This window comes from Pan paniscus, chromosome 1, assembly GCF_029289425.2.
Source record: "Pan paniscus chromosome 1, NHGRI_mPanPan1-v2.0_pri, whole genome shotgun sequence".
In the NCBI taxonomy this organism is placed as follows: Eukaryota; Metazoa; Chordata; class Mammalia; order Primates; family Hominidae; genus Pan; species Pan paniscus.
In genome coordinates, this window is record NC_073249.2 from 51,005,741 (window position 1) to 51,294,098 (window position 288,358).

Below are 288,358 nucleotides of genomic sequence, written 5' to 3' on the forward strand. Positions count from 1 at the left end.
AGTCCATATGCTGTTGTCTTCTCTGGTTTAAATATGTTCCATGTTCTTTTCACCCTAAACTCATTTGGCTTGAATGGTTGATCAAAGAAAGTTATGCATGAGAGACCATTCTGTTCAGGAACGAGGGTCTGTCATGCCCTGAAACATCCTTGTGATTTATAATATATGAACTCTGTGTGAAAAAAGGTAAATATACTAAAGCAATTTGAAAATAGAGAGAAAACATGCTGTGTATACAATTTATTGGTCACACAGCCATGGATATTATATTCTACTTCCATTTTGATATCTAAAAACATTTGGATGACATGGGAAGAAAACTGCTAAATATACATAACAGTACACACACACAGCAAATATAATCACTCTGGAGAAATAATTTTTCTGCTTATATACCTTTTAAAACTGAATTTGATACTTTCAAGTTCTCATTGGTGTAATTAAGTAAGCTTGTTCTTTGTTGATACTTTCCTTTTTAACCTTGATTGCTGCAAGCAATTTGCAGTTCAGCAAGAACTTGAAGCCAAAATATTCTCTGATAAAGCAGGAAATGATTTAAACCACACCAATAATAAGTAGAGAGAAAGAGAAAAAAAAAGAGAGAAGACAGCAGTTTAGTTTAGGCTACTCTTCTACATCAGATTAAAATAATAGGCCACTCCTCTTTTTTGAAGGAAAAATGATAGAGTGCTAAGCAAAGGGCAATAGAAATTACTGGGATAATTTTGCAGGTCCTCCTAAGCCAGGGTTGCATACTGACTTAAAGGTTGTTTTCTGAAAATTTTTAAATGAGAACTCAGATGTCATAGTCATAAGTAAATGTCAAATTTTATTTCAAGCCAAATAAAAATAAATTATTTTTGAACTGCTTGTAATTTGGGATAACTCTGTACACTCTCCCTTTGCATTACTATGGAAGATCGTGTCATTTCGGATAGTAAAATGAAAATTCATTATGAATGCCTGTAATAAACTTAAAGCATTGCAAGTTTTGCACATATTAAAAAATCAGGAAATTGTCTCCAAAATTTAAATGTTCAATCATTCTCATGAGTTGATTCACATTTTTTCAAAGAAGATATAATTTAAAAATGAAACAGGCTGAAAAAAATAATTTTACAAAGTTGGATAAAGAGAAAATGAAAGTAGAAAAATAAGGTGAAACCAGTATCAAGAGTAATGCATGCTGTGAATCATGGAAGGTCTTATATAGTTTTGAGAACCATACTGTGAATTTGACTCTGAGCTTCCTAGCATCCAAAGCAAAGTTGCATCAGCTGAAATTTACCCAGCTATTCAGGAGGATATATTTTCCAAATTCCAAAAAATATTCCTTCCCTGATCCTCATAAAGGGACATTATGGGACACAGTAAAATCATAATGTCACAAAAGTCCCATTATGTCAACATTTTCAACAAGAGCCAATGTTACAATGCCAAAGTGCAAGTTTATATCATCCTAGTAGCAACTTTGTTATTAATTGGATTGACTTAAAAATTAATTGTCAACTATCAAGAATTAATAGATTGTATATCTTTTAGGAAACGCTTATAATCTCACAAACAAATGTCTTAAAAACAGGAAAGAGACAGCACAAAGTTACATTCCCTGGGTGAAATCTGAAGTATAGGCATTTTCTGTGCCAATTAAAAGAAAATCTATGTGCTGTGACAATTATCCAAAGAGTAGATATAATTTCTATCATTCTCCAAAGAAAAAAAAATAAAATGAAGGCTCTTGTCCCAGATGTATGGAATAAATGACCACACAACTTCAACAAGTGGCATCTGGCCTTATTGGATCAATTCTTAAAGATTTGCATTAGGTATTCTGATATTGCAACCTAATATACCCACCATGCAAAGGAAACCAGGTCAGATAATTTGCATCTGCAGATGTGCAAAAAACAACAACAACAACAACAACAAAACCAAACATGATTTTTTTTTTAATGGCCTTTCTTACTTCCCAATGTGGCAATTTTTTCTTCCATGTTTCCTAGGCATTCAGGCCTTGCTGATCATAGCATTTATCACACAGTATTACAAATGCCTGTTCACCTCTCTGTTTGCACCCCAAGCAGGAACTATGTCTACCTTCTTCACTTTATATCCTCCGTGCTTGCCACAGTGTCTGGCCCATTGTAGGCACTCAGTAAATACCTGTCAAATGAATGAATGAATTCCTCTAGGATTAGAGCAAAATAATGTAATGATGCATAACAGGGGTTCAATAAATGCTTCAAGTTTTCAACAATAGAGATACAGATAAGTTTTAGATACAATGCTTACCAAAAGTCTGGGAGGAGGAAAGCAGAGTTATCACCAAATACTTCATGTCTTTAATGAGTGTTTTGACTGAAAGTCTGTCATTTCAGTATTGGGCAAAGCTTTGGATTCAGACCTTCGCTTCCAAATCTGGGTCAGTCACTAAGGAGCAAAGCACTTAATCTAAGTTTGCATTTTCACTTCTGTAAAATGTGAGTAATATTAGTAGCTACTTATTGGATTATTTTATGAGAAATAAGTGAGATGATGCATGTATAATGTGTGGCACACAGCACATCTTTAATGAATGTCTATTATTGTTGCCTGGGTTCCATTTCAGCAAGCTTCCACTACTTCTGTAGCTTCTCAGACTGTACTTTTCTCTCCGGCAATCTCTGGACCAAGTGTATCATGACAATCTAATCAGTAGCCATGAATGCCAAGATGGTCCGAAGAAATAAGTCTGTAGTTCTTGGAAGTGGGAGCTTTTATGTTTCAATAAGGAAAAAAAAAACTAAAGAGATAAAAGTGGCTGATGTTCAGCTCAGAAAGATGAAGTAAGAGTAAAAAACAGTTACAGAAATTTTAAAAGGATAGACCCCAGAAATTTTCTCTCCACATTAGAGTCTTCCACAGAATAATTTTGTCTCTTGTTCTTTGTTTCTCTCCTTTAAGTATACACAGAAAATGAAACTGTCTATTTTTTTAAAAACCGTGCACCCACACATAAGTGGTATTTATGTACAAAATTCACTCCACAGATGTATTCACTATCTTTATTTTTTTAAAAAAGAGTAACTTTTAACTTCCTTAAAAGTTAGAGCATAGCATTTTCAGTATTAATAAATTTCTAGCTTGAATAACTAATTTTGTCCATTCAATATTATCAGAAATGTACTTACTCCAGAAAGTAAGACACACCTGAATGATTTGATCCCTGTTCTGCTTATTATCAGTTATAAAATCTGTCTCATACTGCTGCAACCAAGTGTTTCTGAATGAAGCCAAATGTCCCAGAACATATGCTGGATCGAGAGCTTGTGATTAAATTTAAAATGCAGACTCAATATCCCCAGTATGTTGAGGAAGGGTACCATGTTAAGTGGTTCTGGGTTACTTGAGGGCAGAAGCAATGACTAATTTCACAGGATCCAGCATGATGCCTACCATGTAGTTGGTCCTCAATATATAACTGATATTTTACTAAACTGCAAATCAGAACAATGGAACTAAAAAATTAGAAATAAATTCAGGAATTACCTAGTCCAAACCCCTCATTTTATAGAGGGAGAAGCTAAAATTCTTGTATGAAGTGACTTGCCTAAACTTATGTAACTCATTAGTTTGCAGGATTAGGTGTGGTAGGCAGCTCTCTAAGGTCCTTTCCTTCTGGTATTCATGCCCTTGTGTAATCTCCTCCCAGGTATGGCCTGAACCTAGTAATTTGTTTCTAACAATAAAATACTGTAAAAGTGAGGGGATGTCCCTACTGAGATTAGGCTGCCAAAATATTGTCTTTGATCTTACTCATTCTCTCTTGCTCACCTCTCTCTCTTGTTCTGTCACCTGACTCTGATGGAAGCCAGCTGCCATGTTGTGAGTTCCCTATGGAGAGACCTATATGGAAAGCAACTGATAGAGGCCTCTGTACAACAGCCAGTGAGAAACTGAGGCCTTCAATTCAACAGCCTGCAAGAAATTGAGAGTTGCTAACAATCGCATGAGTGAGTTTGGAAGCAGATCCTCCCTCAGTCAATCTTTCAGATGAGACCATCACCCTAACCAACACTTGGACTACAATTTCATGAAAGACCATGAGAACAAGAACTCTGTTAAGCTATGTATGAATTCCTGACTGACAGAAACTGTGAGATCATAAATATTTTAAGTCACTTCACTTTACAGTAATTTGTTAAGCATCTATAGATGACTAAAGCATCAGGATTAGGACCCAAGTGTTTTTTCTGCCTCGCCACAGACAACTTTGCTGATGGTGTTTTAAAAGCTAGTTTTTGAGAACTATTTTCCTCATTACTTCCATTTTTCTGCATATTTTCTATTTATTTTAAAACCTCCTTTTTGTGACATCAATCTGTGTTTTACTACTAAGAGGGGTTTTTATTTCCTTTACTTCTGTTGGCAAAATTCAGGATAGGTTCTGTGCTCTCAATTATAGACACTGTAAGCAAGGCATGGTATGCCAAAATGTGTATCCAGGGACTCTTTTATTAGATACATATCGGATATATCTATTTTTAGAGCTCCATAAAGACTCAAATACGCTGAAAAACAAGAAATAGAAAAGACCTAACAGTTCACCCATGGGGTATATACCTCCTTCCTCATTTTCCCTAAATGCTGTATTACTCCCTTATGTTTTATCCAGACCTTGCATTTAGTCTGGTGGTTTGAGGCTTTCAGGTAGGGATTATGGGTTTCCTTTCATTGATTTGGTATCTAACCTTAGGCAAGTCAGTTAGCCTTGCTATAACTCTTTTCTTCTTCCTGTAAGTAAAAATAATATATCTTGAGCAAGCAGTTAGAAATTCTTAGAGAAAAAATATTATTTGTCATGTTCATATAGAAAATGTAAAGAATTTTATCAAACGCCACTCTTGTTGATTGTATTACTTCATACTTGCACAGAAAATGTGTGTACTCATGAAGTTTTACTATTACAGTCGCATTTTATTACAAGATCAATAGATAATCACTACTAATTTTTTTGAAAAGATAATGAGCTTCTCTTGTCTCTATAGTCTACATACAGTTTACCAGTTTACAACGTAAAATACATAAAAGTAGAATTCATCACTGATGATAATGTACCAATAAATCACATCAAATAAGAAGTCAGGACATGAGATCATGATAGATTTTGTTAAAAATCTATCTAAATAATTTTTTGTCAAAGTTATTCCAGGAAATATTTTAGCATATTATTTAATATTAATAAATAACAGTAGGTTTAAAAAAACATATTGTTCAAATGAATTCCAGTGTGTCCTCCTCCCTGCATTCATTATATTTTTTTTTTGAAAAGTAAAGATGTAGGGAATAAATGAGGTTATGTTTCTGTGAAAGGATATAAGAAAATATTTTAATTACATTTTAAATACTTGAAACTAGTAAATCTTAAAAAGAACCAATTGGGTGATATAATCAATGTATTGGATTACGATATATCTGATTACTTGGAATGTAATCACAATGCAATTTTATTTTGTCTCCCCCTACCCCTTTAAAATGTATTTAGTGGAAACAGTCTCTCCTCTGCTCTGATTCTCATGGCTTTTCTGACTCGTCTTGGGTAACAGAACATCTGATAGTCACCGTAAGTCAAAAATCAAGAAAAAGTGTCCATGCTCTAGTAATAAGCAAAACTTTATACTTGATTTAAATAAAATTTTTTTCTCTTTTCAGCTGGGGCCTGCTGTGGGCTTGTCATTTCCATGAGGAAAAAGATATGATTTCCCTCTTTCTTCTCACTTCATCCCAACTGACAGCTGTTTTTGTCCCAGCCAGGGGTGGAGGAAGGGAAAGTAGGAAAAGTAAAGATACCTCTAACCTGACTGGGACTGTTAGAGCTTGCCTTTTCATGCTCTGAGCTACAGCTGTCACAGTTGACTTTCTCTGCCAGGTGCTCCCAAGTTCTTTTAGTTTCCCTGAAGCCCAAGCCCCTGGTGCAGGCAGAGCACAGTGACTCTTTCAAGTGCTTGCTCCTGACATTCACTCTGTTTCATCCCCTATTGAGACACCCTCATCCCTTACTTCTGAAGACCAGCACCTAGAAATCTTCCCTACTGGGCAGGATCTCCTTCAAAACGGACTGACAATCTAGCTGAGTTTTGCATCTAGTCCCTGATATTCTCACATTTAACTTGCTATTAGAAGGTTGTGTTGGACACTCTCAGAAGTAGCCCTCACTCTGTGGTCACAGGCCCTAACATGAGTCAGGCTCCACTGTCCCCAGTGACTGCAGGGAATACATCCCACACTCTCCAAGTGTCCCATTGAAGTTCCCTCCCTAACTGTGGTAGGCAGGCAGAGGGAAAGATGTCCTACCCTTCCCTTTGTCAGAAGACCTCACAGCACATTTCCCTCTGCCTAAGTTTTTTATATGAAATCTTTCTCAATCAACTAAAACATTTTATTCCCCTGGGATGGATGTAGACCAAGAAATGTGAAGCCACTTTTAAGGTAGTTCTTTAGAAGACACTGCACACTAACTTTGGAAAATCATATCAATTGTAACTTGCTTCTTCATCAAAATGTCCAACTTAATCTACCAGATGGTATGAGCTGAACTATCATGGAAAAGTTGAGTGGCTAACAAATAGATCCATGATCTATAAAACTCAGATGTTTTGACATGCCCTCAGACATTGAAAGCTGCTCTACTGACAAAGTGCACACTGAAAAAGACATAAGGTTACTGCACACTTCTCTGAGCCCATTAAAAGATAAACATAAAAATGCCCCCTTCTGACACTTAAAATACCAAAGTGCAGCCTAGGTCAAAGTCTTATGGCTAAGTTATAAATCTCAGAAAAACATTATGTTTGAAGCATTGACACAACCTTAAAAGAGGGCTGCTGAGTAGAGCAGTGGGGAAAAAAGAACACATCTCCAGGCATGTAAGACCAAACTCTGAAATGTGTCTGATAATAGGATTTTTAATTATAATGACTATTTCACAGGCATTTGGTGTTAGCAAACTCATTGCTGAGGAATATGTCATTTAGGACATCATTTTAAGGCTAGCTTAAGTATTCACAAATGGGTTCTTTGATGTTCCAGTTATCTGGAATATATGCTGCTGTGTGATACACTATCTCAAAACTCAGTGGTTTAGCACCACATTTATTCTGCAATCTAGGCTGGGCTCAGCTGGGTGGTTCTTCTAGTCTCACTTGGCATCACTCATGTGGCTGCAGTCATCTGGGATTACTGACTGTGCCTGGAAATCCAAAATGGTTTCATTCACATGTCTACCACTTTACCCAGATGGCTCAAACTGCTGAGAATGTGCTGACAACCTCTCTCTATCCACATGGGCTCTCAAGCAGGGTAGTCAGAACTCTTTACATAGTAGCCTAGGATTCCAAGAGAATGCATCTGGAAGCTGTCAGGCTTCTGTAGGCCTAGACACAGAACTGGTACATCCTCTTTCACTACCTCCTACTAGTTAATGCAAGTTAAAAATTCAGCTCATATTCAAGGAGGTGGGAAATAGACCTTATCTCTAGATGAGAAGAGCTAGAAAGAATGTGTGGCCCTCTTTAATTCACCACCTGGGGTTTGAAAGAAAATGGTATACTTTATTATCTCTGGAAAATGGTAACCATCGGTGTTGATGAATATTCTCTCTGAAATGCTAACCAACTGATGATTTCAAAAATTGATTTAGCAATATTTATAAATAAAAGGGAGAGAAACTTCATGCAAAGATATGGTGACATGTGTGAGGCCAAAGAAAAAAGGTGAAAGGCACACATAGGGTATATGCCAGAGAAGATAAAACCATGCATTTCCAGCTATCTCTAACTTTGCTTGTCTTGTATATTCATCATGATCAAATATTGTAATCTCTCACCCTAGTGACAATATGCCACTGGGTCCTTAATCATTCATTAATTTACCCTTCCATCCATATATTCATTTATTCTATACATATTTTAAGTGGGTTTTATATGACAGATATTGTGCTAGACCCCAGTGATATAAAAATGAACAATACACAGTCATTTCTTTCAAAACACTCAAAAATCTGTAATTACAACAAAGGAGTGATGTAACAAAGAGAGCTGTTAGCTCAGCCTCTGCAGGGCATGGTGTTAGATTAGATTCCTAGAGAGAACATGAGTCAATCCTGAGAGATGAGTAGGAGCTTACTGGGTACACAAAACTTATACAAAGTAATGAAGGCAATAAACAATTTTAGTACTCAGAAAAATGAGAGTAGTTCAGTAGGTACACGGATAGTATGTGTACGAAATAAATTGTTGAAAAAGCTAGAGATATAAGCAGGACTTCATATGTCATTCTAAGGATACTGTATTTTAACCAGTGTAGATAAGGAGACACTTAAGTAAAAGAATTTCTAAGTAACTCTTATTTAAATCATGGTTTCTTTCTTTCTTCCATGCACTATTTGTTCTAGTGTCTCCCTATAATGAACAGCACTACAAACAGTTAATATATTACATGGTACTTAATAATATCATTTAATTATTGCTATTTAAAATCTTTTCCTAAATTTGGTTTTTACATGATGGGGATGCTATAAATATTTATGTGCAATGGCCTAGTGTGTGTGCTTTTCTGGAGGCAGTGTTAGGATTATTAATATCCCACAAAGAACCTGAATTGGTACAATGGAGGTTAATTTAAAAAGTGGAAGAAGCAGACAAAATTGAGAGAAAAAGGAAATGTAACATGTCTTAATGTCAAAAACATAAAAATCAAATTATTTGTTCTGCTCAATGAAATAAACAGACAGTAATTTGGCACCCCAGCAGAATAAACATCGTATGTGCAGTAGAGACAGTCAAGTGGTAATCAGGAGGACAATGCATAAAGACCACACTTCTATTTACGTTCATTAATATAGCCAAATATCCATCATCTACCAACTATCATTTCTAGACACTAGATACACAATGATAAATGAAATAGACCTCTTTCTGCTCTCTGGTACTTATCATTCTTCTCCCAATTTGTGTTTCATAGAAACCTCATGATTCATTGCCAATACCTGATTTTCTCACTAATAAAATCAGAGAGGTGGAATGCAACTTTCCCTGGAAAACTTAAGAATTCATCAAAAGCTCATTGTTACCTGGCTTGGTTCCATTGTGATTTGGATTTTCACATTGTAACTGGATGGAGTTTCTTAAGAATGGAAGGCAATAACTTGATTGAAATTCAGTGGAGCCAAGAAAACTCTATTGTTGAAGAGAAATGTGGAATAAGCTGGGGACTAGGGCTTCTTTTCTCTCTACAGAAGAAATTTCTAAGTGTTATTATGGACTTACATCTAAAGTGTACATGACAGGATGAATAGGATCTTTAGGGATGTACCACTCTCTAGCACACATTCTTCAATGGAAATTGAATACTACAATAGTTCTTAGTCTAAGAAATCCACTGCTTTCCACTGCAAATAGGATTTGGAGCTTAATTTCAATTTATTCTGTTTGAAACTCCCTGATTTAGGCTCAGCTCATTGCCAGAAACTGCCCAGTGATTAAAGGTTGATTTTAGGGTAATGGTTACAGATAATCTTCCATTCCTAACTGTGCAAACTGCAGAACTTCAAAGGTGGAAGGTCCATTTTGATGCTTTTTAGATACAGACCTTGGAGATACGCTATTTTGTTTACTGAGAGCTTGAAACTGACAGCATTGATAAATGGAATATATTGAAGGACAAAGATGACGCTGAAAAAACCACACCCCTGGCCCTTCATGTACATATGAAGATTTGAGGCTCACAGGTTTCCCTCAAAATGCTTCAGAATTCTCACCTCTAAGCTTCTCTTTTGCTCTGGGTTACCCCATTCTGTCTGGACAGTGGTGTATTTGGCCACTTCCCCACCAAGCATTAATATTAATCAACTATTCATTTTGGAGAGCTATGGAATACAATGAGAATTTAATTATGAGAAATTAAATTTGCTAACATCAATTAAAATAAGCCTTTCAAAAGACATTTTATTAGAGTTTCATTTCCAGTCCTGAACTCTTTAATCTGGCTCATTTAGTATAAGACTCCATGCTGGAAGCCAAACTTGTAATTGGAAGTAAGATGGGCTTTTCAATTTAAGTCTCCCTCCTTCCTCTTTTTTTTTATTACAGCCAAATGCAACATGCTGTTTTAAGATTCTGTGGATTATAAACATTTATATCCAATCCTCTTTTAAAATTATTATTTTCCAGACTTTAAGAGGCTAGACCTATTAAAAAGTTTAAAATTTCCTAAGTCTTAGTTTAGGAGGAAGAGCAAAAATGGTTTCTACTATTCAACCTTTTGCATGTACAAATTCAAGGTTCTGTTTTTACAGAAGGACCTTTTTCCAAATTTATTTCCAGCTACTTTTGTTTTCCTTGAGGGACCTTTGAAACACTATATTGCTACTTTTCATGTTTTTTATTTGCCCTCTGAAACAATAAAAGCTCAAAGGTTCATAAATATGCATTCTGTAAATGTATTATGCTGACAAAGTGTTGCTCAGATAGCTGTTTTTGCCTTTGGGGAATGAATAAGTTTACAGCATGCTTAAACAACGTTGTAAGGTGGAAAGAGAGAAAAGAAAAAAGGAGGAGAGCAGAGGAAACAGGAAGGGGAAAAAGATAGAAAATTGAAGGTAAACAAAAAGGATCAGAAAGAAATGGGGAACATTTAAGAACTACATCTACAAACTAGGGAAAGAAAGAACCCAGAGTTGAAGAACGCAAAAGGAAATAGAAACAAAAATCAGCCATATTTTATCAATGTTTATTATGTCAACAAAGATAAAGAGATCCGTTTTTCTACCAAATATTCAAAGTTATTTTTCCCCTTAAAGTGGTTTGAACTGAGCAGTATGCAATACTTATATTCTATGTCATGCTTTTTTTAAAAAAAAGATTTGAACACAAGGTTTTTGTCCTTATTAATTCTAATTCCCTCTGGACTTAATCTAGTTCTGCTTCACTCAACTCAAATTAGATAAACCATAGGTCTGATGAGTATCAATATGCAAGGAATGGAAAGAATAACACATTTCAATGACAGTGAAAACCCATAAACACATAAATCTCTAGTGAACTGTGTTAATGAGCATAAATGCAGATATTAGTGAACTAAAGTTCTGATGTGGAGTAAGTTTGTCAGGTGTAGAAATGATTATTGGTTAACCTTATGTTAACAGTTTCCTTCCTCCTGAGAAATTAACTGTGGAATTCAGAAAAATTCTACATTTTTATGTGGAAATTAATGTTCTATACCAAAATTAATAAAAATTGAAAATAGAAGTAAACAAAACACATTTGTAACTTGAAGGAAAAAATTCCAAGAAATCATAAAATCACTGAGAATGAAACTGCCAAAATATTTGAGATAATAAGATTCATTGGATGGGTGGTCTTTGGTCCATCAGTAATTATTACTGATTATGCCACAGATAATTTTGTTACTGATCAGTGAAAATATTGAAAAGCAATGAACTACTCTTGAGTTGGACTTTTTAAACAAATGATCAGTTTATGTAAAAGTTGTTTACCCTCAGAATTAACAGTCTATGATTTATTTACTACACACCTTACTCCTTCATGGAATTCTCAACCACTATTAGCTGGTGGAAGTTCCCTCCTAATCTCCTGCCTTCATCATGTTGCTTCTTTCCAGATTTCCTCAGTGTCCCATAATTTTGTAGTCAAAATACCTTTTCTATACTTGACAAAAGTTATTATTTCATTTGTGTTTCTGTTTCATTTATTCAATGGACATTGAGCATTTCACATTTTCCTAGGCTGTTCTCTGAGGAGTTTTTAATAGTAGAGAGATGATATACTAAATACAACAGTGTGTGTTTAGTTCTTTGAGAGAGATACATTTAAAATACAACATGAAGCGCTTAATTCTGCCTCAGAGGAACACAGAGAAGGTAATCTTTGAATTGGGCCTCTAAGGTTCATCAAGCAAAGAAATGCAGTAGACACATGAACAAAAGGCACAAAGGCATAAAAATACATTCAGGGAGCTGTATGAGGCCTACAGCAGAGAGATAACATTTAAAGGAATGAGGAGAAGGGAAGACAGGCTGGGATGATAGAGATGAAGCCAATGGTGAAAGGACCTCTAAGCCACACTCAACATGAACTGTGTTGACAAAGAGAGACAGACTGTAAAATATTTGAAGTGATTTATTGAGCCAAATATGAATAATTAATGGCCCGTGACACAGCTCTCAGGAGATCCTGAGAACATGTCCCCAAAGTGGTTGGGGCACAACCTAGTTTTACACATTTTAGGGAGATGTGAGACATCAATCAAATATTAGGTTGGTGTAAAATAATCGCCATTTTTGCCATTGAAAGTAATGTCAAAAACTGCAATTACTTTTTCACCAACCTAATACATATAAGATATACACTGGTTTGGTCCAGTTATAAGTAGATGATTTATAAAATTTTTCTGATTGGCAATTGTTTGACAGAGTTATTATCAATAGGAAGGAATGTCTGGGTTACAATAAGGGGTTGTGGAAACCAAAGTTTATATCATGCAGATGGAGCCTTCAGGTAGTAGACTTCAGAGAGAATAGATTGAATATGTTTCTTATCAGATTTAGGGTCTGTGTTGATGTTAGGTGCTGGTCCACTTTTCCTGAATTCCATAAGGAAGGAGGGTATTATGAGGCATGTAGGATCCTCCCTTCTTGTCAGGGTCTGAACCAGTTTTTCAGGTTAACTTTGGAATGCCTTAGCCAGAGACGAGGGGTCCATTCAGATGGTTTGGGAAGGGGCCTTAGAATTCTACTTTTGGCATACAACTGTGATTTATAAGCCAATGGCTTTCAGAATTTTTATCACAGTGCACAAAAAAAAAAAAAAAAAATACTTTCTACATGCAGCCCAATACAAAGGTACATATATTAAAATAAAAGTTTCCCTTCCTGTGTCCATGTGTTCTCATTGTTCAATTCCCACCTATGAGTGAGAATATGTGGTGTTTGGTTTTTTGTTCTTGCGATAGTTTACTGAGAATGATGATTTCCAATTTCATTCATGTCCCTACAAAGGACATGAACTCATCATTTTTTATGGCTGCATAGTAGTCCATGGTGTATATGTGCCACATTTTCTTAATCCAGTCTATCATTGTTGGACATTTGGGTTGGTTCCAAGTCTTTGCTATTGTGAATAGTGGGGTGGGGGGAGGGGGGAGGGATAGCATTGGGAGATATACCTAATGCTAGATGACGAGTTAGTGGGTGCAGCGCACCAGCATGCCACATGTATACATATGTAACTAACCTGCACATTGTGCACATGTACCCTAAAACTTAAAGTATAATAATAAAAATAAAATTAAATTAAATTAAAAAGTTTCACATAAAACTTGTCTTTTCAATTTGTAAAATGCTGGTATGTGTGAAACATTTACCCTTTCAATTTGTGAAACACTGATATTTATGAAACATTTACTCTTTCAGTATGTGAAACACTGATATTTTCTATTCCCATTCGTTCTATTCTGTGTCTGTTATGATCTGCCAAGTGGATTGTGACCTCAATTTGAAAGAAAATTTGCTCTAGGCAATGGGTTTTAGCATGTGAATATTACACCTAATCTGAGATTTAGAAAGAGAATGAGTGACATAGTAGAAGATAGTTTAGAAAGTGGAGGAACTGGAGGCAGGAAGTCTGCTTAGAACAGTGGGTGCAGTAGTCTGGGCGAGAGATCTAGAGTTAAGAGAGGAAGAAGCAGAATGTTCTTAACATCAGATTGCCACTGTTAAATAACCTTAAAATGTAAATAACTTTAGGATTATTTACATTTTAAAAGAAGACTTTTAGGAAAGGGTGTTCTTAGGACAAAAGAATAACTTCTCAACAACTGAAATAACTGGGAAGCATATCTTCCTGGGGCTACTTAAAACATACTCCTTAGGAGATTCTTTGTGATCTGGGCTTTAATTCTATACTGAAATTGGGGTTAAAGGAGTTATTAATAGAAATGGGTATATACAAGTGGGATAAAGCCATGTTAATGTATGAAATTGCCCCCAGTTTCTTCTCTGAAGAATCTCATCTCTTCTTTGAGCTGGAACTGAAAAAGGAAAAAAAAAAAGCAGCATCTCATCTTCCCTGTGTCAGAGCAGAGGTTCCCTCTGATGTATGGTGAGTACAAGAAAGCTGCCACCTCAATATTTTCAAACTGTAGGTTGGGTGAGAACTTGACGAACTGAAGGAGGAAGACACTACTGTGTAACAATTTGTTTTTTACTCTATTGCCTTTTCAAGATTGTATGAATTATATCACAAACAAAGAAATTAGTCATTGTCTCTATTGTGTCAATTATTCCTTCTTTTTTTCTGAGCTGTAGTCATATTGTATGTACAATGCAAACTTCTTTTCTCATTACCTCAACATTTCCACATTCCTATATGGTCTTTGTGGAATTAAGGCCAGAGTTATTTTCCAATTTCCATTTGCAAAATGTTTATGAAACTTTCCCCATTTTTCTTGAGCTTGGTTTTGAATTAATGCATCAACACAAGTCCCATTTTCCAAAGGTGACAATGAATTAAAAAGGGAGAAATACAAATGGATTCTACATATGGTCTCTCAGAAAGTCAGTTCTAGGGTTTGAATTCAGGGCCATGGTCATGGTAGATCTTCTAAACTATAATTTAAGGTTGAGCTTTTTCTGTGTGACAGAGAGATTCTGAGCTAAAGCAAAAGTCTATATCCACTAAACACAGTGGAAGTAAATTCTTTATTTTACTATCTTTATTTTACTATGTGGTCTAAATGAACATTTAGATGGAATGCAATGCCTCCTTCTTAAGCAAATAGCTATGCACTCTTCAGGATGTCAGTCCCTTCTTCAAAGGCCTTTTGTTTTATATAGTCTTCAGTATTCCTTCATTTCTTCTTTTTATTCACATTCCATCCCCTAAATCCAAATGGCATTCCTTTACATATGAGCCTTTTATTATAATGTTTTCCCTTCTCCCTTACTTTGATTTCATCTCCCTTTTACCTTTTTCTTGCTTTCTGAAGAGAGCCATCCTCTTCTGAAGCAATTTCATGACATTGCTGAGGCTCTTTAAGGAAAACTTTAAAAGCCACCTTTCATGTGTTCACCATTCACTGTCTCCTGACAGCCCAAAAAAAGAAAAAAAAATCAGCTACTGCTGTGGCTAAAAACAAACCAAAATAGGCCCCCAAGCATATCTTATTTTTATGTTTAATTGTTGTGCTTTGCATTTAGAAATTGATTCCAAGAACTTTTCTTGATTCCAAGGCAGCCCTGGATATGCATATTAAAAAGAAAGCATTTTATTTAATGAAAGAAACAAAACAAAACAGTAAACTATCACCCAGGAATCTATCAGCTGGGAATTTCTGTTAACAAGGACTTGCACATTTTTCAGTTCACTGATAATCTATGATCATAATGATGGGCCTGAGCTACTGCAAGTTCCTGGACTGCTGTCTGAGTAGTCAAAGATCATGCAGTGCAGTTTGACAAAGATGCTCCTAATTCCTTGATAATAAGTTTTCCCTGGATGTTTTCAGCGAAAACTTTATATAATTCATTGTCACATACATTCAAAAACTTTTGGAAAAAATCCAAAAATATCAACAACAATAAAATATACCATGTGTTATGTATATTTCATTCTTTATATACTGGTTTATTTGTGAATCAAATGGTTATGTTTATTCTATGCTAAGCCTTAGGTTAAAAGCTTCAAATATAAACATTTATATCATGATTTCACCCTCATAATCTCTCATCTCTAACATTGATAGCTGCTCCATTGCCTTATCCCTGGCAGATTCTTTCGTCTTCAAATTTTGCACAGGAAATTGTTGTCTCTGCCTGGAGCATTGTTCTACCAACTCTTTCTCTTTTGTCATAGGCTTTGCCAGGCTGATAACTACCCCTTCTTCTTATTTCCATCTTATCTAGACCCCTCATTTGTTTATTAGACAGATAGAGAGATTGATTCATTTTATATATTCAGCCTCTCAGAACTGGGAGAAGCTATCTCCCAGTTAACCCTTCTGAGTCCCAATTTTCCAAATCTGACTAATATTATTTTGCCATTGAAAGTAATGGCAAAAATCGCAATTACTTTTGCCCCAACCTAATACTTGTTTCTCAATGCTTTCGTGAGGACTAAATGACAAGGCATATGGAATGCATATAGTGCAGTGATGCCTAGTAGCTTCTCAATGTTACTAAACCTTATAACAAGCCCGTGAGGTAGGTCCAGTGTAACCTACCTCTGTAAATACTCCCTTATCTGCCTTATGGAATTAACCATATTGTTTATTCCCTTGGCACAAATAGGGGCTAAAGCTTATGTCACTTTTGAATAGGTTAATCTCTAGAATGTTGCTTTCCAGTATGGTAGATACTAGTCACATGCGACTACTGAACACTTGAAATGTGCTAGTCTGAACCGAGATACGTTGCAAGTGTGAAATATACACCAGATTTGGAAGACTTCTTATGAAAAAAGGGTGTAAGTATCTCAATAAATTTTATATTGATTGCCTATTGCAGTAATATCCTATATTGAGCTAAATATATTATTAAAATTAGTTTCACCTTTTGTCTTTCCTTTTTAATGTGGCTTCCAGAAAATGTAAAATTACATATGTGGCTCACATATTCTATGGGATGGCAGCACTGTTCTAGAAAGGGTCTTCTGCTCCCAGCAGCGGTGATGTGTGCTTAGCAAGAAATCAGCTGCATTTCTTTACATATTTGCTTATTATCCATTCTACTTGTTATTGTCATTGTGTAACTTGGTTAAATATTAAGATATGAGAACAAAAAGGGGCTTATTTCTAAATAAGACTTGAGAAAGGCTGGTTGCTAAAATAAATTGCTATTGAATTAGGTACAGATATGACAAATGTAAAAAAATAGAGACAAATTGCAAAATATCTCAAAGGTCACTGTATTGAGTTTCTTTTGCAAGATTCTTTATTATTCCACTTTACATAAACAAAAACTAGAAATATATACAGAACATTATGGCTATTTAGGTCAAGGAATTTCATGCTGACTGCAGACTCTATCTAGAGAATTGACATTGGCTTGGCATCAAAAAACTGTTAAATGAATGAATGTACTTTTAGACATTCTAGGTAAGATTAAAATTGTGTTGTACAGATGTCATTTTATGATTCCTCACTTAAATTACGTTTTTCATTAATCAAAAAACAGTCCTAATTGCATTGGATAAAAGAGCTTCTACTATATTATTATTATTAATTAAGAAAATGAGAACCAAATAGCTCAAGGCACTTATCCAAGGATGGAATCTGGAACAAAAGAAGTCAAAGCCTAGTCACAGATCTCTATGGATCCAAAGACAAAGGCTTTTGTCATTATGCTGCACTGTCTCTTGGTTTATAAAAACAACTTAGGCCATAGTGTTATAGTTGTATATACATACCTATTTATCTATCCTCACTTACTCTAAAAACACATTGATTTCTATAGGATTAATTCATAAGATCAAAATAAAACTAACGCCAAATTTTCAAAAGATAGCCTTCATTTACCATATAAAATTAAATTCCACTTTAAAAAAAAAAAAAAAACCTTTCTCTAGGTGCAATTGAATTTTCCCATTTGGCCATTTCTCTCTCATTTAGAAAATGTAAGCAGTCAATACAGAGCATAACTAAGCCCAACTATTGACCTCAACAGGTCGATATGGATGTTCGATATTAGTCAGACATAGCTCAGTTGTCAAATTTGCACTTGAAAAGATTACTGTTTCAGTTCTTATTACTTATTCCAGGAACCAACTGATTCCCTCTGGTCTTCTGGGTAACCTATCTGTCATATTCAAAGCAAAGCTGCTTTCAAATGCAATATTGACCTTAGAGAGCAATCCTGTAGGACAGAGAGATTGTTCCTGCTCTGCGTATTTGTGCTTCAACCACACACTTATCCTGAACCTGGCCAATCACCTTTTTCTGAATGAACCAGATACATGTAATATACCAATCAAGTGATATAGGAATTGCTCTGAGCAACAATAATGTAATCCTGCATCCCCTACATTTACTTTTTAATGAAATCTATGTCCTACATTCTAAAAGACAGCAAACAATTGTAATTTTTCAACTAAGTGAAAAAGCTATAGAGACTATCCAGATAGACCAATAGAAATGCATCCTCAATTGGGTGGCTAATCTTTGGAGAGCAGAGAGATCACATTCCTTCTTCCATAGGTACTGAATCTCTGCCATGTATCTCAAAGGAGAAGGAACTGTGGGTCTCTTTTGCCAATTCAAAAGCACACGCATGCATGCAGGTATCATGAAAACAGCATCAAGGCAGCATAACTGTACATACCTAATATTATAATGTGAATTAAATTTTAATAGAGTCATGACAGAAAACTTCCACAAGTCAACTTAACCTGTAAGCGTATTGTGCCAAGTTTTGAAGGAGAAAACAGGCAAGTTTGGGAAGGTATTCACGAAGGGAAGAAAAGATGAATTCTAAATACTATGTAGCCAGAGTTCATCTTTTCATTTAGCATGACAAGTAAAACTACTACTTAACCTGAGTCTGTCTTCATCTTGTATCTCCCAGAGACATCAGATGTTCACTAACAGCTTAATCCCTTCCAACTAGGATAGAAGGGACAAAAAAAAAAAAAAAAAAAAACAGTCTCCCCTGATAAACTTCCATAACCTAACAGTTTATGTGTGGCACTGATTCTATGTTTCTACTTTCATAAGGTATTTATTTTAAAATCAATAATAAAATAATATCTTTTACCAGTTAAACTGTCATCTTGTGAAGGAACATTTGACAATTGATTGTTTGATAAATGAAAACAAGCTAAATGTTGGTTAATTAAGTCACTGAGCCATGTGTTCGGTTTTTAACGGGCATCTAGTATGCAGTAGTAATGACATAGACATTGGGACCCAAGAATAAATGAGGCACGATCTCTGGACTCAAAGAGCCCAGTATCTAATGCAAGTGACATTAATGATGGTAAACATAAGAGTGAAAAACAGAGGCATAAACATGGTGGAAAAGTCAGGATAAGCTTCAATGAGGATGGAAGAGTTAAAATTAGGTCTTAAAGAATAAGGAGAAATTTGTCAATTGAAGAATAGGTGAGAATCACAGGAGCCAGTATTTGAAAAGATTCAGAGTAATGAAAAGGTTTGATATGGTAAGAAATTGTGGTAAAGTCTGACTAGTGAGAGGTAGAAAAAAAAACTAAAAGAAAAATAAGAAGAAAAAGAAGAAGTTGAAGCCTGTGTTGAAGGACTGTATATACCATGCTTCAGAGTCTGACATTTATTCCAAAGGCTATGACAACCCATCAAAAGTTTATAAGCTTGGGAAAAGGGGAGACAGTATGTGTGTTGAAAAGAATTCCAGCACAGTGTCTGGCACTAATAGGCACTCAGTATGTATTTGATAATGAAAAATGTATATGAAGGTTGTATTGGAGAAAGACACACTGAAGAAAGAGAGGCTAGTTTTATAATTAATGAAATATGGATGAAAGAATAATGACAGCCTACAGATAGGAGCAGGGGAAATAAACAGAAAAAAAAAAAAAACTGACCAAACACTCATTAAGGTGGTATAATTGACTTAACTAGTTTAGAGACTGGATGTTTAAGGAGAGAGGAAAGAGCCTAGAACTCCTGGATTTCATGTTTGTGTGATTTGACGGATGGGAGTTCCAATAATGGAGAGAAAAAGAAAACAAAAGGATCAGGTTTCTGTGGGAAAATTATGTCTGCCACTTATAACTATTGTAATGTATATGTATGGACAAAATCAACTTTAATATGGCTCCCCTTTAGGTTTCAAATTCCAGGAATGCCTTATTTATTGTTTTATATCCCATAGCATAATTATGGGTACAAACTAAGAGTTCAGTTTTTATTTAGAGAAGAAAGCAAGAAAGAAAGAAGAGAGAAGCAGAAAGCAGGAAGGAGAGAAGAGGGAGGAAGAGGGAGAAAAGGAAGGGAAGAAGGGCAGGAGGAGACAATCGTGACACAGTAGTAGAGGGTCTGGAGTTCAGGAGAGAAGTGCACAGGTCTGCATGTGGAATCACTGGCATAAAACCCATATTTGATTTGAAAATCATTGAATCAGTGGTGTTGCATAATTGCAGCTTTAACTTCTCTGTTCCAATATAGTTTTTTTTAAAAATCAACATATTGCTTCCTGGTTAGAGGGTATTTTTTACATAAGCTTATATCTATTGCTAGTAGAGTTGCATCAACATTGTTAATATTTCAGGTAGCATCTGTAATTGAAGTAGTATCCTATGTTAATTTTAAAGAATCCTGAAATCATACTTGCAAACTAACTGGTCTTTATTTGAATTCCCATATGCAGTACTGGAACATCTTCAACAATACATTTTCACTGTCCCATCTCAAGTAATAAGGGACAAGTGTTTGGAAAACCACAGACAGTCTAATGGACACAGAAAGATGGATCCCTGAAACTAAAGTTTTCAGGACTTACAACAAAAGCATACATGCCGTATTCAAGCAACAACTATCAATTTGCCAATCTGATGTTAAAATATTGAGTTCATCTCTCATAATTTTGATATTGTCTCTACCAACTGTTTAGAATGAGGATTGAAATTAGCATAAAGGAAGAACAGGGAAAGGATGAATTGCACAGGGTGGATAAAAATCACTCTGTATATTTGAATATGTAGCATCAAATATTCTTTCACACTTAACTCAATTTTGTCTTTAGTATAGGCCTGACTTAATGTAAGATGATTGACAACCTCTCCCTATTTCATCTATTGTAATGTTCTTCAATTGCCTGAGCGCTTCTTAATCAAAAGAAGAGTTCCACACCACCCTTGGATATCAAAGGAGAAGGTTTCTATAGCTATTACTGAATCAAAGAGTTATTCTTTGAAGAACCTAAGGTGAAACATTGAAAAATCCTTCTGGGATACAGATGAAAAATGCCACATGTGTGTTTCCCCCAAGTATCCAGTGCGATCCATCAAAAGACTAATAAAAACACAGGCCTACACTCACTTGATAAGTGTATTCATTTCTCCTATTCTTTTCTCACATTTTCTGTGTGGCTGCTGATCTACTAATCTTTCTCACGTGGAGTATAGCTGGACTAAATAAAAATGCCAGCCCTGATTAACGAGTCAGGTGAGAAAATGACCTCTGAAATGCTTTCATTTCAATAAACCTTTTATGCTAAGGAGCCAGGTCAGGGTGGGAGAGACACCATCATGGAAGAGCAAAAGATACATAACACATGAATAATGGTAAGATTTCCTGCATTAAGGCATGTGCTATCTATGGCCATAATGTTGCTGAGTGAAAGTTATTTAATTACTTTGTTCTGGAAACTCAAGCCTTTCTGGTTCAAAAGAAGGCATTTATAAAGCCTACTGGGAATTAAGGTAATTAGCGCACATCTCATTATTCAAAAGCTCAATCCTGTGAGACTAAATAATTATAAAATTCAAGTCAGAAATGACTCGACTTTTTTATACTGTGGCTGGTGAATGGAGTCCCTTTTTATTTCTTTTTAAGATGGAAACCTACCCATTTGAAAACAGAAGTTGTTAACTTGCTCCTTGAATTTAACATCTGGTAACATTTTCATCTTTTGCAAACTAGTAAAATGTTATAGTATTTTTGACAGTGGGAGTTCAGTGCCAGAAGAAATTTTATCAGTACAAAGAGACTACAAAATAGGTTTCTTACTGGGCCACAGGGTTTCTTAATCCTTATCTTACTGCATTAAAAAAGTGCTGAGGGGAAGGTGCTATTTGCCTATAATTTCTCTAGGAATTAATTTAGGGAGAACTTAATGGCAAAGAATGGGATACAACTATTCCCCTATACTGTGTTAATGCATAGAGAGAAATCTGCTGTTGTTTTAATATTTTAGTTATGGAAAGGCTGTGAGTTTTGCTACTTCATTGGAATCACTTTTCCCTCGTAATCAACCAATTACATCTATCTTTTATCAGACTGCATTTATCACTTGTCAATTTAGTTTTTCAACAATCTTTTATGACTGTGTGATATTCAAAGACAAACATGTTAAATATTACTAGCAAACTTTTAATATGGAAAAATGAAAACACTCGGGGACCATTGAACAGAGCCATCCCAGGGTGTTTGGCATGTACATTCTGAATGAACAGAAACGTTTTAACAGAGGCAGCAGTGGTCACAGAGCAGTGCAGTGAAGACAGCACAGGCTGTGGACACAAGAATGGAGATTTATGTTCTGGTTCTGGTACTTATAAATTGTGGAGACCTCCTTAAATTTTGTAAACACTGAATGACCATTTTCTCATCTGTAAAACGGGGGCTATAAGATATGAGAATTAAGATAATTTGTGAATTACAACTAGCACACTGCTTGGCACCTAACAGGGCTCAATAAACAGTCATGATTCTTGTTAATCCTGCAGGGGGCAGTGTATGAAGCTTAAACTGACAGAAAATATTTTGTAATTGCCTTATAAATTTTGAGCAGAAAGACGATAAAATGCATACACACACACACACACGCACATGCACACACGATAGATGTATATATGACAAGGGCTATATAACATTAAAGTGAAACATTTGTTTGCTCAGAAGCCTCTGTATACAAATAAATTACTCAGCAAAGACTTAGAAGCACAAATTACTTTTCTGGATGACTAGGCGGATTATGCTCAATAAATGTTCTGATTAAAAATTTGTGGCTAGATCTGATTTGCTTGTGGTATTATGGAAACAACTTACAGGTCAGAAAGAGAATTAACACCTTTGCAAAAGCAAAGCTAAATAAAAACCATTAAAAATCTTAAGGAAAAATAATGTTGCTATTATCAAAGTGTTCTATGCAGTACTCACACGAAAGGAAAGCAAGGAATCTATCTGAATAGGTTTTATGTACAAAGAAAAAGATTTGTGTTTTATTGTTATTAATATAACATAATCACCCATGTTTTCTGAACACATACTATGTGCCTGACACATGCTAAGTGCTTTTTGTGTGTTGTCTTATTGAATTCTCAGAACCCCAGAAGAAAACAGAAGCTTAGAAAGGTTAATTATTTGCACAAAATCTCACACTATAAAGAGAAATAAAGAACCTGAATCTCAAATCAGATCTATCTGACTACAAAGCAGACATCTCCTCAGTCTAAGATGTGTCTCTGAAATCAAAGCTTTTTTTAAGGCACTGTGAAATTAGAACAATCAGAAATCTACAAAAAACTGTTTTCTTGGAAAAAAAGTATCTGGAATTTTCCCACAAAGTGGAAGACACAGTGTATACATCTCCACGATTCTATGTACCACAAGCAAAGATACATAAGTACATGGAAAATAGAAAAACTTGAAAATGTGCAGTTAAGTTTGTAAACACAATAGACAATGACTAGAGGAATGAAATACTCATTTCAAGAATACATGTCACTGATGTGAAGAATGGGGATAGAAAAAAACTAAACTTACCTTCAGAATGTCATAACAAAAACCATAATATGCTTGAAACTAAAGATTCATCAAAATCATAGATCTATAATGACAAATCTCTTAGTTGTTAACATCAGTGAGTGAAACTTCACCCACTGAAGTGAATAGGTGGTAAAGAAAGGTAATGTTATCACTGATCTTATAACCTAAGATAGCAAAGTCTTTGTATTTCAAGACTTGAACAGAAGGAATGGGATAAAAACATTCATTTTACGCTGGAAATTGAGGAGTCACTGCATTTCTCCTTTTTTTAAATCAGCAATCTTGTCTTACATAAGAAGGAACATAGTGGTCCCTTCTCTTCCCTAAGTATGTGTCATTCTGGGTAAGTTAATTTAACCTCAATAAGAGTTAAATGATTTGCACCGCATTTAGAATAATTCTCAGCCGAGTAGATTCGGTTTTTGATAAATAAATATTTCAGTTGCATTTTTTTTTTTGAGACAGAGTCTCTCTCTGTCACCCAGGCTGGAGTGTAGTGGCATAATTTCAGCTCACTGCAACCTCTGCCTCCTGGATTCAAGCAGTTCTCCTGCCTCAGCCTCCTGAGTAGCTGGGATTACAGGCATGTGTCACCACGCCCCGTTAATTTTTGTATTTTTAGTAGAGACAGGGTTTCACGGTGTTGGTCAGGCTGGTCTCGAACTCCTGACCTCATGATCTGCCCGCCTGGGCCTCCCAAAGTGCTGGGATTATAGGCGTGAGCCACCGTGCCCAGCCTAGTTGCATATCTAAATAGAAATATTTGTATTACAGTTAATAACTAAAACTTATTTCTTTCTTACCATGTGCCAACTGCTATAGTAAATATGTGGATTAACTTATTTAATCTTTTCAATAAAGTTCTGAAGTAGGTATCAGATGAGAAAACTGAGATTAGAGATATTAAATAACTTGCTCAAGGCCACGTGGCTGATAAACTGTGGAAGTGAGAATCAACCCAGTCCCCACTCTTAATTCGAAAACTGATAACCATTCTCCTAAAAACAGGAAGAAGAACTCATTATTAAAGAACTAAAGGCATTACTTAATAAGCTTCAAGTGAGTTCTTAAACAAGCCTACATTAAAATTGATCAATACAGAGAATACCTTATATTGTCTTTAACTTAAGAAGGATGTGTGTGCCTGTGAGTATGTATGTAATTTGTCAAAGGCCATTTATGTGAGTCCAAAATATATATTCAAACTCTTACACTTCCAGTATTGATTTACTTCACTATAAACAGACAAAAAGAAAATAGCCACATAAATTAACTTGACCTAATTACGTTAGCCTCGTTCCCTACAGGAACTTTCCGTCTTAATTATTACTTTATATTGGACTAAAGACGCCCCTTCTATCCTTGGTTATCCTCCAGCTACACATTTATAAATCCACAGATAATAGCTATCCTTTGTCGAAATCTGTCACGTTCCATGTGCTGTATGAGCCCAAGGCTTCCCAAACCATATTAAGGTAAAAATGTTCTGTGGGATGTAATTAGATAATCCAAGAAAAAACAAGTCTTTCCCAAACAAATAAAGTGATATGTTTAACTGTTAACTAGGTTTCCTTTTTTACTGCAGAATTTCCAGGAACTATTAATGTATTTGCCAGTGTGTATGCTGTGAACCTCCAAGAAGGGGGTTTAGTAAAGTAGCTTTCCCCACATTTATTTGACCATAGAGATTTCAGTTGTTGAGCACAGATTTACATCTCCTGGAGTCCAGTGATCTCCAGAACATACTTTAGTATATGGTACTTTTATATGATCTCTGTTTTACAGATTATAATTTTTAAATATAGGTAATGTTATCCCCATTATGCAACTGAAACTAAAGCCAAAGTTATCAAGCAGCTCGGCTGAGGCGGCAATTATTACAAGCTGTGACAGGATTCAAATTCAGGTCTGGCTTGATACAAATTGTTCTGCTTTTCCACCTTACAGTGCTACATCCCCCACAAAGAAATGACTTGAAACACTCCCAAAGGCAGGTGCCTGCACAATCCCCAGCCTTCTTCCTCCTGCCAGCGGGAACCTGATATTTGGATGAGAAGGTGAACACCAATAACTGTACCTCTGGCTATCTTTTCTCCTTCTTTTTCCTCATCCTCGGGGGGAAAATACGCCCCATAGATATGACGTCTGAATCTGAAATCATGGATTTTGGGGGAAAAAAATTTTTAATCCACCAGAACATGAGTACAAAAATATCTTTCAAAGACTGCAACCTGTCCTAGGAACATCCGATCATAGACTTAATTCACCTCTGGAGAAATGTGGACCCTTTGGCGTTACTGAATAATCACAGTCAGACGCTTTGTAATAGTGGGCAGATGCGAGGTGGTACAAGACGCCATCTAGTCTCATTTAGGAGTTCATGACCCATACTTCTACCTTTCACATTTGTATGGTTCCTGTCTGTATTAGTCCGTTCTCATGCTGCTAAAAAGAAATACCCAAGAATGGGTAATTAATAAAGAAAAGAGGTTTAATTTACTCACAGTTCTGCGTGCCTGGGGAGGCTTCATGAAACTTACAGTCACGGCGGAAGGCAAAGCAGAAGCAGCTACCTTCTTCACAAGGCAGCAGCGGGAATGCCAGACGGTTATAAAACCATCAGATCTCATGAGAACTCACTCACTATCACGAGAACAGCACGGAGGAAACCACCCCCATGATTCAATTGCCTCCACCTGGTTCCTCCCTCAACACCTGAAAATTATGGGGATTACAATTCAAGGTGAGATTTGAGTAGAGACACAAAGCCTAACCATATCACCATCCCTATGAATACAGCATTTCTTTCCTTATGATAAATAAAAGTAGCCCATCCCTTTTCTAACATGCTCGTAAATTGAATATTGCATATACAAGAATCACATACTTATCTTATTCACTGTAATATCACTCAAACTTTTATTTCTTTTTACAACTTTTATCCTTCCAGCTCCCATTATAATAGCTATAACTTTATTGAGCTTGTCTGTGTGCTGGGTACTTTACATATTTTTCTAATCCTTACAACTCTGAAAGGTATGTAAAGAAAAATAATTTCTTAACTCCTATGAGTAAATTAGTTTAGGATTTAACTTAGTTGTGAAAACATTTTCTTAGAAATTAATACTTATCTCTTTAATCTAGATTTTTTTGTGATTGTTTATTACAGAAAAAATATTTGTAATTAAACATTTACACAATTAAGCAAATTTAAATACACAATTTTTTCTTTAATGAAGCAAACCTTCTGATCATTTCCACATATACAGGTAGCAGTATTCCGTTTTAGGTAACATTACCATTATGGCATGGAATTATTTTGAGAATTTGAACTATCCACAAATTATATATTAAAAGTTTTCTCTTTTCTATTCATAGTCCCACTGAAAATCCTGATACCTAAAGACTATATATTAAAAGTTTTCTCTTTTCTATTCATAGTCCCACTGAAAATCCTAACACCTAGAGACTAAATTATAAAATTAAGCCAGGTACAATGGCTCATGCCTATAATCCCAACTCTTTGGGAAGCCAAGGCAGGGGATCACTTGAGCCCACGAGTTCACGATCAGCCAGGGCAAAATAGTGAGACTGCTTTGCTACAAAAAATAAAATAAAATAAGATAAAAATTGACCAGGTATGGTGGCATATACCCATGGTCCCAGCTACTCGGGAGGCTGAGGTGAGAGGATTGCTAGAGCCCAGGAGTTTGAAGCTGCAGTGAACTATAATGGTGTCACTGCACTCCAGCATGGATGACAGAGCAAGACCCTGTCTCAAGAATAATGATAATAATCCACCAGCTTGAACATAAAGTAAAAATGGGAAGGAGAAGAAAACGTTAAGTGCATGCAAACAAACACATGTTTAAAGAAAAGAAAATTTTGAAAGGTACTACAATTCTAGTTGCTATAATTGGTTATGAGGTTGCAGTTGCTATCTATGGCTTCTTTATCCAGTGCCCATTCCATACTTTCCTTTACCTCAGGCAAAACCTCAGCTGCTCTGGGTTCTTTACCTGGTGGAATCATTCAAACTTCCATTTCAAAGGGTCTGAGTTCTTAATTGTCCTGTCTTTTTTGGTTGCTGTTGTTTTCCATTCATCTTTATTACTAGACACGAAAAGTCTAAAAGACCCCCAGACATTCCCATGGGTTGCAGACATTGTCTTCCTTGACCACATTTTACAGCAGCAACCTAATTTGTTCTTGGTGATCAGGTGAAGTTACTTAAGAATTAACCCATTTTTGTTTGCCTGTTGGTTCCGTGCATAACAAGCCCTGTATGCCAAGGTCTTAGTCTCATCATCTGATTTAGTGGAACAATTGTTATGTCCTCTGGTGGAAACATTTCCACGTCAAGGACTAAGAACTCTAAACATGCAGAGCTCAGTTTTTTCTTCACTACCCACTCAAAACTGGCAGTCTTATGAATGATTTTTTTGGCATAAATGTATGAGATATAAGTGCAGTTTTAATACATGCATAGATTGCATAGTGGTCAAACTAGGGCTTTTAGGGTATCCGTCACCAGCATAGCACGCATTGTACCCATTAAGTAATTTAAGAAGCACATTCAAATGTGGTATAGAGTGCCCCCAAAATTCAAGAAACACTTCTGTTTTTCATAGGTGATGCAAGATATAGTAATTTGTTTTTCACTTTGAAGTGGACGTTTCAGCATGCTGCAGACTATTGAACTTTCAGAAACTTCACTAAGGTGGCAGGCCCCTGAATTTCTGCAGGGTTTCACTCCATCATTCGCAAATGTATCATGAAAGCATCTGAAGTATTTGCTACTTCCTGCTCATCAAATCCATTCTGCATAAGACAGGTAATGTTTCATGAAATATCTAGATATATTTATGTGGTTTTCATCACTTCAATGTATAATGGATTTATCACTAATCATTTTTGTGTAGGAATAACTTCCAAGACTTACCTTGCTTACTCACTGAACGTTGTAACACAAACCTACCTGGCCAGATATCACACAAAGTGTGACTTTTGGCAACCAGTACTGGAAGTAAGTTAGCTGTGAGCAATGAAGAAGAAACAAAGTGTAAAATATGCAAAGGCAGAAGCAAATCTGTAGAAACCCTCTGCAGTTATCAAACATGTATATTTGTAAGTAGATGATTCAGCTTTCATAGATGCTTAGTCAAGATGAAAGTTCTCTTCCATATTTGATGATGAAGCATATAGAAGTGTACACTGAATTTTTTTCTTTTTTATAAAAATCAAGTGAAATAGAATAAACAAGAATTCCTTTATTTGTAGGTTACAAACCCCTGACAATCCCACAAATGGCAAGAATGTCTATGAAATCACATCTAACAATAATTTTTAAAAAACAAATTTTTATCAACCACATAGGGAAAAAGACCAAATTTATGGTTCTATTTTCTCAATTAGAATTATAACAAAATTCTTATCATTTGAAGATGAAAATTAGGAGTATGCAAGCAGCTAATAAATTAAAATATTGTTATTTTTCTAGAATTTGTGATATGAGATTTGTCAGCCTTTTACATTTTTCATTTCTTATGTTTTCTTTACTCATTCTCAGTACATATTCACTTTTATCTAATGGTATATTGATAATTTTGTATATTGCTCTTTAAAAGTTTTCCAAAATTTTAGAAGGTTCAGGACCATCCATATTTGAATCTAACCCTATAGTGACAAGACATGCAAAGATTGGTCTTGTAATTTACATATAAACTTGATGTTTTAATACTCACACATGTTGAAAATCAAACATTATTTATATAGATATTTACATACCAGTCTGAGATGTATGCTTTGCTTATCCTAAGGCAACAAAAACAAATCTAAGGCTTCTAATTAATATGAAAATACTCCATCAGCAATGACTACATTCTTCCCTGAGATAGTTCCCCCCACCCCCACCCCACAAAAGAAAGGTCTTGGCTTTCTCTAAGTTCCTTCTGTTACAGTGGTATACTTCTTAAAAAGAAAATTTAAACTTTACTAAAACCTAAACTGATTTACACAGAGGGGCTTGTGCTATATGAGCTACTGGTCATGCTAAACTGCTTCAGTTACATGATAATTTTATCCTAAAACTCACATGCAAATTAATTCTACAAGGTTGGCAACTAGTGAAGCTACCTGGAGTTGGGGATAATCTATCTTATCCTGGTTACACCGTGGATGGGGAAAGGGTCACATATTGGCATCACCTTATTACTTCTTCACAGAGGATCTTGCTGTGTCCTTGGTGAAGGGGTATTTTTCTGTATTAAGTAAATACAAATCATAGAAAAGAAATAATCCATTAAACTCTAATGACTGGTAACCCTCAACCAAAACATTCACTGAATAGGGTTAAAAATATTCAAGACAATATGACTTAACTGTAATATCAGTCTGAACCTGCCATTGGTATTATTTAAAGTTCTAGTCTTTTAACATATATAGGTGTATGATTATATACGTATATGGATATTAGATAGGTGGTTCAGAAACCCAGAATTTTCATATGCCAAAAGTGAGTGGGTGGCTCTATAAAAATTAGTCTGCATATGGTCCTGTGTTGTTATAAATAATGAAGTCAGTACTGGAGAACAAAAGAGTGAAAAACCAAAGCTGACAAACAGCAGAAATGGCTTGCAGGTTAAGACTTTAAAAGCAGCGTGCGGCTGAGAGCTTTAAGAGTAACATCAAGTGCAAAGAGAAATGAAAATGATTTTGAATAGTATAAAGTCCAGACATCAGCCTAACTAAAAGACCATGAATGGATGTGCACGATCAGTCATTTTTAACTGAAGATTAGTATCAGTTGCTTTATTATTTTAGCTGCATAAAACACCCACATAATTGATCAAGTTTTGCTGACATGTCATACTTGACAGATTAGACTAAAAAGTCTTATTTCCAACCAAAAAGCTCTATAATGCACATTAAAGGTATTTGACAGGGGAGTGCCTCCTTATTAAGCCATTTTCCTTATGCCTTAAATTCTAAGAACGGTATAAATTAGACTGCTTGTACTTAATTTTCATCTTTGGTGGAAAAAATTTAGAAGTTTGAAGAATCTATTTGCCATTGATTCAATATGCCAGCCAATAAGGTAGCCTTTCTTTGGAAAATGCTCTCTTTTCTCCTGATGTTTTGTGATTCTACCCCACACAGGATCCTTAAATATTGAAACATCTTTTTCCTAAATAATCCATCCCTCCCATTAGCACAGTCTTATTGTGCATACTCAGTGTGAATTTTTGTTGTTGTTTTAGGATATGTTGTGTGTGTGTGTGTATGTGTATGTGTGCACATGCATGTGTTTTGGGGTTCTGGAAAAGGTTGTTTTTGTTTTGTTTGGGTTTTTTATTTGAAGCAAGTAATTCATCCATATATGGGACTTTACTAAACCAGGCAGAATTTGTGGTTGTAAATAAACATATTTTCCCTCCAAAATCTACTACCTATTAAAGTGTAGTCCCATCTTACCCAACAAATAAAAGGTTATCCATGTAAAATTACCTTAGAAATGCTCAGTTCATGAATGTTCAGCCACCTAGGGGGCAGTTCAGTTGGAAATATAAATGCAAGTGACATCCTGTGTGCCAGTAGACAGGGGAGGGTCAAGGATAAAAGAAGAAAATGAAGATATTTAGAAAAAACTTTGAAATAAAAGAACAATTTAATAAAGGGCTGCTTGTTAAAGGCAAGTAAGAAAGGGCTGAAATCAAGGGGTTGCTCAGTGTACCAGAGGTCAAGAAAGGGTCCTTTCAAAAATACTTGTCTGCATAGGAGAGTTATTTTTTATTGCTTGAAACGAAACTACTGAACCAGATGACATTTAAGCTTCTTTTTTTATTGAGGAGCTCCTTGGAATGCAATATGACCTAACTTAAAGGAAGGAGACATAAGGCGGGAGAGGTGGAGAAAAGAGGAAGAGAACATAGAAGAGGAAAGGTGAGCAATCTATAGCTTGGACTGAAAGTGGAACAAACTGTGGAGCTAACAAAAAAACTGAGAGGCGTAGGTGTCTCAATTCCTAATTGATGTGCTAAATTGGGTTGAAAAAGAAAACATTGACTTATATTTTCTCCTACTCCCTTTCAATTGACAACTAAGAATCCCAAATAAAAGACATATTATAAACTAAACACTAACATTTGAAGAGCAATATCACTTCAAGGATGTATTAGGAGATTCAGTCTGTCTCCCCTCCACCCCATCCCACCTCCATCCCCACTCTCTCAACCCACTTACCATGTGAGGATATGACAAGAAGATGGCTGTCCCCACTCTCTCATCCCACTTGGCCATGTGAGGATATGACAAGAAGATGGCTGTCTCCAGGCACCACAAATGCCAGTACCTTCATCTTGGACTTTCCAGCCTCCAGAACTGTGAGGAGTAAATGTTTATTGTTTAAGTAACCCAGTCAATGGTATTTGCTGTGGAAGCCCAAACTGACTAAGACAGCTATTGTAACCAAAATGTCTTAAGATCACTGTCTCTTTGTACTTCATTTTCCTTTCCGTCACATCTCCTTTCAGGTTGGATAGCATGTTGGGATGCAGTTGAGAAGAAATAAACTTAGGGATATAATTAGTTTGGGGTTAGTGAGATACATTTATGTGGGTCTCAGCCATTTCTGTTCACAATTAGGTTATTGCTGGCTCTCCTAATATAAGAATGGCTTCCATAAATACTCCTAGCATCTAGTGTGCCCACTTTGCAAAGCTATAGTATGAAGGTATGGGCCAAAGTTCATGTCATAATAGGAATGTGTCCTGAAAACTCATCATAGAAAGTCTGTAATCCGTAGAAGAGAAATAAAATTTTAAATATTTGAAGCCAGGAGCTAGATGTAGAATTTCTTTTCAAATATTATAACTCATATTTGAAGGAAAACGAATAGAATGACTACCCTAAAAATTTACTTGATGTGACTAAATACAAGTTACGAAGCCACAGAAAGCTTTTATGTACTATCATAATTTAAAAATTGAGCAAACATTTTTCTATAGAAAATGAAATGAAATTATAAAATTGTCTTCATGTGGAGAAGTGAAAAAAAGAGTAGAAAACCAAAAAGGCTGTGAAAAACAGTGTTATAAGTGTGTGTTAAACAATTAATAATAAAATTTTTTTGTAATTCTATCATGTTTGTGGTATTTTTCAGCTTCTTAATTGTCACAATATGTGATTTCTTTCCTCACCTTAAATAAGCATTTACTCTCTTACCTAATTTTGCATTTTTACTTTGTATCATTTTCCTTAAATAAGGTCTCTGAAATTGTTTCAGCTGAGGCCTCACTAAACCTGGATTCGCATTTGCTTGTGGGGATCCAGGTAAACCACTGATGATTTGTAAAATAACTGATGGTCTGTGAGTGTTGGAGGGGAGGTGATAATCAACAGAGAAAGCCACCACCATGCATCATTAAGTAAAATGATGTTTGTTTTTCCTTCCCTGTTCCCTTTCCTAGCATCCAACATCAAAAGAGTTAGGTCTTGATAAGGAAGAGAGATCCTCAAACCTGACCATGGCTCCATCAACCTGTGTCTACTTCAAGGGGCAGAAGTAGAGAGGGGATAGAAAGAATAGACCTCCCTGCCTCCTTTAAATCTACTGTATCTCCAGCCTGGCCCTTGATAGAGTTAAGAAAACTTATACAACTTTGAATCAAATATAAAAGTAGAATTCAAACTGAATTAGACTGAATTTTTCATAACAGAAAGATACCAGGAAGTTATGCAATCTGCTCCAGGTGCTATTAAGTAACAGTTACCAACTCAAAAAAAAAATTCAACAAGCACATTTGGGTATGTGAATGGAGAAAAATAAAACCAAATATAGTCTACATAAGCAGGGAAGAGAAAACAGTAACCCACTGGCTTGGAATGCAAATAGAGACAAGCATAAGGCTGGAACGTCTGATCACTGTGTTAAATAGGGGTAAGAGGACTCCAGTTAGTAATTTAATTAGTAAATTATCTACTTATTTATCTTAAAATAAATTTATATTAAAAATAAGTTGCTCCCTAAATGAGTAATCTAGGACTGAGGAGAACCATTACAAAGATGAGTTGCAGGAGAGAAAAGAGATTTCAAAAGCATGGACAAAAAATATTTGAACTCTTGGGGGTGGTAGAAAGTTATCCACAACAGACTGTGGGTCTTTGGGGACATGTTGGGGGAAAAGGTGTAGGGAAAGGAAGCCATCATTATTTTGTTTGAGATTTCCTAGATTGTTTCCTCGTAGATCTTGCCATAGCAGAGAATATTTTACTAAATGAACATAGGTAGCTGCGTAGGACTTGGCAGGGTCCTACCAATGCCAGGAGGCCCCAAATGAGCTTCACCTAGCTTCCTCCACCCTTTTATTTCCTAATCATTCTATTTTACTTGACCTGGAGTCAGAAGAAGGAGGAGTGTCATTGTCTCTTTGTAAATGGTGGCAAACCTATCTCAGTACTTTCATTTTACTTGAAAGCTTCTGATATGTTCTCAGATATTAAACTTCAGGCTTCTACCCATCCATCCTCCACAGCCTGTAAAAGCAATCTTTCCAAAATTCACGTCAGGTCAAGTCGCTCTTCGGATGAAAATTATTCAGTAGCTCCCCTCATCTGCAAGAAGAAATTGAAAGCTCTTAATTTGACATACTACATCTTTCTTGATCAAATGTCAGCTTTGTCTAACAGCTCATCTACTATGTTATCCCATAGATGTCCTTGCTTTAACTGCACTGAAGCAATGGCTATGCCTTTTCTATGTTTTGCACCTTTTGAATAGACCTATACCTCTTCCTGAAATTATCTTCTCCTCCAGAAATAGTCTCACAGACAACCATTAATAATGTTCTGTCAGTTATGGGGGCACCCCTTAGCCCAGTCAAGCTGACATGCTAAAATTAACAATCATGCTAGCCTTGCTCAACTACAGGAAAGATAATATATTTTAGCAAAATACAGCAAAGTTATTGTTGATATCAAGTAGAAACTTGAACTCAAGAGTATCTGAAATTCTATATATTTGAACAAATAAGAATTAGTTGTATTTAGTTGACAATAAATAATTCCAGTTAAGCCTAATCTTATTTGCAATTGGTTTTCTGACATTCTGCTATTATGAGACAGGCCCTGGTGGCTTGCCATCCCAGGTTATTAGGATAGGGATAGCCAGCATCAAGTGTAACTAAAAATCTGGGCTTCCTAAAGGTAAGAAATTAGTGGCTTTCCAAATAATTGTCCACTTCATTAAAGGAACCCATTTTTTGCCTATTGGTTAAGAGCATAAGGAGCCCAAAATGTCCAGGTGACAGTTTTATCTTCCAATTTAGTGTAACCATTGTTATTTCCCCTGGTTGTTCGAGGTCCTGCTTGTTCTAGACATTCCGGCATTTGCCCTCTCAGATCAAATGATTGTCTACTATGGGAAAATTACAAAAGCACCAAAAGATCAAATTGCCATGGTGTAACTTCAGGTTAACAATCATTACATGTAGAGAGAACCATTTCCACTTTGGATCCTAAGAATCATGGTTTTTGCCATCCTGAAGCTTTTATGCAGGCTTCAGGATTTCTTAAGGAACCACAAAATGAGCATCAGGCAAGACAGGATAGTTTGACCGTAGTAGCTTACTGAGCTTTCTACTTCTTCAGAAAAATGGCTTGCCAATTATCCCATCTTCATTGGCTAGAAAGCACTATAGGTGGAATAATTGCCCACAGATTGTCCCTGGGAGAGAGTCTAAAGACCAGTGTAGGAACTTGGCCTGGACATGTCCTGAAAATGTTACATAATAAAGAGTCTGAGAGAGGAGCAAGTTAACTCTGATCCCTAACCTAATTGAAAGTAAACAAGTTTCCAGTTTTGCCAATTATGTAACGGGTACCGTGCTAGGGGTTTATTTTGCCATTACAACCAAACTGAAATCATTATTTTTATTCCTATTTTAGAGATAAACTGAGGCTTGCAGAGATGACCCAAGCCAAATAGCTCCTAGGTAGCAGGGTAAGAAATAAAAACAAAGCTTATATGATTACAAAGCCATGCTGTTTCCTTTACATCTTATCAGAAATGTTTAGTTAATGATAAAAAGGGAAGCATTCATACATCCATAACACTTTGACAGTATTTTTAAACATTTGAATTAGCTGCTTTTTTTTCTGATTAACTCTAGTTCTACATTGACTTATAACTATAAAAGTTTTACTGTAACTTTCCCATTGAACCTATTTACAAAACCCAAAGCATTTTGTAGCATCTTCAGCATAGCACAATCATTACAGAATGTACATAAATTAATTTAAAGGCATAATAGATCTCCAAGGACATTCTCATGGATTAAGTGTCAAAAACGAAATATTGCATTTCAACTTCATAGGCCTTTTGGAAAAGATATGAAGACAATAATTACGAGTCCTATAAGGTGCAACTTATACCACTGCAGTTCTAAGGGCCAGTCATTTTTAGTAACGATTTAATAAAATGCATGACTTGGCCCCCTAGATTGAGCTCTGCTTCAGGTAATGTCACGTAATGATGATGTCCCGAGAAATCAGACCACATTTGTAAATTTAAAGGATTTACATCAGTGAGCTTCATTATCACAATATTATCTATGCTTCAGCAAGGAGTGTAATCTGTAGCAGAGTATTTGGCTAACAACTTGATCACCTCTCTAAGTGAAGGAATTATTTAGAGTCAGTAAAACTAAAAGAAAAAAATGTGGTCAGCAAGAAGGGGATGTTGACTTTGGTCATGGGCAGTTCTTTGGAAGGACAGTAGCCAGCATGGCACCTCAGATATAAATGGGTGAAAGAATTAAAGAAGAAAGCAAGTCCATTCCAGCCTCCTACCTAGCAATGCAAAAGATGAATACCTGTTTGCTCAACTTTTCTGTATTCAGGAATACATACACAAAGCCCAGTGGTCTCTGGGCAGCGGGTGATCTGTAAATTCCCTCGTCTGTTTGGTTCTGCTCTAAGAGCAGCCTTATTGAGCTCTGTGATATTGCTGTTTCACAATTTTCTATACTGCTTCTTAGCCCTTCAAAGAATAAGGAAATCAATAAAGTTTCTTCTGTTTGTTTATTGCAATTTGGTATACAGTCACTTCAAAACCTCCTTTCCATGCTGGCTCTAACAGCTAAGGGGAGGGTAGATGGGTAGAAAAGCGTTTCTTTCTTCAGAAGCTTCGTTATTTCTTTTCCTATTCCATGTGGCTGAGTACAGGATGATTTAGCAACATGACACAGTGAGGGGGATGTCATGATGGGCTCTGACATTGCCTGCCTGGGATGCAGGCGAGGGCCAGAATCGTGGTGATCACTGATCACACAGGAGAGGAGGCACACAAGCGTCTCAACAACCAGACTTGTTTGCCAGGAAACCTTTGGCTCTCTTTTGAATTTGGGAAGATAGCATTTCTAGCAGTTATTTTTATATGTTGTCAGGTTATTCAACCAAATAAACAATCATTTTTGACTGTTGCCAAAGACTCTCCCAGCCTGTAGCTATCAGAAGCTTTCAAATAAAACCAGCCACCAAAGCAAATAGCCACTGCTTATACAACTGATCTTTTATTTTCTGTCAGATTATGTTTTAAATCTAAGTCTCAACTCAAATTTTAATAAAAAATGTTAAATCTGGACTCTAAATAATTCTTTATTTCAAAATTAATAGATTTACTTGAGTCTAACTTCAAATTATTAATTTTTTTTTTTTTTACTAAAAATGAGGGAGACAATTGCTCTGCACCTGTAAATCTGTATGAAGAGGAAAATGTTACTCTTGGGTATAGACATGGCATTTCCTGCAAAAAAAAAAAAAAGTGTTCTCATATTCAGTGTTGGCAGCTAAATGTATAGTCATTCTCCTTTTATTTCATTCTTCATTGCAGGCAGCTTTGGCAAAGCTTTGGTATTAGTATTGTCCCTTGTTAAGTTGAATAAAAAAATTGTTCTAGAATACACAGCTCCTTTGGGGAAATTGCAGTTGCTCTTGTTTCAGCTGGAAAGCTACATCTAAATAAGTGTGAGTAGTTTAATGCAGTCAAGAGACACTGAGGGGAAACATAATAGTATTCTGTATGGCTCCTTACTAGGGCAAGTGATGATGAAAGCTTCATCAATGCCTTAGGTCAAATGATGGAAAGGAGAGCTTCCTCATTCTATCTAAAAAGGAAAACAAATCCAAGGAGAGAGTGAGGTAGTTGAATCTCAATGGCTGAGGTATGTTAGAGTTGGAATCAGAAACAAACTTCATAAAATTCTTAGTGATGAATCAGAGCAATAATATGAAGATACAATGAAATTGTAATAATTAAATAATTATAATAATATGATTATTACAATATTGTAATTGTGATAATTGTGTAATCGGTACAATGAAATTGCATCAATATAAGATAGAAACTGTGAAGAGTTGGAAAGAAAATAAATTGGATCACAGTCTAAAGATGTAAGTGACATACATCAGTCATTGACAAATCATGCCTGCCCCTGAAGGTGTGTAACATATAGCTCATTGTCACAATTCTTACTACATTATGCAGTGTGGACCATTTTTAACTTCATGGGAAAACTGTGAAGTGCTCAAGCATGATTTGGAAGACAGCCAATGACCGAACAGGTATAAATTGGTCAAATGAATGATGACTCCATGATTGAAAATTTATCAAGGAGAAGAGAAGAGGAAGAAAGAGGACATCTATTTCCAAATATTTTAAGGGAGTTGCTTACAGAGTATAATAACTGGATTTCCTCTGCTATTTTAGAGAAAACATTAGCAAATGAATTTAAATTATTCTTGTCAATTTTCTGGGGGACAGATACATAGATGTGTATTGGCCCATTATATACTTTAGCTCTTACAAACATGTGCTCATTAAAATAGTACATACTTGGCCAGGCACAGTGGCTCATGCCTGTAATTCCAGCACTTTGGGAGGCCGAGGCAGGCAGATCACTTGAGGTTAGGAGTTCGAGGACAGCCTGGCCAACATGGTGAAACCCCTTCTTTACTAGAAATACAAAAATTAGCCCAGCATGATGGGGTGTGCCTGTAATCCTAGCTACTCGGGAGGCTGAGGCAGGAGAATTGTTTGAACCCAGAGGCAGAGGTTGCAGTGAGCTGAGATTGTGCCACTGTACTCCAGCCTGGGCACTAGAGCAAGACTCAGTCTCTCTACAGAAATAAATTAAATAATATATACTTGATGGCATACTCTGTGTCAGAACATGGTAGCCAATCACAAAGGTGCAAGCATTTCCCACTAACTCTGCGAGTCTCTGGTGCTCTTATCTCTTCCACCACAGCTTTCTCTATGAGAATCCCTGGCATTGTATAATGGTAGCATCATGAGTTTGTTCTGTACCTTACACAAGGTTTCTTTTCTTCCCAGTTGCATTTGCTGAAGATGGAACAAGAGATGTGATAAAATAATTAAATGTTAAGGTCCTTTGCTCTAAAAATATGAAATTTATTCATGATATTTTGTTCAATTTGGTAGAATTATAGCTGTTTCACTGCTTCTGTGTAAATATTTTCAGCTAAGACTAAAAGCTATGGAGGACTGGTTTCCCAGACCTAGACAGAAAAAGAAGACACTAAACACAGCCCAATATTGATGAGAACTCCCTTAGAAATCGGACAAGCATGTGTTCATTTAGACCAAAATTGTTTATGAGCAGAGAACACCATGCTTCTTTGACCTAGATGTCCAGGTAGAAAACAAGGGGCATTCGCTCTAACCTGTGGGTTAATGTAAAAGTGACTCTTCTTCTAACTGAGGGAGTCTATGTTAGCTAGTAGAGAGATGGCAGTGTGTCCATTAGTCATAGGCAAAGTCTAAGGATGAGTTGAAAGCCTAATCCTATTATTCACTATGGAGTGCCCCTGAAAAAAAGTTAACTTCATCTGAGTCTACTTTTCCTCCAGTTTCAAAGGATGATAATATGTACCTTACAGGGCTTGTAGAAGAATTACATGGGAAGATGTATTTGTACAAGTTTGTGAACTATAAATCAGGGGTCCCCAACCCCTGGGATGTGGACTGGTACTAGTAGGCCAGTGGCCTGTTAGGAAGCGGGCCGCACAGCAGAAGGTGAGGGGTGGGTGAGTGAGCATTACTGCCTGAGCTTCGACTCCTGTCAGATCAGGAGCTGCCTTAGATTCTCATAGGAGCACGAATCCTATTGTGATATGAGCACGGGAGGAATCCAGGTTGTGCACTCCTTATGAGAATGTAACTACGCCTGATGATCTGAGGTGGAACAGTTTCATCCCTAAACTAGCCCACCCCCCACCACTCTCCTACTCCCCGTCTGTGGAAAAATTGTCTTCCACAAAACCGGTCCCTGGTGCCAAAATGGTTAGGGACCATTGCGATAAATAAGATAAATGTTAGTCATAATTTTTTTTTTTTTTTTGAGATGGAGTCTTGCTGTGTCACCCAGGCTGGAGCGCAGTGGCACGATCTCAGCTCACTGCAACTTCCACCTTCCGGGTTCAAGCAATTCGCCTGCCTCAGCCTCCCGAGTAGCTGGGACTACAGGTGCACGCCACCACGCTCAGCTAATTTTTTGTGTTTTATTAGAGACGGGGTTTCACCGTGTTGCCCAGTCTGTTCTCGAACTCCTGAACTCAGGCAATCTGCCCGCCTCGGCCTCCCAAAGTGCTAGGATTACAGGCGTGAGCCACCGCGCCCAGCAGTCATAATTATTATAGAACATGGAAAGTATGTTCTAAATCTGTGTCTCCAAACTCTCAGTCTTCACACTTAGGAAGAGAAATTTTTACCACCTGATGCCAGTTCCCAATTCCCTCAGTCCTTGCCCTCTTTGTTTCTCCCTCTCCTCTTTCCCCTAGCTCCCAGGACCCACAGCAGAAATTTAAATATTTTATAAACTCATTATGTAATTTAAACCTAAACAGGGTTTCAAGAGTTCTTTCCTCCTCCTCCTTCCTCAACACCTCCACCACCATCAAAGGTGCCAGCGGTTTACAGAAGTAGTCTGGGAATGGCAGCTGCCCAGCAAACTCAAGAACTTGGGGCTCATGGTGCGTTGCACATCTACCAGGAAGAAGAAGCTCCTGAAACTATGGGGAGTTGGTCTTGGGAACACCCCTTTTCACTGGGATGAGGTGGGGGTGCCCCAGCCCAGCTCACCATTCAGGCAATCCAGAATATTTCCAGAATCACCATTGAACAACCCCGTTCATTACCCCACAGTGGCCAAGTTTAGAGAGCAATTCAGTGACTAAGCCACAAAACAACTTCACATAGTTCTCACTCCAAAGTTAATAATCTTTCCTCTACATTAACTACCCCAAATCCTGTGTACTGTCTAGACCTCTAAAGTTCTTCACAAACCACTACCAACCTCATTAAGATTCCTGTTTCTGAGAGCTTGATATAGGTTTCATGCTTAGTTATGCACACTAAGATGATAATTCAGCCTAAACTTTCAGAAGGGAATTTACCCTATTTGTCAAACAAAGCATAGTGTTGTGCTGGTTTTCAATAGTTCTCATTGAAAAATTCCCAATGGCTCTGTTGAAAGCCCAAATGCAAGACCTGTTCTGAATTCTATAAATAAGCAATAGTCAGTCTAGCACCCATTCATAGACTATAGAATACAACTCATATTTCTCAAGTCTGTTTGATATCATGGCTAATAAAGTGGAAATTCAGGATTTCTAGGCTCTATGAGGTAAGATCTTTCTCTTCTAGAAGAACCAGCAAACTCTGGGTAATGGTAGTGAGGGCATGAACCTGTGACCTAAGATTCTGCACAGTTTCAGAGCCTGAGACTGACTTATTATGCACCCCTGTCTCTGGCTGCAAAAAGAGGAAGAGGTTTTCCCACTTACCAATATTTCATACTAGTTGCATATAATTAGTAATTATATAACCTGGTTATGCTTAAACAAGAACCTAGGCATATTCCTGAATTCAATTCTAATTCTTTAGCCAAGGTCTTCTAAAACTCTACCATCTATCCCTGTGATATCTATGTCTCTCAAACATGCATCCTGTTCTTCCACCCAGTGGAAATAAAGTTTCTGTCTTCCTGTCCCTGGACCCTTGCATAGTTCAATTAAAATTCATAGTTTTTCTTCTGTCTGAAATCATCTTTATTTGTCAAAATGCTCCATAACCTTCAAAGCTCAATTTAGATACTTTCTTTTACATGAAGATTTCCCTGACCTTCTTAACAAGTTTTAATAGTTATTTCCTCTTATAATTCTAAAGCCTTTGGTCCACTTCACTAGTACATATAGTCTGTCTTATAGTGTATATTATCAATGTATTATATTATCTCCTGTGGTTGAAAAATAGATTCCTTGCCCACAAATGCCATGCCATTCATTTTTGAAATGTCCATAGTATCTAGAACTAATTTGTTTCTAGTGGGTCTTCAAAAATTTTTGAATTTATTTTTGTAAGACACTTGTCCAAGTGTATCACAAATTAGAAAAATAGGTGGAGGAAATACCAAGGGTCTGTTTTAAAACATCGGTTTTATTATTATTCAGTTATGGTGAGGCCAACACACCTGGAGACAACTGTCATTGAAAAGATTGTTTCCTATTCACAGTTCCAAAAGGAGGGGGCATGCCACACCACAGGGGGACCACACAGGGAAGCAAAGGGTCAGTCAGGAGGCAAGAGGGAGAAAAATGTGGGCTAGAGCCTTTATTTTGTTTTTCTTAGCAAGAAGGAGTGGGAGAGGTAGACAGGCTATGCAGGTTTATGATTTGTTAGTTTGAATAGTTTCATCATAATGTGTGTCAGAGTAGACAGGGAAAGAGAGATGAAGGAGTTGGCCCTAGTTGTCTGATACCTGGCACCCTGTGGTGATTTGGGTGGGGTAATAGTGGCCCTGGAGTATAAGAGTTGGATAAAGAAGGCAGTTGGGGGATATGAACTGTGGATTGGTTAGTTTTCATATGAAAAGTACACCAGCAGGCCAACCCACTGGCAATCTCTAGGAATTGGCTAGTCTGGAGAGAGGCAGCAATGCCCCAGATGTCAAAACATCAGAGGTACAGAAAATAAAGAGGCATGATTTAGTACAGGATCTTCTTGCCCACCAGAAACTACCACCTCTTCCTCACGGATACTCACTGCCCTTCTCTGTACCTTCCTTTATTATGTCCCCATTCATCTGCTTGTAAATAAGTATAGTAATAGTCCAATAACAACATAATAACATGTGATTTCCATAGAATTGATTGATTATTTAGATTTAGCCTTTTAGGTACCATGATAACCAACCCTTAAGACTTTAGCATACACCACACAGAAAAGTACACTTATCTTTATAGTACACAGTTTAATGAATTATCATAAAGTAATGGCATTTATTTGTATGCCAACAATTCTATGAGACATTTTTAAAACATATATAACACTTCCTTATATTGTTGCGTGGTGTTTAGAAGTGTAGACTTTATTCTGGAATGTCTGTGTTCAAATCCTGGGTTTGCCAACAACCATCTGTTACTGTTAGGCATGACACTTAACCTTTCTCAATTTCCTCATATGTTAAACAGGGATACTAATAATAATGTTTCCGTAGGATTGCTGTGAGGAATCAATGTGCTTAGAACGGTCCCTGGCATAAAATCCACGCTCAACAATATTTGCTTTTATTATTACTGAGAAATAGTACATAAAATGCATGGTTAAACTATTATTGATACAATACACAATGATATAAAAGATTCAAAAGATGTTTTTAGCTTCTGGCCTATCATCTTCATCTGATGGCTATACTCTTGGAATTCTACTATTGGCTTTCTGTAGATTTTATTTCTTTTTAATAAGTCAGGATATTTGTCAAAATGTCTTTTAATTTCTTCTCACTGTTACAGCCCCAATAGTAGAGTAGAACTTAGAATTTAATATGTGCCCAATAAATATTTTTGAAAGGATAAGAAACTATCCCTTCTTTGCTTTTGCCATTATAGTTGCTTACCAGCATCAAACAACAAAATATGTTGCTTGTAATCTGCTAAGAACAAGAAAACCAAGTGATCCAATGTGGGTGGGTCCACATGTAGCCTTAGCTGGAATGCAGACATGTACAAACACCACCAAAAATCAATTTGACCAGGGAAATGAAGAAAAAAATTCATTTTCAGGAAAGGATGAATCAAAGAGCAAATTGGGTCATTTATTAAGCTTGACAGTACATTTTTGTGTTTATAACTTGATTCTAACTCTCATCCAGTCTCATAGACTCATGTTAGGGATCTACTGAACCATAAATTGATATCAAAAACACTATAGTAGAAACTCTTTACAATGGGATGTCAGCAACAAAACTCTGGAATGCCTCTCACCAGGTATAGCTCAAAACGTGGAGAGATGGGCCACCTCTCCTTTCTTTACTTCTCTCCCATTTTGCCACAGACTCATCTTGAAGCTCTGGAATTTGAAAGATTCACTCCCATATTAGTCCGTTCTTGCACTGCTATAAAGAACTACCTGAGACTGGGTATTTATAAAGAAAAGAGGTTTAATTGGCTCCTGGTTCCACAGGCTGTACCAGAAGCATGCTGGGGCGGTCTCGGGAAACTTACAATCATGGCAGAAGGCAAAGAGGAAAGAGGCACAGCTTACATGGGTGGAGCAGGAAAAGAGAGTGAAGGGGGAGGTGCTATACACGGAAACAATCAGATCTTGTGAGAACTCTGTCACAAGACAGTGCGAGGGGGATTGTGCTAAACCATTAGAAACCACCCCCATGATCCAATCACCTCCCACCAGGCCCCACCTCCAACAATGGGAATTACAATTCAACATGAGATTTGAGCAGGGGCACAGAGCCAAACCATATCAACTTCCAATCATTATTGACAGTGATCCCTAATGGTAGACTGCTGACATGGTAGAGTGATAATGAACAGAGGCAGAATCGAACACCAAAGAAGAAGGCTGACCCATCAAAGCAAGGGATTCTTAGGAAAAAAGGTAGGCATGCCCATTGGAATGTCAGTGCCCACACTGGAAATGGAAGTGGAGCTCAACAGATGGTTAGAAGTAGATGACTAGTTTTGATGATAAAAATTGATGAGACGTTTTCAGGGTTTTTTTCATTTAATAGACATTACGATAGGTCCCCCTAAAGATGTCCATGGCCTAATCCTTAGAGCCTGTGAACATGTTATCTTACCCGGCAAAAGTGTCTTTGCAGATGTGCTTAAGATTGAGGACCTTGAGATTGGGAGAGTACTGTGGATAATACAGATAGGCCCAATCTAATCACATGAGTTCTTAAAGGCAGAGAATCTTTCCCAACTGCAGAGAACCAGAGAGATGGCAGCATCAGAAGGATTCTACCTGCAGTTTCTGGCTTTGAAGATGGAAGAAGGGGCCATGAACCAAAGAAAGTAGGGAGCCTCTAGAAGTAGGAAAAGGCAAAGGAACACATTCTCCCCTAGAGCCTCCAGAAGGAATCAGCCCTGCTGAAATCTTATGAGACTCCTCTAAGATTTCTGACCTACAGGACTGTAACATAATAACTTTGTATTATTTAATTTACTATAGCCCCAATAGAAAATGAATATAAATATTTATGGAGTGCACCCTGGGCCAGCACTTGGGCTAAATACTAAAGCTACAACAGTGTGCAGAGTAGACCCCTTCCTGCCCTAATGAGGCTGACAGTCTGGGAATTAAGGTTTCTAAACCAAGTGAAAACTGTAGTAGAAATAAGTATAAAATAGGGAGGAAGATTCTTGTTAAGGCACTTACCTTCGGTTATATTGTCTCCAAACTATACTCCATATCTTAAAAACAGACAATTTCTGAATCAATTTTTCTTTAGTGTGTGTTTCACAAAGATTTAATGAATTTATATAAGTAACTTCAGGAACTTTTACTGTTGAGATAAAGTAGTACTCAAAAATGAATTTTAAAAAAAGAGTAAATAATTCTACAACATTATTTAGAAAGAACTTCCAGAGGGGATGAGGAGGATGAATAGCTAACAATGAACTTGGCAGAGGTAATAAAAACAAATGACCTAAAAACAGAAATACCATTTGATCCAGCAATCCTGTTTACTGGGTATATACCCAAAGGAATATAAATCATTCTATCATAAAGACACACATACACTTACATCCACTGCAGCACCATTCAGAATAGCAAAGACACGGAATCAACCTAAATGTTCATCAGTGGTAGACTGGATAAAGAAAACATGGTACATATATACCATGGAATACTATGCAGCCATTAAAAAGAATGAGATCATGCCCTTTCCAGGAATATAAAGAGAGCTAGACGCCATTATCCTTAGCAGAATAATGCAGGAAGAGGAAACCAAATGCCACATGTTCTCATTATAAGTGGAAGCTAAATGATGAGAACACATGGACACATAGAGAGGGACAATAGACACTGGGGCCTATCAGAGGGTGGAGGGTGGGAGAAAGGAGAGGATCAGGAAAAATAGCTAATGGGTACTAGGCTTAGTACATGGGTGATAAAATAATCTGCACAACAAACCCCCATGACACAATAGCTAATGAGTACTAGGCTTAGTACAGTGCAGATAAAATAATTTGCACTTAGTATAGTGCAGATAAAATAATCTGCACAACAAACCCCCATGACACAATAGCTAATGGGTACTAGGCTTAGTACCTGGGTGATAAAATAATCTGCACAACAAACTCCCATGACACACATTTACTGTATCATAAGCCTGAACATGTACCCCTGAACCTAAAATAAAAGTTAAATTTAAAAATAATAAAATTTGAAAAAAGGATCTTCATTTTGTCTTAAGGACATTATTGAGTGACTTTACTTTTGAGCATGGTTTGCCAAAAGGATATGAACTAGTTAGAAATACTTAAAATCATCAAATAATTTGAAATGATTACACCATCTCAGCAATAAATGAGATATTAAATTTAAAAAATGACATACAGAGTTAAATGCGGAAGGCTGCAAATGTTTATGTGTAGTTTAGTAAAATTGGTTATTTATGAGCCACTACACAGAAATACAAATACATATATACCTATGACACATTGATTAACTGATTTTAAGTCACAAATATCTGAAGAAATGAAGCACGTTCTTTCATTATTCGACTTCAAAAATATATTTTGTATTTGGATTTAATGCAATATATTAAAGTGAATGCCATTTCTTGAGAAATAAAATACCTTCTTTTTTTGTTTTCACTGACGAATCCAATTGGCTTAGCTGGGAAGACAAAAAAAATTGAAATAACTGACTTAAATAATCAGTCTGCCCTTTTGGTGAAGATTAAGCATGCTTAACTATATCATGTATCCTTATAGAAAATGCATCCTAATTTATGTGAAGATAAATTGGGAAGGAGACAGAAACCCATATTAATGGGAATATTGAGAAAGTGCCTTCTATCTGGCTTTAATAAAATAATGAACAATATTTTTAAATGACAACTATAAGAACTCTTCTATAACATTAATAGCTCTCACTGATAATTTCCGTAGACACTATCTTAATGTATGAGTTAACTTAGTTCCTAATTTCCACTATTCTATTATACCTCTCTAGTGTCCATAAGGATTTCTTAACCTCAACAATATTGACATTTGGACTGGATAATTCTCTATTGTTGGGCATGCCCTGTGCATTGTAACATTTAGCAGCATCTCTGACTTCCATTCACTCAATGCCAGCAGTACATTCTCCCTACTCATCTCTACCTGGTTTGACAATGAAAACTGTCTCCAGATACTGCCATGTCCTTGAGGAGTCAAAATATTACTGGTTGAGAATCACTGGCCTAAGTGATGACCAGTGTTAATGTAAACTAAAAAAAAAAATTGTAATTCATGGTTGCACTTCCTATTTATTATTGACTTGGTGAAGGAAACAGCTCACATTAGTGGGTCATGGGGAAATTTTCTGAGTTAAGTTTGTTACCTATTGAACTTTAGGCACAGACGTTTCCTTGAAATAACCAACCCCTTTCATCTTCATAGCCAGAAAATAAAGCTTCAAAAATCCTAGTAATCTCTATAAACAATATAATATTCTGTCAGCCACATTCTCAAATCATTTTAGCTAAATCTAAGGACATTTATGTATAAAGACCAAAAACAGGACAAATCTTAAAAGCAACCTAAGAATTATAAAAATATTGTATATAATATCAAGAATAAGATTTTTACAAATCACAGAACAGTAGGTGCAGAGAGATTTAGAAAGTTTAATCCTTTGTCATGAAATAGGTTGATGACTAAATTACCTGGCATGTGAAATGTGTGATGACACATAAAATGTTAAAGATACATGAAAATCCCATTTTTATTTTTGTAAGTTTACTTACAAAGTGCTTAATGCCCAGAGGGGGAACAGTGTGAGAAGATCGGGGAGAGGAAAAAGGAGTTTCTAAAGGAACTACTGAATTATATATCATTTCTACTCCTTCCATAGCCAGAGTAACTTTGGGGTTTATTTACAACACGTAATGACAAGGGTTTTGAACAGTGCATGTTCTCAATGTTTTCAAAGAAATATTATTTACAAGTCTCTGAATTCTTTAAAAGTGGAATAACACATCCTGAAAATGAAAAATATCATTGTATAAAATTGGAAACTACTTCAACTCTCTAAAGACACGTTCCATAGAGTCACCTAGCAAAGAAGCAGAGCTCACAGATTTCCATAGCTAAACTGTGTTATGCCTGTGAAACGCTAAGGAGAAAACATTGGCTTATTTGGGCAGATAATATATTTAAGAGAATGAATTAAGTATATAAAGCCCAAGGTAAACTGGTGTAGCATTACTACTTTCATACCCACATGTCCTGGGTGTATTGCAGTAAAATTAGTACCTAGATTTGTTATTTCTGGAATATCAAAGTTAGCATGGGTTGGGAAAAATGGCTTTTATCTGAAATTTTATGGGAAGAAACCAGCATCCTAGACTGATAACTTAGCAGAGATACAAGTTTTTAAAAATCATCTTTTTTTTTTTTTTTACACATTGCCACCAAATACCCAACAAGGGAAATGGTTTCTGTAATGACCTGGATCAGATTTCAGTTGGCCCATTTTACATAGCTGGTGTGTAATTCTCGATTTCAGGTAACAATGGTATGTTTAAATAATATTAATCTCACTTCTAAAGAGTGAATACTTTTGAATCTTTCATTTTTGCATTACCAGGTGAATTCCTGTGGCTTAATATATGGAAAGACCAGATCTTAGAGTACAATGCCCACACACACACACACACACACACACACGCACACACACACACATACATACATAGATATACATAAGCAGGCTGTGTGTTCTTTTGCCCTTAGAGATTGAAATTTGATTTACCAAGCTAGTGGACAGGTTGGCAATTGAAATCAAACTGCTCTCTGCTTCTCAAAACACTAGGCATGAGGGTCATTTCTTCTGATTGGTTATCCCTGGAGAGAAGTAAAGAGCAGAGGGAGAAAATATTGTGGCTAAATGCACCTGAGCTAGCTGCTGGATCAATGGTCAGTATCAGCAGGGCTCTATTTAATGAAGCGTACACCAGTGTCACCGCCTTGCTGACAACAGTGGGTAGCGCTGGTGCCAATGCAGAGGAAGCGGAATCTATTGGAAGACAAAATAATTGCTTCATTTTGCAGTACAAAGATATAAATCTGATTTTTTTGTGTACATGAGAGCAAGCTTTAAATCCTTAACTGGAAGAGAGCCTTGCACAAAACACAGAGTCAAACATGATAGAAAGAGATTGTGCAAGGCAGTCTGGTTCATAGAACTCCGGGAGAATCGCTAAGAGGGCTTTATAGTCAAGGAATCGCAGGCTCGGTGGGCAAACACTCACCCAAAAGCATGCTGCCTTAGTTACGGAGAGAAAATAGTTGTTTTCATTTGTGCTTTTTCATAATAAAGTGTTTTGACAAATCAATAGACGCAGGGAAAAAAAAACATCCACTGATGTGATTTATACCTAATTTATCTAATTATTGCCTCATTATTAAGGGGGAGCCTCAGCAGGGCACCCCTCCCAAATGCTGTATCTGGCATACACTTGAGAGTTAAAAGGCAAAGGGAAGTGACAGACCTAACTCAGAATATCCATGTCATGTTTAAATTTTCCTGAATTTCCTTGAACTGCTTTTGTGCTGGCAAGTAAAATTATGAAGCAGTTAAATCTTTTTCAAGATGTGTTTCTAAATGTCACAAGGATTAAAATTAAGGCACAATTTCTCAGAAACAACACAAGGCAGCCTATAATTAAGGAATTCACATTATATCTATAGCATTTATGAATATTTTCAGATCTCCACATCATAGTCCACCTTAAATCTGGATCAAATAAAAAATGCATTATGCTTATTTTTATGCATTAGGGTAAATCAGTCCCTCACTAGACACCTGGAAAATTGCTAAAACAGACCCAACTAGCTTCAAAGTAGCCCTGTTGTAATAGTAGAAAAGTAGAGAACTGTACTTCTCTTTACAATCTTAGTGGAATAGAGTGTGAATTCAAATTGATAGTCATACAAATTGTGTCATAACTTTAAGACACAACCAACACTTTAGAGCCATTATTCTCAATGAACGACTTTCTTTAAGCTTTTATAAATATCTCAATATTCTTTGCAAGATCTCCTTATTCTTGTCTTCCTAACATTTTTTCATTCACTGAGTTTCCACACAAATATTCATTTTGATATAGACTAAGAGATCTCTGTCCTGTTCCCTCATTCTCCCTTTGTTCTTCCTGAGCCTTCACACTGCAGTCTTTCATTGAAAAATTCCATTTAGCCAAATTCCTTTTGAAATCAAAACAACTCATCCCTCAGTAGCCAACTTGTTGGATTCTCTCCAGATGGTAGACAAGAGCAAGGAGAAAGGTACTTGAAGAGCCCTGCCTCACATCCTCTTGGACTGCATTTTACTCCAGCCTTTGCTGAGACAACCAGCTTCACCCAGGTGAGCCACAGCACCTGACCTCAGTTGCTACACTTGATTCTCCTGTCTGCCCAGGGCTTCTCTGATGCTAGGGTAAGGGATGCCTGGGAAACTGGCCTGGAACTTATGCATGCATGGCCTCTAAGTGAGGGGGGTGACATTCCCATGCTTGAACAATGCAAGACAAGAATCAAGGCATAAGTGCTTCCCTCTTCCATTCTTGAGGTAGACAATCCCAGGCATGCCTTCTCTAGCCTAGAAATTCCCAGTAGGATTGAGTTCTGTTTCTTCAGTTGTGATGAACTGCAGAAACACTATTGTATTGCCTTTTTCTCCTTCCCTATTGCATAATTCCAAAGTCTCCCACTCTCATTTCATATGATCACTTCCCAAAATAAATGACCTGCAGGCAGCCCCTTGTCTCAAACTGCTTTTGGATTGAGGTGAGAGTGTACCTAGGCTAAGGTACTTACTGCAAATCACAAACCACATTCGTTTGTGTGCTAGAACCACAATAAAGAGGGCAAATTCTGAGATGATTCTAAAGTGTGCTATTTTAGAGAGTGACCAAGTCAACAAGGTCAGGGATGCTGGAGGAAAGGTGGTTGGTGACATCATATTAGATAGCATAGTCTGGGAAGTCCTCTTCAAGAGGGAGCCTTTGAACATCAGTGGTAGGAAGGAATTGGCTAAGAGAAAAGGTGAGGACAGGGGCTTAAGTTTACCTTTACTCAAAACAGGGCAAGGTTTTTGAGGCAGCTTAGATAGGTGTATCCTGAAAATAGAAAGAACATCAAGATGGTGGGAGCATAGTGGGTAGGAGAGAGAACCAGGTACCGGCTTGTTCTCCAGGCCTTTTCAGGCCATGATAGTTTGGATTTTAAATACAACAAGAAGATATTGAAAGATTTTCAGCAGATAAATAAAAATGATGCGATTTATATTATGAATAGTTTATGTTGATGGTCGCATGGAAAACTGACTGTAGAAAGGTAAGAGTGGAAACAGGTAGAACAAATGGGAGAATCAGATGATAGTGGGTTAGACTCGGACAGTGGGAGAGGCGAGAAAGAAAGCCTAGCAGCGCAAGGAACCTATAGGCTTTATTCCCAAACAATATTTAGATTTTAAATCAAATTTAATTTGATACCTTGTTGATTGGATGGGCTGGCATATATGTTTAAGGGTGAGGAGAGTACCTGGTGTCCTTTCCGTACTCTGAGGTTATCAGCTCTACATACAATAAAATAGTAATTTGGCATTCTACATTTGAAAGACTGTGGCTTCTTAGTGTGGCATATATTTTTCATGAAACGGTCCTGTTCTTTTACATCAGGATAGCCTTTTAAAAAGTCCATTTGTATAATATGCCGGTCTTGTTACAGTGCTGATGTGAAGTGAGCAAAGGGGAGGTGTTCTGCAAAGTAAGATCCACACCTGGACCTGCAGAGGTGGTTTTATTTAGAAAACACCACAGGAGTTCCATGATCTATAACACCTAATATGCAGTGTTCTATTAGATTAATAAATATTAGCATAGAGGTGAAATAATAACTTATTTCATAGAGGTGAAATAATGCAGGGAATAACGGAACACTAAAAGTCAAGAGTAACTAATACAACAGACTGGAACAACATTTTTTGATATTTGCTGAACATTAACAGCTTACTAAATGAAATACATACTTATCAAAGTTAAGGAAAAATATTGGATGGAAGCAACATCTAGCTATGTAATAAGATACTATTGAAAGAGATGCCATTTGTTGAATTCATTCCGAGAAATCTACTGATTCAATATTTATGCTTACATTCAATATTTATGGTCCCAGGTATTTAAGTTATATGCATGTATCTGGATGATTAGTTAATAACTGTACTCTTGTGACATTTGACTCTTTAAATTTTATTTATGTATTTTTTTGAGACGGAGTCTCGCTCTGCTGCCCAGACTTGAGTGCAACGGTGCGATCTTGGCTCATTGCAATCTCTGCCTCCCAGGTTCAAGTGATTCTCCTGCCTCAGCCTCCCAAGTAGCTGGGATTACAGGCATGTGCCATCACGTTCAGCTAATTTTGTATTTTTAGTAGAGATGGGGTTTCACCATGTTGGCCAGCTTGGCCTCAAACTCCTGACCTCAGGTGATCCTCCCGCCTTGGCCTCCCAAAGTGCTTGGATTACAGGTGTGAGCCACCATGCCCAGCCCTTAAATGGTATTTTTAAGGGTCTTACATCTTTCCCTTCCCTTTTCTGTCTTTTAAACCACAATTTCTTGCTTCATTTCCCTTCCTTTAAGACAGATAGGGCTGGAGCTGTCTGCAGGACTATGGCTCCAGAGGACATTGGAGATGAGGAGGCAGCTGGGCCTGCAGGGCGTCCAGGGCTGAGACAGAGGAGGTGGTGGAAGTCTGCAAGTCTGCGCCAAGGAGGTTGTCCGAGCCAAGCAGCAGTCGGTAGGGTCAGAAGACCATCTACGTACAGTGGGAAAGAGCAAATATTGATACCGAGACCTGGGTTTCTCACTGTCTGAAAAGAGAGTTAAACTTCAGAAAAATAAAAACAAGAAAACAAAAACTTATGGTGTTGGATTAGAACTGAAAGTCTTAGGGTAACCTCATAGTTTTGTTTTTCATATAGACAGATGGATACAGAAATATATGCAAACGTGTATGTGCATTTCCTAGTTCTGTCTATTGAAAAGGCCCAGAAGCAATGCCAGCCCAGTACAAATGAGCACACCTGGCATCCAGGTCTCGATTTCTAAATACCATTCTTCCATAAAATAAATCGGGTACTTTGGGGGAAAAAAAAGCAAAAACAAACAAACAAACAAAACAAACCTGATTCTAGGCCTGGGGAAGAGAGGATATAAGATTAACCTATAATATATATATATATATTTGTACCAGAAAGTAAGGAAATGCTCAAAAAATGATGGGGATTTGTCAAAAAGACACAGGAGCCAGTTTGTAGGGGCTCCCATTAACAAAATAAGGGACAATTTATGCATCAGAGAAGTAATAATAGTAACAGATTATAACCCATTGAATAACATAAGAATCTGTGTCTACATTGATATAGGTAATAAAGGTATAAAACATAAATTGGAGGAAAGGAGAAATTTTAATAGAATGCTAGCCAATAAATGTAGGAGGAATGACTATGTTGGTGTCACCATTTGGCAACCATCATAGTAATACTTCAGACAGGCAAGAATGATCAATAGATGGTAAAACTATTTAGAACTATTTAAAACTATGTTTATTGAGAAACAAAATATCGATATATTCTCAAAGTATCTAACCCACTACATACTATTAATTACAAAGAAATAAACAGTAACTTTATAGTTAAGATCACCAATTTACCAAGTGATCAAAGTTTACATCACCAATAACAGACAAATTGGCATTCTTTCTTTATGATAGGTTGCACTGAGATAAACTCAATATCATCACTTCAGTGATATTCCTGCCCGACTCTAATCATGAGGAAATACCAGACAAACCCAAATCGAAGGACAGTCTACAAAACTGGTTTCTAATTTTAAAATATGTCAAGGTCATGCAAAATAAAAAATAGACTGAGGATTTATTATAGATTGAGGGTGACTAGAGAGATATGACAACTAAATGTAGCATATGAACCTTGGCTAAATTCTGGATGAAAAACAAACAACAAAAAAAGATTTTTGCTATAAAGGGCAGTTGATGAAATCTGAACATAATACGTAGGTTAAAAACATTGAATCAATGTTAATTTCCTGATTGTTATGGTTGTATTGTGATTATGTAAAACATGATCTTGGTCTTTTAGGAAATAAATACTAAAATAACTGGGGGTAATGGGCTTCATGTTTGCAACTTGCTCTCAGTCGGCTCGGAAAAAATGTATATATAAAGAAACAATAATAAAGCAAATATTAACATTTTAGGAACCTGGGTAAAATATTCGTGGGAGAGCTTTATGCTAGTCTTGAGATTTTTCTATAAGTTTGCAAATATTCCCAAATTAAATGTTTAAAGGCATAGACTCAACTGAAAGTTAAAAATGAGTTAATTTCCTTATTATTTTAGAGTTGGGATCTCTGTCACCGAGGCTGGAGTGCAGTGGTGTGATCATAGCTCACTGAACCTGGAACTCTTGGGCTCAAGCGATCCTTCTGCATAGCTAGGACCACAGGCATGCACCACTGTGCCCAGCTAACTGAAAAAAAAAAAATATGTTTTGAAAAAATACACGGTCTTGCTATGTTGCTCAGGCTGGTCTCGAATTCCTGCTCAGGCTGGCCTCAAGTGATCCTCCTGCCTGGAACTCCTAAAGTCTGGGATTATAGGTGTGAGCCACTGTACCCAGGCAAGAGTTATTTTAATTAGGAAAAAAAAAATCCATGTTTTGTACTGAACAAAAAAAAAATTACAAAGATGTATAAAGAAGAATATAACTATATTGGTCACGTTCTTTGCCATCTATCCTCTTAAGATGATTAATGTTGGCAGCTTAGTTTGTGTTCATCCTTACCTTCCTGTATGTTAATGTGAACACATTCAAACATAAGCACACTTAGTTTTGTTGTTTTTAAAGGGAACCACCATATATTGGCTTGGAACTCATATTATTACGGAAAGAAGCATCATGGACTTAAGGAAAAGATATAAAGCCAAATCCATCTTTTTATTAATAACAGGAGTGTAAAATAATTTATTCAATCAATGCCCTATTATTCACAGACATTCAGCGTTCCTCTTCTTCCAGTTATTTTTCCACCGTATACTATGCTGCAATAACAATCTTTGGAAAAACAGAGAAACAGAGAGACAATCTTTATAAGCTGCTGCTTTTGTTTCTGTAGAATAGATTCTCCAGATTGCTATGTCAAAGTGAATACGTGTATTTAACACATAATGCCAGATTACTTTTTATTCACAATTCACACTGCCAACAACCAGAAGAGTGCATTTCCTCCATCTTCTCCAACCTTGGAAGACATAACTTTTCATGTTTATTGACTGATTTCTTCTGCTATTGATTATTGATGTTCTTCCACTGTGAATTGTCCACTTAAATCTTTTGTTCCTTTTTTCTATTTGCTTGCCTTTTTACTTACCTATTTCACTTACCAATCTGAGGATATTTACTTGTATGTAGTCCTCAGTTTATTCTTGTATTTTGATTTTTCCTATCCATTGCCATTTATTCATTTTTTTTCAAGTTTTCTGTCTACCTTATATAGGTCACTCACTCCCAAGGTTGTGCTTCCTAAATTTTCTCCTAATAATTTCTGCTTTCTGAAAGAAATTACATCATTAATTCATCTGGTATTTACTTTTCTATGTAGAGTTAGGAATCTTTTTTTTTTCTTTCAGTGAACAGTTGTACTAGTACCTTTTAATGAAATACACAGAAGTTTTTCCCATAAACAGAAGTCCTCTCTTTCATGTATGATCCAATAATACTTGGGTGTATGTTTGACCTTTTTTGCCCCACCACTCTATCTACCTATATTCCTTGCCAATTCCATATTGTTTTAATTATTTTTATGGTAAGTTTTCCTATTTGATAAGTGCAGCCCATTTTTGCTTTTAAAAATGTTCTTCACTATTCTTTTTAATATAGTTTTTCATATGAACTTTAACAACATTCTATCTGGTTCCAAAAAGAAAGTGGGAATCGGATTGATACTGCAATACTAATATTATAGAATGCTTGATATTTATATTAATCTTCCCATTCAATAACATGATCTCTTTCTCTATTTGTTCAGGATTTGCTTTGTGTCCTTCAACAAGATTTTATAATTCTATTCATAGAAGTCGTACACCTTTCTTGATCATTTTTCTAAGCATTTTATAATTTTAACTATCATGATTTTCCCCCATTTAAATTGCTGATTATTGCAAGTAGAGAGGAAAGGTACACCTCCAAACTTACCTTGTGTTACTCCACCCACTACTCACCCACTTTCATCTTCTTTTGCATCTTAGATAGCAGAGTTACCGCTCACCCCAAGATCTTCACAGGTCTTCTTCCTCTGCCTGGCATGATCTTCCCCTTGTTTGTTCTTTGGCTGAGTCCTTTTAGGAATCTTAATTTAAATGTCACTCTCTCGGTCTTTCTCTTCCTTTATAGCACTCATCAAAACTTGCATTTATACATTTATATTTCTGTTACATGTGTTTCTTCCCAACTTGATTTTTAAGTCCATAAAAAAAGAATCATTTTGCTTAAGACTGTACATGTGGGTCTAGTACACAGGTTACTTGATAATTGTTTGTGGTTAATAGACCAATCCTTTCTGTGGATCCCATTCTTTACCACCTTTTGCACTCCCTCTCTAAAACCTTCAGTTTCTTCTTCATTTGCTAATTCTCTTAACTTTTAAACTTTATTTTTTAAAAAACGATCTGCTACCACTTCTGATTATCATCCGATTTTTCTCCATATGCCGTCATTCCTATTTTTACCCCAATGTTTCCTATTCTAGTCTCCTGACATGGCTGCTCTGAAGACGTTACGATGTGTTTCTCATTAAGTCCAGGGGCCTAATCTCAGTCCTTATCACTTTCAATTTCTTTGCAATCCATGAAAATGATAACTTCAAAATTTTCTTTTGGTTTAGCTTCTTTGTTTTTGCATCTCTTACCTGTTTCTTTGTCCCAGTCTTTCCTGATTTTTGATGTTTTGCATCTATGTTCAACACTCTGTGGTGCTTGGATAATGCTCATTTATTAATTCAGCAAAAATAAACTAGTACCACAAATCAGGCACTGTGCTATTAAGTGTCGAACACCATAGTGAACAACGCAGGAAGTATTTTTCGTTCTAGCATTTATCTATCAGGGAGATTGAAATTAAAGAATCACGCAAGTAATCACTTGGCTACAGTTGGGGTAAGCACTAAATGGAAAAGTACAGAATGTACTTGGTGGCTCCTGAAAAAGGGTATTTAAAGTCAGCTTTGAAAGATTAGTTGGATTTTTTTTTTGCTAGCAAAAAGGGAGGAGCCATTTAAGCTACGCTGTTCCTAATGTGAGAAAGAGCCTGGGGCCTTAGAAAAACTAGGCCAGTGGGACTAATGGAGAGAACAAGGCAAAAGTAGATGGAAGTATAGCGAGAGAAGAAACACACAAATTCAACACTCGTGTGTGAAGAGCTACATTTATCACTATTAGTGCTTGATAAATGTAGCTCTTATTACATGAGTGTAGAAGAGAATATGCAGCATTGCATTTAGTCATTATAAAATGCATTACAATTATCCTGTAGAGTTAGGAAATGATATCCCTATAATATATGTGAGAAAGTGAGGATATGAGCAATTAATTAATTTATATACAGGATTTCATTTTGAGAAAGGAGTGAAAAAATGATTTCCTATGCATTGTAACATTCATAGTAAAAATAAGGTACTCGAACCCCCTGGTTACAAATCCTAACTTTAAAATTTCCTTTGACTTTTTCAAGGTTTAAAAATAGATTTAGGTACCCAAGCGAACATTGAAATTGGTATCTAAGAAGACCAGAAAGAAAACTCCCTCAAATAAATCTCTCAATTAAATAGAAACTTTGCAAACATTCACATATTTGTCTGTTAATCATCATTAATTTTCCAGAAATTCACATGTAATTAAAAAGAACGCAACAACTTCATGGAAGTCTTTCGATAACTCAAGGGATTCACTGCAGTTGTCTTTGTTAATAATGTCATCATTCTGATTTTAAAAAGTAATTGCATCAATTTAATGGTACTTACAGCTGTAGCAATTAATACATTTAAGCATATATGCCTAAAAACAAGTATACTTTTTTGAAATAAAAATTCATAACTAGCCCCACTGTCTTGTGACTAAAATTATTACAAAATGGGTCATTCTTCATGACGGTATATTTGGAATATAATTCTGATGTGTAAGGTATATCCACTCACTGTACCACCAGTCTGGTAGGTTTCATCCCGCTAAGATCTTTCAGACTCACGTTTTCAGGTATAGCAGTAACCTTCATTTATTATGTGAAGATAACACTCAACATAAACCATCTGTAACATTCTTAGCAGCCCATTACAATGACAGGAATTGAATCTGTCATGTAAATTTTAGACTCTAAAGCAAGCTTGTCCAACCCACAGCCCATGAGCCGCATGCGGCCCAGAATGGCTTTGAATGCAGTACGATACAAATTTGTAAACTTTTAAAAAACATTATGAGTTTTTTTTTGCTATTTTTTCTTTAGTTCATCAGCTATTGTTAGTCTTAGCACATTTTATGTGTGGCCCAAGACAATTCTTCCAATGTGGCCCAGGGAAGCCAAAAGATTGGACACCCCTGCTCTAAAGATTCAAAGCAGTAAGATTAATATTCCTTTTTTTTTTTTTTTTTTTTTACCTTTTAGAAAACGTTTCTCATTCAAAAACAGAAAATGATGTCCTGAAGATGTCCTTAGTTTAATGCATGTTGATAAAACTACTTTTTAGGATTCGTGTAATCTCTGTTATCACCCTTGTCTATTCCAATTCTTAAGCTTCTCCAAAATGGCAAAGTTATGAAAATGCGTGAGAACTGTTTCTGTACATTAAGTATTAAGTAAAATAAAAAATGGAAAACTTTAGGGGAAAAAATCATAGATACCCAGACATTTTACTGTATTCATTTTTATTTTTATATTTTTGTTTATATTAGGATATTATACAATTTTCAAAGCTAATAACAGAAATCTTTTTGTATGTATATTTAAAGCATAACAAAATAAAAGTATTTCACAAAAGATGTCCATATTACAGTACTATTGAAATATGAGGCACAGGGTAAGTATGCATTTGTGGGTTAAAAACATAATACATTCATTTTAAAGAATAAACATTTAATGTGAGTAACATTTTGGTTAAAATAAATATCATAGTAAATGTTAACAGCAACACCTGAAGTATATGGATACAAGAAAGGTGTTTTGTAATAGATACTATGTTGAATGGTAAAGCATTCATGAAATGGCTGTAATATCTTACTAAATTTACAATCATTGCACATTGTTGAGCACTTTATTTATATAGAGATACCCTTCATCCACCATTCCTAAACCTTACCACACAAAACAAAGTTACTCCATATTTTCACCTGGGTAACTGGTACCAATGTCTAAATAAGGTTTAGAATAGATATAGCTTTCATTTTACTGCTCCCCAAATCAATTCAAAAGTTTAACTTAATCAATATAAAATTTACTTATGAACACATATAAAGAACATTTTATAGGTGACTATATAAATTAGAGCTTCAAATCATCTTCATAGTTCTTTGAAATTATTCCATTCAAAATTAAAATTTGATTTTTACACAGTGGTTTCTTCAGGAAAAATATGAACATTTAGATTTAAAAAGATACAATATTCGAAGCAAAAAGTTTCTGCATGTAGAAATAATGAATTTCCCTGATAATTAAATTCTTTCCAGCTATTTCCTTCTAGCAGATATATTCACTGAGAAGAAAAGCTTTAATCTTTACTTAAAAGTCACTTTGAGGGGTCAAGCTAATGAATTTTAGATCTATGTATTCTTAAAGATTGCAAGAAAAAAAAGAGAGTATCTGTTCCAACCAGAGAACATTTCATCTCAATTATATTACATTAAAATGAACATGACATTAATGGTCAATAAGAATAATTCTTCTCATACTTCTAGGAATATATCTATGGATGCTCAGTATAAATGTTACAAGTCATTAAGAGTGTGAGAAAAAAAATGCATCTAGCCCTCAGGAAAAACAAACAAACAAAACAGGTTTCCTTTACCTATTCCAAAATAAAATTACCCTTCAGAAACCATACATAACTGATTAGATTTCAGAAAACAAGAGTTCAGACTTTTTGCCCTTTATACATTTTTTAAGTTTACAAATGCTTGAAAGCATTCAAATGAGTGTAAGAAAAACACATATGAAAAACAAAACCAGCAGTTACATCGGCTAAAGGGAAGTGTTCTTTGAACATGAGGTTTTCACGTTGGCAGGATAATTCATCCAAGGTTGTAAGATGGCACAGAGTCCTTTAACAGTGACTTCCTCTTGGCCTTTAGGCTTCACAATTCTGTGAGAAACTGGTCGCCACTAATACGAAAGCATTCAGGGAAAACATATCTGCACAACAGCATTTACGAAATTCTGCCCATTTCCTTAAGCTACACGAAGTGTTACCATCTCAGTCATCTTCATGAACAAATACAGTACTTTACTCAAAAGCTTCTCAATAGAAATGTTAATCTCATAACAATTCTGGCTGTAGTCATGGCCAGTTTTCATTTTATTAAGCATATTCTAGAATTACAACCTTGTCAAATAAATTGTAACTGTATCAACATTCACAGGTACAGTATAACACACATCCTTTCTTCCTCTTTAACAAGACCAAACATATGCATACAGGGTGGCCCAAATTTTAAAAAGTTTAAAAAAAAGTTTTCAATCCAGGAAAAGTATTGGTATACCAAATATCTTTTAAAAGGGTATTATACTCTCAGAAAGTATGAAACATTAATGGATAAAATGCACATACAATATAAATAAGAAAGTAACTTGAAGAATAATATAAAAAAATTTCTGAAGGGGACCGATCAGAACTTCAATAAAACTTATGAATAAAAACTTAGGCTTATATTATAGTATACAATTATGAGTTAAAATGCACTTAAATTTATAAAGAAATTGAAATATAGTACTGCAAGGTTATTCAAAGAATATTTTTCAAATGTACAAACAATAATAAAAACACACAAAAAAAGCCTTGGGCAATGTGCAACTTTAAAAATTATTATCACACCAGCTAAACAAATCCTTAACCACTTTTTAAATGGATTCATTTATACCATTTCAATGCAAAGAGAATATCAAAAATATTAAAACAAAACAAAAAACTCTTCAGTGTCTGACTCACATTTTGTCCCCAAATCTTCACATTTAATAGTTGCATTTTGAATGTATAAGCTAAGAGTTCTAAATGTTTCTCAAATAGTTTGTGTCTACACTTATTATAAGAATCATATTTGAAAACTACTCTGCTAAGAACTAAAACTAGTACTTCAAACGTTTAAAAATAAAATCGTCACAAAAGTTCACAATTGTGTTCATCTCAATGTCCATAAATTACTAAAAAAGAAACAAGTCACATGTTCAGATACTTTTTCTCAGGTATGAGTCTATTCTGATGTGTGCCAAGCTGCACCTTCAATATTTGGCACTGACAGTCTATCTAAACACAATTTATCAGCAGAAAACTGTAAGAAATTCTATAAACCTTTAGCCATTCAAAACCATCATGTTTCATTTTCTCTCCTAACATGCAATTCAGTTATTCCAAAGTCATTTGGGGGTTGCAAGGAGGTGATTTAGGTGACTGGTACAAAATGAAGCTTATATGAAAACTGGTTAAGGATTCAAAGCACACTAGCTCTGAAATATTAATCTTAACACCAGACATAAATGGGGAGGTATGACTTGCACAAAATACTTTCAATTACTTTGGTTACACTCTTCATGATCTTGCATGTTTAGCTGCTTGCAGTGCATGCATGCATCCTCTTTGCTACGTCATAAACATAGGTGACGTCTGGTCGCTTCTCTGGATCTGGGTTGATGCACATATTAACTAACTGTCGGAGCTGTGAAGAAAGAAAAACAATAAAACCTGATTAAGACAACTATTTTTGGTTAGTTTACTGAGAGGAAGAAATTATGAATAGCTATAGATTTTACAAGGAAAGTACATTTTCTGACTAAACATTCACTGTACTAGAAATATATATAAGACTGCTGCCAATGATCTTACAATAAGTTAAATGTTCTATGAAGTGCATTGAATGGACAGTATTAATGTCAACCAAGAAGTATTTTCCACAATCAGAGGCTTTAAAATGGACTCTCTTATTTTTTTCAGAGTTTAATCAGAAGATAGCAGTCACTGAGGACACTAGGCTTATAACTATAAGTCTCCAAGTTAACTGTAAATACACACATACATATTTGATCTAGAATCTACAACAGACTTAATTGTAAGTTTAAATGGAAGGCAATTAGAGTTGACATACATTTATAATGGACCATTTTGTACAAATATATATTAAAAGTTTTATGTTAAATTTTGTATTAGAGAAAAAAACACTCCTTTAAACTAATTATAATAAATTATATGGCAAGTTATAAGTGTTATTCCAATCCTCAATTGTGTACACAGTATTTAAATGTCCTCACTTTATAGATGAGAGAGTTGAGGTTTACTATTTTATTCTATTTATATCATAGAATAAAAGCAGATTTCAATAAATTAAGAAACTACCCTCCTATATGGTCCTCGATCCATTGGGTAGAAGAATATTAGCATTTTATTGTCAATTCTAATTTTCATCAGTTTATGAAACTATGTGTCATCATAACATTGTATATGATCTTCATAGACAATAAACTAAGAGGAAAAACTATATTCTTTTGCTTTGTAGGTCTCTTTAGGAACAGTTTAGACATTTTGAGAATTTGCATTAACTCTGGCCACGATATTAGCACTTAGTAAATTTTTAAATTAGCACAATTTCTTCATAGTTCTCAATTTCTACCATAAAATAACTTTCAACCAGAGAAAATACAAGTGATGATTAAAAAGCTGGGCTGAAGATGTTGCTAGTGCTATGGAGAAGGCTAATGGCACTGAGAAATGTCATTCTGAAAGAGGAGGTGGGTCAAAGAGTCTGCCAGATGAAGGGTCAGAGTTTGGTAAGGAGTACAGTGAAATGGAAACCAGTCTTGTTGAAGGCACTTTGTAGCTCTGTGCCCTTGGGTAAGTCACTGTCTCTGGAGGTTCATTTCTTCATCTATTAAATAGGGAGGTTGGAGGGGATGACCTATAAGGGCTGTTCTCATCCTAATCTCTTACATTTTATGATTCTAGCAGAATGAAATTTAATGAATCAATTTTAGCTACACTTGGAAATTCAACAATGTTTCATAGTAATGTTACACCCACTGGGAGAGCCTGAAGATTTTAATTTATATTCCTAGCAAAAGAGCAGAGAGCAGCATTTAAAATCCTTAAGGGGTACAGCAATACACAAAGCATTTTATTATGGTGATCTAAGATAAATTTACATCAGAAAGAGACTGGCATTTTACCAGGTTACCAAAAAAAAAAAAAAAACAAACAAACAAAAATAAATATATCCAGTCATACACAATGCAGAAGAAAGTGGGAAAAGCACTTACATAATGACACATAATTTAAAAGATAATGTGTTCTAATGGGTCATCTAGTTGTCAGATATTTTCTTTAGAGATAAAAACAAGAAAGCAAGCAGAAAGAATAGCAGGAAACGATAACCGTGGTACAAAAAGTTCATTATATTTAGCTAAAATACAAGTAGATGCATGCAGTAAACAATTTTTTGACTTCCTAACACTGCCACATCCTTCAAGCTGGTTCAGAAACCTTAACTTTTCCTGTGTAATAATTCAGAATAGGGTAGAATTTCCAACCACTAAGAATGAATGATTGGCCCTTAAGTTCTCCTGGCATGAGGAAAAACCAAGATTAGAGATATAATGATGCAAGTTTAGTTGAAGAAGACAGTGATTCTCTAGTTCACCAAAGTAAAAAGACAAGAATTGGGAATAACAAAAAGGGAGAAAGACACAGAATAAGGTAAATAGGTAGTGGGAGTGCCAGTGAGCACTTGCTTCTAAACTGCTCCTTTAAGGATGGCCTTTCAAAGGGATGACAGGTCAATTGGTGACCTTGCGACAGGCAGAGCCACAGCACCGTGGAGTCTGCTTTTCCCTCCCCACTTATTGATTCAATCTCCACCAAATACGAAGTGTACCTTGTCATAAAGAGTTCCCTTTTCCAGAAGAATCAAAAGGGCTATCACCATATAAAATCAGATATGTGAAATACAGAATATGCATACTTTACTATATTTATGAATCAATCTGTTGATAACTTTTCCTCAATTATTTGTTACATTAAAAAATTAATAAAGTATAAAAAGAAAGAAAACCTACGAAATTAAAATATGCTTTGGGAATGCTCCCACTTATCCACTCCAGCAACATTTCTAAATGATCTACTCTGCAAGAGACACTATGCTGGTGATACTTGATGGCACCGGATAAGACAAAGGACCTGTCCACAAGGGAAGGCTTGTTGTCCAGGATGAGAAGTGAGAGAATGACTCATTTTCCTTTCTAACCATCTGACTCTTTTGTTCTTTCTTTTTGCCCCCTCTTCCATTTTCATCCGTTCATTCAATTGTTCATTCAATAGTTTCCAATGGAGTATTTATTATGTACCAGACACTTTGTTAGGTAGTAAGGATAAAGCAATAATGAAAAATACACAGCACAGGCCCTTAAACAGCCTACAATCTAGCGGAAGATAGAACAAAGAAACAAATGTGAAAGTGAGGAAATCATAGAAATAATTCTATTATAAACTATAAAGTGATAGGTATCTCAAGAGATATCTGTGAGATAAAGGTAAAAGATTAAGTGTGGCTGCCCAGAGGAGGAAATAATTACTTTCCTCTTTTTCTAAAATCTGTTTAACTATGAGTTGTTGCACCTCGTACACGGAGGTATCGATACCCACACAGCTGACAGTATCCTTCTCCATTCCAAGTACTGCAACCCTCATCTTGGGTCACTTTCACATTTATTTGATGTGAATTAATATAAATCTCTTTGATTACCTGACTGTAATCTTCACCTTCATACCAATTTAGTCTCTGTCTTCCAAGGACACAGCCTGTTTCTTAAAATGCTGTGCCACATCAGAAATGTAAGCACACACAACTGTCCTTCTGTGTCTCTCTCTCCCTTCCTCCAGTATGGTTGTGTTTGATTTGACTGAGACTATTTCCAGTCCCTTTCATCCTGGTCAGCTCTATCCTTTTGGATTTACATCATTCAATTCCGGCCTAGACCTTCACTTCCCTGACGTTTTCTTCCTAGTTTCTTTTGTAGGTTTATCTTCCTTTGAAAAATCTACCAAATGTTGGTATGCCCTAAATATTTTCCTTTCCTTAACTCTTTTCCTGTTTCACTCTTCCTTCTTATCTTCAACAACTGCACTTATTCCCATGCCTTCAATAACCACCAACATGCTGAGGAACACAGGTTATCTGTCTCCAGCCTAGAAATCTTTGCAGGCTCTGTTCCCATACCTCCAACTGCCTTCTGAGTAGAGCTGCACGTAAATATTCACATTAAACATGTTTAAAACTGAAATATTAGTATTTTTTTCTCCCCAACCGGCTCTTCCTAACAGCACCTCCAACTTCGTAAGTCAAAAATTTGAAATTCATATCAAACATCTCATCATACTTCCTTCCCACCTGCCTAACCGTGAGCAACCAGTCCTATTGGTCTCGGGCTCCTTAAACCTTTTGTTTGCTCCTGCCACACCATCTCCACTGCCACACTCTTGGATAGTCTTCCAGCTGACGGCTTTGCTTTCGGTTGTCTTCCAATTTCTCTAGCACTGCCTAACTAGCCAGGTGATGCTTCAACTTCAAGCATTTCAATGGCTCCTCATACCTCTTAGAAAAGCTAAGGGCCACCATAGATGGCGGGGAGGAGCCAAGATGGCCGAATAGGAACAGCTCCGGTCTACAGCTCCCAGCGTAAGCGACGCAGAAGACGGGTGATTTCTGCATTTCCATCTGAGGTACCGGGTTCATCTCACTAGGGAGTGCCAGACAGTGGGCGCAGGTCAGTGGGTGCGCGCACCGTGCGCGAGCCGAAGCAGGGCGAGGCATTCCCTCACTCGGGAAGTGCAAGGGGTCAGAGAGTTCCCTTTCCTAGTCAAAGAAAGGGGTGACAGACGGCACCTGGAAAATCGGGTCACTCCCACCTGAATACTGTGCTTTTCCGACGGGCTTAAAAAAACGGCGCACCAGGAGATTATATCCCGCATCTGGCTCGGAGGGTCCTACGCCCATGGAGTCTCGCTGATTGCTAGCACAGCAGTCTTGAGATCAAACTGCAAGGCGGTGGCGAGGCTGGGGGAGGGGTGCCCGCCATTGCCCAGGCTTGCTTAGGTAAACAAAGCAGCCCGGAAGCTCCAACTGGGTGGAGCCCACCACAGCTCAAGGAGACCTGCCTGCCTCTGTAGGCTCCACCTCTGGGGGCAGGGTACAGACAAACAAAAAGACAGCAGTAACCTCTACAGACTTAAATGTCCCTGTCTGACAGCTTTGAAGAGAGCAGTGGTTCTCCCAGCAGGCAGCTGGAGATCTGAGAACAGGCAGACTGCCTCCTCAAGTGGGTCTCTGACCCCTGACCCCTGAGCAGCCTAACTGGGAGGCACCCCCCTGCAGGGGCACACTGACACCTCACACGGCCGGATACTCAAACAGACCTGCAGCTGAGGGTCCTGTCTGTTAGAAGGAAAACTAACAAACAGAAAGGACATCCACACCAAAAACCCATGTGTACAACACCATCATCAAAGACCCAAAGTAGATAAAACCACAAAGGTGGGGAAAAAACAGAGCAGAAAAACTGGAAACTCTAAAAAGCAGAGCGCCTCTCCTCCTCCAAAGGAACGCAGTTCCTAACCAGTAACGGAACAAAGCTGGACAGAGAATGACTTTGACGAGCTGAGAGAAGAAGACTTCAGACGATCAAATTACTCCGAGCTACAGGAGGACATTCAAACCAAAGGCAAACAAGTTGAAAACTTTGAAAAAAATTTAGAAGAATGTATAACTAGAATAACCATTACAGAGAAGTGCTTAAAGGAGCTGATGGAGCTGAAAACCAAGGCTCGAGAACTACGTGAAGAATGCAGAAGCCTCAGGAGCCGATGCGATCAACTGGAAGAAAGGGTATCAGCGATGGAAGATGAAATGAATGAAATGAAGCAAGAAGGGAAGTTTAGAGAAAAAAGAATAAAAAGAAACGAGCAAAGCCTCCAAGAAATATGGGACTATGTGAAAGGACCAAATCTACATCTGATTGGTGTACCTGAAAGTGACGGGGAGAATGGAACCAAGTTGGAAAACACTCTGCAGGATATTATCCAGGAGAACTTCCCCAATCTAGCAAGGCAGGCCAACATTCAGTTCAGGAAATACAGAGAATGCCACAAAGATACTCCTCGAGAAGAGCAACTCCAAGACACATAATTGTCACCAAAGTTGAAATGAAGGAAAAAATGTTAGGGGCAGCCAGAGAGAAAGGTCGGGTTACCCACAAAGGGAAGCCCATCAGACTAACAGCGGATCTCTAGGCAGAAACTCTAAAAGCCAGAAGAGAGTGGGGGCCAATATTCAACATTCTTAAAGAAAAGAATTTTCAACCCAGAATTTCATATCCAGCCAAACTAAGCTTCATAAGTGAAGGAGAAATAAAATACTTTACAGACAAGCAAATGCTGAGAGATTGTCACCACCAGGCCTGCCCTAAAAGAGCTCCTGAAGGAAGCACTAAACATGGAAAGGAACAACCGGTACCAGCCGCTGCAAAATCATGCCAAAATGTAAAGACCATCGAGACTAGGAAGAAACTGCATCAAATAACGAGCAAAATAACCAGCTAACATCATAATGACAGGATCAAATTCACACATAACAATATTAACTTTAAATGTAAATGGACTACATGCTCCAATTAAAAGACACAGACTGGCAAACTGGATAAAGAGTCAAGACCCATCAGTGTGCTGTATTCAGGAAACCCATCTCACATGCAGAGACACACATAGGCTCAAAATAAAAGGATGGAGGAAGATCTACCAAGCAAATGGAAAACAAAAAAAGGGAGGGGTTGCAATCCTAGTCGCTGATAAAACAGACTTTAAACCAACAAAGATCAAAAGAGACAAAGAAGGCCATTACATAATGGTAAAGGGATCAACTCAACAAGAAGAGCTAACTATTCTAAATATATATGCACCCAATACAGGAGCACCCAGATTCATAAAGCAACTCCTGAGTGACCTACAAAGAGACTTAGACTCCCACACATTAATAATGGGAGACTTTAACACCCCACTGTCAAGATTAGACAGATCAACGAGACAGAAAGTCAAGAAGGATACACAGGAATTGAACTCAGCTCTGCACCAAGCGGACCTCATAGACATCTACAGAACTCTCCAACCCAAATCAACAGAATATACATTTTTTTCAGCACCACACCACACCTATTCCAAAATTGACCACATACTTGGAAGTAAAGCTCTCCTCAGCAAATGTAAAAGAACAGAAATTATAACAAACTATCTCTCAGACCACAGTGCAATCAAACTAGAACTCAGGATTAAGAATCTCACTCAAAATTGCTCAACTACATGGAAACTGAACAACCTGCTCCTGAATGACTACTGGGTACATAACAAAATGAAGGCAGAAATAAAGATGTTCTTTGAAACCAGTGAGAACAAAGACACAACATACAAGAATCTCTGGGACGCATTCAAAGCAGTGTGTAGAGGGAAATTTATAGCACTAAATGCCCACAAGAGAAATCAGGAAAGATCCAAAACTGACACCCTAACATCACAATTAAAAGAACTAGAAAAGCAAGAGCAAACACATTCAAAAGCTAGCAGAAGGCAAGAAATAACTAAAATCCGAGCAGAACTGAAGGAAATAGAGACACAAAAAACCCTTCAAAAAATTAATGAATCCAGGAGCTGGTTTTCTGAAAGGATCAACAAAATTGATAGACCGCTAGCAAGACTAATAAAGAAAAAAAGAGAGAAGAATCAAATAGACGCAATAAAAAATGATAAAGGGGATATCACCACCGATCCCACAGAAATACAAACTACCATCAGAGAATACTACAAACACCTCTATGCAAATAAACTAGAAAATCTAGAAGAAATGGATAAATTCCTTGACACATACACTCTCCCAAGACTAAACCAGGAAGAAGTTGAATCTCTGAATAGACCAATAACAGCAGCTGAAATTGTGGCAATAATCAATAGCTTACCAACCAAAAAGAGTCCAGGGCCAGATGGATTTACAGCAGAATTCTACCAGAGGTACAAGGAGGAACTGGTACCATTCCTTCTGAAACTATTCCAATCAACAGAAAAAGAGAGAATCCTCCCCAACTCATTTTATGAGGCCAGCATCATCCTGATACCAAAGCCGGCCAGAGACACAACCAAAAAAGGGAATTTTAGACCAATATCCTTGATGAACATTGATGCAAAAATCCTCAATAAAATACTGGCAAACCGAATCCAGCAGCACATCAAAAAGCTTATCCACCATGATCAAGTGGGCTTCATCCCTGGGATGCAAGGCTGGTTCAATATACGCAAATCAATCAATGTAATCCAGCATATAAACGAGCCAAAGACAAAAACCACATGATTATCTCAATAGATGCAGAAAAGGCCTTTGACAAAATTCAAGAACACTTCATGCTAAAAACTCTCAATAAATTAGGTATTGATGGGACATATCTCAAAATAATAAGAGCTATCTATGACAAACCCACAGCCAATATCATACTGAATGGGCAAAAACTGGAAGCATTCCCTTTGAAAACTGGCACAAGACAGGGATGCCCTCTCTCACCACTCCTATTCAACATAGTGTTGGAAGTTCTGGCCAGGGCAATCAGGCAGGAGAAGGAAATAAAGGGTATTCAATTAGGAAAAGAGGAAGTCAAATTGTCCCTGTTTGCAGACGACATGATTGTATATCTACAAAACCCCATTGTCTCAGCCCAAAATCTCCTTATGCTGATAAGCAACTTCAGCAAAGTCTCAGGATACAAAATCAATGTACAAAAATCACAAGCATTCTTATACACCAACCACAGACAGAGAGCCAAATCATGAGTGAACTCCCATTCACAACTGCTTCAAAGAGAATAAAATACCTAGGAATCCAACTTACAAGGGATGTGAAGGACCTCTTCAAGGAGAACTACAAACCACTGCTCAATGAAATAAAAGAGGATACAAACAAATGGAAGAACATTCCATGCTCATGGGTAGGAAGAATCAATATCGTGAAAATGGCCATACTGCCCAAGGTAATTTATAGATTCAATGCCATCCCCATCAAGCTACCAATGACTTTCTTCACAGAATTGGAAAAAACTACTTCAAAGTTCATATGGAACCAAAAAAGAGCCCGCATCGCCAAGTCAATCCTAAGCCAAAAGAACAAAGCTGGAGGCATCACACTACCTGACTTCAAACTATACTACAAGGCTACAGTAACCAAAACAGCATGGTAGTGGTCCAAAACAGAGATATAGATCAATGGAACAGAACAGAGCCCTCAGAAATAATGCCGCATATCTACATCTGATCTTTGACAAACCTGAGAAAAACAAGCAATGGGGAAAGGATTCCCTATTTAATAAATGGTGTTGGGAAAACTGGCTAGCCGTATGTAGAAAGCTGAAACTGGATCCCTTCCTTACACCTTATACAAAAATTAATTCAAGATGGATTAAAGACTTAAACATTAGACCTAAAACCATAAAAACCCTAGAAGAAAACCTAGGCGTTACCATTCAGGACATAGGCATGGGCAAGGACTTCGTGTCTAAAACACCAAAAGCAATGGCAACAAAAGCCAAAATTGACAAATGGGATCTAATTAAACTAAAGAGCTTCTGCACAGCAAAAGAAACTACCATCAGAGTGAACAGGCAACCTACAAAATGGGAGAAAATTTTCACAACCTACTCATCTGAAAAAGGCTAATATCCAGAATCTACAATGAACTCAAATTTACAAGAAAAAAACAAACAACCCCATGAAAAAGTGGGCGAAGGACATGAACAGACACTTCTCAAAAGAAGACATTTATGCAGCCAAAAAACACATGAAAAAATGCTCACCATCACTGGCCATCAGAGAAATGCAAATCAAAACCACAATGAGATACCATCTCACACCAGTTAGAATGGCAATCATTAAAAAGTCAGGAAACAACAGGTGCTGGAGAGGATGTGGAGAAATAGGAACACTTTTACACTGTTGGTGGGACTGTAAATTAGTTCAACCATTGTGGAAGTCAGTGTGGCGATTCCTCAGGGATCTAGAACTAGAAATACCATTTGACCCAGCCATCCCATTACTGGGTATATACCCAAAGGACTATAAATCATGCTGCTATAAAGACACATGCACACGTATGTTTATTGCGGCATTATTCACAATAGCAAAGACTTGGAACCAACCCAAATGTCCAACAATGATAGACTGGATTAAGAAAATGTGGCACATATACACCATGGAATACTATGCAGCCATAAAAAATGATGAGTTCATGTCCTTTGTAGGGATATGGATGAAATTGGAAATCGTCATTCTCAGTAAACTATCGCAAGAACAAAAAACCAAACACCGCATATTCTCACTCATAGGTGGGAACTGAACAATGAGAACACATGGACACAGGAAGGGGAACACCACACTCTGGGGACTGTTGTGGGGTGGGGGGAGGGGGGAGGGATAGCATTGGGAGATATACCTAATGCTAGATGACGAGTTGGTGCAGCGCACCAGTATGGCACATGTATACATATGTAACTAACCTGCACATTGTGCACATGTACCCTAAAACTTAAAGTATAATAATAATAAAAAAAAAAAGAAAAGAAAAGAAAAGCTAAGGCCCTTAGCCTGGCATAATATGAGCCACTGACATCAGTCTCCTGCTTCCCTTTCCAGGCTCCTATTTAGCCCCAAACTCCTTCTCCCTTCCCCCACCCCACCCTATTTTCTAACCGTAATAAAGCACTTGTAGTTCTGTGCTGGCCAAACTGCTTCATGCCCCTATATCTTTGTTTATGCTGCTCCTCTGTTTATAACACCTCCCTCAAAACCCCTAGCTCTCTCACCTGTCTGCCTTACCCATGCATCTGCTCACTGTATATCTCTTCTCTAAAGTCCTTCCTCATTACTGTGTTTGCTACATGGAACTTAACTCTGTTCTACTTGGCCCCCAGTGTACCCTTCACATACTTGTATTAAAGTCCTTATAACACTTTATTGTACTTCATTAAATGTCTGTTTTCTTCTATTAAACTGCAAGATCTAGAGGATGGATACCGGATGAACAGTAAGTGCTCACTGGCTTGCTGAATGAATGAAAGAATGAATGGGTAACTTCTGGCTGAGGAAAAAAGAAAAGGTTTTGTGGAGGTGGCATCTGAGCTGAGGTTTGAAGCAAGAACAAAATCTTAATATATAAAAGTGGGGGGGAGAATTCTAAGCAGAGGTAACAGAATTTGATTCTTGGCCAAAGAAAGTATGATGTGTGTGAAAGCAATGGCAAGTACTTCTGCATGACTGAGGAGCAACAGGGATGAAATGATAAGCTGAGGTCAAAGAAAAGAAAGATTTAAGGGGTTTGAAATCTATTCACACAGACAATGGGAAATCAGTATTTAAGGCAAGAGGGAGAAATCATTAGAGTCGTGCTTCAGCACGTATTTTCTTGGTACACAGACAAAAAGAGAACAATGCCAGCAGAATGCTCAATTAAGTTCCTCTAAGATTTCAGGTAAGAAATAGCATTCATCAGAAATATTCACCAGGGTATCTGAAATGGGATAACAGAAGTGGTAACACTAAAGGAGGTGTGGCCTGGAGAGGGCAAGAAGGATACTTTGAGTTTTTGAAGTCATCACATTTGAGATGCTGACACATTGAGATTTGAGTAGAAATATGAACGCCTGAATTTTGGGTTTAATTCTGCATTCATATTGAGATAACTGAATTGTAGACATTAAATCACTTTTGTGACTCTACCAGATCCAGATTATGAAGATAAAGGAGACAGCTCAAGTAAAAAGTTGTAACCTATATTAAACGATTATTTTTAATTGTATGCTTATCTTCAATACTCATGTGTTGATTTAGTCTTGCTTAATGGCAGGTATCATTCTGGATAAAAATATTTCATATTTATATAGAACTTATCATTTTACAAAACCTTCCATATAATTTTAACAATTATTTTTAAAGCACTGTAATCTCCCACAACAGTCTCATTTTATAGATGAAAAATCCAAGAATGAATTAAAAAATTAAAGGTGGAACTTGAGTTGGAACCCAAGGCATTTGATTTTTTTCAGGCAGGTCTTTTACCACTTGCCATTGTTGACAGCTTGTTTACTTTTACTTTTACCTACTTGGTCTTTTGATTTGAATTTCTCATGATGCTTAATACAGCTATATATACATGATGATTATTAGTAACACTAATTTCAAATCATTTCCATTATAAAGGGATGCCACTTGATTTAAGGTATCATCTGAGTTCCAGTCAGGAGACATGGGTGACTAGATATTAACAGGTCATCATAGAATGGAGAAAGTAACATAGTTTATTCCACTCAGAGATTGGTCTGAGTTTTATTCAGTGAACACAGTGGTAAGATGGCTCAAATTTCACTAAGGGTGTCCACCTGACATGTTGTTTGTTTTCCCTTAAGCAAATCGGCAGAATAGATTCTTGTCAAAGAGCATATAACCTTAAATAGTGTGCCATGTAGTGGGTCCTATCAAATTCTTGTTGAGAATTAAAATTTAGGGAAGACTCTGTAATGAATAAAATTCATCTTTACAACTTTGGATAATCTAAGTTCTATCCTTTAATTAAATTAGACCACCAGAAGGCTGCATCCTGGGAGCACATTTGTTTATCCTGCTGACAAAGCGCCTTTCCAAAACTGTGCTTTGATATTTGCTTTTGGATTTTATCAAACATCACCTAGGTATTTGCTATAAAATTGATGTTGAAGACACTGCTTAGTACATTACTCAAAGATCTTCATATGAGATATTTATACCATAATTTAGTAGGAGAAAACTTTGTCTTCTGTGAGGAACTATTAATAGTATATTTCCCCCTTATAAGCAGAAACTAATTTGCTTACTATGTTTCCCTTTGTGCCATGAGATAAAGGAAGCAATAACTAAATGAGAATCTCAATCACAGCAAGTCTGTTGGTCATAACAGGTATACATTTACATTCCCTTCTATCCCTGGCTCTGAATTTTACTTAAATGTTCCTTTTAACAACAGGTAAGTCATGTCCATTGCAATAAATTATCTCAAATATTTTTAAAGAAAAGTGGGTTGTAAATTACAGAATAGGAGATTTATATAGGCTGAATTCTGAATTTGATGTAATCTTCCTTGGTATTTATGAAATAACTATTTGTTGTTCTAAAGATATACTTAAATAGACCTGTTACTCTAGTGGGGGTAAAATAAGTTGCAAAAGTCTTTTGTTATAATAAGGGGAAAAATCACAAGTAACCTACTTTTATGTTATAAACAACCACAGACTAAGTTTTATGCCTTTAATGTTAATAATTTGGTTTAAAAATGTGAATTCATATGGATCCATGAATAATCTCTTGTAAGACTAAATAACAATCATAAACAAGGTCACATCTCACACCTTCTTCTTTTAATGAATACAAAATTATAATACCACTTTAAGATCGTAGAGTTATTTGTGCTCCTGCCATCATGAATAGGAGGATAAAATAGTCACCTGTGTATTATAAACCAGGAATTGTATTAAGAGCTAGGGTTTAAAATTTATTAATTAGAAGAAGAGAAAAACCCATTTTTACAATGTTAAATACACATAATAGGTTGACTCGTGGTTACTAAGGGGTCACTTTTTGAAGCTAGTGAAGATACCTGGGGTTATAGTACTTAGATATTCCACGGAATTATTAGTTTTTCTAAGACTCCAATGGAGAACTGAAAATATAGTCCCCTGAACATTTTCAGATCAAAATATATCTCCTTATGCTCTTTGAGATAACTCTAGGGTTTCAACTAAATGCTAGTTCCAATGCTTGAGTAAAGAAAAACTATTTCCTAAAAGCTAATATGTAATATTTATGAACGACTCTATGCATTTTACATGATTTAATTTATTCAATCTTCATAAAAACTCTATGGGGGTGGACACTACTGGTATGTACAATTTTATAGAGTAGTAACATTCCTAAGGCCACAAACGCATAAGGGGCAAAGCCTGGATTTGAACCGAAGCAGTCTAGCTCCAGCGCCCAAGCTTTTATATACAGTACTATATTATACTGCCCGGGAAAATTCTAACTTGATCTGCAGGGTCCCTCACGGCCACCTCTGCACAAAGGTGGGGTGACCTTCCACACAGTCAAAGATAGATTGTTAGGTTATTAGACCTTCAAAAGAATGTTAGCTCTAACACCAGTTCCTCGGGTTTCTAAAATTAATGGATCTGCCTTCACATTTCATAGGCCAATTCTGATCAAAAAACAAACCAAAAAATTTTCTCTCGAGTTCTGCAAAATTCCCAATAAGACACAGGCCTACTTTATCTGTGAGGGATATATTTAAATGATGACACCAAAATATTCAGATTATTATGACTAGAGGGATAATTTTAATGTTATTTCTAATCTGACTCATGAAATGGCAGTAAACTCCCTCCAAATGAAATATAGTTGATTTTTGTCACAGAACAATTTCTTTACTCCGGATTACAAACTTACATAGTGACCTGATGAACATAAGAAATACCTCTAAGTTTTTTTTTCCAGATATCAAATAATCAAAATGAGATAAAGATCTTAGACATCTCCCTGTTTATTTCACATTTTTTAAAAGTTTCTGTTAACCTCCGGAAGGAATAAAGTTATTTTAAAAACTTTTAACATTTATCCAATACTGTGCAATGATTCTAAGTACTACATTATTAACCATGTTCAAGGAAAATGTGATCAGACAATAACATTAAGAACTTCATATCTATTCCTTCATGTCAGGTTTCAATTTCTAATAGTATTAATCAATCACTTGTTCAAAACCTTTCCTGTCCTTGAATTGAGGGAGTTAGCTTTCTATTTATTGCTTTAAATTTTAGAAATAATTCCAATATCCGTAGATATTACAACATTAATAAGAATAAATACAACTAAGTAAGCATTTCATGGTTTATGTTATCTCAGAAAATTTAGTTTGCATCACTTTCTACTTGTTTGTAAAAAATGTCTACTTTGTTGCTTTTATAAAAATTGTTTTATATGTTAAAAATAAGGCAAAAGGTCTGAATATACAAAAGCCTTTGCAAAATCAGAGAAAACTGTTTAATTCAGATGCTTCACAAAAATTTAAAAAGCAACACAGAAACACTTAAATGAAATAAAGTATATAAAGTAAAAATAAAATGGATTCTCTACAACATTCCTAAGGGATTACGAGGTCATTAGCCATAAGGAAATTAATGAGTGTTCTCAATAAAGTAGAGAAAATACTAATATATTTTGATCTGTATATTTCTAAAGAGATATCAAAGCAAATAGGTTGATACCAGAAATATTAAAAAGAAGACAGTGTTAACAGTCATTGTTGTCAGGGTGATAACCCAATTACAGATCAAGTTCAGTCACGTACAGGTAATAACAATAGGGCTCTTTGTGCATTACAGCTTTCGGTCACTAACACAATTCTCAACAGAATAATAAAGACTAGTGCTATTGGTACTGTTTCTTTTTCACCCCCATCTTAATCCCTCTGAGACCAATTATGTTATGTCAGCCTCCAGGATATACCCAATTTCCATCTACCCAAGGACACATTTTAGCACCCCAAAGTGGGTCTAATACATTAAAGTACACTATATTTTGGAGCTTTAGATATTTATACAAAATGATTAGGCGTATCCAACTTGTACACCAAAGTGTCACTAGTGATTGAATTGGGGGTAAAGGGAAAGGGAAAAGAAAGTAATCTTACACAGATATAAGGTAATGTAATGTCTATATTTCACAGCTGAAGATCATTCAGTGTCTTTTGAAAACTGTGAAAGTCTTACAGAAAGTTACATGATTTTGTAGGATCCCACAGGACATGTGAAATATAGGACACCGTTTTGGATTCATGTCATCAAGGAGCAAGTCCCCAGTGTTGCTTCAGAAGCATAGGTGAACAAAGGGACTGCTTAACTATATTTTTTAAACAAAAATAGAACATTCAAAGCTTAAAGATCTAATCTTACATGGCAACTTTCAGCAAGGTGGCCAACTGATACTGTAAGTGATGAGAATGTTAAATTTACCGAAACAATTTATAGGAAAGAAAATCAAATGTTATTAATAGTGTTTGAGATAATACTGTTAATTTTAATAAATAATGGCACAATTATATATTATTGATTTTATTATATATCTCTCTCTACATTTTAAAGTAAAATACTCTTACCTCAGCATTTGATTACATGTTTGCAGAGACTGCAGAAATATTTGTACAGAATTACCTTCAGACATTATTTGTGCCATATAAAATAATGTCCTTCTTTTAAATAATCTTGGGAAAATGTATTAGAAAAAAATCCTCTAACACCAACTTAAACAACTGTGGTTAATTTCCAGCAACAACTCCAGAAAACTTACATAGATCTATTACAATTTGTAAATCTAGCAATTACAAACTAAAAATATTTGGACTGCTCAAATGAATAAAAAAGTTTTATAAACTTAATTTAACTTCAAAGATGCATAAATAATCTCTACCTGACACTTTCATCTTGTTTTTTTTCGTATTTACATAAAGCAGTTCTTTTCATGAACCAAAACAAATGTCATGGTTTTTGTTACTGGCTTAACTCCCTTAAAAATCTTCTTTAAATATATTCTAAATTTAAAAATAAACAAAAATTATTTATAAATATTCGGTTTGAAACCCAGTTATATTTTTAAAGCTTTCATTTAGTGATTTCCTTTCCTTAACAGTAGCCATTTGAAAACAAAGTATTAGTAAAATTATGACAAACTGTAACTTTTTTTTGTTCAATATATTATGGATCAACATATTTGCTATCTTGAGATACATGCTTGGTTTTTCATACTCAAATATATGGAAATAATTCCTACCCTTCTGCCGTTTCCTCATTCTTTCCTTTCAATGTTACATTGCCCCTGAGTTACCATGAGCCAGAAGGGTGTTCTAAGCAAACACCTCATTGTGCCTCTGCCCTCTAACCTGCTATGCTTCTAGGGAAGGAGATTCCAGATAAATATGGTGAGTGAAAGGGTTAAGAAAAGAGAGGCAAAAAATAAAGAATTAGTAAGTCTAAGAGTAAAAATCATGAAATGCTCATTCATAAAACACCTGAGAGTTTACTTTGGGCTCTGTGTTCTTGTAACACAAACAGGGGGATGCCATGCCGCACGGGTACCACCGTGATGTCCAGTGTTTGCTCTAAACATTGTCTAGGTCTCTCCTTACTCATATGTAAAGTGAGAATGATGCCATTGCCCTTCTTTAGCAGGAAAATTGATAATCGCATTAAAGAAAATGTGATTTCAAAAGTTGAAAAAAATTCAGTATTGTAATTTTATTCAAAGCCACATAAATATGTTGTACTCTCCAATAACCTATAAATATCTGAAATCAGTTTAGTTCAATTAAAAATTTATTTTTGTTATTCATACATAATCAACCATAGGAAAAAAAACCTGTACTTTTTAATCCCTGTGTTCATTTTAAATACTCCAGAAAATCAAGACTTTTCTTGTTTCAACAATATAGGAAATGATGCCAGAAATTCTTAAACATTTGAGTGAAGCAGCAGAAAAGATATTATCAGGCTGCACTGCTAAACTATTCCAGGAGAAGCCAGAAAGAACCCTCCCCTCCTGCCTTCCATTTCTCTAACTTTAAAAAAAAAAAAAAAAAGGAGAGGGACAGTGTCCACCTAAGAAAGAAAGTCAAAAATAATAGAAAGGAGATAAAACCAAAATATATTTATTAGCATTTATGAGGTAAAAGTTTATGATTCATTCATATTAGTTATTTGATTGAATGTGACCTTTCAGGTTGATATTTTATGGGTTAATTTTTTTGAGTGGGCTCATTACTTGATTTTTTTAAAAAACAAATAGTTTTCTATCTGTGGGCTGGAGGTATAAAGTCATAAAATGAACAGAAATTTAAGGTGAAACAAAAGAGACATTAAGTGATGTGGAAACTGATCACTGGGTTAATAATTCCGATTCCAAAATCACATTTTGTTGGTTTCTTCACCTAAAAAAGCGTTAATGAGACTTACTGAACTATCAAGTTTTTGAAAATATAATCAGAATATAATCACAATAACCACAAATATTGTATCCTTCAATAGTCTTTCTTATTTACAATACATTTAAAATCATTACTAAATAAACATCTGCCATAGCCACTAGTTCAGATCAGCAAGCACTATTGTAATAATAGTCTACTTTATTAAAAACATTTTAACCGTCTTTCCAATGTTTGATAAATGCTTAAATTTCTTTTTCACTCAAAGCATTGTTTTTAGTCCTCAATTTATCTCTACTCAATTTTCTTCAACGAAGGGCACCATTTATCCTTCTTTCTCATTTCCATTTCTTAAACTTTCATCTGCAAACCCTGTACTCAGCTTACAGAACTTTCTTCCAAATCTGTCTCCTCAAACCTAACATGAAAAGAAATGTTATGCTTTTTTGTTTGTTTGTTTTTGAGACGGAGTCTTGCTGTGTCGCCCAGGCTGGAACGCAGTGGCGCGATCTCGGCTCACTGCAAGTTCCGCCTCCTGGGTTCACGCCATTCTCCCGCCTCAGCCTCCTGAGTAGCTGGGACTACAGGCGCCCGCCACCACGCCCGGCTAATTTGTTGCATTTTTAGTAGAGACGGGGTTTCACCGTGTTAGCCAGGATGGTCTCGATCTCCTGACTTCGTGATCCACCCGCCTCGGCCTCCCAAAGTGCTGGGACTACAGGCGTGAGCCACAGCGCCCGGCCCAGAAATGTTATGCTAAAGCAACCACTGAGGCACCACTGTGTCAACCTTTCTTATGCCTTCTCTATTTAAACTAGGAATTTTTAATAACAAATAAAAAGTATTGAAAGAAACGAAGTATATATTTTGCTTGATATTAATGCTGACATTTTAACAGTATCAGTTAAATTTCAAAATAATTAACAATATAGCTATTTACTATTTTAGAGTTTCATGAGATAAGTTTGTGAACAAACAGATAATTTTGATGACTACTCCAATGTCTCTCAAAGAAATTAAATACTGAAATGGAAGGAAAACAGTCTATTTATCTTATTTCCCAGTAAATGGACACCTGGCATTACAGAGAAAATGAGGCCTATGTAAAACAGGAAGTAATATCAATAAAACAAAACTATCACATCCTCTGGCCTATCTTGTGAGTAATTTTCTGCCTTACTCTACAGAGAGTTCTTTGGAGAAGTTTCTCTCACTCATTCAATTGTCATTTATTGGTTCATCCTTTAATCTAACTCTGAGATTCCTGCCCACATTCCCTCAATCAATCAATCAATCAATTACTAAGCCTTTTAAAATGTGTCAGGCCCCAGGCCCTAGAGTTATACAGATAAGCAGCAGAGTTACTGATCCTCAAGGGCAGGAGCTTGACAGTCTGCAGGGGGAGGCATCCATGCAAGGAAGCTACTACAACATGGCGTAATTGCCAAGGGAGGAGGCTATGGGGAGAGAAGAAAGGATGTCAGGGAAAACTGTGCAGGAAAACTTTATGTCCCAGCTATGTTTGAAAGGAAAAGAGTGAGTTTCTTTGGAAAGAACAGGAAAAAGAGGTATTTCAGAAAGAGGAAACATCATCTATAAAAGCATGAAAATTCATGGAACTTCTAGTAGAACTTGCATTGATAAAGAGTTAGAGAAAGAAGAAAAGAATATCTGATGATCAATAATTCTTGAGAGATGAGCCCAGGTCAGTTTACGACGGGCCTTTTGAGTCACAATTCCTTATACATAAGTAAATGTTTGCTTCACTGTCACCAACAATACCAAGTTTCATTTAAACTAAGAGACATCTAAGGAAAGATATCTATCTTTTCAACCCAGGACTCTTGCTAAACATAGTAATTGCCCATTGATACATGGATGAGATCATTACTAGAAAAGGAGAAAATACAAAACACCAAAAGAAATCAGAAATAAATATATTTAAGTCAGCCATAAAATACAGATTCCCTAATATCACTTATGTGTAGCTGAAATATTTCAATCCAGAACCCTAATTATTTGTACACACTAAGACTAGCATAATTCAAAAGAAAAGATTTGACATTCAGGCTTATTTTTCTAAAACTTCTCATTTTTTGTTTTAATGCTTAATTGTTATATATGTTTTAGAATATAAGATAGGAAATTAAAAGAAAAATCCCAAGCTTTTAAACTCTGGGTTCTTAAATAGAATGACTATATCTAGAAATAAATTGTGTAGGGTTCCTGAGGATTCCTGTCAACTGAGGCTGATTGGCAGGTATGGCTAGTATTCTCATGAAATCCTCCCTTAAAATCTTGTTTGGGCAGTAACCTTAAAAATTTGGCAGTAGCTACACAAATTTGGTAAGCTCGTGAATACATACCTGATAAGTTGATTTGCTTAAATTTTTTTATTTTTCAAATACACACTCTGTTATCATTGTAGCTATAAAATCAACAAAATAAACTGTCTTTTAATTAAAAGTTCACTGTTGAAAAACTCTGTACTTCACTTTTTATTAGTTCCTGTATTTTGCCATACTAACAAATTAAATGATATTCTGGATTTTTAAAAGATCTAAAAAGTCTACTTTATTAAAAAAATTTAAGACATTATAGCACTACCAAATTTGGGATTTTTGGCTACCATGAATTCTGAATAATTATTTTACAAATTGAGTTCCTGCTTAAGGAGAGAAAATATTTATTAGCACATCTGCATTTCAAAGCTCTTGTTTTGAGAACTCTTCTACATAACTAAATAGATTAAAGTAACATTGTTATACAGTCTGCATATTTTTATATTCATTTCTTTAGTAAGAATTATTTTCCACATTTACCTAGAAACTACAGCTTTCTATTTCATCAGGGAATGACAACACATTTTACCAATACGAGGAATCACATTTTTTTGGAAAGTACACCATATAATGTGTTTTGCTTTACAGCTCTTTTCGAAACTGGTAACTATATAGAGTGAAGTAAAAAGTGGAATCTATTTTCCTTTCCCAACTCTAAGACCTTCTATCTGGGCCAGACTTTGATATTTGCCCCTTGGCTGAGAATCCGCATATCCAACTTCACACTTAGCTGCAGTGAAGTAGCCCTGCAGGCAGGCCGACTTCAACGAACCACTAGTGGTATCATCATTAAAATCCTGCTGAAGGTCACCATGGTAACCGCCTGCTGAGGCTTCACTGCTGCACTCGGCATCTCCTAATCAGCTACCATGTGAAATGCAAATTCAGACAGTCTGAAAATTAGTCAAGAAGAATAGGGGATGAGGATGCAGATATGTGAAATATTCATGCGCTTCATGGAAAAAAGAAGACAGCATGAATGACACAACAAAGAAAGGCCCCTGACATTCTTGCTATCATTTTGCATTATTGTTCACACCCTACTGTATTTCCAGGCCTATAGTTCTGAAGTTGGTTTTGTGAAATGCCATATTTATAGTCTATACCCAAAATAGTAATTAAAAATGGCTAACATAATAGTATTAACATCAAATAAAGATAATACTAATACTTTTAAATTATCATCACTGCTGTGTAACAGTTTATTCTAATTACCTGAATACAAATGCTATGCAGAAAAAAACAGGCATCACTGATTATCAGTATCAAAACTACCAGAAGAAAAAGTGCCTATTATATTCTAGGAACACAAATGCTTTACATGTGGTGAAAATTCTTTAGAGATATTTATTATTCAAGTTACACGAACTCAAATTTCCTTACATAATACTAAGACCCAATGCTATTCGTTTCACAATAGAAAGACTGACATGATTACCTAATAAGTGAACATTATAATTGTTTTATATTTTTCCTTTTCTCCTTTCCATTTTCCTGAGGCAAAAAATCTGTTGCTCATGAGAAGGTGCGATGTCCTAACTCAACACACTATTTTCTCTGGGTAGGTCCCTGATGAGTATTCCATAAAGAGCTAATATGAAACATTTTAGTTGACCTGAGATACTGCTATTCTGCATACATCCTCCTTAAATATTTGTAAAATGATGATACGTTAGGCTAAAATGGGAGATGTTTTGTTCAATGAAAGACTGGACATAGGGTAGAGCCAAAACAACTCACTTCAATGGGTTACCAAAGCAAGCAAGCAAGCATTCAGACTCAGATCTTAATAAGGTAGCCTTCTAAGATTTTCAGCCACAACTAACACACTTTTTAAACATGTCTACAATGATAACCTCGAAACATTTCCCCAGTAGAATCTGAGTATAGCAGTGAGGTGATGATAGGACAGGTATTGTCAAAGGAGGGAAGGTAAAGCTTAAATAATAAGGCTCAGAGATATGTAGTTAAGAGATGCGTGTTTCGAGTTTTGGAAAACATGGGCGAAAGGGAAGTTCTGCCAAAATAGAAAATTACAACTGTGTGCTGGTCTGGTCTGGGACTGTGAGAATAAGGAGTTAGCCCTGTTAGGAAGGGCCATCAGACATGATGATTAACTAGAGCCTAAGTATGAGCATTAATTCTGCCCTTTGCACCGTTCAGTACACTGTAGAGTCAGCTACTATTCTTATCACACCTAGAAAGTGGCCAATTTTACACCACATGCTGTGTTGTGTTGCACTACACATTATCAATTGCAGAGTCAACTCTTTAGACAGCAAGTCTCCAAGAGAATGAAAACAGAATTAAAAAGTGCTAGTTCTGCTACCTATACCATTCATTTTCATTTCTGGATAAAGTAAAATTTCTTAGTAAAATAAAAATGTTAGCAAAATGGACAACAGAAGAACATGTGGGCTGAAAATGACTTACTTCTTCTGAATAGTGATCTGAAGGAAGAGGTGGGTAGTCACACTGTTCTATCTTCTTACACAGTGAGTATAAATTCATTTTGTCACCATAGAAAGGACTCTGTAATGCAGCCATCTGTAAAATGCCCCCAATGAAACTGATATAGTTAGATGGTAACTTAAAAGGTGATTTCATCAAGTATATTATACGGGGGTAGAAAATAATCACAAATATTTTAAATAGAGTTATCTGGGCATTTTGATTTTTATGAATATCCCCTTCTGAGGAAATTTATTAAGAGTTAAAAATCTTACTGCAACTTTTGGTTATTTTTTTTCCAACATTTAAAATTCCCTAAAATAGAGAATTAGCATATTTCTTTATATACAAATGCAACATAAAACAATAAAGAAAAATAACACATAATTTAAAAACTCTTGGTACCTATAATGACACAAAAACAACTACTATATCTCACAACAAAACAGTCATCACAAGGTGTAGCTCAACCATACAGAACAAACATGAAACTGAAGTTAAAACTGAATTATAATCTAGCATAGGGAAGAGAATGCAGAGCATTTTCTCTTGCATAATAGTTTCTGAAGATAAAAGTTATTCTGAGAAAAAACAGTCTTTTCAATTTAAATGCAATAACTGATCCCCAAATAGTTTACAATGAATTAGAACTCTTTTCTTTTGATAATGTCTCAAAAACATTAAATTAAATATGTTCAAAAGCTCTATGAGTCATAGCTGTAATTCAAGGCTTCCAAATGAGATTTTTATGCAGAAAAACACGACCCAAAGGATGAACAACTTTAAAAAAGACATTATTGAATTTAAATTTATTTTAAGACAAGGTTCTAACTTGACATTTAAAGTGCAAGCAAGTACTGTGGTAAGCAGTGTTACAAACTAAAAATTCAATTTAAAATGTTCGCATCCTGTTCAAAACCTTCTAAATCTTTGAACCACAGCAGCAAGAATACAACACGGAGTGCCAGGCTGCCCCAAAGTCAGTCACCCTTTTCTACATGTGCTAATAAGTTTGATTTTGGAAGGACAATGTGTACATTCCCCAGACAGGCAGAGTGTGTGTGAAACACGCTAGTCCATGCTGTGCTACTCAGTGAGCGTCAGTGGGGACAGGACAAGCTGAAAATGGCTCTCATCTGTCTTCTGTGCTCCAGACAGAGCTTTAACTCCTTCAGAGCCTTGATGAGAAGGGGATGGGATTGGAAATCAAAACTGGAAAGTAGCTCAACACATTTTTATCTTGCCTATGTTTTACATAAAACGTGCACACAACTATACAGAAGTACCTTAGGAAGAGTTGTTTCACATGACGAGAAAAAAGTTAAAAACAATCTGAATGCCCCTAATCATATAAAACACTCTGAGAGGAAATTTCTAAAAGAACCACAATAATAATAATAATAATAATAATAATAATAATAATAATAGTGGTTTTTGTTTTAAATACAAGGACACTTTAAGATAAATGTTACCTTAAAAATACACTGTATATATAAACTATAGTCTCTCCGTGTTTGCAAAACCTTAAGTAAATGTACATATATTCATTATCATATTCTAGGCGTTCATTATAGTCCTTTTTCTCAGTACTGCAGAGTGTTAAAAAAAAAAAAAAAAATCTGAATGTCCCCTAAGGAGTTAAACAGGAATAGTATATTTTCATGCATCTCCTGCTTTGACAGATGAAAAATGTCAACTGTCCTGTTTTTATTTTCAAGCTTTTGCACTATTCATCTGGTTCATTAGTGCATCTCGATGCTGCCCCTGACAGCTGCTCGCCCTCTCCTCCCAGCAGCTGAATTTTTCAGGCTAATTTGATCCTCCACACTGAGACGATCGCTAGAATGATTGACTTACTCCCTGACCTCCAGGGTCTGACTTTCCTGATTAGTATTCTGGGGGTGTCGGAGGGACGAAAGCCCACTGTCTGTCTTCGGGGCTGGTGGCAGCTCTCTTTTTTTTTGAACTGTAAGCCACCAACCTACAACCCTGTAAGGATGCAATTGCTGCGCTGAACAATAAAGGAAATGTGTAAAACCTACTTTTCCATGTAAAGGTCCGTGTAGCAAAAGCACAGCATCTTGATTTTAATTAGTAAAGTCTACTTTGTTGCATATCAATTAAAACTGTACTGCTAGTTTTTTTTTTTTTTTTGAGGTTTCAGGAATATTTGAAAGTCTAATTTTCTGAGTTTAAAATACATTTTCAAAAAAGGCTTCCTACGTCTTCATTGTTAATAATAATTTTTTAGTGGGTACAATACAAAATACGTGATGTTATGACCAATTTTTAAAAGCCAAACTGTTAGCTATTTCTATTAACAGTACATTGAAACACAACTGAAAGGAAATAGAACATAAATTTAAATTAAAGCTTTAGAAAAATTCTAGTTCTTCTAAAAGATTTGCATGGAGAAATCAAGAAAATGCGTTGAGATGAAAACTAACATTAGCATGATAGATACTTTAACTCAAAATCATCCACAATACATATAACTCATGGATGTAGAAATGTCCAAAGATGTTATTTTTATTTTTGTGGCATTTTAAGTCCATACAAAAATGGGACACCGTCTCTCAAAGGCAAATTCAAAATGTGATAAATTATTTCAGTTTTCACATGAGTATGCTAGATCTAAAAGAATTATGCAAACTTCCTCTCAAAAACCACTTACTACCTCAACAGAACTTTTTCTTTTTTATTGCTAAATTTAATCTAGTTATTGGAAACCAATTTGCTGTTTACTTTTAGGGATTTGAAGATAATATGTTGCTTTGATAATATTAGACTATGGCCTAAAGGAATCTAAGGTTAACTAAACAAACATAAAATATTTTAAATGTACAGAGTGACTAACTTTTAAATATTATAGTAACAATATAAACAATCCAGTTCTTTTTAGGATTGTACCAAATTATTAACAAAATATAACACAGTGAGCGTAATTTCTTGTAATCTCATGTGCACATATAAAGACATGTTTTGTTACATTACTGACTCATAATTTTTCATAACAAAAATTATCCAAAGTATGAGTTTATTTAAGAATATTTAAAAATCCTTTCATTTTAAGTAGTTGTTAGTCACTTTAGTAGAAAAGACAAAACAAATAATGTCAGGTTCCTTAAATTAAGGAAATTTGAATCTGCAATGAATAAAATAATAAAAGATCATGACATACATTTTTAAAGAGTCAAAAAACACCTCCTAATGCTCTACTTCCAAGTAATGGTGGTACAATTAAAATAGATGATTTCATCATATATTTCATTTAGTTCTGGAGGACAAGAGACAGGAAATATATATAGTAGGAAATGCACTGGTTTCTATTTATCCTCTTTAGACTTCTCTCATATACACAGAGATCTGAAAATGATTCCTACACAGGGATATGAAAATGCTTCCATGTATTACATTTCCTCACTTTATTAAAACCTACTTAGATATAGACTAATTTTTAATTAACAGCTTTGACTCGAAGCCTATATTCCTAGGAAAATTATCATTCAATTAAAAAAACAAAATTACAGAAGTCACTAGCTTGAGATACTTTTATACTAACACAGATGTAAAATGTGTTACTAACATGCTTTCTTTTATCCACCCAAATTATTACAGTGCAACATTTCTAGAGGACCTACCTACATGATTCCATCTTCCTTTGATAAATGATCACCAGTAGAACAAAAGAGAGAGTATTTCACTGAGCTTTACCAATACAAATTGTTACTCATGGAAACTAAATTGATAACCTAGAAGAACTATCTGTTTGCATACTATCCTTAATGCTAAATTACACCTGTGTAAAAGTGAAATAAAATATTGATAAAAATATTTACTATACTTTCATATATTAAATCCAATCCATTATGCCACTCCTGTAATGCATGGATCAAGATTTACAGATGTTCAAACGTATATTTTTACAAATGCAAGATATACAGAAAGGCGTTATATTAACATAAAAGTTAATGCTTTAAAAATAAACTTCTCATCAAAAGAACACAATTTAAAAATATATTAGATGTGTAGGAATGTATAGTTATTAAATTCCATTATACAAAGTTATTAACCCAACGAAAATTCTTCACAATTAAAAAGGTGATTCTTAAACATCCAGAAAAAAGTAAGTATATACTATAAGGATAGAGGAAATATACTAAGTAAAACTGCATCAATATTTGGAATTTATCAACATTACCTACCTCATATAGTAGACAGCCAAGAGACCAGATGTCAGATTTGAAGTTGTATCCATTTTCATGTATTCTCTCTGGAGACATGTAATAAGGCGTACCAACTGCAAAAAAACAAACCAAATAAAGTAAGAGGTATATAAAAATAAAGATGCAGCTGTGGTAAGAAACTACATACAAAATTTTGAATTTAAAAACATCACCAAAATAATTCATTAGGATCGAAAGCTGTTTTTGAGAATACTAAAAACTTTAAAATTTCTTCTTTACTTCTTGACCCTTAAATAGTACACTAACAACTGCACTAAACAATGTGGTGGGTTAAACTTTATTTCCTTTTGATCAATCCAAGAAGAATCAACGGAGCATAACTAAGGGAAAAAAAGTAATTCTGCCAAGAATACCTACTTAAATGATTCATGTTGGCTTTATTTTTTAAAAAAAATATGGCTTGAATATCCCAAATAATTAAGCATGATAATTTATGTAAAAATAAATAATATAACAATTTAGTAGAGTATGAGTAAATAAATCATATTTGTTAACTTTTACAGAAACATCCTTTAGAACACAGCGTGGCTGTTAACAAATGATATAACACTTGATGCCTTACTTCCACTTTAGAAAGAATACCACAGACTTTTGTACATCAAAGGATTATATAATAACAAATGTGAAAGGGCACTGGCATCTCTGGAAAAATGTCTTGAGTTATTGTTACTACTGAGACCTTTTTAGAGACAAGACACTCAAGATAATTTTTGTTTTAATTGCTTGCTTTGATGTGCTAATACTTTCTTTTTTTAATGACTGTTTTAGAAGATGCTATTAAACACTTGAAAATAAACAAAAGCATATATGTTACACTTTGAAGTGTAAAAATATTTAAGTGACTTTCAAAGTGAGTATCTTTAATTTCAAACTCAGATGGCTATTTCATCATCATTAGTCTAAGGCTTTTTGCCAAATAGAAAGTCAAAGTTTAAGAATATTTAGAATCTTATTTACCTGAGGGAAGGGCTACCAAAAATATGTTGCTACTCAAAAAGAAAAGGGCATTTTCCTTTTTCTATTAATTTTCAAGACCTCCCCAGGTGTTTACTATAAATCTTAAATAAGACTAACAAGACTGAATAGGGGTCTTTAGTCAGAAGCAACAAAAAGATTCACACCAATAATCAAAGCACTATACTCAAAGGCAGGAGTCAGTTTGCCAAAAGAATAAAGTTATAACCTAATAGTTATGTGTGGAAACTATACTAAGCTAAAGGTGAAAACATCATGTACCATGACCCATGATATCCTACCTGTATCGGAATCCGTTTTTACTAATCATGGATAGCCCTAGTCAGACTGGATGAAAGAAAAGTATTTATGAAAGTGATGAAGAAACGTTAAAAAAAAAGTATGCAAACAGAAGGATAAGAAACTTAAATAAAATACGAACTATTAATATACAAAAATTAATGAGACAAACTTTAAGACATAAATTATTTAATTGTAGCATTTACTTTGAAGACAAACAGGTAAATACGCCAATTTCTATAGTGTCAGAAAAGCAAAGAACTTTGGAAAACAGCTAGGTTTAAAGAATCTGTATTATTACTGTGTAAAATAAACACAAGCTATCTAGCTTTGGGAGTTCTAACTACTTTCACCTGTAGTTTGCATAAGTGACACCAATTATTGGAAATATTCACACATTCTCTCCATTTAAGGAAGGATGGTAGGTACAGTTGGAATAATAAACAGGCTCTGCTCCTGGTTTCAGGACATAAAGCAAGTGACTGGCAGTGAGGAATGTGCAGAGAGAGGCTTCACAGAATCCACAGGGGGGCAACTGAAAACACTGAGGCTTGAAGGTTCAGAGTTTACCAAAAGCAAAGGTAATTTTAACCAGTAGCTCTGGGAAACCTGCTGATACATTAGGGGTTTGATATGAGTGTGAAAGATTGATGATAAGGAAAAAGAAGAACAAATGCTAGCATTTTACAGAGATTAGCCCCAGCATAACACCTTAACTGCAACACAAACTGAACTCAAGGACGACCCAAGTGAAGGGAGCAGAGGAAAAGAATGATTAGGAATTCTACTAAGCTAAACTTAAAATGTAAAAAATGTTAATGTACAAAAATCCTTTTTCAGTGAGCTGCTGGAGGTCACTGCAAAAAGTTACACACTCAGTTAACACTGATACTTTAAATTTAGATACTGATTCTTAATATTATAAATAACAAGCCTCTTTATATTAAATAAGCATGTTTTATTTCAATATTTAAACTAAATATATTCGTTAGTATATATTAAAATGTAAAGCTAAGGATGCTACTCACCTCTTTGATCAACAAATTTCCAACAGTCATTACATAAGATGAGTAACTTTGTATTCTGCACTATAATTATTAATAGGATAAATTCATAATTCACTAGGGAACACAGGCCTAAAGAGGGAGGTTCTACTGTCTCCTGACATGCTTCCTCATATGCCCCTCCGTTCTGGACAAGGACTCACGCTGACTGACACTGAGCAAAGAGGTTCAGCCCCATCACGTAAACTGATTCGTCCTTACCTCTCTCTATCTAGCAGAGAGGCCTAAAAGTTTAAGTGCTCAGGAAAATTTGCAGTACATTTAAATGCAGTGATATGTTTTCAACATTTCAAAATTAATGAAGATATAATTATTTCCAAAAACCTTTTTCAGAGATTCATGACAGCTGTGTCTACGATTACTGTTGCCTCAAGAATGTTGTGACTTCTTTTAACAGCTGTACAAGAAAAGAGAGTTACGGAGTGATATGATTAGACATTAAAATGATCATGCGAATTACTGTCCTATGTATTGAGAAGCTTGAAGACTACAGTACATGTAATTCCACTTATCTTTCAAGAATTTATGATTGTAGGTAAAATGAAAGTACATTTTGCAATAGCAGATACTTATGCCACTTTAACCTTCGGACATGAATAAAAGTAGGAAATGGATGATAACATTATAAAAAACAGAGGCTGACATTAGAGGAAAACTGGTAACAACTAAAAATCTTACCTGACCTTTCTTTATTCTATATGAATATTACATTAAAATATACTAAGGCAGTCATCCATATGTAAAAATCCCTTTCATTACATTGACTTATTCTAGCTATATGAGAAAAGTTTTATATGGTATATACTCCATAAACAATAAATATATTCTAATCTTTATCCTGAATAAAATGAAGACTGATATTTAGAAGTTCTGCAATATGTTTAAGAGAACCAACAAGTTCTGCTAACATGTTGCTATTATGGAAGATATCACTAAATTGATAATTTTCATCAGAGCAGGTTATATACAGAATAGTTTAGCTAACAATTTAGCACTGTAATCTCTGCAAAAATTTGAATGAAAAAAGAAAACAATGACTGAAGCATCCTCACATGCAGTTAGCTTTGGATTGCTTTTTTGTGTGTTCTTTAAACAAGGGAGGCAGCACAAAACCAGTGAAAGATAAATCTCTTTCACATCTTACATTTGCCACTAACTAGTTAGGACCATTTAACTTCTCTTTTTATTTCCTTCCCTCATCTGTAAGATAAAATGAGAAAGATGAGCTGATCTCTGAGGTCCCTTTTGCTTTAAAATTCTGTACCACTTACAGAAACTCTACAAAAATCCATCTGGAAAACAAAATGGAAAAAAAATTGTCCTTTTTAAACTATTACTTAGGACAGCTGAGTGAGAGTGTTTTAAGTCGGAGAGTACAAACAAACGAACTGAGTTTAGAAATATAGTTTCTTTCTCCTAGAATCAGAGCAAACTACAGAAAAGAAAGCTTTGAATATTCCTTGTTGGGAAAATTAAAAGGAGACAAGTCATCTTACACCTCAGTTCGATATAAACACACACACACACACACACACACACACACACACAACTTCAGGGAATAGGACTTAATTTCCATTATTTCCTTCATACTCATGAGTCAGCCCAGAAATTATGTTGGCAGACAGAATGGAGAGAGGCCAAATTTATTTCATTGTTAGTAGTATTAACTGAGGTCAATATAGAATGGCTGAGTAGGAGATCAATATTTCTTCTGCAAAAGACATTTATAAAATAGAATTTGTCATCTTTGAAGTGCAACCGATAACATTTAAGAGCTTTAATAATGCTGAGGAAAAACACCTAAGCATATTTTATTGTTATTGTTGCTGTGCTCCAGGTCCTGTGTTCAATGCATCCTATGTATTATCTTGCTGAATTTTAACAAAAGTTTACCATGCCCTGTTGCATGGCATACACAATTCTAGGTCCTGTGGTGACAGAAGTAAACAGGACAAATCCTTGATCTTGTGGGGCTCACAGTCCAGTGAAAACAGGGACTATTATAAAGTAGTTTTATAAGATGTTTCAATTATTATACTGCTTTAGAGAGAAGGCATAGGGAAGTTGGTCAGGTAACTTGCCAAACATCATAAAACTGGTAAGCTGTAGACCTGGAATTCAAACCTAAGTAGTTCTTGTCTCTTGCATTTAAGCAGATGGTTATTTCATTATAACTGACCACTGTGAAATACAACTGAAAAAAATATCTGTATCTTTCCAAATTAAGAAGCAGAGAAATCTTCTAAAAGTCACAGCATGTACATAAGAAAAACCAGGAATAAGGGTCCAGGTTCAATGGGCCACATGTGAAAATTATGCTACTCTGCAGCTATGCCGATTTAAATAAATACCTGTTATGGCGGCTGGGAGGTTAAAGGTACACTGTTTAAAATTAGATAATAGCTTCTTACCAGAGCAATTACTTAAGTCAAGAAGGGATTGAAAGTTAAAAATAAATCAGTGAAAGCAGCCTATAGTACTGACTGAACATATGCTGCCTTTACAGCTCTCAATCACCCTGAACAACGAAGGGGAATAAGCCAAAGATCTATCGAGAGGTGCTAGGAAAGGTGTGGGAAAAACAAGTATGTGACCACAGGTGGCACCTGGCACCAAAAATGAAACTGTTTTAATGCCTGGTTCAAGAACACTAATTTTCTAAGTTGAAATCAGAGGATATATCGCACTTGGAAATAGTGTGGGCAACACGAATTGTACACTCAAGAGACTCTAGTGTGAAAATTCTGATATCGAGCTTGAATGATGGCCATGCATTTACTCTGCTGGCAATATTACAAAATCAAAGAACCATTTGTCTCACTGAGAAAGGTAAACAGGAGTTCAAGCAATCCTATAACAAAAACAAAAACAAGAACATAATTTCCTCCCGAGAGGTTTCAAATATTTGTTTAGCACAAGGATCAATATGAGAGAGTTTTAGTTAGCTTTTTTTTTTTTTAAAGCAAAAATCTATCTCATTTTTAGGATGTACAACAAGCACATACAAGTAAACTCACACACAAACATGCAGTAAGCTAACAATGAAAGAAAATGATTTGTTTATAAATTTTTATTAAGCCAAGTGTGGCATTTTCTCCCTTGAAAAGTAAATGTAAATTACAATGCAATAAAGTACCTCTAAAGACCTATAATAAAAATGTGAAAATCTAAAGTCAAAATATCTCTTCAAAAAAGAAATACTTATTTTCAGTAAATGTAAACTTCCTCTAATTTTGGAACCTCTTCCGCAGAACCTCTCTAGCTTTTTTTTGTTTGTTTTTGTTTTTGTATTGAGACAGAGTCTTGCTCTGTTGCCCAGGCTGGAGTGTAGTGGCGTGATCCACACTCAGCTATTTTTTTGTATTTTTAGTAGAGATGGGGTTTCACCGTGTTAGCCAGGATGGTCTCAATCTCCTGACCTCGTGATCCACCCGCTTCGGCCTCCCAAAGTGCTGGGATTACAGGTGTGAGCCACCGCACCCAGCCTAGAACCTCTCTAGCTTTTAAACAATTTCACCTAATTATGCTTTAGAGGAGGATATGAATGTCTCCCTAGCTGTCGCGTCTATTAAAATGTCTATTAAATTAGTCTATTAAAATGGCGTTACAGGCAGAAATTTTGCCTCCATGATCTTCGCCTCTTGGTGCTATACCTGTTTATGTTACGGTAGTGGCAAGAGACTTTGCAGCCATAAAGGTTGAGGACTTCATAATAGGAAGATTACCCTAGATTATCAGTAAGAGATGCAACAGAAGGGGCAGGGGAGATTCAAAGTGTGAGAGGGACTCTCCACCACTGCTAACTTTTAAAAGGGAGGAAGGAAGCCAGGAGCCAAGGAATGAGGGCAGCCTCTAGAAGCTGGGAATGGCCCTCAGCTCACAGCCAGTGAGGAAACAAGAACATCAGTCCTACAAAACCAAAAAACGGAATTCTGCCATAATCTGAATAGACAAGAAATGGACCGAACCTCCAGAAGTCCTGCAATCCTACAGATACGTTGATGTTAGCCTGGTTAGAGTCATATTGGACTTCTGACCTACAGAACAGAAAAATAATACGTTTCTGTTGTTTTAAGCCACTAAGTTTTTGGTAATGTGTTAGGGCAGCAATTGAAAATAAACACAAACGTGTTAATGATTCATGCATTGAGTGGGAGAATGAAACACTCAATTCTATGTGGTATGGACCTACCTCACACCAAGAATTACGTAAGGACCGAGGGGGTAAGAGAAAAATGCATATGGTTCAAAAAAAAAAATTTTTGACCTCTAAAAGCTCACTGGATCATTTTGGGATGGTGTTCTTTTTTGTCAGGGGTGGCGGAGCAGGAGAAGCCAATACATTCGCCAAAAGAAGAATAATAATATGGTTAATAACGCAATGTATACAGGTTTAAATTATGGTCCTTTGTAATTTAAATGAACTCTGGCTTGGTCACTAACTGACAGAAATCTAAACTTGATAATCATACCTATCTCAAAGAGATGTAGAATAGAAATCAGTTAATGTGCTACATGGCACTTAGTCCATATGAGTATTTGAAGCTTGATAAGTAACTATTTTTTATTATAAATGTTTTAAATTGACCAAAATAAGCTCTTATCAAAAGCAAGTCCAGCAGGGATAACTGCAGATTTATTGATCCAGAGAAAAGTCACCAGGGATCAATACTCCAGTGAACCTCATGAATCTTTCTGGATTTAAAGATAATCTCTCTGCTTAGAATTTTCCAATTTAGAAAGATGTAAATTTCCTAACGGCTCACTATTCATTCACCACTACCACCCATTCCCATTAAGAGAGTTAATTACCCTTTGGTTGCAATAGCTACAAATATGTCACAAAAATAAACAAGTAGAAAAAGGATACAAGCAGTATTTTTAAAAAAATTGAAATTAGGTATTTTTCCTCTATCTCAAAGCCATGAACAATACTCATATTCATTATTTCTGATTCTCCTCTTCCTGAACAAATAGGAGAATTACATTTCCCTGTCCCTTTGAGATACTCATTGCCATGAGATCTGTTTTGGCCAATGAAATGTGAATGGAAGTAATCTTTTACATTCAAGCAGAAGGGCTTAATTAAGAGCCAGTAAGTGATTCTCCATGCTCTCTTCCCCTCATGGGATCACAAAAACGTATGTTGATATGAATATAACACAAGACTGAAGCTGCCTGGAATGCCAAGTCACCACATGAAGGGACGTCAGCTACCTTAAAGACCAACAAGCGTCTACAACTCACTGTGGGTGACAAAAGATTAGAACATACTTCATTGCTAAGCAATTGAGGCTTTTTTGTATTGTTTCTTCTTGCAGCATAATCTAACCTATACTTACTGATACACTTAGTCAAATTCACCCTTTATGTGTGTAGTCTGTCTCTAAGCTTCATTCATTTAATCAATATTTATTGAGTATCTATTACGAGCAATCCCCTCTTCTAGGTATCTAGGATACATGAGGGAACCAAATACACAAAGATCTCTGTCCTCATAAAACTTACATTTAGCTGGGAGAGACAATACATACAAAGCATAATAAGTAAATTACACGGCATGTCAGAAGATACTAAGTCCTAAGGAAAAAAGAAAAAATAAAATAGTGTAAGGTTTAGGAGTTCTAGGGGTGGAGTGGGAGTGAAGCGGGGGCAGTCAGGTTCAGTTTTAAATAGAGTGATCTCAGTTTTCTCATCTGTAACTTACTGTACCCACAACACTGAGGAACAGAGGAGAAAATGTGCTTTAAAATGCTCAGAAATTTTTAAATGCTATACAGTACTCGTATTCATTGCCATTGCTGTTATTGTTAATATTTAGTAGCAACAGAGGATTCTCCTGGGTCACTATTATAGGAAATAAGGGAAGTTTGATATGATTTGCCTAGAAATAGTATATATTTGGAATATATAAAATTGTTCTGGTATTCTGTTTATATGTTTAAATATTCAATGATTAAGATACTTATCTCTTAGTAAGCTGCCTCTGGGTCAGAATGTTTTTATTTGCTGAAAGGAGACCTCAGAGTAACTTAAGAAACAGAAATATACCAAAAGTACATTTTGCCTCTTACGATACGAGAAAATTTATTACTTGATTGCCGTGTTCCAATTTCACAAGTTTTGGTGAAATTTTAGCTTTCAGTATAAAATAGCCACTTCTTTAGAAATATCAGCTAAAGTTAAGGGTGGACAGATGGCCATGAAGACAGATTTTGATATCCTAGAGGCCTATTTCCTGTTTACTTCTGAATCTTGGAGCAGCAAGAGTAGTCAATTCTAGGAGAGACAGCAAACTATGTCTTCATATGTAGGCTCCTAAGCAATGTAACAAAGCCGAATATAGTATTTCTAGATCTAATAACAACAAATCAGAAAACAGTATAAAGAAAGAAAAAATGTCACAAGGAACTGACATAATGAAAAAACAGACTTCATGCGAGAGTAAACCCAGACTAGGAAGCCACAGACCTATTCACTATCTTCTAGCTGTTTACCTTTCTCTGCTTCATTTTCTCAACTTTAGAATACGAACAGCTCATGTGCATAGTTCACGTGTATGTGTAAGGATTTTAGAGAGTTGAATGATTTGCAAACTGTAAAGAACTATGATAAATGTTATTATACCCCTCCAGAAGCACAAGAAGCTGTGTAAATGAGTAATTTATGATTGACCAATTCAACAGGCCAGATAACAAGTCTGGAGAATGTCCAAAAGTAGGTAGAAATGGGAATTAGCATTTAAGTAAATGAAACAGCATGAAGGCGCTGCAGACCTAGACCACTGTTTTCCAAATTGTGGGTCATACAACCCATTAACGAGTTGTGAAATCAATTTAGTGGGCTGTAACCAGTGTGATTTCTAGTGAAATAACATAGAACAGACAATATCAGAATGTAATGCAGTTCCATCATTGTCAAGAAATTTGAAAGCCACTGACCTACACTATTAGAAAGCTTAAGAAAGTTGTGCCCTCATCATAAATTTTAAAGATGTAGATATAGATAAGTTTCTTAACATATATTTTTATAAGATTGACAAATAATAAGGCAAAATTCATAAGTGTCCTACACTTATGTCAAAATATCCTACAATTAGTCTCCCTAGCCACACCTCCATCCAAATTAATACAAAAACAACAATTGAAAATCTTCCCTAACATAACTTCGTGTAAAAACAAAAGTGAAGGTGGGAGGAGGATAAGGAGACCAAAAAAAACCAAACAACCATATAGATCACAGACCACAGGCAGTGTAAACATTCTGCTCTATGGGCTAATGAGTTCCAATGTGGTGTACTCTGCTCAGTTCTGGGTAGCACATACTAAGGGTACTCTGAGAGGAAAAGATGCAGACTTGCAGGACACAGAAGACCCTGAAGATAGGAGACTACCCTGGGCATGCTTAGCCAAAAGAAGAACGAAGGAGGCTCATGGCTACTGTCTTCAACCCAGATCACATCGCTCTCATTATATTTAACCTTGGGAAAGCTTGCCACTGCACTTAGAATAAAATGTGAATTGCTCCTACATCCAGCCCTGTCTTTTCTTCACTCAGTTCCAGCAGACAGAGCTTATCCTGTATCCACCTTTTGTATGAAATGCTCTTCAATCTACCTGGGACATTATTTCATAGCTGCCTCTTTTATATCCTTTACATCTCAGTTTAAATATCACCTTCTCAGAAGGGACTTGCCCCACCTCACTCTCTCCAAATTAGTTCCCCAACTGGCCATTTTCTGTCATATCACTAATAATTCATCCTAGTTTTTTGTTTGCTTTATTATCTATTTCCTCCCACCATAAGGTAAGCTCCCTGAGGACATGGACTTGTCTTGCTCAGGCTACATTCCTTGTCTCTAGAATAGCACCTGCATATAACAGGTATGAAAACTATTTTTTGAATCAATCAGTTCAGGCAGAATAAATAAATTGTACCTGGAGAACTCCTTTTCCACTTCCCCCTTTCTTTCTCTGCATCTTCATCACTTCACCACCACCACAAGCAATTGAACATTTATACAGTTCATTATAGTGTTAAGAAAACACTTGCATTCATTATATTATTTGGTCAGGGACTGTTTAGGAGTTAAGGGACAACATAGGATGGTTATTACCTGCATTTCTAGTTTTATAAATCCAGACACTGAGTTTTAGAAAAGTTAATACATGGCTTGATAAAGGTCCTACAGAGCATGAAAATCCTAAATTCTTCCCAAAGCATCATGCTTTTTCTCATGTTCACAAGAAAGCAAGAGGAAAAACATGGCTGGCACATCATGAACTGGGGAGATACAGTCAGTCAATAATCAGAGTGGAAAGTTAGAGGACACCAAACTGTAAAGGGCGCTGAATGCCAGGCCAAGGACCTTGCATGACATTCTTCAGGCAACAAGGAACCAAGGAGGATTTTGAGGAAAGTAACACAATCAGATAGTGTCTTTGAGGAAGATAACTCTAGTGGAAACACACAGAATGGATTATGAAGAAAAATATCAGAAACAAAAGAGGGTAATCTCTTAGTCCAAATGTGAAGTCAGTGTTGAGTAAGGATGAGGGAACGGAAAGTAGAGATATTTTGAGACAATGTATGTGGTGGTAGCAGGGAGGAAGCAGAAAAACAAGTGAAGACCTGTTAGGATATTTTTCTGTTTTGAAGATCTGAACATAGTTTGAACATGCAGCAATATCAGATTTAGTATTTGTAATTTTCAATCCTTATATTAAAGGAATTACTACTATGCTATGTCATCATACTTTTAAGAATTGGTTCTGAAAACTAATTGGAAATGTGGCCACCTATACAACTTTATTTGCTACAGAAGACAGAACTACAGGTTTTATTGTATGTTGATTTATTATGGAATGAAAAGATACAAATAAGAGACACAAAATGAATAGACAATTGAAAATGCAAAGACTTGCCCATCTCTTAAGGACTGTTAAATACAAAATAGTTTTGGAAGTGCACGATCCTATTAATGAATTAAAATGAGTTAAAATCGTATCTTGATTTTTCAACAAAAATGTATTTTGAAAATATAAATGCATAAGATGTTTTTAAAATCCTATATATCTTTGCATTTTAAAATTAAATTCCTGAAAATACCTCCTTTCCAAAGTTAAAAGAAATTTGGCTCCAGTACAAACTTTGTTTAAAGTAAACTTACTCAGATTTTTCTTTATGAACTACATAGAGATTTCATTTATTTATAGTTTCACTGAAATTTATACCTGCTCTATGGATGAATCATGACCTATAGATTGTATCCTCAGTAAAATTAAAAAATGAATCAACATTCAATAAAATCTATAGTTCTACTGTGTTTTCTATAAGCAAAATAAATTTGCATAGGTCACCACGTTTTCAATTACTTTTCAGTGCCGACTCTGAGAAGAAAACTTAAATTTGCTCTTAAAAATATATGACAACATAGCAGAGTAATACTTTTCCAAAAGTAAAAATTAGGGTCAATTTGTCATCAAGAATGTCTGTCAGGATTTCTATCCTTGCTATTTTATACATATTGTATGTTAGCAGAGAATTTTTCCTGATTCTTCTAAGTAGGATTTTTATGGAGTCCAAAGAGCCTTAGTAGACTGGAGTCCAAATTTTAATTATTTGTATTCAATGCACTATGTTTAGTGAACTTTAGTTTTAAACAATCAAAATCTTCAGTTCACAGAGAAGACAAGGGATAAAGGAAATTTTCTTATTTTAAGGATACATTTTTTCTCAAAATAATATGTAAAACAAAAAATACTTGTGAAAAAAATAATATTCTATGATTCATCCGTTAAGAAAACAGTCTCATTTCTATTTTTTCACTGCTGTATTTCAGGTATGTCTTAGAATGCTTAGTAATTATGGGCATGAGCATATGTTTATTTATAATGTGTATATATACACACATTATATATATATAACAATATATATTATATAAATATACATAATGTATATATATTACATATATATAATTACATGACCCTAGGTAAGTTGATTTTGATAAAACTTGGTATGAGAAATTCATAATGAACTATTAAATCTATTCAAATTAATTTTACTCTATAATTTCTACTAGCATATCACCTCAATTTGGAGATGCATATATGTTCTTAAATTCTGTTTAGAACTTTTACAAGAGGCAGTATCAGGCAAACCAAACAAAACGGTTAAGAAGTGGGTTTCATATAATAATGCCGGATCCTTCAGACTGGATAACTACAGCAGGCTCAGAGACAGTCTGCAAAGCAGCATGTAAACAACACACGTGTGTGCATGAGCAGGGGCATGTGCAGGTGTGTGTGTGTAATTGTAGCCTGGCATATCTAACTAAACTAGTGACAGAATGCTTTTATGACATTCTTCTATTCAGATGAGTAATATAAAGTGAAAACATGCTATCTACTAGTGATAAATGGCCCTGGCTTGGAACAGTCCAAGGTTTTCTCTATAGAACTCCTCCACTCTTTGTATTGCAGGTACTGTAACTTCCCCAATAAAACTTTATTAAAGTGCTGGGCAAACTTATCCATTTCTTATGGAATTTCATGTCAAATTTCTTTATTCAGGAAAAATTATAACGCTCTATGAAAATAAATGTGAAGTGAAAGGAGAAAAAAACTATGTTATCCAGCATCACTGTGAAATTTCATTTTCTCAAAATATTTGACAAAATTGAAATCCTGTTAAAAATGCAAAGCATTATCTTTCTAACACTCTTGAAATTAGGATACAATATTTTGTAATTCAGCAAATATTAACTGAGTACCTACTTACGTTTTAGGTACTGTTTTAGAAATATAGAAAAATTCGATGACAGGTTCAAGGCCACATGGAACCTTAGGTAACAAAGCCAGAAAAACTCAAAATCTCTAGTCAACTAATTCAGATGCTCATTTCACTATTTTGTTATTTAGTATAACTCATTTGTTCCTCATCAGGCCATTTAAAAGGATTTTATTTCATATCTCAAAACAATTTTATTAAAAAAAATGGCTTTCTATGAAATTATGACACCAAAGATGAGCACCATTAAATTTAAGCAAACTTATTTTTAATGTAACTTTTACTTAATTCTGATTGTCACCATTTGATCTAAGTCCTGTATTTACAAGGAGAATATATAATTTGAGGAGTTTTAAGATAAGCCCTATCACTCCTTTTAAGTTACTCAATTTAAAAATGATCTCTTTTAGTAATTTCTATTAATTCTAAACAATAACACTCACAACCATATACTTTATTTTAATAAATAAAAATTTACAAACTACTATTGTATTTTTAAATGGTCAGGTGAAGTCTTCTTCCAAGAGACAGCTTAATCACCATATTATCTATTATTAAATGTACAATAAAAGGACTTTTCTATGGCAATAGTTAAACCAGATTTATCAGCATTTTTTTTTTAACTCAGTGTCTGCCTGAGGTCAAGTTAACAGAAGTATCCAACTGTCATATTAGAGGAAACCTTATACCTAATAGAGAGTTGCAGGCATCTGTTCAGGACCTGGTGATTTTTAAAATAGTTTTATTAAGAATGTAAGAGCTGGCATGTAATTGGTACACCTCTTATCTTTTAATCACACATACACAAAGTAACTGAATGAAATTATATTGTGTCTCTTACCTAAAGAATGTGCAGCTGTGGTTTTTGAGCTGAAAAACCGGCCAAGGCCAAGATCTCCAAGTTTTACCACCCCAGTGGCTGTAATGAACACATTAGCTGGTTTTATATCTGTGAATAAATGACGGGATCAGGTAAAAGATGATAGACATTTTAGAAATTTTAAAGGAATTAACAACTACTTTTCGTGACAGAATTTAAAATTTATTTTAATCATGAAAGTTTGATTTATCAACCAATTAGTTCATTTTGAATAATTCTGATATATCCTAATACCTAGGAGTTCTCGATTCTCTGCTAGACAGCTAATCATCAATGTAGCATGATGAACATGATTATTAATTTCTATTTCAAATGCATTTTGTTTTCCATTTTCAAAAAACCTGTGAAATTCAAAGCACAAAATACACGTGTCCTTTTGATATCAATTTTAAATAAAATATCTTACTAAAAATTAACTTACTGGTAGATTTGCATAAAATATAAAACCACGACAACACTATAAGGCACATATTTATTTACTTAGATGGCTTTAAAAATCTTAATTGCATAAATGAATTGTATTAAAATTTTTCACACTTCAGTATCAGCGGATCAATTACTTATTAATGTAATGTTAACACACTCTGCTCAACCACTTGAATGAAAAGAATGCTGAGCTAATACTGAATATTAAAAATCTAAGTGGTTATGATATACATTGTTTATTTGAAGAAACAAAAAACTCTTCCTTATATATATTTGATTGCTGTCTTATCTTTACCAACAGCATCTTACTGGTTAGTAAGATGCTCAAAAGAGTCAAGCAGAAGATTAATTTACATTCTTATTTAAAACCTAGTAGTGCTTTAAAGGTTTAACATTCTAGCATAATTATAATTTGAAAATAATTACCTGAAAAAGTATGGTATTATGTACTGACTTGAAGACATTTACTTTGAAGAACTTACATCATTTAAAACAAGATTAAAAGTACTTAATGATTTTATCTTACCTCTATGCATGACTCTTCGAGAATGCATGTGTTCCAATGCACTGCAAAGCTGAACAAAATACTTCCAAACAGTTCTTTCAGGAATTAGCCTCTTTTGCTTCTTAAAATGCTTTTTGAAAATTAAAAATAAGAACTATAAAAACTAAAATTTCTCAAGACTGGATTCTGGTAAGCAAAAATCCATAAGTCAGAAAAACAGCTAATTTTATCTACCATTATCAACTAAAAAGCATATGATCTTTATACTGAAATTATTCCAAGAATTTTATCTGACATAATGGCTTAAGTTTTTTTCCTATTATAACTAAGGTTAGCGGAAACTGTGTAACAGTACATTTTTGTGATGTCCCACTATTTCAAAAAATTAACATCTATATAAAACAATTTCTTGTCTTAAAAGGAAGATGTCAAATTTGATTTTAAGAAGAGCCAGAATAAAAAAGTCTAGATACCAGTAGGTAATTATGTTCATTAAAAGACAATTCTTCTCCTGGCAGAAGGTTTCACTACAGAATTCCTTTTAAATATTGAACCACCCTGGTGATTTGAAATATCATAATTTATTAAAAATTAAATAAATAAAAGGAATTTATGTAGAAAGTTTTCATGAATATTTCTACTGCACAATGCAAGTCAAACTTGTACTTTGCTTTGAATGAATGAAACTAAACTCCATGGAAGAAAAACCTTACAGGAATGCCCAGGCATAAAGCTGACAGCACCAATAGGCTACTTAGGAGAGGGGTCCTGGCACATAAGAGGGCAAATACTACAATAATTGTAAAACCAGAGGTACTTATTTATGCTCATTTTTTCTACAATAAATCTGCTAGAAGACTATACTAATAATATACTACTTCAAGGACAAAGTTCTTAGCTTCATAAGACTTACAAAGATTCAACACATAAAAATTATTTTTCAAAAACAAAATGCAACTGGTTTCCCATTTAACAATATCTATAAATGACCAACATGAATATTGCATTGTAATAGGTTTCCATAAAATTTTCTAATAATTTTAACTGTTTTAAAATATATATAGGTATTAAAATTTAAATACGTACTTTAATGCAATTTATCCAAAGACATTTTGAGAAGTCCAACTAAATTGATTTTTTATTATTGAATATGGAGGAACTATACTTGAGAAAATTCTAAAACAGCTACCTTTCAGTTTTTATACCTGTGACCAGCTGAGGGCAGGCTGAATGGAAAAACAGTACAAGGAAATCTGCTGATATCCTTACTTCATACTTAGCAAAAAATTATATCTACTGTCTCATATGTACTCAAGGTATGTACCAAAGGATAAATCTTTAAGGAAAAGCTAATAATCTTAGTTTAATCTTTCTTATAACACATATTACAGAAATAAATTTATTAGCAATTTCAATAGTTATCATATCAGTAACATTACATCCCAAAGAATAAATAACAATTAGATGACCAGGTAATTAAAAAGCAAATCAGGGTCTTACTAAAATGTTAGAAACCTCCCATATCATGTTTCAATACTAAGTCTTTTTAATTGCAGACTGTGTCAACATCAGTTTTCATTCAAAGGGGGCAATGCTACACAATCAGTTCTTTACACATAATTTTCTTTCAGACTTGGAATGAGTCCAAATAAACCCTGTATATGTGCTCTCCCTGATGCTGGATTAGCATATCAGAGGACTGTTTGATGTCAACAGGAAGATGGGGACCAGGTTTCTTTTCATTCAAAAATAAATATACCATATCATGTGTGTATCAGACCATGAAAACAAATTTTTATGCTTTAATACGGATTTTGAAATCATCATAATTATAATGTAGTTGGCAGTTTACTTTTTAAATACCATTATAAAAAAGAAATCAAATCTAAAAGAAAAGGCATAATTTAAAAATTGCCCCCAAATTGCACAATAGGGAAGACGTTACTGGACCAAGATAATCTGATTATTTTCATGTTTTTGTATTCTTTGAGACTGTAACTTACAAGTTAAACCTGATGACAAGAAGCTGAATTCAATATACTACTACTCAGAATGACCTGGTCTAAGAGTTAAGTATCCAAATTAGTTATAGGCCTTTAAAGAATGACATGAATTTGACTTTTTCACAAAATAAAGGCAGTTTCATTATGCCATTAGTATCTCTCATTATTTTTAATGTGTGTGTTTAAACATATGTGGTTTTTAAACCACTCCTTAAGTATAGGGTTTTTTGGGTTTGTTTTTTTTTTTTGTTTTTTGAGAAAACCAACACTTAAAATGAGAAAAGCCTGTCTGTTCTGATGGTGGCACTGTTGGCTATCTCTTAAAAGAGGATGAACAGCAAAAAGGCAATGAAAATTTGAATTCTTTTTACTATGGGTAAAATGTATATTAGCACTACAAAGCAGGAACTTCCATAAAGCCAAAGAATTTTAAAAAAGAAAGAACAATCTTCTCTTAAAATTTATTCTAATAAACACATATCTTTTTAAAAGTTAATTATCTAGCCAAAGAGCATTATTGTTTGAAAATCCTGTTTCCCTTGAAAAAAGGCAGCCCTATATAAATGTTTAGCTGATTAAAAAAAAAAAAACTAATGCCAACATGTAAAAAGTAAAAATGTACATATATTTGTTATATAGTAAGTTTTTAATATAGCAATAAATAATGTAACCAATCCATCTAAAAGTTGGTATCAATATAAATATTTATAAGAAAATGAAAGAATATGTGACAGGGCGCTTTTACAATATTTATGCTATGAAATAGAATTGCAACTTTTTTATAGTTGAAAATAAAGTATCCGAAAATTTATGGGCAGGCAAAAATAAACACCCAGATATACCTGATAACTTGGACATAATTTTGTTTAGTCTTTTTTTTTTTTAAGTAGGCTAGTCTTTTCCCTATGCAAATCTTCAAATACTATTTACTTTAAAAGTAACTTTTCCACTTTTATCAAAATTATTCAAATAAATACTGGATATTATTCAAACAGAAAAATCAGATGTGACAAAAAGCTAATCAATTTACATATAAAAGTATGTATATACAAACATCAGATTATATTATTTCTGACTTATGTGTAAGAAGATTACCAGCATTTCACTTAGGTGAAATTCAGCATATCTGGTAAAACCCATCTGCGTCACCACCTAAGTGATTTATATTAATATAAAAAGGGCTATAGCTGATCCAAGCTGTCTCCTTTCAAAGATTTTGGGAAAATAGTCACATCTTAATAGACACACTCTTTTTAAAATTATTCATCTCCAAACATCCCACTACAAATTAAATGACCAAGACCAAATCCAATTATATAGTGGACAGTGAATATCTAAGTATCATTTTTGAACTCCATTGAGTAACTTGGTTGCTGCATTCTAGACATTACAACTCCAAGTAGAATATACACTACTTATTTCTGAGTTATATAATTCTAATATTCTTCCTCAAGAAATCTCAGGAAGAGCTTCAGTGATATTACCCAGCATAACCTCATCAACAGAGAAAGATAGAAAATGATCTTATTTTACAAAAAAATTACTATTCTCTGTGGCATATCAAAACATTTAAGCATAAAGTTTGACATGTTAATCTTTAAAAAAGAAAATTTCAGGCAAAATATCTGGAACTATCAGGGTCAGCTTCATGGGCAGGAAACCTGTGTTATGCAGGTCTGGCACTTGGTTTAAAGCTCTGTTACTGCCATCTTAAAAATTTTTAATTTTTAACAAATGGACTTGCAATTGTGTAGCCAACCCAGGGAATCATACACTAAGCATCCTTTAGAAATGTACTGCTGTGGTTAAAAAAATAAAAAACAAACAAACAAAAAAAATGCAATCCTGGTGTGCAAGGTGTTTTTGAAGAGGATTAGGAAAAATGTTAATTAAATGATGAGAAATAATGAAGTCATAAGAGAACTAGAATTACAGGCACCAGCTGCTCTCCATTTCTTCCACGTATCTAGTAAGAGGAAGTAAGTGATTTATGTTAAATATAAGGAAGCATTTCCTGCTTGGAGTGTTGTCAAATGTTTAAATGTGCCACTAACACAATCCATATCCATCTTATAATAATAGACCTGATTATAAGGTTTGACAGTAACTGGTTGTGTGACCTTGAAAAACCATTTAACCTTGATGGGTCTCAGCTTCCTCATTCTATTATAAACAGAGTTTGGAGACGATCTATGACGTCTCCACCACTTCTAAAATATAATCTGTGGGTCTACAGTCTTAGTTTCAAATAAAACAGAAATAATAAATGTCTGTTTGGCACATTTCATACTTAAAAATAATAGTTTCTTGGTATGCCTTATCCTTCATATATCCAATTAGTAAAAACAAAGCAACAACAAAAAAACCTCAGAGATCCCTATTGGTCCATTTAATACTATAAAAGGTCTTAACATGAGATGACAAGCAGTTAGAATTCTTTGTTATAAGTTTGTAATTAGGTCAAACATTTACCATCAGAGGGGATGTTAAGTTCTCAAACACAGCATTGTAATTATAATGCAATTTTATAAGACTATATTTTGTCGTGGTTATTTCAAAGAATTAAATTCACAGAGACTGGGTGATGAAAAAGATAGGATGCTTCTGGAAGTATAATGGACAGTTCTAAGTGTGATTTTTATCATTTATTAATCTTTCTATGGAAACATTTTTCTTTGGAAGGCATAATGAGGTATCAACAAACTAAACTTCACGAATATTTGCTATACACAATTGTGGGAAATTATATAAAATTAAAATTTTGGTATGTAACACTAATTTACAGTGCATAAGTATTTTCTCTTTTGGCACAATGAATACAATTCAGATATCTTAAGTTGCATTAGAAGGTGTAAAGTAGGATGGGCCTGACAGTCATGAGATCACTGAGAATACTTATCACTAGCATCTCATTTTATCTTCTTATCCAAGGTCTACTAGTCTTTGTCTTTTCCTGTAATGTTGGAAAATCTATTAAGAGTGCTAAGCTGTTTTTAGATTATAATAGAATATAAATATAATCAATTCATTCCCAAAAGTTAAAATGGTGCAAGTTATTAATGCAAGCCAAAAATACATTTCATCTTAGGGTAGAAAATGTGAAACAGAAAATATTTTTCATGAGCAATTACACCTTGAGGGAAAAAAACCTCTTAAATTATTTAGCAAACAAGAAAACTAAGTACCCATAAAGTCACAAAACTTCCCCAAAACAGTTGCCTCCTGAAAACTGGTACATCAATATCAAGGCAACTTATTTAGAATATTAAAAAACTAAAAGATCAACAATAAAAACACATGAATACATCAGAATTACTAAAAAGAATGGTCCCTGCATTGCTGCCATGTGAATAATTCTTAAGAGAAGTTTCCACATTACTAAAACTGATAAGAAAATACTTGGAAATACTTAAAATGTTTTCTCTATTGCATCAGAGTACTAGTGATAGATAAAGTGAGATTAAAAAGAACAGTCAGTCAGTCTTCGAGGAGAAATAGAAGGTCACAAAGATAAACAGAAATATTTCCCTCTTTAATAAATTTTCTTGCTATGTTATACTAGACAACGCTAAGAGAGTTGAAGAGATATTTTAATTTTCATAATGAACAAAGAAAACACAGCAGAACAGTAAAAGTATCTCAATTGAAATCTAAAGGAGAGAAATTAAGATGCTTAACATAATGGTGTCTGTATCCCTTATCTTTACTTAAGTGTCTACAGTTACCAAAATTACTGCTCACGATGGTATTACATGGTTTACAAAAGGGAGCTTTATATCATTATCATCTTCAAATGTAAGGAGCAATAAGCTCCTTCAAAATTATCTTCAATTTTTTCCAAGCAAACAGAGTTCAAAGTTCGTACATCACCTTTTATTTATGCTCACAGAATTAAATAATGGTCATTTCATGGTATAAAGTGTTCAATTTCCTAAAATCTCTAAGTTCTATACTGCTTCGACTTCAAACTACTTAAGTATCAAGGAAAACCCAAGTGATATTTTATCTGTAACATTGCTCTTAAAAAAATAATTCTATATAACACACCTACATATACATACCATATGTAGACATAAATTTATACAGATATAGACAAACAGATGTACATATGTTATGTATAGGTACCTAAGTAAATGTATCTATGTGTGTGTGTGTATATATATATATATGAAATATATTTTTTTAATTTATATATATATAAAATAATATTCAATCCTGGGTAGTTTTTTCAGATAGTGCTACTAACTTGCAACCTTAGGACTTCAGAATAATTCTAAAATGAAATATAAGACAGGTGACGATCTCATACAAAAGACTTAGTGGGAAACTGCATTTGGAATCACTGGCAGTTCTCATAATTGTCTGATATGGGCTATACACTTTGTCCAGATGCTGAAATGGAAAGTGTGGGTATCCTGGTAAACAATAAATCAGAGTTATCAAAGAGAGATGGGACTGCTGGGACACCTTTATTGCTTTAAGGATCCAAAGGCCAAGAGTGTAAAAGACATTTCAAAGTGATTTTATTTCCAATACAACCTCTACATTTGGATAAGGACAAATAAAAATGTGTCTGCAAATGTAAAAACAGCCAAACCAAGTATGTGAACAAGATTTTTAAGTTATAATATTTGAAGATAACAGTTATCTCCAAAACATGGTTGACATTCTAACTAATTTATTAACATCTGTCATAAGCAGAATTAAAAGATGTACCTCACTCCCCCCAAATTCTCAAGTCCTGTTGTATAATCCCATTCTCTTGAATGTGAGTAGGGCATGTGAATATTATGAATTACTCTCCCATTTCATATGATGTTATAAAGAAGAAGGGATTTTGCAGATGTAATGAAGGTCCCTAATCAGCTGACTTTGAGTTAATCAAGAAGGACATTAGCATGGGTAGTCGTGACCTAATTGGGTGAGCCATTCAAAAAAGTCAAGAGAGATCTGAATCCAGAGAAACTCTCCTGCTGGTCTTAAGGGAACACAATGGCAGGTTGTGGAGATGAATGGGGCAGAAAATGGCCAGCAGCCTCAAGAACCTAAGGATACCCCCAGTTGACAACCAGGAGGGAAGTAGGAACTTTAGCCATACAACTTCAAGGAACTGAATTCCCCCAAAAACCAGTGAACATGGAGAAAGACCCTGAACCTCAGTGAGCTCACAGCCCCAGATGGCACCTTGATTTCAATTTTCTAAGACCTTCAGCAGAGAACCCACTAATCCTGACCCACAGGAATCTAGAGTTAATAAATTTGTGTTGCTTAAAGCTGCTAAATTTGTAGTAATTTGCTATGCAGCAATAAAAAATTAATACAAAATACAGTTGTAAACACATGAAAAATCAGTATGTAAAATTAATCTTATGTATGTATAAAGAAAAAGAGTTTTAAGGCTCCTAGCAAATTTAGAAGGAATGACCTACAGGTGGTAACAAGGTAGAAAATACAAAGTCAGCAATCTAAGAAGATAGCCTATACCTAAATATCCTAGAAATAAGAAATGATGGTCTTATTTATTTATTTTGTGCAGTACCAAACTCCTGGCAGGAAACAGACATCCATTTAAATTATTTGTATTGCATATTTCACTAAAAAAATTGTAAGAATAATATTCATTTCCTCCTTAGCCACTGTGATATGGTACGACATTCTCTTGGCAGATAACAAACCTCTGAGTTTCTTCTCAAAATATTAGGTTACATTTTGTTTTATTGCTAGTCTAGCAAAACAATTTTTAAAAATATATAATATTAAATACATGCATTTATAGTTTCTTCTATTTGTCTCAAATTGACCTATATAACTCAAATAGGTAGTTATAAATACAGGCACTTACAAATTAATTCAATGAATGAAGTATATTTTGTGAAATGAACTATGAAAATTTAAAATATATTTTAGTAACATTTCTATTGACAAGTTGAAATTTTAAAATCCTCTTATTTATATATTTTTGAGATTAATTTCCTCTACACTGGGTCTTCATCACCAAATATGTTTCTTGACATTAGAATAGTGAAATAAACAGTATAATAAGACATACTACAAAATGGAGCATGTATGTGTCCAATTTAACTACAATAAAGAAAATATATGGCATACACAGCACAATTTAACTGAAATCTGTTTTGTAAGAGTCGATTTTCCTTTAAAATTCTGATTGCTGATAATGAAGAAATTATGATGAAAAATTCTAGATTTCCTTTTATCCTAAAACTCATTTGGGAAGTATTTCATCTGACCACAGCCTCAGGTATTCCTTTGTCACTAATTAGAGAAATACTGAATATTTCAACTATAAATTGCTTAATTATATTTGTCAGCCTGCTCTGAACCAATTAATTATTTACTTGTAAAAATCTTTGATGCAATGCTATCCAGAGGTTCATTTCTGGAATACAGACCAGAAGCTATATTTCCTCTTGTACCCCAATTAAGCTGAAGACTTGAGAGAATGAAATATATTGTTATGATGCACAATGATTTACAATATTACTCACTAAAAAGAAATGAATCATGTTCATTACAATTCAAGCATTCACTGCTGTCCTTTGTAAAGCTTTGAGGCATTGTTCTATTCCTTCACAAAAGAAGTTCGTATGTTTTTTTTCCTGATATAATCTATTTTATAAAGAACTGCTTACAGAACTAATAAGCATGTTCAGAAAACAATTTTAGAATTTCTTAACTACCCAACCCCACTCCCGTAAAAAAATACACTGAATATCACAGCAACTCTCTATGAAACGAGAGCATAAAGCAGCAGGAAATTGCTGTGACAGTTATACAACCACCCATGTTATCTACTGAGCCCTGGAACAGAGAAGTGTAATAGAAGTAAAACAACCAACTTCTATACATCTATTCACTACATATTTATTGAAGTTGGTGCTATGAGCTAGAAGCTGAAGATAGCCAGGCAAGCAAAGCCAGCATGGTCTCTGTGCTCAACAGAAATTTAAGTCTAATGGGAAATACAAACACCAATAAAATAATTACACACATGAATACGTGATTATATTACTAAGTGCTATGTAGGAAGGGTACTCTGGGAGCACTTATACCATAAAGTACTCTACGAGTCAAAGGAAAATGCTTGAGGAAGTGATACCTAAGTAAAGAACTGAAGTACAAGCAGAAATAAAGTCAGCCAAGAATGGAGAAGAAGAGCATCCCAGGTAAAATAAAATCACATTCAAGGAAATGAAAGGCCAATGAACCACAGCAAGAGCAGGAGTCAGATTCCATAGCAAATATATGCTGAGCACAAGCTCTGTGCTAGGCACTGCTCTAGGCACTTGGGATATGTGAATACACAAAACGGACTCTGGTCCTCTCTGAGGGAGCGTATCTTCTGTATCACACAAGGCTTGCTGAATCTCGCCAAACATTTTAGTCTTTACCCTTAAAGTGAAAACCTAGAAAGATGTGATTGAAAGGAAGTTTTTCTTTTTTCTTTGTTTCTCTCCCGTCTAACGTCTTAAAGACTGATGGAGAAACGGATTTAAGGAATGGGTGCTGGATGTTGGGAGACAAAAAGCTCTCGCTGTCTCCAAATAAGAGATGATAGGGAGAGAAATGGAAAGGGAGCTGGGTGGAGAAATTTGAAAGGCATTTAGAAGAAAAAATAAACAGAATCTGGTGAGATTGAAAAGAAGAGGTAAGGGAGAGTGAAATGTCAAAAAAAAGTCCTGGTTTCCAGAGTGCACCATGAGATAAACTGGTGCCAGGCCTCGAGTTAGGGAACATGGGAGGATGGGTAGTCTGTAAGGAATTTGTTTACAGACATATTGAGCCATATAGAGTCAGAATTTAAAGAGCGCTCCATGCTAAAGATAAAAAATTGGAAGTCAACAAGAGTATAGAGAGTAATTGAATCCGTAGATATGAATGAGATCAGCTATAACGTAAGAACATTAAAAAAAAAAAAAAGTCAAGGACTGAAACTTAAAATTCCATCATTAAAGGCCAGGAAGAAGAGAATGAGTCAGTTAAGAAAAATGATAGTCTCCAGAGAGGTAGGAAGAAAATCAAGACACTGTGGGACTCAATAAGCCGATGGAGGAGTGTTTTAGGAAGAGTATGAAAAGCAGAGCCAAATGCTGCTGAGAAATCAAGCAGAATGAAGACTGGACAAAGTCCTCTGGTTTCATGAGAGAGGTCATTGAAGAGCCATTACCTGTGGTAGGTTGGAAAGAGGGTCAGGAGTAAGTGTCTGACTGTGAAGGAAAAAAAAGAACTAGGGTAGTAATTGAAGGAAAAGGCAGGCAGAGGTGAGAGTGGTAGGACTTAAGAGGGTCTTCTGAGATCATCTTACTTAAAATAGCAACACACAGGCTGGACACAGTGGCTCACACCTGTAATCCCAGCACTTTGGGAGGCTGAGGCAGGTGGATCACCTGAGGTCAAAGTTCGAGATCACCCTGATCAATATGGGGAAATCCCATCTCTACTAAAAATACAAAAATTAGCCAGGTGTGGTGGTGCACACCAGTAGTCCTAGCTACTAGGGAGGCAGAGACAGGAGAATTGCTTGAACCTGGGAGGCAGAGGTTACAGTGAGCTGAGATCGCACCACTACATTCCACCCTGGGCGACAGAGTGAGATTCCATCTCAAAAAAATTAATTAAATAAATAAAATAAAATAAAATAGCAACACACCTCCTACAAACTCCTTATTTTTCTCAATTGATTTATCAACATCTGGCATATCATATATTCTACTTGCTTTTAGCATTTTATTTGACTTCCCCACTGGAAAATAAGTTTCTTGAATGAATGAATGAATGAATGAATGGGGAACAGATGTGTGTGCATGTATATACATGTAAATATGTTTAAAATAACAGTGACCTGAGCATATTTAAATGATGAGAGAAGGCACTCAGAAGTGCACAATGGTTATAAATCTAGGACTGGAAACAGATAATGATAGGAATTAAGATTTCTGAGAATACAGGCAGAGAAAGGATAGAGAACCCAGGTGGGGGGACACATAACAATCCCTCCTATCTAACAAGAATACGGTAACAGGAGAGAAGGAGGAGAGAACAGTAACAGACACAAGTAGGTCTAGCGGGTTCAGTTATGGGAAGGTGAGGGTGCTCCTGTCTAGTGACTTCTAAATACTCTGTAAAACTGGAGGAATAAAGTCAACTTTGAAGAGTAGAAAAGGGTAGATTTGTATGATGCAAGGGGGCTAGAAGAAGAGTAGTGATCAGAGGTTTAAATGGAATAAAGAAAATGTGAATACCTATCAGATATCATACATGCATACAGGCACAGATGGATGGGTATGTGCACATACATTTGTACATATGTCTTTAAAAAGTATATATATAAACATACTATATATTATATTACTTAACCATCATAACAACACTGTAAGACAGGTATTACTGACCCAATTTTATTGATGTAGAAACTGGCTCAATTAAGATTAAATAACTAGGACAACTGATTAAAATCCTTTAATTGCCATCTGAATTCACCAGTGTAGTTTCAGAGATCCTGTTATAATCATCCCTTATAACCCACACTTTTCCTTTATATAACTCATTACAACTGCAGGTATATAGTTTTATATTAGTATTAGTCAAATGCCTGTTTCTCCCACTGGATGATGAGTTCCAAAAAGCCATGAACCATGCACCTGGCACATAGTAAATGTCTAATAAATGAAAAAATAAAATCTAGAGCTATTTTTTAAAAGCTACAAATTGGTACTAACTATTTAAGGGACTAATTTGGCAATAGCTATTATCATTTAAAATGTGCATACTCTTACTCAGCAATATTTATATGAATCTATGTAATAGAAATAGACAATAGAGTACGTATAGATATAGTTGTATTGATGTAGATAAGGCTTTGTACTTGAGATTTCTCTGTAAGAATAAAAAATGAAAACAATCCAATTATTAACAAAGTAATAAAATAAATCGTGATGTGTCTGAGAAAGAATAAATGTATTAGTATATATTCTTATATTTAAATGGGTATAAAGATAGTAAGTAAAGTTGGGAAGGTTTTGTGCACGTAAAGGTTAGAGGTTATTTCTGGGACATGGGAGTGAGGGAGAAAAAGGAAGGACCATATAAATAAAATTGGGTCAGTAATACCTGTCATATAGTTTTATTATGATGGTTAAGTAACATAATATATAGTATGTTTATATGTATACTTTTTAAAGACATATGTACTAATGTATGTACACATATCCATCCATCTATTTAAAGGCATATGTACTAATGTATGTACATATATCCAACCACATATCAATCTTTCCTACCTGCCCAGGAAATCAACTCTTTATCTACACTAAACAATGCAGGAAGCCAGCGTGCTATAAGTTAGACTTGCAGGAAGCCAGACTGCTATCTCTAGGGACAATCTAGGAAGCTAAACAGTAACTTCTATAACAATTGATTAATAACTGACAGCTTCCCTAATTTTGTCTCTGCCTCTAACTAGGACCAACCAGAGAAAGCCAAATATGTACTCCTAACCAATCACAAGGACGTCCTGTTTCTAGTCAGCCGGTCTATAGCTTCTCTATGTCAGCAGCCTCCCATCAGGGCATACCCAAAGCCTTCCCTTTTCTTCCCTCTATGAACCTTTCATTCCTTTGCTTGCTTTTAATTCTCTGCCAAGATGCAAGTGATGACTGGCTGACTCCCTTGCTACAGCAAGCTCGAATAAATAGCTTTTGTTTTTCTCATTCGGTTATTCTTGTTTGTTTCTAGATGGTTCAACTTGTCTTCCATAGTAACAGAAGTTTAGCTGGGCATATGGCCAGCTGAATGAAGACTTTCTTTTCCAGCCTTCCTTGCAGCTAGATAGGTTCATGAGACTACATTCTGGCCAAGGGAATGAAGTTGAATATGTTGTGTGACAGGCAGCACTCAGGAATGTGCTTTAAGATAAAGCCAGCATGTACTCTTTGTCCCTTCAAGCCTAGTGTGACTTGATAAGCTAGAAATAGGCTGGGTCTCTAAAATATTCTTGATAGAGCAGAGCTACCACACTAGCCCCAGACTTTTATGTGACAGAGAAATAATAACAATAACAATAATAATAGCAGCAGCAGATACATTTACATAGCCTTACAATGTGTGAGGCATTCTTCTAAGCTCTTAATAAATACTAATTAATTCAATCATTACAACAATCCTATAAAGTAGGTTCTATTATTACTGTGTTTTTTAGAAAATGTGACACAGAGAAGTAACTGGCCCAAGGACAAACAGTTTTTAAGCTACTATTATTTAAGGGTTTCTATTAATTGCAGCTGAACTTAAACCCAATTAATATGCCCTTAGAAAAGAAGATTAAACAACTTAATTATATTAATTATGAATTAATATGCCCTTAGAAAAGAAGGTTAAACAACTTTTATGTGGGGTTGATATCCAAGGTCTGACTGCAAATCCCACTTTCTTTGATGGATTCCCCCCCAGAAACAGGTCAAGCTGCTCTAGAGTCTCTTTCCACCTCCTTTAACTCATGTCCAGAGACACAGGATCAAGCATGGTCTGCTCAGAGAATCAAACAGCAAAACTTTAACTCAACTTACAGAAGACAAGTATCTTGGCCTCTTTCCAAGTTGGTTTTCGGGTGTTTAGATATTTAAGCTGATCAGTGTAAACATCACCAAGTAAACCAGTTTCAGAATTATGATCACTAACCATCTACTATTTGTTACATATCTATCAGATAAGCTTTGCATTGAGGTCTTTAGTTTAAAATATCTAATATCCCTATGTGTTTAACAGACAATTCTATTAGAAAACAAAACAAAACAAAACAAAACATTAAGACAATTTTTTCAAAACTTACCTTGATCATTCTGGATAGGTCGCCAGCATCTGCTAGTTCCAAAACTATGTTTAGTTCATTATCTTCAATGAATGATGCATAATATTTTATTACATTTGGATGGTTGAGTTGCTGAGAAAATAAAACAGGCATCAGAAAGTTTTCTTACTGTAAATATCCAAGAGTCACTTATAGTTTTGTACTTAAGAACAAACTTCACCGTATTTTTTAAATTACAGAAATCTTAACATGACAGTATACTTTTCTTTAGTGAATTGTGAAACAAATATTACAATTATTAAAAGTAAAACTAGGTATGAATTAATTTATCTTAATATTCTTTATTAGAAATAATATATTTTACGTTTAAATCTTAATTTAAAAGTACTGCTATGCCCAATAAGCATATCAACAGATGCAAGAAGTAAATGATAGAATTAGGTCGCCAACTGCTAAAAATTACATCCTCAAAATGAGAACTTTCATTTAGGAACACTCAATGATAAATAAAGTATCCCTTTTTACTCCTACTTGGAAGTTATGGCTGGTCCTAGAATAAGTCCAGCTAGTAGACAAAACACAGCTGGTACCTACTATATTATATCTAACTATTGCTTTTATATCAAATAACATACAGGACTTATTCATGTGAGCCAATTCATAAAATCATCCCTAAGAAAAATTTTACCTTGTAGAAATATAGGTATCAGTCCCTACTCATTTGCAATCCTTCTGTTCAATCTTTAAACATATTAATACAAGATGAATTGTTTCTCTGAGAAATTATGCAGAAAGTATGGGTGACTTTCTTCTTTCTACTTAAAGTTTTCGCTGCAAATTTTCTATGATGACATGCTATTTCCACAGTAAAAGTTTACATATATTTAAGCCAGCTACTTCATGTGCCAAGAAATAACTACAACTAACAGAATAGTCAGAAAACATTGTTTTGACCTTACTTTCTTCCTTTTTGCATAAATCTGGTTCATTTTAGGCACTAACACAAACGGATGGCATAAAAAAAGAGCCAAGTCTTAACTAAAAGTTAAAAATACAACATAGGCCACAGTATTTCTCAAAAGAAACTTCACTATAAAAGAAGCAGTGCAGAAATAACTGAAATCTCAGTCATATTCTTAGTAGATGAGAAACTAAAAAGCTAATTCCTGGCATACTCTTTACATGCACTCTGTCTAAGTCTGGAAAAAGTATTGAAACATTAGAAAATGCATGTGAACCATTTTGATTAGTCCACATTCTCAATATAATACATGTTGAGATAATGCTAATTTGCATTTATATTACTTAACCTTTAGAATATGTCTTGTTGGGGTGGTCAAGAAAAAAAAATTCTTCAATGTTTTATGCCCATTTTATCTATTTCCTACTTTGAAATGAGAAAAAAAAGCTGGTCCTACAAATGTTCTGATTATGTTATTTAACAATAAATCCAAAAAATAACTACATTCTTCAGTATACTGAAATTTAACCTTATATAATATTACTTGAAATCAGTGTAGCGTAAGTCTTAAAAACCTTTTTGTGTTTAAGTGTGATATTTTAGTAAATCACTTTTATCACCATGTTATGTTCAAAAGAGTCAACAGTTCATTAATTACCTTAAGAAGATCTATTTCTTTGATGCAATCAGCACGTGCTTTGGCATCCATTAAATCAAATATCTAAAAACAGAACCCAGAATTACTTAATAAAATAATAACCTATGGTTCAAGCTATTGTGTAAATTCATTTTAATACTCTACATGTAATTATTTGTACACTAAGGAATTTTCTTTCTGATTAGCTTTTCTTTATTAAGGAGTTCTGTAGGTATCTTATGTTACCAACATTGCTTACATTTTCAGCAGTCAGTATTTAAAAAAAATGGATAAAGAGAACAGGTAGATATCCCTTAACACTCAGGTCTTAAGTTCCAATGAACAAAATTAAAGTTGTGATTATTAAGATGATAAAGTAATAGCTAATATATGTTGAGCAATTAATATATGCTAAATGTACTGCACAACCTTATGAGGATGATAATAGTAGTATTCCCATTTTACAGATGAAGAAGAGAAGCTTTAGAAAGCTAAGGAGAGTGACAAAAGGTCACACAGCTAATCAACAGAGCAAGCAGAATTCATTCTCAGAGTTATCCATCTAGAACCCAAGCACTGAACCATTAATCTGTTCCATCAAATCATGTCTAAAAGGTCTGATGCATGCATTCTTGACAAGGGTGATATCATTCCAAGGGGGTGAAAATTGGTTCTTTGTGGAGAAGGGTAACAAAATTTTACTCTATTAAGTATAAAGTATAGATACACATACAGTACTACACATAAACAGATATACTGTATTTGTGGAATTAAAATTTCATGGGTAGAGGTAATTAGGAAGAAATGTCTAAACAGGCAGCTTGGGGGAAGGATAATGAAGAAAAGGTTGAAAAATATTAACCTACTGTTAAAAACATAAAAATAAAAAATACAATCAAAAAGATATTTCATGTGTCTCTGAAAACACAAATCTCTCAAAGTTCTAAGTGTCTGGAAAACAACATTTAAAAAAGCAATATCTTAGAGACTGCAAAAAAAATCTAAGTCAGTACTGCAAGCTGATTAAAACCCTAGTTACATAACAAATAAAAAAATTAATGACATTTTTAGTAATCAGCTTGATCAAGTCTTCCTGATTCAGCCAGCTAACATTCCAGGAAAAGAAGGTACAATGTCAAAGGAGTGGCAGAATCCAAGTCTTTTTAATTAGAGAAGTAGTTATTAGACACTACCAGAGAGGGCTGGCCTCTTTACACATGACGCTTTAAACTTCATTACAATCTTATAAGACAGGTAGTATTGGCCAAAATAACAAGATGAGGATTGAGGCTCAAAAAGATTAAATAATATGCTTATGATCATAAAACTAGTAAAGGACAGAATCAGGACTTGAAGCCAGGTTGTTCTAGCTCCATAGTCAGTGTTTTCTCAATGAGCCAGGCTGTCACAAAGTCTAATGCATACACAACTAGCTAATAAGTATTAAAATATATGTGTGTACAAAGTGTAGTATTAGAAACCTAAGGAAGAAATTCCTCCCATGTAGGGTAGCAGGTACCATTAGAGGTGAACCTTGAAAGAATTATAGGATTCTGCCAGTCAGAAACAAAAGATATCTAATGCATAAAAGTAAATATGGAATAAGGGTGTATAATTACAGCTTATAAGAGGCAACTTTTTCTAGATATCATTCTTAATATCCAAAGATACACAAAGTTCTAATTTGTCTTAATTTAAAAAACCATATGAAGATATTAGATAAGATTATAAAGCAAAAATAAAATCCATAAACTCACTGCCTTAAAGAATTTTAGCTTTGGCTCAGTCCCTTCTATTTCTTGTACAAACGCATGTGCTTTTTGCATAGTGAAAATAGCAGTATATAAAATGATATATATGCTTTTTCACTAACATTATTTTGGTTCTACTACTTCTAATGAAAACTTCAAGTATCAAATTTACGTTCTGCAACTTTTAATGTAAAATAGTTGAGCACTGCAGTTTAAGATTTGAAAAAATATAAAGCCTTACCTTACTTGATGGTTTACAAAAAGAGACAGACTAGATTACATCAAAGTTTCTCCCACTTAATCAAATAACAGAAGAAGAAATATGTATGCCGGTACATATATTAAAGAGAGTTAACTTCTCTTTCTTCCATTAGCAGTAATTCTAACCATGTCAGCCACAGTAAACTCATGTTAACTACCATGATTTCAGAATGGAACAGAATGCAACACAATGAAACAACAGCAAGGAAAGGAAAAGGGGTTAAAAAAAAAAAAAAGGAAAGGACTATGAGTGGCAAATCACTATCACAAAGTTCACATAAACTATCTAGTAAGATATGTTTTAGCTAACATTAAGCTGTTGTATACATTAAGCTTTGACAAAATGAGCTAGATATAAATGGACACCAATAGCAGGGGTTAAAAAAATTACCAGTATTAAAGAACAAACCATATGACACTATTTATGGAAGGAAGGAAAAACCTTGCAGAAATTTTCTCCAAGAGCATCATAGTTTTAACTCTATACACAAATTATTAATATGAATAACCTGATCCTGAGTACAGACAAGCTTAAACTGTTAATGTCCACCCTTTCTACATATAAAAAATCCATGCCGAATGCCATCTTACTATCAGATTTTATTACAGATACAAATAAGAAAACCATCTTGCAGTCCTTTAAGATGCACAGTGTCAGATGCAGAATGCAGACTGCAACACAGAAAATTAACACGCAACTTGTAAGTGCTACTTGTTCAAACTGATGTAAGAACCTTAATGGGGGTGAGCATGGCTGGCTGGAAGGGCTCTCAATAACTGATTTATATAAGCAGGAATGCGTAATGCCCTTCAGGAAAATATATGTGTGTGTGTGTGTGTGTGTGTGTGTGTGTGTGTGTGTGTGTGTGTGTGTAAAATCGAAAGTTCTTGAACTGAAGGAATAAACTTTACATTTAGCAATTTCACATAGAAATGCCATTCATTCCCCCAAAGGGATTATTATATCAACATGTTAAACAATAAAACAAACACTAATGGAAACAGAAAAATTTGAACTTGATATTAGTTATAGGTATGAAACACACACACACAGACTACTTGCACTTTAAATCAAAATGGCATGAGAAATAACTGATTCTTGACACATCATGAATGCTGATGCCATTCTCAGGAAATGCTATTTACAAGGAATTTGAGATAAATCAAAGATATACTGGAAAGCACAAAATTGTAAGTATATCAGATCTTGATGTAATTCCTGGTATTTTTGTTTGTTTGTTTTAGGAGGCAGAGAAAGAATAATGCCCATATAGTACCAGTAATTAAAATGAAGAAAATCACAAACTTGGAGACATATATGTATTTAATCTCTCAGTAATCAATGTCTCTATGATGTGGAACAACATTTTTAAAAACAAAAGAGGGTGAGTGAGATAAGAATGAATAATAGATGTATAAGAGTTTTAGGAAACCATAACAAGATACAACATATCAAGATAGAAACATGCTACATACAAAATCTTTAATTCAAGTTATAAAAATTAATTTAGAATTACAAATTGACTTTTATTTTTAACTGAATTTTCAATAATACCAAAAGTCACTCCTCAAACACAGGGAGAAATAAGCATTGATGGCACATCTAAAGCAAAACTAAATTCTGAGCAAAATACATTTACAAATACATTTAACTGGAAATTCAGAAGTATCTTATCTTTCTCTCAGCCAACAAGTCAAGACAAAAATAAATAATAATGAATATTTAGATTACATCATTCCCAAACACAGATTCAAAGCTGTCCGATGATTTCATGAGCAAGAAAAAGCAGTATGTCTTGGGTGAAAATATGGACTTTGTAAGAATATCTTGCATATAATATGTACAAACAAGTCTTTAGGAGGCATCATTTTCATTCAGCTCCACCAAAGTTTCTTCAGGTTTTTAAACTCATTTTATACTTGGTAAGAGCAAGGGATGAGCTGTGGTTAGGCAAGTAATGACACATTCTTGGTATTCTCTGAATCATTTTAAAGGTTTTCTTTTGTCATCTTAAAATTTTGCCAAAATTACTCATAGCTAATCAAACTGAAAAGGTTAACACTAGATTTCTTTAAAAGGAAATGAAATCCTTCTAGTAACTTAACAGAAATATCCCCTTAAAAAGGCATATGTCAAATTGTTAGAAGAAAGACCATTCAAAATGCAGAAAACAAAGTACTTAGAAATATATACTAAACAAGTTTTTGTTTTTGTTGTTTTTGTTTTTTGAGAGAGTCTTGCTTTGTCTCCAGGCTGGAGTGCAGTGGCGTGATCTTGGCTCACTGTAACCTCCACCTCCCGGGTTCAAGCGATTCTCCTGCCTCAGCCTCCCAGGTAGCTGGGACTACAGGCGTGTGCCACCACACCCAGCTAATTTTTGTATTTTTAGTAGAGACAGGGTTTCACCATGTTGGCCAGGATGGTCTTGATCTCTTGACTTCGTCATCTGCCCGCCTCGGCCTCCCAAAATGCTGGGATTACAGGCGTGAGTCACCGTGCCCGGCTCTACAGCCAGAACCTTCCTGTCACTACCCTTCAGATGACTGACTCCTTATCCTCCACCTACGCTTAAATTTCACATCCTCGGAGAGGCCTTTGCTGCACACTCTATCTAAAATGCTCTCCTCCTCTAGTTTGTCTCTAATACCACAGCATGGTCATTTCCTTTTTGGCTATAATTATTTGATTTATTTTTTGCTATAATTATTTGATTTATTGTCTATTTTCCACACAAAAATGTTGGATTTAATTATTGTGTCCCACTATTGTGTCCCTATTGTCAAGTACAGTGTCTGCCATATAGTAGTTTAACCCCAAAATGTTAAACAATCCATAAAACTGGAAATTTTCTGTTTCTTATCTGCTTAGAAATGCTTAAGATTGCAAGTACAAGTAATTAAAATTAAAAAGCTTTAATTTTAAAGATAAAAGCCTATTCCATCTTGACAAGTAAAAACTAACATTAATTTACCAAATTGTTCTGTATTTTTTAAATGACATTTATGAATTATTCTTACAAATGCTTAGTTTTCATTTATTCAAATAACAATTGGAAATCTGAAAGGAAGTCTATAGAGATTAAATGAAGTTCATAAAAGCTGCAAGATAAATTTATTAATCACAATGAACACTGAAGAAGAGATTGAAGGCAGAGCCACAGAGGTTATGAATATATTAAAATCAGTCTATGTATTATGGAAGTGCTATCATTGTCCACAAATTTCTGATCATATATAATCCTAATTTCTAATTATATGCAAACATGCAGAATCTAAACTTAAGATGATAAAAAGTAACTTATTAATAGAAATTAAAAAGTCATTTGCTTGAAAAATACTTTAAAGCAACTAACAAATATAAGTAAATAAAAGGTAAGCATTCAATATCAAAGAATACTTTGGGGAAGACTTTTTGAGATCACCTGAATCAAAAGGTAAATCTGAACAATATTATCACTTTATGTTTATTTGTATAAATACATAAAGTATTATTTTAGCTTTTCTTCCTAAAATAAATCTCACTGACAATGGCTGCCACACAGTAAAATAGTGTTATCTAGAAATATAGTTAAGAGTAAGCAAAGAGAAATTAAGCATTAATGAACAAAGGATCAAAATACCTCACATATTATTTAAAAATGAGAGTAACAATGGTCAAAGAACTAAGAAACAGTGAGACCCAAAATTCACACTACTGTAACACTATGTCAGACTGATGAAATAAAAACCAACTTCAATCCTATAGCTCTAATCAATGAGCAAAATATAATAAAATAGAGATTGCATATACCAGATCAAAATAAGTTTTTGATAATCTTCCAACATAAAGAACGTAAGTTTTGAGACCCAGCTCACAAACTCTGTGAAGCCTCTTTCCTAAGCTCCTCCTCACACCTGTTCTCTTCAAGGCTGCTCCTATCACAGTGACTATCTCATTATGTTAGAGGTGTCTTTGTTGTACCCCCACTAGAATCCCATGAGTCTCATTATGTTTATCTTAATCTTCCTAAAGCCTTAGACACTGACCAATAAACACTAGGTGGCCAATAAATACTGGAGGAATGAATTCAATGATCAGCAGGAAGGGAAGCACTGAAGAAGGAGGCAAGAGAGAAAGAAAAGCAAAGTTGGTACAGAGAATTTCAAAATTGTTTTATTAGTTAAGGTACCATCTTATTTTTTTGCAAATGAACCATGATGGGATACAGGTAAATTTTCAAAAAGATTGGTTAATGTTGCCATATACTGTAGGCTCTCAGATCCCTTTATGATTTCCAAGAAGTAACACGCATTTAGCGCACACACTCTTCTTTCCCATACAGGTAACAGGCAAACCTGCAGGAAAATGGCCAGAGCTGAACACATCCTTTGTTAATAGCCCTCAATCAGTGAACTAAATGGAGTGGCACAAAGTAGGGAAGGGCCTTAAAAACTAAGCTGAGGATTCTGGATGGTATCTCATTAAAAATTTGTAAGCAGAGAAATGAATGATAAAACCAATATTTTATGAACTCAACCAAAGTATTCAAGAAGGAGTCTAGTGGACCTGGGAACAGTAATACAGTTCTTGAGACAAGTAATATAGCCTTAAAATAACAAGTTGCATGAGGAAATTCAATATTTAATTCTTTAGGGTTTTTTTAAAGAGTTAGGTTAGCATTCTTCAAAAAGGAAAAGCATTGGTCAGCAATATTATAAAATTTTGTATTTTAAGCTGCAGAGATGACATTTTAAAAATAAAGAACCATGGGTTTTCCTGTTCAGCACAAGTGTAATATGTCACAAGAATCAATATGTCTAAAATGCAAATATATTTCTCCTTACAAAGGTTTAAGGCGTTGCTCCCTAATAAATAAGGTAAGAATATCTTCACAATACCATTTCTGTCTTCTACGAAGAAATTAGGTTTAAACTAGATGTCACAATATCAACACTAAAGCAGAAAGGAATGGGATAATCCAAAAGAATAAACTTTAACTTCCTACAGTAATTTGAGGTTTATCACAGCGTAAAACAGAGGCAGCTAGAGGGTAATATCCAATTAATACTGAATGGAAATACAATTGTGCAAATTAACTCACACTTATTCAAATTCCCAATCAATAGAAAAATGCAGCAAGAGCTTTTTTCTTCCTCCCTCCACCCCTTCCTCCATTCTTTCTTTCTTCCCTTCTTTCTTTCTGTTTCTAATGAGAAGGTTCTGCAATGTAAAATATAATCATTAGAGACAGAATTGAGCCCTGTTTTCCACACTCAGAATCAGACAAGGGATCCAAGAGTCCCCAGAGACCTCCAAATGGATCTCAATCCATCCAACCTCCCATCTTGACAATCTGTGGCAGATTGGCAGCTATGTTCTCTCCATTCTATTCTGTATGTTAAGCTTGTAATTTTACTTTGAAAATAATGGATTTTGAAGATTGTTACTCTACTTGAGAGTCCACAATGCATCCTCAATTGCCTACGGTTCAAATTCCTCTGTCTGGCTCCAATGCTCACCACAATCTGGGCTCATATTTATAGCCTGGCTTAAGTTCCAATTCCACCAATTCCAACAGCTCAAATTGACATCTCCATTCTGTGAACTCTTATTTAAATCAGGAACCCATGCCACAGGGTTTAACATTAAACTGTTCTAGATAGACTCTTGTTCCCCTGGAGGGCAGGAATAATACCACTAGTTTCTTTTTTATTTCCCTGGGTGCTCAGAGATCATAGTAGAAATTTAATCCATTTTAAAAATGAATCAGAGTTCTTTTGTAAGGGAATAATCGTTCCAAAAGTAATCTCTTTCATAAACACTAATAACTACATCCCATATTGTGTTTTCTTAAGCTCTGAGTGGCATATTAAAACAGAGAAGACTGCAATTCTTATATGCTGCTGGTGAAAACTTACACCAATGCAACTTTGGAAAGCAACTTGGCATTAACTTGCAGTACACATGCATCCCCTGTGGGATGCAGTCATTTCCACTCTTAAGCACAAACAAGAGAGAAATTCTTGTATGTGTATACTAGGAAAGACATGAGAATATCAGAGAAGCATTGTTTGTAATAGCAAATAACTGTAAACAACTTAAACAGCAATCAACAAGAACAAGTGAATATTATACAGTAGCAAAAAGGATAAACTACAGCACATGCACCAACACGGACTAATTGCTCAAACACGATGCTATGTGAAAAAAGCAAGCTGTGTGTGAGTGTGTGTGCGTGTAATACATATATAAAACATGCTTCATTTATGTAAAGTTTAAAAAAATGCAAAAGTAAACAATAGACTATTTTAGAAATTCATACCAATGTAGGAAAAACAATAAAGAAAAACAAAGGAATGATAAACATTACATTCAGGATATGGTTATCTCTGAGGGAAGGGAGTGGCACACACATGTCGAAAATATTTTTAATGTTTATTTCTTAAGCTGCCTTGTGGACATGCGGGTATCTCTATTATTGTTTACATCTAACACATACACCAGATAAAACCTTTTATAAATCATCAGTTTCATTTTTAAATGTAAATTAAAACTGTTCATCTCTATATTGGCTGTCACAAGTATACTAATCATCTTAAGAAGTTTAAAAAAAAAAAGACATTTAGATTTCACAGGTCTCTGCAGAAAAAAGATAAAAGAGTTTGAAAGCAAAATAGGCTGTAGCACAGGTGAAGAATAACTATTACTATAATTGAAAAAGGGAAGTAAAAGTGTATGATTCACTGTGTGATTTACTGTTTGATGTCATACACACTGGAAGGCAGAAAGACAAGTACTTTCTAGGCCAGAGGACCTCATTAGGGCAAGTGAAACATTCAGGGCTCTGGCAAGTGAGCATTCCAGGGTAGCTCAGTTGGACTGCAACTCCAGGGTTAGGGCAGGACTTGGAAAGAGGAGCTGGAGCAAGATAAATGAATTTGAGAAGACAGGAAAGGGTCTGGATTAGAGAGCAAATCTGATTCCAGAATGACACAAATACAATAAGAGATTTTAAAGTTAGGTATCAATGTTCTAATTTTATCTGCCTCGTTTTTATTTCCAAGTAAATAAAGTTCACTTCATTTTCCTTTCATTTTTTTGCTGGTATAGTTTAACTGCCATTTACTAACTTCGGGCAGTACATTTTGTGACTCTAGTTTCTGACTACAGTGCCTATAGCTGTAGAACTTCAGTGAGTATTCAACATCTAGTTAAATGTCCAGGTAGAAGTAATGGTGATGACTCAAATCTGCCTCTTAAAATCTAGAGTTGTGAAAGCTTTTTGAGGTTCAATACGAGCTAAATTTTTAAAGCCTAGAAATAGTGTTAAAACTAATATTTCCACTCCATACTACACTTGATTCTGGCTTTTAAAATACAACGTTCATTCTTTCCCAGCATTCTCAACTTAAGGCTATCAGTACCCAATCATTCAGGATATACTTTTCTCATCTATAATTCACATAGTATAATTTTACATTGATTTATATAATTAAAGTCATCTTACCTGCACTTTTTTTAAAGCTACTGGTACTCCATCCAAGAGACAGGCTGCTCTATAAACTTCACTAAATTGTCCGCGACCAATTTTCTTTTCTATTCGAAAGTTGGCTAATGTATTATAGCCCATATCCGGTCGTAAGGCCTTCTGTAATTAAAAATGTCAGAAAAATTTTCAATCACACAATATACACGCAATACACACAATCATTGATCATTTTCATATATGTAGGTGACACATAGGGTAAGTTTGCAGACATCCATTCACTCAACAACAAATATTTACTGAACTTATGCCAGGCACTGTCCTACACACTGACGATACAGTAGCAGACTAGAGAGACAATAATCCCTGTACCTGAGGAACTTACATTCTAGTGAGGGGAATAAACAAGGAATACATTAAAACATACATATATATATATGTGTGTTTTACTAAATATATAAAACATACATACATATGTTTTAATAAATATATAAACATGCATACACGTTTTAATAAATACATAAACATACATGTTTTAATATATAAACATACATATATGTTTTAATATATAAAACATACATATACATGTTTTAATAAATATATAAACATACATATATATGTGTATATATGTATTTTATACATATATATATATATATTATGTGAGATAGGAAAGCCTAAAAAGGAAGTTAATTAAGGAAGAAGGATACAACATAGGGATGAAGACTCTGAACTTTTAGATAAGAACTCCTTGCAAAGGATACCCAGGAATTGAACTCAGCTCTGCACCAAGCAGACCTAATAGACATCTACAGAACTCTCCAACCTAAATCAACAGAATATACATTTTTTTCAGCACCACACCACACCTATTCCAAAATTGACCACATAGGTGAAGTAAAGCTCTCCTCAACAAATGTAAAAGATCAGAAATTATAACAAACTGTCTCTCACACCACAGTGCAATCAAACTAGAACTCAGGATTAAGAAACTCACTCAAAACCGCTCAACTGTGTGGAAACTGAACAACCTGCTCCTGAATGACTACTGGGTACATAACAAAATGAAGGCAGAAATAAAGATGTTCTTTGAAACCAACGAGAACAAAGACACAACGTACCAGAATCTCTGGGACGCATTCAAAGCAGTGTGTAGAGGGAAATTTATAGCACTAAATGCCCACAAGAGAAACCAGGAAAGATCCAAAACTGACACCTTAACATCACAATTAAAAGAACTAGAAAAGCAAAAGCAAACACATTGAAAAGCTAGCACAAGGCAAGAAATAACTAAAATCAGAGCAGAACTGAAGGAAATGGAGACACAAAAAACACTTCAAAAAATTAATGAATCCAGGAGCTGGTTTTTTGAAAGGATCAACAAAATTGATAGACTGCTAGCAAGACTAATAAAGAAGAAAAGAGAGAAGAATCAAACAGACGCAATAAAAAATGATAAAGGGGATATCACCACCGATCCCACAGAAATACAAACTACCATCAGAGAATACTACAAACACCTCTACGCAAATAAACTAGAAAATCTAGAAGAAATGGATAAATTCCTTGACACATACACCCTCCCAAGACTAAACCAGGAAGAAGTTGAATCTCTGAATAAACCAATAACAGCTTTGAAATTATGGCAATAATCAATAGCTTACCAACCAAAAAGAGTCCAGGACCAGATTGATTCACAGCCGAATTCTACCAGAGGTACAAGGAGGAACTGGTACCATTCCTTCTGAAACTATTCCAATCAACAGAAAAAGAGAGAATCCTCTCTCTTGATCCATGATCAAGTGGGCTTCATCCCTGGGATGCAAGGCTGGTTCAGTATACGCAAATCAATGTAATCCAGCATATAAACAGAACCAAAGACAAAAACCACATGATTATCTCAATAGATGCAGAAAAGGCCTTTGACAAAATTCAACAACCCTTCATGCTAAAAACTCTCAATAAATTAGGTATTGATGGGACATATCTCAAAATAATAAGAGCTATCTATGACAAACCCACAGCCAATATCATACTGAATGGGCAAAAACTGGAAGCATTCCCTTTGAAAACGGGCACAAGACAGGGATGCCCTCTCTCACCACTCCTATTCAACATAGTGTTGAAAGCACCGGCCAGGGCAATTAGGCAGGAGAAGGAAATAAAGGGTATTCAATTAGGAAAAGAGGAAGTCAAATTGTCCCTGTTTGCAGATGACATGATTGTATATCTAGAAAACCCCATTGTCTCAGCCCAAAATCTCCTTATGCTGATAAGCAACTTCAGCAAAGTCTCAGGATACAAAATCAATGTACAAAAATCACAAGCATTCTTATACACCAATAACAGACAAACAGAGAGCCAAATCATGAGTGAACTCCCATTCACAACTGCTTCAAAGAGAATAAAATACCTAGGAATCCAACTTACAAGGGATGTGAAGGACCTCTTCAAGGAGAACTACAAACCACTGCTCAAGGAAATAAAAGAGGATACAAACAAATGGAAGAACATTCCATGCTCATGGGTAGGAAGAATCAATATCGTGAAAATGGCCATACTGCCCAAGGTAATTTATAGATTCAATGCCATTCCCATCAAGCTACCAATGACTTTCTTCACAGAATTGGAAAAAACTACTTTAAAGTTCATATGGAACCAAAAAAGAGCCCGCATCGCCAAGTCAATCCTAAGCCAAAAGAACAAAGCTGGAGGCATCACGCTACCTGACTTCAAACTATACTACAAGGCTACAGTAACCAAAACAGCATGGTACTGGTACCAAAACAGAGATATAGATCAATGGAACAGAACAGAGCCCTCAGAAATAATGCCGCATATCTACAACTGTCTGATCTTTGACAAACCTGAGAAAAACAAGCAATGGGGAAAGGATTCCCTATTTAATAAATGGTGCTGGGAAAACTGGCTAGCCATATGTAGAGAGCTGAAACTGGATCCCTTCCTTACACCTTATACAAAAATTAATTCAAGATGGATTAAAGACTTAAATGTTAGACCTAAAACTATAAAAACCCTAGAAGAAAACCTAGGCAATACCATTCAGGACATAGGCATGGGCAAGGACTTCGTGTCTAAAACACCAAAAGCAATGGCAACAAAAGCCAAAATTGACAAATGGGATCTAATTCAACTACAGAGCTTCTGCACAGCAAAAGAAACTACCATCAGAGTGAACAGGCAACCTACAAAATGGGAGAAAATTTTTGCAACCTACTCATCTGACAAAGGGCTAATATCCAGAATCTACAATGAACTCAAACAAATTTACAAGAAAAAAACAAACAACCCCATCAAAAAGTGGGTGAAGGACATGAACAGACACTTCTCAAAAGAAGACATTTATGCAGCCAAAAAACACATGAAAAAATGCTCACCATCACTGGCCATCAGAGAAATGCAAATCAAAACCACTATGAGATACCATCTCATACCAGTTAGAATGGCAACCATAAGAAAGGAAACAACAGGTGCTGGAGAGGACGTGGAGAAATAGGAACACTTTTACACTGTTGGTGGGACTGTAAACTAGTTCAACCATTGTGGAAGTCAGTGTGGCAATTACTCAGGGATCTAGAACTAGAAATACCATTTGACCCAGCCATCCCATTACTGGGTATATACCCAAAGGACTATAAATCATGCTGCTATAAAGACACATGCACACGTATGTTTATTGCGGCACTATTCCCAACAGCAAAGACTTGGAACCAACCCAAATGTCCAACAATGATAGACTGGATTAAGAAAATGTGGCACATATACACCATGGAATACTATGCAGCCATAAAAAATGATGAGTTCCTGTCCTTTGTAGGGACATGGATGAAATTGGAAATCATCATTCTCAGTAAACTATTGCAAGAACAAAAAACCAAACACCACATATTCTCACTCACAGGTGGGAATTGAACAATGAGAACACATGGACACAGGAAGGGGAACATCACACTCTGGGGACTGTTGTGGGGTGGGGGGAGGGGGGAGGGATAGCTTTAGGAGATATACCTAATGCTAAATGACGTGTTAATGGGTGCAGCACACCAGCATGGCACATGTATACATATGTAACTAACCTGCACATTGTGCACATGTACCCTAAAACTTAAAGTATAATAGTATAATAATAATAAAATAAAATAAAAGGAATTGCAGAACCCACACACACAAAAAAAGAACTCCTTATAACTTGTCTTTAGTTCACAGAATATAAACTTGTCCCACCCAATCTAGTATTTCTCTGCTATTTCTTTTCTTTTGAAAAGATCTTTGAGTTGAAATGGACCTTACAAAAATACATAATCATTTAGTCCAAACTGTCAACTAATGCATGAAACACCTGTTAACTTCCTGACAGTTATTTAACTTCTGCAAAGAATATGTCCAGTGGCAAGAAGTTTACTACCGCATCATTAAATAACATTTTTTGATATTTACCATGTGCCAGGCACTATGCTGGCTGCTAGGGAAATAGAGATGAATGAGATATGCTTTCTGCTCTCAAACGGCTTACCCAAATACATAGAAGAGGCTCTTCACTGTGCTATGAGAGAAATAATTATAAGATATTGGGGGCAGGGGCACAGTGGCCATCCCTATTTTGAGACTAAATTCAGGTTATAAATTTTACTGATTGTCCTAGTTCTTTTATTCACTTTTTGTTCATGGACTTATTCATTCAATCTTCAGTTATGGGGTAAACACTACCTGAACATCTACTACAGTCAGACACTGTCTATTGCTAAAGTTGGAATATCACCTTTTACATTCCTGATGGCATTCATTTTAGCATCTCTAGCTGTTTAAAATATAACAAAAAAAGCCTATTTAAAACTATCACATGCCCTCATATCTTCTCTTTTTCGGCTAGGCATGCCTGAGCCTTTTCAAGATTCCTGGAGTACTGATGAGCACACTCTTCCGTGCCTTTTACCATTCTCCTCACACCCCCTCTGTACTCTCCAAGCCAAACATGACATTCTTGTGGGGCCAGGCTAGTGCACCCTCTAATGAAACTGAATATTAAAGACCTATTAATGCAAAGATGGTACTGGTTCATGAGCACATTACATTCAGCTTAAACTCTTAGTCCTTCAAAGAAACCTTTGATAAGGCTGATGATCCCATATCCTAGACTTACGCAGAAAGGCTATTTTGATATATGGGCAACACTTTGCATTAACCCTTAGTACATTTTATCTTTTAATTTTACTACATCTATCATGTAAAATTCACTACATCTAACTGTAAAATTCTGCCAAAGAGTCACTATAATTCAAACCCAACGTTTTCTCTTAAAAAAAAAAGAAGCAATAATTTGTTATTGTACATTGTTTTCTTCTTCTAGAAGTCCAAAATACTGTCAAGAAAAAGATCATGCTTCCTTTAAAATATGCAAAATAACCAGAGTACAAGAAATTTTTCAAATTTCTCAAATTCATTTCATAAGTATAGGACCATAAGATAATTGTTATAATTACTACAACAATGATAGAAGGTCCCATTTTCATCCCCACAACTTAACAGGCACTGTATATCAGGACTTTAAATGCCATCAAATTCAATTCTGTCACCAATCCCAAAATGTAGATGTCATCAAACCAAGTGAATGTCTAGTTGATTCCCAAGTATAGCCTATGCCACACTGCCAGGTTATTAAGCAAAGTCACTTTATGTATGACCCAACATTATGGGACCCTACATGATGATCCACAGATATTTTCAATGTTAAGTCTTTTGACTAAAAGAAAAAAAATAAAATAAAGACAAAAATGGAATAGAAACATGTTTAAAATGAAGATGAAAAAGTATTCCACAATAAGAAACATAGAATGAAAATAAAATTATGAAATAAAGGGAGATAACTTGCCATAATGTTCATTTGTAAATGGATTTCTTTTCATAGCCATTGAATTTACAATTAAGTGTCAATGTGACAAAATGATATATATGTAACAAAGAAACTCACAAAGTACCACTTCTCAGATATAGCCAATGGATATTTGGCAATTTTTTACGTTTTTAACTTTAAATAAAGGTTTTGTTTAAAAAGGAAACATGTTTTAAATTGTCTATGATTTCCTAAGAATTGTTTATATTGATGCACTGGAATAGTCTGTGTCATCTAATAAGTATAAATCCTTCTCCCATACACGGAGACCATTCTTTCACTTAATGAAGATTTGTCAATCTCAACAGCAAAATACAGCTTCATCATTAGGAACACTATCAAACAATTCAGATACATTAAATTTGACTGGGAATTCCATCTTCTGTCTGCACAATAACTTGACAAATATTAGCGTGAACTGCTAAGGCAGTGTGACAACCGCATGCTGAGAGCAAAGTCTTACTAATGTGTTTTGGCATGCAGGTTTGTAATCACACATTTACATATGCAATGACCTACATTTGCATGTCAGATCACACACTGTCTTGGTTTATTAAGACTGGGCACCTCCCTGTGCTTGGCCGCCAGAGTGGCGAAAGAGGGCCAGAGGGCGGTGTTTTTTGGCAGTTGAGGGATGAACTGCCACCAAGGATTAGGTTGATATGGCCTGAGCATTAGACACTTCATTAGACGTAATCTGTTTAACAGTGGGCAGTGTATGTAAACTTCACAGCCCATTTGCGGCACCTTTTTCCCCCCATGGCCTTTCTTCAAAGGGCAGTGTGGGTGAGTGACAGCTTGTCTCATCTGCTCCCATGTCCTGTCACCCAGTGTAGATGTGGAGAGCTGACATGAGAAGGAGCATAGCTGCACATCTCCAACTACCCTTGGGTCTCTTTGCCACACTGCAATTTGTATAGAAATAAGCTTGTATAAGAGGAGGTCTCCTTTAGGAGATCATCAGGCAGGTAATATATCTATATACTTCGGTAGCGATTATAGTATATTGTTTTCAATGCCATACTTCATTTTGCTGAGTTACATTCCACTGTAGGTAGCATTACATTAGGTGCTTTAAATAAAAAATGGTATCATCAAACGGGTCCCCACTCAAGTAAAGAACTATTTTTAGGAAATAGCTATATTCTCTTTGTTGAATGATGTTCTATGTCCCATATGTTTTAAGTTACTGGGAATAAAATAACTCAGCAAAATACTGAGATTCAAATCAATATGAAATATAAACCAAATAAAATCACTTAAACTGATGTTTTGCTGTTCTTAATTTGGAGTGTAAACTGAGTCTCAGTTTCTTGAAGTTCCTTAATGACCCAGGTTTTTTTTTTTCTAAGCTGCACAAAATGGCTTTTAGATTTGAGGTGAGTCACTTAGAGGACCTTCAACTTTTATGGAAGTAAAAACCCACTTTGTTTCTTCCACTATCAAATGAGGATAATGATGCCTTATCTATGACAGAAGGCTTTTCAAGTCAATTTTGCACCTCGCTATGGCCCCCTCCATCAGCTGCACCATGTATTTCCCAAGTGCACTGTGAACTTTGGCCTCATGCCCATGGCATTGCACTTGCTTATTCCCATGCCTTCTGAATAACTTCCTTTTTCATACCCAGCAAACCACAGCTCATCTTTGGGATTCAGTTCCATGTCAGCTCTTCTAAGGAATCATCTTCAGCTCGCTCAGGCAGCTTTACTGGCTTCTACCTCTGTTTCTGTAGCAATTGACAGTAGTCATTCAACTCTATAAAGAGGCATACAAACGCAGGCACCATGTTGGGTCCTGGATCACACAGGCTTTTAATTACTCGTTTATACAATTGACTCTTGAACAACACAAGTTTGAACTGTGCAGATCCACTTATATGTAGATTTTCTTCTACTTCTCCCTTCCATGAGACAGCAAGAAACTCCTTCTCTTTCTCCTTCTCCTCTGCCTACCCAATGCAAAGACAATGAGGATAAAGATGAAGATCTACTTTCCACTTAATGAATATTAAATATCATTTTTCTTCCTTATGATTTTCTTATTAACATTTCCTTTTCTGTAGTTTATTTTATTGTAAGAATACATTATATAATACACAAAACATACAAAGCATGTGTTAATTGACTTTCTGTTATCAGTAAGGCTTCTAGTCAACAGTAGGCTATTTATAGTTAAGCTTTTAGGGAGTCAAAAGTTATATACAGGTTTTCAGCTGCACAAACTACTCTCTTGTTGTTCCAGGGTCAATTATGTATATACGTTTCTCCTTCCAGACACACTGAGTTTCTCAAAGGTAGAGACCAAAGTGGGGTTTTTTTTTCAGCTTTTTATCAAAATGCCATGAAGTAGAGAAAAAATACTAACTCAGTGAATGTATTCGAAAGAACTAAATGAATGTAAAAGGCCCAAAATACAAAGGGCATGACTATAATTATCTACAAGCTCTAAGTAGAATCTAGTAGAGAATCAGTATACTGTTCTGGGTTCTTATTAACAAACTTTTTTTTGATGTGAATACACTCTAATCACATTAACACGAGATCTTACTAACTAATTGGGATTAACTTCTACGTATCAGTCTGTGTTTACTGAGCTTCCTTCACATAGATACTTTTCATTTGAAAATACAATTCCTTCTGTTTGCCACTGGTTCATATTTTCACAGGTGCAGACTCCTTAAACAATAACTTCCCAGGACTAAATTAATTTCTTAATTTGCTTTAAATTTGAAGGCAAGGACACTTACTGAGCAATAAGATAATTCAGGATAACATTATGATGATAATCCTCTCTGGGGAAATTAGAAGAGTCACAGCATGAACTCAATAGTCTCCCCAGAGAGAAAATTATGTACTGATAATTCCTTGAGGTATTGTTATCAATGATTTAATATACAAGCCAGTATTAATTACAGTAATTAACACCATTAATAAGGTTTTCATTGTTATTGAAAATTCATCTCTTACTGATTTTCCTGTGCCACTTAATTAAACTACCTTACATTTTATATTAATATTGTTGGATTTCTCCAAAATTTAAAACAAAACTTTAAAATATCTTTCAAATTTTATTTAGCAATAAAGCTCATGCTATTATCTTTTATCTTTAAAAAGGTGTTACCCACCTACAAATTACACAAACCAGAATATCCTTTCTATCATGTATTCTATAGACCTCCTGTCATATTTTCTACAGACTTCACTGGAAACCAAAAAAGGCAAATAAACAAAAAAACACCATATGTGCCACCAAGACCTAATTATTCGTGTTTCTTCCTATTTGAAAAATTATCTCCCTAAATTTTTTAACTATGTCAAATGTCAAACGTAACCTATTCCTAAAGTTTCGTAAGTGTCAGAGACTTACATCAGTTTAGACAATATGCCATTAATCATTAAAACCGGCCTTTTATCAAAGGAGGAAATTTTACTATTGTGTAAGAAAAATGAGTGACCAAATATAAGCAGTTATCTAATTAAACATTTATAAGACCCTGGCATTTGTAGCATTTAATTATCATTAGTTATATTACCAGCATAATAATTACTACATCCAAATGATGTAACCAAAAATACTGATTATCTCTCCTATGTTATCATGAGCAAGATAATTAATTAACGTCAAAGATACTCCCATCTCCCCTACTTCCCTATGAGCACTACCAGCTATACCTGGCAAAGTTAAATATGGAGAGAAAAAGCCTTTTACTGAAAGACAGAGACAGAGAGTAAAAAGCAGTTGTTAAAAATTTATTCATTTATTCCACAAATATTACTGGGGGAGGATATAGCACAAAGACACTAAACAGGCAATAAACAAATATATAATAATATCTAATATTTATTCTGCATACTGAAGCACTATGCAGAAAAACAAAGTAAGTGATGTGATATAGAACATGACAGAAAACCAGTGGATAGTTATTTTAGGTTGGTTAATTTAGGGATGATCTTGCTGAGGATGTAACATTTACACAGAGACTAAAAAATGAAAAGAAAGGAAAGAAGCCATAGCAGAGAAAAACATCTGGAGAAAATGTCTTAAGGAAGAAATGAACTCGATGTGTTCAAGGACCAGCAGAAAGGACACTGTGGCTGAAGTACGGTGAGCAAGGGAGACCATGGTTAGAAATGAGGTTAAAGAGGTAAGCACTGAGCAGTCTGGCGAGGTGGCTCATGCTTACACTCCCAGCACTTTGGGAGGCCAAGGCAGGCGGATCACTTGAGCTCGGAAGTTCAAGACCACCCTGGAAAACACGGCACATGGCAAAAACCCATCTCTACTTAAAAAAAAAAAAAATACAAAAAAAAAATTAAAAATACAAAAACTAAAAATAAAATACAAAAAGTGAGCTGAGACTGGCCAGGCACGGTGGCTCACGCCTGTAATCCCAGCACTTTGTGGGGCCGAGGCGGGTGGATCACGAGGTCAGGAGATCGAGACCATCCTGGCTAACACAGTGAAACCCCGTCCGTACTAAAAATACAAAAAAACTAGCAGGGTGTAGTAGCGCACGCCTGTGGTCACAGCTACTCGGGAGGCTGAGGCAGGAGAATGGCCTGAACCCGGGAGGTGGAGCTTGCTGTGAGCCACTGCACTCCAGCCTGGGCAACAGAGCGAAACTCTGTCTCAAAAAAAAAAAAAAAAAAAAAAGTGAGCTGAGATCACGCCACTGCATTTCAGCCTGGGTGTCAGAGTGAGACCTTATCTCAAAAAAAAAAAAGAAAAAGAAAAAGAAAAAGAGGTAAGCACTGAGAAAATCATATTACACTTTGACAGCAAGAGTAAGGAGTAAGGGGGTCTGGGTTTTCAGCAAGGTAGCACCATACTGTGTTCTGATACACATTTTACAAAAATAACTCATGATGCTGCATGGAGAACTGGGAAGGAGGATGAGTAGAGCAAGAATGGAAGCAGGGAGACTGGACAGGAGGTAGTAGGTGTGGCCTGAGGAGTTAGAGAGATGAGGACAGTAGATGTAATAAGAATATAATTTGAGATGGAGTCAAAAACTTGCCAATTAATTGAATATGAGGAGTGAGGGAGAGAGAGAAATCAAGGATGATTGAGATTTTTGGCTGAAGCACACAGATGAATAGTGCTGCCATTTACTGGTAAAAACAAGGCTAAAGGAGAAGCCATCTAGGCAGAAAATAGGTAATAAAGATGTAATAAAAGATATGATATGGAAGAAAACAATGGGTAGAGAAATGTGGGCCAAGACAATTATTGGCAGCTTGTTGTCATTGCAGTCATCATCATCATTTTTGCTAACATTTAATGAATGCTAACTATGTGCCAAGCATCATACTGAAAGCTCCATATCAACTTTATGAGGTAAAAACTTGATTCATCTCATTTACTAATAAGAAAACTGAGGTTTACAGATGCTAAACAACTTCCCCTCTATCACACAGCTAGGAAGTGAGGGACTAAGAACTGATCCCAGCCAATATGACTTCAGAGCTCATGCTCTAACCCACCATGCTAAGCTATGTCCTTCTGTTTCCTTCCAGGTCCGCTATATATTCCTCTCCATAAATGCTGGTACACCACAGGGTATCATCCTCAGCATTCTTTTCTAATTTTTGCTCACTGACTCCAGGTAATCTGATTTATCATTCCATTTATTGGTTCTAAAATTAAATTAATTCCAGGTACTCCCCTGACCCCCTAAGGGACACATATCATAACTCTACTGGAAACTCCTCCTCCTCTATTTACTTGTGCCTCAACACTGAATGAAATTTACTAAAGGAAAAGAAGACATGATTAAATGTATTCTATATGAATGTGACAAGAAAAACATCAAATTTTGAAATTTGTGTTTGTTTTATGAATATTTAGTGAGAAAGCTATGTGAAACATAAGAATCATATGACAAGATCGTAATATTCACATAGTAACAATATAAAGGAAGACAAAATATACAGGTATCCTAAATGTAAATACCACTGACCTCTAACAAACAGATTAGAATGTATACATTCAACATTGCTCTTCAAAACAGCTACCATGGGAGGCTATGGTTTTACACCAGGAAGGCTTCCACTACTGAAAACATGTCTGAAACTTCTTCTTTAGAATGGTAATCAGAGATAGCATGTGAATTGTATAAAAATTATTGGTCTTGGCCGGGAGTGGTGGCTCACGCCTGTAATCCCAGTGCTTTGGGAGGCCAAGGCGGGTGGATCACAAGGTTAGGAGTTCAAGACCAGCCTGGTCAAGATGCTGAAACCCCATCTGTACTAAAAATACAAAAATTAGCCAGGTGTGCGGCACACACCTGTAATCCCAGCTACTCAGGAGGCTGAGGCAGGAGAATCGCTTAAACCCAGGTGGCAAAGGTTGCAGTGAGCCGAGATCGTGCCACTGCACTTGCACTCCAGCCTAGGTGACAGAGCAGGACTCCGTCTCAACAACAACAACAAAAAATTATTGGTTTAAGAATATATCTCATTTTGGTCAAAAAAAGAATACCAAGACTATGTACTTTATTCAAAACCAAGTAAACACTTGGGTCTAAAGAATTTTAAGATATTTCTAAATATGAAATTCACCTTCAAAAAAACAATGATCTCATCATTGTGGTTATTAAAGCATATTTCTTTTTTTTTTTTGAGACGGAGTCTCACTCTGTCTTAAACTGTTTCAAATAAAGTTGGAAGACGGAAGACTATTTTGATTAATCAGCCTCATCCTCATCTTTGCCCCATCGCTCTGAACAGACTGTTCAAATAGAAATTTCCAAGAGAGCAGCAGGCAAGAGAATTCTTACTGTGTTCTCATTCTTTTCAAAAATCATGTAAATTTCTCAAGCATTTCCCTTAAAATATGAGGTACTCTCACTCGTAAGTATGTAAGTGTGATGAATCTAAATTTAAAGACAACTTAAACGCACTTTAAATATTTTGAAGTCATTCCCCAATTTGACAGTTTTCTTAGTATTCAATATTGTCACACAGTCATTTTCTAAAATAACTCTAGAATAACTGAAATCTACATACTATAAGAATAATACAGTCATGCGCCATCTAATGACATTTCAGCCAACACCAGGCAGTATAGGAATGTCTGGCCATAAGATTACAAAACCATATTTTTACTGTACTTTTTCTAGGTTTAGATATGATTAGGTACATAAATACTTATCATTGTGTTACAACTGCCTACAGTATAGTAACACACTATGCAGCTCTGTAGACTAGGAGCAACAGACTGTACAATATAGCCTAGGTGTGTAGTAGGCTATCCTGTCGGGGTTTGTGGAAGTGCACTCTATGGTGTTTGCAAAACAAAGAACTTGCCTGACAATGCAGTTCTCAGAATGAATCCCTGATGTTAGGTGACTCGGGACTGTACAGTTAACTAATCAATATTTAGTGGAAAAAGTAGAAATTAACTTTCAGTTAGAGATTATCCATTCAAAAAACATTTGCTGATTACCCTTTATCTAGTATTCACTGATATAAAATATGATATACAAAAGTAAACAATACTCACAAAGCATATTATTAGAAGCATGCTAATATAGTCACCCATATAATGTTTCTCAAAGTAATCTCATTATTGTCTTCCAAAGTATATATTTCTGTTACTAAAATATTTTTCTTAGGATCTCTGTCATAAAACCACTTTTATAGGCAATATATATTGTAATGATTCTGTATGTTCATTATGTCTCATTATTGACTGAATCTCCTTGAATATCACCTAAATCCATCACATTACCACCTTGGAGATGAAAAAAAAAGCATGGTTATAATCAAGAAATGGCTGAATCTGAGTCCAAAATTCGAAATGGCACAAAATGCAGCTAGAGGAATCAAAGGAGACCAGATGATAAAGATCTCTGAAGTTATATAAAGCAATGTAAAATTCATCTTAAAAGTAATAAGAATTCAGAAGAAATAAGGCGAGGAATATAATAAAATGTATACTTTAGAAAGACAACTCTTGCTGCAATGTAGAGAATGAACTAGAAATGGTAAAATGAGAGGAAAGAAGACCAGTTACAAAGCTGCTGCAATAATCCAGGCATCAAATGACAATATTCTAAACTAGAGGAGTTATAGCCAGGACATAGGGAATTCGCAGATTCAACAGCTACTTAAGCGGCAAAATCAAGAGAACACTGAAAATGCCTAAACTTGAGTATAAGACTCCCTTGTTTCTAGGTTGGGCAACTCTAGATAAGTACTAATCACAAGCAAAAGTGTAACCTTGAACAGAATATGATAAATTTCATCTTGAAAACTATAAGTATGAGGTACCTATAAGAATATCAAGAGTCAGTAAATGAGGAGATAAGACTGTTCAAGGAATGTTTGAGATTTCTCTGTGAAAGCTAAAAACTAATTGGCTTGGAGTCAAACAGACCTGGGTCAAATCCCAGCTTCACTACTTACTAGCTATGTGACCATGGACAAGTTAGTTAATTAGTCGGAGCCTCAGTCTCCTCATTTGTAATGTGTAAAAAAGAATGCCTTATATGGTTTATGTTAGGATTAAATGAGGCAATGTTATCTGAAATGGTAAGCATGGGGTAATGGGGTAGGTACATTTTAAGAGCACAATAATCAGTAAACACTGATGGTAGCAGCAGTACTACTGTCCAGAATGAAGGTGGCAAGAGAGTGAGTCAGGGGTTAAATTTTCAATTCATGTGAGAGGTAATGAGGAGGTCAGAAGATGACTGCAATAAGGAAGGTATAAGTCCTTTAGTTGAATGGAATAAGCCTCAAAGCTGTGGTTCCTCACCCCACCCCGCCCCTTGCCCCTCTGAAAAAGGAGAAGTAGTGTTCTAGAAGAGGCATTGTGGATGGAGAAGTTTGTGGTTCCGACCTCCTAATCCTATGTATGTGGGCAAGGGAGAATAAGTAGCCTCCACTTGAGAGGGTTACAGGGGAAGCAGTGTCCTGGCGGGGAGAAGTGTGTTCCAACTGAAGCAAGGAGGTGGGGAAAAATTAAAACTTCAATAAGAAAGGGAGAATGTAGGTGGTTACATGCATAATGAAAGACAAATTCTGAAGATATTTATGTATTTTCATGTTCATTTTAAAAGCAGGGCTCATAAAGAAAGTGGACAGGTTGATTTGAAACCAAGTTTGTGTTCACTCAACAAATATTTATTGAATGCCTACTATGTGTACCACTCTGGGACTAGGGAGAGAGCTTATACCCTAAGAGAAGAAAAACAATGAACAAAATAAGTGATAAGGTGATACATTCTATGGAGAAAAATATTGCAGGGTTGACATACTGTGTGAGTGGGAAGATTCCATTTTCATTGAGTGATCAAGAAGGTGATATTAAAATATATACTTGAAGAATATGAATGAGCAAGCCAATGGGAAACTACTGAAAGGCTTTAAACAGACGTGACTGACTGAAATATTGCTGTGTTGGGAATAGATTAAAGGGGAAGGGAGCGAGGATGAAAGCAAAGAGATCAATTAGGAAGATACTGCAATAAAATAGGTGAAAGATTAAGTAACTTCAGAGTAGCAGCAGTGGAGAAGAAAAGAAGTGCTCAAATTCTAAATATATTTTAAAGATTCGGCCTCTGGTATCTGCTAACATTAAGTATGAGACCAGAGAAATAGGAGGAAGTTAGGAATGGCTCTAAGAGTTTTAACCTCAGCAACTGGAAGGATAGACTTGCCACTGAGAAGGAGAAGATGGTGGGCTGTCAGTCTGGAGGGAAATATTTAGAATTCAGTTTGGGCAGCATTAGGGTTGAAACATGAAAATGTGATGCCAAGTAGGCAAATGGATACATGAGTTTGGAATTCGGGGCAGAGGTCCAGGTTGAGATACAAAGAGTCACCAGCATAGAATCATGAGACTGGAAGAGAACACTAAGTAAGGGATATAGATAGAAAAGAGGTCTAAGGAACTGAGCCTTGGGGCACTCCACTGTTAAGTGTCACCTTCTCAGAAGGTGAGAAGAAATCAATAGAGGGACCATTAAGACAAGAGAACAATAAGATTCCTGGAAGCCAAGTGAAGAATAGGTTTCAAAGAAGACAGCATAATCAACTCTATCAAATGCAGCTGCTAAGTAAAATGAGGCCTGAAAACTGGACTGGATGGAGCAGGAGAGGTAACTGTAACTTGACAGGAGCAGCTTAGGTGGCACAGTGTGGTAGAGAGCTTAATTAGAGTAGATTTTAGAGAGAAAGGAGAAATGGGAGACTGAATTACAGAAAAACCTTTCTGGGAACTTTGCTATAAAAGGGAGCGGAGAAATAGGTTAACAACTCGAAGGAAGAGTAACTTAGACGGTTTAAGGGGTTTTCTTTTGTTTCATTTTGTTGTTTAGATGGGAGAAGTAATAGCATAGTAGCACGGACCCAGTAGAGGGGGTGCACATGGGAGGGTTGGCCTTTGAGAGCAGTGTGGATAGTTCATCTGGTAACAACAGAAAAGGCAGATGAAGTGAATACAGATTCTGGGAGGAGGATAACTATGGTAGGAGTCTGTGGAGGTTCTCTTCTGACTGCTTCAGTTTCTTCAGTAAAATAGGAGCAAGGGCATCAGCTTAGAGCTAGGATGAGGAAAGGACATGTTATGGGTTTGAGGACAGAAAATATACAAAGTGGGAGAGTTTGGAGCCAGGAAAGTAGGGAGTGGATGCGCTAAGGATGATTGCTGAGCAGCATTAGGCTTTGAGTTTCATGGCCATAAATTTAACCTATAGCAAGAGTCTTCTTTCCTCAAAAAAGCTACTGCTCTTTCTGTACCATCAATAAAGTTATTCAATGAAGGAAACTGTTACTAGGAGAATGTAACATCTAAATTTCTGTAAAGACTTCCAAAAATAGAAGCACTCTACTCAATGCCTATGACAAACACCTTGGCAAAATCAGTTTATCAAAAGAAACAAGTTAAATGACACTTACTTCACAAAGAAAGTAACTCCAGAAGATAAGCTAGAGAAAAAAGAAGGTAATATAGTTATCAAGTCTAAAATTCATACCCACTCAATAGAGAGGGATACTTTCTGGCTGGCCTACAATGAACCCTGATTACTACCCTGAACATGCTACTCAAGGTAAACTTTATTTCATCCCTCCACAGTCACTCCACAGAGATGCAAAATAGTAAATGGATTACAGTCTGAACTGCCATGAAGCTTAAAGGAATGGTCAGTCTACCTTACTGGTTAAGTTGCAAGACTCCAAGATAAGATTTTCATACTTTCCACACTGTAAGAATAAGGAATATCTGTTTTTTCTACCCACAGATCTGAGTGACATGTCTTTTCTCTTTCATAAGTAGCCAAAATATTACACTATCTTCAAATTAAAAAAAAAAATAACCTAGGCCTCTGATCATATCACAATGAAAATCCTCCTTCTAATAACTCGCAAAAATTCTTAAAATTGTACTCTGATTATAATTGGTTTATAATTAACTTTTTGGAAAAAAATGTGACTCTACCATAGCCATCTTCACTCAATAACCATAAATCAAAATACTCACAAAATGTTAATTGTAAACTTCCATTGTTTAAAATTAGTCTCACAGTAAAGAGTAAAAATTTTACTATTTCCCAACCACCATCTTTATACAGTTTGAATTTTTATTTTTATTTTTAAAAAGCGAAATCCACTGTTCCAAAAACAAGAGTCCAAAGGCAATGAAAATATACAGAACAAGAATCTAGTCAAAATATCCTTTCAGTACCTTCTAGATGTTAGTGGAAAGAATCAAGAAAGGAAGAAAGGGGGAAAAGAAGGGAGGGTGGGAAGGAGTGGAGCTGATAGAAAAAATTTCAAAATACATTAATAAAGAAACATAAATCTCACATTCTAAAACAAAACAAAAGGAACTTACACTGTACCAAAAATGAGACCACATATTATACATTATGGGGTGAGAGTATTCATTTTGAAACAAGAAAAAGAATGGATATGCCAAGAATATACATCACTTATCATTATAACAGGGAATTGGTATTTGACACTCAGAAACTTGACATCCTTAGTTTTCTGTTTATGCCCAGACTTCTATTACAAAAGTGAAAGAAGTCACTGGGCTAACCAGATGTTGCCATATCATCCCCATTATTCAGGCCAGTGGTGTGGAACAAAACAAAAAAAAGGTTGTCAAAGCTGAGCAGAGGCTGTCCTTTCCCAGTCTTCTAAAATAATGCTACTGAGAGCAGTAACGTTTTTCAAAGACTTAATAAGCAATAATGCCTATAAGCTCTTGTCAGGTAATCTTTCTTACACTGTCTCACACCATCAGTGTGAATGCAGAGAGGAGGGGGAAAAAATCCTTCTCCCTTCCCCCACCTGCCACAAGGCAGCTAGAACCTGGGACGACACTTGCCTGTTTCCAACAGGGAAAGAAGTCCACCCACACAGGAGCAGCAGGAGGAGGCATAAATGAAAGGAACAGTGTAAAAAGAAATGCAGAATCGCTGCTATAATTTTGAAATTTATACTGTGGGGCAGCCCAGTGTCTCACAGGAAAACAATCACTTTTATTTTTCCTTCCTACTGCCACTCCGACCTTTCCTGGTTGGTGAGTCAGTAGGAGGCAAAAATGAAAGTGCTTACTTTTTTTCCTCTTTGAAACACAAGGTTGTTTAAAACTGTGAATCTCAAAATCATAACCTGAACTACCTAATTTTTAGAAGTGTTCTTTTATTGCCTTTGCTGGAAATAATATGAAACAATAATGTTTGTGTATGTGTGTAAAATGAGTCCTAAGAGGTCTATGTTTAATAGATATGTTTGTTTATTATAATCTTGATAATTTATGATCATAACATAAATATATATGGGGACTTAAAAAAAAAAAACAATCTTCTTGAAATCAAAATATTGGCCTTACTTTAAGGAAAAAGGGTCTTTTTACTCAATATAGACAATTCAGACAGGTATAACAAAGAAAAGCAATGTAATAGTGCAATTAAGTAAAGGACTCATTTCATTGAGTCCCTGGTTGGTTTCAATTACATATTCTTATTGAGCCCCTGCTACAGGTGAGAAATTGAAGTACCAGAGGGCATCCAAGGTAAATAAGACACAGTCCTTTCCCTCAAGGAGATTTTAACCTAATAAGAGAGATAAAAATGACACCAAAGTATCAGAAATACCAGAAGAGAGATGCAAAGAAGATACCGCCACATTTCCAAGGAAAGACTGCTTTCAGAGGATCAGACAAAGCTTTATGGTAGAGACGGCTTTGTTGCTGGTCCTTAAAGGATGGGCAGGATTTAGAAAATTGGAGGGGAAGATGGAGGGTACAAAATCAGCAAAGTCATACAAGCAGAAAAGATCGTTTTTTGTAGACGGTTATTCTCTAAACAGTGCTTCCATGAGAAGTCAATAGATGCACTAAAAAAAAAAAAAAAAAAAAAAAAGGATCCCATAGACAAATAAGTTTGGAAAACACTACAGCCTATACCACTCTTTGAAATTCATTCACAATGCACACTAGTGTAGGAAAGGCTCTGAGGAAGTACTGCCACAAAGTCACTGTTTTCCCCAAGTCTCTCAAACCTATTTGACTATAGAACTCTTGTGAAAGAACACTTATCAGTAGCCCAAAGGCATGTTTTCAGAAATACCGTCCAAACAAAATTGGGACAAGTTTAGCAGAGTATACATGAGACATATTGTAGAATGCCTCAAACACCAAGCTGAGAAATATAGTCTTCAGGAACAACAGCAATAAAAATGAGGTATTGCCCTGACATGGGGTGGCAACTGTTATTTTAAACATGTCATTACACGTTAGCTTTATGACAAGTATTCATATTGAATGCAGAATGCTAAATAATGAATATGTGTACATTTTTTACTAAAAGATTTTTTTACTTCATTTTATGTTATTAAATACAAGAAACAAGCAAATATATCACAGGAGAAATACACTACAAGTGATAGGGAGAGAAAAGTCACCATCATGGAAGGCAGCTGTGGGCAAGGCAAGATCAGCTCCCTAAAGCCGGGGCAGGTACAAAATGTACTGGCACTCCCAAGCTTAGGCACAGTCTCACCTTTTTTTTTTTCCTCTTCCTTCCCTAAACCTAATACTAACGCTCAGAGCTTACAGGTCATTCAAATAAAGTTAAAAGCTAAAGCTGCCTTTTTGTTTTCATGTTTGTAAATGGGAACTAAGCATTATCAAACAATATTTTAAAATAAATATTTCTATCAAAATGGCAAACTGCACCCCAAAAATATGTGCAATTGTACTGTATCAATTAAAATAAATAATATATTACACATAAATAATTATACCTAAAAAGTGTACTAATTACACCTAAAACAATTATACCAAAAGCCATAAACAAAACTGAAAAACAAAGCAAAAAAAAAAAATGCTGATTAAAACTTGGAAATTCAAAATTAGCACTTTTGTGCTACTTCATTTCCTAAAAGAACTGTAAATGTACTACTTTCTTACACATATTTAACATAGATTATATATAGTTCTGTCCATCTTAATTAGGATAAATTACCTGTGGTTGGAACTGAGGAACAGGTGGCCCTTGCATTCCTTGTGATTGCTCATCCATTGTCTGAAGCAACAGGAACTTTAGAACTCTGCAAAAATGTAAAGTTGAAATTTAAATAATGTAATCATTACCAATTCACATCATTCATCATACACCTGACACATGCATTCAAATGCTAGAGATTTACCTGATGCTTCAAAAATTCACTGAGATATACCACACTCTTTTGCCATTTGCTAAATCCAAGCTCTAGTTAGCTCCCACAAATATTCACTGTCTCAACCATTTCCACTTCTCCAAAAGCATTATTTGCTTAGAAAATCCTGTTTCCTGAGATGAAATTCTTCTGCATTCTGCCTTTTAGATCAAAGATACTTTCCTCTACCCTGCCACTATGAGAAGCTAAGTAACAGAGTAAGCTCCCTAAAATTATGCTCAATGTTTTACATCCCTAAAATGCACCTTATCTTTATAGTCTAAAAATGTTAGTACTTTCTTTTATCCAACTGCTTACTGTGATTTTTTAAATTTAAACTTAAAAGGCCAGTCCTCATATTGAGTGTCTACTCTTTTACGCATACTTTGTAATTATAAAGCATTTCATCCATTAATTCAGTATACATAGGCTGAAGGTAACTGCATGCCAGGCATTGCACAAGACTCAAAAATTGAAATATTTAATGACACACAGCCCTTACACTCCAGGAACTACATTTGCACTGATTCTACTCAACACCACGTGTTTCTAGGTTCTCTATAAATATTATTTTATGACCAAAATCTAAGACTCAAAAAACTAGCTTCCCTTTTAAATGGGATTAACTGATGGAACAACTAAAACACATCTTCACTTCATCATACTCTTTAAAAACCAATACAAATATTCTGGGCATGGTTCATTTGTATTACAAATTTCTTCCTCTACCCTGTGACTTGTCTTTCTAAAACCTTCCCAATGGTATCTTTCCATGAACTAATGAATAGAAATTCATAATTTTAATGTGGTCTAAGTATTTAAACTTTTTCTTTATGATTAATGCTTTGTGTACTATGTATGAATTATTTTTCTACTCTAAGTGCTCATATTATTTTCTAATGTAAGCTTTATTTTTTAACCTTTAATATTTAGATCTACAAACCATCTGGAATTAAGTTTTTTTATGATATAAGGCAAAGTCAATCTTTGTTTTTCTTTATGGATATCCAACTGACCTCAAATGATATATTGAAAAAATTATCCTTTACCACACTGCACTGCTGCTATGTCATCTTTGTCATATACCAAATGATCATGTGTTTTTATATATATATACACACATACACGTATATACACACACACATATAGGTATCTGCACTTTCTATGCTGTTGCACTGGTCTATTTATTTGCACTAACAATAGTACACTATACAGTGTACTACTGCCCTACAGTGTACCTACTACACTGTACTATTACTACTCTATACAAAACTACAGTATTAATTACTATAGCTTATTATAAAGTCTTGATATTTACTTAATTACGTGTCTGATTTTAATACGAATTGTAAAATCGATCTGCCTATTTCGATTTTCTAAAAAGACACTGCTGGGATTTTGATTGGGATTACGTTGACCTTAAAGATCAATTTGGGGAGAATTGACATCTTAATAATATGGGGTCTTCAAACCCATGAACACAGACTATCTCATTTAAGTTTCTTTCAATAATGGCTTCCAGTTTCATTATACTGGTCTTTCACATCTTTTTTCAGATTATTTCCTAAGTGTTTTATATTTTTTGATACTACTGTAAATGGTGGGGTTTTTTAATTCAATTTTCTGATTGTTAGTATATAGGAATAAAACGTTTTTTGTATATTGACCCGGTATCTTGCAAAATTCCTAAACTTCCTTATTAGTCCAAGTAGCTTTTCTGTAGTTTTTTTGCCTTACTGCAATAGATAGAACATCCAGTACAATGAATAGAAGTAGAGAGCAGACATCCTTTCCTTTTTCCTAATCTTAGGAAAAACGTATTAAATCTGTCACCAATAAGTATTATGTTAGCTATACATTTTTTATAGATGCCCTGATTTATCAGGTTGATAATTCCCTTCTATTGTTTGCTGGAAGTTTTTACAAAGAATAGATGTTAGATTTTTATTTAAAAAATTGTGTATCTTGAAATGATTACATGTTTTTTCTTTTTTAATCTGTTAAAATGTTGAATTATATTGATTCAATTTTGAATATTAAAGCAATATTCATTTGTGGGATGAACCCCACTTGGTCATGATAAATAATCATGTTTATGCAGTATTGGATTCAAGGTGGGGAGGAGGATGAAGGATAATCCTAGAAGTGAATCCAAATACCTTTTAGCATGAAATCCAATATTAAAATCAACATTTCATACCTGGTGTCCCACAGACAGTTTCACAAGATATTCCGTAAAGAAAAGAAAAAGTTTCCTGGTCAAAGACCCCTATGAAATAACATTTTTTATATGAATCTCTCTTGAAGAGTCATAGTGAATAGCATAGTAAAAGATCCAAGCAGGCCTGCAATTAGTAAAAGTTTCTTAAGTTTCGTTTCTTTGCTTTGCTTTCTTTGTGTGACATTTTAAAATATCCCACAGTCTGACTGATCCAAAGAAGACATTTTGAGAAATTCTGTACTAGGTTATAATAAAGTGGTTTTGCTATAGCTACTGATACGTGACAATGTCTAAGCAAATAAAACAATGAAAAAAGAAACATAAAACTCAAAGAAACTTAAAGTGTTTTACTCTAAAAATCTACCTAAAGAACTCATTTCTACAGTATCCCATAAAGAAGGTCAAGGAGACTCTGCTCAGATATAAAATTCTGAATAAATTTCTCATATTGAATGTAAACTTAAAAAGAGTGAAAAAAGCCACAAACTGTGTTTTTCCTCTGCTTTCATACAACAATCACAATAAGACTTCTGTGACCAAATGTGTAAAGGTTTCTCTCCACACATCAAGCAAATAATCAGTTCTGCAGTGGACACCAGCTGGGTTTCCTCCAATTCAATTCCAACACTATCTTCCTGGAGATAGCACCAGATCCCACAGGTTAAGGGCTCAGTCCCACAAGACCACCGCCCCTTTCCACCAGTCACAGTCCGAGCCTCTGGAACTTCTGACCAACCCACGTCAAGTTGGGGTTCCCCTGACCCCCTCTCTGGGTTTGATTTATTTGCCAGAGCGGCTCACAGACCTCAGGAGGGGAAATACGTTTACCAGTCCATTATAAAGAATATTACAAAGCATAAGGATAGAGAGATGCATGGGGCAAGTATGAGGGAAGGGGTGCAGAGCTTCCATGCCCTCCCCAGAAACACCACACTCCAGGAACCTCCAATGTGTTCAGCTATCCAGAAGCACCCTGAACCTGGCCACTTGGGCCTTTTGTGGAGATTTCATTGGCTAGGCATGACTGACAACCATACAGAAATGTGACTGGACAAAAAAGATATGATCAAATACTAACAGACTGAGTGGGAAAACCCAGCCAGGCCTGTCTGTTCAGCTTCTTCTTGGCCTCTTTGTGCAGCATTCCTTTCCCCAGATTATGGGGCAGAATGCCTTCTGAAATGGTGTTAAGACCTACAATCATACTGAATGGGCAAAAACTGGAAGCATTCCCTTCGAAAACGGGCACAAGACAGGGATGCCCTCTCTCACCACTCCTATTCAACATAGTGTTAGAAGTTCTGGCCAGGGCAATCAGGCAGGAGAAAGAAATAAAGGGTATTTAATTAGGAAAAGAGGAAGTCAAATTGTCCCTGTTTGCAGATGACATGATTGTATATCTAGAAACCCCATTGTCTCAGCCCAAAATCTCCTTAAGCTGATAGGCAACTTCAGCAAAGTCTCAGGATACAAAATCAATGTGCAAAAATCATAAGCATTCTTATACACCAATAACAGACAAACAGAGAGTCAAATCATGAGTGAACTCCCATTCACAATTGCTTCAAAGAGAATAAAATACCTAGGAATCCAATTTACAAGGGACATGAAGGACCTCTTCAAGGAGAACTACAAACCACTGTTCAATGAAATAAAAGAGGATACAAAGAAATGGAAGAACATTCCATGCTCATAGGTAGGAAGAATCAATATCGTGAAAATGGCCATACTTCCCAAGGTAATTTATAGATTCAATGCCATCCCCATCAAGCTACCAATGACTTTCTTCACAGAATTGGAAGAAACTACTTTAAAGTTCACATGGAACCAAAAAAGAGCCCACATCGCCAAGTCAATCCTGAGCCAAAAGAACAAAACTGGAGGCATCACGCTACCTGACTTCAAACTATACTACAAGGCTACAGTAACCAAAACAGCATGGTACTGGTACCAAAACAGAGATATAGACCAATGGAACAGAACAGAGCCCTCAGAAATAATGCTGCATATCTACAACCATCTGATCTTTGAAAACCTGACAAAAACAAGAAATGGGGAAACAATTCCCTATTTAATAAATGGTGCTGGGAAAACTGGCTAGCAGTAGGTAGAAAGCTGCAACTGGATCCTTTCCTTACACCTTATACAAAAATTAATTCAAGATGGATTAAAGACTTAAATGTTAGACCTGAAACCATAAAAACCCTAGAAGAAAACCTAGGCAATACCATTCAGGACATAGGCATGGGCAAGGACTTCATGTCTAAAACACCAAAAGCAATGGCAACAAAAGCCAAAATTGACAAATGGGATCTAATTCAACTAAAGAGCTTCTGCACAGCAAAAGAAACTACCATCAGAGTGAACAGGCAGCCTACAGAATGGGAGAAAATTTTTGCAATATACTCATCTGACAAAGGGCTAATATCCAGAATCTACAATGAACTCAAACAAATTTACAAGAAAAAAACAAACAACCCCATCAAAAGTGGGCGAAGGATATGAACAGACACTTCTCAAAAGAAGACATTTATGCAGCCAAAAAACACATGAAAAAATGCTCACCATCACTGGCCATCAGAGAAATGCAAATCAAAACCACTATGAGATACCATCTCATACCAGTTAGAATGGCAACCATAAGAAAGGAAACAACAGGTGCTGGAGAGGACGTGGAGAAATAGGAACACTTTTACACTGTTGGTGGGACTGTAAACTAGTTCAACCTTTGTGGAAGTCAGTGTGGCGATTCCTCAGGGATCTAGAACTAGAAATGCCATTTGACCCAGCCATCCCATTACTGGGTATATACCCAAAGGATTATAAATCATGCTGCTATGAAGACACATGCACACGTATGTTTATAGCGGCACTATTCACAATAGCAAAGACTTGGAACCAACCCAAATGCCCAACAATGATAGACTGGATTAAGAAAATGTGGCACATATACACCATGAAATACTATGCAGCCATAAAAAAGGATGAGTTCATGTCCTTTGTAGGGACACAGATGAAGCTGGAAACCATCATTCTCAGCAAACTATTGCAAGGACAAAAAACCAAACACCACATGTTCTCACTCATAGGTGGGAATTGAACAATGAGAACACATGGACACAGGAAGGGGAACATCACACACTGGGGCCTGTTGTGGGGTCGGGGGAGGGGTGGAGGAATAGCATTAGGAGATATACCTAATGTTAAATGACAAGTTAATGGGTGCAGCACACCAACATGGCACATGTATACATATGTAACTAACCTGCACGTTGTGTATATGTACCCTAAAACTTAAAGTATAATAAAAAAAAAAGATCTACAATCAGACAAAGCAGGTCAGAGAATTTCTTTATGGCCATCTCCAAGACAGAAAGGTAGGGGAAGACTCCTGCCTTCAGGAGAGAAAGAAGGAGGTGAAAGGGCAGGAGAAGGTCACAGAGAGAGACTGTTTTCTGAGGACTCCTTCTGAGCCCTGAGGCACCCCAATATTAGAACAAAAGGCTATAACAAGCATTATGGGAGTTATGAGGCAGGAACTGTGGATGAAAACATATACATATTACAGTAAGTACGATGAATAAAAATTATTTGCATAATATATTTAACATAATTCCATGTGTAAGTGGGTTTTTCTTTTTTTTTTTTTGAGACACAATATCGCTGTGTCGCCCAGGCTGGAATGCAGCGGTGTGATCTCGGCTCACTGCAACCTCTGCCTCCTGGGTTCAAGTGATTCTCCTGCCTCAACCTCTTGAGTAGCTAGGATTACAGGTGTGTGCCACCACACCCAGCTAAATTTTGTATTTTTAGTAGAGATAGGGTTTTACCATGTTGGTCAGGCTGGTCTGGAACTCCTGACCTCAGGTGATCCACCCGCCTTGGCCTCCCAAAGTGCTGGGATTACAGGGGTGAGCCATCACGCCCAGACTTCAGTGGGTTCTTAATGTTATTGTAGAATATGTCAGTGTTTACATATTGATTTAACACCATTACTTATCATGCCCTCGGAACACCAAATAGTTTATCTCGTACCACTAATCCTTTCATAAATGAAAGAAAAATATATTTTAATATATAAAATATTTTAATATGTATTCAATCTTCCAGATTGTAAGTTCCATGTTTCAGGGACACATTTGTGTCATCCACAGCTGTATCACCAGTGCTTACGTCAATACCTGGTACAAAATAGGTGGCTGAAGGAATATTTATTTAATGAATGAATGCATGTACGCATGTCAAGAAAAATCAAGTAATTATTGCTACAAATTAAGTGTAAAATCAATGATGAAAAAACTATCATCACATTCAACAAATCTGGCAACCAATCTTCGAGCAAAACAAAAAACAAAACAAACAAACAAAAAAAAACAAAAAAAAACTCCCCAAAGAAGGTGCTGCCTGAATTGGGCTTTAAATAATGAATAGGAAAAGATGAGCTAGGGAAGAGAGGAATTCTGAGAAGAGGAAAGAACACATCAAAACAGTAAAAAGTATAGTACACACCACTTTATAAGTAATTTCAAACTAAAGTTGGTGAGTTGTGGGAGACGGTGGGTGGGGAGTTAGTAGCAAAAGATTAATCTACAAATAGACAAGTGTCAGTTCATGGAAAAAAATTATGATATCCATTTGACATGAGAGAGGTATTGTTAGGTTTTAAGTAGCTGAGAGAGAGAGAAGTTCACTATCTTTGAAAGACAATCTTTTTAGCAATAGGACAGAGGGGCACAACCACAAGCAAGAAAGCCAGTTAATAGGCTACTGCACCAATACAGACAAGAGATGACAAGAGCCATCATGAGGGTCCTCTTACTCATCCCCCACCAGCTTTCAACACAACTAACCCACTTTCCTGAAGTGTTCCATTGTCCTGGTTCCTCTCCTAGCTATTCTAAGTTCCCTTTTCTATTTAACTTATATATATGCTGGAGTGCTCCAAGACCTGAATTTTTTTTTTGTAACCTACACGCTTCTCAAGTCATCCAGAATAATGTCCTTTAAATTTTTTTATAATTTTTTAATTTTTATTTTTTGTAGAGATGGGGTCTCACTATGTGGCCCAGGCTAGTCTTGTACTCCTAGGCTCAAGTGATCCTCCCACCTCAGCCTCCCAAAGTGCTGAGATTTCAGGCATGAGCCACCGTATCTGGCCAGGATCATGGCCTTGACTACTACTGTTATATGATTACTCTGAAATTTGTATCTTCACTGCAGGTATCTATCCTGAGCTCTGAACTATAAACGCCTATATCCAACTGTCCACTTGGTGTTTCCACCAGAATAAAGCATTCCACCTCTCATGCACTACAAAACTTACTTTTCCTCCAATCTTTTTTTTATTTCTACATGTATCACCATCTACTTAATTGACCCAGTTCCACAATTCTCAAACTTTTAGGTCTCCACATTTCTTTACCTGAGGTCTCTAAAAGGCCTTTTGTTTATGTGGGTTATATCCAACTATATTCTCCATCTCCATTTTGGAAATTAAAACTCAGAAATTTTAAAAATACATACTAATTTATTTACCAATAACATAAGCCCATTTTATATATATATATAAAATAAATAGCTACATTTTCCAAAAATTAGTTAGAAAGGAAGCATTGTTTTACATTTTGCAAACTTAATGTCTATCCTCATAGAAAATGTTTCTGCATTCAATCTGTTGAGACACATTGTTTTGGTTGAAGTACAGACGTATGTTGCTCAACGAAGAGGACATGTGCTGAGAAATATATTCTTAGTTGATTTTGTCATTGTATGAACATCATGGAGTGTACTTCCACAAACCTAGATGGTATAGCCTACTACACACCTACACCATATGGTATAACCTATTGCTCTTAGGCTACAAACCTGTATAGCATGTTATTATACTGAATACTATGGACAACTCGAACACAGTGGTATCTTTGTATCTAAACATGGAAAAGGTAATGCATTGCACTACAAACATTATAATACCTATGATATCACTAGGCAATAGGAATTTTTCATCTTCATTATAATCTTAAGAAACCATAAGTTTTATATGCAGTCCATAAAGCATCACTATGTGGCACATGGCTATATATTAAAAAATCTGTCCTTCCACAAATGTATAGGTGAAAAAAAGAGAAGTATTTCAATAACCATTTCATATCACTGTATTCTTCTTTCATACTATACCAAATTTGACAGGTGGCAGGTTCCCAAACTGCAGTGTGCAGACTCAAATTATTTCAATGAGCCTTCATACTCTTAAAATCCAATGGTCTATCTTGCCCTTTGCAAAGATCTTTATTCTACAAGATTTTTACATTGGTCATCTGAAAATTTTTAGTCCACTGAGTTATTTAGATCTTCTAAATGTTGGCTATTTCATTATACCATTAAAAAAATCACATTAATCAACATCACCACTAATCTCATCCAAAAAGTCTTTAAATACCAAGAAGATGTCAAGGTCATACTGATGAATACAGGTTTCCCAAAACTCTAATTTTTACTTTAAAAGTTCAAATATCATTAACAACAAGTAATGTCAGTTGTTTTCCTTTAAAGGACAGGCAGTTTGTTTTCCTAAAAATATCTATGAAATGCCTGTCTGAATATTGTCTTGCTTTCAAGTAAACATGGTGTTCCATGAAAACGGTAGCTACTCACCTTGCTGCACAACTGCGGAAATGCTTTTCCTTGAGACAACTTTGATTTGCTGCAGTAGAACTTTAAGCATACTTCCCATTTCACACATCATATTAAAAGACATATACTCAAAAGTTGACATTTGATAAGAATAATACTCTTTTACCACTTCATCAAGGACATTTTAAAATGAAACTTGCTCCCTACATCCAACACAGCAGTATGCATCATTTGTTCTACTTCCAAAATATATCTGAAATTTGTTCATGTTCCTCCATTACCACTACTACTACCCTACAAGTTATCATCATGTCTCCACCTGGGACTACCATAATAGCCTACTAATTGATCTCTCTTTTTCTACCATTCTCTCCAAAGTGATATTTTGAAAACATAAATCAAATTATAACACTCTCATTGTTCTTAGAATAAAATTCAAACTCCTTTCTGAAACACAGTAGAATTCTGTAAGTAATCTCCTGCCTGCCTCTCCCACATTTCCAGCCCAGTCTCTCTCAATGAATGCCTTCCATCAGCACTGAACTCCTTTCTGTTCTTGAAACCTGTGAAATCCTTTCTGGCATCAGGCCTTTGTATTTGCTATCCTCTAGGCCCAGAATTCCCGAATGGCTGGTTCAAAATCAGCTCTACCCTAACTGCCCTCGCCAAAGTAGTGTGCGGCCCCCATCCACCCCCGCCCCCCGCTTGATTCTTATCTTCACTCTTTAGTTTCTGCACAGCAATTATAACAATTTGTAATAGTCTTATTATTTACTTTTTTATTGTGTTTATCTCCTCTGCTATAAGTAGCAGAGGGCGAGACTGTCATTTTGTTCCCTGCTGTATTCATCAGCAAGTACCTGGCATATAATGGACACTCGATAAACATCGTTGAATGAATAAAACATGAAAGGAAATGGAGAATAGAGGATCGATGTTAGCATTGCTTGTTTTGACTTTTAGGACTTGTGACTGATTAGATATGGTGGGTGATGGAAAATGGAAGTTAAAAATGGTTCCACGATTTTAGCTTGGGGGAAACAGCACGTGGTGGTACCACCGTCGAAAGTAGGTAATAGAGGGGAAATAAAAACAGGGCAGGTGTCAGGAAGGACAAAGTACAGAATGAGATTCACACAGAAAAACCTAACTGTAAATTATTAGGAGAAAAACCATACAGAACAGTTTTATAATATTCAAATTTCTTTGGGGGAAGGGGAGTTCAATATATTGTCTTGAAAATCTCAAACCAATTAGTTGTTTATCACCTAAAGCTTTTTAATGTGATTGAAAAAAGTTCTCTTAAGCATATTATGGTAACTCCAAATCTTTTAAGTACTACAAATATTTTCACATATATCCAGAAACCTAATACACATTAAAGTAAAACAATCTTCTTACCCTATTATTGCATATGGTCACATATTTTATGGAAAATAAAAGAACAAAATTAGGAATCTGAATATCAGACACAAGCGCTAATTAAATGACAAAACCATTTAGTTTTAAGACATCAGATCTGCTTGCCAGTGGACTGAATTTTCATAATTCATATGACCCTGATAAGAAAACTATTAAACAAAGTACAATATACTGTATATATTACAAATGATACAGTTCTCAACGACACTATACTAGATAACATTATACTAGATAACTATCTTCATTTAAAAACTGAAATAACATTATAACACAGTTCCCTAAATGAAAATAATGCCTTTCCTAGTTCCCATATTTAATAAGTTAATTTTTCTAAAGCTAAAATCCTAAGATAATTATCAGCAAATTAAATCATGCTTACACTTTTCCCTAATATCATTTGAATTGAAAAACTACAGCTAACATATTTACCTTAGCTAAAATCTTAATCAAAATAAGAAGCTTTAATCTACATCTGTAGACATCTTCAGTGCATTTAATCTTTGAAAATTTATTTTGCAGAAATTGACCTAAAATAAACCAATATACATTTCAAAACATTAATCTGATTCTTGGCCAATTATATAGTATTAAAACGTGTAATATAAAAGTTTTTTTAATGAGGCTTAAAAATATGTTTTTTAAGAAAAATCACTGGTGCATTTTACCTGTGATCATAATTTTTGTCAAAAAAACTTTATAACTGGTCTTTAGGCAGAAAAAAATTAATTATATTAAAGAATGTTAAACCAAAGAAAAATACTTCATTCTATATATACTTAATGAAGAAAGATTTAAAGACTGGTCAATCTCATAATCTTTCAAACTCAACTTTTAATTTAAAATGTAACGTAAATCCAATTTAACCAAGAATATCCATAGATTCTAGTTGTTCAAATGGACTTCCTCTTTATGTTTCCAAAGATTATTTAAATAGACTTCCTCTGTATGCTTCCAAGTAATAATTCCATGATGCTATCAAAGTTTCCCTAAAATGAATTATTGACACAGTATGAAATCTTAAATATCAAAATATGTGCTTACCAATTTGAAGAGAGATTTCAAATAGAGCTTCAGAAGTTTTTAGTTTTGATTTTTTTCAGAATTCTAGAGTTGAAGCATATTCATCCAAGCTTATTAATAGTTTCCTTTTCCTGAAATAAAGTGTCTTTTCAATCTTCAAGGTTATTCAAAAACTCTTCAATATTCCTTCTAGTTATATGTACCATTTAAATATTCTGAGAATATTAATAAGACATTTCATTGATTACAACTACAGCTCATAAATAACAAAAAAAGAGGATCAATCATATTTAAGTAGCAACACTATTCCCATCCAAAGGAAAATTATTGACTGAGCTGTATGTACATGTGATACCTAAAAAATGAAAGGGTATCATGGAAACTTGATGGTGACTGATACTTGGCAGAGTCTGAACACTCAAATCCAGAACTAATATTTTTCTTGGCCCCAAGTCACCATTCAGCAGGAATATTCCTGACCTCACTCTCCTGCCTCCATTTAACTGAGTCATCCAGTACTTCCCATAATCAAGCAAGTGACATGTCGATATCAGACAATGCAAAAAAATAAGTGCTTAGAGTTGATAGTTCATTCTTAACATTTCTGTGTTATGATGAATGAGTTTTTAAGAACTACTAGGATAACTATCAGATCTTTGAAAAGAACGATGAATGTTTCTAGTATCCCAGTCTCAACATTTATAGTTAAACACATTAAACTAACCTAATACCAATCTTGGTGTTTAAATCCCTTCTCCATTTAAAGGAATTAGGGCTCTTTGGAGAGATGATTGGTTCTAGGACTCAGGCTGAGAAAGAACAAGCTGAGTCTGAAACATTTTGTTGTGCCAAAGACAAGGTAGTATTCAAAGAACAATGTGGACATGTCAAAAAGACATAAAAGCCAGCTTGAATGGGTTCCCATCGGCCACATTTGGTACAATTTGAGAGTAACAAATTATAATCCATTGAATAAAGTAAGAACCTATGAGTTAATAACAATATAAATTAATAAATAGTGAAAAGGGGGAACCTACTTCTTACAAAAGAATGCCACCTAATAAAGCAAGAACAATGGGATTTAAAAATCAATATTTGCCAGGCATCACAGAAATAACTGATTCAGGCAAGAATCATCAATGGATGATTAGTGCAGCAAAGTTTTTACAGAGTCTCATAGTATTTCCCACCCCACCCCCCGCCCCAAAAAAGCACATATTAATTACAAAGGGAAAAAGAGTGATTTCATAGTAGAGAGCCTGGCAGACATCACATTAGCCAAATAATCAAAAGTTAACATCACCAGTAATGGGACATGCAGATATGTGCCTCCAAATACAATGCACTTAGCAGAAAACATCACCTCTGTGATATTCCTGCCAAAAATATAAACCCTGAATTGCTTCAACTTATTTTAATCGACAAATAAAAATTCTATATACTTATTTTATACAATAATGATGTTTTAAAATGTGTGTACAGTGGTGAAGTCTAGGATTTTAATGCACCTGTCACTGGAATAGTATATACTGTACCCAAAAAGTAGTTTTTCATCCCTCACATCCCTCCCACCCTTCCCCATTCTGAGTCTCCAATGTCCATTAACTCACACTGTATGCCTTTGTGTACCCATAGTTTAGCTCCCAATTATAAGTAAGAACATGCAGTATTTGGTTTTTGATTCCTCATTTACTTCATTTAGAATAATGCCCTCCAATTCCATCCAAGTTGTTGCAGAAGACATTATTTCATTCGTTTTACAGCTTAGTAGTATTCTACACACACACATATATATATACACACACAAACCTACACACATATATATATACACATATTTTAATATATTAATTATATATAAAAATAGAAAATTATAAACATTTTTATGTAAAATATACATAAATTTAATAGATATATATAAAACATATATACACACACACCAATATTTTCTTTATCCATTCATCAGTTGAGGGGTACTTAGGTTGATTCCATTTCTTTGCAATTATAAATTGTGCTGTAATAAACATACACGTGCAAGCATTTCTTTGATACAGTGACTTCTTTTTCTTTGGGTAGACACCCATCAGTGGAATTACTAGATCAAATAGTGGATTAACTTTGAGTTCTTTGAAATATTTCCATATTGTTTTCCACAGAGGTGGTACTACTTTACATTCCCACCAGCAGTGTGTAAGTGTTCCTCTTTCACCATATCCATGCCAGAATCTATGGCTTTTTGACTTTTTAAATAAGGGCCATTCTGGCTGGGGTAAGGTGGTATCTCATTGTGGTTTTAATTTGTATTTTCCTGATGATAAGTGATGTTGAGCATTTTTTTCATATTTGTTGGCCACTTGTATATCTTCTTTTGAGAAATGTCTATTCATGCTTTTTTTTTTGCCAATCTTTTAATTGGATTTTTTTCTTGCTGATTTATTTGTATATTCCGCATATCAGTCCTTTGTTGGGTTCATAATTTGCAAATATTTTCTCCCATTCTACAGGTTGTCTATTCTGATGATTATTTCTTTTGCTGTGTAGAAGCTTTTTAATTTAATTTGGTCCCATTTATTTATTTTTGGTCTTGTTGCATTTGTTTTTGGAGTCTTTATCATAAATTCTTTGCCTAGATCAATGTCCAGAAGAGTTTTTCTTAGGTTTTCTTCTAGAATTTTTATAGTTTCAGGTCTTGGATTTAAATCTTTAATCCATTTTGAGTTAACTTTTGTAATATAGTGAGAGAAAGGGATCCAGTTTCATTCTTCTACATGTGGCTATCCAATTTTCCCAGCGCCATTTATCAAATAGGGTGTCTATTTCCCAATTTATGTTTTTGTATTCTTTGTCGAAGATCAGTTAGTTTTAAGTGTCTGTCTTTATTTCGAGGTTCTCTATTCTGTTCCATTAGTCTTTGCATCTACTTTTATACTAGTACCATGCAGTTTGGATTACTACAGCCTTGTAGTATGATTTGAAGTCAGGTAATGTAATGCTTCCAGACTTATGCTTTTTGCTTAGGATTGTTTTAGCAATTTGGGCTTTTTGGTTCCATATAAATTTGAGGATTATTTTTCCTAATTCTGTGAAAATGATATTGGTATTTTCATAGGAATTTCATAGGATTGCTTTGGGCAGTATGGTCATTTTCACAATATTGATTCTTTCAATCCCTGAGCATGGGATGTATTTCCATTTGTTTTATTTATTTCAGCAGTGTTTTGCAGTTCTCCTTGTAGAGATCTTTCACCTACTTGGTTAAGTATATTCCTAGGCTTGGGGCTTTTTTTTTTTTTTTTTTTTTTGTAGCTATTGTAAAAACGGATTGTGTTCTTGATTTGATTATTAACCTGTTCATTGTTGGTGTATAGCAGTGTTACTGATTTCTGTACATTGATTTTGTAACCTGATACTTAATTCATTTACTAGATCTAGGAGTGTTTTGGAGGAGTCTTTAGGGTTTTCTAGGTATAAGATCATATAATCAGCATACAGAGATAGTTTGGCTTCCTCTTTTCCAATTTGGATGTCCTTTATTTCCGTCTCTTGCCTGATAGCTCAGGCTAAGTCTTCAAGTACTATGTTGAATAGAAATGGTGAAAGTAGGCATTCCTATCTTGTTCCAGTTCTTAGGGGGAATGCTTTTAACTCTGTCCCATTCAATATGATGTTGGCTGTGGGTTTGTCATATATGGTTTTTATTATTTTGAGGTATGTTTCTTTATGCCTAGTTTGTTGAGGGTTTTTATCATAAGGAGATGCTGGCTTTTATCAAATGCTTTTTCTGCATCTACTGAGATGATTATATGGTTTTGTTTTCAATTCTGTTCATGTGATCAATCACATTTATTGACTTGCACGTGTTGAACCATCCCTGCAACCCACTTGATCATGGTGAATTTTTATTTCTTTTGATGTGCTGTTGAGTTTGGTTTGCTAACACTCTGTTGAGGATTTTTGCATCTGTGTTTTACAGATACTTGTCCGCAGTTTACTTTTTCAGTTATGTCCTTTCCTGGCTTTGATATCAGGGTGATACTAGCTTCATAAAATGAGTTCAGGAGGATTCCCTCCTTCTCAATATTTAGAAATAGTTTCAGTACACTCGTACTAATTCTTCCTTGAATGTCTGGTAGAATTCGGCTGTGAATCTATGTGGCCCTGGGCTTATTTTTCTTGGCAGTTGTTTTTGGTTTCTTAATGACTGATTCTATCTCACTGCTTGTGATTGGTCTGTTCAGAATTTCTGTTTCTTCCTGATTCAATCTAGAAGGGTTGTCTTTTTCTAGGAAATTATCAATTTCCTCTATGTTTTCTAGTTTGTGCATATAAAGGTGTTCATAGTAATGTCAAATGATCTTTTGTATTTCTGTGATATTGATTGTAATTGTCTCCAGTTTCACTTTTAATTGAGCTTATTTGGATCTTCTCTCTTCTTTTCTTGGTTAATCTAGCTAGTGGCCTATCGATTTTGTTTATCTTTTCAAATAACCAGCTTTTTGTTTCACTGATCTTTTGTACTTTTGCTTGTTTGTTTGTTCCAATTTCATTTAGTTCTGCCCTGATCTTCGTTACTTCTTTTCCTCTGCTAGCTTGGGTTTGGTTTGTTCTTGTTTCTCTAAGAAGAAGGTGTGACATTGGGTTGCCAATTTGTGATCTTTCAGACTTTTTGATATAGATATTTAGCACTATAAAGTTTCCTCTTAACACTGTCTTTGCTGTATCCTAGAGATTTTGATAACTTGTGCCACTGTTATCATTCATTTTGAAAAATTTTTAAATTTCCATCTTGATCTCATGGTTAACCCAAAAATCATTCAGAAGCAGATTGTTTAATTTCCATGTATTTATACAGTTTTGATGGTTCCCTCTGGAATTGATTTCTAGTTTTATTTTGCTGTGGTCTGAGAATATAATTGATGTGATTTCTATTTTATAAATTTATTGAGACTCATTTTGTGGCCTATCATATGGTCTAACTTGGAGAATGTGTTATACCTTGTGCTGATGAGAAAAATGTATATTCTGCAGTTTTGGGGTAGAATGTTCCGTGAATATCTATTAGGTTTATTTGTTTATGGTGCAGGTTCATTTGTTCTAGAGCACAGTTGAAGTCCAGTGTTTCTTTGTTAAATTTCTGCTTCAGTGATCTGTCTAGCACTGTCAGTGGAGTGTTAAAGTCCCAACTACTGTTGTGTTGCTATCTCTTTTCTTTAATCTAGTGGTATTGCTTTATGAATCTGGGTACTCCAGAGTTGGGCACATATATGTTTAGGATTGTTATATCTTCTTGTTGAATTGATCCCTTCTGTCATCCTATAATGATGTTTTTTTTTATTTTTTTACTGGTACTGCTTTAAAGACAGTTTTATCTGATATAAGAATAACTATTCCTGCTCACTTTTAGTTTCCATTTGCATTAAATATCTTTTTCCACGCCTTTACCTTAAGTCCATAAGAATCCTCATGTGTTAGGTGTGTCTCCTGAAATCAATACTTATTTGGCTTTTGATATTTTATCCATTCTGCCAATCTGTATCTTTTAGTTAAGAGGTGTCCAATCTTTTGGCTTACTTAGGCCACAACAGAAGAAGAAGAATTGTCTTGGGCCACACATAAACTAATGATAGCTGATGAGCAAAATAAAAATAAATAAAATAAAAATGCAAAAATATCTTATAATGTTTTAAGGAAGTTTAAGAATTTGTGATGGGCTGCATTCAAAGATATCCTAGGCAACATGTAGTGCATGGGATGTGGATTGGACAAGCTTGTTTTATGTGGAGCATTTAAACCATTTACATTCAATATAAATATTGAGATGTGAGGTACTGTTCCAGTCATCATGTTGTTACCTAGTGACTTTGTTCTCTTCATTTTGTTATTGTTTTATAAACCTTGTGAACTTTATGCTTTCAGGGGTTTCCATTCTCATGCATATCAACCTTTTGTTTCAAGATTTAGAATTCCTTTTAGAATTTCTTGTATGGCTGGTCTAGTATTGACAAATTCCTTCAGCATTTGTGTGTCTGAGAAAGACTTTCTCCTTCATTTATAAAAACTAGTTTTGCTCAATACAAAATTCTTGGCTGTCAGTTATTCTTTTTAAGGAGACTAAAGATAGGAACCCAATCCCTTCTGACCTATAAGGTTTCTGCTGAGAACTCTGCTGTTCATCTAATACGGTTTCCATTGTAGGTTACCTGATGCTTTTGTCTTACCATTATTAGAATTCTTTTTTTCACATTGACTTTAGGTAGCCTAATGACTATATGCCTTGATGATATTCTTCTTGTAATAAGTCTCCCAGGAGTTATTTGGGCTTCTTGTATTTAGATTTCTAAATATCTAATAAAGCCGGAGAAGTTTTCCTCAAATATTCCCTCAAACAGGTTTTCCAAACTTTGTTTTTTCTTCTCCTTCAGAAATAACTATAATTCTTAGGTTTGGCCATTTTATATAATCCCATACTTCTTGGAGACTTTGTTCATTCCTTTTGATTCTTTGTCCTTTATTTTTGTCTGACTGGGTTAATTTGAAAGCCTTGCTTCAAGCTCTGAAATTCTTTCCTCTACTTGATCTAGTCTATTGTTAAAACTTTCCATTGCATTTTGTAGTTCCCTAAATGTGTCTTTCTTTTCCAGAAGTTCTGATTGATTTTTCATTAAAATATCCATCTCTTTAGAACATTTTTCATCCATATCCAGAATAGTTTTTAAAACTTATGTTGGTTTGCATCTCTCTCTTGTATCTCCTTGAGTAACTTAATAATCAACCTTTTGAATTCTTTGCCTGGTATTTCGAAGATCTCATCTTGATTTGGATCCACTGCTGGAAAGTTACTGTGATCTTTTAGGGGTGTTATAGAACCCTATTTTTTCATATTGCCAGAATTATTTTTCAGGTTCCTTCTCATCTGGGTAAACTATTTTTACTAATTATTTTTGTATTTATTTTTTATTCAACTGGGTTTTATTTCCCCCTTGAGGATGTGACTTTATTGTCATCTAGCTTCAGCTCTGGGGGCTTTCAGTGGCAAAGACTGTGTGAATTCCTTGGTTACAGAGAATCTTTGTGCAAGATGCTGGCTTTCTCAGATGGTGGTTGTAGTAGCAATGTGCCGGGTATATGAGCAGATTCACTGACTCCTGTGGGGCCGGAATAGCAGAGGTCTCATGAAGCCTATTTCAGTCCCCAGTGATGTGCACTTTTTAAATTTTTTTCTCCAATATTTTATACACTGGGTTGAACAGTTCAGGCTTCAGGCTAGTAGGACATGCCCATGGGTAAAACTGCCTGTAGCTAAAGCCAGTGATAAATGCAATATCCCAATGGTGGGCAGAGGTCCCACCCTTGACAGAGGTGGCTCGGGAAGTGCTCAGTGAAATCCACTGACATCTTTCAAGGGGAAAGAAGGAAGGCACCACAGCCGTCCTTCCAGGCCAGCAGGAAAGCGACCCACCTCCCAGTAACACTCCTAACCCAGTGTTCTGGCTATTGAGATCAGACAGGCACCTCTTTTCATCTGCAGGAATGCTGATGTTCCATGTAGAGAGGGGTTGTGACTCTATCTCTCATACAAGCCTGAACGAGGACAGTGCTCCTCCTCTGAGGATAGAGTAACCCTGAAGTGTTCCAGGAAGGCTGTCCACAGATGCACCTACGCTGAGCTCCTGTGGGAGAAGCCCCAGCTGTTTCTGCAGTGGTAGGCAAAGGGGAGAACAAGCCCCCTTCTCCAAGACCCTTCACAAGCACAAGGGCTTCCTGACTGTTGGGGTAGAGCTGCAGACTTTCCCCACTGAGCCCAGCACTGCATCTGTGCCTCTGCTGAAACTTTCCACTAGTGTAAAGTTCAGAGGCTCAAGGCCTGCAATCTGGTTTCTTTTGTCCCACACGGTGCTCCCTTAATGTGGTACACTCCCCCTTCCCTGAAGATTAACAGTTCCTAAAGGCCAGACTACTGTGAATCCTTCTGTGACTCTCGGTCAAGTGATGCTGTCCCACTCCAGATTGGTGCTGTGGAATGTCTGCAAGGAATCCAGAGGTGTGACCTGTGCTCTAGTCTCCCAGCAGTGGGTACCACACCAGCTCTGATGGGGGTGGGCGGGAAGATGTAGATACTGAGATTTCCTTGGTTAGAAAGAGCCTTAGTGTGTTGGCTTTGTCAAATACCAGCTGTAACAGTAAGGTATTGGGCAAGTGGAGAGACTCAAGATCTCCTGGTTAGCCAGAATGACTCAGGCAATGATGATAGCTGAGGTCATGCAAATGTTTTCTTCTTCCTAAGTGCTGTGTTTTTTGTGCCTGCAGATGTTGAAATGGACTGTGCTGGTTGGCCTCCAGCCGGGAGGTGGCACTTGCAAAAGAGGATCAGCCGTAGTGGTAACAGCAGATTTTCTGCTTGCCTTATGTTGGGGTGGTACTCTGGTATTTCAGGCAATGGGCTGGGCCATGGAGCTCCCAAATGTCCCTGTCCATTGTGTTACCCTACAAGGGCAGATAGAGGAGCAAAACCAGGTGTGGGCTGGGTCAGGCAAGTCCATGCTCTGGCTCCCCACGTGCAGGCACAAGCAGTGGCCCCAGTGGGGATCAGAGGGCAGTTCCCTGGCTGCTGGCGGGGTAATGTTTAAGGCAGGAGTGCAGCTGCCTCTACTGCACAAAAGAATCCCCATTGGGAGTGGGGATTAGCAGGCGGCAGTAAGTCCCACTCTGCTCCCAGGTACGTGGCAAGGCAGGTCTCACACCCGCAGTGTTTTGCTAACAGCGGCTAGCTGAATTCCAGGCAGCCTGTGCTCAGAACACAAAACTGCCCCCAGGCCATATGCCCTTTGGCTTTCAGGCGATGACTCTCCTGGTCCAACACCTGTGACACAGGGGCATCCAGCTCCTGCACCTGTGGCTACAGCACACCTTTTGTTTGCTCATCGGTTACAGCCAATGAGGTTCATCCCTACACAAATCTCAGTTGGGAGCTTCTCTCAACCTGTGACCGGAGCCTGAGTTAGCTGGCTGACTTCCGTGAGGTCCCCTGTGAGACAGGATCAGGAATGGCTTCGCTCCCATCCCACTGGAGTCTGGGAATGCACGCAAGACACATCTGAATGCCTTTCCTTCTCATAGACTTCCCATTGCTCAGTTCATCAGCTCCAGGACTGGGTAGGGTTAAGGCCTTCCCCTATGGCCTGGATTGTCCCAGTCCCCTGCGGGAGTGTGTGTCACAGTCTGAAGACAGTTTTCCATTCAGTTCATGGTGCTACTGTCCACTGCGTCTTTCAAAAGATCTGTGGTTTCTTTCAGTTTTTCTGTTAAGTTCCGGTGTTGCTTCTTGGAAAAAAGTTCACAGCATGAACCTTTACACACAGTTTTGTCTTTCGAAGTGGAAAAGGCATGCTAACGATGCCTCCAGTCCGCCATCTTGCCAAAAAAAAAACCTGCATTTTTTTTCCATTAGAACTATATTATTAACACCAGAAAATAGAACATTTTTCAAATTCTTCAATCACTGTTCTAATTCAATAACCTATTATTTTTTATACTTTCTTCAATCTTATGCTAAAATTGTCTCCTAAAAATATTATTTATGCTACTTTGGATACTATAAATCCCTATAAATATTAAAACACCTCAAAATAATGAAAAGTAAGCACATGTGTACACACACATCACAAATCAGAATGACCCATTAGGAATGGCCTGAGATCTCACAAAGATTTAAAACTATGTAATCTGTGAGTGTAATCAATGGAAAAGAGAATTGTGTATAGGGTTTTCATATTTCATTCTTTTGTAACAATGATAACTGTAGTATCATCTGATACATAATTTCCTATAATAATAAGGTTCTGGAATCTGTTTCCTGCCACTCATTGCTAAAAGCTTTTTTAAAGTATTCTCAACAAAGAAATAAGTTAAAAATGATAATCCAAATATAAAATAATAAAACCACAGAACTGGAAAAGAATTAGAAGACCTAATCCTACTTTAATGTTAACCCCATAGTTCTCTTCATAAAGCAGAGTAATTTTGTCTTAACTTTATTAACAACCTAATAGACACAAAGAAATACATATTGGAAATAACCATAAAGCATGTTGAATATCACGAATAAAGAAATACAAATTGAAGGGACAATGACATATAATACAGTTGATAGCCTATCAAAATAATAAATATTATACAAAGTATATATAATGCTTACATAGGTATATGACCTTTCTAGAAAAAATGATAATATCAAGATTTTTTCATATACTTTTACTCAGTACTCTTACTCCCAAAATTCTCTTCTAAAAAAATTAATCAGTGACTAAATTTGGGATTACATATAAGAAGGTACATATTTAAAAAGCATTTATCGTTTTTAAAAACTGGAAACAAAGTATAAGTCTAACAATATGAGAATGGCCAAATAAATTACAGCAAATACATAAAATAGAACACTAGATTGAAAATATTTATTAAAATTTTTAGGACAGGTTCAGTGACTTACTCCTGCAATCTCAGCACTTCAGGAGCCCAAGGGAGGAAAACTTGGGGGGCCAGGAGTTCAAGACCTGCCTAAGCAACATAGCAAGACCCCATCACACACACAAAACAGCTGGGCATGGTGGCATGTGCCTATAATCCTAGCTACTCAGGAGGTGAGGCAGGAGGATCACTTGAGCCCAGGAGTTTAAAGTTACGGTAAGCTATGATAACACCACTGCACTCCAGCCTAAGTGACAAAGTAGGACCCTGTCCCTAAAAAAATAAAAATAGGCCAGACGCAGTGTTCACACCTGTAATCCTAGCACCTTGGGAGGCCCAGGCAGGCGGACTGCCTAAGCTCAGAAGTTTAAGACCAGCCTGGGCAACATGGTGAAACCCCGTCTCTACTAAAGTGCAAAAAATAGCCAGGAAGTCCCAGCTATTAGGGAGGCTGATGCATAAGAATTGCTTGAACCCAGGAGGCAGAAGTTGCAGTAAGTCGAGATCACACCCCTGCACTCCAACCTGGGTGACAGAGAGAGACTCCATCTCCAGATAAATAAATAAAAATATAAATAAATATTAGACCCAGCATGGTAGCTCATACCTGTAATCCCAGGCACTTTGGAAGGCCAAGGCAGGAGGATCGCTTGAGCCTAGGAATTCAGGACCAGCCTGGGCAACATGGTGAAACCCCGTCTCTACTAAAGTACAAAAAATAGCCAGGAAGTCCCAGCTATTAGGGAGGCTGATGCATGAGAATTGCTTGAACCCAGGAGGCAGAAGTTGCAGTAAGTCGAGATCACGCCCCTGCACTCCAACCTGGGTGACAGAGAGAGACTCCATCTCCAGATAAATAAAAATATAAATAAATATTAGACCCAGCATGGTAGCTCATACCTGTAATCCCAGACACTTTGGAAGGCCAAGGCAGGAGGATCGCTTGAGCCTAGGAATTCAGGACCAGCCTGGGCAACATAGCGAGACTCCATCTTTGCTATTAAAAAAAAGAGAGAGAGAGAGAAAGTAAAAGAAAGAAAAATTAAATGTTTTAGTGATATTTTAAAATGTATGAAATATAATGTGAAATGAAAAACTAAGACTCAAAAACAAATTTCCATGTTATACGTACTCAAAGGATATTATTCTTATCATTATCAAAATTACATTTAGTTAATTGCATAGTTATTTGTTGAAGCTATCTACCTTGCCAAAATATAAGCCAAATAAGGTTAGGAAATCCTTTTATGTATCACTTTATCCCTACAGTGCTTGGAACAGGGATAAACATATAGTAAATAAATATTTGCTGAATTATTCTAATAAGAATTTGTAATCTATTAAATAAAAAACATCACTTTGCATAATAAAATGTACAAATTGTCTTAACACTGTTTTTAAGAAAAGCACATTTGCATGTGTGTATGGGTATGAAAAAGAGTATAGGCAGTCTTTGCTTTCATAGTGGCAAAATAGTTCAGACAAGCGCTCCTTCTGAGGAGAGTTTTACCAAAAAAAAAAAAAGGATACATATATACACATACATATGTGTATATTACATATGTGTGTATCCATATATGTGTGCATATATACATATGTGCGTGTGTATGTGTATATATATATACACACATATATGCTTTAATGCATCAGAGAGCTAATGAAATAGAGACATATTAGCGGTCCAGAGTATCTGAGGGCTGAAGGAAGCCAAGAAAAGCGAACCCAACATCTAAGCATGTTTTTTCCACTGACTGTTATGCAAACTGTGGAAATGCAGTTGAGATGCTAAGAGGCTATATGGCGTTTCTTACAGTCTCTTGGAAACACAGAAACAGAAATTGTAGTCTAGAGTTCAAAAAGGGACTACAATGAACATCCCCATGATTTGGCTAAGGACTTCAAAAGCCTTAAACATCATAAACAAGCCTTCTCACGGCATCAAATTATCTCAAATACTAAAATTATCTTAATTGACAAAAGCTGAATATATTTATCATACAAACATATTCTGAAATATGCACACATTGTACAATAGCTCAATCAAGCTAATTAATAAATGCATTACCAACCTGGGCGACATAGGGAGACACGGTCTCTACAAAAAATAAAAATAATAAACTGGGCGTGGTGGCAGGTGCCTGTGGTCCCAGCTCCTCAGGAGGCTGAGGTGGGAGTACTGCATGAGCTTGGGAGGTCAAGGTTGCAGCACCAGTCGTACCACTGCATTTCAGATTGGGTGACAGGGCAAGACCCTGTCCCAAAATAAACAAACAAAACACATTATACTTCATACATTTATTCAAACCCTAAAATTAAAGTGATTTCTGATAGCTACTGCCCCCAGCTACCTAGACAAAAAGTAAAAATTATCTGAAGGAAGATAACATCTTATGCTCCAGATTATTTGTACAAACAATTTTGCACATACTATATCCAATACATCGTGAAAAATAGCCAGGCACTCAAGCAAGTAAGACTACATGAACACAAAATAGCAAAGAGAATAGGCAGAATCAAAATGACCTCAGATAGAAGGCTAAAGATATAGGAAGAAATGTTAAATGAAGAGCATGGCAACAGGGCAAATTTAATTAAACATCTACATGAAACCACAGATAAAAGTGATTGCCATGTTAGAAATGTATCTAAAATTGAAATACATGACAACCAACACATAAATAGAGAGATAAATGAAGTTAAAGTGTTCTAAGGGTTCTATTAGGATGTCTGGGAAAAGAAAAACTATATTAACATTATCTTTATTTCATTTTTATTTTTCAGTCTATGTCCCTTTTTAACATTTATTTTTAGAACTTTTTAAATTAAGGTATAACTTATATACAATTAAATTGCCATTTTAATGTACAGTTTCTAGAAGTTTGACAAACTCAGTAATGAAATCAACCACTAGAATCAAAATATACAACAGTTCCATCAGCCCATACAAGTTCCCTGTGTCCTTTCAGTGTCAAACCCTCCTCCAATCCTTGACAAATACTAATCTGTATTCTGTCCCTATAGTTTTATCTTTTCTAGGATATCATATAAATGAAGCCTTTTGAATGTGACTTCTTTCACTTAGCATGGTGCATTTCAGATTCATCAAGGTTACACAGTTTGTTCATTTTTATGGCTGAGTACTACTCCATTGAATGGACGTATCTCAATATTCATTCTCCAACTGAGGGGGGTCTGCATTGTTTCCAGTTCAGGATAATTATGAATAAAGCCATTATAAATATTTGCGTACCAGTCCATACATAAGTTTTCAATACACTCTACACTCTGGTAAATACCTAGGAATCAAATTTCTGGGTAGTATTACATTTAATAAGTTAAGGATAAATGTAAAATAGCAGGTCTTTATTTGGCATAACAAGAAATAAAACATAGAGAATGAAAGTATTTCAGACTGGCCTGAGTTATCACATACCTTCTTTGTGGTCTCGGCGATGTTCCTGTCACTCATTATTTTATTGCTTACTACTCTAATAAGATTATCAAAAATACTGGATATCATATTTGCCTACTGAATTTGTATTTTCGTCAATTCATCAAGTGATAAAGAAGAAACAAGTAATAGGATTTTAATAAAAATTGTGACAAATTGAGAAATGTAATGAACCTTTCAATTCTTTGGAAAAGCAGACATTACCTTCCCCTGACTATTCACTGAATTAGAATGGACTTAAAATGAAATCTTAAATTGTATGCTGAAAGCATATAAATGCCATATTTTCATCAGAAAATTAAGCCCACTATGAGGACAGTTGTTTATGAATTCCTACTCTTATTTCTATAAAATGCCTATGGTTATTAACTAATCAATAGGAATGGAATACTGAAAAATGCATAACATATAACCATAGAAATATTAAAACTGTTAAACATAAGCTTTTGGATATAGGATAATTTATGTAAAAAAATTTTTCAAGGCACTGAAATGAGAAAAAGTTCACAGCACTTGTCTTTTTTTTTAAATCTTTTTGGAGCTGTTGCCGTATTTCAGACATATTCTCTAAAATATCTGATCATTTCCCAATAGGGCAATACACTGACAAAGAAAGATTCTACTTTAGAATGCAGGCATGTGTCACTAAAATATCATTTTAAAGTTGTTTTACACTGCAGCATCACTAAAAAGTAATAAAGGTTGAGATAATCAGGATTAATGTTTTTTATTTTGGTTCTTGCTGACACCTGCTGGTTCAATTTTATCTTCTTCCTTACTACATATTGATACGTTAACAGTTCTAAATACAAAGGCTTCTAGCACATAAAACAGAATCTTTAATCAAGGGACCACTGACCCAAAAACGAAATGAGCACATATCAGCCAATCACTTCCCATATTCACTGATTTTTATTGAAATCAGTGTTGTGGTTATTACTGTAACTCACTCCCTAATGAATGTACTTAATTCAAAGTCTCTGTTACCTAATATTTTGATTCTGCCTTATGACTTAATTCTGACATTTAATTCTGAAATTAAAGTTACAGTTTTTTTTTAACTTAAACTGCAAAAACCAGTAGGCCATATTAATAGAACTCAAAAACACAAAAACATGATGTCTTCAAAAATATTACACAAGGTACTACTTTTGTTTGTTTAAGCAAACCCCAAATCCCATACTGATGAAATTAAGACAATAAATAATATATCATCCTTACTAAATCCTTAAAATTTTGCTTTCTTCTTTCCCTCCTCTTTCCCCCTAAACCCACTGTAACACAATGGAAGAGAAGTGGTACTTTCCTCTTTCTAAAAACTTGTTTCATATTCCTAACATTAAAAAAAAATTTTTAACTGACTTTAAAGGGAAAAAAAGCTACAGTAAGCTGCCTTTTTACTTATCTTTTTATTCGCTCTTACTCTGTAGCTTTGTGAACCTAATAAGAAATAGACTCCACATACCATTATTAAATAGGCAAAAGGATTAACTCAAATCTGAGACTGTACCTTAGGATGTGTATGAGAAAGCAAAAAAAAAAAAAAATGTGTGCAGTGTATGTCATGAGTAAATACTTTTCATTTATTAATTACACATTAAATCTGTTTCTCCCAGAGCAAATACAGTTATATAAACCTAATTATTTTGGGCCAAGTAATCCTGAGTGCATACTATGAACAAGTAGTTCACACCCCTGCTTGGCTATCAGAATCACCCATGGAGCTTTTTTTGTTTTAAATATAACTGCTTGGGCCACTCAACACCTCCACCCCTGATTATGATTAGATAAGTCTGAAGTAGGACCTACATTTCTGTATTTCGAAATAAATAAAACGGTAGAGATGATTATCATGCACAGTTAGGTTTGAGACTGGCACAGTATTTTCATTTAATAGGAGTGGAGGTTCACTCTATTTTCAGTTTAGTTCTTTGCATCCAGATGTATCATTGAAAGTGATGCGCACTTGGCAATGCCTGCCAAAACTGCCGCTGTTTTTGGCCCCACTAATAAAGCTGTTTTAGACTCAGGCAAAGAACATGAAAGAAGCAGCTCATGCTCAGTGCCTTTCTGAGTATAAATTGGATCCAAACAAAAATAAGCAATGGGGTTTTTATTCACAGACACTGAATGATTACTTAGTGGAAGTAGGAGAAGAAGGAAGGGGGGACGGGGAGCAGCAACAGTAGCAGGGGCCTGGACTATTCCTGGGGCATTTTAGTTGTTGTTAATATTGTTGTTATTATATGTTACATTTTAAAAGAAGAAGGAAAATTGGGAGGGAGCACAAACATCCCTCCCAGGCACACGCGGATGTCTCTTGAGTATCTCCCCATTCCTTTTTTTTTAAAAAACAGATCTCAAGTCACACATTAGTTAGAAATCTATATGAAATGTGTTTTATTCCTCAAATTGCAATGTTTGGAATAGTTATTTCAGCCAATATCTGTAAATGAAATACCTGAGTTTCTTTTTTTTTTTTTTTTTTTTTGAGACGGAGTCTCGCTGTCGCCCAGGCTGGAGTGCAGTTGGGCGATCTCTGGCTCACTGCAGGTTCCGCCCCCTGGGTTCACGTCATTCTCCTGCCTCAGCCTCCCGAGTAACTGGGACTACAGGTGCCCACCACCTTGCCCGGCTAATTTTTTGTATTTTTAGTAGAGACAGGGTTTCACCGTGTTAGCCAGGATGGTCTCCATCTCCCGACCTCGTGATCCGCCTGCCTCGGCCTCCCAAAGTGCTGGGATTACAGGCGTGAGCCACCGCGCCAGGCCCTGAGTTTCATTTTTAAAATAACAAATACAGATCTAACCCATTAAACTTTAAAAACAAAAAGAAATCAAGCATCTCAATATATGCCATTTTAGGTACTGTAACAACATTACAGCACAGCAAAAAATAAGTGTTATGACTTGCTCTCATATTTATTTTTTATTTTTGTATTATTCTTTTGTATCAGACTCTTACTCTGTCGCACGGGCTGGAGTGCAGTGGTGCAATCACGGCTCACTGCAGCCTCTAACTCCTGGGCTCCAGAGATCCTCCCGCTCCAGCCTCCCGGGTAGCTGGGCTCACAGGCACATGCCAACATGCCCAGCTAATTTTTAAGAAATTTTTTTGTAGAGACAGGATCTCGCTATGCTGCCCAGGCCAGTCTCAAATCCTGGCCTCAAGTCATCCTTCCACATCAGGCTCCCAAAGTGCTGGGATATGGGCATGAGCCCCTGCAACTGGCCGCTCTCATCTCTAAAGTTTTCCATTGTATCCTCAAAATACAAAGACTACTACTTTCCCAAAAAGGATCTATGAAAAAATATTTTACAAAAGAAAACAGGAAGGAAGGAAGGAAGGAAACCAAAAAAAAAAAAAAAATGAATTCAACCTCTGTCACTTTCTAGGCCACAGGTCAAACCAATGGGTCTTTTTCTGAGCTCTCTTTATTAGCAGCCCCTGCTTTAGATGTGGGGGGTGAGGTTCATTCTTTTGTTAGTTTTATTATTTCTGTCATGACTGCTCCTGTTTTTACTGACTAGAAAGTGTTTTCAAACACATGATGTTACTTCTCACAGTCCTCACTGGATGAAAAGGGGCTTTATTCTCCAAAATTCAGTAAGATTGTCTGAGTCACAACAGAATCAGCTTCCCTTCTCTGGAATAGATACCAATGTCCCCACAGACAGAAATCTCTACTTCTCCTAGACATTAAAGTAACAGAGTTCTTGTGTGTTTGTCTTAATGTATTGCTTCTCAAACTTTTCCATGAGCAATGAAGATAAAGTCTATTCCTGTACCTGGGGGTGCAACCAGAAGCAAGTCCACGTAAGTAAGAAATTCATTCAAAATCTACTTTTTCTTTTAAAGATGAGTTGTTTTTATGTTCCTCTTCATTATACAAAAGATTTTTCTTTAAAAAAATCTTCAGTGGAACTGATGCTCCAGGAAGATAATTTCAAGCACCAGGCTTGAGAAATGCAGCCCTAAGCCAATATTAACTGTAACTAATGTGACACTCCATCTAAAGGCTTGTGACATATCATCTATTTCACCCCCTTCAATTTTATATAAATACATCCCAATCACAAAGATTAACAGACTTTAGAAATTACTGGCAGCGGGGAAGGATGGTTATAAATGCCATGTGAGAACTCATGAAAACGTCATAGTATTTTATTTTACTCCAAAAGCATTTGTAATTCAAATATGTCAATTCTAGCCTGAAAAAAAAGAAGTGGTAGAAAGGTGTTTTCCCAATGTATTATTGTTTCCATTTTTTTCTCCAGCCTTCCCATCCCTGACCCTAGAGTCATTTGGGATAAGGGAGAGTTATATGGTTTGGCTGTGTCCCCACCCAAATCTCATCCTGAATTATAGCTCCCATAATTCCCATGTGGCGTGCGAGGGACCCAGTGGGAAATAACTGAATCATGGGGGCAGATTCCCCCATGTTGCTCTCATGGTAGTGAATAAGTCTCACAAAATCTGATGGTCTTATAAAGGGTTTCCCTTTTCGCTCGGCTCTCATTCTCTCATCTGCTGCCATGTAAAACATGTCTTTCACCTTCCACCATGAATTGTGAGGCCTCCCTAGCCACGTGAAACTGTGATTCCATTAGACTTCTTTTTCAGAACAGACTAATACAGAGAGATTCTGGGAAAAGCAGCACCAGCGTAGCCACTGTGATTTCTGGTAACACTCACCAGTGAACTGGAAGGGAGAACACGGACGTGGAACACCACCTGCCTGAGAGGCTGTGCATACAGCATTAGAGGTGCTACAATCAATTGCTTCCATCCAAAAATAACACCTTTAACAGTAATGAGTTTCCACACAGGATTTTGGGCAAGTTACTCAATGATTGACAGGGGATTGCTAAAGTGAGGAAAGCGCCAAACCAGCCCTCTCCAATCCTCCTTGTGAAGAAAGGCTGGGTCACATTTTTTTTTAATATTCCTGACGACACCTACAACGGCACTGAAACATTAATATGATGATTGATGCCTGTGAACATTTAAATCCTAAGCCAGTGTAACTAATGTGGATCTCTAGTGCTGCTGAGGCTACGTCTGAGTTATTTCTGGTTTGGAAATAGACGTGGCTGAAGTACCTCTGACTTTTTAGGTAAAGCCAAAAAGAGTCAGCAGACTAGATGCCCTGAGATGAATTGATTGTAATAAACTGTCCTAAGATACGAAACTTTAGCTTGGTGCTAAATCCAAACTACAGTGCTCTTTGTGATTGCCACACAGTTTATTAAAAGCCATTGCTGAACAAAGGGTTCCCCAATTCTCAAACCAATCTCGATATATGCTATATTTTTAAATAAAGCTTGACTGTGACCTTCAAGTGTTTCTTGTTTATGGTCACTATGTCGGAAGACATGCCTCCTCCTCTATACTTACAAATCTCTGGTGCAAAAACTCCAAGTGTGTCTTGGTGTCACCTGGATTTTCCTAAAAGACTATCAACAGGGTGAGGCTCCGGAAAGAGAAGAAAATGGGAGCACAAGAGCATAAAAATTATATAAGGACAAAAGAAAAGGAGAGAGAAGATATATTCCTTCAGCTACAGCCAATTCCTTAGAATATTAATGATGGATTCTATAAAAAGAACTGAATCACTTTAGTTTGCTAACTAAAGCAGGAATTAGCAACCTTTTGGTAAAGGGTCAGACAGTAAGTATTTTAAGCTTCACAGGCATCAAATGCTCTCTGTTCCAACTGTTTAACTCTAATGGCAAAGCAGCCATAAAAATATATAAAGGGACATACGTGACTATGTGCCAATAATACTTTATTTACAAAAACAGGCACAGTACATAACATTTTATATGTTAAAAAAACCACTATATACTCCTGGCTTTTCAAATGAAACTAATAAAACAATTCTAAGAGACAGCACAGAATACAGACCCATTCAGTGTATCCTAAAATAAAACTGAAATACTTTGCGGCCAACCACTGTATAAATTTAGATATGACCTATGGAGTAAATTCTGGTGGGACTCATTAATTTATGCTTCTGTTATCCCCTCGTCAACACAACACACAAAAACAGCACCCTCTTCCACTTAAAAAAACAAAAGTAGAAATTAAGCAATTATATACAATGAAAATATACTCCACACATTATGTACCACAAAAATCACTCTCTACCTAAAATCCTATAAATCTCAACAAGCCAACATGAATAAACACATAATCTCCACAGAGAGGGCACCCATTAAGTCTGTAATCTCTCAAATAATCCAAGAAACCAAAGCAAAAGCATTGCTAACAGGATAAAAAGCAAAGCCAAGATTCTGGCAGACTCAGTGCTAGGGAGACAAAACTGGAGTACAGAAAGCACCAAAGGGCCTGGCACAGTGGCTCATGCCTGTAATCCCAACACTTTGGGAGGCCGAGGCAGGCAGATCATCTGAGGTCAGGAGTTTGAGACCAGCCTGGCCAATATGGTGAAACCCCATCTCTACTAAAAATACAAAAATTAGCCGGGTTTGGTAGCACATGCCTGTAGTCCCAGCTACTCAGGAGGCTAAGGCAGGAGAATCACTTGAAGCCAGGTGGCAGAGGTTGCAGTTAGCCAAGATCATGCCACTGCACTCCAGCCTGGGCAACAGAGCAAGACCCCATCTCCAAAAAAAAAAAAAAAGAAAGAAAGAAAGAAAAGAAAGCAACAAAGAGCAGAGGTCTGTGTAAACACCCTCGTCATTCAGTCAAGACCTCTGAAGACAGACCAGCCTGCACTTAAAGCGGATATGCTCATAATAAAAAATATTGAATCATCTCTGGAGATGGTGGTACCATTTAAAGCCTCAACAAGTTTTCATATACATATCTGGTATACAACTAGAAAAAAAAGCAAGCTGGCCAAGAAATTGGATACAGAAACCAAAATAAGGAGGAGGACAACAGAAATAGGCCCATATATGAACCAGATTTTAGAATAATCAGAAACTAAAATAATTTTGATTAATATGCTCTATAAATTAGACTAAAATAGAGAATTTCTCAGAAATCTGAAATCTATAAAAGAAAAAAATGCACTGTCCACAAAACAATAGAACTCCTAATTAAATATTGGTTTTAATAGGTCAAAGATGCATTGAAATCTCTAGAGTGTTCACCAATAGAATGAATGAATGCACAAAGAGCAGGGTAATGGGGCAAGAAGTAGCAAAAAATTTAAGTAATCTTAAAGGAGAGCAAGAAAGGAGGCAAAATAGGACAAAGAGCAGTTGGAACAATAGAAAACAAATAAGATGACAGATTTAAATCTAAATATATTAGTATGACACTGAATGAACAAAAAGCTCGAATTGAAAAACAAAAATTATCCAACTAACTTTTTTTTAAATTCTAAGTTGCTTGTAAGACATGTCTTACATATCAGAACATAAAAACATTTTTTGAAAGATGAAAAAGAAACACTATGTGGACACTGGCCAAAAGAAGTCTGGTGTAACTTTATTTATATTAGACAAAGTAGCTTTTAAGACCAAAAGAATTAGAAATAAAGAGGAATATTTCATAAAAATAATAGATACACGTCAGCAAGACGTAACAATCCCACATTTGAATAACATAGCCAGAATATATAAAGCAAAAACGAATAGTACTAAAAGGGGATAACAACAATTCCAGCAGCAAACAGAAAAAGCAATATAAAAAAAAGTATAGTGTAGAGAGAGGAGTTAAACCACACAATTAACTAATTAATTAAATGTGTGCACTAGAAAACAAAGAAAATCTGAAAATCAGTATCTAAGCTTCTGCAGTGGATACTATGGTGTGCTGTGCAGATCACCCTCCAGGACTAAGGCATTCATTCCCCAAGCTGCAGGGAGTGATGGCTCACACCTGTGTCTCTCTCTAAGCAGCTGCATCCAATGACTGGTCAAGGTGACTGAACAAAAGTCTACACCACTTCCTGAAGGGCTGTTCTAGCTGCAGAATGCCCCCAGGGGACTGGCTGCAACCTCTACTGCAACCATATTGCAGTTCAGGTTCTTCTATCCAGTCTTGCTTCCTTCATGGTGCTCTTCCCAAAAGCATTATACAATAAACACCATATATGCAGATCTCCATCTCTGAATCTTTCCTGGAGAATTCAGCTAAATGACAGCTGCTACTAAAGTGGACCAGAAAGCAGACTCAAACATGGGAATTTGCAGCTCCATCACTGGTTGGCAATGAGGAGTCCCATTACTGATGGTAGGTGGAAGTATGGATAGCCCCCCGCATAAGCAGTAGTGCAATTATTAAAACTTTCACCAACCACGAAGTGGGCACAGGATACCAACTGAAGGAAATTTATTGGGAGGTGAAATATCTCAGGCATCTGAAAGGCTGACAGGAAGTAGTAATTATAAGGACTACAGAATCAGCTTTTGCTGGGGGCTACCGACGAATTGTGGGGAGAGGGAATTAAAAACTGAGAATCATTTGAGGTGACATGTGAAAGGTTAAAAAGCCTCTGTGGAGAACGGAAAGAGATTCTCATCTTCCTCACAGTTAGAAAGCAGAAAGAGCTGAGAATCAGGCCAAGGATTTAATTATCAGGGCAACAAATTGCCAAAAAACCCTGAATACCTAACATTGAATACTCAATCCTGGCAAATCTGCTATTCCAAGCACAGGATCCTGTCTGGGAAGAACCAAGACTGAGACTTTACATAGGGACATGTGGGTCGACAGGCTTGAAAATCTTGAAACCCCAGATCACCTTAAACTCTCTGGGCCTGCAGAAGAGGCCCACTCCTCCTTCACCTGAAGACAATACAGATGCTTCTACCTCATAGGATACACAGGCCCCATCAGTATTTATCACCTCTTGGCCACCGGACTAGTAACCAGGATCAAGGGAAGGAAGCCCAAGGAAAGCTTCCACAGTGCTCGTAATGTCCTACATTTTCACCTAGTGTGTGGTCACATGGGGGGTTCCCTTCTAAAAATGTATTGAGCTGAGGAGAATGCATCAAGCCCAGGCGGTGGTGGAAAGGCTGGAGGACACACCTCAACATGTGGAATCCCAATGCCAGCCAGCCAGGGCCAAATCCATATCCCCCCACCATAGGGTACCCTGGAGGTTCCAATCCTGCCCACCCACCACCTATCAATACACCCTTTCCCCAAGGCCCCTTTCTTCCTCTCCCAGGGCAATCCAGCTTTCCCCCCAGGTGGGCCCCCTCATCCTGTGCCACAGCCAGGGTATCCAGGATGCCAATCCTCGGGTCCCTACCCTCCTCCATACCCACCACCTGCCCCTGGATGCCTCCTGTGAATCCCTTGGCTCCTGGCATGTTCGGACTAGGAGTGATAGAGGACAAGAAGATGCAGATGAAAATGAAGAAAGCTCACAAAAAGATGCACAAGCACCACGAGCATGGCAAGCATTCCTCCTCCTCTTCCATCAGTGACTCTGACTGAATACAGGCCCTGGACCTTTCCCTCAAGTCTCACCAGTTCTGTTCTCCCATCGAGCTTCAGATGCCATATTGTACCAGGGGGAAGTAGCCCTTGTGCTCCCCACCCCTACCCCCACCTGAGCCTAACCCTGCTGTTCAGCCCTGAGTGGCTAGGGAAAATGGGAAGAGGATTGCCATGGCATGACCATCTTCTTGCTGCTTGGATAGATCATACAGCTAATGAGTTAAGCAGGGGAGCTATTTTTTGATGATAAACTAAATGTTGAAAACAAATTTGAAAAAAAATTGCTGAGCTGCACACTTAAATATGTAATGTACTATTTGTTTGTTGCACTTCGATAAAAAATTTCTTAAAAAAGCAATTATATCCAATCCACATTTTCAAAGAAAAGTGCTTTATTAAGAAACTTCACAGTATCTTATCATATTGGTATTCACATACATTAATTCTTTCTCTATCTTTGTCACTGTATCTACATAGTAGGCAAAGACCACACCAGTCAAAAACTTTTCTTTATTAGAAATGTTAACTGTCAAGAAACTAATGAAACTTCAATATTATACAGTAAATGACTAATAAAACAAATATAATTACATTACAGAAATTTATATTTCTACATAGCTTGAACACTAAAGTAGATACCATTTATATACTACTATGTGCCAAGTACCGGGCCAAGTACCTTATATACCTCATATAATTCTCATGATAATCTTCATGTATTAATTCACCAAACAAATACATCTGCCAGGACTTGTGTTAGATGCTAGAGATTTAGTGGTACACAAAAAGTCCAAGTCCCACCCCCAGTGGTTCTATTACTATACCCAAGAGAAAAGTGAGGCTTATTCAGGTTACCAGTGGCACTCATGGTCACTGTGGCAGACTCTGTAGACTGACCAACCCCACGTCCATTCCCAAACTCTCCCTTGCATGCCTCTACCTCAGACACTAAAAAGCTAATTACTCATCTGCCAGCCAGTCTTTCAGCTGGACTTAACCACATAACCTGGACTTGGCCAAAGACATAAGCAAAATTATCTTGTCCTGATAAAAGCTGCCTTTGCCCTTCCCTCCTTTCTCCCAGCCCACCATGTGGATATGATGCCTCAAGCTAAAGCAGCCAGGTTTTTTTATGAGAAAAAGTTCAAAGAATCACAGAGATTCCAGCCCTGGCATCGCTGAACATTACTATAATTACTGTCACTGAAAAAGATTTCTCATTATGTGAGAAAAATAAACCCCTTTGTAGTTTTGCCACTGTTATTACTTAAAGCTAAATCCATTCCTAACAGATACGTCACACAGCTAGCAAGTGGGGAACCAAGATTTAAACTTAAATCCAGCTCTCGACAAAGCATCAAACTGGGTAACTTTTCTATGAACATTTACTCCAAACTGTAAATAATACATTTTCCACAAATAAGTGCTTATTCCAAAGCCAGACAGATAATTTACAGAAACATCAAGAAGTCACCTGAGAACTCTATTCTTGTGCATCTTTTACTTGGTTGCTGCACTAAATAAGCTTGTGATAACCCTTTCCTGACTTAAATACAGCTTTGTAGACATTGGTCTATAAGCAATAATGCCCTTTGAGCTTCTCAGAAGCATTAAGCTTAGCTTTAGAATTAATAACATTAAACTTTCCAATTTTCCTAGAATATAGTAATGGATAAGAGTCTGACTCACTTTCAATTAATAAATTATTAACTTTATCTTAATCATCATACTAAGACTAAAATCTGCGAAGAAAAATGTCTTCTGGTAGCAGGAACAATAACAGAAGATATATTTATGGATAACCTTTTATTAAAAGAAATATCTCAGACCATTGGAAGAAAATTACTTATCTTCCTTAAATACAGATTAATGTCTTCTATTTATTAAATTATAATTAATATAAATCATAATACATTTAAAATAGTAGTGCATATTCGGGTTAAATTTCTTTTTGAGATGGAGTCTCACTCACCAAGGCTGGAGTGCAGTGGCGCAATCTCAGCTCACTGCAACTTCCGCCTCCTGGGTTCAAGCGATTCTCCTGCCTCAGCCTCCCAAGTAGCTGGGATTACAGATGTGCACCACCACACCTGGCTAATTTTTGTATTTTGTTGTAGTGGAGATGGGGTTTCACCATGTTGGCCAGGCTGGTCTCGAACACCTGACCTCAGGTGATCCGGCCACCTCGGCCTCCCAAAGTGCTGGGATCACAGGCATGAGCCACCACGCCTGGCCTATATTCAGGTTAAATTTCAAAGACAAATTAAAATTTGATTTAAAAAGTCAATATTTGCTCTCTATTTACATTAAACAGTTCAAGGCAATGGGGGATATATGGTTAAATGGGTATTTTCTAGAATCCTCTAGAATAAGCATCCATAATACATTCCTTTTAAATCATGTGTACATGACAAAACAGTATGTATACTCTTGTGGAGAGTCAAGGGTTGATTCCACAAATGCATTTAAAATGTTTCACCTGTGCTAGGCCCTAGGGGAAGGTGACAACTCCCTGTTTTTTTTTAGTCTACTGAAAGGTACTTACATGTCAGTTATTGTAAATATATGCCCAAGTGCCCTAGCAATTCAGAATTTTTTTAATAAAATAGAAATACAGATGGTGACAAGCCAGAAAAGCTTCCCACTAAACCTTCCCAAAAAAAACTCCTTTTGTCTTCCCCCTTCTTCCAGCTACTCTCCACTGTCAATATCAAATATCAATATCTTCGTCTCACACCAAAGTGGCTACTATTAAAAAGTCAAAAGGCTATTATTAAAAAGTCAAAAAATAACAGGTGCTGGCAAGGTTGTAGAGAAAAAGGAACACTTATACACTGTTGGTGGAAGTGTAATTAGTTCAACGACTGTGGAAAACAGTGTGGCGATTCTTCAAACCTAAAAACAAAAATACCATTCAACCCAGCAATCCCATTACTGGTTATATACCCAAAGGAATATAAATTGTTCTATCATAAAGACACATGCACCTGTATGTTCACCGCAGCACTATTCACAACAGCAAAGACACAGAATCAACCTAAATGGCCATTATTGGTAGACTGGATAAAGAAAATGTAGTAAATATACATCATGGAATACCATGCAGTCATAAAAAAGAAGGAGATTATGTCCTTTGTGGGAATATGGATGGAGTTGGAGGCCCTTGACCTTAGAAAACTGATTGAGGAACAGAAAACCAAATACCACTTGTTCTCCCCTGTAAGTGGGACCTAAATGATGAGAACACATGGACACATAGAGGGAAACAACAGACACATAGAGGGAAACAACAGACACTGGGGCCTATTGGAGGGTGAAGGGTGGGAGGAGGGAGAGAATCAGAAAAAATAACTAATGGGTACTAGGCTTAATACCCAGGTGACAAAATAATGTATACAACAACCCCCCATGAAACAAGTTTACCTATATAAGAAACCTACCATGTGCCCCGACCTTAAAAAAAAAAAAAGAAAGAAAAAGAAAATGCAAAAAGCTAGAAATTCCAGAAGACAAAAAAAATTAAATTTAACTTAAAAATAAAAAATAGAGTCTTCATCTCAAGTTCAACCTCTCTCCTAAACATCTCCAACCGGATTTCCAATAAAGTTCATAAAACTCAGTATCCAAAAGTGATTTTGTATTCTGAGACTTTGCTGAAGTTGCTTATCAGCTTAAGAAGCTTTTGGGCTGAGACTATGGGGTTTTCTAGATATAAAATCATGTCATCTGCAAACAAAGATAATTTGACTTCCTCTCTTCCTATTTGAATACCCTTTATTTCCTTCTCTTGCCTGATTGCCCTGGCCAGAACTTCCAATACTATGTTGAATAGGAATGGTGAGAGAGGGCTTCCTTGCCTTGTGCCAGTTTTCCAGGGGAATGCTTCAGCTTTTGCCCATTCAATATGATACTGGCTGTCATATATGGCTTTTTTGTCATATATGGATTTATCATATATGGCTCTTATTTTGAGGTATGTTCCTTCAATACCTAGTTGATTGAGAGTTTTTAACATGAAGGGATACTGAATTTTATCAAAGGCCTTTTCTGCATCTCTTAAGATAATCATTTAGTTCTGTTTATGTTATAGGTTACATTTATTGATTTGCATATGTTGAACCAATCTTGCATCCCAGGGATGAAGCCAACTTGATCATGGTGGATAAGCTTTTTGATATGCTGCTGTATTCGGTTTGCCAGTATTTCACTGAGGATTTTTGCATTGATGTTCATCGGGCATATTGGCCTGAAGTTTTCTTTTTTTGTTTTATTTATGCCAGGTTTTGGTATCAGGATGATGCTGGCCTCGTAAAATAAAGTTAGGGAAGAGTCCCTCCTTTTCAATTGTTTGGAATAGTTTCAGTAGAAATGGTACCAGCTCCTTTTTGTACCTCCCATAGATTTCAGCTGTATATCTTGTCTGGTCCTGGGCTTTTTTTGGTTAGTAGGCTATTTATATTACTGCCTCAATTTCAGAACTCGTTATTGGTCTATTTAGGGATTAACTGCTTCCTGGTTCAGTCTTGGGAGGGTGTGTGCATCCAGCAACTTACCCATTTCTTCTAGATTTTCTAGTTTATGTGCATAGAGGTGTTTACAGTATTCTCTGATGGTTGTTTGTATTTCTGTGGAGTCAGTGGTGATATTCCCCTTATTATTTCTGATTGTGTCTATTTGATTCTTCTGTTTTCTTCTTTATTAGTTTAGCTACCAGTCTATTTTATTAGTTTAAAAAAAAAAAAACCGCTCCTGGATTCATTGATTTTTTGAGGAGTTTTTCATGTCTCTGTCTTCTTCAGGTCTGCTCTGATCTTGGTTATTTCTTGTCTTCTGCTAGCTTTGGGGTTTGTTTGCTCTTGGTTATCTAGTTCTCTTAGTTGTGATGTTAGGTTGTCAATTTGAGATCTTTCTAGCTTTTTGATGTGGGCACTTATTGCTATAAATTTCATTCTTAACACTGCTTTAGCTGAGTCCCAGAGATTCTCACATGTTGTCTCTGTTCTCATTAGTTTCAAAGGACTTCTTTATTTCTGCCTTAATTTCATTATTTACCCAGGAGTCATTCAGGAGCAGACTGTTCAATTTCCATGTAGTTGTGGTTTTGAGTGTGTTTCTTAATCTTGAATTCTAATTTGACTAGACTGTGATCTAAGAGACTGTTTATTATGATTTCAGTTCTTTTGCATTTGCTGAGAAGTACTACACATCTTCCCCTCAAATTGCCTCCAACTATTTCCACTTCAGCTGGTAAATACCACCATCTACCTGGTCCCTACCAAAGAAACCTTGGAGTAATCTTTCATTCAACCCTATCTCACCCATATCTAATCAATTTCCACATCACACCAATAAATTAAAAAGCAAACAGCAGAAATAGAGAAAATAGAAAACAAAGACAGATTCAACAAAACCAAAAGCTGGTTCTTTAAAAAAAAATTAACAAAAATAGACAAATCTATGGTGAGACTGATCAATTAAAAAAAAAAGGGAGAAAGCAAAAATAAATTAAAAATTACAGAGCAGCATAACTACAAATCCAGCCAAATAAGAAATGTGGGGGGAAGAAAGGAAGAATGTAAAAAAAAAATTTTACATCAGTAAATCTGAAAACATAAGATAAAATGAACAACTTCCTGAAAAAAGTATGTATGTGTATTTGTACATATAAAAAATTAATTCTAAAATATGAAAAAAGGGGGCCAGAAATAGCCAAGAAATTTTTGAAAACTCTTACCAAGGTAAAGGGCCTTTCCTAAATAGAGATCCAAGCTTATTGAAAGGGCAATTGAAGCAGGAAAAGACAGGGAGAACACTGGAACTACTATGCAGGAAAAATTTTTTGAGACAAGTGGCATTACAAGCAAGTGGATGAAGTATAGACTATTCGATCAATGGTATCAGGATAGCTGGTTATCAATTATTTTGAATCAATAAATACATACACATGTACACACACAGAAACAAAGGATTACCACCTTGTACTATACAGAGCAGATTAAAGAACTAAATATGAAAAGCAGAACTTTACAACTTTTTGAAGAAAATACACAAGTATTTCTTCACAACATCTAGGTAAAGAAAAATACACTTCAGGACAAGTATTACAAACTATAAAAAAACGACTAACAAATTCAATTACATTAAAATTAGAAATATCTGTTCATCAAGAGAGGTAATTTAAAAAGTACAAAGAAAAGTCACAGATCAATAAAAAGAATATGTACAATGCATACAACTTAGAATTCATATCTAGGATTTATGAAAAAAATCAATACGCAAAAGTCAACCTAATTTTTTTAACTGGCAAAAGACATTAACAAGTAATTTCTAGAAGAGCGTATGAAAATATTGTCAATCTCATCACAAATCAGGGAGATGCAAATTAAACAACAGGATACCACTTCATACTTATCAGATGGGCTAAAAAAATTAAATTCTGTCAAAATAAAACAAGGATATGGGACAGCTGGAACTCACATATACTACAGGCAGAAATATTTGGAGGACAACATCCCTACAACCCACCAATTCTTCTCCTAGTATATACTCCAAAAAAACTCTAACATGTGCACAAAGACATACAAAAATGTTCAGAACAGCACAGTTTGTAATAGCCACATAGTGAAAAGAGCATTTCACTTCTGCCAGGACCCAGCGGGATTAAAGGCCTAGGACCCCTTGATGTGGTAGTTTCCCTGTTTGATCTACTGAGTTAGAAAAAAAATATTTTGTAAATTTAAGTGTTGATGTTACTACTTGTTTCAAAACACTCTAAAAAATATATAAATGATATGAATACCTCAAAGTATGAAATAAAAGCAAATGCACTAAACAAAGTACTATATAAAACTCATGACCACCTCTTTACTGTTTATCTAATAGGAAGCATAGCAAAATCCTTCTACTAGTCTAGAAAAGCCAAGATTCTAAGAAGATTATAACAAATTCCATTTGTTGGAAATAAAACAAAAAAAGTTATCATCCTTCTCTTCCAGGGCCACTCTCCTAATAACGGTAGAAATAAAAAAGAAACAAACCATTCCTAGGAAAAGTTACTAAATTTCTCAATTTGTAATTCCATTAACAATTACTTAATTACAGATACATTTGAATTTATAAGAATGCAAAAAAATGATCTAGGACCAGAATGAGTCACAGATTTTAAAATTCAGAGTTACAAGGGACTTGAGAGAGTATCCTCTAAATACACAGAGAAGCATGTCTTCTCTATAATATCTGATTCATTCTGTTCAATTTTATTTAGTAAAACTGTATTTTTACTACTCGGGAGGCTGAGGCAGGAGAATGGCGTGAACCCGGGAGGCGGAGCTTGCAGTGAGCCGAGATCGCGCCACTGCACTCCAGCCTGGGCGACAGAGCGAGACTCCGTCTCAAAAAAAAAAAAAAAAAAAAACTGTATTTTTATTCTAGAAGTCCATAAAACAGTATACTCTTAATAAATATTCATTTTATTAAAGCTTAAGTCATCCAAAAGCATTAAAGAAAAATACTGGCATAAAAATTCCACCTCTCTGCCAGTTTAGGTTGGTTTACTTGTTGTGTGAGAAAATATCAGGGGTATAGATTTAAGAAGATGGAGGCATGCTGAAATTTAGAGGAGTCTCTAAAAGTCTGTTGTTTGTTGCAACTGACTGAAAACTGACAACATGTTCCCAGATGAATGCTTTAATATGTACTAAATGGTAAGTTTTCACAGTGGATTTTGATGGCAACTCTGATAGTGTTAGGGAGATAAAATGGGGTAATTTTTATACATCTTCAAGAACAGAAAACTTAATGTTGCGGTAATATTTTCATTAAAATACTTCTGTTTCATGTGTTTCAAATAAAATGCAAGCATTTTTCAAAATAAAATTACTCAAAGTATAGGAAAGAATTATTCAAGATGTTGCATTCTTAACATTTGCCTATATGGCAATACAAATTAAATAATTAAGTAGCCACAAAATAATGACCTTCCTCTCTTTTTAAAAATATCATTGAAACCTGGAGATAAGTTTAACTTTTTAATCAATTAATACACAAATTCTTTATTCACATCCAACAGCTTCTTGTGATTAAATGCTGTTTTGATTCATAATGATTACAATTTATAGGTTTTTAAAGTTTATCACTTGAGCTTGGTAGCTATTCTGAGTTTAATACTAAAAATAAAGCAGCCCCAGAAGGAATGAATAAAATAACTTTAAGCTGTTTGTCCCAAAAGAACAAATACTTTGAAAACATATTCTAAAACATAAAATTTGCCTTCATCTTAAAAGCCCTTAACATTTATCCAAATGTTTAATGAGGCCTGTAAGTGGGTCATGACATATTTGTTCAACCCAGGCCGAAAATTTGTATACAAATTGTTTCTTAGAATTTTCAACCAAAAGTTATAAATACCAAAAGAAGGATTAATAATGGAAAGTCTGACCTAACACTAGCCTGACTACTATGATCTTCTACTTAGTAGTATCCTACTGCTTACTGTTCATACCACTCAGAGTTAGAACGAATCTTTAGTTCTTTTAACTCGAAAGATGCAAATAAATATGAACTTTTTCTCTCAATTGTGCTTTAAATATAACTTATCTAATTGTAAGATGTCAGTTCATACAACTAGGGACTTACGACATGAAAATTAAACAAAAATAACAACGTTTTAAAAAAATCCTTTCAAATAGCATTATTTTCCACTTTCTTTTCCTATATGACACTAATACCAGTAAAATCTTAATTCAGACTTATATTCAAAATACGTAACATGCCACACATAAACTGAACTAAATTTTAACACCAATGTATTTCCTAGGCAAACTGTTAACTTAGGATTTTGAAGTTTCAAGAGAGTAACAATTTTATTGAAATATTCAGATATGTAAATATTATCCATAACCTACAAATCATCACTTTCTACTCATTCAAGCGCACTTGATTTAGGATAGTAAAAGAAAACAGATGAGGTTCAATGCCTGGTTGCACAACTTTCACATATAATCTGCCATGTGCCACTTACCCTCTCTGAGCATCAGTTTTCTTTTCTGCAAAATGGAGATGATCAACTTTCCTGGCCTACTTCACCAAGTAGTCAGGATGACTTTGCGACATAAATTATACAAGTGTTTTATTAACTCTGAAAGCAGAACTCAAATATAGTATTACTATACTATTTCACGCACATTATTTGAAAAATACCTATTCTTATAATATTTTAGGTGTTTCATATTGATAATAATATATCAGGAGAGCCAAGTGTTTGCAGCACAGCCTCAAGAAGCAGACAAAACTACAAGGTCTAAGTATCTTCTGTCCCTGAGCCCTTTCTATGTAGCTAGTGGCATGGGTCAAAGTAACTACAGGGACTTCAGTACAACTGCTTACTCCCTGCCAATGGTGTCAGGCTTTCCTGCTAGCTGCTACAAAAAGTACTGAGCCCTTAGTTCTGGGGTCCTCAGCTGCCACACAACTCATGCAAGCATAACCACCATGAAGGGCCATCACTTCTCTCCACTGAACTTATAGGCAAGAAAACTGGTACTACTATGCTGATACTCCTGCTGTTTGCTGTGCTTTAAAAAACTGTCTTGCTTTCATCACTAAGTCTTATCTACTTTTATCACCTATGAAGTTGTGGTAAGCTAATCAGCTTACTTAGTCATTTCCTCTAAAACTGTGTTACCCCTTGCATTCTCTATGAAATCCAGGTTCTCACCTAAACAAAACAACAACAAAAAAAGGTAGAGCGAGCAGTGTGCTGAGATAGACAATGACTTTTTGGAAAGCCAAAAGGCAATGTCACTATGACTATTAAAACAAGGATTCCCTAAGCAAACACAGATGGGATCAGCACCCAAAAAACTGGTGCCAGAAATTGAGCTATGGGAGCCCTGAAGCAGGTAGCTGGTTGAAAGCAAAGCAGTCTGATTAAAGCCAGAAGTGCCTCTATAGAGCCAGATTCCTCCATGGAAATCAATCCCCCTCTACTAGAGGAACTAAGAAGCTGAGTGGCAACCTTAGAATAAATTACTCCTTCATTGCCTCCATTACATAACCTTGTACCTTTGTACCCTAATTTGCTATCCTTTAAAGATAAAGGGACCAGAGATGCAGCCAAAGTCTTTCTACCCACGGGGAAGACTTCAGGAAGAAAGGTCAAGGTGGGCAATCCAAACTTGTATGGTTCTTTTAGATACTGACACTAACGAGAGCTGGCAGCCTACAGTGGATTCTCACCAACTGAATTCAGTTGTTGTCCCTGTTGCTCTGGGTGTTCCAGACATTGTGACCATGACTGAATCAACTGCACAAACTAATGACACCTGGTATGCCATCTTGGATATTGCTACTGTCTCTTTCTCAATCCCTTGGGTACCAGAAAATTAAGATCAGTTTATCTCCAGGTTCCAAAACAGATTTACTGAGCAGCCACGGGAGTATCTGAATTCTCCTGCTGTTTGCATCAATGCTGAGATGTGGAACAAGTCTTTCTCCCTTGGCAATGGCTTTGGAAGAGATGCTGACTCACACGAGGGCCCAGGGGTGGTTCATTAATCCTGATGAGATATAGGGACTAGCCATCGGAGTCAAATTCTCAGGAGCAATGCTGACTGCCCTGAGACAATAAAGGAAAAATTACTTACCCTGCAGCCCCCACCTACCAAAAGGGAAGCCTGGCACATAATTGGACTGTTTAGATATTGAAGACAACATGTGCCTCATCTAGGCTAAACTACCCAGAGGACATGCAGGCTTCTCATTCCACATAGGAGTGCAAGTACTTTTCCCTGACAGTGGAATTCATGCCATAGAGCAAATGGTCAGAAATCTATCCTTAACTTTAGTTACCACAGTCAATGGGGCTGCGCAAACTCTGGAAAATCAGCAGGTCAGCTTAAAACTCCTTTGCACAAGTCATAATGTATAACATACTGGCCTAAACTACATGCTGGCTGACCAAGATATGTATGAATTAATACCACTGCTCAGATGGAACAATCCATACTTCCCATAAGGAAGGGAGCTAAATGATTATCTGAAATAATATCTAATGGTACTGTCTGGGACTTTACTTAATTTGTTGAGTCCAGAATCCTAGGGTACATGGTTGAGGTGAATACTGCAGGTTGGCCTCATTCTGTTGATAATTGTCCTCATCAAGGGTTGTATGAGATAAACTGGATGAATTTTTCCTCAGCACCTGACAGCATATCTAATCTGAATTGCTGATGGGGTGGTATACTCATATGAAAATTTGAGTTCAAACAAGAATGTGTATGGGCAAAGGTTGGACTGTCGGGAAAGACTGTCTGTCATGGGGCCCACACATCCTTGTACATCCTTACCAAGTATGCCAAACAACAAATGCACCAGCCATCCTATATCTTTGAGCTACTTCTGTAGCTAGTTATGTAGGCAATCCAGTAGGTCAAAGAACTGCAAAGTAGGTCTCAGCATTCCTTGCCAGCCTGTATGATAACTGGCAAATAACAATACAAAACAAAACAAAAACTTGCTCTTTTGCTCTTTACACAATATCCTGGCCTTTGAAACTTTTAAAGGAAATTCTAAAGGTAAAGGGAAGTTTAATAAATCTAAATATTTAATGGTTTCAATATTATAGTTTGCCATACATCACATACAACCGATATGCCTTAACATCACTTGAATTCATTGCTAAACAGAAAATAAGTAAGCAGAAATATTTCAGTAGCTAAAGAAATAATTTCAAATGCATCCTTTCACAAGTAAAAATAATTTATGTTGATCATTTTACTGTTCTAAACATATTTGCCATAAGTTAAGTAATATGACCATTAGAAAGGTGATCTGCTAACATAAATCTTCCAGCGAGTTAAGGGCTGCAGCATAGCTCCTTCGAGATAAGATTATCTTCTAGATCCAAGACTATGTGTATGAGTTTTAGCAAAAAAAGATGATTTATAGATTTTCATTTTCACTTTTAATATTTCAGAACGTGCCTACTGGTACAGCCTGATGAAACTGAAATAAAAATGACAACTAATCTGGAAGACAACCAGCAACCAATCACCAATCAAACTGAACAAATAATGCCTTCTCTGCCCCATTTCCTCTTCTGTCAATTTTAATAAAATCATAGTTCTCAGTACTCCTTGCCATCCTGGTACTCAGCACTCCTTGCCCCAATTTTAATAAAATCGAGAGAAGAGAAAATGGGGCAGAGAGGACATTCCAGGCAGCACTACCTATAGATGGGAGGTACTGTTTGGTCCTCACACTCATTATAAAGCTTACATTTCATGGATGGTCAGAGGTGGCTGGGCAACTTTCAATATGTCAAAATAAGGTGTTTCTTACAAATTTCTAATTTTTAAAATATTAGAACACTGTAACTTAAATTAGATATCTAGTTCTACAAGTCAGAGTAAGACTTTCATAGATCTACCAATAAAGCTCTACTGAGGCATTTTTAGACATGAGATAATTCACTTGCTCCCTGCTAGAGGAATATAAAGTTAAAAATATATATATATATTTCTTACGCAATTTCACAAATTTGGACAACACACAAAAGAAGACGCCAATCATTGAAAACACTTCTTTAAAAACGCAAATATCTGCCAGAAAATCTGGCTTATCTCAACTGATGGACACTATTTATGAAGAACAAAGTTCAAACACAGAATCACTAAGCAAAAAGCCTCTCTTCTGACCAAAAAAAAAATAGAGAGCATGGACTACTATGTAAAAGAAGTGCCTCAGAAAGGAAAAGCAGATATCTATAATAATGTGTCAGGTGTCTATATTCGATGCTTGCTTGTATACTAAAAACAACAGTAAGACACTGTTTTTACTGTAAGTTTTCCTAGTACCTTTCAAAACTGTCTTGCCACAAGACTCCCAAAATCACCACTATCTTTCTATTTTGGTTAAAAATATTTTGTTGGGGATCCCAAGGGAAGAAAATGACTTGAAGCCAGAAGTGCAACAGCAGCCTGGGCAACATAGCGAGACCTTGTCTCTACTAACTAACTAACTAACTAACTAAATAAATAAATAAATTTCAATTAGCCAGGCATAGTGGTGTGCAACTTTGGTCCCAGCTACTTGGGAGGCCGAAGCAAGAGGACCACTTTAGCCCTGGAGTTCGAAGCTGCAGTGAGTCATGATGGCACCACTGCACTCCAGCCTGGGCAACACAGCAAGATCCCATCTTAAAAATATATATATTGTGATTTCATTAATGGAAGTAAGGGTAATCTTGCTGTTACTGTTGTTGCCGTGGTTGTTGCATTGTGTGCATGTGTGTTTTGATGTTGGTAAACATGCCTTAAACACAAATCAATTTCATTTAAGAATTATTAAATCAAACATCAGTCATAAATCCCCTAGATCTTTGAATGATCTAGAAAAATGAAACAGTTATATGAATATGTAAGCAGTTTGACTATTTAAAATTAAAAATATATTCTACATTTTCCAACAATAGCCATGTAAAATTTGTCTGTCAAACAGATTGACAGGAAGTTAAGCTAATCAACTGAAGAGATAATATTTAGAACTGTAAATCTACCCCTTCAAGAAAAATCGCACTGAGTCATAAACCAATTGTTATAAAGGATTCTTGTGTCTGAATAGGTGAAACATTCCATACATTTATTTATAATGTGTTTGTCATTTGTGAAAATTGCTCAGTGAATAAAGTCAAATCCTTGCATACCATGAGGGTAGCTAATATGGTGTGAAAAATTACTATTTTCACACTATACAGTAGTAATAACAAAACATTCTTCAAAAATTCTAAAATCTGGCATGTACAAATCTCATTATAAAATCATTTTAAAGAAAGCTGTTGTTAAGTAAACATCCAACTATTAAATGGACCAGATACCACCAACATACATAATGTTCAAGTAAGCCCAGGGTAGGCACCTACATTCCAAGATATCCACTTACAATATTTGTTAGGATAAAACGGAATAAAGGAAAGAAAAAAATTGTTTTTACATTTTCTTCACCTGTTTCTTGAACCACTTCAGAATTATGAATGACATTAGACCATTAAAAATGTCTCCTTGAGTCACATGCTATATTTATCACCACTGTGTTTCCAGTGCTCAGAACACCATAGGCACACAGCAGGCACACAAATATTTGCTGAATGAATGAAAATATAATGCCTGCTTAACCCTGTTTCATCTTGATAAACTTAAAAAACATTGGTAAAAAGCTGCCTCTAAATGCTAATTTAGAGTCCAAAAAAAAAAAGCAGCAGAAATTTGAACATTTGTTGTATCAACTGACTAACACACATGTTTAGGACATTATTAACTAAAATGTTTATTTACTATAAGTCAGAAACATTTCAAAGTATAATATTTAGAGGGTCAGCATGCATAATACTCAATTGGCTGCAATTAAATCATCCTAGGATACCTCCTTCATTGTATCTTTCACTGTATCATTCTTTTTTAAAAAACATTTCTGATGATTCTTCACAATCTTTACAATAAATTCCTTAGCCTGGAATTACAGGCCCCTATCTATTCAACGGAAATTTACTAAACTCCTTCTTTGAACCAGGCAGGTACTCAGAATGGTTCCATTAAAGAGCTCATGGCCTAGTGAAGTAGTAGTATTCCGAAACATCTTCCAGAGACATCACCACATGAAAAATCAAGAAAAATCTGAAGTTTCAGGCTACCAATGTAACCTCTAAAGACGGGTTTTCCAGATGGGAGTTATAGGGTTGATTTTTCATTTCACAAATACCACCATTTTGGCAGCTATAAAGAGAATGAATCAGAACCTCATGCCCCACTTATTTCTGCCAAACTGGCCCATTTTTGAGTTTCAGAAATCCTATTATAATTTCACCTACCACAATGGCCTCCTCTCAAAGCCAAGCACAAATCCCTATGCTTCCATGAGGTCTCATTCAAACCAAAGGAGACATCCCCTTCCTGTAGAAGGCCTATACTATGGTATACTCTTGTGGCACTAAGGGCCTTTCTTATATTGTTAATGACTACTATCAATCGGGATTATAAAGTCCATAACAACAAAGTCTGTAGTAGATTCCTCTGAATCTCCCATTATATCCAACACAGTTTTTTTTCCCACAATAAGCCTTCTCAGAGTACAACAAATAACTGTAATCAGTTGTACTATATTTTACTGAGCCATTAAAGTATGTAAAAATTATAAGTAGATGGTTAGCATGTAATAAAACAAAGAACAAAGAGTTTGAAAGTAACAGTTTCTAAAATCCGGAATACAGAACTAATGTTTCCAAAAAATAATTCCAAAATCCCTGCATTTTTTTCCAGATTAATTACTTTTAATACATGTAGAAATCAATGGCCACAGGCCTGGCAGCAAGAATACAAACCAGAAAACCAACCCCAGGTTGTGAACCATAATCATGGTTTTGGGCTGTAACAGGAAAGCTCTATCTCTCTCTCTCTCACATGCGCACACACATACACACACTTTTATTCACATCCATTCTCCCTCTCTCCAGTTCAAGGCCTAAGAGATTAAAACACCCTTGTCCATTTGGACACAGAAGCCAAAATAGGTCGACCTACTTAATATTTAATATATGATCTAAATGAAAGAGACAAATCAAGAATGGTGAAAACATTATTAATGTATGTGCAAGAACACCTTTCTAACTGAAAGCTGACCATCATTATCCACATCTCTAATTCTTCTTGGATTTACCATCTTGAAGTAAAAAATATTCATTACAGCCAACTATTGAGAAGTTGATTATTCTGATGCCCTGCTATTCACTTCTACCTGTTGCCTACCTTTTTTATTATTTCACTCTTTATTTCCATCAACAGAGGTAAACCTGAAAATATCTACCCATATTTGAACATATCAAGTATATAAAGCCATTTTAAAATTATATATATATCACTTTTTTCTATTAAAACAAGAAAAAACAGAATCCTAACAAATGAAATCATTTCATTAACTGACAAAGTTTAATGAAGTCTCTCCTTCAATTCAACCACTTACCCTCACATGTCATTTTTAAAGAAATGATTTGCTTTACTCTGTCAAATGTTAACAAAACACATTTTAAATTGGGTTCATAGATTAGTCCATCATCCAGTGAAATTTTTCAAATAATCATTTCTTCAGTAATGGCACTACATGAAATCTAAAAGTCATACAACATTACAAGTTTAGAAGTTTATATTTTTGTTGTTGTTTACTTCAGTAATCTTATCATTGTTATTGAGGAGATTCTCACAAACATAAATAACATGGGGGGAAAAGCACTGGAATATGATACAGAGGATAAAAGTCTTAACCCACTTTACCAATAACTTTCTGTGTAATTTGTAATCAATCTCTGAGTCTTAGTTACTTCAAATACTAAGTGAAGGTGTTAGATTCCATGATAGATACCCAGTCTCAAAAGTTCACTCAATTCTAACGTCTTGTGAAATAAATAATCAAGTCATGCTGTATACGTTGACAGTTTACTGACAGGAACTTTGGGATGCTATGCATTAGTTACCTCCCAGAGCAGAGCCTCACTAGTAATGCATGATTAACTCCCAAGACACCCTTACTGAAGAATCTTCATGGAAGAGGGCACTATTGAAAAGAAGTCAATGATCAATTAATTTGAAATCAAAAATACCAAGAAGTTTTTATCTGCTTAGAGTTACATGTCAAGTATATGGTTGACCTAACAAAAAAAACTAAGATAATGCTTAGTTTGCTGGATTTGTTGTTGCTGTTTTTCTGAACTATTTAAAGATGATGCTATGGTCTAAGAGTCCAATTTATAATTAGTTATCTCATCAAAGTAGCATGGTGATTATCATGTGTTTAAAGTTAATAGGAAAACTATAGAAAATGGGTGACCTTCTTGGTTTGATAACTTGTCCTATTTTGACCTTTTCCATATAGATATCTCTCTTACACTAGAAAATAAGTCAATCATATTATGAATGTATATTCAAGGCATCATTTTATAAAGCATTTTATAGACAGTTTTTCCTATTAGAAATCAACATTAAAAAATGTGTGAGCTATAAGCCCATTACTTATTCACACTTTTATTTTTAGTAAATGACTATATGAACATAATTTATTTAATAAGGCTGTGAATTTGTTTTCTCAAAGTAAAAATTAAATGTCCTCTTACTGAAAATACTCCATGTGTGTTCTCATTGCAATTCTTCCACAAGCAAAAGCAACACATCATTGGACTACCTCCCTAAAAGATTATGATAATTATCAAAAATTAGTACAAGGTCAAAATTATCAGCAAGAAAATGCTGTACCCAAAGGGGGAAAATGTGTTAAATAACAACAACAAAAATTATGAATTCTAGCCCTGTCTCTATCACCACCAAGCAAATGCAAGCTTCTCAATGCCCTTCCTATACCATCTGTCAAGTGAGGAAAAGCCTGCCCATTCCTCAAGCAAACTGTTACAAAGGAAAGAAACCTCATCCAAACCTCTTCTCTCATATTTTCATCTAGCTATACAGTTAAAACAACAGGTCTCAGCACACATCCTGAATAAATTACTTTAGAATAAGGAATAAAATGTTAGTAACAATAATGATTCTAAATTATGATACTTCGTTATTGATTAATTTTCTCTATGATGCAAAGGCTTTTAAATATTAGTACAAACTGAATGCTTACTTTTAACTGGAAGCACCCCCCCACCAAAAAAAAAAAGGGAGGTGTAGAAATCATGATTCTCTCTGGCCGTGATTTTTAAGGTTTCTAAATTTTATGTTTATATGTACTCTTCTAGCAAAATGAGCATCAATATGCTTTACTGACATTTTACATTTATCATTTTGTACTTTTCAAAAAGTTTCCACAGATATCTTCTCAAAACATCACAATGGAGTGAGTGGGAAATAATTTCCAGATTACAGACAAGAAGTTACACAACTTAACCAAAATTACACAAGGAGAAAGCAAAGAAACTCAGGTTTCCTGACTCCTATAAATCAGGTTTAAGTTCAGTCTACTTTGTGTGTTTACACACACGCCTGCACACATACACACACATACACACACACACACACATACACACACACACACATACACACACACACTCCTGTGTAACTGTAGCTTCTTCCTGGCAACAGGAAGACTGCAGAAATCTGCATACGAACAAAATTTTCTTAAACTCTGTAAAGCCACAATTGAAGGATAGGGTTTCACAGACTATAAAGGCAGTCCTCAAGACCACAGAAAGACTGTTTAGCCCAAAATCCAACCACATCCTGGAGAGTCTGTCCCAGCCTCAGGTCCTAAAGTCCCTTGATTTTCCTACATGAACACTTCTATTCTGTTGGAGCCATCCTCATGCATCTTGCTCTACACCAAAAATAATCCTTTTTTTAGAGTATTATACCACCTTACTGTTCAAGAATCTGTATGAATTCTCTGTCACTTAACTGTTCGACCAAATTTAAATTCATCTTAAGAATTCAGGGCTTACTGGATAAAAAAATAAAGCAAACATAAAGGCCCATAATGAAGAATGTCTATTTAAGTTTTGAAAAGCCATGTATGTTCTACATTTTTAAAAAATGTTTTACACACACAACACACAAATTTCCTAAAATCCACTGTAACTTGAAAACTACATGAGGATAGGTTTCCAAATAATGTTTTCATTTAAGAAATCACTATAGTATATAGAATGCCTAAAAATGCAAGGCCTTATATATATTAGAATTGGCAACAGAAAATGTAAAGATTAATATATTTCCTATACTCAATGAGTTTAAATTATAGCAGTTGAGAAGAAATAAGGACAAACATATGAAATTACAGTATGTTTTTATATTGACCATATCCCATATCAAATGACAGTCTCAATTTTCTAAGAGGCTTTTCCTTAAAAAAAAAAAGGGGGGGTATCAAATGATATCAAATGCTTTTCTGTTCTACTAAGCTTATCTCACAAATTTTCTTACTGAACCAAATGAGATAATGAATCAAATAGCTAGATCTCTCCCATTATATTATCTTTATATGCTCAGATAAACCTTTATCGGTCATGACTGATGACTCTTTAACTGTACCATTAGTTTTAATTTTATTGAAGCTTTGTGTATCTACAACCATAAGTGCTCTTCAAACTCTGCTCTTTAAAACACTAGAATTCCAGGAGTTGTTAATCTGTATTCCATGACAACAACAACAACAACAAAAAAAAAATGGCAGGGAGAGGGTCCATGAACAAATAAATCTGTAAAATACTGGGCAAAATAAAGTCAAGTTGGTTTCTTAGCTATAAGACTTCTCAGGGATCCAATTACACTAAAGTGCACTGTAAACCCCAAAAGAGTACCCAATGCAGATTTTTCCAAACTTGTCTAGCCACAAAATTCTCCTACAGAATTTCTATTATCTTGGAAAAGTCTAGTAATCTGTTGAACACAGTCTGGTCAATATTTGACCAACATATCATCCTTTGGGCCAAATTTTTGCAGGCTTTGATATTAATATAGTAACTCAAGAGCATGAACTGAAAGATTCCTATTCATTTCGATTTAAAAGTAAAAAATGTTAAAAACAGGACTGTAAGTCTAAGTGGGAAGGCAGCTCATATTACTTTAATTCTTCCATAGTCATTAGTCTATTAGTTATTAGGGCTTGAGTCGATTTATAAAGTTGTTCTTTCTCTTATTTAGTGGTTTTCTTCATTAAACTCTACTTTAAAATTTATATTGCTACTCCTCTGTGTTTTCTGATGTATTTTCCTTATAAATCTTGGCTACCTTTTTATTTTTAACCTTTCTAGGTTGATTCGTTCTAAGAATATCTTTTGAAAGCAGCACATAGTTGAGGATCTCTCTTTAATCTGAGTCCTTCTTTTAAAGGGAAATTTAATATACTGTACACAAATTGTTTTGTTGACACTTGTCTTTTATATTCTTAATTCTTATGTTTCTGTGCTTTGTTTTTCATCTCTTGCCACATGGACGATGTTTGCTTGGTTGATTTTGTCTAGCCATTTAGAAAACAAACATATATCTTTTCTTATCTTAATTCCACTAATGGTGATTCCAAGTTATTTAAAGGCCTCCTTTAACCAGACTTTTGTTCATTATCAAAGTAAAACTGAAATCCTTCTTCTGGCACACAACCCGAGGTTAGCTGAGGAATTGATCATGCCATCACTCTTCCCTTTCCCCCAACACTTCATTCCCAGTTCTCAGATTATAAGTTTTATAACCATACCCTTTTTAAGTTATTCTGACATTTTGTACTATTTCCCATCTTGCAAAACAAGTATTTAGTCTTGCTTCTACATTTAAAAAAAGCATTTCAATGCTTTTTCTCAATGATTTTGTATAAACATGTCCCTTTCCCAAACTCTTAATAGTACATTTTCAAATAATTTTTGAAGAGCTCATATGTGATACATTTTCTCTGAACGTTGAAAATAAAAAAAAAAATTCTATTGCCATCATACATGAACAATAATTTGGCTGTGTATGCCCTTTTTTAGCCACAATCCTCTGCTTTGATTTTGTTAGGTCTCTGAAGTAATTGTTCCATTACTTCTGGCATTTTGTGATACTGAAGAGAACACTTTGATCCCTTCCAATTCTTGGCTGAAGAACAGTAATTTACTTTAATCAATTATTGGTTCAGAACTGTGTGTTTACCTACTACTACTTAATATAGTACTTGCTTGAAGTAAATCAAGCTAGCAATGTGAATCACTACATAAAGAGCATAATAAGGAAATTATTTTATCTACTTTTATCGTTTCTACACAAAATGTGTCTTTTGCTCTGTGATCAATAAACAAGTCTGCTGATTCTCTTGTTTAAGTTTCCTTTAATGGTAAGTCCCTTGGTTATTTAAATCAATAATCACACATTTTCAGCTGGACATAACCTGCCTCCTACATACTGATGATTTATAAACCTGTAGTTCCAGAATCTCATTTCCAATTCTATTGCATCTTTCTGCCTAATATCCTAAACCTAACATGTCTAAAATCTTGAACACTCTAAACTGTTTCTACTCTGTATTTCCTTTCTTAGTGAATGGCATTTTCATCCAGTCACCCCCTACATTGTTATCCGTCATCCCCTATGGTCCCTAGGTCATATCAGAAACTTTTACTCCCTTACCTCTACATAAGTCCTCAACTCCTACTAATTCTGCCTCACAAACATCATCACTCTGTTTATCCCAGACCCTCATGATCCTTGCTACTATTAAAACCTACTAACTGCTCTTCCTGATGTTAGTAATGAAATTCTTATTCTACATACCCATTATATATATATATGATAAATTTAAGATGAAAATCTATGTCATAAGCCTGCTTAAAACTCTTCAATGAATAAAACATAATCTCCTCAACCTCACTCCTTACTTGCCAGCTACTTTCCCCCACATAAGTACCATACTCTGGCCTTAATGTGAACCACTTATACTTCCTCCAAATGCCAAGTTATTTAATACCTATGCGCCTCTGACACAGACAATGGCATCATACTGAAATACTCAACCCAGCTAGTCAGCCTGGTCAACCTTGCTTGGTACTCAGGTAGCCTTTTTAAAAATACCTATTTTAAGCATTTGTCTCATGTATTTAAATGAATCAGTTGTCTGTCCACCTTAGGCCCTACCCATTACCTATATATTAGCAACTACTACTCAAGGGCTGACCTATTTGCTCTTCATTTTTATACCTTCAGCACACATGAAGATCCAATAAATATTTGTTGAATAACTAAACACAGTTAGAAAACAAAACAAGAGATTAAAAGACTACAGGTCTAACCATCAGGAAACCTTAGTTTAAATTCACATGAGCACCTGCTTTCGATTAAAGACAACATATCCGCCCTGTGTCTCAGTTCCCTCCCCTCTAAAGGAAGGTTCATAATGAGTACATAGCATGAGAAGACAGAGCAAGGTCTCACATCATTATCTCTGAAACAACAAATCAAATCAGGGCACTTTCTACTGTAAAAGAATGGCTGGAAGAACAGTTCTCAAGAGTTTTAAGCAGCACACAAATGCAAGATAGTATTATTTCTTCTGCTTATCTTTACAGAAGAGTTTCCCTACAAGCATGTGAAAGACAAATGATACTTATTCGGCCCTTTTAAAGTATGTCCAAAAAGCTTTTGATAGACTTTGTATTTGTTTAGGTTAACTGTGGACACAGAATGCTATTACAAATTCCCCTCATGTTTTTATATGTCATTCAGTTAGTCACATAGCAACAACTAAAGTCTGGCAAAAGCACATGCTCACTAAGCTAATCATTCAGCTGTAATACTAGAAAAATCATGACAACCAAACTGACATAAAGAGCTAAGATAAATAGCTTGGCCCCATCTTCAAAACCAGATTTAAAAAACATTCTACTGAATTCCTTGTACTAAATAATTCATAGTATGAATTTTATCATAACGAAGTTGATAAGACCTTATGGAATACAGGCTAGTACTTGGAAATACTTTCATTAGTATGAATTATTTATGGTAAGGTCATTTGTTTTTAAAAGCCTTTGGTCTGTAACAAGTACTCAATAACAGAAAAATCACACACAAAAAATGAAAAACACATTTAAATAAAAGAAAAATTTAATGGAATTTTCAAAATTAACACATGGTTTTACATTTAATCCTTATAGAAAGACTTATCAACTGCTCATATTTATTCATTTAACAAATATTTTTTGCATACCTACTCTATTACAGACACTGTTCTATGCATTGATTATTCCTGAACTTTCAAAATCCTCTCTTCTTTACATACTACAGTTTACAATAAACCATAAAGTAGTTTTAAAAGCTTTCCTATCAGGCATGGTACGGTGCCTCATGCCTGTAATCCTAGAACTTTGGGAAGCCACGGTGGGAGGCTCACTTGAGTCTCAGAGTTTGAGACCAGCCTAAACAACACAATGAGACCCCCATCTCTACAAAAAATTAAAATATTAGCCCAGTAAGGTGGTTCACACCTGTGGTCCTAGCTACTTGGTCAGTAAGGTGGGAGGATCACTTGAGCCCAGGAGGTTGAGGCTGCAGTGAGCCATGATCCTGCCACAATGCTCCAGCCTGGGTGACAGAGCAAGACCCTGTCCCCCAAAAAAAAACAACAAAAAAAAAACAATGCTTTCCTATCCATTATTCCTCTTGATGCTGCTAAAAACTGGACAAGGAAACTGAGGCCCTGATCTCAGTGGTAAAGCAATGACTGACTCTAGCTCAGGTCTTCTGATGTCCTCTGCAATGAACTTTTTCACTAACCCCCACTTAGGCCCTGACTGCATTCTTAGGACCTGAGTTAGTCACAACAAGAGTCTATTTAATGTATAATTAGGTTAGTAGGACACAATCGATGTTTAGCAACAGAAATTTAGTCTGTTACTTTACTTCTTGGAAAACTCACTGCCTTCCTCCCCCTCCTACCCACCTCCCCACGTACACAAGAAATGAAGCATAACACTTGTACCTTTGAGATTTTTTTTTTTTTTTACCAAGCATAAACGTCAATGCAAATTAAGATTTCAAAAACGTAAAATTAAGAAAGGAAGGAAAAAAGGAAGTATATAAAAGCCACTGCCTCATAAATATAAAACTATCCTTGTACTTAATAACAAGATGTTTCAATGTACTTACAAGGTAAATCAAAGTTATATTTTACGTTTTAAAATTTACCTCTGGGAAACTAAATTTAATTGGTTATATATTTTTATATCTCAGAACTGAACTATGCTTTGAATGGATGGTGCAAAGTTAACCTAGGCAGCTGCTAAGCAAGCTTTCTCACCAAACTCTGCCAAATTATTTCAATTCTGACCTGCACTATCTTGCAATTTCTCTCTTGCTCTTTTGAGCACAGACTATAAAATCATGCCAAACTCTGTGTGAATGTCTTTTAACATACATAAACATATACTAGAAACAAATGTACTTTCTCTGGCACACTTACATGTAAAACTATGACTTTATGGAAATACTATCCAAAGAATAAGAAAAATTAAAAGTAGGAATAACGTAATGTTATGCTGATAAAGCTATCTACGATGTTCTATAAAAAAACTTTAATTATAAAGTTTTGTATATAAAAAATATGACCAAATAAATGAAAATCTAATTAATACTGACTATAGGCTTTCAAAATGAAATTATATAATTGACAGCAGTTAAATTTTGTTTTCAGAAACCTTCTGAATCTGTGAAAATCCATATTCCAACTAAAGAATGCTAAAGTGTCATAAAGATGGTCTATACTAAGAGGCTTTAAAAACAGATTTATTAAGAATGGAAATGATATTATTTTATGTTGACAAGAAAAATACCTCACATATTATACTTAAGTCAGGCAGCAAATAACAAGTTAAATTTTACTTTCCTCCAGTATTCATTGGGCATTTATTTACCTTTCAAAAAAGCTGTCCTTTTTTTTTTTTTTCTTAAAGACAGAGTCTCACTTTGACTCCCAGGCCAGAGTATAGTGGCACAATCATAGCTCACTATAACCTCAAACTCCTTTGCTCAAGCAATCCTCCCAGCTCAGCCTCCCAAGAAGCTGGGACTACAGGCACATACCATGACACCTAGCTAATTTTTTAATTTTTTGTAGAGACAGGGTCTCCCTATGTTGCTCATGCTTGTCTTGAACTCCCAGTCTCAAGCAATCCTCCCACTTCGGCCTCCCAAAGTGGTAGAATTATAGACATGAGCCACCACATCCGAAAAACTGCACTTTTAAGTGGGAAAGAATGGACAAGGCCCCCAACACACCTTCTTTAGACAGACTCCTCTGCTGCTACATATCAGTCTCTCTACTGATGACACCAGAGCTCTACTCCAGGCCAGACCTCTCTGCTGAGCATGAGATATATAACCAATTGCCTATTAGACAGTGTTAGCTACATATCCCATGATATTCCAAATTCAGCATCACAGATGCATCTTCTCACCACCACACGAAGAAACTGTTACTTATTATTAACTTAGTTATGATCAATATAGATTTAATCAAGAATTGAGGGAGTTATTCTAAACTCTTTGCTTAAACAGGACTCTAAATTCTAAGCTGATGTGGTTAATATTTCTTCTCCTTTGCTCTTCAGCACTAGGCTCTATGATGACAACTTTATATATAACTAAGGCAAAACCTGCATTTCCTTATATCTTAGAACATTTCAACTCTCACTTCTCTAGCCAGCAACTAGGAATCTGTACAATTTTCATATTCCTGGGATTTGTAGGCACTATACACATGGGAGGACCTATCTGACTGTCTCAGCACCAAGATGGTATGTAAAGTTCAGCTGCAAACATATTTTGTATAAAGATATGAGATTTCTTAAACTATATTAGGACAAAGTTTGCTCCTCCTAAGTCTCATGATCATGCTCCTACTGCTTATGAAAAACTACAGAGTCAAAACTGAAAAAGAATTAGAAAATATTCCAACGGAAGAAGAGAGCAGAGCTCTTTATCTTTGGTGAAAAGACATCCTTGTCCTCAACAAGGCAGGAAACACCTAGACATAAATTAAGTGTCCAAAGAGTCTGCAAGAAAGTTAAGTTTCTAGTTTCTTTATTTCATTTCATTTTAATAAAAAGTCACAGCTACTCAAAGTTCAGAGAGAAGGGGAGGGAGAAAAGAGTGCTGGTATGGTCTATTCAGAGCACCAATCCACACCCCAGCCAAAACACTGTGGGCTAACCTAGACTCCTGTCTCTTTATCTTCTCCAGCTCATTCATTAACTCGTTTTTGTTTTGTTTGTTTTGTTTTGTTTTTCAGCATTACTGATATGTCTACCACAGAGCTGCTGGGAATACAAAAAGAACTAAGGCAATTCCGATAGCTTAAGTTATTCCCAGAGGAGACATACAGAAACAGACTTTTACAATATAAGGAAGCAAGTATGATGACAGACACCATCACTGGGTACTGCTACTACATGAGTTCACAGGAAGGATGTCAGGGTTATCCAAGCAAGCTGTCAGGGTCAGGCAGGCCTTGTAGAGAAGACATTCAAGGTGAGTCTTACAGCATGTGGGAGTTAACCAGGCAAAGGAGAAGAGGTGGGATACTCCAGACTCAATCATGGAATAACTAGGGAACTACAACCAGTGCCCTAAGACAGGAACATGGGATGCAGCAGAGGAAAATGCCAAGGCCAAAATCATAAAGGTTTTTGATTTTTTTTTTTTTTTCAGACGGAGTCTCGCTCTGTTGCCCAGGCTGGAGTGCAGTTGCACAATCTTAGCTCACTGTAACCTCCACTTCCTGGGTTCCAGCGATTCTCCTGCCTCAGCCTCTCGAGTAGCTGGGATTACAGGAGTGTGCCACCATGCCCAGCTAATTTTTGTATTTTTAGTAGAGATGGGATTTCACCATGTTGGTCAGGCTGGTCTTGAACTCCTGACCTCGTGATCCACCCACCTCAGCCTCCCAAAGTGCTGGGATTACAGGCATGAGCCACTGCACCCGGCCCATAAAGTATTTTTAAGAGACTAAGTGGTTAGAAATTATTCTGAAGGCAGTAGCTGAAGGACTTTAAGCAAGAAAAAAACCTAGTTAGAACTGGCTAGAGAAGCATTTCTTTAAAAAAATTAAAAAGCATAAATAAATTCAACTCAATTTTAAATTTGAAGGGAAAAAAAGAAAGAAGACATTACAGAGGGTTCTATTTATTTAAAAAAAGACATAAGCCCTTTTCTTGGTAATTTTTAAGTACACTGTAGTCTCACTGAAGTATGAATTTTCAAGTCTGAACTTAATTCCTTCATATATCTCATAAACAAAACTTTTCTTAATACATGTTTTGGCCAGGTGCAGTGGCTCATGCCTGTAATCTCAACACTTCAGGAGGCTAAGGTGAGGAGGACAGCTTGAGGCCAAGAGTTTGAGACCAGCCTGAGCAACACAGCAAGATTCCATCTTGAAAATAAAAAACATTTTTTTTAAGAAATCTACGTTTGAGGTCCCTTTTACAATAATCTTGATTCTATTTTGATGCGAGTTTCTGATGTGCCATAACTACCAACCAAATAAAGAGATCATAAAAGCACTAAAGCTTTTATTGCTATTACCATCAAATTTTAAAAACATAAAGGTACAAGTAACTTCACAATCACTTCACAAGAGAAAAGAGGTTCAATCATTTTAGCATGGTATTCAAACCATCAATTCACAATTAGTAATTATTCTTATGAAGGGAATAATCTCAAGTATTCATCTAGTTATTTCCTTATTTAACTCAGTGCAACATTTTCTCCATGAGGGGATCCTTGGAACATGGAATTAATTGGCAAATAGATAGTCATACCTTTAAGGAATAAAAAGGTTCCTACCCCTTTACAGAAAGCCAAACCACTTACCTAGAACTAGGAATGAAGTGGGCTCTAAGGAAAGGAAATTTAAGTATACTCAGTCAACAGCTTAGTAAATCAGCTTCAGGTCAATTTAATCTAACTGCCTGTCATGTTTTAATATCATATCTTAACTCCAGGACTTATCTCTCACTTTATTCCCTGTTGCTCGAGCCTCTAACTTAGACTTAATTGCCAAACTAGTCTCTGTCTGGTCTCCACACACTCCTCCCCACTCACACCAAGTTCATGTCTGACACACTCGTTTTTCCTAGTCCTGATTCCTATCTCACCCCACTCTGAGATCTTTCAGACCTTGGAATTCAGAATTCAGATACAAAACCAAGCATCTCAGACTAGATCCCTGAATATCCTGACAGTGACCATTCACAGATTAGACCTTTACCTATTTCAAACAATAAGACCTCCTTCATACCATGTTCTGTGGGCCTTGCAGAGACATGTGCCTGGCATTCATCCTAGACCTTTCCTGAAACCAACAGCTCAATTGTTCTGGACATTCCCTTGCTGCTAGGACCTGCCTAGACCTCCTGTCAAGTGTAGTCTCTGGGAAGCAGTCATCTGCCATTCTTTAAATGGCAAGTTATGACAAGAATGGTCCTAGGCCCTACAGAAAACACAGATCTGTACAGGACATGATTCACACCTTCCAGAAGCTTATGCTCCAGAGAGGAAGCTAAGATAACTACAACAAGACTCAATAAGTACTAACGGCTTAAAGAAGCAGAAGAAAGAGGTTTATTTGTATTTTTTTGTATAGTACTTGAGCAGGGCCTTAAAGGATAAAGATTATTTTAATGCACTGAGATTGAACAGTGACATATGGAAAATGGACATTTAAAGCAGTGAGAAAAGCATAGAGTGGAGAAGCCAGAAAGGGTACAAAATTTTCCAAAAAAAAAAACAAAAAAACCCAGTAAGTTGTTAGATATGACTAAAATGTAGGGGAATATACAGGAAATAAATAATCTAGAAAGCCAGGTGAGGATCAAGTGGGGCTCCATTTAGTGGCAGAGTGAGTCAGGCAATATGGTACAGCATTTGGTCGTTCCTTTATTCTCATATTCTGCAATTAATGAAAACTTAAATATTTTTAAAGCATAAACTTGGATATTTGTTTTGATAAGAAATATAATCCTCCAGACTCAAAAAGAAATCTAAATATCTGACAGTGGTGATCCAAAGTGCTAACTGTGGAAAGTTGGCAAATAAACCTGGCACCTCCAAGCAAAAATAAGAAACATCTCATTTAGCTACCTATTTCTAATGACTGAAAAACTGACCTTCCTTCCAGTACATGAAAGAGTTACTACTGAGCAGCAGTTATATCCATAAACTATTAATAACCAAACACTCAAAACAATGTAGATTTTTTTAAAAACTAACACATAGAGCTAAGCCATATGTACTAACCACTTTACTTTTAAACTATAAATTATGCATATGAATCAACTATGCAACCTATATACTAATTTTATAATACAGAGAAATCTCCGAATAATCTTTTCAAATGAGTAAACATTACAGAAAGCTGCTTCCCCATATTCCTTTCCCATATGTTCTGCATACTCCTCTCCTTTGTTTTTAAAGGTTTCTTTTCTTCCTCCTACTTTATTCCAGCCATTACATCTCTCTTAAAATTGCCACTGCCATCTAGGTTTTTCTCTCTCACTCCTGCTATGGTCCCTTTTTTAATTGTAATCATTTCATTCACTTTCAGCTACCTACCAACAACTCCCAAATTTCTCTTTCTTTGGTCTGTGGATTGATAAGACCAAGTTGGAAAATGGGAAGAAAAAAAAGAAACAAAAAGATGAACTATAAAGGGAATGTAATCACAGAGTCACTCATTTTACAGCTGCCAGAAGGCTCCAAAGATCACACGGTCTATCCTCAAATTTCAGGCAAGTATGCCTCCCAAGTTCAGAGAAGGCTCACCTCAATTTGAAACTGACTTTACACCAAGTCTGTGCAGTCAACAGGATCATCTTTCAAACATTCTCAAAATGCATATGCAAATACCCCACAAAGTTCACAAGTTGGAAAATGTGGAAATGCTGACATTCTGGGGATGACAACCCACAACACAAACAAAAAAGGCCTAGGAATGGTAGTACTGCCCTGCCAGGGACCACACACTAAGAGACAAAAGTCTCAACATTTTCTAACCAGATACCGTTAGTACATCATTACAGCCCATGCTTCTTATATTATCTGAATCATTAACCACACAATCACTCTCCCCCAGGCCAGGCACTCAACTCTTAAACTGAGTTCCATATATATTACATTTAGCTCACACTAAGTGTCAGAACCTATGTTTGGCATTTGAAAAATAAAAAAATACACCTGGACTTGACCCACGATTTGAAAACTTTCTATGTCAAGCTGCATCTTCTTATAATAAATAAAGAGAAGGGGAAATGGTCATAAACAACAAGGGCTTGTGCTGTTTATAAACTCCAAATTTTTTTAAAAGGTGAAAACAAATCGCTGATAGAAAACAGTTTTAAAATTGCCAAACAGGCTTTTGAATAAAGAGCATCACTTGAATGCAAAGGCTTGTATCTACTGACAAGGAGGGAAGTTAGATGGGACTCAAGTGCCTGTCACTTGTTATCAAAGTCCCAGATGGAAATAAGACAGTCATGGAAAAAGGAACAGGTTACTCATCATAATGTCCTTGAACACTTTCCAGCATGGCCAGACATGCAAGACAGGAAAGTCTGGTGCAGTCGAGCTGTGAAACAAGATAGAGAACTACAGGTAGGTAATGGTAACTAGAGGCAAAAACTCTAAGTGGCAAGGCAAAGAGCTTTTGCCCCTGTGCAAAAAAACACCTCAGGAGCAAGGGAAGTGGTAAGCTTTCACACCCAGTTGAGAGAAATTTTGTAAAAATGCCAAAAATGGTGAGAACAGTATATAGCCTAAGCAGTCCAGTAACAAGGGACCGTTTGGTTGAGAAGGAACTAAAACTAACACTTAGATGTACTATTTTCTTTCACCTTGCTTGAAGTGGCATTTTCTCTCCTGTTATTATCATCATCATGTTAATGAGTGCATATCATATAAGATGCCTTGGGTGCCTTTATCTCTCAGACACAACCTCCGCACAATCTTAAAATCTGCTGTTAAGACCAAAAACATCAGAAATTTGAAAATCTTTTCTAAGTAAAGAACCTGAATAGAAAAGCATAGATTTTGCTTGTTGAATTTTAAGTGTAAGAGTGATAGGCAGCAGAGGTGAGGTCATGAGGATGTCCTTATGAGAAGAGACACAAGTGAAAACACATAGGAAGAACCTGCATGTCAGAGGCAGAGAATGGAGTGATATGTCCACAAGCCAAGGAAAGACAAGGATTGCTGCCAATACCAGAAGCTAAGAGAAAGGCATGAGCCACATTCTCCCTTAAGCCTTCAGAGAGAACACGGCACTGTCAACACCCTGACTTCTGGCCTGCAAAATGGTGACAGAATAAATTTGTTGTTTTATACCACCCAGTTTGTAATAATTTGATACAGCAGTTACAGGAAACTAATGAAGGCATATCTCATTTTATTGTGCTTCACACATTGTGTTTTTTATAAACTGAAGGTTTGTGGCAACCCTATGTGAAGTTAGTCTGTTAGTGTCATTTTTCCAATAGCATGGGCTCACTTCATATCTCTGTGTCACATATTGGATATTCTTGCAATAATTCAAACTATGTCACTATTATTATATCTTTTATGGTGGTCTGTGATCAGCAATCTTTGATGTTACTGTATTTGTTTTGGGGCACCACGAATCATGTCCAAATAAAACCGTAAACTTAACGATACATGGTGTGTGTATGTTCTGACTGCTTCACTGCACCAGCCATTCCCATCTCTCTCCCTCTCCTTGGGCCTCACTATTCCCTGAGATACAACAATAATGAAAATTAAGCCAATTAATAACCCTACAATGGCCTTCAAGTGTTTGAGTGAAAGAAAGAGTCACCCATCTCTCACTTTAAATCAAAAGCTGGAAATGATTAAGCTTAGTGAGAAAGGCATGTCAAAGGTCAAGACAGGTCAGAAGCTAGTAGCTCAGAAGCTAGGCCTCTGGAGCCAAACAGCCAAGTTGTGAATGCAAAAGAGAAGTTCTTGAAGGAAATTAAAAGTGCTAGTCCAAAATGGTACATTATCAGTGGTTGTTGAAGCTCGGAGCTGGTCTATTACACTATTTTGTTTATTTTGAATGTGTTTAAAATTTTCTATAATTGAGTAAAACATCTGTATAAAAAGACAAAAGAAAAAAGTGATACTCAGTGAACACACCAATGATAAGAAAGTGAAACAGCCTTACGGCTGAGACAGAGAAAGTTTTAGTGGTCTGGATAGAAGATCAAACCAGTCACATTTCCTTAAATCAAAGTCTAATCCAGGGCAAGGCACTAACTCCCTTCAGCTCTGTGAAGGCTGAGAGTGGTGAGGAAGCTGCAGAAGAAAAAATGGAGTTAACAGAGGTTGGTCTATGAAGTCCAAGGAAATATGCCATCTCTATCATATAAAAATGCAAGTTGAAGCAGCAATTGCTGAAGTAGAAGCTACAGCAAGTTATCCAGAAGATCTAGCTAAGATCATTGATAAAGGTGGCTACACTAAACAACAGATTTCCAATATGGATAAAACAGCCTTCTATTTGAAAAAGATGCCATCTAGGACTTTTATAGCTAGAGAGAGGTCAATGCCTGGCTTCAAAGCTTCAAGAACAGGCTCTGGTTAAGGGCTGACGCAGCTGGTGAACCCAATGCTCATTTACCATCCCCTGAAAATCCTAGGGCCCTTAAGAATTATGCTAAATCTACTCTGCCTGTGTGCTATAAGTGGAAAAACAAAACCTGGGCAACAGCACATCAGTTTACAGCATGGTTTTTTGAGTATTTTAAGCCCACTGTTGAGACCGACTGCTCAGAAAAAGATTTCTTTCAAAATATGACTACTAATTGACAATGTACCTAGTCACCAACAGCTCTGATGGAAATATACAAGATGATTAATGTTGTTTTCATGCCTACTGACACAACATCCATTCTACAGCCCATGGATCAAGGAATAATCCACTTTCAAGTCTTCTTATCTAAGAATACGAAATACATTTCTTAAATCTATAGCTGTCATAAACAGTGATCACTCTGATAGATCTGGGTAAAGTAAACTGAAAACCTTCTGAAAAGGATTCACCATTCTAGATGCCATTAAAAACGATTGTCATTCATGGGAGGAAGTCAAAATATCAATGTCAATAGGAGTTTGGAAGAAGTTGATTCCAACCCTATGGACGACTTTGAGGGAGTCAAGATTTCAGTGAAGGAAGTCACTACAAATGTGGTGGAAACAGCAAGAGAAGTAGAATTAAAAGTGAGCCTGAAGATGTAACTGAATTGCTACAATCCCATGATAAAACTTTAATGGATGAGGAGTTGCTTTTTATAAATGAGCAAAGAAAATGCTGTCTTAAGATGGAATCTACTCCTGATGAAAATGCTGTGAACATGGCTAAAATGACAACATAGGATTTAGAATATTCCATAAACTTTTAAGCAGCAGCAGGGTTTGAGAGGATTGACTCCAATTGTACAAGATTTTCTACTTTGGGTAAAATGCTATCAAACAGCATCATATGCTACAGAGAAATCTTTCATGAAAGAAAGAGTCAATTGATGTGGCAAGCTTTATGGTTGTCTACTTTTAAGAAAATGCCACAGCCACCAGCCTTCAGTGACCGTCACCCTAATCATTTAGCAGCCATCAACATTGAGGTAAGACCCTCCACCAGCAAAAATATTATGAACTGCTGAAGGTTCAGATGATCGTTAGCATTTTTTGGCAATAAAATATTTTTTAATTATGTATATTTTTTAGACATAATGCTATTGCACACTGTATAGACTACAGTATAGTGTAACTCTAACTCCCATATGCACTTGGAAACCAAAAGATTCATCTGACTCGCTTTATTGCAAGATTCACTTTATTGCAGTGGTCTAGACTAGAACCTGCAATATCTCTGAATAATGCCTGTATAGAGCTAGGGCCCACAGCACTGTTTCCTGGACCACAATAGGCAGGGTATGGTTCTAGGGACCCCCAAATAGCAGGATTTTTCTTACTGTAACTGTGTCTTGACCAGAGCAGTGGCTGTATGGCCCTAGACCGGTGGCCTTCTGATCACAGAAGAGGCAGAAACTCCCTTGGGGGCCTGGTACTGGGACAGCTGGAAGCTCAAACTCCCTCACAACCATTAAATACTATTCAATGTTCAGTAACAAATTCCTTTCCACTTAAAAAAAGTGATTAGAGGAGTAAACGGGAGAACTATGTAACTAAAGACAATCTTTACTGACAGCTGATTTTTTGTTGTTGTTGTTGTTGCATTTTTAGTAAAGATGGGGTTTTGTCATGTTTCCAAGGCTGGTCTCAAACTCCTGGGCTCAAGCAGTCTGCTCAGCCTCGGCCTCCAAAGCACTGGGATTACAGGTGTGAGCCACAGTGCCCAGCCAACAGCTGATACTGTAAATACTCAAAGCCATAAAAGTGAAGGTGAAAACAATATGTCATTCAACAATAAAAAATATTTCTTAACAGTAAATACCTTATTAAAACTTTATTTTAAATGCATTTTGAAAATGGAAAAAAATGGCAGTTTTCACTGAATACCACACCTACCACCAGACTACTCTAAACATATTCTAACAACAAAGACGGTGATGAGAACAAAGGAAGTCAATTTGTAGGTTGCCATGAAAAATAAGAAATAATTCGTTCCATAAACCAATCCTCCCCCCGGAAAAATCTTCTTATATAAGACCTTTCAATTTACATGTATTTATTGACTAACAAACCACACCTAGAAATAAACTGTTTGGAATAAAGATATACTATTTGCATAAAACAAATGACCTATTCTAGGTGTCTTTTTTTTTAATTTTTTTTTTTATTTTTTTTAGAGACAGGGTCTCACTCTGTCACCAGGCGGGAGTGCGGTGGCATCATCACAGCTCACTGCAGCCTTGAAATCCTAGGCTCAAGCCATCCTCCAGGCCCAAGCAATCCTCCTGCCTTAGCCTCCCAAGTAGCTGGGATTACAGGTGCATGCCACCAAGCCCAACTAATTTTTTTTAAATTTTTTGTAGTGACAGGGTCTCACTATATTGATCAGGCTGGTCTTGAACTCCAGGTCTCAAGCAATCTTCCCACCTTGGCCTCCCAAAGTGCTGAGACTACAAGTATGAGCCACTGTGCCCGTATCATATCACTTTACTATATGGTCCAGCAGTTAGATATAAAGACAATACAAGATTAGGAATTCATTACATTTTAGAAGTATAACAATTTTTCATAAACACATCTATTCAACTTTTCCAACCATAATATAAGGACATATGTCTTTGTTATGATTATAACCATAATAAAATGTATAGTAATTCACCTAGGTAAATATAAGGATATAGGGGAAATATTTCAACAATTTAAGAAAACAATTTTAAGCATGCTAGGAAGAACATTTTTAATTTTGCCATTTTTTTGAATCTGTATTTAAAGATCTTTTTGCAACTCACATTATTTGTAGTCCATAATATAACCCCCCAAGCCTCTTGTGCCTTTTTCTGCCTGAGAAACTATGGCTTGCTGGCTCTCCCCACCCTCCAAAGAAAGTCATAAAAACTAACTCAAATGTAGGAACCATTAAATTTTGAATATGGAAATCATAGGGCAAAGGAAAAGGAGAATTCAAGCAGAAGAAGTGGAAATGGCAGAAGTGGGAAGCAGCCCATTAAGACAAAACTGGGCCAAGGCAGAGTGGGTGACAGGGCCTGTCATCAGAACAAACTGACAACAGGAGATGTGTTTCCCACCCCTGAAGGTCCTAAGAATAGAGAAGTAAGTGAAATGAAACTAACACTGGGCCTGCTACCATACATTTACAAAGATATTTTCATTTACTCCTCAAGGCAACTTTATGAGTTGGGACAACTACAGTCTGAATAAAATGAGCAACTCAACCAAGGTCATAAAGTAGGCAATGACAACCCTGGAGTTTTCTGCCTAGTCTTTTCCACATCATGGTAAACACAGATAATGATAATATATGTGCAGCAGGGTCAGATAAAGAGAAGAGACTGCTTGTAGCTGGTGGCAACTAGCCAGGAATTCTGATTGTCCCAGGTCCTACCTGGGCTTCCCTGAGGGCTAAGGGGTCAAAAGTCCAGCACACACAAAACCCACTCCTGGCTAGAGCTGAGAAAGTGTACTGTGTAATTTTTTCACAAAGCTGTTGCATTTTCCATTCTGCTCTATGCTGCTCAGTAGCTACACCCAGGTAAGTCTACAGCTAATTCTTTTCAGAGCAAAGGTCAGAAGTACCTCTACCCCAGGCCAAACATACCTTGACTGTAGGCCCTCTGCTAAAGCACAGGCTCTTTCCAATATTTTTTACTGGGGTTGGGGGGAGTCTTTTTTGAAAGACTAAGTTAATGTTTCCTAAAAAGAAAAAAATTTGCCCAACCCCTTGCTTATGTCAAAAATTCCCTCTAAAGTAGACAAAGGTAGTCATACCAGTAGGCTTAAAATAAAAACTACTAGACAAAGAAACATATGAGTAAGTTTTGGTATGTTTCTTTGTCTAGTAGTTTTCATTCAGTAAAGACAAATGACTGACATTACATTCTATGTCGCTTTAGTCAGAAGCAGGGAGCCACAGACAGGCATTCATTCAATGTCACAGGGTAGGAGTGGGATCCTCCAGAAGCAAAGAATGGTGAAGAAACCTGAAAACATGGATAAACCTAAAAGAGGTTCTTATGCTGACAAACTCTGAAATGAAACACAAAATTTGGGAATGGACAGCTGGGTATTATTCTGAGGGAACTGTGGAAGATCAACAAATTGTCACAAGAGTCTAAGGACAAAAATAATTATAAAACGCTATTGTGGAAAATTCCGAATCAACCCAAACATCAATGGCATAGCACCACATTTAGACCTCTGGTATTATTTTCTAGAGTGGGGGAAAGCTACCAACCTATTTCTATAAATAAAGCTTTATTTGAACACACCTACGCCCACTTGGTCAGATACTGTATTTGGCTACAATGGCAGCAGATGCAATCACAGGGCTCACAAAGCCAGAAATATTTACTATGTGATCCTTCAGAGAAAAAAATTGTGAATCACTGTTCTATAAAAAAGCAGAATGGATTGAAAAAGTAGCCCTTACCCACTACCAACAGAAGACTACTAATAAGATTTACAAAAAGGCCTATTTCCATTATGTAACAGAAAACACGTATTTCTCAATTTTTATAGACCACTAAAATCAGTTTTATTCATTTATATATTGTTCTGCTTAACACTTTGATAGCTATTACAACAAAACCACTCGTTGTATAACCTCATTACCTAAATAGTATGGCAGGGCAGTTATTTTGACAAAGGTTAAAAAAGAAGTTATCCTGCTCAAAAATATTAAGGAATGCTTCATGATCATCTGTCCTTCTCATTCCCACTGCCCACTGAAAAGCATGAAATATACTCTGTAAGTGTTTTCTTCAGAATAAAAAAAAATTTGTAAAAATACACAACACCTAGGAATAATCAAACTATTAATTACCAAAGAATTCAGCAGTTTAGAAGTTTTATAACTCTGAGATTGAATTGTATCAATTTAAAAATTCTGAACTGCCATTATATTCTACAAATGCATATATTTGATTACAATTATGTAACCAAATGTTATCCATATTCCCTATAAAAATGGGTGGAGGGGGGAGAATTAAGTTGAAAAAGTCTCAAAAGGGTAAAGAAATGCGTCTTAAAACATCTTGCTATATATTTACATAAATCCTGATGAAGTACTGATAAAACAATTCAGAGCAAACAGTAATCATACATGGCATTTCCAAGACACCCTTAAGTCGTACATTAAGTTTAATATGTTTTATAGACGATGCACTGAAATACCTACCCTCGTAGTTTTCCAACAAAAATTCGAAGGGGTAAACACTTAAATGTGAATGAAACCGGGAATGAGGACAGAGTGCTGTTTTGTGCAGCTGCAGCTGCAGCTACACTGTGTATTTTTAAAATACTACACTGTGCATTTTTAAAATACCAAAGCCTATTTAAAAAAAAAAAAATCAAGGGAAACAAAACCTGAAAGAAATTTTGGAATTACCTACTTTTTTTTCCCCCAAAAGTGCGTAATCACTAACACTTAACTGGGCCCTGCTCTCAGGCCCAGTTCTCAGGTACCCTGAATGGTGGCGACATTTGTAATACTACAGAGGTACATTCTTAAAACATCAGATAGTTCCTAGGAAAATAGTGTTTAGTTCTGGAAACACTGTAAAAGTCTCTAATGATATCTCAGACCACATATTTAAGTGAAAAAAAGAAGTCTATATTTCAGTAAATGCGCAATAATTGAGGGGGAAAAAAAAGAATACTTAAATGTTTACAATAAGTCAGAGCCCAAAACTATCAACTGCAAGCACCAGGAAAGATTTGGGGGATGGGGTCCTTATGAGATTAAGTACTTATTTACACAAACTGTAACTGCACTGGACTTCTGGTCATTACGATGCAATTTTTTTTTAAATTTATTAATCAGGTATGTTAGCTATAGAGGCATCAAATCTCCCCTCCTCTACTAGTACACTGCCATCATACCTACGTGCTTTCCTCATTCTTTGGTTAAGTGCTGTTTTACTGGGATGGAAACGAACTCGAAATTGTCCAGACAGGAAAATATGAAAGGGGGAAAGGAATGGTGGGTGCTACATGTATTATCTCAATAAATAAACCTAAATACTAGTTCAGACTATCAAATGAGTCTGTACGCTTAGAAATAAAGTTAGTCTTGCTAAATTGGTAAGATTTTTAACCATGGAAAGATTCCCAAGAAGTTGTGAAAACGCCTAACGATTTAGATTCTGACATTTAGTAGTTTTCATTTTCAGGTAATTTCAGAGTAAAACCCGCCTCAGTCACATGGACTATATTCAGTCTGCTGACCAACTTCGCTTCTTATCTACTATAAACTTTCAGTAGTAGTTAAGTTCTAGGTGCAGCTGAATCACGAAACGGGACACCTAGGATGGCTCAGGGAAAACTGAAGCCCCCATCCTCCTTCCTTCCTTCCTTTCTTCCTTTCTTTCTTTCTCCAGGCTGGCCCTCAGCCTGGCGCCCCTCCCGCAGACATCCCTGGAGAAAGAACTAACGCGGCCTTCTCCGAGCCCAGGGCTGGAGTAGGAAGTACCCGCCCTCCCGAACGCGAGGTCCTGGCTGCGCATTGGCTGCGAAGGCCGTCAGTACTCCGGAGGGCGGAGCCTCCCGGCACCCAGCGGAATCTCAGGCCTGCACCTCCGGGAGGGTCCCCCGGGCTCCCGGGCTCCTTCCTCCCCCTTAACACTACCCCCGCACACACACCGGCCCCGAGAAGGCAACTAGCCTCCTCAAACGGTTCCTTTGCCTTTTTATTTCGCAGGCCTTCCTCTCACCCCATACAGTTACTGCCCCTTTGACTCCTCCGAGAGGCAAAGCTTTTTCAAAGCTCTAACACCTCTCCCCTACCCCAGCAAGTTCCCCGTGCAAGACCAAATAGAGGATGCCGCCGTTCTAGGAGTGAAGCAAGCTGTGGACTGGATCTCGCCGAGGGAGAGAGGATTCCTTCCTCTGGAAATAAAATAACTGCTAAGATTTTAAGTTAACTGTTTCAAGAGCACTTGGCCATCACCAAGTGTTACAAACCAAGAATACTCAGCGGCCATTCAACAAGAGTTGCCACAAAGCATTAGAGGGTTAACTGTATCTCCTGTTTTACTGTTCACCGTTTTCAGGGTTTGACCGGTTGTCCCAAACATACTGTAGCTTTTGAGTGCAAGGACTATGCCATTCTTCGACCACACCACCAGCAGCTCAAGGTCCTGAACAGAACATATTTATAATACACATACTCTGTACTTTAATTCTCTAATGCAACCTGACAAGACATACTGCTGTCGCCTGGAGGGAGTGTGCATACCCTTGAAACTGTAAATTCCTTGGAGGAGGAACTAGAAACAGTGGTTCCCATTATGATGGGTACATTAGGCTCTACAAACTATGGAAATGTGGTGTTTTCAATTGCATCCTTGAGCTCAGTAACCTCAAAGGAGAATAATCATTTTATTTCTGTGTATTTCTGATTTTCAGTTCAGTCACCAGAATTGCGCAAGGACAGTAACATGTATCTTACTGTAAACTAAGTATATTTTTTAGCATTTCTCCCCAGTGAGGACTACAGCTAGGCGAGAACACGATACATCATCTCTCCGCCACCCCAGTACGCTCCCAGTGCAAGACTAAATAGAGGATGCTGCGGTTTTAGGAGTGAAGGCCTACAGTGTAACAGAGGCAACAGAAGTTCTTTAGCTCTCGAGGCAGCATCCTCTAGGTTGTGCTCGCTTCCTTACACTGTTCTGCGGTCATACGGTCTTGTCACTTTTCTCTGTTTTCCTTTGGCTACCCTTCTCTGACTTTGGCCTCAGTTTTCAATTTCTTTTCCATTGCCACCATCACCAGCAATGTTCGCTATTGCCTCGCAATCCCTCTCTCCGACATTTTGTAATCCCGAGTCTCTCCCAAGTTCATTCTCCAACAGACCTCTCACGCTCCCTGTACTTCTGAAGCCACTTCGGATTCTCCCCTATCTGCCGGCTCCCACCACCCACTCTCTCCAGCGCACTTCACTTTCCTAAGTCGGGCTGCTGCCGAATCCTGACAGACGGACTTCACCAATCCGCGAGAGATAAATAACCGACGTCGCCAATGAGCATCCGCCGGGAGGCGGGACTTCGCTTAAGTTCCTCGGGTCCTGAAACCAAAGACCTGTTGCCGCCGCCGCCGGGGCCGCGGGGTTTCTTAGTTACCGCGGCGCCCTTGGCGCTTGGGCCTCTAGAGCCGGGGCCAAGTATGAAGTTTCCTGCCGCCCCCTCCCACCGCTGCCAACGAACAAGACCGAAACCCCCATCCGCCTCGAGCGCAGCGCGCCCCGCCCCACCTACCCCGAGCGAGGGTATGCTGGAGGCCGCCCCGCGCGGTCCCGACCTCCCTCTCCCGGCCCGACTCCCGCAGGCGGCCCCTCCCGGCAGGAGCTGCCCGGTCCGGGCGCCTGAACCCTGGGCAGCGACTCACCAGGAAGTTGGGAGTTTTCCGTTCTCCCGCCCGCGAGAGACCTTGGGCGGGCGGGTGGCTCGGCGCGGCGCCGCCGTCCGAAAGCGCACTGGGCCGGGGACTGAGGCTGCGAGGCCCGGAGCCTGTCGGCCACCTCCCGCCGCGCCGCCCCGGCGGACGCTGCAGGCGCGGGGCACCCACCCTGCGCACTGCGAGGCGCGTCCGGAGTGCGAGCCTAGCGGCGGCCCATCCTCCTGCGACTCCCGATCCTCCTCCTGCTGCCGCCGCTGTCAGGAGTGTAAACATCCCGGCATCCCCGAGGAGAGGGGCGGGGCGGGCGCCGGCCCCACCCCGCGCCGTGAGTCCAGGCCGGCTGCCCGAGGGAGGCTTCCCGTCTGCGTCCCCGGCGCTCCCTGGAGCTGGGGGAGCCTCGGCGGTTTCCCTACTGGAGCCGAAGCCGCTCTGGAGGAGCCCCTCCTAGCCCCTCTCTTCCGGTTGTCAGGCCTAGCGTGGTGCGGGGCACCGCGTCCGGTCCCCTGAGCCCTCTTCCCCGGCTTCAGGTCAACTTCCCACCGAACCCAGGGTCGGCTGCTTTTTAAGAACTTGTTTTTTCTTCATTTATATGTAAGTGCCCCCACTTGCAAGCGGTGAACCGACTTACTGGTGTTCCCTTCTGGACCACAGCGTTTGTGATCCCATCTTCTTTTACCAGGTGATTTAAACTACCTCTGTGTTTAATGTGGAGTGCAGGGAAATGAGAAAAAAAAAAAAAAAGGCGTTTTCCTGAGTCTGGCTAAGCAAACGTTGCATGAAAGTGTCCCAGCATAGAGGACAGGGGCTTTTACAACATTCCAGAAGGTAAACTCCCTGGTGTGGTACGGAGGATCTTTGAAATAAATATGTGCAAAATCACCCAGAACCCTAGTACACGAAACTGCAAAAGGAATGCTTTGACACCAGCAGCTTCACGACTTCAGTAACAGGGCATGAACTACTCGAGGAGACGGCTAGGAGGCAGTATGGAGTCGGCCATGCCTTAATTCTCGTCTCAACTCAGTGATTAATTTTGTGACCTGGCTGCAAGTTATTTAACCTCTCCAAGTCTCAGTAACTCTCTGTAAAAGGAGATTAGTTGTAATACCAACCTCTAGGACCATAGTTAGAATTAAGTGAGATAAAGCAAAGTGCTTAACCACAGAGCTTGGCATATAAGACGTGCTCATTAAATTGTTGCTGTTGTTCATAGGTCTCTCACTAGTTTAACTTCCCTGCCAAAAAGATTAGAGCCAAGAATGAGTAGATTATACCTCAAACGTTTAAAATGTTAAAGCCATGAAATTAAGATCTGGAAAGTTTATTTTTAAAAAGAAAAATGGCTGGGCGCAGTGGCTCATGGCTGTAATCCTAGCATTTTGGGAGGCCAAGTGGCGGGGGCGGGGGGGGGTGGATCACCTGAGGTCAGGAGTTCGAGACCAGCCTGGCCAACATGGGGAAACCCTGTCTCTACTAAAAATACAAAAACTAGCCGAGCGTGGTGGCAGGAGCCTATAATCCCAGCTACTGGGGAGGCTGAGGCAAAAGAATCACTTGAACCCGAGGCTGGGCGGAGGTTGCAGTGAGCAGAGATCGCGTTACTTCACTCCAGCGTGGGTGAAAGAGCGAAAATCGTCTCAAAAAAATAAATAAATAAATGAAAACGTTCACGATCTCAAGAGGAGGCCTTGATTCATGTGGCTCAACAAATATTCATAAATGGGCTAGGCAATGTTCTAAGGAATGAGGATACAACAGCTCACCGAGATATACAGTGCCTGCTGTCATAGAGCTTATATTGTAGTCGGAAAGGCGAAAAAAAAAAAAAGCCAATAAATACCTACTATGCCAGATGGTGAGTCATAGAAAAATAAAGCAGGGTAAGGAGACATGGGGAGGGAGGATGCTATTTTAAATATGTTTGTCTGGGAATGCCTCTCTGACATTTGAGCAGAGAACTAAGGAAGTGAGAAATTAGCCATTTGGCTACCCAGGGTTAGAATATTTTACACAGAAGGATCAGCAAATGCAAAGACCCTAAGTGGAAGTGGGCTTGGCATGTTTGAGAAATAGGCAGGAGGTCAGTGTAGGCTAGAATTCAGTGAGCAGTGGGAGAGCAGCTGACTAAATCAGAAGAGGGAGTAGGGTACAAGAAGGGTATAGTTGTAGAATCTTGTAACCTTTAAAATTTATTCTGAATGAAAAGGAGAGCCATTGGAGGAGTGACCAAATCTGATTTGGGTTGGGAGAGAAGAGCTGCACTGTGGAGAACAGATTGAGCCTAAGAGCAACTAGATGTTAGAAGACTATTGTAATGATCCAGATAAAATACATTGATGACAGACCAGAGTGCAGGTGGTAAAAATGGTGAGATTCCATTTCTAAGAGCAAACAAGATTTGCTGATGTATTGAATGTCAGGTAAGAAAGGAGTCAAGAACGAAGCCAATGAAATTGGCATTTGAACCAGATCATTTTATCAGGTCACACCAAATCAAATCTGTCAGTCAATAGAAACAGTGTCACTGGCGTCATACACAGGCACACATTGCAGGAAAAAAATAACCAGATATCTTTAGGGTAAATACATGTCAACCTCAGACCAGATGTATGTGTAAGGTTTTTTTCTGTTTGTTTTGGTTTTGGTTTTTTTTTTTTTTTTTTTTTTTGGAGACAGCCTCTCACTCTGTCACCCAGGCTGGAGTGCAGTGGCGTGATCTCAGCTCACTGCAACCTCCACCTCCCAGGTTCAAGTGATTCTCCTGCCTCAACCTCTTGAGTAGCTGGGATTACAGGCATGTGCCGCCACACCTGGCTAATGTTTGTATTTTTAGTGCAGACAGGGTTTCACCATGTTGGCCAGGCTGGCCTCGAACTCATGAACTCAAATGGTCTGCCCACCTCAGCCTCCCAAAGTGGTGTGAGCCACTGTGCCGAGCCAGTTTGGTGTTTTTTGTTTTTTAATAAACTACAGATTTATCTATGACCAAATATTCCATTGGTAAAAGCAAAACGCATACACCTTGAGAACACTGACTCATAGTCAAATGGATCAAAATGAGCTCATGAAGTCCTACTAGCTGAAAAGACTGTTGAGGAAGAATCCTTATCAGTGGCTATATGGTGCCCAAAGTATTGAAATACTCTGATATGTCCTATTTCTTCACCTTAAAATACTGCTAAGCTACAGCTAAATAGTCGTCAGTGTTTCAAAGATTGGAAGGTTGTCAGAACTGAATCCACCACACTTTTTCTCTTTAGCTTTTTATCAGCTTTGTGGTGGATAGGGAAAGTTGTTCCTGGCCACTGGCCTCCTGGCTGTGAGCAAATGCTAATGGAAATGCAGAAAAACCTGGCCAAAGAGGATCTGTGGTCCAGGATCTTTAGAACAGAATCTAGCTTTAACTGCTTTTCTATTCATCTCCCCACCAAGCTTGCTCCAAAAATGCTTGTTTGGCTTCATGAAACACATTAATTATAGTCCTTTATATGAAGTACTTAGTGTTTATACCTAATTACCACGCAATACATACCATTAACTATCAGATTAACTTTGCTGTAAGTGGTTTTTGATTATTACACTTGAAACCTCTCAGTTACACCAAGTTTTTATGTTTTGTTATTCATATATCTTACTGGCCCCACAGGTAATATCAATCATTGAAACTACTCTTTCTCCCTAGGCTAACCCAGACGAGATGTTATGTACTGGGATCAGTGTAAATGCAATTTCTCTGTAAGGAGAGAAGCTTGCTAGAAAAACATTTTCTTAAGGAAAAATGATGAAGTAATACTAAAAATAATTCTCCTTTGAAAGAGATCTTAGCCACTGGGGTAGACCAGAAAGGTCTAGCCTTCTTGACTCAAACATAGTGCTGGCAACAGGTGTATTTAAAAAGCTACTAGTGGTATTGGCAGCCACTGAATTTGGCAGCTAACTGGTGATGAGGCTTAGTCAAGCTGTTGAAATGTCTGGACTCAACTGGGCCAAGAGGAGGAAGTCAGAGTGCAGACTGCAAGCAACTCAAGGGAGATCACTTTTCTCTGGCCCTGGCTGTGGTCACTATACAAAGTCAGAAAATAAATCTTTATCTTACTTTGAAAATACCCATGAAAAATAGTAGGAAGTTACTTTTTCACCTTTAATGACCTCTTGCATTTCATTGTTAATAGATCATGCAGATGAACTTCCCATTAAAACAATAAAATTGGCCTAAATTTCATTCTCACATCAAATCCCTAGAATTCAAAATCACAGAAAGACAACTCTCCTATGTCCCAATTATCTAGTTATGGTATTTTGAGAATACAGTTCATGGTTAAAAATAGTGGCATTACCACCAGTGGCTTTTCCTGGCTATTTTTATAGTAGTTATTAAACTGAGGAAACATTTCAATTCACTATGTATATTTTTAATGTAGAGAAATGTAGTATTTTATATTGGTTGCAAAACAGGAAAGAAACAGTACAACTAGCAGTTTATGTCATGATTTCCTTTGGTCAGCAGAATATAACCGAACTTATGTTTTTTTATAGTATAAAAGCCAAAGGGCCAATATGCAGTAAGTAATAAGTCACAGCAATGAAGAAAATATATTCAGAAATTATTTCCCTTTTCATTCTTGTACACCCCATCCTTAATGTGGAGCCAAACCATGAAGCCATTTCGCAGAACCTAATTTCCTCAACAATGGTGGCATTTTCAGTCACGAGTGTTCACAAGCACCCCTCAATTATCTATGCTAACAGAGAGCTGTGGTGATACAATAATCAAATCCCAAAGATAATTTTTTAAATTAGAGGTTTCTTTGGAATATTTGGTATGTGTGCATGTGTCTACCTGGAAGAGATGTTACAAAAATCTTATGATTTCACAAAGCTAAATGTAAAGATTTCAGAGTCCCGTATCATCTCTCCGTTCTCTCTCTCTCTCTCTCTCTCTCTCTCTCTTCTGACATACCCTCTTTTGTGCTCCTCAGTTCAGTCTTGGGTTGCAGCAGATCCACTCAGGTCTGAGCATTAGAAACAACTGTCTATTTCTTAATAGGAAAGAAAATGGAAGATTATAAGTATTTCTGTTTACTTTTAGTATTTCCTAATAGTTAAATCGAGAGGCTATCCTTTGGCTACAGAGCCAAAAGTATATCCCAAAAAATACAAAAAGTGAAAAGTTGCATTAGTACTGCTTTCATCTTTTGAACCCTCTTTGTTCATACTTAAGCCTTTATTGCTTAAAACATATATCTCTTCCATTTTTTTTCCAGTTGTTCCACTTAATGGCAGAAGTGTGCTTTAAAATACCTCAGTAATTATTTCTTCAGCAATTCACTTGCAGTGTTAATGTTCAGTCTATTTGAAAATGCAGGAAGGATGTGAGTAAAACCAGATTTGGAATCATGCCACATCGAATCCAAACACATACTGAAAGCAGGCTCTACACTATAACAACAAATCTAGTTAATCATAAACAGCCTAGACATTCTCCATAATTCTGCCATGGAATTCACCATTAGATAAGATTCAAATTATAGAGATATTTTAATTATTTAATCACTCATCCAGCTTTTCCATGCAAATGTTAGCATTGTGTAAAGGAAGGAGCACCTGGAACAACATTTTCCAGAATTAACACAGTGTCATTTCCAAAGCTTGATAATCTGTGGGGGAAAGTAAGAGATACGATTACAAACTTCATGAAGTGCTACCTCTTCCTTAAAAGTAAGGGCAAGAACCTTTAAATTCATAAGGCCTTCAAGCTCTGGAGAAGGCCAGGCAATATTTATCTATAGGCTTATGGGATAATCTGTTCTTTCAAGGGGTAGAAGACAAACAGTAGAATGCCACTTCATGGAAACTGCAAACAATCCTAATTGGACAATATTGTTATGTTTGCCAATCAGTATTATTTATTACTACATAATTATTACCTATTATGTAAAATATGTTTAATCTGTAGAACCTTTAAATTATTATAAAGGTGTTTATATATGTTTCTAAAATACTTTATATATATGTGTATACATATATATATATAAATATAATGTACCATTTGAGCAACCAAAATATGCAACTGTTTAAACCTCTGTTTTTATTTGTCCTCTCCTTGTTCAAATTGAGAGGTAAAAAATAACTTTTTTCTGAAGACAAGTAAATAACAAAAATATTACTTCTTTATGTTCTAAGTTAAATGAAATTAATATTTTATCAGGTCTACATCCTATGACTCCTATCTAAGATTATAGTCAGGTATGTTTCACTATTTTACAATAGGATGTTTGAAAATATAATGTAAATAGAGATGACTGGAAAAAACATGAAAATGAACTAAGTCATATCAGTTAATTTTAATTTCCTGTATAATTTTTTCAAAAAAATACATGCCTATAGTTGCTACATAACCAAACCTTTATTATTAATACATGATTAGGGAGGTTATCATGCTGTCTTGAAATATAAATATGTAGAGAGATTATATTAAGTCAGAATAATCATATCATCTGAATCTTTGCTGCTGATTGTTTAGCCCCTGAGGGCTAGAATCTACTTCTATACTTTCAGTACCTAGTATTTTAATTCCTTTTATGGTTAGTCTATGTGTTTTTTTGTTCGTGATTCTTTAAAATTATGTTTACATAAACTATACAAAAATAACTGCCAATAACCCCATTTGTTTCTTAACACATATTGAGATAATCAGTTGCTATATGTACAGATGTTCACACTATGATAAGGCAATACCTCATGAATTAGTTCTAAAGGCAGTGCAGCTTTGGGGTAGAATTTCAGGAGTGTTTTCCAGCTAGGTTTTACCTAGGATGACAGATTGTAACTGATGCAAAGGAAAAGATGGTGGAACTGAAGTTGAGAACAGAAGTACCCACTATCACAAACTACATGGGTGTTTTCCCAGATATAATGTCCTGTGATAGCAAGAGAACAAACTTTTGTACTAATAGACTCAGCCCTCTCCTTCATCAGTAAAGACAGTTTAATAAAGTGTCTTAAAGTGAAACATGAAAAATTTACAAAAGATATGGCTTCGAATTTAGTCTAAGAAAGAGTTCCTAAATTTGCAGGGTAGGCTCTCACCCTCTCTAATAAAATATTAAGAGGAATACAGCTCATCTCTCTGGCCCTGGTTTAAAAGTAACCTGTCCAGAAGTAAGAAGATGGGCTAGCATCACATAATCTTACATATAACTTAGTAGAAGTACAGCACCAGGGAAACATGTAGGTAAGTCAAGTTGACCTCCATGTTTCCTTCACTGGTTGCCCTGGGTACAGAGTTTTGTTCTCATTTACTATCATGTAGTAATGATACAATTTGAGTTTTCTGTTTTTAAGGTTAATAACTGTTAGTGCATGTGTTTGTTTTTCGATCTGAAACTTGCACATAGGTTTAATTCCTTTGGTTCTTAAATGTTTTTTGATCTTTGATATCTCTGTCAAATTATATATGCTTTTGGAAATGAGTTACACTCTAAGCCTACTTAATGAGCCCCCTATGGGGATAAGTAGACAGTCTGAAGAGAACAAAGGATAAGCTTCTCTAAGAGGAAATAACAAGAAGGAACATACTGTAGATAGGATAGTCCACGAATGCTTCTCTGAGGAAGTGACATTTAAAGTAATATCTGAAGGGTATAAAGGAACCAGCATGGTGTAGCACCTACACTGAAGTCCAGAGGCAGCTACATCTGTTTTTCCTTCCATCCACATGGAAGAAAAGCATGCAGGAGTTCATAGGCCTGGAAATACACATGTGTCTACTCAGTGGCTTCATTTTCATTAACTTGGGAGCAGCCAAATTGCTATTGACCTAATAAAGTTTCCATCCGTGGAAAGAAAAGTTGGAAAAATTTTCCACCAAGAAAGCCTCAGAATTATGCCTATGGTTTATTCTTTTCTGCCTTCTTTTTTACTTTCCTCCTTTCCTACTCCTCCCTCTCCACAATCTCCTTCCCTTCCTCCTTCCTTCCTTCTTTCTTTCCCCAGACATATTTATTGAGTTATTCCCATGCATTACAAATCCAGTGGAATCTGCAAATACAACATTTCATCGTTTCTAAGCAACTTTTTTTAGCATTTCACATCTGTGAGGTTAGAAAGCATTTTATGTTCAATTAACTAGAATCAATGAACTATGATACAATGGTACATAACAATGAATCCACTTTAAGAGAAACAAACATTTTAATCAAAATCTGGGTATCAAATGCAAATTGTAAGTAAATTTTCTATAAGGATTATGTGAGTAAGGCACTAAATTGAATCTACTTATTTTTGTACAAGCTGTTCTCTTTAGAATTATATACTTTACAACTCAATATTTGCTGTATTTCATTGTTTCAGTAAATTTTTAAAAATCTGAAATAATGGAAAGTCATTAATGAAAAAATAACACTTCATAAAGCACATCTAGTAATTTAGTCATTATGAGTAAAGCACCTTTCACTGCCAAGTGGCTGCATAGCTTAATTATGAGAAAGTGTATATGGGAAAAAAGCAAAATGATAATAATTGCCAAGCAGACTGTCTTCCAAGTGATAGCAACTAGTGGGGAGTGAGACAAACTGTACCTCCACATTTCCAAAAGATGAAGTGAGAAAAATAGTAAATACCCCAAATAGATGAGAATAACAAATAATTGTCATTTGAGCTAGCTCAATGAATGTGGGCCTCAGGACTTTTGTTAGAACCATCCAGAAAGAATAGACTGTAACCCCAGAACTCCTCAATGCCTTCTTGGCCATAGAACTGGAGAAGCCTGCCTGAAAACAACGTGATGCACAGGAAGAAGAGCTGAAAGTTGGAGGAAGACAGATTCCTGACCCTTGATTCTACCATGCCTGAAGTCAGACTCCAGTAGACTTCTCAGTTACACAAGTCAATACACTGGTTTTCCATTTTAATTTGTCATTTTAAATAAGATGGTAGACTGTCCCACTTGTTCCTTCTGTGTGCTTAGCACCTCTTGCAAGTCTCTGCTTTCAGAGTGAGTGTGCTATTGGAACAGATAGATTCAGACGAAATGTAAAAGCTGCTTCTGCAGGAGTACTTAGGCAATTTCATACACTTAAAATCAGTTCTAAGACTTAAGCCTTTGGTAATATGACCTAGTGAGAACAAGATGAGGGTTTCTTGAACCCTCCCCAAATCCAAAAGCCTCAGAGGGAACCTACAGCCCTGCAACATCTTACACCTGGCCTAGGCAGCAGACCTGAGCAGAAAAATATCCTGACGTTTTTAAGCCTGTCTGAGAGTACTCAAGGGATCACATTTACTGCCTACCTCTGCTGCTAAATATCATGACCGTTAAATCAGGGGCTCCGTTTCTTCCTCCTTCTAGCCAATTCGGCCCCCTGGAACATTTGTCAAGTCTTAGTTTCCTCATCTCTAAAATAGGCTTAATGATATTTAACACAAATCATTTCTAAGAGTATTAAATGAGATTATGTAAAGTGCCCAATCAATATGATTATAAAAGAGAAAATGGATGCATTGGGTTTCCCCAGTCTTAAAATCTTGGAGATTATTACTTTTTTACTTTATAAAATAGTTAGAACTTGATTCATGTAATATGTCTAAGAGTACTATATTGAAATATGATTGTTTACAGTAAAAGGTACAAATATTATACAGAATTGTGCAGATTATAACTGATTATTTTTGACAAACATGTATACTGGTTTAACCAAAATATAGATTTCATCAGTCTAGAAAGCTTCTTCCCAGCCAATTCCCTCATCCTACGTAGTTTCTATCACCATAAATTAGTGTTATGTATTCTGGATTTTACAATATGTACACTTTTGTGTCTCTTACCAGCAATGTTGCTCCACATCCAAACCAATGCTTGATATTTTCAGTCTTTTTATTTTTGGCCACTCTAGTGGGTGTGCCCAGAACAGATGGGAATAACAAACAATTGTAACTCAAGCTAGCTTAATGAATGCCAGCCCCAGAATTTTGCTAGTGATATTTCATTGTTTTTAATTTAATATTTATTTTTATTCGTCATCATATTTTCATCAGTAAACTCATCTCATTCAATTATTATGTCAGTTATTAAAACAATGAATTCTGGCCGGGCCCGGTGGCTCACCCTGTAATCCCAGGACTTTGGGAGGCTAAGGCGGATGGATCACGAGGTCAGGAGGTCGAGACCATCCTGGCTAACACGATGAAACCCCGTCTCTACTAAAAGTACAAAAAATTAGCCGGGCATGGTGGCGGGTGCTGGTAGTCCCAGCTACTCGGGAGGCTGAGGCAGGAGAATGGCGTGAACCGGGGAGGTGGAGCTTGCAGTGAGCCGAGATCATGCCACTGCACTCCAGCCTGGGTGACAGTGCAAGACTCCATCTCAAAAAAAAAAAAAAAAAGAAAAAGAAAATGAATTCTAATTTCTTAAATGCTAAATTGAAGGGTGAATATTTCATTTTAAACAATGTATGCATTTCAGGAAAGATCTTTTAAGATTCTGTTAACTAAGGCATGGTTTCTGGACCAAAATTTTTACTTTAAATATATATTTGGCTAAATTGGAGAAAGCTCTCCTCAGGCATCCAAGAAAAAGAAAAAAAATACTGTTTTATATATGTGTCATTGTGTATTTTGGGGGAAAAAAACCCATGCAAACACATGTGCACATACACACACATACACTCATAAACCCAATCATATAGATTTGGAATGTATGCAATTGGTAACACTCGAGATCTAGGGAAAGGGTATTGCTCAGTGATTCTCAGCCCTGGCTGTACCAGACCCCAATCTGCAGATACTCTGATTCTGTTGGTTTGGGGAGTGTCCTTGACATTAATAGCTTTTCAGTGTTTTCCAGGCGATCTTAATGTTCCACCTAGGTTAAGAACCATTACTAATTAATATTTATTGAGTTCTTATTTATGGCTAACACTTTGTATGACGTACTCCAGGTGATATAAAGTGTTAAGGGACATAAAGCTAAGTCCTCTGAGGGTTATAAAGAATAAGATATATAGGCCGGGCGCGGTGGTTCACGCCTGTAATTCCAACACTTTGGGAGGCTGAGGTGGGCAGATCACGAGGTCCAGAGATCAAGACCATCCTGGCTGACACAGTGAAACCCCGTCTCTACTAAAAATACAAAAAATTAGCCAGGCGTGGTGGTGGGCACCTGTAGTCCCAGCTACTTGGGAGGCTGAGGCAGGAGAATGGCATGAACCCAGGAGGCGGAGCTTGCAGTGAGCCGAGATCACATCACTGCACTCCAGCCTGGGCGACAGAGCGAGACTCCATCTCAAACAAAAACAAAACAAAACAAAACAAAAAATAAGATATATAAAGAACATTCAAAACATTCAATAATATGATTTTGAACCACCATAAATTCAACCACTATCATGCTAAGTGCTTGTACAACTGGTATTGGCTTAATAACATCATCTTTAGATATTGGAAGAATGCATGTGAACCTTCTGTATGCACACACACATGCCAAACAGCACATTGATAAGACATACATAAAAGAAACTCATCTATCTTGTTACTTGTTTCATTGTGCAAAAAAGTAGTCCCTTGTATCAATGTTTCTCAAAAGATGGTCTGTATCAGATCATCTGAAAAGCTTTTTAAAACTATCATTGCAAAACTCCAAGACTATAAAATTTCAGAGATTGGTTCTAGGATTCCAGAAATCCACATTTTTAATGAGTTCCCAGGTGGTTATAATACATAGAAAGGTTCAAAACCACCGTCTTGACCAGATTTTTTTTCCCTTCTGGGGATGATGTCCACCTTCACCTTTGTGACATGGGGGAAGGGAGTAATAGTATATCCAGATATTGAAATGTACACATATATAAATTTTGCCTGTGATAAAAATATTGCCTTAAGTCATAATTACCAAACATATGAATGATAGTCATTTTCAGATGCTGGGGCACAGATTAGATAAGCATTGGTTATGTTCAATTCCTATATCCTTAATTGTTATAGCCATTGCTTTTCCTTCAGCTCCAAAAACACATATCAGAAAGTCAATGAGTGATTGATGTTGTTCTAAAATATAACTGAATGTATCTATTAAGAAAATTGTTGGTACCTTCATGATATGGTTTGGCTCTGTGTCCCCACCCAAATCTCATCTAGAATTTTAATTCTCACATGTGGAGGGAGGGACTCGGTGGGAGGCAATTGGATCATGGAGGTGGCTCCCCCCATGCTGTTCTTGCAGTAGTGAGGGAGTTCTCAGGAGATCTGATGATTTTATAAATGGCAGTTTTTGCTGCACTTTCACTCTTCTCTTTCCTGCCTCCATGTGAAGAAGGTCCTTGCTTCCTCTTCACCTTCCACCATGATTGAAAGTTTCCTGAGGCCTCCCCAGCCATGTGGAACTATGAGCCAATTAAACCTCTTTCCTTTATAAATTACCCAGTCTCAAGTAGTATCTTTCTAGCAGTGTGAAAACACACTAACACACTTCAGTATTCTAATTATTGCTGGTAACATTATTTGTTCAAACTGTGAATGAGATTGCCAAAAGGGCCTCATGTAAGAATATTTAAGAATATTTTAAATATTTGAAAGAATTACAGTAATACTCACTATTTTGCAGACATCTTATTAACTACTACGTTGAAGTAGTTTACAGCTTGAACATTAGATCAAGCTACATTCCTTTTGCTGACATCATATCTTGAAACTGAATTTTAGGGATCTGCTGAGATTGAAAACAAACAATATGGCTCTCTATCAATATATTTATATATAGAGAGAGCTATATATATATATATATATATGGATAGATAGAGCCATATTGTTCAACAAATGTACTTCATAGTGAGTGTTCAATAAGTATTTGTATATAGAGAGAGGCATATATGTATATATAGAGAGAGAGATAGCCATATTGTTCAACAAATGTACTTTATAGTGAGTGTTCAATAAATATTTATTGAACACTCACTATAAAGTACAGAGTATCCAGGGCATACATTGATGAATAAGATTTCCCATCCAAATGTCCTTTGTATCTCCATATATAAATAAATACTCTTTCTACAAAATGAGCTACTTAGTTATGAGATCTTCCTTCTCTGCAACACATGTAAAAATGCCATATCCCTGAATAAAGAATTAGAACAACTGTTAATTCTCCTGAGTTGCCATTTTCTACTTCCCTAAGTTATGCAGATTTATCAATAATTCAAGAAAACTTCCTGTGCACTGTACTAGACAATTTGAAGCTGTCAAAGCAATGGCTTCAGAAACCATAGCAAAATGACATTTGTGGCTAAGAAACTGAAAGGCAGAGTCAGCATTCACTAACATGATCATTTTTTTCCGAGGGTAAAAGATTAGTCACCTCACCTTTAAGAGAGATCCCACTAGATGTGTTGGGAAACAAGGAAGGAGAATTTAACTTCAGAAACAATCTATCCCACAGGATAATAAAGTCTTAGGAAAGTTCTACTAGTTTTTTTCTTTTCCTTTTTCTTTTTTAAAAACTGAATAATACTTCTAGTATTTTAAACAGGGAGACTCCAAATACCTGAGTAAACTGATAAAAATATAAGAAATTTTTAAGTGGTTATAGAAAGTATTATTTTATACTTTACCTAATAGCCAGAAATACTGTGCCACTGTGAACACATGCCAAGGGGGCACTGAAACAATTCAGGCCCACAAATATGTCAAAGTTCCTAACTGAAAGTTTTGTACCATTCCAAATTTTATTGTGATTTCTGTCAGTGAGACAGATTTGGACTTAAAGAAAAACATTGAAAAAAAAAAGGCCAGGCGCGGTGGCTCACGTTTGTAATCCCAGCACTTTGGGAGACTGAGGACAGGAGTTTGAGACCAGCCTGGCCAACATGGTGAAACCACGTCTCCATTAAAAATACAAAAAAATTAGCAGGGCATGGTGGTGAATGCCTGTAATCCCAGCTACTCAGGAGGCTGAGACAGGAGAATTGCTTGAACCCAGGAGACGGAGGTTGCAGTAAGCCAAGATCACACCACTGCACTCCAGCCTGGGCCACAGAGCAAGACTCCATCTCCAAAAAAAAAAAAAAAAAACGGAAAAAAGGCCTTATTTTTTAAAACATTTGCTCCTATTTTTCTCCATTATTCTCTAACTGAACTTTGAATTATTGAGTTATCAAGAAAATGACAAAAGCAGGAGGGAGGAGAGGAGGGAGAGGAAGGAGGAGAGTAGGAAGAGGAGGATAAGGAAGAGAGAGAGAGAGTGTGTGTGTGTGTGTGTGTGAGTGTAAGTGCAACTACAAGAGAGTTGGAATAAGCAGAATTTACCATTGTTAACAAGTTGAAATTTGAACCTAGTATTGCAAAATGTGCTCTTATACCAATGTATATTTGCAAAACTTGTGTTAGTTCATGTTAATTCTGATTGGTTTTCTTGGTGTTCTCCTCAGGAAATGAAAAGCTTAGAAAAGAAAACATTTCTATAGATCTTTGTCTATGGAGTCCTTACATCTATTTCAATAAAAATAATTCCTAAAGTTTGCGCTTTGTAATTGGCAAAAAATGTAAATGTTAAAAATCTTATAGTTGCATTAACATGATTATTAAGCATTAAGGATTCCACATGAAGAAAATAAACATTTTCTCATTTCCATAACCAAATTTTTGGTTCTTAATATAACTTTAGTAAAATCTTGGGTCAAATATTATAATTCCCAATAATTTTATGTTAATATTTTTCTGCTGAGAGCTCACTGGACAGTCTACAGGACCACTATGCTTAGTAACTACCTTCTTTGTTCATATGAATTCTATATTTGACTGGCAGGTTAAAACCTGGCTGTCTCTCTGAATCAGTCATTAGCAAGGACAATAAACATGTAGAAAGAGTTAACTTGTTAAGATTTTCCTGTTAATATTTTCGAGAATTACAGTTGGTCAAAATGGTTAAGGGTGGCAATACTAATTTTGTTCTTATTAAAACAGGCGATGCTCTTCTTTTTTGACTAAACTAGATTTCTTTCCCCAGAATCTATCTCTCAGCCATTCATCACCATGACACCATCATCAGGAGTAGGAGAGCTGATCACACACTCTCCCCTGAGGCGGGTGGTAGTACAGCTCATTAATTTGGTGAGTAGGATAGATTCAAGAGTAATGTGGCTTTCTTGTTCCCCAAGTCAGTCAGCTGACACTCACTGTCTTCACTGAGTGGTAGATTATAACCAGGTAAGAGAAGTGTTTCTAAAAGTCATCAGAGAGCAATTTTAACCTTACAGTAAAGTGAGAATAGGATTATTACATATTTCTTACCAAAATGGCATTCTACATCACAGATTAGAGATAAGCTTGCAAATTTCAATGGAAACAACTGAGATTTATTACTCAAAAGATGAACTTGACATGTAAAGAACAGATTTCCAGAGTCATAACTTGACTTTCAATTATGCACAAGAGTACACAGCATTATAAAAGAATGTTCAGATCTTACTCTTTCACACACACACACACATATATATATATGTCTTATATATTCTATGCATATTTTTGAGTTACCAAAAACAAAATTGTCTTTAGGATTCAACTGATATGTATTATTACATTAAAATATCCAGAAATACAAATATGAACCATTATTTTGCCTAGTCAAATTCAGCAAAATTAGTTTACTTGTAATTTATAAGATTCCTTCCAGAGTAGCACATGTGCTGTTACCCTTTACTATCAAGAATGTGTAGCAGCCATCTCAATACTAATGTTAAAGTGCTCCACTTAAAAGATACAGAATGGCAGAATGGATAAGAATTCACCAACCGAGTATCTGCTGTCTTCAAGAGACTCATTTAACACATAAGGATTCACATAAACTTAAGGTAAGGGGGTGGGAAAAATGATTCCATGCAAATAGACACCAAAAGTGAGCCAGAGCAGGTATTCTTATATCAGACAAAATAAACTTTAAGGCCACAGCAGTTAAAAAGACAAACATTATATATAAAACATTATATATAAAAAGACATTATATATTAACATTATATAATGATAAAAGGACTTGTCCAACAGGAAAATATACAATCCTAAATATATATACACCTAACACTGGAGCTCCTAAATTTATAAAACAATTACTACTAGTTCTAAGAAATGAGAGACAGCAATGCAATAATAGCAGGGAATTCAATACTCCACTGATAGCATTAGACAGGTCATCAAGACAGAAAGTCAACAAAAAAACAATGGATTTAAACTATACCCTAGAACAAATAGACTTAACAGATACTTACAGAACATTCTACCCAACAACTGCAGAATATACATTTTATTCATCAGCACATGGAATGTTCTCCAAGGTAGAACATAAAAGGCCACACAAAACAAGTCTCAATAAATTTAAGAAAATTGAAATTATACCAAGTACTCTCTCAGACCATGGTGGAATAAAATTGGAAATCAACTCCAAAAGGAACCTACAGAACTTATGTAAATACATGGAAATTAAGTAACCTACTCCTGAATGATCATTGGGTAAACAATGAAATCAAGATGGAAATTTAAATTTCTTTGAACTGAATGATAACAGTGATGCAACCTATCAAACCCTCTGGGATACAGCAAAGGCAGTGCTAAGGGGAAAGTTCATAGCCTTAAATGCATGCATCAAAAAGTCTGAAAGAGCATGAATAGACAATATAAGGTCACACCTCAAGGAACTATATAAATAAGAACAAGCCAAACCCAAACCCAGCAGAAGAGAAATAACAAAGATCAGAGCAGAACTAAATGAAATTGAAACAAAAAAAAATACAAAAGATAAATGAAACAAAAAGCTAGTTCCTTGAAGAGATAAATAAAATTGAAAGACCATTAGTGAGATTAACCAAAAAAAGAAGAGAGAAGATCCAAACAACCTCAATTAGAAACAAAATGAGAGATGTTACAACCAAAACCACAGAAATACAAAAGATCATACAAGGCCACTATGAATGCCTTTACATGCATAAACTAGAAAACCTGGAGGAGATTGATAAAACCCTGGAAATATACAACCCTCCTAGATTAAACCAGGAAGAAATAGAAACTCTGAACAGATCAATAACAAGCAGTGAGATTGAAATGGCAATTTAAAAATTGCCAACCAAAAAAAATTTTAAAAAGGGGCGACCAGACGGATTCACAGCTGAATTATATCAGACATTCAAAGAAGAATTGGTACGAATCCTATTGACACTAATCCACAAAGATAAAGAGGGAATCCTCCCTAAATCATCCTATGAAGCCAGTATCACCCTAATACCAAAACCAGGAAAGGACATGACAAAAAAAAAGAAAACTATAGATCAATATCTCTGATGAACATAGATGCAAAAATCCTCAACAAAATACTAGCTAACAAAATCCAACAGCATATCAAAAAGATAATCCACCATGATCAAGTGAGTTTCATACCAGGGATGCAGGAATGGATGGTTTAACATACTAAAGTCAGTAAATGTGATACAGCACATAAACAGAATTAAAAACAAAAATCACATGATCATCTCAATAGACACAGAAAAAGCATTTCACAAAATCGAGAATCTCTTTATAATTAAAGCCTTCAGCAAAATCAGCATAGAAGGGACATACCTTAATGTGATAAAAGCCATCTATGACAAACCCACAGCCATCATAATACTGAATGTGGAAATGTTGAAAGCCTTCCCCCTGAGAACTGGAATAAGACAAGGATGCCCACTCACCACTTCTATTCAGCATAGTACTAGAATTCCTAGCCAGAGCAGTCAGACAACAGAAAGAAATAAAGGGCATCCAAATTGGGAAAGAGGAAGTCAAACTGTCGTTGTTTGCTGATGTTATGATTGTATACCTAGAAAACACTGAAGACCGCTCCAAAAAAGCTCCTAGGACTGATAAATGAATTCAGCAAAGTTTCAGAATACAAAATTAATGTACACAAATCAGTAGCTCTGCTATACACCAACAGCAACCAAAGAATCAAATCAAGAGCTCAACCCCTTTTACAATGGCTGCCAAAAAGTAAAATAAAATACTTAGGAATACACCTAACCAAGGAAGTGAAAGACTTCTACAAGGAAAACTACAAAACACTGCTGAAAGAAATCATAGATGACACAAATTGAATCACATCCCATGCTCATGAATGGGTGGAAACAATATTGTGAAAATGATCATACTGCCAAGAACAATCTACAAATTCAATGCAATTCCCATCAAAATAGTACCATCATTCTTCACACAACTAGACAAAAAATCCTAAAATTCATATTGAACCAAAAAAGAGCCCACATAGCCAAAGCAAAATGAAGCAAAAAAGAACAAATCTGGAGGTATCACACTACCTGACTTCAAACTATACTATAAAGCCATAGTCACCAAAACACCATGGTACTGGTATAAAAATAGACACATAGACCAACTGGACAGAATAGGGAACCCATAAATAAAGCAAGATACTTACAGCCTACTTATCTTCAACGAAGCAAACAAAAACATAAAGTGGGGAAAGAACACCCTATTCAACAAATAGTGCTGGGATAATTGGCAAGCCACATGTAGAGAATGAAACTGGATCCTCATCTCTCACCTTATACAAAAATCACTCAAGATGGATCAAGGACTTAAATCTAAGGCCTGAAACCATAAAAATTCGAGAAGATAACTTTGGAAAAAAGCATTCTAGACATTGGCTTAGGCAAAGGCTTTATAACCAAGAACCCAAAAAGCAAATGCAACAAAAACAAAGATAAATAGATGGGATTTAATTAAACTAAAAAGCTTCTGCACAGCAAAAGAAACAATCAGCAGAGTAAAAAGACAATCCACAGAGTGGGAGAAAATCTTCACCGTCTATGCATCCCACAAATGACTAATATCCAGAATCTACAAGGAAATCAAACAAATTAGCAAGAAGAAACCAATCCCATCAAAAAGTGGGATAAGGACATGAAAAGATAGTTCTCAAAAGAAGATATACAAATGGCCAACAAACATATGAAAAAATATTCAACATCACTAATGATCAGGGAAATTGCAAATGAAAAGCACAATGCGATACCACCTTACTCCTGCAAGAATGGCTATAATCCAAAAATCAGAAACTAATAGATGTTGGTGGGGCTGTAGTGAAAAGAGAACACTTTTACACTGCTAATGGGAATGTAAACTAGTACAACCACTATGGAAAACAGTGTAGAGATTCCTTAAAGAACTAAAAGTAGAACTACCATTTGATCCAGCAATCCCACTACTGTGTACCTACCCAGAGGAAAAGGAGTCATTATTCAAAACAGATACTTGCACACAGATATTTATAGCAGCACAATTTGCAATTGCAAAAATATGGAATGAGCCCAAATGGCCATCAATCAATGAGTGGATAAAGAAATTGTGAGACACACATATATATATAATCTCATGTATATATATATATGGGGGAGCTAAGCTACAAGCTTAGAAATAGTGATATATATCATAAGTGGGAGCTAAGCTATAAAGATGTGAAGGCATAAGAATGATACAATGGACTTTGGGAACTCGGAGGAAAGGGTGGGAGGGTGGTGAGGCACAAAAGACTGCACACTGGGTAAAGTGTATACTGCTTGGGTTATGGGTGCACCAAAATCTCAGAAATCACCACTAAAGAACTTATTCATGTAACCAAACACCACCAGTTCCCCAAAAATCTATGAAAATAAAAAATAAAAATTTAAAAATAATTTTTAAAAAGTGAAAACCAGTACTATGAGATTTCAGCAATTAGCATACTCTCTCTCTCTCTCTCTCTCTATATATATATATATATTTTTTTTTTTATTTTAAAGAATGTTTAGAGTCATCTGTCAATATTTCAGAAGCAAACCTCTCAGCTCATGAATCAACTGTGTCATGCTTGGGAGTCACATCACCCAAAGGGCAAACCAAAGAATACGAACCTAAGAATAAGTTTAACGTTAAGATTTGACAAAGCTAAGAGGTATGCCTGTGTATATGCATTCTCTGCTTGAAATTTGTCATTACAAAAAAATTGATAAATTTAGCAAGTTTTTTAAAAGAATATTGAAGTCATTTTATTATTTTCGTTATTCATAATTTCTATTTCTCATTGTAAATTCTAATAAGGAAAAATATAATAAAATTTTTATTATGTATTTTTATTTATTATGTGTTTTTAATTGTTTACATAATCTACTTATATTTTCCTTGCTAATTGATTATATTAAAAACACAGTAAGTTTTCATCAAAGTGTAGCATACACATGGTTTTATAAATTAGAGTTCAGAAAGGTTTACAATAAAAATCCTCAGTCCTCTGCCCCACTTATTCCTTCACAGTCCTGTTAAAAACAGATGTAGTCATCTTAAAATATTTCTGTTTTTAGCTCTTCTGGCAGTTATTACTATAATTCTAAATAATAAGTTGATATTTATTGATCAATTTTAGACTCCACCTATTAGCTTTCTGGTCCAATAAACAAGGATTTAAGTAAACTAACTTTCTCCACTCTTCTCTAAAAATGTTTATATCAGTTATCCACTTATCCATCCACTCATTCATTTAACAATTATTATTTTCCTATTCCAGGAAGATTTTCTAGGTGCCTGGATATGCCAACTAATAAAAAAGACAAAATCATTCCCACTCTTGAGACAGAAAATAAACATCATAATTAAGTAAATTATATTATAGTATGTTAGAGGGGCGATACGTGCTATAGAAAAAGATAAAGCACATCATGTGAGATTGGGAATACTAAAGGCGATGTGAATGGTGTTAAATAGAGAGTTCTTGACGGTATGAGCGAGTAGCCATGCAACTATATGGGAGAAGAGTGCTCTTCCCCAGAGGAACCAACCAATATAAAGGACAAAGTTTGCCACTCTTATTTGATGACCAATAAGAGGCCACAGTGGTGAGAACAGCCAATGAAGGAGCAGATGAGGTTACAGTGGTGAGATGAGGAGACAGAAGCAGACCATGAAGTCACGGCAAGCTCTTGGAAAGCTTTAGGTTTCTACTCTAAGTTGCCTGTGAAATCTTTGCATGGTTTTGAGGGTAGACATGACACGATCTTTCTTACATCTTGAAAGATCTCTCTGGCTGCTGAGTTTGAATATTCTGTAAATGGACAAAACATGAAGCAGAGAGACCAGCTAGGAAGTTATTGCAATAATTTAGGGCAGAGACTACAGTAGCTGGTTGAAGGTGAAAGCAGTAGAAGCACTGAGGAGTCATTTGCTGAATATATTTTGAAAATAAAGCCAACAGAATTTCCTGATAAATTGGATTCAAGCTGTCAGAAAGAGGTAGGAGCAAATGATATTGCAATAATTTTAGTCTCTCTTTAAATTATTCTTGTAACTTTAAATAATATACTTTTATGAATTGTTGCAATGTAGTAGACATCTGTCATTGCCTCCAAGTAACTTATTGAGTATCATATTTGGGGAAAAACTAATGTGACTCCTTCCTCTCCAATTTGAGTCAAACTCCAAGTCCCATTTCCATTTCATCTATAATGGAAGCATGTGACCTCGTTTCTGGCAATCTATGCAAAGTTTCATTCATACATGAACATGAGGGAAAAGAAACAGGCTCCTCTGGAAATTCCATTTGTACAGGTGTGTGGATGGCAGTGGGTGTGAGACTTTTGGTGGTAGCAACAATAGGAGAAGTGGTTTCCCAGTGTTGTAAGATCAAGTTCTTGGCACAAAAGTGTAACTGCTTGGGCAGCAGAGGTCATTTCTTCTAGTGGTCAGTGGAAAACACCAAGGGTTTTTATCATCAGACCTGTTCTGCAACATGCTTTTGGGTATTTTCTTAGAATCAGCCTTGAACTTGTTTTTTCATAGCTCTGCTAGAGCTAAACTCTCATTGTTAGCTTTCCAGTCTAATTCTGTTAGTCTTTCTATTTAGTAAGTCAAAGTCACCGTCCATTGCTTGCAACTAACACCTTTGATGAATGCCAGCAACTAGAGACAGTCTCCATCTTAATACATTTTGTGCTACTATAACAAAATACCACAGACTGGGTAATGTATAAGGAACAGAAATTTATTTCTCATGGTTCTGGAAGCTGGGAAGTTCGATATCAAGACGCTAGCAGGTTTGGACTCTGGTTCAAAGATGGCACCTTGTCGCCACACCTCTGGAGAGGAGGAGTGCTGAGTCCTCACATGGCAGAAAAGCAGAAGGAGCCAACCCACTCCTGAAAGCCCTTTTAATGGTGGCATGAATCAATTCATAAGGACTGCACCCTCATAATATAAACCCTTCAGAAGGCTCTACCTCCCAACACACTTGGACTGGAGATTAACTTTCCAACACATGAATTTCGGAGGACACATTCAAATCATAGCAGTATCTCTTCATTCTTCATTTTGTCAGATGATGCTGATGTCCCTGTCTTTCCCATCAGTTTTATTCCCTTCCAACATCAGCCATCTAAAATTGAAATTTTAGAGAATAAATGGTTGATTCTGTCTTAGCTCAGGCTGCTATAACACAATACCATGAGCTGGGTGGCTTTTAAACAACAGGAATTTATTTCTCACAGTTCTGGAGTCTGGAAGTCTGAGATCCAAGTGCCAGCATGGTTGGGTCTGGTGAAAACCTTTTTCCAGGTTGTAGATTGCAGACTTTCCTGTGCCCTCAAATGGCAGAAAGCAAAGAGAGTGTATTAGTCCATATTCACACTGCTGATAAAGACATACCTGAGACTTGGCAATTTATAAAGAAAAAGACATTTAATGGACTCACGGTTCCACATGGCTGGAGAGGCCTCACAATCATGGTGGAAGGCAAAAGGCATGTCTTATATGGCAGCAGGCAAGAGAAGATGAGAGGCAAACAAAGGGGGTTTCCCCTTATAAAACCATCAGCTTTTGTGAGACTTATTCACTACCACAAGAATAGTATGAAGGAAACCACCCCCATGATGAAATTATTTCCCACTGGGTCCTTCCCACAACATGTAAGAATTAATGAGAGCTAAAATTCAAGATGAGATTTGGGTGAGGACACAGCCAAACCATATCAGAGAGGTCTCTGGGGCCTCTTTTATAAGGACACTAATCCCATTCATGAAAGCCCCACCCCCTCTTGACCTAATCACCTCCCAAAGGCCCCAACTCCTAATACCTTCAAATTGGGGGTTATGATTTCAACACATGACCCAAACATTCAGCCCATAACAATAACACTTATATTTAATCCTATAATCATAACCAAACCTTCTATGCTTTGTCTATAAATTAATTCTAGAAGTAAAAATAGTCATTTAAATTTAAACTATGATTTAACCATGTAAATCCCATTTATTTCGAATTCAACTAGTGTAGCATAACTATATTATATACCTTTTATGTTTATCCTGGAGTGTCTTATTACCCTTGTTTACTTTTTGCACTACCAGCATTTATTTCACTGTTATGATCAGCCAACACCTTAAGTCTAGGAATATGATCAAATCTCTGGGTTCCATATTTTTTCCTAGGAACTTTTCAAAGTTTTCTGTCCTCTGGTTCCAATTAGGACTAATTGTCATTTAAGACACAGCTGTTTTTCAGATTTTCATATATCACTTTTCATTGTTATAATCACTAATTCTTGCATTCCTTGGCCCCACCTTTTTTGTTTAATTCCTTTATTTTTAAGAGTACATACACAAATAATTTCTTAAGAAAGGTAATGTGCGACATAATTTTCTAAATGATTACATGTCTGAAAATATGTTTTTATTTTGCCCTTAGAACTGATTTTTTTCTGGATACAGAAATGTAGATGGTAAATAATTTTCCTTCATAATTGTGAAGGCATTATTCAATTATCTTTTAGCATCTGTTGTCTTGACACCTTGTCATTTTCATTCTCTTGAATGTAACTTTTTTTCCTATAATAATAATTCTGTGAAATAGGTTTTTTTGGTTTTGTTTTGTTTTGTTTTGTTTTTTGAGACAGTCTCTCTCTGTCGCCCCTGCTGGAGCACAGTAGCGTGATCTCGGCTCACTGCAAGCTCCGCCTCCCTGGTTCACGCCATTCTTCCACCTCAGCCTCCGGAGTAGCCGGGACTACAGGTGACCGCCGCCGGCTAATTTTTTGTTTTTGTATTTTTAGTAGAGACGGGGTTTCACCGTGTTAGCCAGGATGGTCTCGATCTCTTGACCTTGTGATCCGCCTGCCTCGGCCTCCCAAAGTGCTGGGATTACAGGCGTGAGCCACCGCGCCCGGCGGAAATAAGTATTCCTTTTTTTGTGTTTTGTTTTTGTTTTTGAGACTGAGTCTCGCTTTGTCGCCCAGGCTGGAGTGCAGTGGCGCAATCTCGGCTCACTGCAAGCTCCGCCTCCCAGGTTCACGCCATTTTCCTGCCTCCCGAGTAGCTGGGACTACAGGCTCCCGCCACCCCACTCGGCTAATTTTTTGTATTTTTAGTAGAGATGGGGTTTCACCGTGTTAGCCAGGATGGTCTCGATCTCCTGACCTCGTGATCCGCCTGCCTCAGCCTCCAACACTGCTGGGATTACAGGTGTGAGCCACCACGCTCGGCCCGAAATATGTATTCTTATGTCCCTATTTTATAAATGAGAAAAGTAAAAGCAGGAAAAGGAACTTGCCTAAGATTGTACAAACAGAAAAGCAAAAGCAAGAATTCAAACCCACGCAGGCTGGCTCTAGAGACTGCACTCCTAACCACCACAGTGTGCTGCTTTTCATATATCATACAGTCTAGAAGTTACTGTTGGTTCAAACCTGCGTGAGAACATTGAGAGGAGAAAGAGCATAGCATGTTTCCAGAACTGCAACGGGAAGAATTCCAGTATTTCTGCAGAGACAGATGTCAGGAGACAAGGCACTGGGCACAGGGTGGAGTGGTTTAAAAAAGCATAGGACGTATTTTGAACAGCATCATAAGGCCAAAGGGAAGCCACTGAATGGTTTTAGGCAGGAGACTTATGTGGTATGATTGGTAAATAATAGTAATAATACCTCATATCAAAATTATCCTTGACCTCTGGGTTGCCAAGTCTAACAGATACTTTTCTGTCCTGTTTACTCAACCTATTAGCAGCACTTCCTCTTTCTTAAAACACTGTCATTTCTTGGCTTCTACAATACCTCATTCTGCTGGTTTTTCTCCTACTTCCCTGATAATTCCTGCTTAGTTTACTTTGCTGGCTCCTCCTCCGTTACTCAGTCTATAAATGTAGCCATTCCTTAGACTCATTCCTGTGTCCATTTCTCTACCTATATTATCTCCTTTTTCCATTTTTATGCTAGAAATATCATCCTGCTGAATCTCAAGTTTATTTCATTATCCTAAACTCCTTCGCTAAGCTCCAGATTTATTTTATTTTTTATTTTATTTATTTATTTACTTATTTATTTATTATTTTGTATTTTTTTTGAGACAGAGTCTTGCTCTGTTGCCCAGGCTGGAGTGCAGTGGCGTGATCTCGGCTCACTGCAAGCTCCGCCTCCTGGGTTCATGCCATTCTCCTGCCTCAGCCTCCCGAGTAGCTGGGACTACAGGCGCCCACCCCCACGCTGGCTAATTTTTTGTATTTTTAGTAGAGACAGGGTTTCACTGTGTTAGCCAGATGGTTTCGATCTCCTGACCTCGTGATCCGCCCGCCTCAGCCTCCCAAAGTGCTGGGATTACAAGCGTGAGCCACCGCACCCGGCCCGCTCCAGATTTACTTATACAAGTGCCTACTTACAGATTCCTACTTGAATGTATTGGAGGCATCTCAAAATTAACATACTCAAAATGAAATTTCTGATTGCTTTCTTTAACTCATTTCTTCCCCCACCATCCATAATTCTCTATTATTCTCTTTTCTTCACTTTCTACATCTAATCCATCAGCAAGTCTTGTCAATTAAACCTACAAGATATTTCTAGAATTCATCCACCTCTCATCACTGCTATTACCTCAGCCCAAGCCTCCATCACCTCTCTTAGGCACTACCGCTAAAGCCTCCTCATTAGTCTCTCTGATTCCACTAGTGCTCCCCTACAATCTATTTTCCACACAACAGTCAGGGAAACCTTGGAAAGTGTGAGTCTTTGTATGTGACTTCCTTACCCCCAAGACTGTTTAATAGCTTTCCTTTTCATTTGGAATAAAATTTAAACTCCTTTCCAGGGACCACTAGGTCTTTCAGGTCATACAGCTAATACTTAAAAGAGCTAAATTTCATATTTTTAAAAGATGACTTTGGCTAATTAGAAAAAAAAAAAATAGATTGAAAGTAGCCAAGAGTGGATACAAGGAGAGCAGTAAGGAAGACTTAGCAACAATCCAGGCTACATGTGATGGCAGCCTGAACTAGAGCATTTACAGCATTAACAGTGAGAATGGAGAGAGAAAATGGACAGATTGAGATATAGTTTTTTAATGATATAAATGTAACACCCTGAAAAAACACAATAAAAGATTAAAGAAAATTATAGAACAGCGACCTGACACATTGTTGTTCTGAGTTTGAGGTATCTGTGAGCTCTCCAAGTTGCTATCAAGTAACCAGTTGAATATACAGTCTGAATATTGTCAAAATAGAAAATTACAACAAATTTAGCTTAAAGATCTAATTGACTTTTATTCATGATTCTTCTGATGAGCTGAGGGGAGGCGATTGGGCTTTACTGTAGAGAAAAGAAAGAGATCAGACTGTTACTGTGTCCATGTAGAAAGGGAAGACATAAGAAACTCCATTTTGACCTGTACCCTGAACAAGTGCTTTGCCCTGAGATGCTGTTAATCTGTAACTTTGCCCCAACCTTGAGCTCACAGAAACATGTGTTGTATGGAATCAAGGTTTAAGGGATCTAGGGCTGTGCAAGATGTGCCTTGTTAACAAAATGTTTACAGGCAGTATGCTTGGTAAAAGTCATCGCCATTCTCCAGTCTCGATAAACCAGGGGCACAATGCACTGTGGAAAGCCGCAGGGACCTCTGCCCAGGAAAGCTGGGTATTGTCCAAGGTTTCTCCCCATGTGATAGTCTGAAATATGGCCTCGTGGGATGGGAAAGACCTGACCGTCCCCCAGCCCGTCACCCGTGAAGGGTCTGTGCTGAGGAGGATTAGTAAAAGAGGAAGGCCTCTTGCAGTTGAGATAGAGGAAGGCCACTGTCTCCTGTCTGCTCCTGGGAACTGAATGTCTCAGTATAAAACCCAATTGTACATTTGTTCAATTCTGAGATAGGAGAAAAGCCTCCGTGTGGCGGGAGGCGAGACATGTTGGCAGCAATGCTGCTCTGTTACTCTTTACTCCACTGAGATGTTTGGGTGGAGAAAAGCATAAATCTGGCCTACATGCACATCCAGGCATAGTACCTTCCCTTGAACTTATTTGTGGCACAGATTCCTTTGCTCACGTGTTTTCTTGTTGACCTCCTCCCCATTATCACCCTGCTCTCCTGCCTCATTCCTTTTGCTGAGACAGTGAAAATAGTAATTAATAAATACTGAGGGAACTCAGAGACCGGTGCCAGTGCAGGTCCTCCGAATGCTGAGCGCCGGTCCCCTGCGCCCACTTTTCTTTCTCTATACTTTGTCTCTGTGTCTTATTTCTTTTCTCAGTCTCTTGTCCTGCCTGATGAGAAATACCCACAGGTGTGGAGGGGCTGGCCCCCTTCACTTTACAGGCAGGAAAGAGCTGAAAAAGCAGAAATGGAACAAAACGTGGATTGGCTGGTTCAAAGTTACTTTCCTTGTAAAGGCTAAAGCAGAAGGGACTTCCTTATCATGCCAGCTGAAACTGATCTGTTAGGAGACTTGGCCATTATCTCTCTCCTGATTTCTTAGAAGGTCAGATAACTTAGTTTCATCTTGGGACCTGGAATTTCAGAATTAGTGACTCCATTTTGCCATTTTGGTTTGACCAGTTGGGCCTAGTGCAGAAGCTCAGTCCCAACCATCGACCTCATGTAAATTTCGTTTAACAACATAGAGGTGATACTGATTTTAAAACGTAGGTGTAAAGATGGTAAATAAAGCCAGGAGAGTGGATAACATTGCTAAGGGAAGGAGAGAAGCAGGAATAGGACAATGCCATTGAAGAATGCCAACATTTTAGAGGAAGGTTTATTTTTCTGATTCACTTTAATATTTTTCCATGTACACAGAATATCCTAATTGTTATCATCTTTGCCAGTTTAAAAGGAAAAAAAAGGATCATGATTGTTTTCATTCATACTTCTTTGATTGCTTGTAAAATTGTATATTGTTTATCAATAATTAATATACATTTTCACCATAGAATCATCTGTTCCAGTCCTGCTTTTTAAATTGTTCTATAAGATTTTTATGAGCTAAGAGGAAAAAATGCATAAGTATCCTGATAAAGATAAATTCAACCTCAGATAAATAATGTTTTTATTTAGTTACCAATCTGAAAGGTAACACATTCTACTGATGAGACAAATATGAAATGGTAAGTGTGATGAATGTGAAATGTAAAATTACACATTTCCAAAGGACAGTGGAACTATTTCTGAAACTTCCTGATCATGTCTATTAATGGAAAAGGCAGCTGTACTTTTGTGAAATGAGGAAATTTGACTAAATAAGCAATCTAAGAATGCTTGTAACTCTGAAACCTTGTGATTCATTCACAACATAATGTGATCACATCACCACATACAATCATACACTTTATAATAAGAAATGACCTTGGAGATACCGTATCCATTCATTATATTTCAAATACATATCTTGCAGTGTTTTGTTTTTTTGTACCTTAGGAATAATTGTATTTGGTATTGTGTATAATGAAATACTTCATATTGCCTAACAAATAATGGTCACCCGATTAAATATTAAATAAACGCTCCCCCAACATAATTTATTTTTTGAATAAGGAAAAAAGGCAGAACTAGAAAGGTAAGCTACTTTTACAAGATCACTCAGATAACTGAAGGACTTGTAAGTTCATAAATATAACCACTAGTTCAGTCTGAAAATACGAGAGTAGTTTTGAGCAAAACACTCAGTCACAGTGACCTTCTAAGAGTAGCTACACAATATTGTGAAATAGCACAATAATGTATTTTTTTCTTTTTTTGTCCTTTTTTGTATGGTAATTTTCTCCCACATTTAACCACACACTAACTTTGCCTCAGGGTAGATTAAAGGTGAAAATAAGTAACCCTCAATATTCAGTCTTTCCATTTAAAAAATATGTCTTTGCAGTCTGTATCAGGAACAATAAATGGAAAGTCCAGGTTTTTCAATTCAAGAGCAAGGTAATTTAGACGATAGAGTGAATCAAATCTTGAAAGGGGAGTTACGCACTGCCTTACAAGAGGGAAACGTCCTTCCTGGGTTGGAAATGGGAGCCTGGAGATAAAGTGGAGATAAAGGGGGAAAAAAAAGGGAGATAGAGGGAAGAGGATGGCAGGTAGAGTGTTCGTGAGGATCAGGGATTCTGAACTGCCTTCTGCCCCACTGTTGTAAATGCTAAGAGGGGGTACTATTAGAGACCACTGGATGGATTTTGTGTCTTAGAGCACAGGGGCTTGTTCTTACCTCCTGTCTGGAGCCCTGGGAAGAGAACCTCAAAGTGTTTTGTGCTAGCGTGGGACAGACCAATAAAGTGTGAACAGCAGTATGGCAGGCCTGGGAGGAGAGAAGGTGTGGAGACTGCCATGCATACAGCATCTCCCACACTTCCCACACCTGCCACAAGCCACCCTACCCCAACTCCAACACTTGGGGAACTAGAAAGTGAAGAGAGGATCAGTGGAGAAAGAAGCCTAGGATCTGGAGAAAGGGGTAGGGTTGCCATGTAAAATACAGGCTGACTAGTTAAATATGAATTTTAGTCAAAGAACAATTTTTAAAATATGAGTATTATATAAGACATACTTATATTAAAATATTTTTTATTGTTTATTTGAAATTCAATTTTTTTTTTTGAGACAGAGTCTCACTCTGTCATCCAGGCTGACAGTGTGTGATCTTGGCTCACTGCAATCTCTGCCTCCTGGGTTCAAGCGATTCTAGTGCCTCAGCCTCCCGAGTAGCTGGGATTACAAATGTGCACCATTTGTGATGAGCCTGGCTAATTTTTGTATTTTTAGTAGAGATGGGGTTTCACCATGTTGGCCAGGATGGTCTTGAACACCTTGCCTCAAATGATCCTCCCACCTCGGCCTCCCAAAGTGCTAGGATTACAGATGTGAGCTACCGTGTTCGGCGTGAAAGTCAAATTTAATTGGGCATTTATTTTTTAAATTGCTAAATCTGGCAACTGGAATGTAAAACTATTCACTGGGATGAGATATTGTTATCGCTCTTTTTAGAGCTAGGAGATACCTGAACATTGGTGGTTGGAAAAAATTACCATGTTTATACTAGATTAGGCAACAGATCATGTTTTGAATTAAAATTCTTGCTCACCAGTAAATTTATTATTTACCTACTCTGTGTTTTAAAGTTCTAATTTCTATAATTATGTTTCTGTCCCTAGTGACATTGAGTCCATGTTTTATAAAATGACAAGAGTGATATTGAGATATAAGTTCATATTTAGCAGTAGAAAAAAAAGAGAACTACTTAACTTCACCGATTGACCTTTCTAAATTATAAAACATAAAATCGTCTTAACAATATTTTATGAGGCTTGGACTCCTAACTGGGCTAGTTACTAATTACCAGAAAATGCCTGACCTAGGGGTCACTGTTATTATTGAAAGCAGCTCAAAATTCATAATAAAATATTACATAATCAGTGTTTTATGTGTTGAAATGTGAAATGTTGAATGGTCATTTGCCAGCAGATTCTGTGCTGCTTGTAGTTCTCATCATTTTTTTTTTGTAAGTAGTTTAAAGAGTAACCAATTAGAAAGCTTACTAGAATAACCAATTGGGAAGCAAGGTTTAATTCTTAACATTCCATTAGGTTTATAATATACAATAAACTTCAGGGCTACCACTTTTCACTAGGCCTGCCAATTAGCTTGTCTACATCCAGGTTGGAATCCCAGCCAAGAATTGTGTGCTAAAATAAGTTGAAATGGGCTCCATTTAATCCATAATTTCTTTAGTCCAGATCACACCACTGTTATGAGTAAAGAATGAGAAAGGGTTTTTTTGTTTGTTTTGTTTTGTTTTGTTTAGCAATGACCAGTCCCATGCCTTACACTATGAGGAATTTGACAGTGACAAGTGAGCTCTGATGTCTCTGTGATTTCTTTGGTTGAGTGCCAGCATCCAAAGTCTCTGGTATTTTAAGCTCATCCTGCTTGAGCCTCCTGCATTTTGTACTCTCAATGAAGATTTGCGAAAAACTTTTACTCAGAACTACTTGAATACAGGGCATAATTTATTATTTGGAGAGTTCAGTTTATTCTCAAAAAAATATTTAGGTGATGGAAACATTTACCTTTCTACATTTCCTTGAATCTACTCTACCACTCATTGTAAGACACCAGGGATTTTTAGACAGCATTTGGTGACAAAACAACAAGACAATATTAATTCTATATAAAATATATGCTGTATTTAATGTGTAATTCATAAACACTATTAAATGCATATACTAATTATACATTTATTCTAATTTCATCAAGTTAAGTTTATCCATTCAGCTTGTATTAATTAAGTCCCTACTTTTGCCAAATGCTGTTTTAAGTGCTGTTTCAACAAGTTGGATAAGGAGCTTACATTCTTGCAAATAGATGTATCTTAGATGTGCCTTAGATGTGTTTTAGAATCGAAGAAATACAGTAACTTAAGTGAATTATTTTGAATTAGTGGCCTTAGTAAGGGCTTAATGAAAATGAAGATACTTGGGAAAATATCAAAAGAATGTTGACGCCCATTTGTAAATAAACAGGCACTTAGCATCTATCATTGGCACTGAATTTACATATTCCATATACTTTCTGCTGGCTAATACGTGTGGCTCCCTATAAAGCCATCATGTTCATCATTTTAGTAACATTTTTATGTAGGAGTTGTTTGTTTGTTTGCTGCTCAAAGCAACTCACTCTCCTGTTTTAAGAAATCTAGACTGAGCCGTGAGCATACAGTTTTGGAGGGTAACCCTGCAAAAATTAAAGATTTTTGCAGAGAAAATTTTCCAGAGAAAATTAAAGATGAAACATTAGTCCCTAGTCTAAAATTATGAAATAACTTCATTGCTTTTCTTGGAATTATCTCAGGTAGCAACATAGAGAAAGGGAAGTATACATGAACAGTTGGTGCTTTTTTACTCAGTCCCTTAAATATTATTACCACCTCTTCCGTTAACTTCTATGTGCTTGCCAGATTCCTCATTTTAAAAGGTTTTCGAGTCCCTGATTTTGTAAGAAATAAAGAATAGTCATTGCCAGCACTATCCTTTTTTCTAAAATTAGTATTTCTAATCACATTAGACATGTTTTCAGTATCTAGAGAGGATGCCTACTCCCTACAGCTATCATGAACCATTAACTTTAATTAAAATTTACAAGTCTAATGTTGTTACATCTGCTAAAAGCATTAACTTCCATGTTAATTATGAAAATGTTAATGTTGCATTAAAATAATGTTCCCTTTTGACAGTTCATCTATAGTTTAATTATTTATTTTGTTGGGGAATAAGTTCTAAAAATTGAGAAGAGAAAAGACTGTGAAGTCAAATTAGAAAAACGAGATAGAGTAGCAAAACTTCTAAGGAGTAAGCCTTGTGATTCAGATAAAAGTGGCTGAAGCATACTTGTTTTCTTTATTCTGTATTTAGGAAATGTGTTTTCTTGTCTTGCATCTGAAATATTTTTTACAATAGTTCTTCCCTTTTTTCTTCTTGCAGCTAGTTTATAGTCATGTGTGATATCAGCACTCCCAAGTGTTTCCAAGGCTACACAATCCTTTATTCATATAAATCATTTAGAAAGAAAACTTCAGTTTCAAAAAGACAGCCTCATATACTTTCTATTTAAATATTGATTTATTCTTTAAAACAGATTTATTTCATTAACTTATCCAGTATACCTTTGAGCAAATAAAAATAACTGAAGGAAATTCTCAATGATCCACATGGCAAAACTGAGCTATCCAGTAGGAATATTAGTAGAGAATCTCACACGTCACTGAAAGGCATTAATTATTCTTTAATAATATTAATAGCATTTTCTTGTCACAGGCATACTTACTAGGCAAATCCTTTTTAAATACATAAGTCTATGTACATAAGCTAATTTTCAAATGGGATACATCCTTCTAAAGCAGGAATATATTTGGAGTTGAGCAAAATGTTGATCCAGTTTATAGGTCACAGAGACCTTGCCTGTGTTTTTATCAGTGTGTCCCCAGTGCCTATAACTGTGCCTGCTGTAGAGTGTAGGCACTCAATAAATATTTGATAGTTGATTTAATGCCACTTTAAATTTCTTTTTTAAAAATAAAGTATTATTCTATACTGTTTTCTTTGAGGAAATTTTCTGTATGACTATATAATTTGTATAAGTAAATATATAACTCTGCACTTGGTCATTTCAAAATTATGAGCAGTCAATTGTACAGAGGCACATATTATTTTTAAATAACTTATATACACATCAAATGAACCTGATTATTTGGAGGAAAATCCTCAGAATAAAATTCTTTCTATATGAGAGTAGTACATTAATTTTTTAAAGAACAAGCACTTAATGAATGAGGAATTCCATTTTTTTTCTTGAATTGCTGAACAATGAACACTTAGTTTCTGTAGGTCTTCCCATCCTTAGAATGTTGTGAGGACTTGCAGGACTCTATCTAGTTCTTCAAATTTTTACTTCACCGTATCTGAGAGAGACATAGCTGGTCTACAAGGCAGTTGTTAAAAAGACTATGACTCTTGTATTTCTTTCCCTATGTTTATATATTTACAGTTATGGTTCACAAGTGTTTCACATACATTATCATTGATTGTACCAAATCTTGTTCAAAAAAAAAAAATCTGAAGCAACTTACTGAAAACACATACAAAAATTTAAAGCATCTGGACCAACAGACGGGAAACATGAGGTGGTTAATGCCAAAAAGAAAAGAATCCAGATAAGTAAGCTACAAGATTCTCGCTGAGTTGGAATTTGGCCTTAAACTTTCAATGACAGGAAGAGAAAGTGAATAGATTTCCCCCACATCAACAAAGCTGTTTCTAACCTCCAGTTTTAGCTTCAGGAGAATTGGGTTATGTGTGGCTTTTTATGAAGGGACCTTGAGAAATGAGATAATAGTGGTCTATCACACATGGTTAAGATCATGAAATGTTTTTCCTTCATTGTTATTTTTTTTTTAATGAAATCTTGTGACACAAATCAATATATAAAGCAGGTAGGAGTGGTGCCGCTCTCATTGAACTAGGGCCTTAGGGACAATCTCACCTGCTAAACTTCCCCATCCCTTACCCACAGGCTCTTGGGTCATTGTGAGGCAGCAGTACCCTCCTACCCTCTGCCAGCAAAGAGCTCTGACTCAGTCTGGCTATCTCTTCCACCATGAACTACATTTGTAGTCAGATAAGCTTCTTACCTTCTCTAAGTTCCAGTTTTCACATTGTAAAATAGGAATAAGCCTAGGATCTATCTCCTTGAGTAACTATGAGTATTAAAAACATAAAATGTAAAAATGTTTAGCATAATAGTAAAATTAAGTATAATAATTATCATTATTACAGAAGTAAGGGTATGGGTTTTGGAGTCATACAGACCTGGGCTTGAAACTTTTTTCTGCCACCTTCTAACTCTTGTGACCTTGAGAAAGTTTTCTTAGGTCTCTGAGCCTCAGTTTCCTCAACTGTAAATCAAGGGTAATGATATCTACCTTATAGGATTGTAGTAAGATTAAATGAGATAATACATAGCAAGTACTTAGCAGAGTAAAAAAATGAAATAAAATAACTTAATATTTGTTTTACTGTTAGTATATTATTAGTATTTTTTATAGAACTATTACTAACCTTTTAGTAATTTTCTCCGTGTTATCCAAGTAAGGAAAAACATTCAGAAAAAATAAGAGACTGTGATCTTCTTGAGTGCAAGAAGTGCATGTTGGTTAGTCTGTATTTGTTGTGCCTAGGATAGTGCCTGCTAAAAAGTAGATATTCCATAGAAAATTAATTGAATTTAGTGACTTGCCCAGGGTGTCAGCTAGTATGTGGTTTGCCTGTTAGTTTGTTTTGTGATGGAGTCTTGCTCTGTCACCCACGCTGGAGTGCAGTGGCGTGATCTAGGCTCACCACAACCCCTGCCTCCCCGGTTCAAGCGATTCTCCTGCCTCAGCCTCCCGAGTAGCTGGGACTACAGGTTCCTGCCACCATGGTCCTGGCTAGTTTTTGTATTTTTAGTAGAGGTGGGGTTTCACCATATTGGCCAGGCTGGTCTCGAACTCCTGACCTCAAATGATCCACCCACCTTGGCCTCCCAAAGTGCTGGGATTATAGGCGTGGGCCACCGCGCCTGGCCTAGTATGCGGTTTAATCAACACTCAAGTGGAAATTGAAAACAAGTGACATTACTTAGGAACATAATGTGGATGAGAAGAAAGAATGTGTAGAACAGAGACCTGAGACAGTCCAACATTTAAAGTTAGGTAGAATAGGAGGGGCCAGGAAAGGTGGGGGATAGGGTGGTGGAAGCAAAGAAAGACATGAACAAGGTAAGAATGATGAACTGTATGAATGCTGCTGGAAGATCCAATAGGATGGCTGCTAGATTTGGTCACATGATGTGATTGATGACTGTAGTAAAGACCATGCCCAAGCAGTTGTTGAGACAAAAACAAAGTTGGCATGAATTAAAGAGAAAGTGGGAGGTGAGAAAAGAAGGCTAGATGATATATTTTTTTTCACAAGAAATTAGGCTCCGGAAACAGAGGTAAGAGCAAGGGAGTGAGGTTTTCTGCTTTTGTCTTGTTATGACATGAGAGCAGTCTGAAAAATAATTATGCTGAAACTGTGGAAGAGTAGACCATCAATAGGGCATGGGTATGACCATACTTTGAAACCTCTGGGCTACATTGTGACTCTGGGCTGGCTGATGTGGAGTGGAAGAGCCGGTAATTGGAGATGAGGAGACCAAGGAGGCCTGGGTGTGGAGTGACTCATTCAAATGGTTGCTGAAGTCACTCAGGATGGAGACCAGACAGGGTGGAGAAGAGGTCTGAGGGCCAGAGGGCAAAGTCACTGATGAATGGGGGAAGGTACTGTGAGGAGTGAGAAGCAAAAGGCTCTTCATGACAGAGAGGGGCTGGGGTGAGCAGAGGAGATGGCAGGTCTCACCAGAACACAAGGGTTTCAAAAGACTAGAAAGTAAAGGTCTGGTATTGTCTATGATAAGCAAGTTAGTCACTAGGAGAATATATGAAGGAATATTCATTATAGTAAAAAATCAAGAGCTTCCACTGGCCACGTGCTCTAGGGAGAAATTTATTTTGGTTAAAGTATAGGATGTGTGCTGTGAAAAAATTCAGGATATGGAAGAATGATTAGATAGTGGAGGAAGTTCCAGAGGGTACAATGAAAAGTGAGGAAGGACAATCTGGATTACAGAAAAGCATAAAGCATTACAGGATTGAGAACTGGAAAGAATAAAGTTGGCCAGAGGGGTTGACATTTTGGGTAAAGATGAAAGAAATAGTATGTGAGGCACAGAGTAATGTAATCCCGACTAACTCAAGCAAACGTCTTTCCTCCTCACTAGGTAACTTAGTGGCTGGAGGAGATATTTTAAAAAGAGAAGATGGCCAACAGTTTTTAAAATATCTTTTCTTACATTTCTTTCTCATACATTATGGCACAATTTTCCCAAACTTTCTCATCTACCTTAGTGACTTCGCATATTTTTTCATGGTAGTCCTAGGATAAAAAATACTACTCAACAGTTCTGTTCATTAAGTACATAGGCCCAAACAATTTACAAAGTAGTTATGTCCTAACAATTTACTAGCTGTTTGAAAAATAATATATGTAAATTGAAAAAAACAACATTCTTATTGCATTTTAAATCATGTTTATTAATGGAATGTTCATGGCTATTGGGCACTGAGCAACTTCTAGAATCCTGGATTTAGACTGGATACTATCATCCTCATTTCCTGTTCCATACTGATTTTCACATAGTACTTTTTTTTTCAACCATAGAAACCACCCAAAACCAAGGTTTGCAGAGATATAAAGTCATCAAAAGAAATGTAGCTAGACCTGTTATTGAAACCGTTAATATCCCTGAGCTATGACAGCCTGTAACAGAACTCACAGTGTCTAACAGATGTCTTTGTGTTTGTCTGGAAACTTTTAAGTATTCTACCACACAACTGTGAGTTTGATTCGATTTGGTGCACAGTTTGGGAATTGTGGATACTATACTAAATAATTTGGATATTACTCATATTTTAGGGAGCCTTTAAAAGGCTTTAAAGGAAGTACACATAGCATAATCTTAGAAATATCAGTGTGGGGAAGTTATTGGAGGAGAGTAAAAAAAGGCAAGGAGATAAATTAGTAGCTCGTGACAACAGTTCAGGAAATATAATAAAGGCTAAAAGGAAAGTCCTGGAGGTGGTTATGGAGAGAAGGAGGATGGGGGTATGGAGGGAAAAGGCCAGGGGTGGTTTTGTAACTTAGCTGGAAATTGAGTCTTCCCATTGAGAATTGTTTTGTCCCCTCTCCTTGAATCTGGTTTCTGTGACTGCTTGAACAGCAGAATATAGTGGAAGTGACAGTGTGCCAGTTTCTGCAACCAGAACGCTACCTGCCATATAGTAAATGGTTTCTACTTCCTGTCCTATGGGATACTTGTTCTTGGAATTCACTTCCTGCCTCATGGGTGCTCATTCCTCCTTCTGTGAGGAAACCCAACTGGCAGAGAAGTCCTGATGGAGAACAATGTAGATCTCTGGGCCACAACACAGGCTGAGCTCAGCCACAGCCAACACCCATTTGCCAACCTTTTGGGTGAGCCATCTTGAAAGTGTACCTTCCAGCCTGATGTTGCATGGGACAAAGATGAGCTGTCCTCTCCTTTGCCCTGCTTGATTTACAGATTCATAAGCAAAATAAATCACCGTTGCTTTAAGCCGTGAAGTTATGGCATGGCCTCAACAGATAAATGGCTTATAACCTCCATAGGTAAATGATACAAAAGCTAAATTTATTTAAGATGTGACAGGTGCCACTGTTCAAAGTGCTTTATGTGAATTGTCTCATTTAGTCTTCTCAACAAGTATTATTAACACCTGTTGAAGTTATGCGACAACTAAACTAGAGCATTTTCCCCAATCATATAACTAATCGGTGATGAATTTGATACAGAGAAGAAGAGGAGGAAGGAGAGAAAGAAGTTGATGGTTACTAAGTTGTAAATTTGTGGTGTTAGTGGTGCCACTGCCTGATGTAATAAATACAGGAACATAGAAAAAGATAGGAAATATGGTAAAGAGGTAAATCAGGTTTGGAGGGGAAGATGTTAATGTAGCTTTGAACACTTAGGTAAGGATGCTTAACAGCATTGTCTGTATGAGTCTATAGTTCAGAGGATTTAGAGCTATAGATGTAAACTTGGAGACTATTAGGATATAAATGATAATTTAAACTTTGACAGTTGATGCAATCACACAAGATAAGAATGTATATTTAGAGAATAAGAATAGAATGAAATTCTGGTTAGGATAAGATTTAAGGTTTGAGGAATGAAACAAGAAAATGCAGAAAAGCAGGAAGAAAGCCAATAAATAATAAAATGAAGACATTCAAGGAGTAAGATAATTTCAAACAAGGAAAGATTAGCCAATATTTTTAAATTCGACAGAAAGTCAAGTGAAATAATGTCTGGCAAACAGGCGGTGAATTTAGCAACAGAACTTTTAGTGGGGTGATGAGACTGGAGGACAGTTTACAGTGGATTGAGAAATGAATGAGAACTGAGAAATTGGAAACTGTGAGGGGCATCACATAAGATTTTTTTTTGTTTGAAAACGACAGGAAAAGTAATACAACTAAAATGACTTATGCAAAAAGCTATCTGTTGGCTCATGTAACTAAAATACCCAAGAGTATTTCTGGCTTTAATCACTGCTGGACTCAGCAGCACCAGTGACGTCACCAGGATCCAGTTTCTCTCCATTGCTCTGCTAGTCCTTCTTCTTTGCTCCCTTTTCAGCTGGGCCCTCCCGTTTGTGTTGGCAGACAGACTGTTGCAGCTCCAGCACTATGTATTTTCATTTTCCAAACCCTTGGAAAAGAAAATCCACACTTTCTTCATTGCTTCTCAGCCTCTTGGCTAAGATCAAGTGAAAATACACTTTATTTATAACTCAAAAAAAATTCCTGAATTTGAGTCTGATTGGATCTAATGGATCTGACTTGGGTCACTTGTTCTTCCTTGAATCAATCGTTGTTGCCTAGGTAAATCGCATATTGGTTAGATGAGGTTTACTTCACAAGGAGGCAGGAGGGAATGGTTCCTCTGAGAGAATCAGGTACTGATTTACAAAAAAAAAGGCAGAAGGGAAGCTAGCAGCAAAAACAGCAGTCATTATGGTGATTATGAACTATCATCTTAGGAAGCTTGGCTGCAGAAGCAAGAAGCAAGAGAGAACCATAGAGTGAAATTTAACTAGGGTAGGAATGAAGGAGAGTTTTAAGGAAAAGACAGCTGAAACAGGGAAGCTTAAGATGTCAGAGGGAAAGGGAATGGATAAAAAAAAAAAAAAAAAAAAACTACTGAGAGAGGAAGGAGTTGACTGCATCAAGAGAACAGTTGGCAGAATTAGCTTTGAGCAGGAGGAGAGATACCTCTTCCTTTGAGACCAGATGAGGAGAGGTAAGGCTGGATACAGATATAAAGTAGTTTTTAGAAGAAGGAGCAGGAAGTTCAGGAATGTTATGACAGCTGTTTTATCTATGATTTAGGAAGGAAGGCCATGTGCAAAGATTGAGAAAGAGAAGTTAGCTGGGGAAGGAGTACAATGGTTTCTCTGGAGAATAAGAGAGTTTGGACATGCAAGGCGAAATATTGGATAACACTAGATTTTAAAGAAAATTCCCAATTTAATAATTTTATCTTTTAATATCAATGCCATTAGAAATTTCAGTGAATGAAACAGAACATAGATATCAGCTTATAGAGTGGAAATTTGAAATTAAATTATACTAAAATTGAAGATTTTTCATTCACTTATCGTCTAGCATTGGGATTATTTTAGCAAGAAATCTTTGTTGGGAAAATTTATTAATAAGTTTATTTGGGGCTTGGAGACCTCTAGAATCCTACTTGTGAGAGCTGATCTGTAGAAGACAAGGAGAGTATTATTTTGTTTCTTTATTTCCCCTAGCTTTATTGAACATTGTATAACATGATGTTTTGATTATATGTATACATTGTGAAATGATTACCAAAATCAAGCTAATTAACACAGTCATTGCTTCACATAATTATCTTTTTCGATGTTGTGAGAACACTTAAAGATCTCTCTTAGCAATTTTTGAGTATAAAATACATTGGTATTAACTATAGTCACCATGCAGTACCATAGATCTCCAGAATTTAATCTTGCTAACTGAAGCTTTTCTACCCGTTAAGCAATATCTCCTGAGTTCCCACCTCACTCCCTTCACCCCTAGTCCCTGGCAACCACCATTCTTCTCTCCCCTTCTCCAAGTTCAATTTTTTCCGATTCTACATAGGAGTAAGATTATGCAATATTTGTCTTTCTGTTCCCTGCTTATTTTGCTTAGCAAAATGCCTTTCTTCTAAGTTTATCCATGTTCTCACAAACAACAGAGTTTTCTTCTTTTTTAAGGCTGAATATATATACACATACACACAAACACTTACGAAGAAATATTCATACTGATTTCATTTCTTTTGAATATATACCCAGTAGTGGGATTTCTGGATCATATGATAGTTTTATTTTTAATTTTTTTAAAGACCCTCCATACTGTTTTCTATAATGGCTATATTAATTTATATTCTCACCAACAATGTACAAGAGTTCCCTTTTCTCTACATTCTTGCCAATACTTGTTATCTTTCATCTTTTTGATAGCAGCTATTCTAACAGTTGTAAAGTGATAGCTCATTGTGGTTTGATTTGCATTTCCCTGACTAGTGACGTTGATCACTTTTTCATATACCTGTTGACCATTTGTATGTCTTCTTTTGAAAAATACCTATTTATTTAGGTCCTTTGCTCATTTTTTAATTGGATTATTTGTTTTCTTGCTATTGAGTTGTTTTAGTTTCTTACATATTTTAGATATTAACTGCTTATCAGATGTACGGCTTGCAACTATTTTCTCCCATTCCCTAGGTTGTCTCTTCACTCTGTTGATTGTATCCTTTACTGTGCAGAAGCTTTTCAGTTTGATGCAATCCAATTAGTCTATTTTTACTTTTTTATTTTTTGAAGAATAAGGTAGAAAATGAGAGATAGAGAAAGAACGCCAAGAAGACAGCAAACTAAGGAAATACTGCATTTTTTAACGATCTTCAAATCTTTAGTAAAATGTCTAAACTTCTGAAGCGATTGGTAAAAGTAGTTTTTGTTTTATTTTGTTGTAATACCCACTAGCGAATGACTGTGTTTTAATCTGGGTTGATGCAAGTAGGATCCAAGCAATGCTATGAACACGAAAGCGTGGAGGCTGGTGATGTCTGGGGACCACATCACTAAGAATAAAAGGAAAGGCTCAGGATTTGCACTGCAGGCTAAATTTAACTTTTCCTGGAGGATGTATTCATCAGTGAAAATATGTATTTTTCTGTTCATCCTCCTATATTTATTAAAATAATATCAGAAAAAGGAGTCACGAGTAAAACAAAATAAAATATAAAACAGATATTATTTCCATAGCATATAGCCATTTAGTTCATAAAAACTATTATTTGGCACTTTGGGAGGCCGAGGTGGGTGGATCACAAGGTCAGGAGATTGAGACCATCCTGGCTGACATGGTGAAACCCCATCTCTACTAAAAATACAAAAAATTAGCTAGGCATGGTGGTGGGCACCTGTAGTCCCAGCTACTCAGGAGGCTGAGGCAGGAGAATGGCGTGAACCTGGGAGATGGAGCTTGCAGTGAGCTGAGATTGTGCCACTGCACTCCAGCTTGGGCGACAGAGTGAGACTCAGTCTCAAAAAAAAAAATTATTATTTAAGATTCTACTAATTTGGCAAAATGTCTTCATAATGTTCAGCTCTTTGTTTTTTTCATTCAAACTTTTTTTTTCTTTCAGGAATTGCGTGTATAGTATAAAACAAGAGAATAATTGCTGCAATTGTTGAAAATAATTATTTTAGATACACATCGCTTAGAGGCTACAAACTACAAAATAGTAGATATATTTGTCTAAGGTATATAGATTACAATTATCATTCTATGAGCAATTTTGTTCATCTGAGAAAAAGAAAGTTATTTCACTAGTGTCAGTTCCAGCTTTGGACTTCAGAAGATGCAGAGTATTTTCGTCCAAATTCACTACAGTGTTATTCTATCCTCATTAAACCTGTAAGGAATCAGGGAAGGGTGTTACCCTTGTTCTTTTAGCTCCTGAGATAGAATAACTGATTTGATGAAGGCCACATACCCAGTAATTTAGAGCTTCTTAACCCAGGTTTGTGCAAATAGAAGCAGGCAGAAAGACACTGATCCCAGTCTTCAGGCAAGAGGAAATATGCACTCCAATAGCCCCCGACACACATACAAACACACACATGCGTGTGCGTGTGCAGCAGGAGCAGCTTCTGCTGTGTACACAGTCACCATATTTTACTGTGTCATGACAGGAAACTGTGATGGAGGGAATTTGAATCTGACTCCAAGTGTGGAACCAGTTCCACCTCTGCCCACTGCCTCTTCAAGAAAACCATGACATTCTTTTCTTACAAATTAATTTTTATAAAAAGAGTAATGCTTTATCCATATTTTCTTCGTTCAACACATATAATATTTACTGAGCTCTACAGCATGCCAGCCACTTTCTGAGCCAAGATTCGATACTTCATCAAATCCAATGATTACAAAGATCCAGTGGGCACGGATGTAAAAATACCAGTACATCTGTTTTGCAGTCTATTAGCATTTGCCCAGTCAAAAAAAAATGGCCCCTCATTACGCTTGACCTGAGCACCAAGTCTTACAAATCACCCCTGGTAGATGGTGTAGTGGCCACAACCTACCATCCCAGTAAATTCCTCCCTTTGAGATGTGACCTTGTCATTTCTCTTATCCAAATATGGAGTCTATTTCTCTACCACCTTTGAACCTGGGCTCTAATTGTGACTTATTACAACCAATAGGATGTGGCAGAAATGATGCTCTGAATTTTAGAGCCTGAACATCAAAAGGCCTTACAGTTTCCATCTTGAGCCTCTTGGACTGATCCCTTAGATGGCCACGGCATGGAACGTTCCAGAACAAGAGACTAGTTGGAGAAAAGGGGCCAGTTTTCCCAGCTGAGTCCAGTGAATGGATGGAGTAGAATAAATAAACCTAGGGAAATCAGCAAAGGAACTGCTCAGCTAACCCAAAGAACTGTCAGAAATAATTGCTACTTTTTAAAGTCATATGTTTGGGGGTGTTTGCAGCAATAGATAACTGATAAAGGAACCCTAAGGAGATGTTTGGGTGTCTCTGGAGCTGCCAATCATTGCTCAGTCTAAAGGAATTTTTGAATACTTGAAAAATCATAAATAATGCAATGACATTTTTAGATCCCTTTCTCATATCATTGAGACCTTTAGATTTATTAGCCTTTTCTGAAAGTCACTTCCGAAGATACAATCAAATATTTTGCTTTTGGAAACATTTCAATTATGCACCATTTTTTCCAAATGGGAAAAATATGTATGACTTAGGATTGTGCTTTTTGGCAATGAAAAGGCTATTGGGAAATGCACATAATTTCTGAAGGGCCAAGGAAGGAATTTAGCCAATCACTACATTGTGTGTGTGTGTGTGTGTGTGTGTGTGGATTCAAGTTACCTTTTCCCTCCTTCCAGGGGGAAGGGTGCAAATGATGATGAATTCATTTTCTTTTACATAAATTTGAGCTCACTTAAGAATAATTTTACTTTATATATCTTTAATGCAGAATAATGTTTAAGCAAAGAATTTTCAAGAAGAGAATAATGGCAAGTTTTTAGGGAGATTTTTTTCTAACAGCATAGCAGAAGGCAGCCTTGCTCCTGGGCTTCGTTAAGTTACATAGATTTAATTGCCTAGAGCAGGTCTTCTAGAGTCAAGTTTACTAAAATGTGGGCCTTTGGGAGCATATTTTCTGGAAATACATGCTTTTCAAATATATCATTTTATAATTTAGTTGTATCCGGACTCTGCAGTATATGAATATTTTAAGAATTAAACTATTGATCTGAAAAGAAGTTGGTATCAAATATCCTATTCCTGAAAGTCACCCAAGTTAAGGTAATTTTTTGCACATTTAAATGTTACTACCATTCCTAACTCACTTTACCCCCACCCCCTGAGCCTTTTAGCTCTTAAAACTGTCTGGAAACCAAACCATACTTTAAAAATTACTTTTATGGGGGAAAAATGAAAACACATTTTACTGTTTTTTAATTGGAAGATGGTGCACCTTCTCATGGCTCTTGCAGTTTCTGAGAGACCAGAAGTGGACTACACTACTTCCACTTGGTCTCTCATCTATAAGAAGAGACAACAGTCAGAAAACCTTTTACTTTCTAACCTCAGAATTCCTTTTCAACATTATCAAGACACCTATACTAATGGCAAGTCCAATTTAACCTTGTTCTAGTCAATGGCCTCTGCTTTTTTTTTTTTTTTTTTTGTAACCCACAAGAGTTTCTGTATCTTTATTTTAGCTCTTTCAGAGCATGCCTAGACCTTTTTCTCTCATCAGGCTATGGGGTAGGAGTAGGGGTGGTGGATACTTGTCAGAATAAATTACAATTTTTGGCAAGCAGCTGTGTCTCTTACCCACTAAGGAACTAGAATATTGCCTTGTAAAACAGTGCAGCCCTTCTATTATTACTTAATTATAAGGCCAAAATAAGGACACTGTTTTATAGGCTCTTTTAAGGTATATACATAGGATTTTCATCTTGGAAAATATCAAAAGAGATTAAATTTTTTTCTAGCCGCCAGTGGACTGGTCTGATGACACCAGCTCAGCAGTGCTGTATTTGGTCAGGAACTTAGATCTCAAGGTCCCAGGAGAAGTTATGCTTCACATTTTCTTTGTCTGCTTTCTCCTCCTCATAAACAAGAGGTTAATACACTTCAGACCTGCACCGGAAAATCACAGTTCCCATTCGTATGACACAATTCCATCAGGGTCCCAAGACAGGGGTTCAGAATGATTAATCCCTGATATTGGCTCTTCAGCTCTGCAAAGCACTTCAGGTTGAAAGCAAGGTCTTCACAGACCCTCCAAGGCTTTCTCATGTGATACACATATTGTCTCCATCTCAATTGGTTCCAGTGTTATCTCAAACCCCTGACACCCACCCTAGCCTCTTAACTAACTTGTACTAGAAAAAGGATCAGGTGATATAATCATGAAAAAATTGTTGCCATTGGGAAAGGACTTGGGATGGTTGATACATTTATGTAAGTCAATATTTGGTCACTCCACCTTAAATCTCAATAATTTCTTCAGGGTTAATAAACCTCTGGGAGAACTGGCTGACAGTACCAAAACCTAGGTGTGATGGACATAAACCAGAAAATACACTTGATATTTTACAATGATAGATGTTGGTTGGCATGCTAATTGGTGTTCAGTACATTATTTTTCCACCAAAACACGTTTATTGAAGAGATACAATATTTAGGTGGTTTGGTATCAATACAGGGCTCCTAGACTAGAGATATACCCATAACAGTGGGCCTCTTTGAACCCATCAGTGGCTCCATTTCCCAGGCCATAGTTTGTCTTCTAATTAGTCCTGGCAAGCTGTTGACCAGGTTTGTATCTAAACTGCCTTACCAGTTTTAGGATCAAACCAAAACCAAATTTATTTCAATATACAATGTCCAAGAAAATGTGCTCCAGGTGTTAATAAAATTTATTAAACTTCTGTTTGCACGGATCACAAACTATTTGGATTTTGGAGGACAGTGTGAACTTAAAATGAAATCTAGACCTTCAGGTGAGAATTGTATATTTAATTTTATAATTAACTTGTGTTAATTTTTTTGTTTTTTATTTTTTAATTTTATAATTAATCTTAGTTGTTTTACCAGAGTACTGGAGAAATATATTAGAACTATAGCAAATACATGAAACAAAACAAAATATGCAAATATAATTTATTAATTACATGTTTTGTGGAAAACATGGGCTAAACAAATTATATACATTGTTTATATATGTTGTTTTATTTAATCCTTACAGAATTAACCCCATTTTACAGGTAAAAGAACAAAGGCTCAGCAACTTAAGTGACCTGTCCATGCTCAGAGCTATTAAGTGGTAGAGCCAGAGTTCGAGCCCACATCTCCCACCACATTTTGAAGTGTCTATGTTGAAAATAACACAATTATTTTTTCCTGTCTTTCTGATATGTGGTTTCTAAATCATCAAAGACATGGCCCCCATCTTGATAATCCATGATCCGCATGCTGGAATTACACAGAATCAGTGGTTCTTGGATGTAGAGGGAACCACATGCCTGGTTTTCCATGGTATTCAGTCAAGGTATTTGGTTGAATTAGATATGGCTGTTGTACCAGTTCAGAAATAATGAGCCAGGTGTTGATGATAATAATAAAAAGAAATACGTATGGAAAGATTACTTTGTGCCAGGTACTATACCATGTTAAGAACTTTTTTAGCGTAATCTTTGAAACATCACAAGAATCCTTTCCAGTGAAATTTACTATTCATTTTATAGAAAAAACTTGGGATCACATAGGCACAGCTATTTGTCCATGATTCCAGACAGGGGAAGCTGGTGTTAGATGGATCAGAATCTACGATGTAATCTGCCTGACTGAGATTCTTACGGTTCCTGAATCTTGGGTTCCCTTCGGTAGACTTTCGAGTATTAACTGCTATGATAAGGGCATGGGAAGGTTAACCTTAACAGAACAGAATAGACTTACTGTGACCCAGATCTACCAATAGACATAGTCACTTTCAATAGTAATAATAGACAAAAACAATCAGCCATGTAGCTGAATCACTGGAGGTCAAACACAAATAAAAGAAATGGAAGGACATGTAGGACGTGTGAGTGTTTTATTGCTGCTGCAGCAAATTACCACAAATTTTGTGTCTTAAATCAATGCAGATTTATCATTTTATAGTTCTGAAGGTCAAAAGTAATAAATGGGTTTCAATGAACTAAAACAAAGTTTATGCATTCCTCCTAAAGGCTCTAGGGAAGATTCTGTTTCCCGGCCTTTTCCAATTTCTAAGAAGCTACTTGCATTCCTTAGCTCCTGGGCCCCTTCCTCCATCTTCAAAGCCATCAGTGGCCAATCACGTCTTTCTCACTCTGGATTACACTGACATTGACATTTCTGCTACCTTACACATTTAAGGATCCTTGCAATTACATTAGATTTGCCTAGATAATAATGCAAGATAATCTCCCTATTTAAGGTCAGTTGTTTTGCAACCTTAATTTTATCTGCAACCTTAATTCTTCTTTGACATGTAACTGAACATATTCACAGGTTCCATGGACTAGGATGTGGACACTTTTTGAGAGCCATTGTTCTGCCTACTGCATAGGTATACCACAGCCACAGGTGGTCCAATGGCAGAAAATAGGAAGGTATTTTGCATTAGGGAGTTTTATCAAGAGACAGTAGGGCCTCAGGCTATACTAGAATTTTATGAGAAGAGAGTAAAAACCTGACAAACTTGAAGTAGGGCTTCAGGTTTAGAGGATCTAAAGTATTAGGCATGCAGTGGAGGGACTCAGGTTCCAAAGTACTTGACCCAAGAATTAGAACCACACCAACAGCAAGGCTGATAATGCTGAACTACCCAAGAGTTAAATATGAAATTTCTAAATGTCTTGTAAGAACATTTTTATCCCACGGCCTGAAATAAACTGAACTCACAAGTGCAGATCAAGTATTGAATATTTTGTTTACTCATTGTGAAATCATCAGCTATGTGACACAATAACAGGTTGTAGAAAGTTTCACAAGTTGATAGGGATGATGGGAGAGTAAATTTCTAAATATCCATACCTCTTTTTGAATTTCTTCACATGCCATTTATCTTAGTCTGTTTATGCTGTTGTAACAGAATACCTGAGATTGGGTAATTTATAATGAACAGAAATTTATTGTCTCATGGCTCTTGGGCCTGAGATGTCCAAGATCAAGATGCCAGCATCCTATGAGGGCCTTCTTGCTGCATTACACCATGACAGAATGCATTATGTGGGCAAGAAGTGGGGAGGAGTTCATCCTTTTATAAGGAACCCAGTCTTATGAAAACAGCATAAACCATTTATGAGGTTTATAGGATGGTGACCTCAAGACCCAAACATCTCCAGTTATGTCCCATGTCCCAACACCACCACACTGGGGATCAAATTTCTAACACATGAACTTTGAGAAATGCATTCAAACCACAGCATTCCACCCCTGGACCCCAAGATTTAAGTCCTTCTTACATGTGAAATATCATCACTCCATCCCAATAGCCCAAAACTCTTAACTCATTCCAGCACCAACTCAAAAGCCCTAAGCACAGAGTCTCATCTTAATCAGACGTGGGTGAGTCTCAAGGCATAAATTATACTGAGACAAATTCCTCTTCAATTGTCAGCCTAAGAAATCAAACAAGTTATCTACTTCTAAAATATAATGGTGGGACAGGCGTGGGATAGACATTCCCATTCCAAAAGGGAGAAATAGGCAAGAAAAGAGAGGTAACTTGTCGCCAAGTAAGTCCGAAACCCAACAGGGTGAACAACATTAAATCTTAAGACTTTGTAATAGTCTTTCTTGACTCCATGCCCTGCTTTCTCATAACACAGAGGTGAGGATAAGGCCCCGAAGGTTTCAGGCAGCCCTGCTCCATGACCTTGCTGACCTCAGCCCTCACAGCAGCTCTAATGGGTTGGAGTCTGGTACCTGCAGCTCCTCCAGGCTGGGGCTTCATGCCAGTGGAGGTATAGTACTGGAGTCTTAGCTTCATTAGGCATTACTGTAGTGGGGACTCACTGTGGTGGCTCTGCTCCCTGGGCCAAGTCTTTCCTTGGGATTACTTGAGCCATCACTGGGGTGACCAAGGGGTACTGCACCAGAATGCAGGGAGCATTGCCCTGATCAGCAAGCTCGAGGGCACCCTAGGACCATCCCCTGAAACCACTCTGCTCTCCTAGAATTTGGGGTCTATGATGAGAGGAGAAGCCTTGAAGATTTCCAAAATACCTTCAGAGTCATCTGCCCATTGTCTTGATGAATACCACCTGGCTTCCTTCTATCCATGCTAATCCTTTATCAAAGGGCCACTTGCCAGATCCTCGCATGCTTTTTTGTTCTTTATATGGCCAGGCTGTGAGTTTTCCAAATTTTTATGTTTTATTTTCCTTTTAATTACAAATTTCATCTTTAGGTCATTTATTTCTTCTGCCATTTTACTGTATGCAGTTAAAATAATCCACACAATAAAACCACCTTTGCAAAATTATGACAGTCAGAGAAATCTGACAGAGTTGACTCCATCTTGCTTTTAAACTCCAAACTGTCCTTGATCATTCCTGGGCATAGGCAAAGCTAACTTTGGGAAAAATTGAGTTTATAGTTTAACCTTAAAGCAAGAATGATAATAGTGCTTCCCAAAACTAATTCACCTTTGTAAAACTAATGAAAGCCCACAAGAGTAGGATTATGAAAGAGGCCTGAATTCCTCTAAGATGTAGGCATAGATAAATGTTAACCAGCCATTGTTCTGGAGGTTACAAGATTTGTAACTTCCTCAGTTACACATGTTGATAACATCGCTATGATAGAACCTAAGATTGGCCTTTGAGATGTCTCTTCAGACTTTTGCATTCCTGATGATTGGCTAACTCTACCTGGTCTCATGACTCATGACTCAACTGGTCCTGTGGCCTTCACACACAGAGGCAGACTCAGAACACAAGGACTGTTTTCCACACCCCTACGATGGCATCCCAACCAATCAGCAACACCGATTCCCTAGTTTCCACCCACCAGACTATCCTGGAAAACTCCTAACCTCTGAGTCTTCAGATTGTTTTGTGTAATAACTCTGTCTCCCATGTGTCATGGCTGGCCTCAAGTCAATTAAACTCTTTCTATACAGCAATGCTGTGGTCTCAGTGAATTGATTTTGACCATGGAGTGGGCAGAAAGAATCTGCCAGATGATTACAAAGTCTCCTTCAATATTTTAGTTAGAAATTTCTTCTGCCAGATAATCCTAGTTCAGTACTCTTAAATTCTGCTTCCATAAAGCTGTTGAGCATGGGAACAATTCAATCCTAGTCTACTTTATGACAAGGATGACCCTTCCTTCTGTTTCCAATACTTTATTCCTCATTTTTCTCAGAGATTTCATCAGAATAACCTTTACAGTCCATACTTCTACAAACATTCTAATCATGACCACTTAAATACTCTCCAAGAACTTTTAGACTTTCCCTACAGCCCTCCTATTTTCTGAGCCCTTTCCAGAATTACCCTTATAGCTCTGCTCATAGCAATACAGGCTCTTTTTAGCCTCCAAACTCTTCCCATCTCTGCTCATCACACAATTCTAAAGTCATTTCCACATTTTCAGGTATTTATTATAGCAACAGCCCCACTTCTTTCTACCAGTTTTCTGTCTTAGTCCATTTGTGCTGCTATAACAGAATATGTGAGACAGGATAATTTATAATGACTAAAAAGTTATTGGGCAAATGTGTCACATGGGCAAGAGAGTGGGGGAAAGGGTCAAACTCATCTTTTTGTAAGGACTGACAGCCAAAATGAGTGTTTGGGGCATAACTCTCAAATCTGAGATTTATTGAGCCATCCTAAGCGTATGCCCAGGAAAACTGCATGTCACAGAAGCATCTGTGGCAGTTTTTTCCCAAGAAGTTCTTAGGAGGCTTAGTATCTATACATTTTCCTTAAAAAGGGCTGTAGGGGTCAGCAGTGAGACAAATGATTACATACTTGTAAGACTTTAGTTAGTGCCCAGTAAATCTACATTTTACATAAGATAAGGTGAACATTTGAGGGAAAAAGGGAATAGAGGAAGCAGATGTCTCAGGGAGGTGTGAAGGAATGATTAATGTCTTTGTTCTGTACCTGGGAAGATAAACTAGTAGTTTTTTGAGAGCACCAAATCCTAACCACTACACCACCAGGGAGCATCAACTAGCAGCTTTTGAAATGGCTGGTTTCTGCTTAGCCTTTAGGGAAGAAAATCTAATGACCATAAGCAAGGGAGGGAGTCTAATGAAACCTGCCAGATTTCTCATCCTGAATTGCCATGAATTCAACTTCCAAGGTTTCTTTGGGGTTCCCTTGGCCAAAAGGGGATCAATTCCATCAGTTAGGGGACTTAGAATTTTATTTTTATCTCTCAGAATCCACTTCCATGATAATAGCATTAATCCACTTAGGAGGGCAGTGCGCCCATAACCCCAACACCTCTCATTAGGCCCCACATCCCAATGCGGCTGCATTGGGGATCAAGTTTCCAACACATTAACTTTGGGGACACGATCAAACTACAGCACCACTCAAATTGTATCTTGTATTGTATGTCAATTTGTTTTAAAATTGTAGTGGGCCCAGGAATTAAAAGGAAAAGTGTGGCTTATTGAAACTACAAACGGAAGTGCCCCCTAATGGAAATGAAGACCAAAGCCTGTGTAGAATGAGTGATATCTAAGATTCACAGGGAGCAGCTTGCTGCTGGGGTCTTTTGTGCAGTGTGTGTCACACTCTCAGACTTGGAATTCCAAGCTGACCGGGTGACTGGCTGACCAAAAAGAGCTCACAGAAGCCTCCATCAAATCATAGCCAGTAATGATGATGGTCCCAGAATACCCAAGGAGAGACAAAATCAAAAGAGCTACAATCTAAAAATAATTCCACTGCATTCCCATCTCTAATATCATCTCTATCTTTGAAGAGGAAGAACAAGGAGAAAAAAGGGAGGAGCTGAGAGTTTGATGAGAGGAAAAAAGGGGAAAAAAAGAGAATGCCATAAGAAATGACCGTTTGGTGCATTATTATTTTTTATTTATTTTTACTCCCTTTGAGATTTTATAAAGAGAAAAAATATATATACCAAACACTGTTTATTTACATAATAAATATAACCTTCTAAACTATACAGACAAGTCAGTAGTTTTCCAAGTCATCAAGTGGGACACCTGCTTACAAGGAACTGAATATGCTAAGTAGGACTCCATCCTCATCTGAGGATAATAACACAAATATCAAACATTTGTGTGGTATTGTACAATTTACAAGGGTCTTTTCTCAAAATCTGTGTACCCTGAGCTAGAACTAGAGTTTAATACTTTAATTTCTGACCTGGTAACCTCATCGAAGTCCCTTCCTTTTTCTCGTATTTCCCAACTATAAAATGGGAAGTATTTTAACACTACATAAATACATAGTTGAGGACTACTATAAAAATATGTTAGTTCATGTGTTCTGTTTTGAGATTATATAATAAAATAATAATATTAAATGTAATATAGTATTTTGGAACTTCTTCAAGGTTTTCTTTTAATAATTATACCCATAAAATTTTAACATTTTTCTTTTCATTACTCAAAAAGAAATTAATTTTCCTACCCTTAATGAGTAATTTCTAAGCAGATTCTAACTGAAAGAGAAAAGAGTTAATCTTTGCTGTGTTCCTTAGTGATTATGTGTGATCTTATGCTTCAGACTTTAACAATCAAATCTATTTTTTGCATACAGTGGTGAAAATATGAAATATCTTAGGTTTTGCCCAATATACTATACAGTGCAGTATGAGCATGAAAAGTGAAAAGAGTGAAAAGAGACTACATTTTGGAAGTCAAACAGAAATGGTTTGAATTTCACCTTTATGATTTATTAGCAAATTAGTTTACCTCTTTGTGTTGTAATTTCTGCATTAGTACAATAGATAAAATAATTACTTCCAATAATTTTTTTGAAGCTTAAATGAGATAAGGTGTTTTGTAAATGGCTGAAAAATTAGTTATTCTATAAATATTAGGTCTTCTCCTCTTACCCTCCCTTTAATTAGGCTTCATTGCATGTCATTATCACAAGTAGGGATGGTTCCATAAGAATTTTACAGAAGGATAAAATGAAGCACAATAATCAAAGTCTCTTGGAACCCCATAGCCAGAAACAAAGAGTAGCTTGTTTTAAAGAATTCTGCCTATTTCTGACTTGAAATCCATTAAGAATGCCTGAGACAACTGGTTTTCTAAGATAGTTTAGCAGGATCAAACTTGTTCTTATAAACCTTGGCACCAGGCTTGGACTTCTGGTTGATAATGGGAAACTAATTATAATTGATCAGGGGGTGTATGCTGTTGGGTTCCTCAATGTTATCACATCTGGCTTAGCCTATCCAGGCTACTCCAGTTTGTGCGAAATGGGAGAACCAGGCCTAGAACCCAGGTCCTCTAACTCCAAGCTCCGTATTGACACTTCTGTGATTGCATTTTTGTTAAGAGTTTTTCACATTTGTTTATGCCATTTATGCCATTCTCAAGAAACCAAGGTTAGTCTTGTCTTCTCTCCCATGAAAAGTTTAATCTCAATTTCTCAGAACATGATGACAGCACTTAGAAATTCTCCATATTCACCTGCCAGTATATATAGGACCCTTGTACCTACCTATAAAATGTTTCCATGTGGTGGCCAGATAAAACCAGAAGTAACTGATGTGGCACAAGAATAAAAGGCTCCAGACTATAGCTAGGAGAGAAAAGTTGTTTCTAGTTTTGTATCTGTCTCTATCTCTCTGGTGCTGGCTGGTTATTTAACTACTTAGGATCTCTGCCTTTTTTACATTGTACAGGTTGTTATCATCTAAAAGATAAAATTTACAGCTCACATACCAATGCCATAGACTTTTGGTTGCCAAGTGGCATTGCATTAAAATACTTGAAACAAGAACTCTTAACTAGATGCGGAATGGTCAAACGCAAGATTTTAACAGAAAAGCCAACGCGAATTCAGCAAGAGATATTCAAGTAAGGAAGTTATCTTAGATGATCACAAAGGTTTCTTCCAGTCTGGGAGTCTTTGTTCTGGTAAAATAAAGTCAGCACTGATACAGCTGCCTTGATGTGTCCTCACGTAGCAATCCCGCCCCAACTTTCCATGTCCAATGCCACAGAGTGTATAATGCAAACCTTCAGGATTCAGTTTGATTCAGACGATATGCATAGACAAAGCCATATCCTCAGCAGCAGAATTTGAAACTTAAGACTGTCTAATGGATTTTATCACTAATGAGTAGAGCCCATGGTTTTGAAGCACTGAATGCAGTTTTTAAATCTTTCCAGTGGAAGTGTTTGCATGCCTGACTTAGCTGAAATGCATAGCAGGCATTTTCTTTGCATCTCTGTTTTACTATCTATTTCCATGCCACACTTAGTATTTTAAACTGCCCTCCTACTTCCTGGCATTACTGAGCTTGAGTTGATTGAAGGTTATAGCAAAGTTAACAGTTTGGAGATGTGGTTAACAGTGTGGTGTGACTGCCTTCGGTTGAAGTGTTAAAATTGCCTATAAATCAGAAAGAAAAAGAGAAGATGGAGCATTTGCCCAAAGCCCAAAGCAGAATTTCATCAGCATGAATAATTCTCAGGGCTTAGGAGGCTGTTAAACCTTTCCTTTCACATATTTTTAAGCTCCTTTGAGATCACTCACTGAATTCACAGATGCTTATAATATCTTGATGAGTCAAGCAATGTTCAATTTTAGAATCAAATTGCAAGTCCCCTCTAGCTCAAAAAATGTTTAATTTTATTATCTTTACTAACAGGTCTGGCACACGATTTTAAGACCATAATGTGAAACTGGGTCAGACGAATGGTTGAACTAGTGGCTTATGACCTAAGTCTCAAAAATTTGGGAATGTATTAAATCTAATTACCCAAATAATATATTAATAAATTTTCATTTAAACTTTTATTTAAACAAACACTTATTGAGTCACTACTCATGCCTGGGAGACTGCAAATATGTGGTCTCTGTACTCTGCTCAGAGTCAGATGGTGAAGTCTCAAATAGGCTTCAATTATATGCTGTTAGTTTGGTTTAGTTTAAAATTGTCATATCATAAAATCCCTTGTTTCACTTTTTATAGAATAGTGCCACTGTTCTTAAACTCTAGAATCCTAGGTACTACAGCCATATGATGTATTTAGGATTACTTCAATGTGGTGAGTAAGGAAACCCAATGCTTCTCTGTGGTTCTGCTTCTTATCACCTCCTCTGAAGATGAAGAATCAGGAACAACCTCCCCCACAGCCCCACTCAAGTGTAGAAAAAGACCTGTAGCTACCTTTGTAGTGCAGGGGACCACTATGCAGATGGGTCGAACACTTTTGACAAGGAAAAGGAAGGACTGTCACTTGCCTTGCATAGTCCAGAGCCACTTAGATAATTATCTTAGGAAAGATTTCAAGGAGTTTCTCTAAAACAATGTCTTACAACTAGAAAGGATATGGTGTGAAGACTTGTCTTATGGTGATACAGAATCCTTCGTTACATTGACATGAGCTTGAATTGTAGGTAATGTGATTTTCAAATGGATAAGTTTAGGATCCTTTTGGTTTCTTGAAGTTTTGCAGAGACTATTTGAGCAGTAGCTATACCTAGTACCCATTTGGCTGTTTTTTAAAATGATACTTTTTTTTTAGCCCTTTACAGAGCTTTGAAAAAACAAAGTGAGGTGGAAAAGTATGAAAGAAGAATATAATAGAAAGGTAGCAAGTGATCTTGAAATGACAGAATCACATCTTCATTTGAACTACTCTTAGATTCCTTGGTATGGTTTAGAGCTGAATAAGTTGGGAGAATCCAGTACAAATGAAACCTGGGGTGGGAGGGGATCTGAAGCCCAGTCAAATGCTGTGAGGAGCCTAAAAATTTTTTCTTTTAATCAGATTCTGACCCCATTTCAGCAGCCCTGGTTATGTCTCTGAGATTAGCCTTTCATGCCATAGATATAGAGAAAACATGTCAGAATTTTCTAGCATAATTATAACCAAATCTCCAGCCTCTGTTGGTCCCTACAAGGCTGCCACAGGGTTAGCTAAACACTTCCTGTCATAAAGGGTCACTATTTGTCAACCTTGTAGTCAGAGGAAAATATAAAAACATCACAATCCATTCCTTTCCCTAATATCTGGCAAACTAAATACTGGCCCATATAACTTATGTCTAAAATAATCAGAGCAGAAATAGTCAATGAGTCCAATTAGAATCACTCAGCAGATTTAATATACATTTTAATATAGTCTAAGTGTGTCTCCCATTTTATTTTCTTTGTTTTATTGATTTTTCAAATAAATCAGTGGAAGAAAATTTTAAGTATTTTTTTCTGAAGTTATAAGATAAATTTGGTAGAATTAATACAAAAATACTGAATTTCTATGGGGAAAAAACAGAAATTATAAGTAAGAAGGAGAACACGTTGTTACTGCCACATGCCAAATTTATTTGACCCACTAGTAAATATGATATTCATTATGCCTAAATTACCTATATAATTGATAACATAAAAACTACTTTTTACCTTAAATATTTTTACATGCAAACATTACTAAAACTTAATAACACGGACTAACCCAGTTATCTATTTCTGCTCTCATTTGCAAGCCACTGAGAGTTACTGGTTAAAGTCCCATGATCCAACTGATTACATATCCATGATGGATAACCTCAAGCCCACAGTGCACTTGCCAAGCCCTCAGTTTGTCTCCAGTGTAATTCACCAGGGCAACCTTCTCAAACTGTTTCTCCTGTTAACCCCCATAGTCTCACTTTTTGAGGATATTATTTTATAAACTACTTCATTGATTTTTTTAAAAAATCAACTTATTTCCCCCAGTTTTTCCCTTTCCTTTGGTCTTGAGGGAAGAAAAGACCCTGTTTTCAAGGCAGAACTTTCACCTGTCTTTTCGAACCAATTTATTGTAATCTCGTCAGGTGCTTGATGGATCACTACTTCTCTCAGCCTTCATCACACTTGTCCTCTCAGCAGCTGTCTTTGTCAGTTTTTGGTTGCTGTAACAGAATGCCACTGACTTAGTCATTTAAAAAGAAAATACATTTATTTTTTATAGTTCTAGAGGATGGAAAATCCAAACTCAAGATGCTGGCATCTGGTGAGGGCCTTCTTACTGCATCATCACACAGTGGAGGGCATCACATGGTGAGAGAGCAAGAGCATGTGTGCCCAGGTCTCTCTTCCTCTTCTTGTAAAGCCACCTGTGCCATCATGGGGGCCCTACCTTGATGATGCTATCTAATCCTAATTACCTGCAAAAGGCCCCATTTCCAATACCATCAACATGCAAACTTGGGGATTAAATTTCCAACACATGAAATTTGGGGGACACATTCAAACTCTAACAGCAGCATTTCACACAAGCATCCCTTTGTTCTTCAATCACTTTCTCTGCTTAGATTTCAGAACATGGTCTCCTGGTTTTCTTCTTGTCTTGGCCACTCTTTCTCTTCATCCAGCTTAATTCTTGATATTTATATAGTACATGACCCAGAAGTTGGTCCTAGGAATTCTTCTGTTTCTTGTCTCCCTCACTTCCTACATGATCTCATCCAGTCATTTGACTTTCAGGACAACTCACATATTAATGACCGTAGGGTTTCAAATTTTGAAGTAAATGCTCTTTAAGTTTTAAACTTATTATATCCAACTGCTACTTAACATCTCCACTTAGATGTGTAATAGGTATCTGAAACTGGAATTCTTGATTTCTTACTTAAAACCTACTCCTTCCTAAATCTTTCTTATTATTTGGTATCATTCTCTTCCCATTCACCCACTAGCTCTTCCATTTCCTCATACCCCACATCCTATGCATGCCCAAAGCTTTTGGCACCAAACTCCAAACTGTATCCAGAATCCAAACTCACTCACTACTTTCATCATTATTACCCAAGTACAAGCCAGCATTAATTCCTACCAGGATAACTGCAATAGTCTTCTAACTGGTTATGTTGTTTTTTATCTTGCTTGCTGGAGTTCATTCTCCACACAAGAGTTCAGGTTCATTTAAAATAATATATATGTACAATAATAAACATTTCAAACTGGTATTTAGAATAAAAGTTACAGCCTCCCTATGTCTCACAAGCTCTACATGACTTTGTACCCATCCTACCTCTCCAAACTCATATCCTACCATTTTCTTATTTGCACACTGAGTTCTAGCAGATCTATTTCCTTTTCCTCTATTACTCTAAACTCATTGCCAGCTTGTCTCTTTTCTACCACATTCACTCTCTTGTAGATCATCAATGGCCAAACTGATGATCTACAAGATCAAAATCAGTTAACATATTCCCAGATCTCAACCTACTGATTTTTCCGTGGTGTTTGAAATCACTGACCAATGTGTCATTACTGAATTCCTACCCTCCCCTGGCTCTCTTGACGCTGAATTCTCTTTGTTTACCCATTAATTCTCCAAATCTTTCTTTTTAGTCTCCTGGGTGAAGTCCTCTTTCTCTGTTCATTCCTCATATGTAGACTTTCAATCAAAGAAAAAAGGATATAGAAAAATAGCTTGAAGTAAATCACCAAAATGTTTTCCCAACGTGACAAGAGAGTGGGTGATCCATTTTTTATTTTGCAACTGTTTATATTCCATTTTTATCTAATTAACATAACTATCTTTCGTTTTATTTTATAAAACTACTGCATGCACATGCTTAAAATTAAATAGCATAGAAAGATTTATAATAAAAAGCAATGTGTATCTTCTATTCAACCACCACTCCACACTAATTCTTTTTCCAGAAAACAACTTGCAATCATTTCTTTTTAAAAATCTTACATATTTACCTTTATGTCTCTACATAATTATTTGTAGGAGTAGGACTGTTCTAGGAGTAGTCAGACTGTTCTAACACCAAACCCAAAAATATAGTGGTATAATTGAGATAGAAGTTATTTTTCTCTCACATAATAGTCTCAGTAGGCAATTCAGGGCAACTTTAGGTAGTGTTGGAACCCAGGCTTCTTTTATCCTGTTATTCTTGATTCCCTAGGACACAGCTCTTTCCACATGGTTACCAGGCTCTCTGCTTTAGCTGCATTCCAGCCTGGGGAGGGTAGAGCAAGAAAGGAAGGGAGGCCATGTTCCTTTTATTTTAAGAACCTGATCTAAACATTGCACATTTTACTTCAGCTCACATCTCTGTTAGCCATACTTAGCTGCAAGGGAAATAACAGTTTTTACCTGGATGGTCATGTACCCCGATTCATTTTTATTGTATAAAAGAACATGAGAATAAATATTAAAGAGTTAACTAGAAACTTCTGCCACATTTATACAACTCTTTTAGAATAATCAGCATCAGATACTACCTGTTGACTTCTTCCATGTTTGATGAAGAACTAGCTCATCTATAACTGCTTCTCTTTTCCTCTCCCTCCCCAGTAGAATTATATCTCTAATATTGACCCCTCTACTTGTTATCTTTATTCCCCCTTTGTAAGATGACCATGTTATCACCTGTATCCTTCCCTCCACTTCACATCTCCCCTTCCACTTCTCAATGTTGTGGTCAAACTCTTACTTTTATATTGTGAAGATTCATAATACTTACATTCTTTTATATACTCAAAGAAAGTCTTCAGTGTTTGCCTAGTTTGATTCCATAGGTTGAAACCAATTAATAATAGTTCTATCATTTGATGGTGTCACCATTGCACCATACTGTTATAGTATGCTTAATTCCCTTCTCCAAGACACCACGCTTATGAACACTCTCAAGAGGGGATCTTCCCAGGATCAAGTTCAAATGGATTATCCTTTCTTATTCATCATTTATTCAAAATCATGTCACATTTCAGTTTGTTATACTTTTGAATCATGAATTTATTGTATAATTATTTTATCTCTCTGTTTACAAATGTTTTTCTTTGTCTTTCAGCTTCTTACTCTATCAATTCCTAGTAGCCCATTTCATTCATTGTCATGCAACATCCTAGGCCATTTACTTCATATTCAGGCCATGGTTTTCTTGCATAGTTTATCATTTTGACCTGGAGTTCCTAATCACTCTTCTCAACCCTTGCCCACTCTGCCATTTTCTTATCCTTGAGTTCTTCCAACACTCAACCACTATGGCCCTCTTTGTCAATTCAGACTGACTCCACTAGCCTTGCTGCCCAGTCCTCATCCTGGAACAAGAATTCTTTCCACTGCTGTCCTGAGTTTGTTACACCGTTATCTGAATCCCATAGGTTATTCTATCCTGGTTTACTTCTTTCTTTCCTAGAACACATACTCAAATAACTTTCTTAGGAAAGTTATTGAAAGACAAATTTTTTGGCCCCCTACCTATTTACAAAATGTTCTTACTCAACTCTAACAAGGATTAATGATTTAGGTAGATAATTCTGAATTTATGTCATTTTCCCTCCACTTCGAGGAAATTACTCCACTATCTTTTATGATTCATTGTCAAAAGTTCCAAATAGAAACATAACTAATCCTTATTTTCAGCCCTCCTTCTCCACCCTACCCTCTGATGAATCTGGCCTGATATTCATCTGGAATCTGATGAATCCACCCTCTCCATAGGGTGCTGCTAGTCAGGCTGGCCTCTATTCTCTCCTCTACTGTAGCCTCTCTATGGGAATTTTAAGCTCGGCTTCACTTGTCAGCACTTTTTCAGCAGTTTGCCTTTTCCCACATCCTCTGATATCTACCACACTTTCTTTCCATTGTACATTTACATCTTTTTTTCTTTTACTATAATTTTAATGAGGTTTCTTATATAGAGCGTGCTCAGTCTGGCATCTTATGTTGGAAGTATACATTTTATGTTTAAAACTTTTAACAGTATTCTTTAAAGATTTTTCCCCAGCCTCTTCTCCTTCTGTCTGCTCATCCTTCCTCTTCACTGTCGCTGTTGAAATTTGTCCAATTTTTCCATACAAATGTATGTAGCCCTGACCTTTTTACCTTTTCCACAGACCTGTATTTAAGTTTCCCTCTAGGTGATCTATGGGCCTGTGCAACTCATTAGCCAAGCCTTCGAGATGACGCTATTAGGAGAGAATAAATTAGAGGACTCATTCCGAACCTAACCCATCTCCGGTGCCAGGTGATACAGAGGTTACTTCTGGAGAGCACAGAAATATCTAATTGGAATTTTAGAGGTTTTTCCCCCCTCCTATGTGCTGTGTAACGAAAACCATTTTCTCTGTCACCCCATGAACATCATAGCTAATGTTTCTTTCTACAGTGCTCATTTACAGAAGCTTACTCTACACACATTAACTTATTTAATCCTTACCACACCCCTATGGGTTGAATACTATTATTATCCTTACTTTATAGATGGGGAAGCTAAGGCACAGGCATGAAGTTGCTTGCCCAATAACTCACAGCTAGGAATCATGCTCTTAACTATTACTCTATATTGAGTTCTGTAAGCATTAAGTCTACATCTTTCACAGCACTTTTGTGAAAGTTGCTCCTGTGTGGAGAATGCGAAAAGATTCTGAGTTCTGTATCCAGATAGTGAAGGGAAAGGACAGATTAATTTTAGGGGTGCAGAACAAGAAACTGAGATGGCAGATAACATTCAGGTTATATTAGCTCTCTCCCACTCCCTTCAAGAGCAAGGACTATGTCTTCTTCATCATCCACATTCTCTTCAACATTTACTTCAGTGTTTAGGGGTTCATAAATATTTGTTGAATAATAATGCAGTAAACTTATATGTCATAATAACCTGTGAAACCCAAAAAAACTATATCCTAATAATTTGAAGGAATTTAAAACTGACATTGGATGAGTAACAGCAGTGAATATAATTTGCCTTTTCCTAACTAAGCAAATCCTCATTCTCACATGATTTTATCCAAAATAGGAGCTAATACAGGGTTATAACATGCTCATCCATACTCAACAATTAACTGTTAAATTATGGGAACATAAATTAGACCTGCTAAGTAGAACCTTTAAGCCTCAACCTTTCAATTCTAATAGTATCATTTCTATGGTCAGTAAAGATTAATAATTCATCTTAAATAACTCGAATATGAAGAATTAGTTAACATTATGTTACCAGCTCTTCTGATTATGCATTCTTCTTGAGCTGCCAGTAATTTTGATTTACTGACAGAAAGCATATATTTTGTTTTCATGACATTTAGCAGGAATATGCCATTTATCAGCCTTTTGTTTTTACTAAATCTGAAAATTCATTCCAAAAGAGTTTCATAGAAACTCTTAATTACTGAAAGTGATGGTTCTGCTTCTACATAATGTTCTGAATAATAAATACTATACTTATGGGAATTAATTATTAAATCCAGCTAGGAATTATAACCTTCTTAATGCAAATAATAATAATTGCATATAATAATGTTTAACATCTGGGAAGGGTACTAAAATGAGTATCTTAATGCATGTAAAAGTAACAGATTCTATACATCATATAGATAATCACACAAATAATTCTGAGAACTTCTCTAATAGAGGTAACTGTCGGTTAAACTGAAGAGCATGAAATATCTATTACCAAGAATCGGTATGTCCCTCCTGATCTATCTTTTAAGACACTGTATGGAAAAATCTCTTCCAAACCTAAAATTTTATATTTCTATCCAGGTGAGATGGAGAAGGCCAGGATGGGACAGGATAATATAGCAATATTGGCTTTGGAGTCAGACAATGTTGAACTTAAATTCTGGCTCCAGGTTCTCTTACCTACTAGCTGTGTGACCTTGAGTCAGATATTTATCCTTCCTGACACTCAGTTTCCTTGTTTACCTACTGGAGTATATACTACCTATTTTAGATAGGTGATTAGGAAAAGCCTCATGAAAGGTGATTTTTTTTTCGAGTCCTGATTGATATAAAGTGTTGGATATTTAAATACTTAGATATTTCTAAGAAGTACCCAGAGCCTCAAACTCATATAGAAAATAAATACGTAATTTCTTTATACACACTGGAAAATCATAACCTGATTTGCAAGGATAATTGCAGAGAGATAGTTTTCATAACTAATAAAGAGATCACATAAACCAATGAGAAAGTGAGAAGCAATCAAATAAACAAAAATAGGACATAAGCAGTTTAGAAAAAAATACCTATGATCAATGTTATGGCTTGAATATTTGTATTCTGACAAAATTCATATGTTGAAATCCTAACCCCCAAAATGATGATATTAGGAGGTGGGGCCTTTGGGAAGTGATTAAGTCATGAGGGTGGAGCCTTCATGAATGGGATTAGTGCCTTTATAAAATAGCCCAAGGAAGCTCATTCACCTCTTCTACATCTGAGGACACAGCAAGAAGTCACTATCTGTGAACCAGGAAACAGGTCCTCATCAGACATCACATCTGCTGGCACTTTGATCATGGACTATCCTGCCTCTAGAACTGAGAAATGAACTTCTGTTGTTTATAAACATAGTCAGTCTACGGTGTTGTGTTATAGCAGCCCAAAGACTAAGACAATGAGTAAGCATAAGGAAAAAAACTCCCTTCTCTCATAATATCAGATATTAACAATTAAAAACCTAAAATATATAATTTTTCACACATCAGAAATATTTTTAAAAACTGATGCCACCCAGTTCTAGAAAAAATGTGAAGTAAAGACATTCTTAGGCAGCTCTTTACAACCTCATCAACATTAAAAATGACATAATGTTTGATCCAGTAATCCCACTTCTGGCAATTTGGTCTGTGGATTTACTTTCACGATTTTTCCAGCATGTACAAGCATATTTATTGCCGAAATTATTAGTGGTAGCTAAAAAAGGTAACAACATCAAAGCTTTTATTAATAGAAGCCTGACTATAGTATATGCATATGACAATAACGTATAGGAATTAAAAATGCTAAGAGATATTTTAAAAATCATGTAAATATTTAAATAGAGACTCCCTTGAGTCTATAATTAAAGAGAATCTGACATTTTTACAATATAGAACCTTCATAATCAAAGCAAGATTTTATTCTTTACTCACTTGAAGTTTCTTTCATGTCCCCCAGTAAATTTC

At 36.3% G+C, this 288,358-nt stretch overlaps 1 protein-coding gene and 1 pseudogene across 4 annotated transcripts; one reads left to right on the forward strand and one right to left on the reverse strand.

Annotated features, from left to right (window-relative positions):
* Nucleotides 1-59,086: 59,086 nt before the first annotated feature.
* Nucleotides 59,087-224,442, reverse strand: NEK7 (NIMA related kinase 7). Of its 4 annotated transcripts, none has more exons than XM_055110070.2 (11): nucleotides 224,164-224,422; nucleotides 160,267-160,376; nucleotides 148,757-148,841; nucleotides 128,385-128,525; nucleotides 118,907-118,969; nucleotides 117,309-117,419; nucleotides 103,482-103,590; nucleotides 102,491-102,598; nucleotides 88,502-88,596; nucleotides 84,279-84,392; nucleotides 59,087-62,100 (listed from the first exon to the last, which is right to left on the reverse strand). In XM_055110070.2, exons 3-11 carry the CDS (start codon nucleotides 148,811-148,813, stop codon nucleotides 61,990-61,992), a joined length of 909 nt encoding a protein of 302 aa, XP_054966045.1. In that variant the 5' UTR covers nucleotides 148,814-148,841; nucleotides 160,267-160,376; nucleotides 224,164-224,422; the 3' UTR covers nucleotides 59,087-61,989. The 4 variants fall into 4 exon arrangements, with proteins under 4 accessions (XP_054966045.1, XP_063454054.1, XP_003823117.1 ...); XM_063597984.1 differs by lacking the exon at nucleotides 224,164-224,422 and adding an exon at nucleotides 171,607-171,698; XM_003823069.4 differs by lacking the exon at nucleotides 160,267-160,376 and having other exon boundaries at nucleotides 224,164-224,442.
* On the forward strand, nucleotides 183,136-183,580 carry LOC100991993 (proline-rich protein 13-like; annotated as a pseudogene).
* Nucleotides 224,443-288,358: the final 63,916 nt, after the last annotated feature.

What these genes read in the sequence shown, in the direction of transcription:
- NEK7 (XM_003823069.4), bottom strand. Translation starts at nt 148,813, where the DNA reads ATGGATGAGCAATCACAAGGAATGCAAGGGCCACCTGTTCCTCAGTTC. An exon ending in TTCCTCAGTTCCAACCACAG is followed by an intron (nt 128,526 to 148,756) that starts GTAATTTATCCT and finishes TTTTAATTACAG; the next exon opens with AAGGCCTTACGACCGGATAT. An exon ending in CAGATCACTATTCAGAAGAA is followed by an intron (nt 62,101 to 84,278) that starts GTAAGTCATTTT and finishes CTTTCTTCACAG; the next exon opens with CTCCGACAGTTAGTTAATAT.